Here is a 284,044-nt window from a genome sequence, read left to right on the forward strand (position 1 = left end):
AGTTTTTTGGGGGGGGGGTTGCTGCTACTTTCCATGTGGCAGTTCTGAGCTTGTAAAGCTAATCAGCAGCAGGAGATTTTTGCTTGACACGTTGTGCCAGAACTCCAAACTCTCAGGCCTGACAGACGGTGAAGGAACCGACAGAACTAACTTTCTTGCAGAGGTGTTCTCTCCATTTCCTCATCTGTTGTGGGTAATGTTGTTTTCCCCTCCTCTCGCTGTCCTTCCCCTGCGTCGGCCAGGATGCCCCAACCTCTCCCCTGGCTGTAAGCAGGGAGATCTATCACTGTTGATCTGCCTCTGTGTGGTAACCTGCAGCGCTGCGAGACGAACAAAGCGCAGTGTGTAGGGACACAGTGCTATTGTGTATGCATTGTACTCACAAAGTACAAGCCAGTATACTGTAATATACATATGTGGCTTTGTGCTGACTCTTCTGCACATTCAGTTTATAGCCATGCTGTTGGTGTGACTTCACTTCCTGTGTCATCCCAGGCTGATCACCTATTTTTGTTTCTATGGTAATTTATTTTAATTCTAAGTCTTTGTTTAGCCATCCATCCATCCATCCATCCATCCATCCATCCATCCATCCATCCATCCATCCATCCATCCATCCATCCATCCATCCATGACTCTAGGGATGGATGTCTTTGCTCCAGACAGACATACAACTTATGCATGAGTCACCATGATATTTTGTACGTACATTCATGATCCCCGGAGGATAAAGCTTAGTGATTTTGGCGATTCCCTTCTTTATGCCCCACCACAAGGGTGACATTTTTGTTTTTCAGTGAAACTGTTGGTGCAAATATTCTTGGTTTCCAGAGGATTAATCCTAATGACTTTGGTAACCTTGATTAAAGATCTATCGCCGCCAGCTGGTCTAATTATTCATTTATTCAGTGAAATACTTTCTAGATGATGAATCTGAATGACTTTATTGAGCCCCTGACTTTTCCTCTAGCGCCACCATGAGGTTCACACTTTTTCTTGCTTTGAGTGAAATTACTCCATAGCTGTTGGATGGATTGCCATGACAATTGGCACTTGTGATCCCTTTGGTGACTTTTGCTCTCGGGTCAAAAGATCATCAGGTCAAAGTTTCCTTTTTGTTCAGTACTTTTATTTATGACCAAATACCTGCAAAACTAACCACATTACCATCAACCATTGCTTATATTTAAGGCTTATTAGCACAAGTTAGCTTGCTGACATGCTAAACTAATATGGTGAAGATGGTAAACATTACTACTGGCATTGTCACTGTGAGCATGTTGTCATTGGCACTGAGCTCAAAGCAACCTTGTGCTTAACACAACCTTAAAGAGACACTTTCTGTTCTATAATCTAATTAATTCTATCCTATAATTTTGGCTTAAATGCAGCCACTCACTCAGTCCACAGAACAAACTATACAGAACTGCACCGTCTCCTGTTTATTATAGTTCTGCATTGGATTTATTGGCACAGCTTTCACAGGCTATCTCTGATTGAATCTAACTGTGCTACATGGTCATGGTAAACCCTCCACTTGTACTGGGGTGACAGAGGCAAGTGAGGACAGGGAATCAGTGAGCGTCAGATAGGCAGCAGAGAGGCAGACAGACACAGAGAAATAGAGAGATGGTGGGCGTTTCAAGGCAGGCAATCAGTTTTCTTTTTGTGAGCGCTGGAGCGGGACTCGTGTCACCTGCAGACCAAACCCCATTTCCTCTGATTAAGTCCTTTGAAATATTCCATTTGTCAGTGTCACGGCCCCGGCGTGTTGCCGCGGCGAGCAGCCAGCCATGTCTGTTGACTGTGTCATTCTCCAATTTACATCAGACACTGACAACATCATCATGTCCCTAATGTCCCCGTGGTTTGCTCTTGCTCAACCCTTTGCTCACGCTCTTTATTTCTATGTTTTTTTTTTCTCTCTCTGATGCACCGTTCACCTATCTGTGTCCTCTGCATCACAGCGACACGAGCACCATCAGTTGTTTCCTGGGCCCACCTGTGATTTCCTATGCAGAGCGAAGCCCAAACTGTTTGCAGGAAGCTGGGGTCTGGGGACTATCAGTCTATGTCCAAACCTAAAGGGAGTTTTTGTCTTCAAAGTGTTGTTTTTTTTTTCAATCTGTGTCTGGAGTATCAACAGCTAACATCACTCAGGCCTCAAACCCTCATGCGTGTGATCTAACCCCATTAGCAGCCAATGTCTTTCCAGGAGCAGAGCCGGCATGGTTCAGAGAGGATGGAAATTTCAATCTCCCCTATATCATTTTCCCTATCATTACTCCATTCACAGCCATTTCTCTCCATCCTGAGTCCCGAGAGGGAGTGGAGCGGCTGAAAAGGAGGGCATCGCGCACTCTGTGCCCAACTTTAATATGAGTGGAGCAAAAAAAGAGAGAGGGGGTGTTTATACATTATTAGGGGTCTATTATAAAGCTGCTATCACATTCTCCCTCTTCTCTCCCTCTTCCTTTCATTCCCTCACTCTCCTGACAGGTAGCGGGCGGGCTGCCTTGATGACTAGACTCAATCACCTGTGACAGTTTTGATTTGATGTCACTCTCTGGGTCGCTCTATTTGTTTGAGCAGTTAAGAGGTAATTGTGTGACATTGGCGGTGGAAGACGTGCTTTGGCGGCGCACCCGTTGAACCGAGGGGACGAGACGAGGGAGTGTGGCAATAATAAATGAGGGCTATTTTCCCCAGCATTCCCAGACTGTGTGTACGTGTGTGTCAGTGTGTGTATTGCAGGGGTGTGTGTGTAGCTGATGGGGGGAACAAGAAGGGGCGATGAGCCCCTCTACCCTGGGGGAATTCAACTGTGAGATGCACATTGAGGTCGCCTGCACCCACTCTTATCATCACTTTCTGCGGTCTGAACAGAATTGTTTCTGTGCGTGTTTGCTTTTTTTCTGTCAAAGATGAGTTTAGGTGTCACTCAGAGGAACTTGTGAGCCCTCAAAAGGTTGACAGACAGCAATATTTTTCATTTTGATAGCTGAATTGATGTCAACAGCATGTTGAATCCTCAAGATGACTGCATACTTACGGTGAAGTCGCACTTGTCCCAGACAGAAACAAACTGATTTATGTGTACTTGCTGCACCCTCATTTTGTTGGTTACAGTTCAAACAGTGCAAAAGGTAAATGTTAAATCAGACAGAACAGCGATATAAACTCTGAAATTCTCAAATTCTGTTGACATGTCGTCCTGTACATTCTTATTTTTTATGTCATGCCTGATGGATGAAGTCTAATTCCAGGAAAAGAACCCTAAAGATAAGGGATGGGTAATCTCTATTAACAGATATCTGCATATGAATACAGAGCTTGTGGACAAGGGACAAGGTTTTGGTATCTGAAGTGATCTGGTTTCTGTTTGTAGTCTGTTTGTAGTCTGAGTCGTATTGACCAATTCTATTTGTGCAGGCTTTGGTTGCATGCAGGCAAACAGTCGGCATGGAGAGAAAAAGAGGTGCAACAAATTGTCCAAACTGCAATTTTAGAACCCATCAGCCAGTCTTGGCCTGAATATCCATTTTCCAGATCTCTGCTGGCTTCACCAGGACCTCTGAAACATCAGCCGCTGCATCAGAGCCTAAATCATCACCAACTGATAGCCGATGGATTCCCAGACTCAAACAATGTCTCAAATGACTGAACAACATAAAGCAAGCAGTCCATGTCGAGCAACTATAATCAATACTGTTTATCAAACACTGATGAAATGACTGTAAAAGGAGTTGGTCATAGTGATGGACCCACAGAAAGTGATGCAGTTCCTCTCTGCTCTGCAGAGTTTTAATGTTTTTCAGTTTGTTGTTCTGGTTTTCTGGCCACGACTTCACTGTTTTGGTTGTCTCTCACAGCATCGTTTTCGCACAGCAGGCAGCTGCTTTCAGCAAGAACGCTCTTAAAACCCACCGCACACCACCCGCCAAGCACCAACCATCAGACAGACAAGAACATAGTGAAGCAGTTAGAAGCTACAGAGCCAGATATTTCCTTCAGGAGGAGAAGCAGAGTGAAGATTGGACTTAGATTTGCCAGGTGACCAGAAACAGGACTCCAAATGAGCGCTCGTGTTGATCCATGTCTGCTGGCCTCCTGAAACAACTTAAAAAATGATGATACAATGTGCCAATGCATGTGTTTCCAGCTTCTTAACGCTGCTCGTAAGTGACCAAAAGTGTCTTCAAAGGAGTTCCTTCCCTCTTTGGAAGAACTTGCTAAGTTCTCTAGAGCACAAGTAGATCAGCTTCACATTCTTGGATGTGAACTTCACTTGAAGACGGAAGGAGAGACAATTATGACAGATGGAAATATTACAGAAGCTGCATGATGTGTCATAAAAGTGGTCCGCACAGTAAGCCTCACCTCAACATGATTTGCCATAGAAAAAAATGGAAAAACACAATAAAACTAACTCATTTTAGACAAATTGCAAAGAAATGTACAGTTATATGTGCAGAATTTAAATGTGTTGGATATACTTTTTTAAGTCTCTGCAAACCTGCAGATTTTTTTCTCCCAAAGTTTACTGTCACCTTTAGATCTGTGTGGTCAAACCTGCAGTATATAGCAGCAACACACACAGACCACATTTTCAGAAACCCAAAAGTAAATCTGATAACGATTATAGCTATTGTACAACCACATTGGCTGTAAAGTCCTTTCTGCATTCAGTGAGTCTTCAACTCTCCCTGGCTTTGAGTGCCAGAGATAATCTAGAATCCTCCTTTTCTTATGTAGAAGAAGCAGAGAGGAATCGTGGCTGAAGATTGCAAATCTGTGAGCTCCAGCTTTACGCTCTCTTTCCCCATCTCTCTCTCCCATTGGGTCCATTCCCTTACAACAGGGAGGAGGAGTAGGAGGTCATTTCAGGCAGAACTGGAGTTTGACCTGGTCCAAAAATCAGAGACTCTGACCCAGCTGTGTTTTCTGATCCGACCACTGTGCAGCACCCGGATAGTCTTTGGCATTTAAGGTGCCAGCGAAAAGGCTTTCTTCCTCTACACATTGAGCTCATCCATTTGTTTGTTATCTCAATCCAGGATTTGGAGAGATACAAAGCTGATTAAACAACAAAAGCATATGGGAAGATAAAGAACACTTAGGTAATGGGTTTAGCCTGCCTGTTTAGCACGCCAAATTCATCCCCTTTTCTCTTGGCTCAAAATGCATTTGCTATTCTTCCCTCAGTCTTGATCCAGATGGGAGAAAAGGAACAAGAAAGGGAGAAAAAACAACAAAAAAAGAGTGAGAAGGAGAAGAAGAGGCTTTTGGTGACAATCTTGTGAAAGAGCCTGCAGAGTCTGGGAAACCAGCAGTAGGGAAGTGGAGCAGGAAGCAGAGATGGTTGACATTTGCCTGCTGCGTTTCTGCATTGTTTTTTTAAATTCTGCTGCTTTCACATCTTCATCAATATGAAACAATGACATGTTTGATTACTTATTAATGAAAAGGTATCTTGTTAAAATCAATCCAAACTCATTTTCAAATGCCCATTACTTTGTTCAATGAGCTGGATAGGTGACATACAGTTAGTGGACAAAATAACAGGAACACCCAACACTGTAAGAAGTTTACAGTGTTTGCTCTAATGGATCACATAATATTGTAAGGTGTTCCTGTATACAGACAATGTGACTCTGGCAATTTCTGCTGAGTAAATTGCATTTTTAGTAATCAATGGAGCTGATTTAGACAAGAGATATGCGAGGAATTTGCATAGAAATTTGCAAAATGTTGAAGAAGATGAAAAGTTAAATGAATGACAAGTAAAATATATTCCTTTAACTTTGAGATCTGTCTGTTCAGAAGACAAACGGAGAGTTATTTTGTTAATGGTTGACATGTTTGGCTAATACAATAAGTACCCATCCGTTGTGTGTTCATTGGGTGGCTTGTAAACCAATACAGAGCCATTAAAGGCAGCCTTACGCTCCCCTGGTGAACCTGGCTAAAAGCAATCTCAGGGCTTAGCAGTCACTCTGATAATAACACCTCACAGAGGTCAGTGAGCAATGAGGAGGGCTTGGGGAAAACATATTTACGCTCCTCCTGCTGCTTCCCCCTCATGGAAAGAAGCCATGAGAAAGGTGCTTACTTAGACGAGATAAAGAGCAAGATGAGAGGCAGCGGACTTGGATTAGGGAAGGGAGACGATCACGGCCAGAAAAGGCAGGGAAAAGAGGGGGGGTGGAGGGCAGCGAGGCCGGGAGACGGTGTCTGGGCTGGTTGGATATGGGGGGAATATTAATCTGGGTTTAGTGTGAGCAGGACCCCACAAACGGCTCAAGCAAACAGAGCTTAGACGAGGCCAAGCCTCGGAGAAAGTCCTAAATCTTCACATTAGCTCCCCGCGTTTCTTCTGCTGAACCCGTAAGCTCTTTTTCTAAAGGACAGCACAAACAAACCACAACCCCCCCAATAGTACCTCTTGCCAGTCCTACACTTCCTCTCTCACAAGCAGACACACACACTCTCAAAATCAAGACGGCTTTGAGAATCGAGATTGCAGGAAATTTATAAATCCAGGGCCTGAGTGGATCGGGAGAGATTAGATGGGTCCCCCTCTTAAAGGGACAGGATGCCTCCCAATTGTGTTGCTCATTCTCCGGTGTGCCCTACTTCTGTGTCAGCGAAGAAAGAAAGAGCAAGGAGAAACACTTTGAGGGTTTGAAGAGCTGCTGTCATGATAACCTTGGCAATCCTTGGAAAAACCTTAACTGAATGTTTTTGTGCTAAAAAAAAAGGTTGGTTGGATTTCTATTCCTGGAAGTTTTGGGGGTTCAACCAATTCAGAGGTACGCCTATGTGATAAAAGGTTTTCTGTTTTTATTGCATTATTTAGAGAGGCATTATTAAATCTCAATAGATCACCAGGAAGCCAAGTAATCTGGACAATGTTCGCCATCAAAGGAGCATCTCCTAACATTTATTCTTTTTCCACTAGTAAACAAAACCAAACTGATTATGTCATCAGGAGAATATAAATTGAGTGGGTGAAAGTCAGCAGGATGTGATAGAGCAGGAGGGATGTGGAGGCGGAAAGGTAATACATCTCAACAGCTTCGGTGCCTAAAGAGGGTATCAGACTGTCCCGTTGGTGGAGAGGGGGGCAGCTGAGGGAGAGAGGGAGCGAATTGCTGAACCTCATCCCATCACCCGCAGCTTCCTGGTGGGGAGGGAACCAGGAAAAAGTGCCTTCTCACTGAGTTTCATTAACCTGACCACATGTGCCAAAAGCCCCGGTATTAGAGTTAATCAAACTGACACTGACACACTTGCTGCAGTCTTCTGGGTCTCCTGGGAAGCTCATCCAGAGGCCTGCTGCTTCTAATGTTGAAGGTGCACACGTAGAGTATGCATGTGTTTGCTCATGTGCAAACACGCACTCACCAGCGGACACACTCATTGCAACGGCCCTCTGCAACCATAACTACAAGAAATATCATTTATGGAGTTCCAATTAACTGTGGATGGCTGTTTGATGTGAAGGGAGTGTGTCCACTGCTGTAAGCCTCATGGCTAAATGTTGCGATTGCATGAATGTGATTTAAACATCAAATGGAACCTTGAAGGGCCTTATATTATGCTGTATATTATAGGCCTTATTTAGAGTCACACTTTAAATCATTAGAGTCAAGGGAAAATTTGAATCCCCCCGACATATGACAAATAAATAAATATCGCTTGCACTCTAGCACTGCCAGTGTGGCTAATTTTGTCCATTTTGTAGTGCCAGTGCCTTCTTTGGGTTTTTTTTTTGTTTTTTTTTTTTAACTTAAACAAAATGTAAATTGTATCAAATTGATTTTATTTTTTTAATAGACAACCTTCGATTCAGACAAGGAGCTCCATCCCCTGGAAAACACTCCAAAAATAACAATAAAAAGGACAAAACTTTACAATTACATTTTACTATACAATATAATTTAATAGAATAATTAACTTGAATGAGATTTGTTGGTTGTGGCTCCACAGCTGCTCCTGCATGCATGCTTATGTGTTGCTGCACTGCTGCTGCTGCCTGCCCTATCTCTCTACATTGACTTTGCCTTTAATAGTGGCTGTCAATAATACCTTTCATTTCATTCTAAATTTTATTTATATTCAGTTTAGACAGAAAAGGGTTGCAGAGCATGTGCTCAATTGTAAAACCAGTGTATATTTTTTCATGTCTGCGACATCATATATACAGTGAAACTGTAGCGAAAGGTGTCTGTTGCTGGCATGACAATGTCCATGATCATGTCTATTTTTGCTAAGCTAACCATGTGCAATACAGGAAAAAAAATCTGGGACAGTCCAACCTGTAGATGTCCGTCACTGTAGTCACTCATGTGAGAGTGTGGCTGCTCTAACACGTTAATGTGGCCACAGCAAAGCTCAGGTTGGCAGTGTGTCCCAGACGTTACGATCTGGCATCTGCCCACCATGTTTTTATGGAGTCCCACCCTCACACCCTGCATGCTGTTATTGGCTTGGGGCTACACACCCACTGCTCAAAGGTCAAAACTCAGAAATGTCCTGAACTCAGCAAAAATAATAATACATTGTATTATTATTATTATTATTATTATTATTATTATTATTATTATTATTATTATTATTATTATTATTATTATTATTATTATTATTATTAAATATTTCAAAGTATCACAGTGCAGAAATTAGATTATAGTAAAACACATCCCATCATTTGGCCTGACCTGGTCTCCCAATGTAAAGATGAAAAAAATTAAAAAGCAAGAAAAGGTCTTGTCAAAACTGGCTGCCCAGTTATATATATTTTTGACAAGCATACGGAAACTAGAATTACTGCGTGATTAGCCTAATACTCTACATACAGGAAAAGTAGCAGTTTAAACTTGACAGTGAGTAAAAATCCATTTCTGTGGACAAGAATTACTAATGGAAAGGAGTAAAATGGGGTTTTAGATATGTACAGTAGGAGGACTGGTTGTATTTAAGCTCCCCGCAAAGTCTCCCACTGGCAGCATTATCCGGCCTATGCACCTGTCAGACAACAGAACATGACGAAAAATGTACCTTCATCAAAAGGAGCCTGGCGAATATTAGACGATCTTCAAAACATTAGAGACAGGACGGCTCCATCCCTCTACCTGCAAGCATTTATTCACCGGATTCATAATTACACTCTCGCTTTGGCTTACAGTTCTGAAAAATATATTTAAGACTTTTTGAACATGCACTCAGACATATGCATGTAGAGTCTGACAGGTTGCTCTCTGCAGGCTTTCAGATGAGGCCCCTGGGGCGTTGCAGAGGGTAACCAGGTGTCCATTGAGGCGCCCACTCACTAGAACAACCTTCATCAAGGCAACGCCCTCAACAGATCAATCTTCCTGTGACACTTCATTTAGACTGCATTAATGTGGAATTAGGGCCCATTACGGCTATTGGCAGGACCTGACAGTCCCTTGGCACAGTGATCCTCGCTTCCCAGGAGAGACCGCTGCTGAATAGAGCAGATAAGGCTTTTTCAGCCCCACTACAAAGCTGAAGAAGTCATTAGATTTTTTTCCCCCTCTCATTCAAACCCCGTCATCAGTATTGCTAATCAAATAAAGGAACGTGTAAGGGTTTTTCCCCTCTCTGCTTCTGTGCTCCCGTCTTTTTTTGATTCAAAGGAATGAATCAAAGCCCTCTGAAGGGTAGATTTCAACTCTATTCACTTCGTAGGTCCGAATTTGCAATACTTATGAGTGAGTGAATGGCCACTTAATGATCTAATATTAGAAGAGTAATAAACGCCCGGGTGCTTTTGACCTAAACCAAACCCCCGATTGATCCTATTCAGACCATTTCAAGTCAGATCCAACACAAAGTACAGTTTCAAATGTCTATATGTCACATACGTTTTGCTTGGTCTGTGTTTGTGTGTTTATACTCCCACGATGGACTGAGGAGATCACAGAGAGATGTTGTGTGTCTGAGCATCACTTCTGTCCACGTGTGAAACAGCCATCTGCAAAATTTGCAGCTCAATTTTAAGCTCTGAGAATGAGGCTTGTATACAGACACACTGTATCTCGCTCACACACTCTAAAGCACGTATGCCTTGGTCATGCTCACAAAACCCCTGAGACACACTCTCAAATGACATTATATGATAGTATAATACAGACAAACAAAAGTGAAATCCTCTAAGGTGATACCATGCGTTCACCGTTTATCAGGGATTCTTTCTGCTAGCAGTGAATCTGATTTGATATCGACACTTGAGCTGGTAACCAGGGTCAGGGTGGAGCCAGTCAGGGGGTGGGAGTCAGGTCAGCCTCCCTGCGTTCCTCGCCCCCGCCTCTTATGTGTCACCCCGCCCCCCCGCCCTCCACTGTCTCAGCGGAGTTCATGGCGAGGCCCCCCTCACGCATCCCTCACTGACCAGGCGGCTGAGAGGCACACAGATACCCCCTTAAGGAGCTTTGCTCTCTGGAGGAAACTTAATCTCCTTTTTTAACGCCATCCCAAGGCTCCTCGCAGGCCCTGAATAGAGCGGGGGAGGAGCCGGCTGCAGAGTATCTCCGAGCCCACATGGCAGCCCAGCCCAAATCTGAATATCTGAGCCATGGCGGAGCTGGGGAGCTCCAGCGCCAGCACAGGAATTAGCCCTCCGACAGGCCACGCTAAATCCCCCGCCCGCTCCCCTCCTTCCCACTTGCTCCTTCCTCATGTACTCTCCTGCAGAGACCCCCCCCCAATTCACCCGCCGCCGCACGTGTTTGACGGGCTTTGACAGACAGACAGACAGACAGACAGCAAGACAGAAACTGATATAAGGAAATTTTATGCTCATCTTTTTGAGAAATATACCTCTATTCACTAGAATAATGAGCTGCCAATTTATTTTGGAGCCTTTAAGGGAATAGTTTGACATTTTGTGGGAAACAGTTTAATGAAGAGATTGACACCACTCGTATATCTGTCCATTAAATACGAAGCTAGAGCCAGTAGACAGTTAGCTTCGCTTAGCATAACGACTGAAAACAGGGGAACAGAGGAAGCCAGGGTCTGTCCAAAGCTAACAAAAAGTAACTACCTGCACCTCTACAGCTCACTGATAGACATGCAACCAGTGGAGACTCTATAAAGTCACAGCTCCCGTTAGCAAGTAGACAAAACATGTCGTTTTTACACCTTGATTTTTGAGCATATTAAGCAGACAAAATATAATGGGTTAATCAAGCCATATTCATAAATGCACTCCCACCCTTGACAATACCCAGATGTATTGTCCTCGTACAAAGTCTGCGTAATGTTCAATTGAGTCCACGTACAAACAGAGCAGGTGATTGTCTGAAGAATTCATAACAAGTGAGCGATGACGATGACGATGCTGCATGCATGTAGCTGCTTCGTTCTCTTTTCCGTTTGCCTGTAAATCGCTTTCCAGTCTTTTGTTAATATTGCAAATATGTCCAAAGACATGCAGTATTGATATCAACGCAAAAACAGTCAGAATTGCCTAAAACAAACAGAGTGTGTCCTCAAAGTGAGAATGTGTCTGACATGGACAATCTCCTGTTGCGTGCTACATGTGTGACAACTCTGGACAAAGTCTGGACCTGATTCTCCAGACATTCATACGGCTTTAGTGAGTTTTAGGGGTGCTAGCCTAGCTGTTTACCTCTGCTTTCAGTCTCTGTGCTTAGCTAAGCAAACAAAACATGCAAGCATTTTCCCCAAATGTCAAACTACTGTTTTAAAGTTTTGTAATTTCTCTAAAATCCTTTCAGTAAACAAAAACTGGTTGATGCTAACTTTTCTTAATGATCATAACTGAGGAGCAAAGCCTAATAAAATGTGTTGTCTGTCAGTGTTTTATCACCTTGTCAGGTCCGGCTGCAGAGACATGCAGATGACTCTCTACTTCAAAAACCAAACTCTCCCACTTTCTCTCTGCCCCCGTCTGCCTTTCTCCCCCCTCTTGACCAAAGGGCAGGGGTAAATATTAACCCTGACAGACTTGTGTGAAAATCTCTGAGCCATTTTATTTGGAAGGAGGTGTGACAGATTACCGAAGAAGGGCGGATTCCTCAGTGGCAAGAGGTAGCGGCTCTCTTTACCCAAACACTTTGGGACCCGTGCTCTGACATGCTCCTTTCGCACCCTGTCAGGAGACTATTCCCAAAGCAAACACAGCCTAGGCTTTCTCTCCACAAGGCGGGCCCTCATAAACTCCCTGAAAAGGACTTAGAGTGCTGAGGAGCCACAAGAAAACACGATGTGGGGAAACCAAATAGACCTTACAAAGCCCTGGACATGGTGTCTTTAGTCAACTTAACAGGAGTATGGTGTTCACTTAGGGGAGTAAAAGGAAAGGCAAATTTTATCTCAGCAGGTCCAAACACAGACCAGTGCTGTATTTCATGCTGAAAGTGTCCAAGTGATACCAAGAAAATCTGAGGAGAACAGCCTGTTAAACCAGTTTTCTGTCTGATCTACAATATTTATTTAAAAACGTGTTTATTCTCCCTAATTCCTCTGTGAAATCAAGCCTGTGATCTGCAAAATGTGTGGTCTTTACTTTTAATAACAAGCCATGATTTTAAAAATGGAGAAGAAATGAAGATTGAGTCACATCTTTGAGGTCTTTCAGGGAGTGCAGGCTGTATTATTACATAGTATAACAGTCAAAGTTATCACGTATTGATCATTGGTGGTGTGGTGGGAATGCTCATTCAGGCTAGGCACACACTTGAGAACAGCACTGTGATCCAGACTCTGACCCAGCAGAGTAATTTATGGTCGTGGTGTGAGATTCTGTCACAGCCATGATAATACAGTCCACACACTGGCTTAAGAGAGACAGGAAGTATATGAGGAATTTAAAACCGGGACAACACCAACTCCAATATTTCCATATTCAGGCACTGAACAAATGAATTGCATCTTTAAAAAACTGCAATAACACATTTTTGTGCCATTTGGGTGCTGAGCAACAAGCCGTGAACACAATTATGGAATTGTATCACTTGGTTAATGTGTTAATATGGCAAATGTGGAAACTGTTTAAAGTTCAGTATTAACTCTCCTTTTAGCTCAGTTTTGGTCCCTAGTTGCTAACAGTGCTGAGAAAAAAAAAGGAAATGCTACTTTTTTGCCAATGCATTTACAAGTTGAGTTTGTTCAGACTGTGCACTGGTACGTTCTGCTACCAGGAAATACCACCTGGGTACTTTGGGGCTTGGCAGAATCGCTCATTTACCTGTCAGACAGTAAGAATCAGTGCTTGTTAGTCAGTGAATTCCAGGCTGTTTGCCAACTTACTCATTGGCACAGTTTGGTTGGTTAGTTTGGTTAGTGTTAATAATTCTCATGTATGAAATCGTAGATTTTTGCTCACTTGCTTTAAAAATAATACACATAACATCAGCACAATTACCTTAGTGAGGAAAGCACAACACTTCTTGATTTCATAAGTTATCTCTGTGTAGCCTATAGATTAATATTTGGAAAGGATGAGGTAGTTAATTGTCTTCCTCCCCCGGATACCGACACTTCCTGTTAGCGCGTTGTGTACCCTTGTAGCCTGAAATGTAGGCACCAAATACTTAAAATAGTCAAGTCAGCTGGCTGCTATGGGTGAAAACAATGCCAATGAGAGCTGTGAGAATGAACCAACACAGCAAATTGAAAACCAGAGGAGTGCGCTTAAAGAAGCTAAACCGCCTCATGGAGCTGAGGGGAACTGAAGAGTCGGGTGATAATTCTCCATGGGTTCATCATTACAAGTGACTCCTTTTAGATTACATGTCATCATTTGCTGTATATAAAAATAAATGATTGGAGGTGCTTTAATGTCTTGGACTATTTTCTAATCTGGATAAACAGAAGTATGGCAACATCTATGGAGAGGAATAGCTGATCTCTTAGGCCTGCTTCAACATTTGACCAAAGAGGGTTCAATTCTGAGATGCATTGATCTGTGATATCCTCTAAGGAGAAGCAGTGCAATGAAACTCCTCCTTCCTGCAGCCTCATTCTCATTTGTTACGTTTCTCATTCGTAAACGTGACTCCTTACACTTGTTTAACACTTGGCCAGAGACCTAACAGAGCATACATGTGTGTCTGTGTGCAGCCAACTCATTGAACACTAGTCACTTTCCCTCCATTAGTCCTGTGAGATTCGGGCTGTGAATGCACGGAGGGACAAACCTCTATTACCTCTGGAGCAAAAACTGGGTCAAATGGTTGAACCAAGAATTAATTTACAGGTGGTGGTATCGAGTATTACAGAGGTTCACCAGGTTGCACAGGCAGGATGGCGATGAAGGGTGTGAGGGCAAATGTGGGTAAATGGAAACTGAGTTGTTAATTCAGAAATGGACCCTAATGAGTGGATTCCTCTGGGGTTAAGAGGGATCACGGTTTCTTCAATTGAAAAATTGAGCCAAATGGATCATCCATTTATTCATCATCTGTGGAATCGTCTTAATTGGAATTCAATTTAGCTGTGTGTGTGTGCTAACGTGGCAGTGTGTATGTGCATGTACAATCACAGCGCACGTTGGACCCTCTTTTAAATTTGCTGTGCCTGATGGGCTCTGAAATACATTTCTCTTGAGCCCCAAGCAGACTTAGATACACTTGTCACATAATCAAATGTGAAATACAAAGTACTCTATGGTGAAAGGGCCAGGACTTTATTCCAGGGGAAATAATTTAGTTTTTTTTCTCCCCTCTCTCCAGCTGCTTGCTTTCATGTCATTTAGATGAGTGGTTAATAAGGCAGAGCGTTAAGAGGATTATGATCTGGTTGGGCCATGGTGGTGGTGGTGGTGGTGGTCTGGGGGGGAGGGGAGTCAGAGCATCTAAGGCAGCGAGATGTTGGGGGGGCATATAGTCGTCTGGTACAATACTGGGCAGGAGGAGAGCATCCTCCTCACTGTCAAGATTCATTTAGTCAGAACTAAGCACTCCAATAGGCCTGAGCTCTCCAATAGGCCATATCTTCTTCCTGTTCTTTCTGGCTGGGGGGGATTTTCTTTAAAGACTCTCTATCTCTCTCTCTGCGTTAATGAAGACCCTCAAAGTGGTCCAATGGGAGGAGTTGCAGGTATTGTTAAGCCAATGAGGAGGTGAGTGTCTGAGTCCTGAATGGGGTTCAGTTGGGAAAAGGAGGAAAGATGGGGAATCAGGAAGCTTCATACTTTAGCCCTGGCCTGTGGAGATTTGAGGGTCCTGTGTGCTGGGAATCCAAAGATAGAGCTTAAGAAAAAAGGCTTTTGAAAAACTTACACTTTTTGGCAGTCCAGAGTGGTTTCACTTGAGTGGAAAGGAAGATATTTAGGTAAAGTCTCTTACAGGTAGAGCTGACTTCACCTGGGAATCGTCCTCTTGATGTGCTCTTAGAGGAACTCTGAGGATGGACAGGACTTGACGCAGTATCTCTGAGGAAGTAAATGTAACAGGAGCCACCTCTTTACTGAAGAGTCTTACCAACACAGACACAGATTCCCACCACTGCTGGCCCGCTGCCATTGGCTAGTGTCCTCCGATGCCTTCTCCAAGCGAGGCACTTTGCGAGAGCCCATTTCAAGAAATCTCCATGGATCAGCCTCGCTCGCTCCACCGAGAAGACACAAGCCTCCCCCACCACCATTCCCAAACCCCCTCCACCATCCTCTCCCCCAATGCAACCTCCCACCCCACCCTGCGACTCACAGCGCCCAGCACCAGGCTTCTTAAATGCATCTTTAATTCAGCAACTTTGAAGTGGCACTCCGGCAAATGCACTCAATCAATTATAAATGAAATAATCTCCTTATAATATTAGAGATTTTTAAAGTCTAAGAAATACTGGGAGATTAGGGAGCCCAAATCAGTTTTAGCGGTATCTAAAGTGACAGCAGGAGAATCATTGGAAGGAGCGGGTAGAAACTTAAAATGATTATGTAGATCTGTGTCACTGCCGAATGTTTCTGCAAATCCCTACTGGATCTACCGCAACGAAGGAAACAGATTATTCCTGGCCTTATTTAAAGGGTTGGAGTTCTTAAGTGGCTTTTTAAAAGGAAACATTTATATATATTTACACATATATTTACAGCCACTCTCTCTCCCACTTCACAGCTACTCTTGAAGCTCCTCACCACCATCTTTCACCCTCTGGGTCAGCTGGCGTGTTGTCACATGTACATGAGCTCTCCTGTTGTACAATGGATAAAGCTGTTGTTAAAGTTTTAGCTTAAAGCAACCCTCGGAGCTAATTCATCAAAGCTGCGGATGACTGTAGGTATACAGTCATTACATATGTTTTTGCGTAATGGTGATATTGTATTTTGTGATTTGATAAGTTTGGCTGAGGTGACTGATTTTCATAGGATGCCTCAGGTGAATCAAACTGCTATTCTTGTTGAATGTGAAGTCAAATTGTCTGGTTTACTACTTTATATATCTAAAAGGGATCCAAAAGCAGAGTTTGCATTCAAATTTGCATGTAAACTTTTATGTTTTTAATAAATTTTCTGTTATTATCCACCCTCCATGCTCTTATTGTGTCTTATGTTGCACAAATCTCATAAAAAAGAGTTCACATTGAGATCATGTTGGTGGCACACATGCATGCTCTGTTGGGTTGTACAAACCTTGTGTTTTAGTTATGCCTCTTTTCCGCAGCGGCTGTTGTGTTTATTCCCTCTTGCCATTACTCACAGTAGTAGAAATTATGACCCAGCGCACATTTCTATCACGCTGGGGTTCATTCATCTTTGATTACACCTTTCAGATGATATAAATTAGGCCTATCCCACACTGTTAGCTTGATGGATTACAGGGGCCAATATGAAACACACTGATCAATATCATGGATTAGTTTCTGTGTTTCAAGGCTATGCAACTCTGTGAGAGCAAGTCTGCTGCTCAATGCTGATGAAGAACTCTGCCACATTTTAACTTTGCAGCTGCTTTCCACTGAGCTCAAGAAATAACATTGCACAATTCTCATCTATGCAATGAAAATATGGATTAAAAACTATAGTTTGCCCTGTTCTTATTAGTCTCCTCTTCTCTTTTCTTTCCTTATGGATCACTTACACATCAAATCTGGGAAATTCAGTTTAAATGAGCGTGTGTGGTGTGAAAGGGTTCAATCGTGTGATAATTGTCATCCGACTCTACAGTTCCCTTCAGCTAAACGTTGTGTTATAGTGTCTTTTAGCTCCTTGTTTTGGTTTTACAACCTGCAACTTTTTTTCTGTTTTCGTTCACCCTCACTGCTCTGGTCAGCCTCATTTCCCACAGTAGGCAGCTGTTTTCAGCTAAAACACCCAACGCCCATCACTAAACAGCAGGCAGACAAAGTTAGTGAGTAGCTAGTGAACATAATGGAGCATTTAGCAGCGAAAGAGCCAGATGATGGAGACCAAAACAGAGATAAACAGAGACTAAATACAGTGGCCAATGACACGACTCTAATAAATGCAATGTTGCTTTCTGTCTGCAGGACGTGTATGCGGGAAACTGTTTGCTAATATTGTTTGCTAAAGCGACGTCAATGAAGTGTTTATAGCATACGGTGCTTGCCCCATCTGTTAAAAATGCTAAAAAAAAGAGGTTAGTTTGGACTCTTTGAAATGGCAATGTGAGCACACATATATATGATGTATATAGACATAATGTTTTGCTCACATGATTTCTGTAAACAATTACACTGCAAGAAGTGACATCTAAATATCTTAAATCAAGGAAATATCTTTGTCTTGTCTGACAAGATTTATCTTCTTACCAATTCAGTTATATGTTAAAGCATTTCACTTGTTTCAAGCTTGTATGTCCTTAATTATCTTAAAAAGCTCTTGTAACTTATTACTGAGATTTTATTATTGATTGTGAGTAATTTAATGCTGAAGCTAGAATTTCCAGAATTATGAAGCTGACAAGTACAAAACTGCTTTGTCAAAGTCAGATTTCTTTGTATTCAGACTAAATGTTTTCAGTCTGGAAACACTACTTTTAAGATAACTTTGGGCCCTGTGAGACTAGATATTTTTACTTGTTTTAAAAATCTTGATGAGTGAAATATTCCTGTTGTTTTGGCAGATACGTTTGCTTATTTTAAGTTATATTGTAAAATTAATGTAATAGTAATATTTTTTGCATTTACTTGTATTTATTTTGCAGCACTGACACATTTGGCTTTTTCAACCTGCTCATGATTTGACAGGAGGCGTGTTTGACCGCCTCTTTTAGCAGAAAAGCGGTGAGCACACAGAAAACAGCCAATTGGGGGAATTTAGATTTATTTCAAAAAGAGGAAGAAAAGGATTTAGGAAAGCACATGAGAGCATCAAGAAACTTACTGGGGCATTTATCAAGCTTAATGAAAATGCTCCATATGGACAAGGTGCAGGTCAAATGAATTAGCTTTTAAAAATCAATCTCACCAATTACTGTCTGTGAGTGAGTCACGCTTGACTCGGCACACAATCAAAAGGGGCAGATGCAGGGAGAAGGAGAGTGACAACTTCATGTTTGGGTAATTATCACCACTTCTGGCATGAGCTGAGGGGCCTCTTAACTGCCTCATTGTCGTTGTTAAACAGTTTGCTCTGTTGATTGATGGTGAAAAGGGAACATGCACACACACCTCTCATGGGACTGTGACATAATGTGTTGTGCATCCCCTGTGACCCGGCCAGCTGGGCAGGCTAAACACAACACACACAGGCGAGATTGTATGGACTGCCATAGGGGGCTGGCTATCAATACATTATTCATATCCATCTGACGGGAAACACTCTGAGGCGAGGTGCATGCACACCCACCCACGCACACACACACATATTCAAATTCAGCCACTTTATCATATCAGTGGCAGGGCTGAGAAGTCATACATCCCCATAGATGCTCTGGTCTTTTCCTGCACTGTCATCAGATTCCCTGGCTCTCCCCAGTGTGTTACCTCCTCATTCATATTCATGTGGAGTCAGATCTCTGCCAATGGGCTCCTCTACAGGGTTGGAGGGGGGGGGTGTGCAGCAGGACCCCGGGGCAAGGAAAACACACTAAAAACACACACATAAACCATCGCAGTCAATCTCAGCATGAAGCATACTGTACTGGTTTCTTTGAGGGAAAATGTGACAAATGTCTGTGAATTTCTGGAGCGGTATTTAAAAACAAACAAACTATTTTTGATGCAAAGACATATTTGCATGACGAGAGGAAAACAAAGCATCTCCATATCCTGCAGAATCAGGCTCACATTAAAGTCCTTTACTCCAGTGTTTAGTTTTCTCATGCCCACGTTCCAGCTCGGCGGGCAGCTAATCAGCGCTCATTAGAAACAGATAAGTACATACAGATATCCATCAGCACTGGCTCTCTTTAGCAGGCTCTCGCTGGCCCCCCGCTGCTGCTGTGTGCTGGAGGGATTATCTGACGAGAAGACAGCAGCTCCCACTCCTGGGTTCCTCTAGCCAGCCGCCATCTGACATGCAGGACTCTTTACATGGCCAGTTGGGCCCAGCAAGACTCCTTTCTACTCTTAAGGCCTCTCTCTTTCTCCTTCACTGTCAGTGATGCTAAAGGAGGTGCTCATTGTGGATCATGTCAGTATTGAGACTGATACAAGTGTTACTTTATCCAAACTGCTCATCTGAACTACTTCTTTTACCCCATCACTGCAATAAGTGTTCTGTATTCGTCCCTGATTGGTGGGATCTGTGTGAGCAGGTATCCAGGTTAAGTGGCTAACCGCCGCATCCCTGCAGAGAGCTCGATGCCTTCAGGCCATCTCACACAGTCATTTCTTAAGCACTTATTTCCACACTGGCTGGCGTTCTGTGCAGAGGCTTTCACCACACTGTAATTAGAGCCAAATGGCTGGGAGGTGACCTGCTGATCTGCAGGTATAGCCCAGTAAAATATGATATCAACGTTGCTGCCCATTGTTATCACACAATAATTAAGGGTAATTTGTCTGAGGTAAAAATGTCACACAGACTACACATACATCTTCAGCAAATAAGGTAGATGCTGGAAAATTCAGCATAAGAATAGAAGGAAAAATGCTTTGTCTGCAGGACAAAGCTTTGTTGCAAAATATTTCTTTACCATTAAATTTTGCACATCTTTAATTTTAATTTGAACTAAGTTTTAGAAAAATGTAAAAAGCTCTGTTACAATTATGCCGATTGCAAGAAATTAACACTTCAATGGTTTGGGGAAATTTGTGTCTTTGCTTTCTTGCTGAGAATTAGATAAGAAGATTAATACCTTTTGTTCTAAACATGAGGCAGTTAGCTTAGCTTAGCATAAAGACTGAAAGCAGGGGGAAAACAGCTACCCTGTCTAGCTAGATAACACATTATATAATGTAATCCATACAAAAAAACAGAAACATAAATATGTGATTTTATGGGGGAATTATCTGCAGCACTATTTCTTGGTCGAGTGCAGTAACTTCCAAAACTCAAAATGTTTGACTTCTCCTGTCAGATTTTGATTATTTAAGCCCATCGATGCATTTTTTCCACAAGCTGCAAAATAGGACAGTTGACCCTTCCTGGCAAAATGTTTGTGTTTAAGTGGTCATGTCGGGGTGATATCCCAGTGGTCACTCAGTGAGTTCAAGCTGGATGTGGCTCTGCCCTGACGACGAGCCAAAGCCTTCTTAAAAAGGCTTTTTGCAGAACAAGGCATAAACCCAGATTATGAAACAACAATAAATCAACCCCTTATGCTCATTTCATAAAACACTGTATAATAGAGCTTATGGGAGAGAAGCTGGACTTAACAGGTCCTGTGAGCTGTGCTCTCGCTAAGATGCAGGCTCATAACTTATGAAATGCAGAGATGATAATGCATGAATGGAAGTTTCATGATCAGCAACCGGGAATCGGTGGTGTTTTTCTGGGTGTTTATGCTGTATTTGTGCACATTGACTTTGTCGCTGCTCATTCATCAGATATTTGGCAGAAAAAGCAGCTCTATCAGAGGTGTTTGAAACAGAGCTTCAGTTCACCAGCCTTTATTCTGATGAGAGACTAAAGAGGAGAGCAACTCGACAGTGACTTAAGCTCAACAGATGAGCCTCAATTCTCTAAATGTCTGAATCCAGATGACCTACAGATGCTTTAAAGCAGATTTAACAACAATAGCCAGATGTTGGATGATGAGAGGTAGCTAGTGTAGGGGGGGAGCGGTTATCACACCGGCTGACTTTTTCCCATCCTTTTAATCGAGAAAAGAACTTAGAGCTGTTTCTAAGTGCTTCCAAATCAGATAAAACAGACAGAGAAAATCAACTTCTCCATGTAAGTGTGTGCTGCTTTGTGAGGCTGATATGGACCAGAGAGGATTACTCCTGGATGGGAGGCTGGCTTTGGAAGGACTATGAAGATGGGAATATAGACTTTCCTACTTTATAGGATCACGACAGTCAAATAGTGGAAGGAAGCCATTTGTGTGTGCCGTGCAAAGATTCTTAAAGGGGAATACTGCTGAACTTCATGGTTTAACACTTCTTAATACTACATCTTTTGGACTTAAGTGTGTTTTACTAAACGTTTCACACCAGTGTCTGCCAACTGGGTCTTGTTTGCTACTGTTTACCACTCTGTGCAGCCCAAAGCCCAAATCAATTGCAAAGACAATTGATTGGGGATTGCAGCAGTTTAAATTGTATGAGTTTGTTCTATAAATGAAAGTCAAATACAATTGAAACCACTCTCAGCTGGTTAGCTTATTTAAGCAAAAGATTGGGAAGATAACATAAGATAATCCCTTATTGATCCCGCAGAGGTAAACAGGGGAAAACAGCTATGACTAGACATAACATGTATTTTGTGAGCTATAGAGGTGCTGGTAGGCGTTTTTTCCCCCATCTGACAGACAGAGCCAGGTGAGCATTTTCCCTGGTTCCTAGTTCCAAAATAATTAATAGACTGTTCTTAGCACCATAAACTGAATGTACAGCAAGCGTGAGAGAATCCAGCATTTCATTTCTCATAAACATGTCGCTGCACCACTTAAAATATTTCACTTATAATCTATTTTTACATTAACAGTCTCCTAGTTTTTTTTTTATATTGCTATTAATTAACACACAAATCAAATTAAAAAGACGTGCTGTCATTGACAGAGGGAAGAAAACCAGAGTCAGACCATCAGTGCAATGACTCTACTGTAGGTATCTGTCCCAGGCCCAGCCCCTTCCCTGGGTGATAGTTAATTACCCTGGATAAATCTACTGGCAATTTGTCAGGCTCTTCCAGTTTGCCCCCCACCAAAACCCAACCACTTCCCTCTCTCTTCTTCCTCGTTCTAAGCTCATGTAATGAATCACTAATCACTCGGTCCCTGATGAGCATCCCCAGCCTATTATCTCTTAATTACCCCATTCGGGGGGCATCAACACAGGCCAGCAGGGGGCGTCATGTCAAACAAATCTGAAAAATAGGATGCGAATCAAATCAGTTTGCGCTCCATCATGTATATTCAATTCAAAGCCTGAACTTTGCAGTGTGTGGCTGAGGACAGTGTATTTACTGTCAGGTGGTGAATTATGTATGTCACCATGTTTCTGTTCGTATACCTGTGAGGACGGCCGAGACACTGAAAGCCCCCCGGCTGTGGTGGTTTATGTACATAGAGCCAGAGTGAACTGGCTTGTTCTCAATCTCTGCTCGGCTCTCTGACCGCCCGGCAACAAATGGTCCTCTGGTGGAGCATTTGGGCTGTGGCAGAAAATGGAGCCTCTAACTCACAGAGTCATTTGCAGATGCGACACTTGGGAACCGAAGCGAGTTGCCACAGAGCAAAGATAGAAATTGGAATTGGCAGCAGACATGAAATGGGGTCAGGGGATTTGTCCCTGAAACGCACACACACTCACACACACACACACACAGTGTGAGTTTGTGAGTTACAGGGTCCTATAATTTACAAGAGGGGTCTGTTAAAACAATGGTGTCACACATGGACTGTATCGAACAGAGTAAAACAGAATAAAAAGCCTAATTTGTAGCTGTCATTCAGCGTCTTTTGAAGAATTCCCACACATTAAATTAAAGAGATTCTTGCTGACTTGAGTCTTATTGAAAGTAAATGTGGTTTGGACACAGGTCGGGGTCACCCAGTCAGCGTGATGGAGCAGACCATCTAAGCGGTGTGTGAGGCGAGGAAGAGAAATTCCCATACTCCCTTTTCTCAGGCTGAGAAAAGAGAAAAGAATAGGTTCAAGATCACACAGTTGTCGCTTGTTTACATCAACCGAGTAAACTGAGAGCAATTTTTTAGAGCGTCCAAAACTGACAGGTGCCCCCTGCCAAGTCCTCTTAGTAGTTAAGGTTTTGGAATTTAATCTCACTAATTTCGACATATCCCTCTTAGGATCTTAAAGCTTAACTTTAGAAAAGAAAAAAGACCCTGTACAGCCCTTTTTGGGATCCTGGTGTCCGTTTTTTGTCAATCCTTTAGTGAAAGCCTGTCAAAAATGGTTAGCTTCTCCAGTGAAACTACTTCTTTGCATCTTAGCTCCCGGTCTTGCCCTGTGTCTGCACAATTTCTTTCTATCCTCTTGTTTCTCTCCTTTTGTTTAGATAAAGCGAGGGATTAGGAAAGATTTGCCCCCATAAAGTAGTGGTTTGATGGGCTTTTATCCCACCATGTTGCTAAAGCTGTGTAGCCCCTGGATTAGGCCCTGACAATAGGAACCCTTGTGCTGGGCCGCAGCCTGAGGGGCACAACCAAAGACCGGCTCTGAGAAAGAGGGAGGAAACAAACCTGCCAACCTCGATATGTCAAGTCTGCCAGAGAAACCGTTCAGAAGAGCAGCCCTGGCTGCAGCGTGGTGTGCTGTGTCTACGGGATCATACAAGATAAACAATAGTGAAAGTGAACAACTTGTGGTCAGCCTCACATATAGAGAATTAATGTGTCTCTGTGCTAATTATTACATTCTTTGAGCACCAATTTCTACCGACTGTAAAAAGTTTTAAATGCATTTTGAATTTTTCTTGAGCAGAACAAGTGCATATGTGAAAACAGTTGCGCGAAGGCTTTTGTGACTGCAGTAGGAGCTCCACAAAGTCTCATAAATTTCCTCAAGTGATGTCACCTGAGTCAGAATCTTCTGGATTTGAAGACTACATGAGTTACAGCAAGTGGTGCGCTCGTCATCTCTGCTTGAGCTAGAGGCTGCTCCTAGCGGCTTGAGACTGCATTAGCCGCTACTAGCATGACACATCCACATCTGTGTCAGCTGTCGAGATGCATTGTGGGTAATGTAGACGGCAGGTTTTGACAGTGAAGCAGATTGCATTGAATTAAACAGATGATATCTCTGGCTCTGCTGCATCGATTTTGAGAGTCCAGCATTTTAATCGCAGTTCAATGCTAACAGGGTGGGGTTCACTTTTAAGGCAGCACCAATCAATATTTTTAAATTGCTGATGAATTTAATGACTATATGTAATGTGTAAGGGGTCACTTGTAGTGTACGCACAGAGAATTTTAACCTCTTTGCAGTTCCCCAGCTGCTCAGAGTGTTTTAGCATATCTCACCTCATTGCTTTCGCTTTCCGCCCTGCAGCTCGACTGTTGTCACTGTCATTGATTTCAGCAGAAGTGGGCAGAGTGTTTTGGGTAAAAAGCTCTTCATAAATCCACTGTACACAAGTGGACCAGCACCCAACTGCAGGCAGACACAGTTAGCCACTAGCTGGTGAACACACGAGCATTTAGCAGCTAAAGAGTCAGATATTTTCCTCGGGAGTTGGTGGAGACCGAACCAGAGCAAAAAGGAGAGCAAATATTAGTGGCCAGAAACACAACTCTGATTCAATATTGTGTTGTCACAAGAGAAAATAGACTAGTTAGATTGACGCTGAGAGGAGTGTACAATAGAACACTGTGTGATCTTGTTCTTTGACACGATGGCAACTGATATCTGAGTACAGAAATTTAAGTCAAACACATCTGAGGAAAGTCTTAAAGGTGAATGCTCAGCTAATACACAGCCGGGGGATTGCTAATGGCACATTGCTTTGTTACTCCAGTCACACAAGTCCCAAGGAGGCAGTCAATTCTAAACCATACATCAAAATGATTAATTTCACCCAAATGAGCACAAGCTAACCTTGACTAAGAGCATGTGCAGGCCAGAGCGGCTGGATTGAAACCTAATGTATTCATGAAGTTAAAGAAAACCTAATGATAAAAGTTAATGGGCTCTGAAGGCTGAAGGCATCAACTTTCTCCTCGATCTGATGTAAAATGCCACTTGGAAATATAGGGAGCCATTTGAGGGGTAAAATTACAAACGCTCATGCGTTATAAACCTGATTTAAAACTGAACATGATTTATAAATCTCTGCAGCTTCCTCGGCTGAGCTTTGATTCAGGCAGCCAAAGTCCTGATGCAGGGATAAAGTTTTGATATTCAGAAAGCAGGCAGGAGGATGATTGAGAGTAAAGACGATAACTCAGATCTGAGGAGCGGCTTTAACATGATAAAGCTTGAATGCAGCCAGAGTGCAGAGAACAATGAGTGCGGTGATGAAATCCGCAGAAATCTGAGATGAATTTGGGGTTTAGAAAGTTAGCCTGGAGCGAGGAGTGTGCTGAGATCCTGAGGGTGATCAGCTTGAGAAGCAGTGTGAAAATAATGAGCGAAGAGATGCGTAAAGTAAACTCGGGCCTGCGTTCAAGATAATCAGCATGATCGTGACTGGTGCAAAATGAAACATCTGGAACGAGTGTGTTTTAAAGTTAAAAGAACTGCAATGATTAGTCGATTAATCTGCAGACAGAAAGTTAATTGGCAACTATTTTGAGAGTCACTTAATGGTTTAAGCCACTTTTTAAGGAAAAATATTAAAATTTTGCTGGTTGCAGCTTCTGGAAATTAGGGATTCGCTGCTTTTGTCACTGCTCTTTGGGTTTTGCATTGTCTGTTGATCTAACAAAACCAGATATTTGAAATTCTGTTGGATATTTTTTAATATTTTCTGACATTTGATAGACCAAACTGTTAATGGAGAAAAATAACAGGTTGATTAATTGATTATGAAAATAACTGTTTGCTACAGTGAATTAGATTCAAATCCTGCAGCATATAATACAATCCACTTTTGTCCAAATAAGTGTAAAACATCACATTTCCTTCTGTCTCGTTAAACAATTTACAATACTTTTAGAAAGCTGCAAATGTATGACTTTTAATTATAGAAGTCCTCATAATATCCGGAGGACATTAGTTTGAGAATTTGCTTTGAAAATGTAAACGTATGCATAGATTTGTCAATGGTGTCCAAATTCAACTGTGAAATAGAAAAGGCTGCGTACAGTGCGTCAGTGTGGGTTTGCTGTGCACTCCAGCCCCGCACGGTCAGGAGGGGCGGCTGCTCCACTGACCTAATGTCACTCTAATGGCGGGCCCTCTTGACACTTGCATTAAAGCCTTCAGCCATGCTGGACATTAGCCCGCATTAAGGTCCGTAAAAAGCTGATTTGAGGAAGAGCAGCTGAGAGGAATTCCTTCTCGCTTTAATTGCTTTAGGAACGGTTCCCACAAAGAGACACTGGCCAGATTTACCTCCAGTTTAAGTTCTTATTTCCATCGGTTCACAAGTTAATCCGATTTTTTCTCTCTCTCTCTCTCATCTGGGCCCAAATGCTCTGCAGCCATATTGACAAAAAAGAAGAAAACATAAGGTCGGAATTAAAAAACAAGCATTAGAAAATTATTATTATTACTATTGATGGATTTAATTCGCGCACTCGTAGAAATGTCATTTACGCACTGAGGACCACTTGTTGCTCGAAAACATCCACTGAACTCATCCATGTAATATTGTTGCTTTCATATTTTGGATTTTCCCCAATTGTAAAAGAAGCCCAATTAAAAAGGGGGAAAGCGCGAGGGCAGTACTTATTTATGGATTTATATGAAGTGAACTTTGCGCGTTCTCCCCTCACGCACGCAGGCTGCTGTCAGGACTGGAAACTTTTGCAAATGAATGTGGCCAAAGATCAAATTGAGTTTAGGATTTGAAACCCCCCCCCCCCCCCCCCCCCCCCCACCTTCCTTCCTCTGTCTCTCGCAGAAAATTCAACAAAAATATGCAAGCTTTACATTAAAAGGCTACTTTCCGCTGCCCTTAATTCCAGCCTAAACGGTTTTTCTTCGGGAGAAGAAATCTTTTCTAAAAACCTTGAAGAAGAGAGTGGCATTATTGTTTTAATCCTCTTACCAGCAGTCATTTTAAGACATTTTTTTGGAGGGTGAAATGGCGTCTTGTCTACCCAATCCTAACCTAAATCCCTCGGGGCCGGGGAGCTGCTGGAGGCAGCGGTGAAGCCCAGCCTGCATCTCTCCATCTCAGCTGCGTTCCCACCAAACATGCAGTCACACTGAGGCAGGAGGAAAATAAAATTAAAGCGCGGCATTAACCTGAGAGCCACCGAGCACAAGACTAGTACAGGCCAGCACTATTTGCATATCATTTAATTAAGACGTGTGTAACACACCTTTTGGGGGCTGAATTCAGGCATGAAATGAGTTGATGTTTCCTTTTGAAAAGATCTGAATTTTTAGAGACACTGAAGATCTGATGAAGCAGATATTTACTTTATTTACAGGTATTTTTTCCCACAGAAAAAAATTGTTTTGAGACACTTGTAATAGTTGTTTAGACCAAGAATCAATCCAAAATATATTAGCATTTAACCCACAAATGGCCATTTTAGTGTTTATTAGTCATTTAGGCCAATGATAATATGAATGTGGGTAAATCAATTTTGAACTACTGTGGTTAAAAGAAGGTATCTATAACTTTTAGTTAAATATTTGTAAGGAAAACATTCATAAAAGAAAAAAAAACATAAGTGCAGTCTGCCTTTTTTAGCTGCTATTGATCAAGATTTGTTCAGATAAACTGTGAGATATTGAAAATATCAAAGAAATAACATCCTTATTAATTGGGAATAGCTTAAAAGGCATCTGGTCATGCTGAGATTCACTCAAATCAGTTTTAAAATATTAAAGATAAATTGCTAATGAGGTGGAGCTCCTCCTTTAAGGTCAGTTTGCATCCTCAAACAAACATTATCACCTTCAAAAATAACAACAGTGATTAGAATAATAACTGTCAAATTTGGCGGAAAAATAATTTCACACAAAATAAAAAACAAACACAGAAATGTATTTTATTTCTACCAAAACGAGGCGAGCGGCAGCAGAAAAGTCGGCACCGCGGACGCAGAAAAAAAAAAAAATCATGTGTGAAGTGAGGAGCAGTGACGGAGGAGGGCGGAGGCGCTGTGGTGGAGGAGAGCGACGTGATTGGCACAGAGAAGGAGCGTGTGAGCGCCCCGGTGACCCCACCCGGAGCGCTTTAAAGGCCGGTAGATGGCAGCTCAGCATCCTCCCACATCCACAGAGGGGCGAGCCGGAGGACGGAGCGGAGCGAGCGGGATACTCTCAGGATATTCAAGTGCATGAGAAATAATGAACAGCCGCCAGCGGATTTTAGAGAAGGAGGTTTGAAAGGAAAGTACTCGGCTGCCGGTGGAGATATTTCGCTTCAGACACGCGCAGAGAGGAGAGAGGTGAGAAGTTTGCTCGGGCCAAGTTGGACCATTCATGAATTTGTTCTGTAGCGGAGCCGTTGTTTTTGAAATTGTAAAGTCTTTTTACCTTATCATACAATTTTATGTCTTCTAAACTCAGGGAAGTTTTGGACAAAGTCAGTTAAAAGTGCAGCGCGTCAACTTTCCAGCAGCTTAGTGACAGTGCGAGCGTCTTCTGCTCAGTTCAGAGTGCGCAAGTCTGCAGAAACACTGACAGCTACAATCAAAAATTACACCGGGGTCCGTGACAAATACTTCTACATATTCTTCTTTTGGCTAGTTGCTGCATAAGGATTCCACGGAGCTCCTTTATCTTGTGTTTGTCCATCTACTACAGGTTAAATACCGCCATTCATTTCCTATGTCGCTCAAGTGTGTGAACGCTGCTGAATTGATGCCATGCGTACGGAGCTCCGGCCCCAAGGCAATCTGTAGTAGCTGCTGCATAACTCATAAATCCACGGCAATTAGCATAATTAGGCTTAGATCAGCGCCCGAGGCTGTGTGACATTGTCCTGAAAGAGAAGAGCGTTATGCTGAATATCTAAGCTGCAGATTAAAAAAAAAAAAAAAAATCAGATTACACGAATGCTGCCAGAGGCTGGTTTGGTGAAATAGCGCAATTAAATACATACATTAAGATAAATAAATAAATAAATAAATAAATAAATAAATACAAATTTAAAAAAAAGTTATTGCATCAGTCACACATTTTGATCACACACGCGCGCGCGCACACACACACACACAGGCCGGCCCATCTTTCACGTGTCGGGCCTGGTGATAAATTAATAGCCTTGTATAGTTGGAGCCTATTTGCAGCCACATCAGACAGGACCCCATGCATATTTCACCGAAGACCTGTCACACATCTCAGTCAGCCTCCAGGCGTCTCAAACTGACCTGGGACCCGCCACAGATTGAAATAAACGGCCCCCCGCTCGAGTCAAACTCTCAGGGAGCAAAGTAAATATTTGGTCGCACCTGCTGTCAGTCCAGCCTGCGGAGCTTTAAGCGCGTGTCAGCTCACAGAGCGCACAAGGGAAATGTCCTCATCAAACCCCCCAAACTGAACATTTAGTGTGATTGTAAATGATAGAATAAAACAGCGAAAGGGTCAGAATTAATTCCAATGACCTGTTTCGTTTTGTGATGATGAGACAAATATCAGTATCTGCCTATTAATATGTTAGCTATTATTATTGTTATTATTATTGTTGTTGTTAATATTAAATATTATTATCATTATTATTATTATTATACAGTTTGGAAATTTTATTCATCAAAATTGTGGAGCACGATGAAAAAAACCCTCAGACTAAAATCCCGGATTTAATGTTTGCGATCAAGAAAGGGCCACAAAATAGTGTCATAATGCAAAATATTAGTAAGTTAAAAAAACAAAATTATTTTGTATTTTACCTGTTGTTGTTTTTTACATTGTATTTTTCGTTTTTGTGGAATCTGACAAGTGATTTGCTTTTTTCTGCACACCTCCGTTCACTCAAAGGATTCAGTGTTGCGCTGCAGGTTCAGAAATCATTTGATCAAATCAAAGATCAAATGGGAACTATAAATGTTACTGTGCATTTAAAGTTTCAAAGCAAGATGTTTTTATTTCATTTATGTTTTTTTTTCTGGTCGGTTTAAATGCTGCTCATGTTGACAAACGCTCCGGTGCCAGAAACAGCCTCCTAAAATATTCCGTTTCGCTTTGCCTGAACGTAACTGGATCTAACAACAAATGAAAATCTCTCAACTAAAATTTCAGTCTCTTTGAAATCATTAGTTATCATACTTTGTTACATGTTCAGTTACTCTTTGATAGATGTAATTATTTTCCCTTTGGAGCAGTCTCTAATGCTTGTACTTCACCTGTTGCCATTTCAATTAGTCAGGCTGCAGCAAACGCTTCAATAAAAAGCACTGCGTTGTTTCTAATTGCTCGAAAACAGGCTGTTTTTTCAGTTTGGAGGCCTGACACTCATACAGCTCGTCTTTTTCTGCAGACAGCTCGCCGGTCATGCAGCACTACGGGGTGAACGGCTACTCTCTCCACGCCATGAATTCACTGAGTGCCATGTACAACCTTCACCAGCAGGCGGCGCAACAGGCCCAGCACGCACCTGACTACAGGCCGTCAGTGCATGCCCTCACTCTTGCAGAGAGACTGGCTGGTAAGAATCAGTTACTCATTTTGTTGTTCAGTGTTTCCTTCAAGACGCTCATCGTTTATATCAGCTGTGTATCAACACAGATTCAATGCACATTGATCTCCGGATGCTAAAATGCCCTTTGACCCGTCCTTCAATTAAACTGGTCGTGTTTCTTGTTTCTCAACGGCTGCACATTTCAAGACATTATCCTTGAGGCCCGGTATGGCTCCCAGCACCGAAAGCAGCGGCGTAGTCGGACAGCCTTCACCGCCCAGCAGCTGGAGGCCCTGGAGAAAACTTTCCAGAAGACCCACTACCCTGACGTGGTGATGCGCGAACGCCTGGCCATGTGCACCAACCTTCCTGAGGCGCGCGTTCAGGTTAAAACCCTCAGAATGTGTCTATCTTGTGCGCTCTTTGCCTGTTTCACTTTGGGATGCTTGGTTTAAAGGCTAAAAGGTGAACTTAAAGGAAGTCCTGTGCTGTTAAAAGTGATAATGGATGGATGAGGGGGTGAAAAATGAGAAGACAAGTCAGTCATATCCTGATCTCTGCATCTATCCATCCTCCAGGTCTGGTTCAAGAACCGCCGGGCCAAGTTTCGCAAGAAGCAGCGCAGCCTGCAGAAGGAGCAGCTCCAGAAACAGAAGGAGGCGTCCGGGGCTGCAGAGGGCTCTACAGAGGACTCCAAGACTGACCTCACCAACACCACCACCACCACAACCACCACCCTGGTTCCTGAGGCCCACACCCCTCCGCCGCCCTCTTCCTCCTCATCCTGTCACTCGGAGACGGAGAGGCTGGCGGCCGCACGGCCCCAGCCGGGAGAGATGAGCGTGGAAGTCAATGTCACCTCCCCCGAGCCGTCGGACAGTGAGTCAGCAGTGGAAGATAATGCTGACAGAGAGGAGGACGAAATGAGAGGGGAGACGAGGTTGAAGATCAGGGAGGAGACGCAGGGGGAGGGGGGAGCGCAGCCAGGAGGCAGCTCACCATCCGGCAAACGGCTGAGTCCCACATCAGGTAAAAACACCTCTGTCTAATGAGAGCAGCTACGTTTTGTTTAATTATACGTCAGATTTAGGAATCTAATCACAGTCATGTAGATATTGTATTTAAATTGATATCTAAACGGCAAACAAAAGCACTCGATTGACAGGATAAACGCACACTGAAGTCCTCCTTCTCTCTTCCTGTCTCTCAGACTCTCCCCTGAGCTCCCCCGCCTTGCCGTCCTCCAGCAGCGCGACCAGCGGTTTGGCGCAAAGCAACTCCTACGCTTCGTCTCCTCTCAGCCTCTTCCGGCTGCAGGAGCAGTTTCGGCAGCACATGGCCGCCACCAACAACCTGGTGCACTACCCGTCCTTTGACATGGGCACGCCATCCTCTCTGCCCTACCTGGGCATGAACGTCAACATGCCGTCCCCGCTGAGCTCGTTGCCCTGCCAGTCCTACTACCAGACCCTGTCGCAGGCCCAGCAGGTATGGAACAGCCCGCTGCTGCAGGCGGCGCCAGGCAGCCTCCCTGGGAGCCTCAACAGCAAGACCACCAGCATTGAGAACCTCCGTCTGAGGGCCAAGCAGCACGCAGCATCGCTGGGATTGGACACGCTCCCCAACTGAAGCTCGGGCTGCTCAGTCTATGCGTTCGCCCTCTAGTCAGGGCTGTACCTATGAATTATGGACCCTGTCAACAGGTGGTGACTCTGGGCCCCCCTTCACTTTCCTCTTGACTTCTCACCACTGTCAGCAACTGTGTATCCTCTCAAAAGTCATCTCCATCCAAATTTGTGCTTGTTTCATGTAATCTAACTGAACTGCTGAGAATGTTTTGTTTGCAGTTTTCTAAATTTCAAATAAAACCCATTTAAAAAGCAGAGCAGTGTGACAAACAGTAGAAACAGCATATTTTTTAGGCACATGTGAAGACCACCAAACGTGTTTGAGAGCAGGCACTTCACTTTGGGGATGGGGATGTCGACACGTTTCCCTCTTCGCCCCATCGTCATCATACGGGCATGCAGCGCACCGCTGGGACCAGAACATGAAGAGCACCTCTGCTGGACAGACTTAACAGAAAAGAAGATTATAACAACAACTTAATGGACTTTATGAAAAAAACCCCACCTGGACTGCAGCTGTGACTGAACTGTGCTTTTTGCCTGTGGATCGTTGCTTGTATTCGACTCTTCTCAGTCATAGGCCAAAGCTAAGCGCTAGCTCCGCACTACGATTTCAGCCTCCTCTCTGAAGTCAGGGCAAAAAGTCTTGAGCTGCACAGCTGTCAGTCTCAGTCCAGGACAGATATAATTCAACCCCTGAACTATGCATGCATGCGCCCCTCTGAAGCATGGCTTACAGCCGCAAGACACAAGAAGTCACATCAGGTCTGATATCAGAAATAAAGTTCAGATCACTCAATATAATCCCCCATTCAGCTGTATTTTTTTGTAGATGACACATGACCTCGTTTAAAGTTACAGCACTCAGCTCTGCCCGCAAGAATCCATTGAGCGTTGTAAATATGACTCAGTGTTCGCCTCCATCTGCCTGGCTAAAGAGTAACTCCATGTCTCCTTTTGTGCGAAGGACTCGAGAGGAAACGCTTATTTTTTAATTGTGGCTTTAAGCAAAGGACCTACAGCAGAAATGAAAGGAGGGGAGAAGCTGCAGAGGAGGCACAGTGACAAATAAATATGAACCCGGTCGACGTTTTTGTTCACTCGGGTGCCAGACTGAACTCAGCAGAGTCACCAGAAAGACGCACGGGCCCATCCTCCATGTATTATATCTCTGTAGACTCAAGACATGTATTTCTCAATTGTTTAAAATGTGAGTAATTTATCTGTTTAATGCAAGGGAATAAATCACACCTAAGAATGACTCCGTGTTCTCAGTGTCTTCGGTTGGAAATATAAGATGAAAATTTTTGATTGTACTGACTCACATTGCCTCATTTTGGAGCATTTTCCAAAGCAAAGAAGGAGCTTTAGTGTGAAACAATGACTCAAGAAATCACCTATTACTAATAATGTGAGAATATAATAAATAGGAGGCAAACTTTCTTGTACAAAAGTCCTACATTCAGATATACGGGGCTGAATTGAGGAACTTTGTTTGAATATCGTGAAAAAAATCCCATTTTCCTAATGGTGGTTTTTGTATTGACAGAAGTTCTGTGGATTTCTCCTAAAAGGTGGGTCAAGTGGAGACCAGACAAGCCGTCTAGATCATTAAGAATCACATAGTGGGACAAACAACCAACATGAAAACCTGCACTCACACACAGCAGGCCTTAAAAAAAAACACCCAAAAACATTTTCTCAGAGTTTGTGGGGTGAGAGGAAGTTGGCAACAAGAGGGGGATTAGTTTAGGGTGTGCCGAATCCAGCTCCTCTCTGGATGGCTGACAGCGCTGAGAGGGACTGACAGAAAACTGAATCTTAATAAACACTTTTGATTTCCACACATATTACATTGAACCCTGTAGATGGAAAATTTAAGTTTGGTTAATATGTTCCACTGAAGACACCTTGATGAACCGTAAATAATTTAATCACAGGAGGTCTACTGTGCTCCAGGGTGAGGTTTACATACCACATACGGGAGAGCCTGCCACTTGTTCACCCAGAGCAGAATAACTAATCCTAAATGAAATGACTGAAGCACAGTGTCAGGCTCTAAAGAGTCTCCAATCCACCACCCACCCACCTACCCTTCACTCTCTCTCTCTGCTCCCCTCTTCCCCCACCCTGTCAGCCGAGGTTTGGCTGCACCGAAACAGAATGCTTTGCCATAAGAAGATTACCTTTGGTCGGGATATCGATGGATTAAGTAAGAATAGAATGAGATAAAATAGGACTGAAAGGGTTCCTGGAGTCAGCAAAGTTCAGACACCTGTTTTTTCCTGGTCTTTTCCCACTTCCTCGCTCCACGACTGTAAAGATTATATCACTGTCTAACTGCAGAAAGGGAGGTGAGAGGGGTGGGTGGCTTAGGATGGAGCAGGTTACGGTGCATAAAAATAACTTTAGGGCCACAAAGACAATTCACGCAAACGCCCGTGGGCTTTTTTTTTTTCAGGCGTACTCTTTAGATATGTGGTCAATTTGTCGCAAGCGTTTGGGGTATGTGTGTTTGTAATGATATGGCTGGAAGTTAATGGGAATGCTGTGTTTGTGTGTGTGAGAGAGTGTGAGTGTGTCTATGGCAGCTAAGCCGCTGAAGGTTTCCAGGAGCTCTTTGATGTGTATCTGGGCAATGCGCTATTAGAGGGATTTTCCTAGTTGACAGCTCAGAGAATGTGTGGAGGAATTGCGATGCCAGCGGGCTAAAAGAATGCTGGAAACAGGATTAGGATCATATTCTGGCAGCTCCTGTCACTTCATCAATGGGCTAAGGTTTCCTCAGTGACAGCCCTCCTTCTCTGCCCGGCTAAAACCTTTAGTGGGACCATAAAAGGGGTGAGAGAGGGGAAAAAACAATGATTGAATGGTGTGCTATGATTTCTGTGCTGGGTTTGCTCTGAGGGCTTTGTGCTGGGAGGTCTGAGGGGGACGGCGTTGATTTGGAAGGAGGGATAGGTCGTGGGGATGAGAAAAAGGGGGCTTTTTTTTTTTAGAGGGGGGGCGGGGGCTGTGGTCTTTCTTGGAAGTTTTAACACCCAAATCCCCATGGCAGAGCATGTGGAGGGGTTTTACAGATGCTGGCGGACAGGGACGGCAGCCTGGTGTCCCCCAGGGGGCGACAGCAGCAGCAGCAGGTGGGGAGAGAGAGAGGAACGCTGTTTCCTGAATCTTCAGCATCCAGGTTGCCTGTAAGCCCTACCTGTCTGTCACCAAGTGATGCTCCTGAAGCGTTACTCTTGAGATATTGCATATTTTTTACTGTCACAAAATCCCCTTAAACCATAATGAACTGATCATGATAACAAGCGTTTTCACTGTGTAGTCAAAGCCTGTTACAACTTAGAACTAACGTACAATGTTCATGATGAGAAAAACAAGCCAGGCCCACACGCACAGTCCTGCTGCTGTAAATACTGAAGCAGCAAAGGTGTATTCATCCACAGCTGAAAATAGTTCCAACAAAGGCACTATTTTCCCCTGTTTGACTAACATTTCCTAAAAACTACAGTGCCCTGTTATTTTAGGGAAACAATAAAAATTATATATATATATATATATATATACATACACACACACACACACACACACACACACACACACACACACACACACACACACACATATATATATACATATACATACATACATACACACACACACACACACACACACACACATATATATATATAGAGAGAGAGAGAGAGAGAGAGAGAGAGAGAGAGAGACTGTGTGTGTGAACGTGTGTGCGTGTGTTGTTTTTTTTTGCATTTAATGGTATTTGTTGAAGGTAAAAATATAGAATATTCATTGCCAGCCTTAGACTTTTTTTTTAGCACATGCAAAAAGAGATATTTTGTGCCATAGCAAGCTATTTTTAGCATCTGCAGCCCACTGCCAGACAAGAAAAGAAAAGCATGTGAATTTATCACATGTAGAACGCATTTCACATTTTTAAATTTAAGACAGCACATGTAGTTTAAAACATTTCACATGTGATAATTTCACATGATGTCTTCAGATGTGATTTTCAAACATGCAGTCAAAGACATCAGCATGTGAAAACCACAAATTCACACAACATCACGTGTGAAACACATTTCAGGTGAAATATTCACAGCACTGCAGGTGAAACAGAATTTTAAATGTGATGAATTCACATAAAGCGTGTCTTTCCGACATTTCATATTTGAAATGTATTTCACATTATTCACATATGAAAATGTGAAATACATAAGTGACGCAGTCAAGAAGCATCTTTAATCATCATCTGTATTATCAAGCAGACCTGATCTTTGGGCCTACAAATCAATATTTCTTTCACTTTCTTTCCACAGCTGTAGCACTTTGGATGAGCCTCTGTCTACATATCACTCACTGTGTTCAGGTGTGCCATTTATGCTCTAATCTGAATATTTTGAGGGGATTTTGAGGAGCACCTTGTGTAGTTGGGCCTGAGGTTGTGTTGCAGTCCTGACTGGGCTTATGGGGTGGTCTCTGCCGTATGTCTTGGACCAACCGTCTCCACGATGCCACCAAAACCCCTTCCCCCAGGAGTGTAACTCCACACTTTGCTCACCCATGTGAAACAATACTTTCACAATACCACAGGAGTTTGATTGTTGGCGACAAGTTATATAATGCCAGGAATTACAGACTAGCATGCAAATGCTAAATCCTCCTCTCTTTCTCCTGAGAAGTGGATGAGACGGACTCTATCTGCAGGCTTCACTCTGGCTCCCCAGCTTTGTGCTACAGAGACGCTCTCCTTTCTCCCCCTGACTTGGGTGATAATCCTGACACGCACTGTCTGCATTTTTTACTGTACGTGTTTAAGCGCATTTGCAGAGCATTTATCTCTCCAATGTAAACCAATTTGGCTATAAGGGCCTTGGGCCAAGCAAGGCGCTGGAGGGAAGAAAGGAAAACTCAAACCTAGCAGATGTGCAGAGAAGGGAGGATGGGAGAGCTGGCGAGGACGCGGCGGTTGATGAACAACTGAATGCAGCAAAAAAAAGGGAAAGCGGAACCGTATGGGAGAAAAAGAGTGTCCTTTGTCCGAAGGGTAAGCTTTTGAAACTTGGGATAGGGGCCTTTAAAGCCGATAGAACGTGGATCACTGAATTGTTGAGTCACAGAATCTGAGAAAATCATACGGAGCTCCCAGTTAATCCTGTCATAGTGAAATCGGTGGGCATACTTTAGGGATCCCAGCTCCTTTTGAAGAAATTTGGAGTCTGCTGTATTGACAGAGCTGCTGTTTGATACCGCCTATACACCTGTATCAGCTGTCCGTTAATCTGCCTTCCCCTCCTCCCACTAGTCCTCCACAGCACGTCGCCTCTGCTGGTAGTAATGGCTGATGAAATGGACCAAAGACCTAAAAGCTGCCAATCTTGCTGCTTCTTGATGTCCCCTGTAAGTGGCTGTGGTTGCAGGCTGAACTTGTCACTTTGATCATCTGAAAGGCAGGAGCCCTGCTGCGTCAAACATTACTACCTGCAATTCTGCGGAGCCATAAAGACTATGGGCTCCTTGGTCCCTGAAATGGGACATTAAGACAGAATCATCCTAGTTTAGTTGGGGCGATATCAAGGTGTTTTATTTGCTGGCACACGGGCAGGGTCTGAATGTGTTTGGATGGCTTTTAAAGTACCTGATCTTATAGTGTAAGGTTCCTGTAAATGAGGTGTTTGCTGCTCTTATCAATGAGACGTTACATGAGATGAGCACCTTGGCCTGCCAGGGCTGCTGGATGGTTTTGCTGTGTGATTACAACAGGCTGAGCTTTGGACAGATGCCCTCAACACCCAACTTCTCAAACTCCTTGGCTATACTATCTCCCTCCTTTTTTGTGCAGTTTCTGATGTTAAATCCATTACTACGTCGTGACGTTTAGAAAGTTTTGTTTCTATATAGCGGCAGTCAGTTCAGTGGGTTTGAAAGGTTAACACCTTGTGATATCCAGATAACACAAAAAATATTATATAAATGCAATTCTTTTTTGTCTTAAATGCACCATTCACACACTCCCAAATACATTACAATTCCTTACAAATCCAGTGTTCCATTTCTTCTTTATTTCCAATGAGCGTCTGGCTCTGTCCTCTTGTCTTGAATGTCTTCTTTAGTTTAGTCATAACAGGAAAAGTGCAGGTGTTACTAAGTGCCAGGTGAGTCACAACAGCGAGCCAGCGCGCACAATACCAGGACCCTGAAACCGGAGCAGCTAAATGGAATGCAGCCATCATTCATTTTCATTATTTACACCTGTGCTTTTCCGACTGTGACATGCCAAAATGCCTGCCGTGAAGGCCTATAAAAACTCATTCAAAAAAAGTTCTGCAAAACAGGATTGTGGGTTCATGTTTTCACCAATGTGTTACATCCAGGACACGTTTAATGGTGAGAAGAGTTGGCTCCACATTAGGAGTTGGTTTGCTGCCATTATTCATTCAAATTTACATTAATCAACATTTATTAAAATGTAAACACTGTCAGCTGGAACTGACTCACTTTCCTCTGCTGTCCTTTGCCAGAACGTTAGTCCGAATAACATTTTCATCACAGCCTGACGCCTTTATTGGATGTTTACACAAGCGATGTGTTTCATGATAGTTTTGTGTAAATGAATTCAGATTAGGATAGGATTAAATGGAGTTGTGATAGTCACCATTGCTCTGTCGAATGCTGTATTTGGTACACCTGTGTTTTGCTCATCTGTGAGGTTTTTTCATTTTATCATTTCATTATTATATAAATAACGTGTAAATTGATTTTGAGATGTTTACCACACACAACTGCCAAATTGTAATTGGCAAACGTGTTTAAGGGGCCAATCTGAAGGCTGACTTTGTGTGTGTGTGTGTGTGTGTGTGTGTGTGTGTGTGTTTGTCATTGCTTCTGTCTCAGATCCTGAGGGATTTATGAACAATGTCAAGTTCCCTCTGAAGACCTGAGTCTCTTCACTGCCTCTTAAAGCTTAATGCTCCCTGACTGAGTGGCACAGCGAGAGCCACACACTCTCTCTCTATGTGCCACAGATAATGCTAAGAACAACCTCTCAATTCCAGCTCTCCTCCTCGCCTAATGTGCCCTCCTTCCTCTAGCGCACGCACACGGCCATTTGCATTCACTGAGACAGCAGTGCGAACGTGGGTGATTGTAATGGAAAACACTAACATTGTCCCTAATGGTTTCCCATCCCAGGAGAGTTTTAAAACATATGTAAATTTATGTAAACCCAACAGAAACACATATTTACAATAGCACATGGTAATCACAATATGACGATGTGGTGCGCTGGCCTCTTAGATGGAGGCGCCATGTGTCATTAGTCTCCTTTATCTCTTTTCTGTTTCCTGTTATGGCATCGGTGCAACAATCACTCACAATAGGAATGAAAATGATCTGCGCTCAGCTGTGGCACAGTGATGGAGAGGGAGAGGTGGAGGATGAAGAAGAAGGTAAAGAAAGAGGTTTTTGTGCCCTCACCTCCACTGGATGCCTCGAAGGTGAATTGTAAACTCAATTCATCAAATATTCTACGACAAAAGCAGGAAGGGACAGAGGATCACGTCCGACCTGTTTAGGCTGCGTTATTTGTGATTCACTGAAAACTAATTCCAACACTTCCATCGTAGAAATAAGTAACAGCAGTGACTTCTCGTATCATTTATTCAGTCTTAATCATTACATCACATGATCACTGTCAGCTCTTATAGAGGAGACAAAAAGGATTAAGGAGACAATATTATTTTCCATATTCATTAAAAATCTTAATTTTCAACAATTTCTGCACATGATTCATGGTGCTTTGTGACCTAAAGGTGAATGAATTCAACCTCCTTCCTCTTCATGCTATATTAAACAATGCCAAGGGGGCAAAACAGAACAAAGACCTAGACCCCCAAGGGGATACTGAATTTTGTAAAAAGAAAAAAAACAACAACATAAAAATCATATAATCGTGCCTTTTGTTGTAATTTAGACTTAATTCTAAAGCAAAATGTTTATCAATGTTAAAATCTTGAGGTAAACTTCATCAACCAGTAACTTAAATTATATCTGTATTATGGCCCTAAAAAGCCAAAGAGCAGAAGATATATCAGTTCATCCTTATAGAGCAGAAGAGAGACTCAAAATATTCAAGATTTTCAAATACTCTAATAGCTTTTCTACAGCAATATTGTGTAAACTTCACTCACATTTAATTTTGTTTTAGTGTGGTTAACAAGTGAGATATTTTATGCAGTCATTACTGATGAAGAAAGAAGCTTAAACATTACCGATCTCAGAGACCATCGTACCATTTGTGTTTTCACATTCACTGGTAATATTAAAGCAAATTTCATATGAAACCCCTGAAGTTAGCAGCCCCACCTGTGCTCTCCACGCCTTACTTTCTGCTCTGTTTGACCAGTTGTTCCACCTCCTTCATGAAGCGCAGGCAGAGCTCATCCTGCCACGGCAGGGCGACACACTGCACTGCCAGAGGAAGCCCCTCGCCTCCAGTCACACCCTGAACACAAACACGGGATCCAGTCAGTCAATGGTCACTAACCAGAACCACCACAGTCTTCTGCTTCCACCTTCTGACTGACTGTGGAACTACTGTTTAAAGAGTCACTTAAACATCCTGACACTCAAGTTTGGGTTGATACACAGGCACTAAAGCAGAGAGGCCAGGCCAGAGGGGTGGCTACTGGTGGCGTGCCCTCCCCCCTATCAGAATCAGAAGGCGAGTGGTAGTGGGCTTGTCAGTATCATGGATAGATTACTGAACAGGGCTAGTAAGTACAGGCCCAAGGGTCCTGGTCCAGAGTCAGACATCCACAAAGAGATGCAAAACAGCTACAAGGTGATGCAATACAACCTCAATGAAATGCAAAATGACTACAAAGAGATCCAAAACAACTACAAAGTGACATAAAACAACCACAAAGAGACACAAAATACGAAATGACAAAAGACCATTGACATCATCATCAAGACATCGTCTGAAACTTCAGGAAATTGTGACTGGCATTTTGTTCGACTATTTTCTTCACTAAAAAAAGTTAAGCTGCTTAAGTGATCATTTAAGTGATGGTTAGCTGCAGTTGTACATCAAAGAAATGTCAATATAAAGCAGAAGCTGTATTTTTGGCATCAGTCACCTCGCACTGGCATGGTTCTTACCTTTTTAAAGTTCCTGTCCAGGGGGTCCTGTTGAATGCCCTTATAGTGCCTGAGTTCCTCCTCATCCTCAGCAGTCACCGTTGAAACGGGAACAACCCCGGCAGGAAAGTTGAGGAGATTGTAAAGCATCGTGTATGAGAGGACGTCTGGAAGGACAAAAACAGGTTGTTCAATGTGCCATAATCCATCCATCCATTTTCTATACCACCTATACTTTTCGCGGTTGCGGGGGGGGGGGGGGGGGGGTTGGGGGCTGGAGCCTATCCCAGCTTAAACGGGCGAGAGGCGGGGTACACCCTGAGCCGGTCGCCAGCCAATTGCAGGGCAACATACAGAGACAGACAACCATTCACACTCACACTCACACATAGGGGCAATTTAGAGTCACCATTCAACCTAATGAGCATGTTTTTGGTCTGTGGGAGGAACCCGGGGAGAACCCACGCACGCACGGGAAGAACATGCAAACTTCACACAGAAAGGCCCTGTCCGGGGATCGAACCGGCAACTTTCTTGCTGTGAGGCACGCGCACTACCTGCTTGTGCCACCGTGCCGCCATGTGCCATAATCATGGCTGATAACGTATAGTGCTGTATATAGATGGACACTATTACACGCCAATCAGCCACAACATTAAACCCACAGAAAGGTGAAGTGAATAACATTGATCATCTCGATCAGTGGCATCTGTCATGGGTGTTTACTTTGGGAAGAACTGACATCAGGATGCACTATGGCGGGATCATCAACTACATTTGCCCAAGGACCAGAATCTGGGCAATGTTCTGCTGGGAAATCTGACATTCATGTGGATGTTACTTTGACACATACCACCTAACTAAATATGATTTCAGGCCAAGTACACCCCTATTCGCTGATGGCAGCGACCTCTTTCAGCAGGACAATGCTGCCACACTTCATAAAAATGTTCAGGAATGGTTTGAGGAAGCATGACGAAGAGTTCAAGGTGTGGACTCAGCCTCCAAACGATGGACCACAGCTGTTTTGAGCTGGTGGTTCTAATGTTGTGGCTGATGTGTGTATCTCGTTCACAATGCCCTTTCAGGTATTCCACACATGTAACTCTTTAGGGTACCGTACGGTTAGCCCGGGCGCAGTATAAGAAGTTGCAGGCTGGTCCAATAACAGGGCACAGCAGCACATCAATGTTGCATCTTCGCCACTCAGCTATGGTTTCCTGAATGTAGTCCTAATGAAAACACAAGAGAATTCAGTTTCACCTCTATGCATTCATGCATGCACAAGCATCGTTATTTGAGTGCTAACAGTACCTCAACAGCAGCATGCTGCTTCCACAGATCTGCAACAGACCTACAAACAAGGCAGGGAAAGAATCAGCATGTTGTGGCATTTTGCACACTGCACACAATGTGAGTAAGAACACCTCAAGCAGAAACTGTCAACTTCAAAATGACTTTCTCACCCAACTCCACAGAGAGCGCTGAAGATACTAGACATACGAGGATACTGTGAAAGACAAGCATGACGTAAGACACACAAGAGCTCTACTTTCATTAGTCTGTATGAACATGTGCCATAGAGGGAAAGAACTCACCAGGGGCTTCAGGAGGAAGGAGAGGGTTTTCTTCAACCACTTGGGAAAAGAGTAAGGAGTAACCTGTTCTCTGAGACAGGGGTCCACGGGGCTCCCCTTCCTAAAAGAGAACGATAAGGGGTCATTGGTGCACAACAGACCAGTTTGTTCAAAGGGACTGCAATATGGTTTATCTTACTAGTTAGACAGTGATAGTAACAGTTTCTTGCCATGTAGTTTTCATGCCATAACCTAACCAAATTGTGACTGAAATCTGAAAATATTTAAAAAAATCCCTGAAAATAATAAGTCAACTAAGTCTAGAAATAAAAAGTTAACTCTTATTTTTTTCGATCTGACTCAATAATAGCCCAACACCGCTAACACCATTCCATTTAGCATTTAGCATTACCAAGGTCTTCGCGTTTAACTGATCAAAACTGAGGTGGATCTCGTTAATCTGAAAGTGTTTGTAAAAGTAAAGCACCTGTAAATGGTGGGGAAAAAAAATGCAACTCTGGCGAACACTAAATTCAAAATTGCGAAAAGTGAAATTAAAGCTGTGGCGAGTGCAGCTGGAAAGAGGAAACACTGTATTTTCCCACTCTGCAAGAACAAAAATCTGCTGTGACATCCGTACATGCTGCTGAGTGAACACTTCGTTAGGCATTTGGAGACATCTTACAGGACATGAACAAACGGAACGAAATGATCTGAGATCAAGTCTCTTGCATGGTGTTCCTTTGCTTTCAATCATCCACCTACTTAACTGTTCCCAGTAAAATTAACATGGGGTAACCAAATGTCTGCATGCTGTGTCATGTCCTAATATAACACTTCATATGTGTTCAGTAACTTAGTACAGACCTTGAAGGATTTTCTAAAAAATGAAAAGTCTCTTGATACGATAAAGGTTGTATTTCTAAGTCTTGCTATAATATGCCGATGACTACACTGATTGATTAACTGGCGTCTTAAGGTGACCTTCAACTCACAGTTTTTGAAGCATGGTGGTAGCTCCGTCTGCGAAGACGCCCCTTATAACGAGTTCAGTTACAGCGTAACTGACCTTCAGAGGACTGTAGGGCACAAACTACAGGCACAAATGACACAGAGGGAAAAAAGTAACTGCATTGAATACATGTAGCTCATATCACATATTTTATGTGGATGTAGATCATATAGTGTGTGTGTGTGTGTGTGTGTGTGTGTGTGTGTGTGTGTGTGTGTGTGTGTTTGTGTGAGCAGTGCGGTCTTACCGTGTGTCCTGCTTGCTCTAAGAGAGCTTTGACCTCTCTGACGGCTCGGACCATGCTTGGAGACGATTGTGTGTAGCCATCGTTCTCTACGTAACCGATCCTCAGAGGTTTGGAGCTCTGGTAAATCTGAGGACAAGACATTTTCATCCTGTCAGATCTGTGGGTAGATTTTTGATATATACATTTGATTTGTTAGATATTTGTTTTACTTTCTTTAACTGATTAAGGGACAGTGTAGGAATGGGTTAGCTCTACTGACATTGAACTGTAGGTTTAATTTGTCGGGTTAAACATGCCTGATCCATGTCAGAGTCAGTGTGTCCACAAATTCAGTTCTCTGCTCATTGGCACTGACTTTTTTTGACCTCACATTCACACACAGAAACACACATATTTCATACATGTACACACCTGTACATTAAAAGGCATGGGTGGAACAGTGGGGTCCAAGGTAAACATGTGGTCACAGAGCAGAGCCTGCATGCACAGCGCTAGACTGTCCACATCTCTTGCCATGGGTCCAGGAGAGGATAGCACTAATACAGTAAGACACATAAGAAAAAGGAAACACATTTTTCTGCAACACATATACAACCCTGATTCCAAAAAAGTTTGGATGCTGTATAATTTACTAATCCTTTCTGGCATTTGATGCAGCAACACTCTTCAAACAAGCTGGGACAGCTGAAACCAGCTGATGTGCAACCTACAAGACGAGAGGATGAGCTGCAAAGCAACAAGCTGCTGCTGTCAGCAGGACTCTTGCAAAGACTCAGTTCCACTCTAGACAGACAGACCCAAACCAGGGTTAAACCAGCTGTGAGTAGCATCATCATCATCATCATCATCATCATCATCATCATCACTTCCATCTGATACCAGACTCCTCACCAAAGAGAAGCCGCTCCGGCCACTGCAGAGGTCAGTGCGATATGTGTGTTCAATAATTAAGTGTGATCCTCAAAGGATGTTAGAAAAATTTAAATGGCCCTCGGTAGGAAAAAGGTTCCCCACCCTTTCATTTGCAAAGGATTGCATTCTGTTTTATTTACTTTTTACACAGCGTCCCAACTTTTTTGGACTCAGGGTTATAGAACTGTATGTTGGCAAAGACGATAACTTACCTGATTTCTGCCCTCGAAAAATGGGGTTTACACCCTGTGAACTGGCCAAGACACAAAGAAATCAAAACATGTAAGCAAAGCAAAGTGTGGTGCAAAGTGTCACGACCATTATCCATAAAACTGACAGAACCAGAGACACTCACCTGAGTCGACCCGCTGTTGGCTTAAAGCCACAGATTCCACAGAATGAGGCAGGAATGCGGATACTACCCCCTATATCACTGCCTAAACCGAGCAGGGAGCCTCCTCCACCGATGAGAGCCCCCTCCCCACTGGACGAACCTCCAGGGGTCTTCTGGGGGTTGTGGGGGTTCATGGTTTGCCCATAGATAGGGTTAGAACAGTCATAACTGGAGATGAGGCAACAGAAGAAAAGCACAGATGAGAAACAAGCATCATGACCTTTGCATGTGTAAAAATCATGTCGCCTTTTGTGTTGGACATATATAAGTGCATGAGATCACCGGTAATGCACAGTGTGTGTGAGAGAGCAGCTTTACTTTGTGAGAATTTGATTAAGAAACTATTTACTTTAGTAGGGCTTGGGGCAAGTTGGTTTTCACAAAGGGAATAGCTCCTTGTCTCTTCAAAACTCCAACAAGCACGCTGTCCTTCTGGGCAGGCTGATCCAAATTAATGAGCACGCCACAAGAGCAGTCATGATTCTTGTGTTGTAGCAAAGAAAACATGGAAGCAGTGTTATAGAAGAACACACAAAGGACATACAGTAAACCAGAGGCATGTTGACAGCACACAACTCCAGAAACAGTCAGCGTAATTGCCATCCTACTTAGGGATGCACCGATCCGCTTTTTTCACCTCCGATACCGATACCGATATCTAAGGTTTAGTAATCAGCCGATACCGATCCAGAAAGACAGCACTGAATTACCTAACAAATGGTATGTCTCATAAAAAGACTGGGATCATTCTGTTGTGCATCAGACTTGACTTAAAGATTTATTTCCTGTTTTTTTTTTAAAAACAAAAAGATATAAATGTACTGAGTTATTTATTTAATAACTATGCACCAGTATAATAATCTTAAACCAATAGCTTCTCTTGCTTGGTCAAACAACATGTAAAAAAATATAACAGGTGTAACTGGTTCAGTCAGTGACACTAGGATTATAAAAGGAATATAAAGTGTGCAACAATCTGTCTCCCTCCTGCAACGGCATCACTTACAACGCTGTGATAGAAGTCCCTCGTTGACAACCAGCTGCTTTGTATGTGCAACGCAGCCTAAACTACGCACTCTCATGCTGTCCATCGCCTCTCGCATTAAAAGTGACACGGGACATCCGCTCCATGATTTTTGTTGGCTGCACACTATTAGGTTTCAATTTTTCACCTCTGTCCTTCATCTCCTTCAAATTTAGCTGCGTCATACCGCCTCCTTTTTGTTAATTCAGTTCAGTGAACTCAGCGTGCTCCCTGGCGTGAAATCTCGGTAGATGCTTGATTAAGTTGGTTGTGTTATAACTTGGCCTTTCACCACCCCGGAACACTTACTGCGCAGGTATTGACAGTAGTTGTCGAGTTTGTAGGCTGAGATAGTTTGAAAAAGTTCCAGATAGCCGATCCTTTCGCTCGCTCTATTTTGAAAACAATGCGATCCACGTTATGTGCGCTTCAGGCCCCTGTGTATCGGGTCCATTGTCACCGATACCCAATCTAGAATTTTCTTCAATATCGGGGCCGATACCGATACCCATATCGGAACGGTGCATCCCTAATCCTACTTTGATGCAAGTAATGTTAACCACAAAATACCTTGCATGCAATGTTTTCTTTGATGCTAACTGGAATTCCATATAAGAGACCTTCCTTGTTGGAGGCAACAGTCTTCAGCTGGTCAAAACTCTCCAACAGGATCCCAGTGCAGCAGTTGAGCTTTTTGTTTACATCCAGAGTCTGTTGGGAAAAAACAAACAAACAAAAAAAAAACCACTCAGACATTTAAGTTTAGCAGGGCAGGTACTTGGTGACAGTGCATGAAAGTTACTGTGTGCCAAAATCCTTAAATCCTTGCTGGTGCATAAATTTGATTTAAAAAGAAGCAAACATCTCAAAGACTAAGGATGAGTTTCTGTACACAAACAAGAATCCAGTAGATTTTCATTTACATTCAAATTGGAAAATTTAAATCGCTATGCACGGCCAAAAAGGGCATAAATACAAAATCAAAGTGAGGTAAGTCAGGTTCAAATTGATTATGTATTTCCACGGTTGTTTGTCTGTGTGGGGATGTAATATATGAGCGGTGTTATGTTGGGTATTGAACCTTTTCCATGTAAGAGTAAAACACATCCTCAGGGCTCAGCGAGCCTTCCTGCAGTTGCTTTGTCAGCTCCGACAGGGACAGCGTCAAGATGAGAGCTGAGTCGATCTTTGGATGCTGGAAGACACACACAGGCACGCACACACGGCGTTATGGCATAGTTTGTCTGGAATAATTTATAGACATGAAGGAAAGCCTGTCATTGAAACTCAGTGATAGCAGGTGTCTGTGTGATTTGGCCTACATGAGCCAGCTTCTCAGCTCTCTGCTGACACATCTGAATGTGCTCTCCTTTGGGTATTTGGTTAGAGGTGTCAGGACATTCAAAGCAAACAAACAAATGCGCTTTGGAAGCGGCTGATGTCCCTGACAACCTACAAATGAAATCGATGAGCATCAAAGCAATGACAAACTATTTTTATGTACTTATGAATCGCCTTGTGGGCCGTATCAAACAGTCCTGTATGCAGCCCAGAGGCCTGAGATGTATTTTTTTTAAGGTTTCGATAGCTTACTCATTCATGAATATATTGACATCAAACCTCCTCTCCTATGTCTGTCACACTTTCAACGTTCGCAGCTGTTAGTTTGCAAAACAAACCCTCAGGAAATCCCCTAACATCCTCACCAATGAGCAAACAAATTATGCCATTTGTCATTCATGTACGAAAAACTTCATGATGTGCAGGTCGGAATGAACAGCTGGTTAGAAGGTGTGCTGTGACTTTCCCTCCAAGCCCTCCTCTCTCACCTCAGCCCTCGACGCCTTGTAGCGGAGCACAGCCTGCTCAGCCCGCTGCAGGCTCTCCGTCCTCCGGTCTCTTGCTCTCTGGATCTTGTCCTTCATCTCTTGGTGGCTGCTGACCCTTCGCACCATCACCAACACAGCTCCCACGACGCAGGCGGCTCCCGTCAGGAGTGCAGCTGTCCCGCTGCCAAGCTCCACTTCCTGAAGATACTGTTTTGCTTTCTCCATGATTTCTCTTCGCTCTGAACACAACGGTGAACGTCGGCTAACTCAGGCTAACACAAACACAAACGAACTGGTTGAAACGTCAAGCCCACGACTAATTATCGGGCTTGTCACAGCTTTTAAGTCAACGGATGGGCGCGGTTCAAAGGTTTTTGTTAATTATTTGTGGTGGAGATCGTTAACTCGACTAGCCAGTTTCCTCAAATTGCCGCTGGAGGGGGGCGGACAGCAGAGACCTCTCCTCCGAGGATAGCATGATTTAGCTCAGCGACAACACTTTACAAGGTAGACGGCCAAACCTGTCAACCCTCCCGTTTTCCCCGGGATTCTGCCATTATTTTAGCCTTCCCTCCCGTTTTCCTCCTGTTTAAAAATCTACATATAAATTTGAATCTTTCCAAAAAGATAAGTTGACGGGAAGCATACCGCTTACTTGTTGATTGCTATGTACCCCTCCGGTACAGCAGGTGGCAGTATATAGAACAGAGGCTCCCCTGTGTGTACGTTTGTGTTATGTGAGGGTCATATGGACGGCGGTTAAGGTGATGGGGCGCATACAGACGCTGTGAGCCAATGAGGGCTGACGTCGCTACGCGGCGGCCATCTTACCTAGGGGCTGCTGGCTCACTGATAACATTAATGCCTATGGAGCATGTACTATTTAATTAACTATAACTTGCTCAATTTTCAACCGATTTTTAAACGGTTTGATTTGTTATAAACGCCAGAGATGTAGTTATGTTATTGCATATTTACGGATAATTCTAACCATGGACTTTCCTATTAAATTAAAAAAGTAGATAGTAGACCATTACCTGCCATAGCTGCACACATACAGTGAAATTAAATCGTCAGTGTTTATGTTAAACATTTAATAGTTTGATATTTTATATTTCTAATTAATACATATATTAAATATAAAGGGGTAAGTTGACCCACATGATATTTCAAACTAAACCTGAATAATGTATGTACATTATATGAATTGTGATTCATATTGGCAATTTACCCCAAGGCTTTTGGTTCATCTTGCCCCATGACCATCGTTTTGATAAAACCTAATTAATTTAATGATTCAGAATAATCTTTTGCTAAATGATTCACATAGTTCTATACAATGAATATCACTAACATGCATAATGTATAAGTTTAAACCTGGGTCCATTTGCTTTAGCATAAAAAATAATTATACCACAGAAGTCAAAGAATTCCACAGCCAGTTGGAAATGATGTTTGTGTTCTTATTTTAGGGTCTCGCGACAACTCATGTGTATAGTTTTAAAGATCAAGGGGATGGTTTGTTCATCTTACCTGTTCTACCCTACATATATTTTATTATAAATTTTTAAATAAACACATTCAGAAACATGACATCAAGGTTTCTTTTATTAACAGGTGCGCACAATTACAAAACAATTCAAGATTCACTCCAAACCAACATGCACCCAAATTTCCCATTGCCTCCTCTTCTCTGCATTTTGGGGAAACCTTAAAAACATGAGAAGATACCAAGATATATGAATTATTGACAACATTTTACACCCTTCTTACCTTTAACATTAATGGTAAGGACAAAAATACTGAGCTAAATTATGATATTGTTGGGGTAATTCATGTAGCCTATGCTTGAATGCCATTATGAAAACCTAAATAACAGTAACATGTTAAAAGAAATGTGAAAAAGAAATATTCAATGATTATTATGTAAACAAATGGTAGAAACATTTCTAAAACGTCAGGGTCAAAATAACTTGTATTATACAGGTACAAATCCACTAAGTTAGCAACAATTATCCTAAATATGTCCCTCAAGTCATTTCTTACGAGTGAAAAGTGATTCCACGGGCTCTTGTTTTGAAGGAACGTTCGTTTGAGCATCCATATGCTGCACAAAAGTGTGGCATCTTGTACTGTAGGGGGGTATTTCTGCAAACACAAATCACAATAAATCTAAATCGAGGATATATTTCACTAATGAAACAGCTTGGAAATCATGTTAAAACGAAGGAGTAATTATGCCTTTCCCACCTGTATAGAATTAAGTCCAGGTTACTTTGTAATAGTCCAAGTGGCTCACATGTCTCATTCACAACCTCTTGTTTCTTTGCTAGCTAATACCCAACTGCATCCACACAAATTGTCATTTAGACAAAATATGTTGTTGTCATACAATTATTATTGGTCTCACGGAAACCTATATAATAATTGAAACTCCCATATTGCAGCCTTGCAAATGGCTGTAACAAACACACAACTATGCAGCGATTTTCAAAAAGAAAAACTGCAATTTCAACAGGTCTGCGCGGCCTGAATCATAGCCACATTAATAAGGTTTTTAATAAACCAAACCGTTTGTAAATCCGTCAAGAATTTTGACTTTATTATTTTTGTTTGTGCAGGTCGCTCACCTTCCATCGACTATGAGAGAGCTCTCCGGAAAAGTCCCCCTAGGTAAGATGGCCGACCGGTGACATCGCCGGCGAAAGTCCCATCAGCCATCTAGCCTTTCTATGTATATCTATGATGGGGTGGCTCAGAGCGGGGCACCGATAATGACCCCTTAAACATTGGACGTCGTATGGACGTCCAGATCATGTCCATATTGCGTCCGTCCGTCCGACTAAATTTTTACGTCCATATGGAGTTGAACATTTGGACATCGGGATGGGTCACTTTTCAGGACGTCTAAGACAAGTGTAGTATAGGCCTAATAATGATGATAATAATAATAATAATAATAATAATAATAATAATTATTATTATTATTATTATTATTATTATAAGTTGTTGTTACTTGTAGCCGTATGATTATTTTAGTGATCAATGCTTAGGCCTAAAAGGGTAAAACAAATATAAGTAATATTTTGATTGTTTACATTTTCCTGTTTTTCTAGTGTTATTCTGTAAGGTGTAGGGGAAAAAATTAACCGTGGTAGAACTGAAGAAGAAGAAGAAGGGTCAACGCCATTTTGATTGGCTGAGGCATGCGTCACTCCAATTAACATGCAACTCAAGAGCCGCTCCCATCGGCCCAGGTATTGTGCCGCTATAAAACCTGAAGAAGAAGAAGAAGAAGAAGAAGAAGAAGAAGAAGAAGAAGAAGAGTATTGTGAAAGCAAAACGTGCGCTGGCTGTGGATTGTGGATTCCCGGTCACCCAGGGCTGATTCATGCTCTATGCGGGCTTCCCGGCTTTCATGTTCTGCTATGTTTGTATCTTTGCAATAGCATTTAAAGCATGTTGTGCAAATGTTAAAGGATTGGAGGGGCAGGCTTTCTGTGTTTATATCTTTGTAATACCATTTAAAGCAGGCATGTCAAACTCATTCCACAAAGGGCCGAGTGGCTGAAGGTTTTCTTTCCAACCAAGCAGCAGCACACCAGACTTGACTCATTTCATTAGCCGATCTCAGTCTTCCGACAGCTGATTGGTCAGACTGTGTGCTCTTGATTGGTTGGAGGAAAAACCTGCAGCCACATGGCCCTTTGTTGAATGAGTTTGACATGCCTGATTTAAAGTATGCTGTGGAAATGTTTGCATATTTTTACAATAAAAATTGTAAAAAAAAAAAAAAAAAAAAGGATTGGATTGTGATTTATTGTTAACCTGACTGTAGTCTTAAGTCCACAAGGTAGGAAACAGTTTCCTGTACCTGTTAATTTTACTGTACCTTCATTTGGCTTGTCAGCAGGTTTTAACTGGATGCCTTTATGCATTTCCAGTTACCATCTGCTGGTGATAGATTCAAATTAAGCAATAGGAAAATAACCTGGAACAGTATGCCACCTTCTACAATGGCACTACAGTTATGCATAGAAACTAGAAGCAGCACAGTATAAAATCAATGTCTAAAATGGGTAATAATTTGACGTAGAAAAGACGTCAACAAGTACCACATTTGGACGTAAAAAAGACCACATTAGGACTAGGAATAGCTCCCATATGGACGTACTATGGACGTCACAAATCGACGTTCAAGAGACGTCTAAAAAAGACGTCGTCTGGAGTAACGTTCTGCACCTTCAGATGACCCGAATTAGACGTCCAAAAATAACTTTAAAAAGACGTCGTATGGACGCCCCTTTGCGCAGTGGGGATGAGTCAGTTTATATTGATGAGCGATATATTTAACACAAAAAAACGTCTCAAATTTCACTCCACGAACGTCTCAAAAAAACTCCACGAATCCATTTAAAATAATAGCAAGGACGAGTGTTTTTACAGGCCACATTAAAGAACTGATATTCGTAGTAAAGAGTGTCGTTTCAGATGCTGCTGGGGTTCATGTCAGGTGTCAGAGGTCCAGCCAGATTCAGGAAGAAGGCAGCTGAGTGTAAAATGTTAATGTTTGCCAGCAGATAATAAAGCTTTTGTCCTTTGTTCCCCCCTCTGTCAGATAGTGAAGCCTCTGTTTGCATTGTAGAGATGCTGCCTGTGAGGACCAAAGCCTTACTTGCACGTAGGACTATTTATTACAATAGCCTTTACTGTCTACCTGAGGATAAATTTGTCTTTGGAAATCAAGAGACAAAGTTGCTGTAGCGGCACACAAACTGGAGTTAGCATGCAGCATCACACCAAGATCTACAGTATAAACACCAGTTCATATACATCCACCATGAATACTTCATGATGCCCTAAACCGAAATATAGTCTTTCCTTGATACAAGACATTGTATCTGAAATCTGCAAAGGTCCATCCTTAAAATACAAATCAGTGACGGGTGCTGCTGAGTACAATGAGTAAAAAATAGGAAAGTGTTTTTCAGTAGCCACATTTATCACCCAATCGTGACAACAGAATATCTAAATCTATTTTAAAATGACTAATTGAAGTGACAGTAGGCTCAGGTGGCTGACACAGAGCTCTCCAGAGTGTTTAGTATAAACCAGTGCCATTGTCAATGTAGCTTTGGTGTCCACCCTCGGCCAAGCTGTGCAACCTTGGCTCCTTCGGACTGCATTTTATTTCTGCTTGGTACGATTGGCATGCAAGAAGTCAAACACACCGGTCCTCCAACTGTGTCCTCTGTTCCCTTCTGTGGCTATTAGTGAAGCATCTCTAGATTCTCTAGATGAATAAAATTTCACACTTTCTATGTCTTCCATGAGCAATAATTACCTGCGTGCAATCTACAGAACAGGTGAACAACCTCTGACTGACACTTAACTTCACATAAATCATTTACATACTTTTATTAGATGTATAGTCATAAATAAACTTGTGACACAGCTAAGGTTTCAAGCCACTCACTTTAATGAAATGTTGGCCCAAGAGTTCCTTGTTAAATACTTTTGTTTTCTTGACATGAGCAGATACAATATAGTATATATTTAAGTTACATCATTCAACAGATCCACATACGGATGTATTTAAAGCCATGCTCTCCTCATAGTACAGCAGTGGAAGAATGTCGTCAGCCAGTGGTGCAACACTCAGGAAACACTTCATTTGACTGAATGGAACAGTTTGTGTGCCACCTGGAGGGGACGCAAGAGGAAACTCATTAATGCAAACATACTGCATACACCACACGTATTAATGTCACCTGAGTTACTGCTTGTAACATGTGACAAACAATCTCATTCAATCTTATACGTTTGTTCATTTTAACCTAATGTGCCCCCGCTGATATTACAGTACTGCTAGACTGTTCATGCATGAATGATGGTTAAACCAAAATAATTTTCAAACATCTCTTTAGTAATCTTATAGTGCAGTCATTTTCTGTATTGTAAGGATACAGTGAAGTGTATATGATGTTCAAACCGCATTTAATAACTGATCTCGTCCTGACAAAAGCATGTGAATCAAATCCTATTTCAAAAAGCTCTCCAAATGACAGAGCTTAGCATGAACTAGCCCCAACTCCTCTTGAATCTTTGCTCCTTTGGTGTGTATTTTTAATCTTGGTAAATCCAGCACTCACACAGTGGTCGCGAGCATGCAGGAAGTCAAACAGCTCCTCAGTACAATCCTCCAACGTTGAAGACCGAGAGCCAACTCTGGTCTCACACTCCTCCAGACGCTCTCGAGTGTGAACGCAGTGCTCCGCCTCTTCACACTTCTGGCGCATCGTTTCGAGGGGATCCTTTAACAGAATATGCAGCGTTCAGAACATGTACCTGGATGAGCGTCCTTCAACAAGAGACACATTCAGCAGATGAGCAGTACCACGATCAGTCCCATCGGTATCACCCAGGATAACTAAGGACAGGAAAAACCTAAACACCACCACAATCTACACCCTCCAAAGGGACCATAAACTTGTACCTCATTAAGTGGTAAGCAAGTGTATGAGTGCATGGGGGATTCAGAGGGCTCCCTTTATCTGCAATGTTACAAAAATACACCTACAGAAACCTACAAACTTCTTTTCTTCACGGCTTAATGTATCACAACTGTGTAGGGCCTGGGATCAGTGGAGAGGGTGTTACAATGGCAAGTTTGGAGGGTTTTTTTGACATGTCAGAGAGAATATGTCACTCAAAATGTACATTTTCCAGAGGGAGGGGCTACAGAGCCTGAAATGAACCCGCTGGTTATTATTGGTCATGTGTGTGTGAGTGGGGGGAGGCAAGAGGTCTAAATATTGGTCCATGGCTTCTACACCTGTTTTCTTGACTCGTCCTTCTGTTCCTCATTTTGTCAATTTAATATTTTTTTTTCATTATTTGCTTTAACAATTTCATTTAAAAGCAAAATCAAATCAAAAGGTAAACAAACGTGTGATCTCACAGCAATACAGTGGGACAATTAACATCTTTTGATTCTGATGTGAATCTTCAATGTACATACCACCATTTCTTCCTCTTCCTCCTCTTCTTCCTCCTGTAAGAGACATACACAACCACATAAATTACACCATTCACCCCCAGTCATCAGCTATCGTTTAAATTATCTACTGGCATATATTTCTGATTCCGCGACTTGAATGAGCTTCAATTGATTTCTTAAACGAGGATTAGATTTTTAGCGTCGGCTAATGCTATCGTAAGCTAGGTGAATATTTAGCTTAGTTAGCCGTGTTCTGTTAGCTTGATGGCTAAAATAACCAAATGTTTCTGGTATGGCAGAGATGTCTCATATTTGTAAAAGATACTAACATCCTCGGGCTCTCCGTTCGCGATCATCTTCTCTTCAAAAACCATGATTTTGGTGTTCGTGCCCTTAGACGACCGGCTTTCAAATCTGGACTGCTGGAGGACACAAGCAGGTCACACGCGCACAGCGGAAAGCTGAATTCTTAAGGAAAACAAACAACAGTTTCCGGTCATCAGGCTTTCACAATAAACTGCCCCGTCCAACAAATTGGGTGTATTGTGTCAATCGTGAAAAAGACAAGATATTATCACTGAAAATATGCTTTTTCACATATCTATTTGAGTCAGACCTGCAGCCACCAAAATCACTCAATTAGTGGTGACAGAACTTGACATATTTCGAGTATTTCAGACTCATAGGTCTATATCAATTGGCCACTTGATAGCATTTCAAAAAGTTGTCCAGAGGCACAGCAAGCTCCAGAATAATCTGAGCTTTATCTGATAACTTAACCTTAAGGTTTATCCCTCTATTTATTCAGTAGGGATTTTTTTCCACATTAAAGTCGCATTTCTTTAAATCACACGAGAAATGCATTTTATTTTGAAGTTTGAAGCGTCTGGCAGATGAAACTGTGATTTGTGTATTTCCCATTGGCCAAAATCAGGTAACACTATACTACCATCATGTGTCGAAAATTAGTATTACAACAGCTTGCATTGAAAAACTTAAGCTATTTAGCATATAGGGACCATTGTCAACATACATGCCTACTTTTGTGTACTTGTATTTTCCTGATTTAAGCCTCCTAGTTTATTTATTTATCATCCAAAACTGCTCAAATATTTTGCTATATTTCGCTTTTTTGCTTTTTTTTGTTTGGAAATATGGTCTATATATTTAGTCATATTGTATTTTTTTCTTTTATATTATTATAATATTATATAATATAATATGTATTATACATTATAATACATATTATATAAATGATATATTTAGTTTTACTTAGTTATATTTCTCTTTTTATTCCTTTTTACATTTTTTGTCACTTGTTACTTTTTTCTAAATATTGTATATACATTCTATGTTTGCCTGTATGTTAATGCTACTGTAACAAAATAATTTCCCAAATTGGGATCAATAAAGAAGCAGAGAAGAAGTCTAGTTAGGATATTAAGGATAATGCTACAAAATACAGTACATTTGTTTCCAACTTTGTGGTAGCAATTTGGTTGTGGTGCTTTTTTGCTTTAAAATGACAATGAGGTCCTTAATTAAAATGTTATTTCCCATCTGGTGTGAAAAAACTTGAGGCCTGTATAGAGTCCCAAGCTCTGTAATGATGTGGCTATACTGGAGAAAATCCCTGCCGCCAGTTTCCAAAATCTTGTAGAAAGCCTCCTCAGAAGAGTGGAAGCTGTAATCATACAATCATATTGTAAGCATGCAGTATTAATAGCCAGGGTTTATAGCAAGATGTTGTACAATATAGATGCATTGACTGGTTGCCCAAATACTTTTGGCCACCTCCTAATGAAGAGGTACAACTTAGAGAAAGAAATGAGACATTTTTATCTTGACCATGGCAGAGCTTAAATACAAGTTATGATTATTTCAAAAAGACACAGACACAGCTGACTGAGGATCTTGGATGCTCCTAAAACATGTCTTCAAATGGTTATATGAGACAAAATGATCTGCAATTAAAATTAAATAAAAAGTCATACATGCTGTTCCCATGGATTAAGAAGACATTGTCAAAGATATGATTAGTTTTACTACTGATTAACAGGGTTTCATACCTTTTTTGTTTTGGGGCAGAGTCCAATACAACCAGTGTGACTTGCTATGCTGCGAAGCACTGATAACACCAAGTTTCTCCATCATAGAGAAGGAGGAGGGCTGGATTACTGGCTCCTGGCAACACAAGGCTTCTGGGCTCACAGGAGAAGGAACTAAACACAGGCTTCAGTCAGACAGGCTTCAGCCCTCGTTTGTAGAATGGATTCAGTCTTATCTGTAATTGGATCCTATGTGGACTGGAATGTCAAAAGTCTGCTGATCTTCATGGTAATTTTCATCCTCACTGCAGATTACATTAAGAACCGCCAGCCGGCCAGCTTTCCTCCAGGACCCTGGGCACTCCCTATTGTGGGCATCATGTTCTCTGTGGACCACAGCAGGACCCATGAGAGTATGACAAAGGTAGATAAACAGATGTGAAACATGTCCCATTAAAAACACATCACCTGGAAAGTATTTATGTTATCTGTCATATCATGCAGCATCATGCACTTTCTTCCCTTTCAAATCCACTCACAGTTGGCTGCAACATACGGAGATGTTTACAGCCTATGAATGGGCCAGAGGTGGATTGTGGTCTTGAACAGGTTGGAGGTTCTGAAAGAAGCTCTGATTAATCAGGGAGACAGTCTGGCTGACCGACCAACTCTCCCTCTTCTGCAAGACGTAGGCCATGGACTAGGTGAGAGGACATAACATGCACACACATACACAGACCAAAAGCGTGGATCCCCCTCAGTAAGTGCTGTAGTTTGTGTTTGTTCATGAGCATGTTATATCTTTCAGGTACATACACTTAGTCATATTTAACGTTGATCACATTTTTCCCCTATTGTTTTAAACATAGAATGCAACTTCCTGATGAGCATGTTTATTAGTATATATAAAAATACTTATTTTGACCAGAACAGAGCTGTTAATGAAAGCTAGATTAAATAAAAAAGGTTTTGTGGAACGTCGACTGTCAGTGTTTAATATTTAATGTGCCAACTATTATTCCTTCATTTTCCTGATTTCTATCTGCTTCTTTCATCAGGTGTAGTTTTCAGTAATGGCACCTTATGGAAACAGCAGAGGCGTTTCGCACTTTCAACTCTCAGATATTTTGGATTTGGCAAGAAGTCACTTGAACCCGTCATCTTGGAAGAATTTACATATTGTGCAAAACACTTCAGTAGCTTTGAAGGTAAGTAGTGAATGCACAGTGACACATTTAGAATGACACACACGCAAACCCCACTGACATCTGATTCACATCTAATTTTCTGTTGAATTGTGGAGGCAAGCCATTCAACCCACACCTCACCATCAACATGCTGTCTCCAACATCATCTGCCACCTGGTTTTTGGTCATCGCTTTGAGCACAGTGACGAGAGGTTCAGGAAGCTGATTAAGTGGCTTGAGTTAGGTCTCCAGATTGAAAGATCCATTTGGTCGCAGGTAAGGCAATTTTTCCTCATTGTGAAACAGTTAATCATTCAAAAGTTGTTGGGTTTTTTTTCTAATCTGTACAATTGTACATATACATAGTTGTTTTTCTATTCTATACCCTGTATACTTTTTTATTTTCACCTCTTTATGCCACTGTGGTTGCTCTGTGTAATACTTGCTGGCTGTAACGACTACATTTTCCAGGTGTGGGATCAATAAAGTCTTATCTTATCTCTTATCTTATTTGGGCACAGCTCAAGATGGAAAATGTGTAAGATGCAAATGAAGCGATTTTTGTTAATGGGATTTCAATATGAAATTGGTACTGAATGTTACAAATAAAATCCCTTTTATTGAGACACTTTATTGATACATTATTGTTCCAACCTGCTTTACTCTGCAGCTTTACAACTCATTCCCTCTGCTGATGAAGTGTTTGCCGGGCCACATCAGACATTACTGCACATCTGGAACAGTTTAAAGGACTTCATCAGAGTACAGATTAACGAGCACAAACAAAACTGGGATCCCTCAGACCCAAGAGACTACATCGACTGCTACCTGAAGGAGATTCAGATGGTGACGCTTGATTACGCCGTTTTGTTCATGAGGATGCTCATATCCTGTGAACATCGTATCTGCTTGTTTTGAATCTACATCAGGTCTATCATCTGCTAGCGTACAACACATTTAAAGCTGGCATTAACTGACTTTTCACTGTGGCACCACTCCTGTCTGGCACATGGTGACAACACTATCTGTCAATGCCTTATCTCCAATGATGTATGTACACTCCTTTAAATTTACCAAAGCTAAGCCTTTTCAAACAATTGAAGACTCAAGGTCCTGTATATATTAAAGGTTTTTTACTCTTCAATTAAACGTAAAACTCAGAATAGCCATCATAAACAATTATGACCTTGGCTGTAATATACTGCTGACATGTAGTTGTTCTGAATTATTTTATTTTAACTCATGCGTTTGTACATATTCTCAGAGTAATGGGCAGCCTGGCAATACTTTTGATGAGGAAAACCTGGTTATCTGTGCCTGGGATCTGTTTGTGGCTGGCTCTGAGGCCACATCCACCACCCTGCGCTGGGGTTTCCTCTACATGGCAAAGCACCCTGAGATCCAGGGTAACTGCATTGACCTAGCCGATAAAGACTGTTGTTCTCACTCTATAATATGTGGAAGTGGGTGACACCAAAACAATTTTATTGGTGGTACTTTTGTAATCATGTAACTATTTTCACTCCAAGGTGATGAATACTGTGCAATCATTAGTCCCTCACTTTTATTAAATACTGATGTGCTGCTGCAGCCTGTTGAATATGTTTTCTTTTTTTTTGTCTGTTCTGCTCCTGTTGCACAGCAAAGGTCCAAGCTGAGATAGACCATGTGATTGGTCCAGACAGCCATCCATGGAGGAGCGTGCAAACCTGCCCTATACTGACGCATCCACGAGATCCAGAGGATGGGCAACATTGTTCCTCTCAGCCTGCCTCATGTTGCCAAAAACGACATCAACGTGGGAGGCTACACAATCCCAAAGGTCAGTTCTCGGATTTCCATTTTTTATGTCACATGAAGTTCCAAGTTGCGTCTTTCTGAATATCAATTATGATTCCAACCAACAGGGAGTTGCAGTAATTCCAAATTTGACCTTGGTGCTGTTCGACAAGAATGAATGGGAGACGCCCTTTACCTTCAACCCAGGACACTTTCTGAATGAGGAGGGCAAGTTCGTGAAGCGAGCTGCTTTTGTCCCTTTCTCTGCTGGTGAGGAGCAACACCATCACTTGTTTTATTACCTTGACCTGTTTATACTGGAGCCTTGATGCACGGAGAGGTGGTCCTCACATAATGATGGCAGATTGGCCCAGAGGAAACTCTCATGAGAGAACAGAGACGAGACCCATCACAACAATAGTCACTGGTAGTACTATCGCAGTCAGCGTTTCTTAAGGCTCCTGATATATTCAGGCAAGGCTGGTGAATTTTGTTTTTCTGCATCCAGCATGTCCACTGCATACCAGGAGGGAGGAGTTAAAAGAGTCAGGAGTAGCAAGTGTTCATTACTACTTTTGACCTTCAATGATGTTGCCTGACTAATGGTGAACTCTGACTTTTTGTCTAGCCCTAAAATTAGGGCAAAACTTCTAATGGTTACCAGAACAGTTGACCTTGACTTAAATTAGTTTGACCTCAGGGCCAAGAATCTTTCAGTTTGTTTTTCGTGTCGCAGGTAAGCGGCTGTGTCTCGGGGAGAACTTGGCCAAGATGGAGCTTTTCCTCTTCTTCACCTCCTTCATGCAGCGCTTCACAATCTCTATGCCTGCTGGGGTGAAGCCTGTGATGGACTACCACTTTGGCGTCACTCTGGCACCACATCAGCATGAAATCTGTGCCACCGTGTGCTAAGAGCACCTTTTTTTTAACCACTGTTCCACAGTTCAGAGAATATATCAAACTCATATTTGGCTTTAAATAAAGATCTCATTGCATGGGGTCCTCTGCTTATATGTTTCAGGCTGTAAAACTTTAAAGAAATTTGGCTCTTTGCACTTTGTGGACTCCAAACCATGGTTATGTCATACATTGCTTTGTACATACATATATCAAGTCTTCATTTACAAAGATAACATGAGTCACTTTGACAAGTGCTTACCTTAAAACATTCTCATAACCTGAAACTGGAAAGATTTAAAACTACAAATTTTTTAAATTAATTTTAAATTTAAGAATCCTAACTGTGGAACTTAATAGGCACCTACATCAATCAAAGATTTCTGTTGCTTTCTCTAATTAAAGTGTAAAAAGTGTCACATCTCAACAATGACTGTGATCTTTAATCTGTTGATTTGGGAAAAAAGCAATGAGCAGTAAGTTAGCAGTGCATGGCATGCGATGTAAGATACAACAGAAAATACTATTGGATCTGCTTATCAGACCAGTAAGAGGAAAAGCCAAGGCCATTTTATCTGATAGCGCCCATCCCCTATACTCTGAATTTCAGATTTTGCCTTCTGGCTGTTGGCTCAGATTCCCTCCATTAAGAGGAAGAGGCACACATTTTATTTATCTTCATTGTGTTTTCATATGGTCATATTCTGCCATCATTTATTTAATATGACTTGTAACACATCCTGTTGTTGGACTATGGCTGTGTTCTTTTATGTGTGCCTTTCTGTGCCTTTCTACGAAACCAACTGCTCTCCAGGGACAAAATAAAGTTGAAAATTGAAGTTGAAAGTCTTGTATTTGTCTGGGTTTTTCAAACACTCCCTGATGATAAATATTAAGCTTCAAGCATTTAATGCTAGTGCTTTTGTCCCGTTGTTGCAGGTCACTTAAGCATTTTTGAGAAAATATTTCTATAAATGAATCCTGAGTTTAAAATGGATTCTGTACTGTCGAGTACAAACTGTGTGAATCACACTACTAGCTGTTAGCTCACTAATGGGCAGCAGGGGTTACCTGCTTGGATGCTCAGCCTGGCTAACATCTGGAGCTTGCAGTGCAGTAGTGTTTCATTTAGTGAAGTAGTTTGTGTTACTATGATAAATATCCCCATTTAGCTCTACTGTAGTTGCAGAAATATAGGGACAGACATTTAATTAGCTCTTGGATCACTGAGTGTCCAAATAAAAGTAACCTTTACCCTGCATTTAAAGCATATCTGGCACCAAAATATAGCAGGATTGCACTCCTATAACATGGGCAGTTAAACAAGAATAATCTAAATCTCTGCTGCAGAACTAGAACTGGTGTCTACATTACCCACAGTAACTGAACTACCAGTAAAGTCCACAGCTGGAGAGGGATACACACACTCCAAGACCAACAGAGGCCAGTTTGATGACATTGACAGATGTAGATTGGCTGCCAGGTTCAAACACTGGCTGCTGTTTTGGTGGTTTTCTTACTGGGTTTGGTTCCTAGCTGACATTGCCATAACCTCTGGTCAGGCCTCTGGAGGTGGGCGCTGACTGATGCTTGACCTCTCTCTTGCTCCTTTGTCTTTATTGTCCCTGGAGTCTTAGTCTGGTCAGGGCCCTCATGAGAGCAGTAAATCTTCATCTACTCATGTTGGACTGAGGTCAGACGGGGTACTATAGGTGCAAAGGAGCATTAAGAGACAGGAGGGGCTGAGGCTAGCTGGTTAGCATGCTAACAGTGTCAGGAGACATCTCTGCAGCACAATAGATGTCTTTGACATAATGTCAAAACTGTTATTTTTCCACATTCTGATTTTAATTTTAATTGATTTTTTAATGTCTTAAAGTAAAATTCTTACATATAGCTCCTTTGACTGTCCTTCATTTGGTGCTAGGCTGCTTAAATTAGCTAAATTAAGCTGAAACACTGCATTGACAGGCAGAGTATTGAAAGTGTTGTGGCTTTGTTACTGTGAGCAGCTTTTCCAAATTGTGTTACCTTTTAATTTGTTAGCAAAAGAAAAAGAAAAGGAAAAAAAGTTTTTGTGGAGCTTTCAGGTTGTGACCAAAAAGGAAGTGTTGACATACTGTATTGTCACAGAGGTACTGACACAGTATGAACAGCGTTTTTCACTTTAACATTTAGCTGTGACTAAAAACATGTTCCCCTGTAAAAAGGTCGAAGTATGTCATGTAGATGCCTTTTGCCTGCTTAAACATTACACGTTTTTATAGGAGTGCAATGTAAACAAGGTCATGAACACCGTGTACTGGAAAAAGAAGGCAGATATCAGCAATATACATCGATAAGAGTATGATATACAGTCACACAATGCAGTTCTGTTACATCACTGTAAATTGTGACTAATACACAAAAGTAGACAAAGAACACTTATTGTCAGTTGTGTCATGAAACGATTACATAAGCTTTGTCAGGGAGTAATTCCAGTTCAAAACCTAAGAAAACCTATCAACCTCAAAACCGTGTATTTTGTGTGATAGCCTATTTTTAATGGGAATATTGTCTGAAGTAAACTTGCTGAGTAGGATCTTCACGGACGGACAGTTATTACTATAAGATGATCATTGACAAGAGTTAACAGACTGTAGAAAATGTCCACAATAACGACACCATTTTGTAAAAAGAGAGAAAAAATGTAACATTTAATCATTTTCAGCTGCCATACACAAACATGACGAATAATGAAACCATTGTACATTTCACATACTGAGGATTTTTCTCTTTAAAGATAACTGTCAACATATGTCACAGATAAAATAAACAGCCTTTATGATACAGTCACTGTTTATTTCAACAGAGAGGCTTCATTTAAGGGTGAAGCTGCCTGAGAGAAGCTACAACACCATCCACTAACTCAGTTACATTTCATTTAACAGTTTACAGCTCGTCTCGGTCCAGATCTCGAGTGTTGCCTCATAACGTTGCCCATCATGTTGTCTGTTGGGTGATGTACCTCATGATGAGGAGCATGTATACAGCATCGCTCATCTGCCCTTCTTCTCTGGACACTGGATTTTATAGCCCACCCTGTAGGCCTGCAGGTACACACGGGCCTGGTTTATCCTACAAACACAACCACAACAATTATACTCTGATCTACCTATCTCGACCTATACGGATGTTAAATTATGGTCCACAAATACTACTGTGACACACATCTGATTTGCTTATGCCATAGTGTTTGCTAATGAAATTTGTTGACATGTTCAGCCCATAGAGAAGAGCAGGTGACAGTAAAGCTGTTGGAAGTCAGTTTATTTTTCTATGACTGACACCACACAGTTCTGTGATAAACCTCCATCTGCTACTCCCAACAGATGACAGGATGTAATAAGAAAACAGGTAACCTGTATTTGGTGCAAAGCTGAACTCCAAGGGGTCCACAGCGGTCCATGTAACTCTCCCTAAACGCTTTTCTCACAGCTCGAGCCATACTGACCACCGTGGTGACCACAGGGCATGTCCTAGGACAAACACAAGCAATACAGTGCCAAAACATATTATACCGGCAGTATGTATCTTAGTGTATTTATTACACCCTTCTCATGCTCTTTATACTGTTCATTCTGTACATATCTTAGCATATTTATATAACTATGCCCCTCACTGCTGCTTACATACCCATATGTATATTACTCTGTACTTTACTGCCTTAGTGTTTAGTTGCCTTAGTTTAGAATCTGTGCCTTGCACAGATTTTAAACTGCATTTCATTATCTCAGTATTTGTAATCCATGCAATGGCAAGAAAGTTGAATCCAAAAGAGCATCCATAAGAATCAGATGAACTAACTAATAAGTTTAATCCCATGACGTGCCTTCACAAATTTCACCATCAGTTCATCATTGGTGTCAATATATCTTGTGTACTATATTGCGTTGATGTAGCCACTGCGTGTATCAAGCCTTTTTGCCTGAAAACTAAAGAAGCTTGCTAGCACTCATGGGGGCACACCCATTGTTTTCCATATGTTTAAGGGTCCAGTGCGTAGGATTTAGAGGGATCTATTTGCAGAAATGGGATATAATATTCAAGTACGTTTTCGTTAGTGTATGATCATCCAAATAAAAATTATGGTGTCACTAAATCTTAAACATTTGACCTTTAAATGATTGTACGCTATACTTACAGTCTCTCACAGCGCAGGCCTGCAGTGCCCTCTGGACAGGTACAGGTGTTGTGAGGACTGCAGGTGGCCCCGTGTTGGCAGGGCGGCACACAGGGGGTGGTCACCGCTGCAGACACAGCACACAGCAAGAGCCTTAATGCAAAGTGACGGCAAAGAAGGGTCCCTCTCACACTCACACACACACACACACACACACACACACACACACACACACACACACACACACACACACACACACACACACACACACACACACACACACAGACTAACCTGTTTCACAGACACTTCCTGTAAATCCTGTGGCACAGCGGCACCTGTTGAGGCCCACACACACTCCACCGTTCTTACAAGGTTTCTGACACTGAACGGGCTCTGAGGGAGACAGAAAAGAGAAAACAGGAATGTGCTCAACAGGAATCAAACTCAATAAGGCTGAAGTTCGCTGTAAAAGTTGATATTTGAAATGGGACATCAGTATAACTTTGTAGTTTAAGACGAGCTGGATTGCACCCTGGGTTGTGTTTAGTAAGCAATTATCATCCGTCCAGCCATCCGTCCATCTTCTAGGCTGTAACCTCTTGTCCTTTGGAGGCTAACGGGGCTGGAGCCTACCTCAGTTGAAACTGGGTGAGAGGAGTGGCATACCCTGGATAGGATGCTACTTCATCACAGGTCTACACTCATTATACAGGCTGTAAAATCCTGCAGCCTACAGAAGATCAACAAACGTTAACTTTAGCCTGCTTTAGCACTGCTTTCGAGTCTGTGCACAGCGCCACTGACTGGCTGCCTGCAGAACTGCATGCCCTTCAGTTCCCAGTTCCTCATGCCTTTAATTCTCTGGTGACACCCTCAGATTTGTTGGGACTTCTTGTTTGAGTCTCGAGGCCCAGGCTGGCATTACTGCCCGAAGATATCATAACATACAGACAGTATAATACAAAAGTGTTTAGCTACATAAGTAAACAGGTTGATGCAAAACATCACTGTTGTCATTGTCACTTATTACAAAAACAATCAAAATAGCAGTGAGGAGGAAATATATAATATTGTATATAATATATAGAACATATATAAGAATAGATAGACACAGTACAGATAGAGCAAGTGTAATCTCACCGATCTGGCAACGAGCTCCTTGCCATCCACTGACACATGTGCATTTGTTGATATCCACACATCGTCCCCCGTTTTGACAAGCAGGAGTGCACAGGGCTGCAAAACGCACGCACAGCGATAGAGGCAGGTTTGTATATCAAACATGTCACAATTTTCAGATTTCTAATTAGATTTTTAATAACCCATATTTTACCAGGCAGTGCTGCTGACAAACATGGAGGCAGGGAGGTAGAAATAACATGATACCCACCAAGAAGCACCTGCATGCCTGGCTAACTGACCAGACGCATTGGTTGTTTTGTTACTCACGTGAGAGGCACTGGGGGCCGGTGTAGTCAGAGGGACACTGGCAGGTGTCAGGCCCCACACAGCGACCACCGTTAGCACAGGGCAGCTCACACACCGCTGAGGGAGACATGAAGAAAAGTCAAAGCTGGATAAATACAAATGGTAAAAGATGACAGAAAAGGTAAGAGAGTTTGGTGTTTGAAACAAGGTTTTAAGTGTGGCACCTTATGAAGACAGTAAACTAAAGATTTCTAGTATAAGAGCACAAAGCACCTCAGCACATGAGCTGGTGAATGAGCTGGTGAACGTAAAGTAAGACTCATAAAATCAGCAGTGCAGAAAGTCTTTCAAAAAGGTTAGGGTGACAAAATGTGGCCATCTTCTTATTGCTCATGCAGCAGTGACTTTTAGCGCAATGTGCTTTACACAGTGTAACACCTATACCCTGGTCTCCACAGTGCCTGCTGGTACTAAAGTTGGGGCAGTCCTCATTAATGTCCGTGTCAGAGGTGACGTACCTGTGTGGCATCCTGCTCCGGTCCAGCCAGGAGGACACAGACACTTGTTCCAGCGCATACAGGTGCCCCCGTGGGCACAGGGTGGGGAGCACATGGCTGAAATAAACAATGGATTTCACACATCATTTATCACAGCAATGCTTGTTTTTGCATTAGCATCATTAAGTTGATTCCCAGTCAGCAAGCCCTGAAAGAGAACTTCTGCAGGGCTTTCCATAACAGTTTGTAACGTGACATAAATGTTATGTCTATAGGATGCTAACACCATGCAGAACATGCATGAACTAAAAGCTTAGTACCTGAGCAGCCCAGTCCAGGGTAGCCTGGAGGACAGTCACAGCTGTTTGGGGCCACACACACTCCATAGTTGTGACAGGGAGGGTTGCACACAGCTGGAAAGGCAGAGAATTCCACAATTTTGAATGTTTAACTTAAAAAATCCAGTGGAAAGCAGTTCCTTTTGCCAACACTGTTGTCTGGATGGATTAGGTGTTCGATGTTTGACTCACGCTGGCACTTGGTGAGGTCATCAGTTCGTGCTTCATAGCCTTCCCTGCAGGTGCAGTTGAACCCACCGGGATGGTTCAGGCAGAGCTGCTCACAGCCTCCGTTTGTGAAGTCCCCACACTCATTGACATCTTTTGATAAAAGATAGTGGGACAGGTAAACAGGCAGGCGTTCCAAAACAGCAGAAACAATCTCGACTTGTCTGTTCATTTCCTCTTGAACTGAAAGACCAAGACAACTTGGCTGTGTGCTGAGGGCTGATCGTCCAAAAAAAATTTGGCCAGGGCTGATCTGTTCAGAGTCATCAGCTGTAAAGAGCCTTTTTTTTCCCAGCTGATATGATTTGTATTTATGAATACCTTCAGTCTGGCAAGTGCAAAATAATTGAGAAGTTATCATTGCAGCCATGCAAAACCTTGAAACCTTTCCAGCTCTTCACCAGTTTTATCTGCAAGACTACAGCAATAAATGTTTACAAAATGATGCTTGGGTGACGCTTGTATTCTTGCTTCAGAGTGAAGACTGAAGGAATTCAATTGTTTTTAATTACATCTATCAAAAAATAAAAACAAAAATCCTTCACCTCATCAGTGAAGGTGGAAGCAGTGTGAGGAGTGAAAATGAAGTCTCACCCAGGCAGCTCCTCAGGTCATTGCCCAACTTCCAGCCTGCTCGACAGCTACACTGGACCTGACCCTCAGCCCTCATAGTACACAGGTGCTCACAACCACCATTTCTCAGCTTGCAAGAGGTAACATCTGTTCAGGTGAGAAAGAAGTTATTTTAGCATTGAGTATTCATAGATTACAGGCGGAGCTTAAAAGACTGTGATCGTTTTCAAAGAAAAGTGTCCCAAACGTCTTAATTTCAGCTTCTGAATTGTGAAATTTGCTGCTATTCTCTCACTTACTTGACACTTGAGTAAACTGAGATATTGCATTTAGTAAGGAGTGACAACCTGCAATTAATTAGTTAAAGTTCTTGTTTCTATCCTTTTTAAATAACTATCTACTATTTAATATTGTCTGATAATAAGTGAGGTACAGAAGGTATACATGTGGGACTATAAATAAGCCCTATAAAAGACTGTTAGATGGGTGTAAAAAAGAGTGCTGTGTGTAAAACTGTGATAGCTGAGCTACAGCGTGATCACAGAAAACAAAAACTGAAGTAATAAGTAGTAAGTCATTGCTGTAATTTCTTGGTAAAAACCTTAAAAATCTAAATAACATGACGTCAACACTGTCATTAGGAACTTACTGCTGCAGGAGAGGTTATCTGTGTCTAGCAGCAGCGGAGGAGGGCAGTGGCAAGAGTGTCCTCCTGGAGAGTTGCTGCAGGTGTGAGAGCAGCCACCGTTCTGAAGTTTACACTCATCAATGTCTGCGTACACAAACACAAACAAGGTAAATGTCTCTGTTGGACACCCTTATCTCTGCTATGCACACAAACAGAGTGAGCTAACATATTCATGGAAGCTTTTGTCTCTGCAGCATGCGGGTATATCAGCCTGTTTAAGTGACTGAAATGAGCAGGTAAACAGCATTGAGAAATAAAAGAGCGCCGGGGCGTGACTGACCCACACAGGTGTAGCCATCAATGTGCAGCTGGTAGCCGGGCCTGCAGGAGCACTGGAAAGATCCCTGAGTGTTGACGCAAATGTGCTCACAGGTCCCATTCAGTGCCAAGCACTCATCCACATCTGGGGGAGACATTAAATTGACTTTTTGGTTATGGGAAAAGATGGCTCGATGCAGCAGCTAATTCAGATTTGAGTTAAAACAACATTTGCAATTCATTTCATCACTTGCTTCGAAAAGCTTGGAGGGCCAGGTGAGAGGGGTTCGCAACAGAAGACAAGTTGATAAGAGGCTGCTTGTTTGGATCAGGGGACCAAAACTGGCATTGGCTTCTGAGGATGACACACAGGTCCTCCTATTGAGTACAATGACTTGGGACCCCTTCCTCTACTTAGGTGGCGACAATGGTTTTGAACTACTGTGCCGTCACATACGCCCAGCAGGAATCAAACTTGTACAGTCTCTTGAGTAGCTGTGGCTCAAGAAGTGGAACGGTCCTTCAACAATCGTGCTGTCTGCTAATCACAGGAATGGCATTTTCCAAAACCCTCCCCACTCCTCCTGTCCATACGCTGAAGTGTCCTTGGGCAAGACACTGAACCATATGTTGCTTCCTCTGTGCAGGTCAGCGAGGTAGCTCCACCACCATTGGTGTGTGAGTTCTGAATGGGAGCATGATTTAAAACATCATTTAACATCATGCTGTATTGAAGAAGACTTGAAACAAGGGACTGAGACCATAAACTCATTAGGAAAGTGGTTCTTGAGTTAATAAATCAAGTGAAAAGTAGGCTCATTTTCTCATAAGCTTACGTATAATTACACTTCTTTTTGCTGTCAGCAGAGTCGCCCCCTTGTGGCCATTAGAAAGAACGCAGGTTTAAGGCACTTCAGACTCAGAAGCTTCATCCACTATCTATCTATGTTCGCAGTTGGTGTGACGGGATTAACACTCTGCACTGTGTTTTACCTGTGCAGTTGCGTTCATCATGGTCCAGCTGGTAGCCTGAGGCACACTGGCAGCTGTACCCTCCCAACTTGTTGGAGCAGTTGTGTTCACAGTGTCCGTTGTTCACAGCACATTCATCGACGTCTGCAAACAGGGACAATCTTGAAGGACTCGTGTCTGGTGAGCGCTGTGTGTCCAGGTGCTGCTGGCCCACTCAAGTACTGACACAAGTGTCACTGACAGGGACTGAGTGATACTGAGCACCACTAGTGGCACACAAGTGGAAAACACACAAACTCACACACTGTTTACCCACCAAAACAAGTGTGTCCATCTCCATTGAAGCCCTGGTAGCACTGGCAGAAATAAGAGCCAATGATGTTGCCACAGCGAGCGTTGGTGTCACACCCATGACTACCTGACGCACACTCGTTCTCATCTGGAAAGAGAGAGTCCACACACATTTTTAAAAAAACAGATCCAAAATTCAGTTCAATTCTCATTCAATGAACATTATTCTGCCACTTGGGGTAATTTCAATGGAAGTCATAACAGCGAGCATTAAAACACACGCACACAAGGAAGCTGACCCTGTCTGCAGGAAACACAGTTTTCCATGGAGGGACGTCAGCACTAATTGCTTACCTTCGCAGTGTGTGCCGTTTCCCCGGTAACCTGGTCGACAAACACACTTGTAGCTCCCAAGCGTGTTCTCACACACACCCTGACCATCACACACCGCAGGGCTCTCCGCACATTCATCCACATCTGGGACGGAGACGAGGGACACACAAAGAGAACACATACAGTACACAGCTTTTTCATTCACTTATCGCTCCACCTTAATAAAATGTTTTACTCCTTATTTAAAAGCATCACGTCACCAAACCCTAATCAAGTCCTTATTAGGCGGAAGTAATTTAATATTTTGTCCCAGCATGACAACGGGAACCTGTTGTGTTAATTTATGAAAGTATTTTCTTTTCCCGGATCCTCGATTTCCCTTTGTCCTCCTCCACATCACTTACTTTGCAATAGCAGTGTTTGAAGAAATGGTAATTGTGGAAATAGTAGCAGCAATATATGTGTAAAAAAAAGTAATGATGTATTACAAGAAACTGACCCTTTCCAAACAGTCCAAACTTTGCTTATGGTTTGATTGTTACCTTGACAGTTTAAACCCTTAAAAAGCAAGCAGCACATGCTAAGCATAGGCAGCGCATCATACCTTGACACACGGAGAAGTCTGGACACACAGGACCTGAGACCAGAAGTACAGAAGAGTCACAGAGAACATAGAAGGGAGACATGAAACAGAGACAGCATTTGCAAGAGTATGGGGAATATTTGAGAGGAAGAGAGGAAATTGGACATTCAACCAAAGGTGAAAGAGAGAAGAGAGGCATCCGGAAACGAAAACAAAGAGTAACAAAGCAAGCGAGCAGCAAAGCAGCAGACTGAAGCTTTCTAATCCTACAGAGCTTTCCTTCCTATCAGTGGGAGTTATTAAGTCTGGACCAACTCGCGCAAAATATAAGGAATCTTGCAACACCAGATCAAATCTGGACATCAGTCTTATCCCTCTGCGGTGTAGCTTAACCTTACCAACACAGGCGGGGGCCTCTGCTCTGAAGCCTGGCTGGCACTGGCACACAAAGCTGCCGGGAGTGTTTACACACACGTTTCCCAGCTCACGGCGACAGTGCTCCTCGAAGCTGCACTCATCTACATCTACAGAGGAGAGAAAGCAAGGGCTGTAAATATGCAACGTAAAGGTGTCTCATATGTTTTTTGCAAAATGCTGTTGTAATTATCTGTTAGTATACAGGCTGGTGTGTTGTTTGTCAACAACACACACACATCCTGTCATAGAGTAACTGGGGAATACGTTTTACCCCTCACTGCTACCTCAGTGTACATTTTGCATTGTGCATCCACGTGCCGCATTCATACACCAGATGCTCAACATCAGCCTCACCTACACAGCTTTGTCCATTTAGAGCCATTACATATCCTGAAGGGCACGTGCAGGTGAAGGAGCCCGGGCTGTTTCTGCATTCGGCATCACCCTGACAGGCCTGCAGGCCCGTCACTGCAGCCAGAGCGCACTCGTCTATGTCTGTAAAACCCACGAGGCACATGTGCATTATGACCATGCTACACAGGCAATCATTTCTGAAACTCTACATCCATCATGCCCTCACACACATACTGCACATCCTCTCTCGCACACACAGATGCTGACAAACCCTGGCACCCTTCAGCACCCATCAGGTAACCACGGAGACAGCTACACGAGTAAGAGCCGGGGTTATTAGCACAGCTGGCATTAGCACCGCATGGTCCCGGCGCCTGTTGTTCGCACTCATCAACATCTATTGGGTGGAGAGAAGATAATATGCTGCATCTAAGTGACATCACTGTAATCAAATAAGCACATAAAACAGCCTCTGCTCCCAAAGTGCCATATGTAGTATATTGATGGATAATACTTAGTTTGCCAATGAAGCTGCTACTTCTCAAAATGTGCATTCTGTGCAATGTGCAAAAAAAAAATGGTTGTGAATCATTTAAACATAAGTCGTTACACTTATTTCCCAACTTGGATGCAGTTCCAATTCATCGACATTACACACAGCACCTTTAGTGAAGCACTGGCTCTGATTCTGCCCCATCTCACCTTTACAGCCTGCAGCCACCTCCAGAATGAAGCCCACAGGGCAGGTACAGCTGTCATCATCACCCTTCACCATGCCAGATGGACAGCCACAGCCTGTGCCGTTCGCCTGCATCACCTGGTTTCCTGGACACCCGGGAGCAAGACTGGGGCTCAAAGCAACTGTGGTCAAGGAAGCTGCTAATGTTAAAAAAAAAAAAAAGAAAAGGGCAATTTTAGGAGGAACTGAAGGGCAAAAAAAGAGAAACTCAGGAAAAGCCAAAAAACCTCACAAGTGGCAAGTGTGTGGCTCGGTGTAGTTTCACTCAGATTTCCAATGGCGTTCTCAGTCACCTCAGTCTAAAACAGGAAAAGCCAGGATCTTAACTCAAGTCATCACATCCAACAAGGACAAATCTAACATGGAAATATGAAGGTTTTCACTGGCCTGGCTCTTGGGGAGCTCCTGCTCTGTGTGTTTCAGGACTTCATTTTCGTTTTCCTCAGGGCTGTTCAGAGGCTCGGCCGCAGACGAAACCAGCAGCAGCAGCATAGCTGACAGGAGAGTCCAGAGGTGGGCCATCACCTGAGTCTGTGAGGACAGCTCGGAGAGTTTAATACTGCATCAAATCACTGTTAAAAAAAATCTGCTGCTATCTGTTGTTGCCCTAAGGACCCACCCTATTTACACTACATTGTATATGTATATGGATCCCTCTGTATGTCCTGTAAAAATGGCTAAATTGACAATAAAGCTGACTTTAAGTGAGAATTATTGTAAAAAATGAATGAGTTTATCAGAACCGCAACTAACTCTTGCTTTGATTATGGATTAACCTGACGATTATTTATTAATATAATCAATCAGTTGTAGAAAATGGTGAAAAACATTGATCAGTGTTTCCAAAAGCCCAAGATAAAGTCCTCAAATGTCTTGTTTTGTCCACAACCCGGATATATTCAGCTTACTGTCAGAGAGGAGAAAAGAGAAAATAAGGCTGGAATCAAAGAATTTGGACTTTTTTCTTTGAAAAAAAAATGACTCTTCCATTCACAGAATAGCAGATGATGAATCTACCAGTTCACAGGGCAGCTCTACTCTGAAATGACCCTCATGAATTGTGTGCAGCAGCCCCACCAGCCACACAGTGCATGTCTAGGCATGCCAAACAACACAAGGCTAAGAGCGCCCTGTTATTAAGTTAACATCAAACCCCTGGGCTGTCTGCTCCGAACAAAAGAGATTTACAGCAGCTGGAGCAGCTGCAGCACAGGCACATGTTAAAGATAAAGCCAGCTGAATTTTCTGTGAAGTTCATGTATGAAAAGCAGTTTTAAGGAAAACTTGTGCGACAAGAAACTCTGAAAAAAACAGAATTCCGTGGGACTTACTTATATTATGATGCGACACCCAAACTGAGTAAAAGTGTAACAAACTCGTTCCAGCCGACTTACCCGGGTTAGATCTACTCGCACTTCTAAACCGGGAGAGAGAGACACGGAGACAGCGAGTTATCCAGATGTCAGAATGAGCTTCCCGTCTTCTCCAGATGCGGACTCCTGCAGCCGCAAGCCTGCTCTGTGTCAGTGTGAGCTGGGGGCTGTACACTACAGCGGTGACTCCACATCCTGTCCAGGAACTCTGCACTTCCCATTCCACGAATCCCAAAGAGAGAGTTGGAGAGGAGCAGGCCCCGCTGGCGGCTCCGGGATGCCCCGGCGCTGAACTCTGACGCGGGGGTCATAAAGCAGTCCGGAGGCTCGGTCAGCCAGGGGACGCGGAGGGTCAAAGAGGCCTGGCATGGCAGTTTATTAGAGGAAGAAAGGAAGCCAACACTGAGAGGTGTGAAACAAGTAACTCCTGCATCACAGTTTACCGTTAAAGATACTGAAGACCACATGATGGCAGCAGGTGACTTCTCTTTGAGGTCAGTCACCTTGAGAGAAATAGAGATAATCATCAAAACAAGAGTTCTGCCGCAGTTTAGATGTTATGACTGAAGTGGAGCTTCATGCCACTTTGCTTGTGACTGGAGAAAAAATAGATATATATAAAGAAAATACTCAGTCCTGCCTTCAAAATTTATGTGACAGGTGTATCCATAGAGTACTCATGCAGAATGGCCCTTCTGAGAATAATGATGATTACTGATGTATTAGTCAGAATCCAAAAATCGTGATATAGCAATACAATATATATTATGATTGCTGGTGCGACCGGTTCAGGGTGTACCCCGTCTCTCGCCCATTGTAGCTGGGATAGGCTCCAGCCCCCTGCAACCCCGAAAGGGATAGGCGGTATAGATAATGGATGGATGGATGGATTACTGGTGCATTAATAAGCACATTGCTTTAATGTTGCAGTTTGTAAAGGTACGCCCCATTTTTTACTTTGCTTTCAACAGGCAGCTTGTGAATTTCACCAAGGGATCAATAAAGTCCATAATATTGTCCATTATATATTGTATTATTAATCTGTAACTAAAAGCATCAAAAGAATGTAAAAAGTAGAATATTTCCCCCTGAAATATAGTGCAGTAGAAGAATGTAACTTTCCATCACTGCCTCAGGGTCATTAACGTCATCTTGGAATCATTATCTCAGTTAGACATACTGCAAGTCTTCTGTGTGTTCCTAATGCATGGAAAGAAATGGGAAAGCAAGCCTTCGTGTTTTCTGCTCCAGGAGCCACTTGGAATAATCTGAAGAATATGAATCTGGCATATCGAGAGGACTTCAAGGTTACTGTAAACACTTTAAACGAGTCTGTTCCTATAAAACGTTTAGTATTATTATCTGGTTTTAGTGTTGTTTTATCTGTTTGTTTTTTAGTCCCGACCAGGTCGCCTTTGCAAAAGAGGTTCTAAACTTCACTGAGAACCGGCTAAATAAAGGTAAACTGTACTTATTTGTTGTCAGTGAACTAGAGGATGTCTGGTCCTCTGCTGCTTATAACCAGAGAGCAGCTCTGCTGGATGATGTTAGTGCCTTGCCTCAGGGGCAACTCAATAGTCTTTGTTATTTAGGTGATTGTGTTACCATTCCCATTTCCTTACCAGATGTTGTGTGGCTCAACATTATCTGGACTCTATTTCTAACATGTATTGTTTGCCAAAATGTGTCAATCAGGGGTTACATTTTTGGCATTTGCAGGATGCTCATCCAGAGAGATGCACACTAAACAGCGGTGGAAGCTTCATTGTACATCACTGAAGTTACAGCAAACCAAACCCAAGTGTAGAGAATAATGTGATTATAACATGCTAAAAAAAATTATAACATTGCCTGTGGCGGTGACTTTTAGAATGTCTGCAGTCCTTTATATGCAGATGAGTAGTGTAAATAATGAAAACCCTCATGTCAGTACAACAATATAATGAGGACCAAATGTGTTGTGGTGGTTTTAATTGTTTTTCTCCCCGGAAACCTTTACAATTCTTCTTCTGATGTTTCTCCTCTCCACCAGGATGGAAGCACTCATACAGTCCTCCACAGTTTGACATCTAGTTAAATACACTTAACAGTATAACTGGAAATATAACATATGGCCTGCACACCTGATCTATGAATATCTTCACTAATATGTGTGTTTAAACAAGTAGAGACCCTGTTATTGCAACAGTTTGAAGATAAAGATGCTGGTTGTTAAAAAAAAAAAAACACAAACTTTTTAGGGCCTTGCTTTTAAGAATAAATTTTATTAAGCTTTGCCGCATGAAGCAAAACAGAACTTTAATAAAATACTTTCATACTTCAGAACATGTTGTATCGATAATCAGGAAACGGGTTGCAGAGAGCCATAAAGAAGCTGAGTGAAATAAACAATAATAATAATAATCTATGTTTACAAGAACCTGTTATTTTCACAAGGCATTAAAACATGACAGAAACAGGCACAGGAAAAGCAGAAACATTCAGATGCAACAAAAGTGACTAGAAAACATCAGACTGATGGCGACTACTTTATGCATTCGGTTTACGGCAAATGTCTCATTTACATAAAAGAGACTTCACTGTAACAAGAGGATTGTGGATGGTGCAGAACCGGGCCTTAATTTGATGTTTTTTAGGATGTTGTATCTTGATGAAATAGTTATCACACATGAAGAATACAAATGCAGAAGCTCACAAAAAGAGATCTAACACAAATTTGGTAATTATGGGCATCATATCTCCAGTTTTATCATTCCTTTATGATCATGCAGTTGAAAACACTGTACAGTGTGTTAGCAGGCATGGTTAGGCACTGATATTCAAATGATTTAGAACGAATTCCTTGATAAAATGTCTGGTCATGTTTTCTAGTCTGCTGATTTCTTTCGTATTGGTGGAGTTGAGCACACGACACACATAACACACATCCTTTAAAGTGATGTGGTTTTTAGCGAAGTTCAAGAACGTGCAGGTATTTATTGCAAAACAAATCAAAAAGCGACACTATAGCAGCTCACGGCTTTGCATGAGTAGACATTTAAAATAGTCATTCATTAAGCTGCACTCCACAACATCAATATCAACAGAGGAATTTCTTTTTTACCTTGATTGTCACTGTGAATGAATAAATAAATAAATACTATACAAACGATTCAAATAGGCTCAATAACTACACAGGACAAAAGAAAGCATAAACATACTACAGCTACTGATAAATCGGAGCTTCCCACAGGCTGAGATAATATAAATAATACGACATGAATGATGTAATACAAAGTTAGAATGCCAACGAATAATACGAAAGTCATTCATGATAATAATACGTTTTAATTGTCAGGTGCTGATAGATCATTTGTGCTTCACTTGGCAGCAGCTTGATAAGAGAAAGTCTGAAATATGACGCGTTCAACAGGCTGCCTCTGTCTTACTTCAGCTCAGTAAAATTATCATTCTTTCATTTTACCAGTCAGGCCTCCAAGGACCTCTTCAGGCTGACCTTTCTGAAGTTGCTGCCACAGTGTCCAATGGGACATACACATGAAAGTGATGGGACCTGCACTGAAGTGCGTGCGTAAAACATCATGAAAATCATTCTCTGCTGGAAAGTTGACCCTCATCCCGAAGGAGTGCAGGCAGCAAAAAGGTCTGTGATAGAGTTTTGAATGGCACAGATTCAGGCTGCAGCGGTGCATGGCCGCCAACCACTGGCGTTGTGCTATACGTGAATGTTCAGTTAGCACCACTAGAAGGGCGTGTCCATCTGGCTGCCCTTTGCGGCAGGTGACACCACGCCATAGCTCCGCTCCTGCCACCTCAGCCACTGCATGTGGACCTCTTTCTGGACCTGGCAACCATACACACAACAAATGCAGTTTTTGGCAAACCGGTAAGATAATGCTGTTAAAACTCATGTGCCACATATTTCTGTTTAATAATTGATACAAATAATATGATACAAATACGCATATTTGCTTTCTTGTCAGAGTTTGATGAGAAAATCAATACCAATATGAAGCCATTAGCTTGTTGTCTTAGCACAAAAACTGCGGTTTAGAGCTAACCTGGTTATGTTTAACAGGAACAAAATCTGCCAACTAGCACTTCTAAATATGTTTCATATGGTTTAATCTGCACTAAAATCAAAGTGTTTGAACAAGAATTTGCTGTACTATGGGAGATAATGTGTAGGACTGTTTCTTCGGTGGATCTGTTTCAACCTGTTCCCAGTCTTTATGCTAAGCTAGGCTAACTGGCTGCTAGCTGTAATCTCATATTTAACTGGGCACCAAGAGTGCGGTATCAGTCGTCTCATCTAATTCTCTGCAAAAACAAAAAACCTAAACAGTAAATCATGTGATCACGTTGCAGAGATGAGTCATTTTATCATCTAAGGTATTTATTCTGTGTGTTAATGGGGTATTAGTGACATTTTTGAAGCATTCAAAATAATTTCCCCTGACATCGCACAATATTCATTGATAAACAGCTGTAATTTTTTTAATCAGTTTTTTCATCTGCAGATGAGGATGTGATAAAAGATATATTAGAGTGTTACCACATGTGGCCCTAAAGCACCAAACAGATGAACATAGATTGTGAGTTACTGTGTCCTGAGTATTATACAAAGACTGGTGTCGCCCTCAGGCTGTGTGGGGTTGGCCTCACATTAGTCTTGGTGGTTACATAAGTGCTCTGGGTCCTTCCATTATGCAATGAGGAGAAGAGAAGTGTCAAATTATCAAACTCGAAACCTCACTCCTCACTGGCATATGATCTGGGTACACAGGTTCATTACGCAACAGAGAGCCGTAAATTATCTGTGTGATTTGTTCAATGTGTTAGAAGCAGTAAATGCTTGGGGGTGGCATGGCTTGTACTGACCTCTTGATTGAGAAAGCAATAGAGAATTGCGACAAGAAGCCCCTGTAGGAGAGACAGTTTTAGCTGTTAACATTTAGGAGCAGTACACATCATTAAAAGGTTGCTCATGTGAAGACAGCTTAAATGTCAGACACAAGTGAAAGCTCATGGGCTGAAGAATGAGAAATAAAAATAGGTCAGTCCATTATATTGGGTTCACACAGCCAGCAAACGAGAGTCAATAATGTCTGGTTTGAACTCATATCTCAATAATACACTGCTGAAAGCCATGTATATATGCTGAAGGAGGAGTGCTGCCCCTCCTTTTATCTTTACAATGAAACACGCAGAATAAAATTTGTCTTTCTTGTTTCATCTCTTTCATAAACAAAGCTTGTGTCTCAGCTATTTAGGCCCATTTCTTACTAGTAAATTCCATGCTTAGATCACAGTGCTGCGGCTTATTCGTTTGAATAAAGCGGAGCAGGAACTGAATCCAGTTTGGGAAGCTGGCTGGCAAACAGCTTGTGCCACATGTGACATAAAAGCCATTTGGCCTTTCTGTGGTTACATGTGTTTGGCAGATGTAAACACTGAGCCAAACTTGCACTCTCAGCAACACAGCGCTGCCAAGCCATTTTCCACTATTTAACTTCTTTGTTGTGAACTTTTTTCAAGCATATAACTGGTGTTAGACACCAAACAGAAATTCTGTATTAAATCTGCTTCTCAAATTGAAATGCCTTTTAGTCATGCTGTGGCTCCATGGCAATGTCAGTTTGTTTATTCTGCCACCCTCTTTCGTCAAGATATAAATTTCTCCATGACATTTTGTTCAGACATTCATGTCCCACTTACGATGAATTGTATTCACTGATTTTTCCTCTAGCATCATCATCAGGTCATAAAATGTCACTAAATACTTGCAAAACTAATGACATTGCCACCCGCCTCATCAGCCTTTTCATTTAGTTAGCAAATGCTTGTATGCTAACATACTAAACAATGAACATGGCAGCCGTTATATCTCCTAAATATCAGCATTTCATTGTGAGCCTGTAAACATGCTGATGTTAGCATGTAGCTCAAAGCCCTGCTCTGCACATAAGTACAGCCTCACAGAGCTGCCAGCATGGCTGTAGACCCTCAATCTTCTTTACACAAGTCATCTGCGTAGAAGAGAATTTCAACCTGAAATTACCGTGAACATCTTATTAAACACATCCGTGAATACAACTTCCAGAAGTGCATGGACTATGAATAAATGAGCAGAAAGCAAAGCAAATCCAATTACATAAATGCCTTTCAATTCTAGGCAAGTGAGTACGTAATCTTCTTCATAATAATGTCTAAATGAGATGCACTTACAGACAGACAGACAGACAGACAGACAGACAGACAGACAGACAGACAGACAGACAGACAGACAGACAGACAGACAGACAGACAGACAATTTCTTTTGGAAAACATAAGTGGTATAAAGCATTGCAAAGCAGCACAACACAATATGAAATGAGAAAAAAAAAAGAGTGAGAGTGAGAATATACAGTAAAATTCTGAACATGCAACATATTTCAGTTTCTAAATTTACTGCTACTGTCAACCAAACTATTTGAATCACTGAAAGGATCCTGCTAATCTTATTTATTTTTGTCCTATTGTGAGGTCATATTGCCATGTCATCATATTGTCATGTGTGTAATGTATACTATTTTCCTGTATTAAAAAAAAAAAAAAAAAAAAACGTGAGTTCATTTCAAGATACTGTACAATAACTACTCTAGAGAGAGATCACATTCTGGCTATAGGTTGGTGTGTGTGTGTGTGTGTGTGTGTGTGTGTGTGTGTGTGTGTGTGTGTGCCTTCCAGTTACTTAAGCATGTTCAATACATTGTCATCAGAATATTGAGTGTTAATAGGTGTTTGTGTGTGTGTGTGTACCTGGAAGGATCCCATGCACAGCTCGATACAGAGGCGCAGGTTAACATTGAAGTAGTCGGGCAGAAAATTGAAGAACATGTAGTGAGTACCAAACAAAGGGATGAGGAGGAGGGTGGACTTAGTCAGGCGTCTGTTGCACAGAAGGAAAGATACAAGATGCAGGAGGATAAGCTACCTCAGGGAGCTGTTGATAGTGCAAGGCTTATCTGAACGCTGCCCCAGATAGCATCATGCATGAAGACACACCAATCATCACATGTCAGTCAAGAGTGTGTGCGTCAGTCTGCACACAGCTTTTGTTTATGTGTGGAAAGATAGTAGCCGGTGCATGAGTCAAAAGTAAGTGCAGAGGTAACGCTTTCTATGCATAGAGGAACATATCAATCTAGGTGGTGCAATTACGTCAAGCATCACTTAACTTACCTTTGGTATGTCTTTTATAAGATCCAGATATGCATGATGTCCCTGAACACTTTCAGCCAATTAGTGAGCCTAGTTCAATTAGAAATTCTAATGAGCCTCTTGTGGGAGGGTAGACGTGGCCAGACTGACTAGTTCTGTAGTGACTGAATAAATTACACATTGCACGCTGTGGTACATCAACAGTATCTTTCCCTACGTCAAACATCATGTCGACTTCAGAGTAAAAAATGATGAAAAGTATTTGAAAATGTGAAAAAGATGAAGGAGAAATTTGATGGAAGCAAATTAAAACCTTGGTTGTTTCTATTTAAAATGAACGTCTTCAGGTATATCTGCATTTTAAACGCACTAACGACTAAAGCTGGGGATCACCGCTGAGTTCAGGCCCTCACACCGCGTCTGCAGCTAAAAGATTACCTGTACTGAGAGGAGTTATTGAACTGGATCAGCCGAGGATTGAGCTTCTGTATCAGGATTCTGATTATGTTCATGAAGAGCATGAAATTGATCTGTTGATAGAAAATCAAGAATTCAACATGGTGAAAAACACCCAGCTTTTAATGGAATAATGTCTACACAGGTACTCCAACAAATGTCGCTTACAATGTGATCATTGAATGTCATGGCAACAATATGGGCAGCCAAGTGTGTAACTCACTAGGACTGGTGTGAGGGCAGTCTATTCTGAGGTGCACAAATAAGCTTTTTCAAAAAAACATCTCTCAAAGGAAAGTAAACAAATCATTTCCAATCTGTAATTTGTTAGGTGCATAATTAACATGTCAATCATTCAGCACAATGGGAGCACTTACCGCTATAGACACAACAATTGGTCCCTTGATGATCCACCAATAGGGCGAGTCTTCGTTAATGTCCCAGCATCTATGTAGGATGACATTTAGAGACTTCAGTCATTCTGCAGAAGTTCTTTTAGGGAGGTCAACTGTACGACAACAATAATAACAAACAAACAGTAGCGAGTACAAAGTGAGTGCATGAACAAATTACACCTTTGTTTACAAGGGTAAGTAGATCAGAAAACTAGACTGTATATCATAAAATCATTTGAGGAAAGTGCCACAGTTCTACACTGTGGCTGTAACTGCTGCAGTCCTCACTGTGCCTCCGACTGCAATGATGGTCATTAAATCTGTTGCAGTGTGCTGTAAATGTACATAAGACATAAATGTGCTTGTGGGGATGGAAGCGATAATGGAAGTTTCTACACACTCTGTGTCCTCAAAGTACACCCTGGATCCAATCCACAGGACAATGAAGAGCACAGGTACACCTGTGGAAAGGTAGAAAACCAAAACTTAGGTCAGTGAGACATGATCAATACAGTCATAATTAGACAGTTGAGAGTCAGTTTTTCTAATATCTGCATTGACCTGTTTAGAAATAACTGGATAATTTATGCACATCTAAAGTCTGCATCAATCTCCTGCCTTCCTACCACAGACAAATTCCTCTGTATTCACTGTAGCTGGCGAGTTAAGTGGCTGTGACCCCTTTCATTTAATCATAAACGAGTTCTTAGGAAATCGACTTGGGCATTTTTTTGAGGAAACATTCAACCCACAGACGTAATCTAATACATTAGCAGTGACTGCCACAGGGATGTAAACTTTAATTCAGTTTGTTTGGTAATTACAGCTGATGCCACTGAGCCAGGGAGAGTTTCTGGCTGTACTGCAATAATAAGTTGGGGATGCTGGTGGATGGCAGTCTGTTTGCTTCTTGTTGTCCCTGAAGACAGCTGTGAATCTCTTTTGAAACACAGAACTGTAACAAGTATCTAACTGTTCAGCTCAATAGGTTTGACTTCAGTCAACTGAAGTTGGAGGATGATGCATCCGCTGATGTGTTACGAACTCACACATGGATGAGAGCGGCACTGCGTTCGCAATTTAAAAAAATACAAGCAATTTGGAAGTAATTAAAGGTCAATTCTGTGGTCCTATGGAGACACAAAGTAAATGTCAAAATGTTAAACTTTAAAATTGCAACGTCTGACGTTCATAATACACAGGCCCAAGACACAGCAGCACATCTGTGGGGAACATTACATAATAACTAATATCTGCAAAGCAAGGAAAATACACATAGATGAACTGGAAACCGCAAATCACGCAGTGTGAGTACATGTGCACTCCGAGAAGAATAACTGTCTCTGAAGCATCAGATCATAGGCATAGTGATAAAAAGAAATGCATCTCCTTTCTACGATCAAAAAAGAAGAAACACATTCTGTACACAATGCACCGGCTGCATAAGCATAACACAAACACAAACCAGTGTGCGTCAGATAAAACTTTTGTTATCCAAATTTTTTCTCTGTCGCTAATTTAGTGTAGAACTCAGCTTGAGCCAACATGTATTTGATACAGAGATGAAAACTCAAGTATCTGTACAGCAGAAATGATCCCGTCAGCATTTATTACCCACAAATGTGTTAACATGTGAGATATCTCATATTGGAACCAAACCGTGGAGCTCAGCATAACAAATTTTTGGGGAACCCGCATGTCAAGGATTCTCACCCCATCCCAGCAGGCTGAAGCCCCAGAGGCACCGACGACTGTGATAGAAGGACGAAAGCAGCAGGGAATTGAGGTAGAGCGCCTCCACCAGGAGCCAGAAAAAATTGGCCATTACACAGTAGTGACAGAAGACCACAGAGGCCTTGCAGGCAAACTGGACAAAAAAAAAACAAAAACAGGAGGGAAAGAAAGGACATAATCCTCAAGAGGGATTAGGGTGAGAGAGGAGGTGCACAAGCAATATGCGATGAGAACAATGCATAAATATGAGAACAGGGAAATCTGCCCATCGGGTGTTTTTAATTCAACCAAGAGCCTCGTGTCCTCAGTGTCATCGCCTTACTGAAGAGAGGGTGCAGTGGTTGGTGTCGTCACTTGAGAACAGAGTAGCGTCTTTTACGAACACCGCCACAGCTTTCAGGATAAATGTGATGAAGAGTTGGATGTGAATGCAGTTCCTGGCACAATGTAGCCTCCTGTTGAATAAATCAGGTAACACACACATAGTGAATGTACTGCAGTGTTGTCAAATTCACAAAAAAAAAATATCAAGCCCAAATGGTTTGACTATTCGGTCAGACAGTCAAAATAAATTCTGCCTCACAACCAGCACACAGTTTGAGGCCAAAAGGTGCGAAAGAAAAAAAAATGCATAGACGAGCCAAACAAATTAGCTAGAAAGTATAAGAAAATGTACAGTATATGAGGAACATAACAAGAAATAAAGTAAATCTTAAATCCTAAATAAAAAGAGGTGTTGACTGGCTGACTTTTTGATCAGTGCCTGGCTTGCCGTTTCTGTCTTTATGCTAAGCTAAGCTAATCATCTGCTGGCTCCTGCTTCATATTTAGCATGCGTAAATGAGACAGGTGTCAATCTTCTCTTGTAACTCTTGATAATAAAGGGCAAGCTTTCCTCTTAATAAACTACACTAGGACATGCATGTATTAATGTCGCGTACAGTATCACATTCCAAACACATCCATTATTAAAAGGTTTTCATTAAACTCAGGACAAATTTTTTTTGTTTACAGCTGCAGTAATATTGTTGTCATTGCTATCTTGGCTCTCTGTGGTGAATGAATTGACCTTAAATGCACTGGTTACTGATGAAAAATGCAATAAAACTGTGTTTTCTCGGGCCAGCCGGAACTTATTTCTATGTAATCTGCTCCTACCTGAAGAGCAACAGGATCAACACAGCGACAGCCAGCACCGCTAGAGAGATGCTGTAGCCGATGGTGTATATCAGCTTCACTGTGGCAAAGTACGTCTGCTCTGTCTGAAAGCAAGATGAGAAAAGTTCTGTAGGCTTTCAAAAATGCTGTCAGGCTTCAAAATGAACGTAATGTCTTAGAATGAGACCAAATTGGAGGCGAGCTTGAGACTCGACTGCACTGAAGGTATGACTGCGACATAGCTGCAAGAAAGCTTTCTCTATATTTTGAGTCTAGTGGCAGCATGACTGGACTAAACAGGCTGCTGAATCCGGCTAAAAAAAAGTACACAAAAAACAGCGTAATTACAGAAACATGAGAACTTGTTATTAGTGACTTTCCACCCCTGCTATTGGGAGACTTAAAAGCTCTTTTTAAGCTCAAGATAAAAGACGCCCTGTATAGAACCAAAAGTAGTTTTATCCTCATAAACACTGTTTGGTACAATTAAGCACAATTCTCTCTTTGTGAAATGAGGTAATTTCAGCTATTACCTGATGTGTGACATTTGATTCACTTAATGCCTTGCAAAATTTTTTTCACCCGAGGCACCTTTATGTTTGAATAGATTTTATTTTCTACTGTGCTCGCGCTACAGTTTCTGATTCCCCAGTCGGACATCCTCATCTGCATCTCCTCAGCAACTCTCACCTCAGGAATGTCATCGTCCACACTGCAGGCGATGTGGTACGGTGGTGAAGGTCTGGACCAGCCTGAACTGGTGCAGTTACGGCTCACCGAACCTTAAAAAGTGAAAGGATATGAAATCTAAAAGGCAACCATGAAGGGATAATCTGTAGGTTAGAGTCCCTAACATATCAAGAAATAGTCAGATAAAATGTTTCATCACAGTGCTGGCTGATGGTTTGATGTTCTCTGATGACTTTTGTTCTATTGCCACCAGCAGGTTAAGTTTTCACTTTTCCAGTGAAATATCTCAACATCTACCGGATGGACGAGCACAAAGTTTTGTACAGACATTCGGGGCTCTCAGAAGATTTATCCTAATAATGATGGTGATCCCTTTCATCTCTTGCGCCACCATGAGGTTGATATTTATTGTGTGTACGTGTTCATGCCATCCCCAGTGCCACCACTGGGGGCGCCCCAGAAAAAGTCGTTAGCAGGGGAATCTTCTGCATCTCTTCCATCCATCCAGTATTACATTAACGCAGCATTAGCATTTAGCTCAAAGTACCACTGAGCCTAAGTAGCCTACAGCCTCACAGTGCCGTTAACAGGACTGTAGACTGCAGAAGCTGTTAAATATCCTCACAGACGCATAATGCAAAGGTACTTTTTGTTTGCTCTTTTATAAAACCTTTATATGGCTTTTACTGTCTGTGTACGCCCCTGCAAAACCTGCTAATTTACTTGCATAGGAAAAACTAATTTGTTCGCAGTTTCCTGAGCACTGAGAGCATGCTGCTTTCATCATCACCTCAGCCTGAACACCCCCCTCCCCTCCACCATGTGATCCTTCAGTCACCTGTGTTGTTTCTGAAGAGGGAGAAGACCGCAGGACAAGCTCTGCGGACCGCTTCCCCAACGACCGCATGAGGCCAGCAGACCACTGCGTCCCAGAATGGTCGACAACCTTTTCAGAAGACGTTTAGGAGGAGAGAGACGGTTAAAAAAAAAAGGTATGTGTCTATCGAGGTAGTTAATCAGAAGAGAGATCCCATGAACACACATTTATATGCTTACACTGCCACCTGAAATGCACACAGTTTAAATATATACTCATGGAGGTACAGTAGAGGTAAATGGAGTGTATCATGCCCAATATCACCAACAACATTCTTCAAAGCCATAACACCCGCCTCTGTGTAAATTGTATTAAGGAAAGAATAGAAAAGCACTTCAGATCCCCAACCGAGACCTTTATCTTGAGCTAGATTACATACATAAATCCTTATGTAACCATCCTTAATGGTCTCCTCTGCAGATGCATCACAGTGATGGATCACCCAGTGCGTTTTCATTCCGCAGTTGGGACGCCATCAAGAATCCGCCCTGACAACTGATGATGCTCTGTGAAGCATTCATTCCAGCTTAGGCTCTTGTACTTAATGTGAACATTTGTGGTATATTTCATGTCACAACTACAGCGACGCCACTGCTGCGGGGTGATTTTGAAATGAAAAACACACCTTCTGTGCTTCTGTTGGCCCGCTCTGCGATGTACTGAAGGCAGTTACGCTCCTCTTTCTCCAGCTGAAATATGAACTCGCATTCAGGGTGCAGTCTCGACAAAGCCTTGAGGTCGGAAGGAAGGGAAGAAGGAAGGGACGCTCTATTAGATATTTATAGAGACATTCAAGCAAGGGGACACTCAGGCTATAATTACATGAAAAAGGCATTTCATGTGTCTGGAAAAGAAATGCATGTCAGTTTTTATAGGGCAGTGACTCATTTAGCCTTTCTGCCCCACCTTTAGCAGGAAACACTTTGTCACTAAAACAGTAACCTTTTGGTAAAACGCACCTATCATTGCCATTAAGCAAAATGATCTTTCACTGTAGCGCACTCACAGGGGAAGCTCGGACAATTCGTTAAATGAGTTTGTCCCTAAGGACACAGATGATTGTCTTTCCCTACAACAACTCTGCCCTCCATCCATTTAGTGCCGCTCAGAGATTCTTCTGTTTGTCTTGCCCTGCTCATCCCTCCGTTTGCTGGTGTCAAATAAAAACACAATAACTGGATTTGCATTTGACTGACGTTTATCCCAGACTGAAGCAAAAAAGAACATCTTGTTGCTGAGGAAAAAAAGGACTGATGTAAGGTGGATGTTGGAGGGTAACGTGGGAAGAGGGCGGACGGAGGATGTATCCACCGAAAGAGGAAAGGACTGCCATGGCTCTGTGGTAATTATCCCTTTGGTTGTACCTCAAAACTGTGAGCACACTGTGATAATAAACCTTGTTCTCGGTCCGTGCTTGTGAATAGTTGCTACATAAAAGAGGTTATAAAGAGGTAATAAGGTCATATAATACAACTTCAGTGAGGATGCACAAACATTTTTGTGCTCCGTGAGGACACAGTGTGCTTCTGAGCACTGCAGCGAACACACCAGATTATGGTGGTTATTGACAGAGAGAGCTGTAGAGAAATAAGGAGGGCTATGTTTTGTTCATTGTCTGAAGGAAGCATGTCCAGTGCAGGTGAGGAAACATTAACATAAGTACAAAAAGCTCACTAAAAGTGATACTTTTACTCTTATTATATGAATATACTCTAAAATATCCCAACTTCATTTCAATCGTGCTATAAAGCAGATCATATCGTACTTACTGAGGAGGTTGGTGGAGTTTGAATGGGCTAAAATGCTCTGGGTTAATTCAAGTGTCATTTATTTTTATTTCATGCTGCTGGTGAATTTAAGTGGTTCTGAATGTAAAGGTCAGAGCAGCAGGCTTGGTCTTCTTTTGTTAGCTTTAACAACACGCTGCAACAGGGTGGGTTTCTGCTAAAATGTCCTCCGGGGTCCTGAAGTACAGTGTCTGCTTCCTTTTCAGTTAGCTACATATTTTCGCCATCATATCGGCCCTTAATTTCTTATCATCCTCATTTATGAAACACATGCCAGAAAAGATTCATTTATGTAAATTACTGTAGCCTCAAGTTTATTGTTAGACTTTAATGATGCTGTTACTGACTGGAAAGAGACATAACACTCTGGTGCAAAGAGATAGTGACTTTTTCCAGTTTAAGCACAAGCTCTTTGTTCAAGTCTCCCCCTTGAAGACATCAGTTATAATGGCTCGGAAGTGAAAGGCACAATGCAATGTCAGCAGGAATGAGAGAAGTGTGTGTTAAAAAGAGGAGACGAGCACATTCAGACAAAAACAAGACAAAAGGAGGTACTCACACAATCATGATGCACCTCCATTTTCAAAATTACTTGAAATTTCGCGAACGTTTTTGGAGTTTGTTTTTTCTGATGCTGAGTAATTGTGAGGCTGCTATTTGGGTCTGTGCTTCTGGAAGATGCATATTTAATAAAACGCAGAGGACAACACGAGTCGCAAACACAGTCTTAATAAAGCCATCTCTGTTACTGATATCGCATACTCTTGTCCTTGATTCGACTCAGTTCCATCTCATTTGGAAACACCTGAGGGAAAACAAGCACGACCATACTCTTAATGAAAAGAAGCTTCAGATGCTAAATTCCTCTGGGACCACGAACGCTCTGGAGAACTGCAGTCTCCCCCAGTCACCGGAGTGTCATCCAATAGGATGCACCACTTGTGTGTTATAAACAATTCCATTAGAACGATCTATCATTTCTCTGAGGGGGGACCCAGCAACATCTGCGCCTGTGCAAACACACCTGGAGCCATTTCATGAAATTATGGGACTGAATACGCCTTGCATAGATAGAGATTTTAATTACCATAATGTTGTGCATTGGTTTGAAAAACTCAGGGGTGAAGCATCATATGTGAAAGGCAAGGTCAAAAACGCACTGGAAATTGCATGTAATGGCTGTGGTGAATGGCAAATTGTACAGATTTAAATTTTGAATCATAAAAGTAAACTAAAAGAAGATGATGAAGGGGATTAATGACGATAAAAACAGATAAATTCAGATTTAGATTTAAACATTCATTTCTCTGAGGGGAGACGCACTGATAAATATGCCTTTGAAGTGTCAGTCATACATGTAGATAAGATATTTCGAAAAGATATTTTTCTTTTCAACAAGCTATAGTTGAACATGTGGCTCTTTCAAGAAAACTGTCTGCCTTTGAGATTCTCATCAAAAGCAAAGCCAGTGCGTTTGAAGGATTTAAACCCAAAATGCTGCGTATCCAATCAGAACTTCATCAGGATATGTCTGAAAAATAGATAGCTGTAGGAGAAATTGGTTTGGACCAGAACTCTTCATTTCTGTTCTCCAATGCAATCACTCACTTTGGCCCTTTGCCCTCACTTTGTATCTTAACTGTCAACTTGCTTGCCATCTCTCTCTCTCTCGCTCTCTCTCTCTCTCTCTCTCTCTCTCTCTCGCTCTCTCTCTCTCTCTCTCTCTCTCTCTCTCTCTCTCTCTCTCACACACACACACACACACACACACACACACACACACACACACACACACACACACAAACATAATGGGATTCTTAGAAAAAAAAAACACTGTGTTTGTGCAGAGTAACAAACCACTTCAGTAACCACGTCAAGAACACCAACAGGATAAACACAATACAGAAAACTGGCTGGAACTGAACCACAATCCTCCTGACAGCAATGTTTTCCCCATTTTCTTGAAGCAAATAGGATCAAATGTGGACACTCTCAGCACCACCTCTCCCTCCATCAGTGAGGAATGGACATGATGGAAGCAACCTGAGCAAAATCGCTGCCAGGTCTCTTTGTTCCTAATGCAATGCTAATAATCCAATGAGGTGTTATTGTGTAATTTAGGAAGCAATTACTGCTCTTCCTGTTCAAAGGCAGGCGAGTGATGCATGCAAAAATAGTTTACATTGCCTCCTGCAGAGAAATTTGAATTCAGACAATCAGCGTTTGGAAGGAAGGAAGTCTGCTTCAAGGTGGGAATGCAGATCTAGCGGTGTATTCTTGCCCTGCTAAACTGTGGTTGTGTTGTTATGATGGAACAAACACCGCCAGTATTAAGACATTTATATTCAAAGCAGAAAGACGCATGTGTTCATGTTACCGTAAAGACACCAGGCAAAAGCATCAGCTAAATGACAGACTGTATGTCAGATGGGAGACCACACATGGCTTCCCTGTTTCTATGCAAGGATGCTGTGAAGACATTTTATTCAACATAAGAATGAGGTGCAGTTGAGAGGAAGGGATCAAGACTTTGAAAGGCAAGGACAAACAAGCAAAGGCAGAGCCAAGAGTAGATGGTTAAGCACACCAGGGGTGCATGATGTGCTCATGCATTTCAACTGCATGATGGGATAAAGGGAGACACTATGGTGCAGAGGGACAGACACAGGGAGACAAAGAGATGGAGGGGCTGCATAAGGTAAGTCTGGATAATATGAGCCATGAAACTAAATGCATTGCCAAAGGCCCCTTCAAACTGACAGGTTAGCTGTAAAAATGTTCTCTGAGAGGTGAAGCCCATTATCCACTAACTACCCAAAAAGGGGCCATTGGTTTGGGCTCCCTTTGCAGATGTGGCCTTCTATTTCCAACCACGAATGAGGTGCACTTTTACACCGCTGCAGCGGTAGTGTGGCACAGGATGAAACTAGGAAACCAGTCAATCAGAGAGAACGCAAAAATGCAGCCCAGCCCTGAAGTTCATATATTGAGTTAATTGTTTGACACGTTGGGAAATAAACTGATTAGCTTTCTTGCTGAGATTTAGATTGGGTCAGCGGTAGCAGGCTTGAGGGACCGGAGGATGGCTGGTTCAAGTCCAGCAGGAACCAGTCAACACAGAGCGTGGGCTGGCAGCTGGAGAGGTGCCCGTTCATCTCCAGTGAAAAAATGTATTTCCCCACTAAATATGAAGCTGGAACCTGCAACTGGTTAGCTTAGCCTAGCATAAAGCCTGGAAACAGAAATAGACTAGTTAGCCTGGGTTTGTCCAAAGCCAACAAAATGTGCTTATTATCTAAAGCCTTCTAATTTACACATTATATTTTGTTTCTTTAATCCATTAAAAAAAGGGACAAATTTAGGTTTTATCAAACCACAACTTGTCGTTTAGCTGTTTCCCGCTTTCCAGGGCTAGGCTAGGCTAACTGGGTGCTTATCTTCACATTTAACGTACAGACGTGAGTGTGGTATTGATCTTCTCATCTAGCACTAAGCAAAAAAGTGAATAATCATATTAAGGGACATAAAACTGTATAAAACAGTCCCTCTATGGTTGCTTTTGTGGTGAATCATGTTTAGCTCACAAGAGTAAGATGCATATTTGGACATTATTATTTTTCTACCACACAGCCAATAAAGATGACCAGATCATTTCCATCTCTTCTATTCTTTTGTTTTTTCTCTCAGTGTTAGGGTTGGCTTAAAGTGCAAAATTTCAACCGTGTGTGCATTCAAAAGGGACTGTAATATTGGTGTTGTTTGTACTAAGTGTGTTTCCCTTTGAAACACGCGTGTGTGTTTTACGGCAGTTCATTATGATTCTCTGCAGTTCTGAACAGTGAAAGAGAAAAGAATGAAGTGGGACGCAGAGATGAGTGTCTGCCCTGTTCCCATTCTCTCTCTACCACGCTGATCATCATACCACCTGTTTGCCTGCTTCTCATATTTCTATTCCATTATGGAAATTACCAAGGTGTCGAATAATAATAACCCTATAAAGCTGTTGATAAAAAAAAAAAAACCTTGTTGTGAGTGTCGGTCTGTGAATGCGCATACACGTGCAAGCTTTGCTTGTTATACTTCTTCACAGTTGATTGGCCAAGACAAATTGCGCAAATGTAGACAGAAAATAAAGTGGTTATAACAACAAATAAAAGTCATCCAGTCATGTTTGTTTTTCTGATTTCAATGAAGCGGATTCATGATAACATATTCCCAGTTGTGTGTGTGTGTTAGTGGAGATGTATTAGTCATGTTGTGGGGGCTTAAATCTGTTTACACAGTCACACTGTGGGGACCTTGTCCTTATGGGGACAAAACGCAAGTCCCCATCATGTAAATCATTAAATTTTAAGGATGAAGATTCAGGATTAGGTTAAGGTCAGATTAAGGTTATGATTTGGCAAGTAGTGGTTATGGTGATGGTCCAGGAAATTAATTGAAGGTGGAAGTTTGTGTGTGTGTGTGTGTGTGGTAGTCTTAAATAAAATATTCTAATTTTTCATGGATTTCAATCAAATAACTCTAACATTTCTTTTACTAATTCTCATAAATACATACATTTTCCAATATTTGCCACATGCCGGCTATCTAACCTCACACACTTGCAGCTCACCTTTACTACCAGACTCTCTTTTACACACAAAACCTACACTCATCCTCACACACAGACAAACCCATTTCCAAAATGACTGAATATAAAGTAACAATAAAATAATAGCAGACACGCATCACAGTCATTTAGGATGCAAACAATGATCATTTCTATCAGAGATTACATTTTTCTTGATTAATTGGTTAATCTATAAAATGCATTAGTTTCCCAGAGCACACTCAAAGCTCTTGTTTTGTCAGACCAACAGTGCAAAACTCAAAGCTTTTCAGTTTAAATGAGGTCTAAGAAAACCAGTCAAAACTCAAATTTGGACCCACTGAATTCTGGGCTTTTTGGCCACATATGTTCATATATTTTCATATACTTGCACTCCATATGCACATTTTGTATGGTGTATATTCAGCACACACATCCACCAAACTGATTTTAAACACACCCACAGCCCAAGTTTGGGGCTGCACTGCTGAACATTCAAGACACATTAATATGCATTAATATGTTAAATAAATATGAACATCTGTTTGAGTTGTGTGCATTTTTTCTGGAACATTAGAAACGTGTTTATTCATCTGGCCCAGATTTTAAGACATCTCTTCATTTTCTGCAAAAGACAGCTTCAAGTTTTCCACGTGGCAAAAAGATTCATGTATCTTTTCTGTCTTTCTTTTTTTTCCCGCAAAGGTAAAGTTAAAGTAAATCACTCACAGTTGGAGCCATACACAGAATGAGAAAAATCCCTCTGATGTGGAGACAGGACATGTTGTCAGGTCAGTGTCCTCCGCTCAGTCCAGCTTTCCTCAAAGAGACTGCAAACACTCTCCTGCAGGACGGGATGCTGAGCCCCTCTCTCTCCCCAGGTGTAGAACAACACATGTCAATTATCCGGCGATAAAAATGTAGCACTTCCTATGCATATTTTCAGAATAAAACTCCGTAGCACAAACTATTGGCAAGAGAAAAACGCTGCACGGATTTGTTAAGCCATTCAAAGATCTGCCTCCAGCAACACAATAAAGGATCAAAAACTGATTGTGGGGAGACACAGACAGAACAAACACAATAAATAAAACAAAGCGGAATTCAACACAATCCTCCTGTGAGTTGCTGGACAGAAAAAGTCTCCACATTTTCGTTAATGTAAGCAGGAACGGATATGTACGCTCAGCGTCGTCTCACCTTCTGACTTTTATTTTGAAGGGAACAGTCAGCTCCTGGTTTGGCCGGTGAGCTTTACGGCTGAGGAGGCTCTTACTGTTGGTGCTCCTCCAGATTCATCCCTCCGCTTGCCTGAGCCTGACCGTGTCGCCAAACACACACACACAAAATCTGATGTTGTGTACAGAGTTAGAAAGCAGTGACAGGTGAAATACTGAGATATAGAGCAGGTTCGGATGATTGTGTTTGCTTTTCCGTTCATCCTTTTCTGATTGCCCATTTGATTAAGTTGTGCATCCTGCAATCTGTCGATTTTGTACATTATTATTTATTTAGTTATTTATTTTGAATAAAAGCCATTGTTAAGCTTTTGGGGCAACTGTATGATAGTACAATTATTATGGGACAATTGCATGAAAAAGACATCAGGTCACGTGAGATCGAACACTTCGATGGTTCGACGGTTTTCATCATGAATATATCAGAATTTTCTCGCTTGTTTTTTTCCATAAGACATAATCAGCAAAGAGTGAAAAATGTCCATCACATCTTTTTGAACGATCAGCAGTCGAAACCCGGATATCCGAAAAACACAGCAATTCTTAACATTTGAGGAACTGAGACCATCAAATATTTTGCATTTTTACCATAAAGCCAACTGGGGGGGGGGGGGGGGGGGATTCACCAGATGATGAATCATCTGCTGGGGGCTGCAGCAGATGAATCATCTGTCAATCAACTATTTAATTAATCGGCTAATTGCTTCAGCTCTGATTAAATCATTAACTCAACAGGTTCTGAAAGGACAGGGAGTAAAAAATCAACAACTTGACTGAATTCGCTGAGCTAAACACAGATGTGATGAGACTTTGTGAGGCTATAATGAAACAAAGAGAACTGACAGAGGAGATACTGTTGTTGTTCAACACTTAATGGTTCCTGGCAGAAGAACAAACATCTAGAGCTTCATTGCTCAGTGAAGTGTATTTAACTTTTCCCCTTTCAGACGGACCCCCGTACATCCCTCCAGGTGTTAATTTGGATAGGGTGTATTGTTAGACAGGAAACATCTGTTTTCTGAATGAGTGAGGCGGCACACAGAGGTGATGTGTTGATTTTGTTGTTCTGATGTTCCGAGCTGCCAAACACAACACGAGACACAGGTTAGTGGATGCTGGACGCATCATCACTCTTACATTTTATTCATGTTTGCTGAATATTTGACAGGTCTATTACTAGTTACGCTGAGTGCTTGTAGCGGTGATTCATGCACAATTTACTCCTCCAGAATGATCCTTTCAAAACGGCAAGTAGAAAAAAAAATCTGTCCCTGTGAGGTTTCCTTGACAAAAATCATGTAAACTTAACAGATTTAATATTGCTTCCAACAATTTATACAATAATTATCACAAAGTGCAGCTTTGTAGAGAAAATATGAGGCTTTGCATATAAATTGCACCCATTTACACCCGTCAAAAATATAAAAGAGTCTGAGCGTGAAATGCCAACAGATCTCTATAAAAGCAGCATAGAGATGAGCCCTTGTGTCGTTAAGTAGTGAATGGTCGTGTACCAAAGTGGCCAAGCTCGTTTTTCTCTTATTGCTTTGCTATTAAAAAGAAAAGAAAAACAATGAACAGCACACGATAGTCAAACCCATGTGATCACTGAGAGAACAGTGCAGAGGGCGATCTGAACATCTGACAAAAAGAGATTCAAATGAAATCCAAACTGAAAAATCATTTCAACTGATAAAACTGAAATACATGATATCATGCATACTGTGTTTAAATGTAACTCTAATTAGGTTTTTACAGAATATTACCAATTCATGTTCTGTGTGGATAACGACGTAAAATGTACAGTTATAAAAGCAAACTAATCCCTGGCAATTAGAGTTAGTAGGCACTTTGAAAGTACAGAAGCTCGTTAGCTGACAGTCATTAATATACTTGAACTGAGTGTCAAGAACAGGCACTCCGGGTCACCAGATCCCCTAAACTGGATGGAGAGCTGGTTTGTGGGAAAGTAAGATGGCAGTTTTTCTTTTCTTTGTTTTTCCAAAAACATTAAATTAGGACATGCTACCGCTGGAGGACAGCTTTGTGTCCCGCTCCTGAGATTTGCACACAGTGCATATGCTTTGTTATCAAACAGAAACTGTATTTTTTAAGGCCAGTTACTAGTTACTGCTTCCTTTCCTTTCCTTTGCTTCCTTCCTGTGCTGGCAAAGTGCAAACATAGTGTTCAGACAAGTCGATGTCATAAACAGGCCACTGGCAAAGCTCATCTGCGCCTTATCTGCTTCTTTTGCCCATTTGATGGAAAAGATCGCACAACACTTGAAACATTTTCAACTGGCCATGATTTTGTAAAGTTCAAAAAATCTTTGCTGGGTCTTCATAGACAACGTGTGCAGATAAACATTGTATTTCATACCGCTAGTGTTACTAGTGTTGCAGCTATGTGCGTTCCTTAACATAACAGCTTATATAGCAAAGAGAGGCCAAACCGAAAATTAGACAGAAAGATATAACAAAACAACACATTTCTAACTAAACGACTTACTAATTCAAACCCAGCTGAACTAACGGTATGTGTGTTACTTGGTGTGTGTTTAAAAAAAAAAAGCTAAAACTTGCATAAACATTTCTTTCTTTTCTAAAACCTCTTGACAACACTTCACTTAGGCCACGGTTAAAACATGAGCATGCCTCAAAACATAAAACACCACAGAGTTAAATAACGGACTTTTTTTTTTTTTGAAAACATAAAATACTTGGTTAAAAACTGGTTCTGGGAACAAAAGACCAAAAAAAAAAAAAAAAAAAAAGCCAAATGAATGAAAATCAGTCACTGATTTGCCACCTCCAGGCTTGGTCTCTCTCTAGCTTTGTGCTAGCTTTATGACATCTGTGTTATCCCGTTTCAGGGAAAGTCGCTTCCATCATAGATTATGGGCTTCTCCATGGTCAGATGGTAGAAGACTTTCTTGGAGATAAACCTGTTGGAAAAAGGTTTTAGATCAAAGGACTGCAAACCCATTAACTGAAACAAGAAGCTGAGGCACAACAGGAAGCCAGCTTAAATGCCAAATGCCCACACAAGCACACACGCACACGCACTAGGAGGAAGGAGGCCAAGGACGCTTGATGGCAGGAGTTCTGTACCGTGAGAAGGAGTTGTCAAAGATGAGCGTGTAGAGGCCAGAGTGTCGCACTTTCAGCTGCCCCTGAATTGTCTCTTTATGGGAATTGCAGCGAGTCAGAGGAATCAGGACCTGAGAGAAGAACAGAAACACTGGTCTGAAGTGAAACTCAGTGTGCAGGTGACAGGTAGTGCCAGAGCTCATCTAACAAATCTCCCCTGGGCCGCTCTATCTATAACACCATATTATTATTATCTGGACCATACTGTTAATCCAGACACACCTTCAATTAAAACCACATTTCAAAGATAGAAAAATCACCTATTTGAAAACACTGGCAAGATAGGGGAGGGGGTGGGAAAATGAGACGAAAGGTCATGATTCATTGACAACCACTGACATTTTAAGTGCAGGATGTTTACTTCAACCTGCTGAGCAACAGTGGCAACCTGCAGTGTTTTTCTTCAGTCGATAATATTTTAAAAACCACGCAAAAGGGCCTCCTCTCTGCAGGGGGCAGCCATGAAAGCATGCACAGGGTCATTTTATTGTGTCATCAACTGTGAGTTTTCAAGTGGCTGCAATTTTGAACGATTGCAAAGCGTCTCCTTCAGCCTTATGGCGTACTTTCATTTGAAATCATGTACAATACTGCCTTTGGCTTTTGACCTCCTGAACTTTTCCTGTGATAAATGCATAAGATCAAGGCTTCATGATATGTTGGTCTTAATGCAAAAACATAAAAATGCACACAGCGAGCACGTCTACCTTTGACTGTTCCACCTGGGTATCAGTGGACTCCCTGTAAACCACACTAAAGGAGATGCTCTTGGGCTCTGAGGAAAACATCCAGCTGACAGTTTGCCCGCAGTCAGCTACAGCAACTGTTATCACACTGTAACAGCTGGACTTGATGAAGAGTTCCCTGGAACCGTCGCCAAACTGAGAAATATCATCAATGCTGAGAGGGACAGCCATCCTGCAATGAGAGCAAATTCATGTTAAGAGCGCTATGAGCACACATCAGCTGCAAACGCTAACACATCAAGTCCGGTCAGGTCAAGACTCACGTGACTTCTCCTGATTTGAGAAGGTTGATTTCTGAATCCTGAACAGTGGGAACATGCTCTTCAGGATCATCAGGGGTGGTATCTCCTGTGCCTCTGCAAAGTCCACACACAGGGAGTAATGATTTATTCAGAACAAAAACATGTTCTCCGCTATTGTTCTGCTATGATTTAGCTACAAGAATACAGTGTCTTTATGTCTCTGACATAAACATAGATTTATTTTACAACATAATAATAACACATGAATGCGTCAGCCTCGCTCCACCACCCTGTGACCCTTAGTACCATGAAACTGTGTCACTTCCCAACACTTGTAATACAGTTTTTCCGCTTATCAGTGAAAACAAGAGGAAGCACTTCCCTAATTACTATGCGACAACACGGAGGGGGAACAAACGTGCTGAATCCCCTCCAGGCTCTATTTTTTGGAGATCCTGTTTCGTTGGGTGCACCGTGAATGGGAAATATCAAAGGGTGCTGAAGGAAAGAAAACAAACAACTCAAGTTGCATCTCCTCCAGAGATTACTGTGTTCAAGCAGTAGTGAGTCTGTATCTATTATCCTTTTTAAGGACAGCAGTGGGATATTTTCAGCAGGTATGTACTAGCTTGATGCTAGACCGTGACGTGTGTGTGCAGTAAACTGTTGGTATTTACTGAATAATATAGGTCATTATTACAGGAAGAATTGAAACATTGTCCCTCTTTAGTTTCCCCTGTGCAATTAATGGTGCATTAGTGATAACAAGGAACTAATTCACTTCCCATTTTCCCGCTTCCCACTTTCCAATTTTGAAAGACCAAGTGTAAATAATGCAGTGCTAGATGTGCTTTGATTAAAGCTGTGGTGAGAACGAGCTACCTCCAGTTAAGGCCGCTGGCAAAAATAAAAGCTTTTCTCCAGAGACAGCACTTTGAAACAGTAATCCACGCCTTTGTGACCACAGGACTGGATTACTGTTATGCACTTTATATGGAGGTTAGTGGGTCCTCCATCGCACATCTTCAACTGGTACAGCACGTCTTTTAAGTGGCACAAGGAAGTTTGAGCACATTTGACCAATTTTAGCTTCACTCCACTGGCTCCCCATCCATTTTAGAATTCATTTTAAATGTCTTTTATTTGCTTTTAAATCTCTAAATGGTCTCGCCCCATCGTACCTCTCTGAGCTTCTGCACCCCTACACACCCAGCCGATCTCTCAGGTCAGACCGGCTGCTCCTGAGGGTTCCCAAAACTAGGCTGAAGCTCAGAGGGGATCGAGCATTTTGCAGCTCCAAAACTGTGGAACAAACTGCCGCTGCACATTAGACAGACCTCTTCACAGTCTGATTTTAAAACTCTTCTTAAAACGCACCTTTTTTCTTCGGCTTTTCACACCACTTAGGTTGTTGATTTTATGTGCACAGATATTTTATCATTTTATCTTCTTATCTCTTAAATCTTTTTTATTTATTATGTTTTATTGTGTTTATTTTACCGTACAGCACTTTGGAAACATTTGTGGTTATTTAAATTGTGCTTTATAAATAAAATGGATTGGATTGGATTAGCCAACATGACTCTTCTTAGAGCATTTACTGAATGGACGTCTGGATGTCGAGGTGGTGTGAGTGCAACCTCAAGCAGTTACATCTTCAAAACTCTGCAATTTCAGACACTCAGCACTTAGGTGCTGTGGCATCTTGTGTCATGACAGCATGACCTTCACCTGAGCAAAGAGCCACATTCTCAGAAAACAACCGGCTGAACCAGGTCTCGACCCCATCCCTCTGCTCTGTCCCCAGAGAGATGTTACACTCACGTGTCTGGGGCTCCTGGAGGCCGTTGGTCTTGTTCTCCCTCCAGGGAGCCTCCTGTGGTCTGGGAGGTGGTGTCGCTGTCGTACACACCGTTCACTTCCTCTTCTGTGATTATGTCGAAAGCTCCATCATCAGACCTGTTGCTCGGGTCTGAAACTGGGAGGAACAAGAATGTGTGAGTTTAACTATTGGACCAGCACCTGTTCTCATGGTGCAGTCTTCTGATTACAGACTATACAAAAACTTAAGCTAACATTATGCAGCTTTACTTTCTTTAAAATCAAAGCAAAATAGCTTCTTCTCTTCTCTTCTTCCCCTTTTGTCTATTGAACAACAATTCTATGGCAATGGTTCCTGTCCTTGTTCCCCAATGTGACAAAGTCACTTTATTCACTTCTGCTTCCCAGTAAACTTAAAAAGAAGACAGAGGGCTGCAGAACGAAAGCGTAGAAGCTAGCATGTGTTTCATTCCCAGCTGCCTCTCACCTGTTACCCTGGGCGTGGGTTTATATGGGGCTGGCTCTGGAGGTGGATGCGGTCCAGCTCCGGGTGGAGGAGGCTGAGTGTCTGAAGGACTCAGCTCTGCCTCTGTGAACCTCTCCACCACCGCACTGTGCTGGGTGTAACAGTCCCTGCAGCAGCGCTCCTTCTTCCCGCTGTGCTTGGTCATCACAAAGTTGTTGCTGCAGTAGTAGCAGAAGATGCGACCACAAAGCCTAAAAAATGATTCATGTATTAAAGAATAAGTCAGACGATTTACTAAAACCCACTTTTAATGTCTTGCATTTTGAGGAAGCCCCAGTGCCGAGTGAAAGCTCACCTGCAGTGATGTCTGCGCAGCCACCAGGTGAACTGGCCCTGGCAGCCGAGGCAGTGCGTGGCCTCCTTATCCACTAACCACCAGCGCTCCTCTGCTCGCAGCTTCTGCTCAAACTCCAGAGCGTCTGACTTCTGCCACAGAGCATCTTTGTCCCTGATGCGACGCACAAAGATAAATGCATGGAGGTTTACTGGCTTTCTGTGCTGTCTTACCAAATCTCATTTTCACATGGATGAATTCAGTGTAACTGCAGTTCAGAATTATGTTCTGTTGGATGTAAAGATATTTAATGCTACTCTGGAGGCAGTTAACTAAACTTCCCAAACCTCATGGTTATGATATTTTTCCCACTTCATTATCTTTGAAGACAAATCTAGCATGTCGTGAATGTGGGCTGCAATTTTATAGCAGAAGTAGCCTCATTTGCTCAAATGATACAACTGAGATAACAATGAAGGCATGCATAATGCAAGGTAGAAAAGACATGTGAGCATATCCCAAAGGAGTTGGCTGAATCACTGTATTTCCATTTCCTTCCTTACAGAGGATGAAAGCTTTTGAGGCTACAGTAGTTGCTGAATCCAGTGACGAATGATGCACAAAAAGCTGTTGTTCTATTCAATCATGTCTCTCCACCACACACCTCTCGTATTGAGCCCTCAGCATCCTTTTCTTGCTCTCTTCTCCATCAAAGTCTCTCAGTCAAACCTTTTCTCAGTGCATTATCTCAGCTTCAAAGAAGCCTTTTCCCCTGATTATACACCTAAACCAAATCTTTCCCAAGCAATGTCAAGTATAAGAACATCAGAGAGCCGCTCTTAATCGAGAACTGATTCAAAATACACACTCCCCAGTGGGAGGGATCAAAGAGCAGGCAGCAACCAAGCATAACAAGGTGGTAGATATCCAAAGAGGACATGAACCCATTTCTTCATTAAGAAATGAAAACAGAACAGCCTTGACGCCGCTGATTAGTGTTCTAGAGGCAGGTCATACCTTATAAGCTCGATGAGCCGCTCTTCAAGGTTGATCTTGGTTCTGTTGAGGTCATCGATCTCCGCAGTCATCTTCAGGCACTGGTTTTCTTTGTCAGCTTCTGTTGTGCTGAGCTTCTGCTTCAATTCCTCACAGGCCATTTGCACAGCCATGTGTGCTTCTTCAGCACTGAAAGAGAGTGAGTCAGTAGCTCCTTTTTTGTTTTGCACCAAACGATTAAATTCACAGGTATCGCTGGTACATAAACGCACCTGGTCAGCGCATCTCTCAGTTGCTGAATCTCGCTCTCACCCTCACGAATGATGGATTCTGTCTTAGTGATGTGAGAATCTTTCTCGCCAGCTAGATGCAAGTACTGCTCATTCACAGCCTTTAAACACCAAACACAAAAACAGCCATAATTTCTTGACATTTGTTTTAATCGTTTGTTTCAACTGTTCACTTAAATTGGACTCTACTATAACAATAATATTTTTGCTGATGCATCTTGCGCCACAGGACATACAGAAGCATGTAATTCAGTAAAAATAACAGCTTGTGAGGTGACTCAGCCTCATTTAAATCTTAAAAACATCCCTCAAAATCAAATCCTATTATCTGGATCTGTGAACACATGAAACCACAGAGGAAAAACTATTATCTCAAAGTAATTTCACCAAGCTACTGATTGGATTAGGATCAGTACGCTGCAGTGATTTTGTATCTATTCTGTCTTCTGCAATCAAAGAAAACTGCTCAACCAATCAAGGTATCTCATTATAAAAAACAGGCACCTGAAAAAATTCTCTCACATAATCATCAACTGTTAATGACTACTAAACAAATAATGTGCCTGTTATTATGCCCCATGGGGTGCTGCCATTCTCTCTGCATATCCACTAATGATAAAGGCATTGGTGTCTGTTCCAGCCTATGAAGGGAATTCTGCACTTTTGACTGCTTCCTGTGCACAGTTTTCTCTTAATCATATGTTTTTGTTAGAATTGAAAAAGCGAGTGTATCACACATTTTTTTCCTGATGTAAAGAACAAAAAATCAGAGATTTTTACCTCTAGTTCAGACACCTTGGCCTGCAAGCTGGACGCATTCTTCAGCTCCTCCTGCAGCTGGGCTTTCACCTTTTCCAGCTGCTCAGTCACACTCTGAAATGTGCACATAATACAAGGAAATGGAAGTAAGAAGAGCCGTGCTTTGAGCTAAATGCTAATGTGCTTGCAATGACAATGCAAACATGGTGATCTTCACCCACTTAATTTAGAGTACTTGTTAATCCCAGGTGTAAATGGGGCTAATAAACTAAAAAAATGTACGGCAAAGAGTCAGTGGAACCAAAATGACTATCTTCAGTGTAATACGAGACATGATGAGCAGGTTCTGACTGACTCACCTTCATCTGGACCTGGTGATTCATGCTCTTTGAGCTCATCTGGAACTTGATAGCCTCCGTCTCCTCTCGGCTGGAGTCCTTGGCGCTCTGTATTTGGTTCTTGGCCTTTTCCAGCTGCTCCTGGAGCTCTGCGACAGTCTCTGAAAGTTCCTCCTTCTGTGACAGCTCCTCTCTCAGTCTGGTATTCTCCAGCCGTAGCTCTGCCATGCTCTCTCCTATTCGCTCCACCTCTTTCTCCAGCTCTTCAATCCTGGCAGTGTCCTCCTCCCAGTGCTCTCTGACCTCCTCCTTTTCTGCACTCAGCTTACAGATGGTCATCCCCAGCTCCGCCATCTCTGTGTTTACCCTGTGCAGACCCTCACGTATCTCGCTGTTGTCTGAGGTTAGTCTGTCATTTTCTGCCTTGACGGTGGACAGCTCTTCTCGGATGGCGGCCGCAGAGATAGCCAACTCGGCATGGGCAGCTACTTCTCTATCACGCTGTTCAATGAGAGCCTCTTCTTTCTTTTTGCACTCCATCAGCTCTGTTACATGCCTCTGATTCAGTGCCTCTGTCTGGGCTTTAAGCTGCTCAGTCAGAGTCCTGAGCTCATCCCTTTGGGCCTCCGTCACCTCCAGCTGTGCTTGTGATTTTAACTTTTCCTCCTCAGATCTCTTTATCTGCACCTTGAGGTCCAGGGTCTCGGCTTGGAGCCTGGACACGTCTTTCATGCTCACCTCCAATTGGCCCTCAACCATAGTCAGTCTGCCTGTCATTTCCTGGCTCTCCTTTGCTTGGACCGCGCTCCTCTCCAGCTGAGATGTCTCCATCACCTGCTTCTCAGAGGTAACCCTTTCGATCACTTCCGTCTGTTTAGCACAGGTTGCTTCTGCGTCAGCTTTGGCTATCTCAAGCTCCTTCTCCCTTGCCTCCAGAGCTTTTAACCTGGACTGCAGCTCAACAAGGCTCTTCTCTTTACTCTCTATCTGGTCCTCTTTGGCTTGGAGCTGTTCTTGGAGGCTTGCTTCATTCTTGCGTGCAGCTCCTAAGTTCTTCTCCAAATCTCCGATCTGCTCATTAACACTCTTCAGGTCAGCTTGCATGCGGCTAAGAGCTGCCTTCACAGTGTCCTGCTCCTCTCTCAGACTCTGGTTCTCCTGCTCCAGCCGCTTTGACGTGGCCTCTGAGAGCTTTGCAGCCATGGTGGCTCGCTGCAGACTCTCATCCAGCTTGCGGTTCTCCTCACGCAAGCGCTTCTCCTTTTCATCCACGGTCATCTTGGTATCATCCAGCTGGCCACGAAGCTGTTTCTCAGAAGCCCTCAGGGCTGCTAATTCATTTTCAAGTGCTGTTCTGTTTTCTGCCATCTCCTTCTTCAGCTCTTCATTTCTCTTTACAGTGGTTAACAGTTTCTCATTTAGTTCCATCAGATTGGCACACTGTGTTTTGTAGTCTTCTATCTTCGAGGCTTGTTCTTTGACGCTACCCTCCAGCTCGACAACGTTAGTGGTCAGTTTGTCCCTGTCTTTGGTCAGGCTTTGGTTCTTGGCTTCTAGCTGTTGTAGTGTCTCGCAGTTGGAGGTAAGCTCTGCCTCTTTCTTCCTTAGCTGCTCATTTAGGGCAGTGACTTCTGCCTCTAAAGACTCTCTTAAACCACCAAGATTCTTCTGCATTTCATCATTATCTTGGTGTGCCCTCCTCCTCACCTCCTCCACCTCCTCCTCCTTCTCCTCTAGAGATCTTTGGAGGTCCTGCAGCTGCCTTTGTAGGTTGCTCGCCTCCTTCTCTCTCACTGTCAAGGCCCCCTGCAGCTTGTCAAAGGCACTGCACTGTTCCTCAACTTTCACCTCCAACTTGGCCTTCTCCTCAGATGCAGATGCAACTAACGCTCCCAGTTTTGTTTCACTATCCTTTGCAGCTGCCTCCTTGACTCTCAGCTCCTCCTCTAGCCTCTCCGCCTGTCTCTTCTTCTCCTCTACCTCAGCTACAGCTTCCATCTTCCCTTTCTCTGCCTCTTTCAATCTGTCCAACAATTCATGTATCTTTTGCGCTGAGTCGAAGTAATTGGCTGCCTGCTGGCCCTTCTCATTCAGAACCCCGTCCAACTTGGACAGGAGCTCCATGTTCTTCCCCTCAGCAGCTGCTAACTTTTCCTGCAGCAGTTGATGTTCAGCCTCCCTGGATTTTTCCCCATTTCTGAGTGCTTCCACCTCTCTGGACAAGTCCTCCTCTCTCCCCTGCAGAGCCCTGAGTTCTCCTTGCAAGCCCTGCTGCTCCTCTTGGGCAGAAAGGGACACGTCCAGCTGCCTCTGGAGCTCCACAACTACGCCCCTGAGCTCAGCGGCCTCCTCGCCCAGCTGCTGCACCTTATCTAGGAGCTCTCTCTGCTTTAGCTCTGACTGGTCCAGCTCCAGTCGAAGGTCTTCAACTGTGCTGCCATCCTCTCTGCAGGCAGGGAGGGACTCGTTGAGGTCATTCAGCAGACCCTGACCATAGTCAGGACTGGATGGGAACTCAGGTGCTTGCTAGATGGTTGCGAGGGAATCCAGAGGAAAAGAGAAGGAACAGAGGAAGAGTGATAAACACATCATATTATCATTTTAAAAATATGACAGGATGTTATTTGAGACATATGTCAGTTACCTGGGAGTAGGTGCTGGCTAGACTGTTAATACTGGAACTGCGACTGGGTGGTTTCCACATGTGGCCAGGTGAGTTTGCACTACCCAGTGTCCTCCTGTTGATCAGAAAAGAAATGCTAGCTGTATTTTAACACATGTGCCTCTGTAATAGTTTTCTGATCATTATTTAGATATTTTTGTAGTTTTTATCATCTACATGTTGTTTTCATGACTTGTCCTGTTCCTTACCTTGCAAACGTGGGCCAGGCGGCATCAAGATCATGACCTCTGGAAGCCACATCAAACTGGACCTCATTGAGTTCATACAGGTGATTGATTATGTCAACACTGAGGTGGGGCTTCAAGAAGGGGCTTCTTACATAGTACCAGTCACTGCGGGAAGAGAGATAAGGTAGCGGTTACAGCAGGACATAGCAGAACAACTAGAAACAATAACGGTGGATGAAAAAGGAAGTTCGGTCTAATATTTTGACTTATGACATGAAATTGACATCTAAATCAGGAAATACAGAAATACCTCAGAAACACCCTACATTAGATTCCTTAGCCAGTAGTAAAGGGTTTCTGGTGCCAGCTGACAGCTTTATTTCTCTTTAAGATTAAGATGTGTCCCTGTAGTTTTGTATTTCTCCAGAGTCCACGCAGCGTTTTATACACACCCACTCTGACCTCTGGTACGCCACTGAAAACAGTAACTTAATTCTTCTTGAGATAAGTTGTTACAGCCAATAAGTATTACAAAAAGTAAAAACCATGGCACATAAGTATGCATGATACAGAAAAGAAAATGTATGTGTACATTATGTATAGATTATAAAAACACTAAATTCTACTGCCATAGAAAATACTATTGCCAATATTCTTCTGAGAAAAAAATACCTATGTCATATGTTGTACTGCACTTGAGAAATACTAAATAAATAATTATCAGACTTCTCTTCATATTCAACTACTAGTGACTACAGAAGCAGCAGTTCCACTGAACAGAACAGGAATTTGGTGACGTAAAATTAGTGTCACTGGTGTCACCTGCTTGTTCCTGGTAAATGTGTTTCATGATCTCTACCGAATTTCAACAGTTCTTACAATCTGAAAAACAAATGCCACTCTCTTCTGATCATTTCAAGAAAAGCACACTATTCTTCATATCCAAAAAAAATTAAAATTAAAAAATTCTTTACCTGGTAACTCTTTGGTTCATAAGGCACTGCTGCAGGGTGTCAGCCAGTCGCTGATGTACGAGGGAGTAGCGGATGAATGCTCGTCCTTTCCCCAGAGATGTCTTCAGCTATCAAAGCAAAAGACGACATGGTTGTACAGACAGCTTCTCACCAGCGTTTACTTCACAGTCACATCACAGGGATATCCCAACCATCACAAACTACAGCGTTAATGACAGTTTACAACATAACTATTGAAGAGGTAATGCTATAAACGTGCAGCTTTTTAAATGCAACTTGATTTTGTTGTTCTTCCTTCCAATTATGTAAAATCAGCAGAAAGAAGGTGAACAAAAATTAAACATGTTACAATTACAAAACGCAATATCTCTTAAACAGATATATATGAGGGTTAAACAGATGCATCTATTTTCTAACGGTTTGAGAGATTACCAGTGCTATATTAGTCGTGTCACTGTAAACAACAACAATAAAATTTTCATACCTCAGAGATGCATTTGACAAAGCGGATCCCATCATTAGCTCCTTTGATTTTAGCCAGACAGTCATTGAAGTAATCCCAATAATCCTTCTTTGTTCCAAGAAATGTGGTTTTCTCCTTCTGGTCAAACTGAAAGACAGATAGACACGCAACAAAAAGTGTAGAGCATTATTTTTTGAGGCATGTGGAGCAATTTAAACAGCTGTTCTCCAAACAGGTATCTATTTTGGAACACATAATATGTATTTATCATCAGGCATTATGAAGAACTTTTCCATTATCTGTTTTTCAGAGCAAACACATTTTTTTTTCTAACCAGCAGTACTGTATTTGGGAATCATTGATAATTTATTTATTCACATCTTCCTTCCTAACTGGGATTCACTGGGTCAGCTGTGACAATATAAGCAAAATCACACCTGTAGCAGGTACTCCAGTTTGTAGGAGAATTTGTGCAGGTTGGTACTGTCATCAGTGATTGGCTCCCCACTTTCCCTGTACTCCTTTGCAAGCTCTGCAACAGCATCTGAAATTTGTGCAGTTAATAAATGAAAAAAGATCAGGAATGAATAAAACAGGGTTCACACAAAGAGATGAAACCTGCTTCTTAAAGATACACACATAAGATAAAAATGTGTTTTCAGCAAGAAGAAGAACAAGAAGCAAACAGCAAAAAGCAAGAAATTGTAATCTCCTTCCAAATGATGTGAAGTGAAGGTCACATGGCCTAGAGAGAAAGAGAAATCAAACAAAGCAAAACTATGTTGCTGTAATATTTTCACTGCTCGGTGTATTTTTGTGACACACACACACAAACAGCACCCAAATCTCCAATCATTTTCCATTTTTTTCCCCACGTCCACCCTCGTCAAGCACAGCTAGTCTGTAAATGAAACACTTGCCTCGTATCCATCGCAAAAACTGGAAGGACACCTGTGATGGGTGCACCCTCAGTACGCACTTTCTGTCCCGCTGCATGGTGACAGAAGCTTCCACCACACCCTTACTACAGGGACGTGAGGTCAGATGCACGTTTTCCCAAATGATTTGGCGAGCAGGAGACGTCAGATAGTTCCAGGCGTACTTAGATTTGACACTGAGACTACGGTCAGGATATCATGGCAAACATTTCATTGACTCTTCTTTCTCTTCTCATCAGTCACACCGTGTCAGCCAACAACAGCCTGCAGCTAATCTATTCACACACACTCACACGAACAGGCACACACACATAAAGCTGGCGTACCATGCAGATCTCGGATAATCCTCTGGAGTTGGCTCTCCCCAACTGTAGCCCCAACAGCCATGGCCCCACCGCTCTCTCCCTGGCAACCAGGGGTCACAGGGTCACATCCAGTCTGCTGAATCAGAGAATCAGAAGCAGTCAGGAACAAAAGATTGACATGAATGCTCCAACATACTGTACTCTGTCGAGCCACAAAAGCGATGCGCATTAATGGGGTTCTCATAGCAGGTACACTGGCCAGTTCTGTGGAGAAAATGTTGCTCTTAGGCCTGAAAGTCAGTATGACTCAGAAATAATGGTCTGTCATCTATGCAATTTGATGTTATGATGTATAATCTGTGCAATAAACAGTATAAGAAATAGCGTCATCTGTACTATAATTCTTCATTTCTATCTGCCAAACTATGCACCTTTCTTTTTGTACATTCATGTCACACTAAACAACCTGAAACAACACATTTACACAGAAATAAAGTACATTAATAATTTATGGATGAAATTATGAACAGGATGGCTTAAATTAAACATTATGATTTATTGAAGAGCAATGCACAACACTTTGATCACTGTAGGAGCAACCAAACGTTGTTTTATCAAGTATTACTTTGAAAGAAATACGGTGTACACAGAGGTAGTATTTATTGCAGCTGGATATTGTGTAGGAGTTAAGGACACTGTGTTCACTTCAAGTAACTGCATGACAGTCTGTTATGAGTAAACAAAGAGTGCAATGACATCTAACTGCAACGTTATGAAAATAATTATGCTGTGGCATTGTAGGACCAGCCACTACCTACATTTTAATACGTACACATCCAGACTGTAATCACGCTGACTGAACATTTTATTTGTTTGACGTTCAATTTGTTAACTGTTAACAGCTAGCTAACAGCTAACAAGGTTAACCGAAGTTGAGTTTCAAGAGTTTTAAATAACTAAGAACAGTTTTACAACACTAACTACCGGCTCTTACAGCGTTTATATTGGTTTTCTAACATCGAAGAACGACAAACAGTAATATAAACTCGGTATTTCAAGCTTTTACTGACGACTTTTGTGCTTTTGGAGCTGTCTCGGGGACGTTACGTTATATTTAGTTTTGACACAGTCATCCTTTGACAGGCGTTTTGAAAATAATCGTGACATCGCCGACAAACGTTAATTTAGATAATCTAACCTGTTTCTAAATCGTTTCTGGTGAAAAAACGACAAAAGAACAACAACTTTGACATACTTTCACAGATATGACCCAAATCCATAACAGTCCAGAGCGTTTAATGAGTGCATACAAACTTGTTTAAAGTTCCGCAACTGACATTGTGCCAGCCACTGACAAAGCGATACGTTGATCTCTGGCCAATGACTAACAACTTGGTAGGCGGGACCCTAAAAAAGGGTAGCTTGGTTGTCGTCGCAGAGTAAACAGAAGTGTCATGTGATCCATGACAGCTAAATACTTGTCCTACTTTCTGTGGTCATTTGCTGATTTGACAGCAGGACTTAAACACAATAACTTCAGGTTTAATTACAACTAACATACGAATGAGCCTCAACTATTCATCTCTGAAATGTACTTATTGTAACTGCACCCGTCTCCACTATACAAAAAGGTTAAAAATCATTTTGCCCATCTGCCTTTTATGATTTGTAAAGCCTGTGTGTCACACAAGTTTTGTATTGTGATACCCATATATAAAATAGCCTGACATTTATTATTATAACACCCCTGTCCTTGTACAGTTTTAATGAGGACTCATTTCTCAAAGGGACACTGATTTTACACTAACATCCGGTAATGGAGAATAATGCTCAGCTATAATGTTTTATGTCAAGTCTGAGAAAACACTGCAAATCAGTTTGAGCTTGGAGACTACAAATTTTAAAAGTCTGTGTCCCAGATATGGTCTGAATAAATAGCCACGACCATAGGTTTATCTGAGCTGAGGGCATAATCTGATAAAACAGGTTGGGTCAGGACAGAAAGCAGAACAGAAAACATTACCTGTCACAAGATTATTAAAGCTACCCCTTTTTGAGCTGTCTTTTCAGTTGACAGAAACTGTCACATGCAACAACGTACTTACTCACAGAAGAGGTAGGTCCATTTTTTTTTTTTTTTGCTTTATAGTGCTATTATGCTGCCAGAAAAGGGGTTCCTTTGAAACCTGTGGTTAAGTGCATCTTGCTTAAATCAGATTCGCTTAAAAAGACCTTTATCATTATCAGTTTAATAACCCTTCTTGCCTCTGCTGATTTGCATCACGGAATGGCTGATTTTAATGACTTGATGTGTAAGATTTAAAGAACACAAGAGCAAGACAGTAACATACTACTAATCCTATACTTCTTTTCTAGGATCCAGCTCAACAGCAATGAATGACTCTTTTAATTACAGCGCATATGACAATGACTATGATGATGAAGTCTGTGAAAAAGACAGCGTGGTCAAATTTGGATCCATCGTCGTCCCTGTTTTCTTCTCCGTTGTGATCGCTCTGAGCCTCACAGGAAACATCCTTGTCCTTGTGATCCTGGCTTTGTACGAAAACCTCAAGTCTCTCACCAACATTTTCATCCTGAACCTGGCCATCTCTGACCTCTTCTTCACCACCGGGCTTCCCTTCTGGGCCATTTACCACATCTGGGGATGGGTGTTTTCAGAGGCCCTCTGCAAAATTGTGACTTTTGTCTTCTTCACTGGGTTTTACAGCAGCGTCCTCTTCCTGACCATCATGACCATCTACAGGTATCTGGCCATAGCTCACCCGCTCTCTAGCCTGAGTTCACAGAGACTCAGCACGGGGGTCTTTGCATCTGTCCTACTGTGGATGATCAGCGTAATAGCAGCTGTGCCCTCCCTGCTCTACAGCTCCATCGTCTCAATCCCCCACAAGGATGAACACTCCCAGGGCTGTGAATACGAAATCCCCGTGTGGAAAAGCATTGGTATCTCACAACAGAATATTTTCTTCTTGGTTGCTTTTGCAGTGATGGCTTTCTGTTACATTCAAATACTGTGGAGAATCAGAGGCACAAGATCTCACAGAAAGAACAGAGCAGTTAAGTTAGTCTTCTGTATCGTGGCTGTGTTCTTCCTCGGATGGGTGCCGTACAACGTGGTCATCTTTCTGAGGACTTTGGCTGACGATTCGGAAGAACCGTCTGAAGACTGTGGGGAAAGTATCCGGCTTGAGTACGCGTTCTACGTTTGCCGGCTCATTGCTTTCTCCCACTGCTGCCTGAACCCTGTCTTTTATGCGTTTGTTGGTGTGAAGTTTAGGAGTCATTTGAAGTCGATGCTGCATCGAATGTTCATCCGCCAAAGTCCAGTTGAAGAACAGCAGACTAGGGTGCAACCCTTCTCACGTGGATCAATGTACTAGCTGCAGCTCAAGAATCATTTTGTTGTATTTACTGCTGCAAAACCAATTCAAAAATATAGGAACTGTTTCATGTATTCAAGTTTTTACCAAACTCAAACCATTGCAAGAATAAATGTTGGCATTTTACATTTCTGCAAACTATTGATACATTGAAACTTTCCATTTCTTTCCATTTAAACTTTATGTTTCTTTACATTCAATTTTAAATTTTATATTGTTACAGCGCTGTGGTTCAGGTCTGGGTAGGTTTAGACACAAAAACCATTTGGTTAGGGTTAGAAAAATCAAATTTTGGCTTAAAATACCATGAACACAGCTGGAAACTCATGCGATCAGTGGTCCATTGGCTGGTGGTCATCTCGCCACGCTGTCACAGAACAACCATCCCCTGCTCCTCGTGATAAGAAACACAGCTCATACGAATGTACCAGAAATCTGAACTATGTCACTTTGATACCTATTGTAGAAACTTGATTTGACACAAATTTAACATATTCATGGTTTACAGAAATGTACAATGCCCACATTTACGTCTGCTGACTGGGCTGAGCAAACCAAACTCACAAATGTTCAAATCTGACTTTTGCTTTTTATTTCTACAAGTGTGCCAGTGTTAAACCTTGTATGGGATGCAACTTGTTACTTAAATTTAGTGATTGGCACTTTCAGGAGATGGATGAATGAGTGAATATGTTGTGCAAAATTGTTTCGTACTAATTCAAAATTACACCCATTCTTCCATTTGTGAGTTTTTTTTAGTTTCTTACTGTAATTATGATTTATCCTGTAAATTTCACACAGTGTGTTATTGCATATAATAGTTGTCGACTTTGGTTTTTCATGTATTCTAGTTACATGAGGGATTTGATAACAACCCTTTTGTTGTGATGCTAACACATGCTTGTGTGTTTTCAGGCAGATTAGTGTAAATAGACCTTGACCTTGAGAGTCGCACCCAGTAAAAAACAGTGTGAAAATTTTTGTATGTGCTTCTCAGTCCCTTGTGAGATTTTTTTTAAAAAACTGCAATGTTTTTTTTTTCATTATGAGCCTCGACTAAATGGTGAAAAAGCAAAAATACTTCTCACCTGAATTATATGTCCATTAACAGCAAGTGTATATTTTCAATAATCTGCATGAACCTGTATCTGTCCAAAAGAAATTAAATACTTTTTTTTATTATACACCTCTTTTTTACCTCTTTTTTATGGACAAGAGTGATCTGTAAAACATTTTACATATAACATAAACTTAAACTCTTTTATTATGCACTGAAGTCTTTGTCGACCGTTAAGTCAGAGCTGCTCTGTCTTTAGACAGTGGACCCTGGCACAAAACATTGCTGATTTATACAGTCATACACTTTAATCTAGACACACCCTTTCCACAGAAGTTCCTCAATGATTGTTGTAATGCTTTTTTTATCTTTGCTAATTCAGCATTGAAAACATTTCCGAATGAGTTCAGAAAGGATCAAACTAATGTAAAACTGTCAACAGCTACATCACATTGGAATGGCACGACATTTTGCTCAAGTGCTCGGCTTAATGTCAAGTTTTACAAGGTAAAGACTGATGATACCTTCTTTACATACAGCAAAATACTGCTAAAATCTTTAAAATGTATGTATGTTTGCCAAGCAGTTTCCTGTCCATCTGAATAGGCATGAGGAAGACACAACCAGCGTTTTCTGTGTGCCATCACTGATTGATTTTGAATTGACATTTTGATTTGAGTTATTCATCAAGGAACTGTTTTCGACTGGCACTGCAGACTTGATCTGTGATAGATAAGCAGGGATCTGCATGCTGCTTGGAAACAAACAGTGGTGGAGGAAGTATTCAGATCTTATGCTTAAGTTAAAGTACTAATTCCAGTGTAAAAATAGTAAAATAAAAGTTAAAAAGTCCTGTATTGAAAATGTTACTTAAGTAAGAGTGTGTACGAGTAGAATCAAGAAAGGATGTACTTCAAGTACAAAGTAAAAAGACCTGAAAAATATCACTCATATATTATATATCAATATATAAAAACAGGATTTTATTGTTGTAGTTGGTTGAGGTGGAGCTCATTTCAAACTATTTTGTATCCAACTGCAGCTAATGATTATTTTCATGATGGATTCTTCTGCTGATTATTTTTCGCCATTAATCGATGGTTTGGTTTGTAAAAATTCTGAAAAGAGTGAGAAATGTCATCACATTTACCCACAAAGTGACAACCAACAGCACAAACTAATCAGTCATCTCATCATTTCAGCTGCACTTTTGTAAACTATGTGGTTTAATTTAAAAGTGAACATCATATTTTCTAAGCTCTTTGTATGTTTGAATGCATAATCTTTAAAGAAAAATTAAAGAAAATAATGATTTAGGCCATCAAGTAATTGTGATTAAGGAAAAAGTAAAATAGAGCTGTAGTGGAGTAGAAGTAGAAAGTGAAAAACAAAACACTCAAGTAAAGTACAAGTACCTCAAATTTGTAAGTAAAACACTTGAGTGAACAGCCAACAGGGGTCAGAGGTAAGGGGAAAGTTTATTTTGTTTATCTTTTTAGTTTTAAGTGTGGGCGTGTTCAACCGTGCGCTGAGATTTTTAACTTCCTCATTCGCCCTGCCGATTTGTTGAACTCTTCTCTAGCGCACGCACACACACACACACACACACACATACACTGCATGCCTAACTGTCCTGAGGAGGATCGCTGTCTGTGAAGATATTTCTAAGCCTTCTTCTGCTTCTCTTAAAGAGGCTTGAACAGCAATTTTAAAAGTAATTTGTGGTTTGTGGAGTTGTATACAAATCATTTGTTTTAAGGTAAGTGAAAATTTGTTACTGTCATTGTATATTTCTTCTTGTTTTTGCCACTGAGGTCTTAAAATGCAAAGAGTCCAAGTTTGAATGAGTCACAGAGAGATCTAAAAATCATGCTTGCTATTTACTTTCAGGCCTCATTTTGTTTTAATCATTCCTTTTTTTTCCAAACAGCTTTAAAATACACTTCATTTGAATATCACTGTGAAAGTGTGTCAGGTCACGGTTTCGATCCTCGGGGACTGAGTTCATGGAGACGGCTGAAAAAAGACATGATTGGATTTATTTCACGGCATTTGCAGATGGAATTGCACACTTGTTTTACAGATGTGGTGGATTTTAATCGGCCTTAGCATCTGCACGGAGGTGCATGGGTTTGCGAGTGGTGATGTCCAACAGGCATGTCAAACGATGTCACCTTTGCATGGCAGCAGTCCTCAGGGGGGGACACCACCTTATAGTGTGCACTACGAGCACGGCAGACAGGGAGAGCCTATGACAGGTACAGAGACTAAAAAGGACCCCTTTTCCTGGAAGCTTGTTTGTCACTGCCAGTCTTCACTAAGTGCAACACCACTAATATCTCTGTCTTCATTCTCCATCCCTCCTCCTTCGCCCTGATAAATTTTTAAACCATTTTCCAGTGATTCTCTCGAGCAACACAAACACAGAGTTCAGGGGGTTTATGCTGGAGGCGCGACTGAAGGGCATGGTGGATGAAGGCCATCCTGTTGGAAAATTTATCCCGTTGGACAGTGAAACTCGCCTCCTGAACTGCAATAATACGGAAGTAAGTAACCATCTCATTTCATAATTATTAGAGGTAGTAAATTAAATGAATATTCATTTTTCAAACATCTGTTTTTGAATGATTATGAAGTGGAAACTGAAGGTCAAAGCTTTGTTAAGCTTTCTTATGGATGTGATGTTTTACTTTTGTCTCTCTCCTCAGGGCACAGCTGTTAGTCAGAGATACAATATAAGAAAGACTGAGGTCCGAGTTAACTGGACAGCGCAGGGAGAAGACCTAGACATCACTTTCAGGTATTTGTACCCTTTGACTGACCTCCAAAATTCAAAAATACATTTTTTTTTTGGTTTGTTTTTTGAGATGACAAAAGAATTTACATTTACGTGTGTGTCCGTGTGATATGTTTCAGAGCCACATTTGTTCAGCAGTTACGAATATTCTGGGAACGAGTGGATGTGAATGTCACTTTCCCCACTCCAACACCACCACCACCACCACCATCACCACCCCCACCACCACCACCACCACCACCACTAATAACAACTACACCTACTCAAGCAAGTACCACAACAAGTACTGCAAAGCCAAATACCACAACAAGAACTACAAAGCCAAGTACTACAACTACTACAGTGCCAACTACTAGAAAGGCAAATAGTATAGTAGAGGTGAGCATGACCGATTTTTCATGACCATTTTCCAGTTTCCTGACACTATGCATGCTTGAATATATACATTTCGAGAAAACTTTATTGACACAACTCTTCATTTGTTTCTCATTGTTTTCTCAGCAAGCAGGAACTGCGCTGATGACTTCCAACAATGCTTTCACAGCAGTGAAAATGGTACGGTATGTGTAAACTCACCCAGGAAATGCTGTTGCACAGTAGTCCTACCAGAGCTGTAGCTTTGCTGAGACACTGGCATGACGTGACTCTATCTCTCTTCAGGAACTAGTTAACATATTCACCACCACCCTCACCGACAGCCCCTTTTCTCGTGGTCTGATTAAGGTAAGGTACGAGTGGGGGGGGGGGCTTATGTCATACTAACTGTTTCTATCCCACGTCTGTAGGTAGGTAATGTGGATCTAAAACCCTGCCACTAACAATAAAAACCACTGGATGTAATTACAGCATTTAAAAACATACACAGAAATAATATAAAAAGGGATTTTATTTCTCTGAAAATCTTAAAGAGCTTTATTGGTAGATGTGATCCAGTTAGTGGTAGTTCTTGGTTTATTGTGTAAATTTTGAATGAATGGTATATATGTATTTATTGTTTCATTTTTTTCATCTAGGGACAAGCGTTGCAACTCAGCAAAGGCTATAAATGCTAAATGGTATTTGTAGGTTCAGTCAGTACCCTGTGGTTATCCGTGCCTTTAAGAACAAACACTACATGAATACTACCTATCCAGATTTATTAAGATGAATGTGTGCTGTCTTTCTTTGGCAGGTGTCAAAGATATTGGCCGGTCTGCTTTGTGCAGCAGGTGAAATATCGACTCTGGTCTTGTTTTCTGTGGACAGTTCCTTGAAAGTGAGTATTAATAAGTGGTGTACAATATTTCTCTATATCTACATGCACATTTCTGAATTATTCTAAGGTCATGTTTAACCTGTGTATATACCTGTGTGTATGTTTAGGTCACTCTCATTTCTCTTGTGTGTGTGGCGCTAGCAATGAGTGTCATAGAGCTGATAATCGTCTCTCTGTCTGTTGGACCCAGTCATGAACTGTAAGTTCAACTCCTTTTCTTCTGCCTGAATATTTGACTTGACTCCGACATCAACACTTTGTGCACAGCTGATTTTACTTCTGTTCTGTTCAAGAAAGGAGATCTGTGACGTGGCTGCCACAGTGTGTTCAGTCATCTGTACGATTTTTACAAGTAAGATTTACTGTTTTGTATTCATTCGGCTCTGTGAGAACATGTGTTTGATGTCTTTAAAGCAATACTTTGACATTTTATAAAATTATTATTATTATTATTATGCTACAACTACCAGTGGTGGAAGTACAAAGATCCTTCACTAAAGTAACAGTACATACTCTGAAAATACTTACCTAAGTAAATGTCCTGCATTCAGAACTTTACTTAAGTAAAACTGTCTAAGTATTATCAAAAATGCATTTATTGTATCAAGAGTAAAAGCATTAATTATGTGGTAAAGTTTAAGCTAATGCTAAGCTAAGCAGCTGCTGGCTGCAGCCACATGTTTACCGGACGCATTTGAGAGTGGTGTACATCTTCTCATTGAATTCTCAACAAGAATGCAAACAAGCAGATTCCCCGAAATGTCGAAGTATTGCTTCAAAACGATGGAGACAATCAAAGTCACAGCTTGCATTTCTTTGGATAGCTGTTGTTGTTTTTGTTTTTTTTTGTTTTTGCTGCAATTTAATTTCCAAATCTGTTTTACACACAGCTACTGTCGTCTTTCTTGGTGTTTTGGAGACTGACGCCTACTTAGAGAACAGGGATGAGTCTTGGCTTCTGAAAGTGATGATCAGTTACACAGTGTGGATTTTCCTGTCTGTGATTTGGACCTTTGTGTTCAGTATTCACATAACTACAATAATGCGAAGACGCAAAATAGGTGAATGACTTGTATTACAATACTGTTTAATGTAGTACTATGCATGGAATACAGTACAGAATCTTATGATGACCAAAATGATATCGGTCACTCTTTTCTGTCACAGGGAGTTCAAAATACAGCAATGGATGGACAGAAACAAGAAAGAGGGTGAGAGCCTGTCCACATCATGGCAACCATAAGCACCATAACAAATCATGCATTACAATAAAAGTGCAAGTTCGTGCCTGTTTTTCACCACCGCACCTCTGAATTTCAGAAGAAGCTTGGAGCAGCCGAAGTGATCACCACTGCTGTCTCAGTGATCCTCATCGTTGGAACCATTTCCTTCACTGTAGCTGTCACTGTTGGGATATTTTCATAAAAACAGGCTTGTGCATGAAGTGAAGTCAATTTCTTTCACATAGCCCAGTATTACAAGTCACAATTTGCTTCAAAGGGCTTTACAATCTGAACAGAATATGACACGTTTTGTCCTCAGACCCTTTATAAGGTGGCATGGTGGAACGGTGGTAACACCGTCGCCTCACAGCTAGAATGTCCCGGGATCGATTCCCGCTGTAGGCACCAGGGGCGTGTCCTCCACCATGCCTTTAGTGCCTGCTGCTCGAGGAAAAAGGGGGCCTTTCTGTGTGGTTCCATATTCTCCCTGTGTTCACCTGGGGTATCGTCCACAAAAAAACCCTACTAAAAACATGCAAGAACCACCTGACCAATGGTGGAACGGGTCCCACCGCTGTCGGCTGGCAGCCCACTGCTCCTGGTCTGCCGCGGAAGAAGGACTGACCAGGATGGGTCAAATGTGGAGGAATAATTTCACTGAAGCATGAGCATGATGTGTTGCTTGTTCTACAAAAGCATGGAATACACATGTGTGTGTGATTAATAATGTAAAGCTCTTCTTCTTCTTCTTCTATAATCAGTTTGAGTATTAATAGTAGTGTCTTTTCTAAAAGTTCATAAAATGGATGTTGACGGTGTGTTGTTGTGTTTCCCTGGTTGGTCCCCCAAGATCTGTAAATACTTCACTGTTGTTTCCAATAAAGCCACCTAATTTGAAAATGCTAGACTGTCTCATTTATCACGTCTCATAGAGTACATATCAGTACAACACATGACTCTGTCTAAACAGGCTGGATAATGCGCCAGTGTTGTGTTATATCTGTAAAAGTGCTTCATTTTTCAAGCCTACAAGCTTGCTGATATTACACTTGTCCGAATTTAAGTATGTGCTTGTGCCAGGCACAACCAGTGAGCAGTGAGGGAGTGTTTCAGTGGTGTGATCATACCCTCAGTGAGTAACTGTGTGGAATGTGCTTCTCTTGTGAAAAACAAGCCTTGCTCTTCTGCAGTACTGTATTCAAAAGCATAGATGGTATAAAAAGGACAGCACACAGGCACTCCTGTTGTTTTTAAAGGTGGTCGGATGACATAGCGCAAATGGATCATGAAGTGTGTGTCAGTCTGCTGACCTCATGACTCAGTCTGTTACTCACACGACAAGACGACAAGCGTCTGAGGTCATTTAGCTTTTTAAAGATAAGAGGTTTTACCATAGGTTGTTTTGATATATATGTCAGAAATTGTCCTTTATGTTCTGGACCACAAGACAAAAACAGCTGTGATATGACGACTGTGGACAAATTTGGTTTGATGTGTCGCAGATCAATCAAATCGCTTACCATATATACAGCATGAGCTTTAAACACAGTTACAATACTTATGAATCTACACAGCAAAACCAATCTGTTCTGTGTGCTGTTTTGAGTTCAAAAGAGAAATTCCCTATTCAAGTCAAAGCCATGTGAACAGCTGAAACTGGATTGTGTGAATCAGAGCTGTTTACAATGTTAACGCAGTCATAAGTTCTCATCCATGATTAATAGATTATTATTCCTTTTTATGATTCTTTGGAAGAAGGCACCTTTATCAGTTCAGGTAAATGACTGGCCCAACCATAAAATGACTGTTATACGGAGGTGCACCTGTTAACCGCTTAGCAAATGATTTAACTTGCTGTAACTAACACGGACGATGTTGCAGTGTCCCCACATTCATTTTCACTTTGTCAACGACAGCACAGGAAACATTTCACACAGCTGAGTTCCAAATAGATTTAGATAAGCAATGTAGACTACTACTTTAGTCATGACATAGATAATTGAACTCTACTGCTTTGTAATTCTAACCCATACTATAGTCAGTTGCCTTTAACTGCTTAGTAAATGATTGAACTCCTGCTGTGTTGTGTGCAGCTGCACACTGCACACTCAGGATGTTGTGGTGCCTTCACTATGACTGTAGCACTCCTTATCAACAAAAGCAGGCTCATATTCTTTCTTATATTACATCTAGAGTCAAAACGCTCTCTTGTGGTGAGTTATGAAGTCAAGCGCCACTAGAGGAGGACTGCTCTCTACCACACAGACAGGAAGCACAACCGTGGCTTAGAAAATGAACTCTTAGTTACCAAAATAATCTTTATTGGAAATGAACACATATTCATATGAGCACAACAAAACTCACCTCTGACGGATTACCTCCGTGCTTATCACAGGGAAGAGCCCTTTCCTGTATTTTGAAATTTAAACTTGCACAAATCTATCTATAAGAAACCTTGTTCGGGTTGTAATGTCGCCAGGATTCAGTCTCACATGATGGATGAGTGTTTTGGTCATTTCCAAACGCAGTCTAATATTCCCCATGTGAATGTTTAAGGCACACTTTTTGACTATTTTTTCAGCTTCAACTGGTGTATTTCTCAGTTCACCATTTTCAGTAAAAGTTCAGTGGTTTCTTAACAGCAGGTGCAAAGTACAATCCTTTTTATCTCATATATATATATGTTTATATATATGTATGCATACAGCTATCAAAAAATATTCCAATCTAGAAAAGAGACATCATATTCCAAATATACACATTCAGAGGAAACAAAGAATAGAAAATATTCATCTCAATAAAAGCCAGTACTGATGAGAGGGATTGTTCAAGCGAAAAGAAACATTTTTAGTGCAAAACCAAACCAATCGTGTACACAAGAGAATTAAATAGAGACAAACATGTCAAAGGGGACATTAAACAGAAGTTAAGACAGCCGTCGTCTGGAAGATTTGATACAGAACAAGAAAAGTGAATTTCCACCTAAAGCGAAGATGAAACATCTTCTGGAGCCGGTGTAATCCACGCCGATCTCAGACTGGAAGTGTCTGTTAAAAAGCTGCTGATACAGATTCATGATACAGAAGTGGAGAAAAAAACAAATCAGTCAAACAAATCAGTCAAACAACATCTACAGAATGTTCATTGCACACCGTGCTTTGGATATGGGTTGACGGTGCCGTGACACTGATGCAGAGCCTGTACATGTACGCGGATGTAAAACTCTACCACAGTGAATCCTCAACACTGGACTGCAGCTTGAGTACGATCTCACCTCTGACAGAGAGATTAATCCAACCTTTAGACATCTGAACCCAAGTCTATGTGTGGAATATAACAGCACGTGTTATATTTACATGTTACTTCTCTGTTTCACAGCTGCCGCGCTGTACCGAGAAGGACCAGGCTGGTCCACAGTGGTATCCTCAGTTCCTCTCTGATGCCTGCCTGCTTCATCTGCATCCTTTCTGCTCCATTTCCTTCTCAGACACCACAGGCAAGACGAGATGGGAGATGCGGCTCCACAGTCCACTGAACTTGTCAGTGTCCATCTCATTGAAAGCAGTTTGGCTGCCGGAGCCCACCAGCTTCTCCTTGACGTGGTCTTGCACCATCTCCTCCACATCCTTCAGACTCAGGCCACTGCTGACCTCATCTTCAGGCAGTAGCACAGTAAACAGCAAGAACACCCGCTTGTACGCTGCGTACTCGTGGTCGCAGTAGCGATAAAAAATGAGCGTGGAGCCTGGAGGAAGCTCTTCGAAGCGGTGAATGACAGCCACAGGTTTGTCTCCCTCAAAGGCTGCTTGCAGCTGTCTGTCGATGTCCAGCTTCACCGCGTCGCTGTCCTGGCCGGCTTTGCTGGCTCCGTCAATGTGGAGGACAGAGGTGTTGAAGGCAGAGGAGAAGGAGGAGGCCATGCCCTGAGCCAGGCAGAGCAGCGTCCTCTCAGCTCTGAGGCCAGCAGTAAAGATCAGACTGACTGGCTCTGTGGGATTGGCTGTTTCAAGGTGCTTCTCCAGGCGGAACTTGCTCCACTGCCACAATTCACGCCGCTGACTGGGAAACTGAGTCTCAAGAAGAGACACGCGATCTGCAAACTCTTCTGGTTTTGCAGCTCTGGATGGATGCTCTCCACCACCTGCAGTCCTTTGGAGTGCAGGTTTGATCTTGTATGCCAGCAAGACAGTGGAAGTACTGAGCAGCACCAGGAGCACCAAACGGCAGAAATACCACATGAATCCTGATGGGACACAAGACAAAATTCAAATTTAGTAAAGCAAATAATGTGTAACAAGTATCTTTGTGTGTAAAGACAATGTCATTAAAATGACTTTAGCTCACCTCGAGAGGAATGTCCAGAGCTTTTCTTGATAACAGCAGTTTTCTTGGTCCCTTTTAAAAGACAAAATCTCATTAAATCAGTGTCAACAATGTCACAGATGAATCAGATGATTCTGAGGACTGTGACATTCAACAGAAGCTGCAATACCCTGTTTTTTCTGCTGAACGGTCTCTTTTTGTGTTGGAATGTTATTCACGCGCTGTCGCGTTGTGTAGGATCTCTCTGAGGTTGGATACCCACTTAGGACACAGTGGTTAAGTGGTGAGACACCTAAAGGTGAGGCAGAATTTATTCATGTAAGTTTCTGATCATTCTGAGAGATGTGAATGCATAGATCAGATGCTGAGTGCAAATGTCTTGACTAAAATGCCCACAATACCAGAGCTCTTGGCTTTGGCTTCCATCGTCCTCCTGTACTCGTCCATGCTGGTGATCTTAGGCGTCGGAACATTATGGCTCATCACTGGTGATCTGATTTGCGTGGCAGACTTGGTTGAGGCCGAAGGTCCTTTTGTTGATGGTTTTACTGAAAACAAACAAGCCATATTAGAATGACTGCATAACCCTACCTTGACGTAATCATTCAGGTGCAATGATTAGTTGATTAATTGATTAATCTAAGTGCCAATTATTTTGACAGTCAATCAAAGAATGGTTTGTCATTTTTCAAGCAAAAATGCCAAACATTTGCTGGTTCCAGCTTGTTAAATGTAAGGATCTGCTGCTTTTCTTTGTCATTTATGATAATAAATACAGATTCTTCTGGGTTTTGGACTGTTGGTTGGACAAAAGACATCACTTTGGGCTCTGGGAAATGAGCATATTTAAACAATGAATCATAAAACAATCCGCAGGTGCTTTCCTACCTCTCTTTACTTCTTTTGCTGCAGTGCTGGGTCGGCAGCGTTCCCCGAGGACAACACAAGGGGACAAGTTCACATCTCCAAGGGCGTCTGATTTGTAACAAGGGAAACTCTTTATGAAATGATAAAACGGCTAAATCGTCTGTGATTAGACCCAAGACATGTTATCAGTCAGCGGTCAATAATTTCATAGTAAAACAACCAGAGTACACCTGCAAAGAAGATGCCACATTTGCCATTTGATTGCAGCTGCATGCATTAGATGAAAAAGGACTCTCTCTCTCTCACACACACACACACACACACACACACACACACACACACACACACACACACACACACACACAGAGTTGTCTACCAAATACAATCAACAGGTGGTGAGGGCCTGAGATCTGAAACAGACTAAAAAAGCTAATTAATGAATTATTCTTGAACTACCCTCAGCTTTGGTGGCCACACAGCCCACTGCCTGCTAATAACATCGTACTACTTACAAAAATGAGGAAGCATGAAATGCTACCTTGCCTTGTGCTGAGACAATTAGTTGAGAAGTGGATCACATGACAGGCTCGACAGTTTTCAGCGATTATGATCATCTTGTGATCATAGTGAGACACTTTGCTGGCTTTATGTGTTTTATATAATTGTCAATGGCATACACTTACATTTTGGACTAACGGTTGCACGAGACAAGCAATGGGAAGATACATAATGAAAACATTCATTAGTTGCAGCTCTAACCCTGGCATATTTTTTGTTGATGAGTGCCACGAGAGGAGTCCTGCCCAATATCCATTTCGCGGTGTTCATTTTTCTCCTGATCTTCAGCTGATTCCTGAACATCCATCTCATTATCACCACTGCCGCCGACTTCTTCTCCAGTCTCCAGCCGACTCTTCTTAACAGGGGACTCTGTTAAGGGGGGAATAAAAGCCTCGTTTTTGTTTTTTTACACCACGCTGAATAGAGCAAACTGCAGATTAAGTGTTGCTGTAACGTTGAATGGGCAAATCCTGTTAACTGGAGCATCCCACCTTCATCCCCTGAGCCATTCTCCACATCTCTGGAACCATTGACAGCTGCGACTGGATCTTGGTTTTCTAAACTCTTTTTGGTCCTCTTTAGCGGTCCCCTGGGAGTCGGCTCGAAACTCAAAACTAAGTAAGGAGAGGAAATAAATGACTTATTACAGTGAGTGAGCGTCCTCAGCCAGAATAGCACACTAGTCAAATAAAATACTTAAGAGCTCTTAGAGGCTAACATAAAGCAACTCCCTAATCTGAGTACAGTCTACACTGATACAGTCACGTAACGTTTAAGTAGATATTCAAGAGGTTTTGTTGTTAAACTTTGAGTGAGCTAAAGTCAGCTAGCTTCGACGGCTAAGCTAGCTAATTGTCAATAGTAAATGTGTTCACCTTTACCTGACACGCGCCTTTTCGATCGTCTCAAGGGGCGAGACAGCGTATTTTCAGACACTATGGAATCCATTTATGATTATCTGCAACTCGAGCGATGCCACAAAACACCAATTAAACAATGCGACGACGCATCGTGCTCACATCCAGACAAGACTTCCCTCTATTTGTTAGGGGACACATTTTGTGACAGGACGTCGACGATTTCCGGAAATGAGTTCTACCATATTAGTCATCGTCAGAGACAGGCAGCGCTGAACGTTCCGGCCTAATAATTGGTTATCTGTCAGTGGGACAGACGTAACTAAATCGATAAGGAAGCCTGACATAGGTCATATTCCACGGCGATGTGATCAAAGGTACGTTTGTTAAGAATTAGTAATTGCAAGTAGCTACTTGAAAATAGGTCAACTGAGTTGCACAAGGCAGTTTTTACAGACTGAAGCCATGTATCACTTTGCTACTGTAAGCTTTGCCTGCTTAGCCTAGCTAACTTGTCTGTCAGTTAACCTGCTAGCTAGTTAGCTAACCACCAGTTCATGTATAATGCGCTAACTTATACATGAACTTCATTCTCGGTAAACAAGTTTTGCTAGCAGCGCTACAACGGTAGCTGGCAATAGAGCTAACTAGCATCTTGGCTTTGCCCACCGGCGCTGCTCGCACGCAAATTCCGTGACAGCTTTCCCCCAAAATATTAGTTAGCCAACGCCGGTAAACACCGAAACAGACAATTCAATGATTCCAACTTTGAGTTTCAACGTTAAATCAAATCAGAACATGTTAATGATTGTTTGAAATCAGTGTTTATTTAAAACTTCGGCCGTCTGAGTAGACAGTTTTTAAAGAGTAAATGAGACTGGATTTCAGCTTGGCCTTGTTGTCAGGTGCATAACTAGTTTGTCAACATCACTTTGAACACGTGGCGAGATTCTGTCCAAAGTCTAAATTTGCTCGTGTCTTGAAATAAAAACAAATGTCATATATTTTAACAACGATCAATTCTGTATGCAGCTTTGAACCATCTGAAGTGAAGTGCTCCCAACCAAAGACATGGCAGATGAAGAGACCCACCACCACACAGCAGGTACTGAAACACCAATGACAGCCAGATATCACTTAAAACGGGCTGATTTACAAAACAGTCACAGCAGTGGTTTAAATGTATCTGATATGTCATCTTTTACTCGTTCTGTCAGATGTGAGGGAAGGAGAAACACAGTCAGCAAATACAGATCATGTCTCAGCAAACGACGAGCACAAACAGGAAGAGGCTGGTGTTGCTCTGGATGTAAAGGATTCAGAAGGTAAAATATTCAAGCAAGTCACAAGTAATCCATTCTGTGTATCATCACCAACTGTGTTTCTGCATCTGCTGTACTAATCAGTATATATGTATATGCAGGATGTGTGTGTATAACGACTCATTCATTTGATTCATGTGTGTTGGAGCAGGGAAACATCTCAAACATGCACGAGGATTGAGCAACGCTGTCTTTGATGACACTGGATTTCTGTTTTTTACTACAGATGGAGATTCAGCTGAAGAGAGGATGGCACCCCTTGCAGAAGGCTCTTCTGCTCCAGATGAGGCCAGCACGCTCACCGTGGAGGACGCCATCACCCCACCTCGGGATGATGACCTAAGTCATGATGATTATAACAGACAGACGCCAGGAAATGAGAATGAGCAACCGACCGCCATCACTGAGGAGATTTCCAGTGAGTTTTCCTGTTGTTGTGACAAGTGATTCAGACATTATTATTCATTGTATTCATACTTTATAAACAGCCAGGGCAATTTTATTTTACTTGCTTCAAACCTAACAAGTGTTACTTGTCTTAGTTTTTATAATTAATTTCTAAAATAAAATTCTTGTGAAAGTTAAACTATTGTAATTTTATCAGGAGAAAGCCAGACTGGGGAGAAGACAGCATCAGAAACAACTGCTTCACCAAACCAGGAAGACAGAGAGGATGACCAGGTAGACGGGCCCCACGCTAGGCTCGATGACGAAACCACGAGCACAAACACCTCAGACGCTGTTCGAGCTGAAGAGGGTGAGTCTGACTGTTCTCTGACTGCAGAATCTCTTTGTGCTTCGGTGCCCTTGTGGGGTGCTGAGCTTCTGGGCCTTTCAGTCTAACAGCAGGCAGTGCTCACAGGTGGGAAGCCAGTGAGGGAGCAGGAACATGCAGCTGCACAAGTGACTTCCGGTGTTTGGGGTGTCTGTTTAGTTTTAATCTCTTTTCTTTTTTCTCCAATTGGTCAGATGATGGAAGCAGCCGGGATATACAGGAGTGCACAGCCTCCCTGCAGACAGCGTCGCCACAGGAAGCCTCAGATGAGCAAGAGATAGACGAACAGAGAAGTAACGTTGAAAACATTGGCCCTGCCACTCAGGAAAATACCGAACATATACTCCCAGCGGTTCCTGCAAGTCCTGCAGGTAAACTTGTTCCCTTGTCCTCATGTTTTATCTTCTCATTTCTTTTTGTATCATAGTGATGACTTGCCGAGCAAATGACTGAAGTAACACTGTAAAATCAAATGACAGCCCAAACCTTACCATCTCAGTGACTGTCATTTAAATAATAGTTATCTAACATTGTATGTTGTGCATTATTTGATACAAAAGTGTAAATAACTTCTGAATTACGACACATGTGCCTTCCCTCCATAGGAAGTAGCAGATACCTGATGGCACTGGGTGTAGTGGTAGTTGTTGCCATCCTGGTGCAGCATCTCTTCCCACCCGAGTCTCCACCTCAGAAAACCGATGTGCGGCAAATCGACATCTTCCTCATGCAGATGGATAAATTAAAGAGCCGGTTCCCTAAGCAGCGTGCTGAGCTCTGGAATAGGAGCAAGATCCACCTGCTGAGGCACCTCCAGACAGCCCAGCCCACAGAGCCAGTCAGTCTGATCCTGACTGCCGGCTTCAGGGCCGAGAGGACCCTGCGCTGCCTGGCTCAGGGCCTGGCCTCCGCCTTCTCAACTTCCCTCAACGCCTCCATCCTCCACATCGACGGCGCCAGCAAAGCCAGCCAGGAGAGCGACCAGGTCAAACTGGACATCGACAGCAAGCTGCAGGGAGCTTTCGAAGGAGACAAACCCGTTGCCGTCATTCACCGCTTCGAGGAGCTGCCTCCGGGCTCCACCCTTATTTTTTATCGCTACTGCGACCACGAGAACGCCGCCTACAAGAAGACTTGTCTGATCTTTACAGTGCTGCTGGGGGAAGAAGAGGAGATTCCTGCAAAAAGTCATTTGAGTGCTGTGGAGGAAATGGTGGACGACCACCTCCAGAAGAAGTTCATCTCTGACGGCCATCCTGTATCTTTTGACAGGATGGACCGTGATAAGTACGGCGGACTGTGGAGTCGTATTTCTCACCTCATCCTGCCTGTGACAGCAGAGGAAAGGATGGAACAAGAAGGATGCTAGGGGACATGATCACTCTTATTTTAACTCTTAGTCTAAGCATTAAACTCTGTCACCTATCTAGCAGCTTTGTCACTGGGTGACTGGTCATTCTGAGGCCAGTAGCAGTGGTTTTCCAGACCTTGGGATTTCTTGGATGCAGACTATATTGGAGCTCACTACAAATGAAGGCACCAAGTAGAACGATACTTAAGATCATGATATAGATCTCTGTAAACATTTCCTTCATAAAAAAAAAAAATCATGACACAAAGGTTGTGGTGCTCTATTTTATTTGATCAAATGTAATTTAGATAATGTGCAAAATGAAAAGCTATTCAGTTGGGGGGGTTGTTGATTTTACAGTATATGTGCAATTGTAATGGTAACTACTGTAATTTGTGTAAATTTGTAAGTTATTTAAGACTCGATTGTTCTCCTATGGATAATGATCAGAGTTGCAAGGCAGAGCTATTCATTTGGTATCACAAATATTCTCAAACCTGGACGGGACCATGTGCCTTAACTGAGATTCCCATACTTCATTTTCTATATACATGCATCATATTACAGGGAGAAGTTTGAAGATAAGTGCATACATTGAATGTGCCTCAAAGTACAAATAAACAAGAACATTTCAATGCTGGATTTGTTGTCATTGTAGTGAACACTGCTGCGGCTAGAGGGCAGCAAAACCACAGCCGAGCCTGCGCAGCTGTGAGGCGGCTGAGAGGCAGCAGCTCAACCTGCAACACTCTGTTAATTTGGATTTAAAGTCAGAATATGCTTTAGAACTTCAAACTGCAAGACGAATCTCAAAGAAAAGTTAAGATTAGACTGCAGCTTTCAGCGAATACTTTACTCATGACTAATATTAATCGTGCTGCACATCATGTGTGAGAAATCGTCTGAAGCAGTTCAACTCCTCCTTGCCAGTTTGATCAGATCCGCCTCCTGTCAGCGCAGCTGCAGTTGCAGATGCCGGCTACTCTCTCACGGACTGCACGGTTCCTCTACACCCGCGTTTATTGTGACAATGAAAAAGATAACATCGCGCTATAAAGCTTAATCTCACTATCTGATGACATTCAGGATACACCCCTCTAATTTTGGAGCCAGAAGCAGACTATGACATTCTCTTGGCAGCTAAAGTAATTGGTGACAGGCTGTGCCTGCCAGCATACTTGCAAGATTAGTTCTCTTTTCGGCGCTCTGTGAGCCTCACAACATGTATAAGTTATGCGTTGTCATCGTAGCGTGCTGTGCGTTTTTTCCACGGGGCTCTGCAGCGCCAAAGACCTGGGGTGAGGATCCCAGGTCAGAGTTTGAGAGCACGGCAGAGCAAAATGACAGGCTGCAGGAGGAGATAGATGGCCAGGAGAGCATCCTCTCTAAGGTAGGAGGAAATATCCCTTTTCTTTACTTCTTATGTTTTATGGACATTTCAGCATTTTCGCATCATTTCATTGAGCGTCTTGGAAATACATCCGTCCTCTTCTCTTTGTAGCTGCTGGGTGATTATGACAAAGTGAAAGCCCTCTCGGAAGGCTCTGACTGTCGGTGTAAATGTGTTGTCAGACCCCTGAGCAGGAGCGCCTGCCGGCGGATAGAAGAAGGGAGCGCCACTGCGCAGGACTTCTACACTGTGGAGACTATCACATCTGGACCAGAGTGCAAGTGCGCCTGCATCGCTCCTCCGTCAGCAGTCAACCCGTGCGAGGGAGAGTTCAGGCTGAAAAAACTTAGGGAAGCTGGAAAAGAGGATGTCAAGGTGAAGTGTCAGCCTGACCATTTTCCATACTATAGAACCTCCAGTACGCATAAGTCCCCGTGCGCCAGAGCCAAAAGGCTAAAGGCTGATGCCCTGCCCGCCTGTTGATCTCTAGAGAGGCCTGGATGACTGGAAGCATGGAGTATCACGTTTTATCAAATCCAGGAAAGCATAGCCCCACATTTTATCCAGAACCAGAGACCCGGGGTTTGAATAGGGTGGGAATGGGCCAATTTTACGCATGGCATGTCTTGAATCGGTAAACTAATTTGACGGAATCCACTTGATCATTCTAGCTTTCCACCATCCTTGAGCTGCTGGAGGGCTCCTTCTATGGCATGGATCTACTGAAGCTGCACTCCGTTACTAATAAGCTCCTGCATCGCGTGGAACACATTGAAAAGGTACCTTTGCAGCGTAGTTGTCGGTATAACATAAGCACAAACTGGTGGTAGCAGGTGTGTTTGTACTGGTGGCCTCTGGATTCAGTGGGTCCAATAAAACACTCTTTGAGCTAGTTTTCAGATTTATTAGAGGCTGGACCTGGAAGGATCAGACTTTCCATCACATGTGGAAGTTTATCTGTTTAAGTATTGAGCCCTTCTTAAAAATAATTGACCAACAAATACCTTCTTTTATCTTTTTTCCTTATTGGTACATTTGCACATTACTTTAGAATTTAAGAGGCTATTAAAAGATTGAAAACCAAATGTTTATGAAATGATGTGGAATAGGATTTTTAGCACTGGCTCAAATGAAAAGGCTTAAAGCTTTAGAGAATAAATTCTTGAATGACGTGTTCAGTCAGGACATGAACAGCAAGAAGCATTGTGCCTCTCAATGGTGAATTTGTTACACCAAACCCCTTGTACTTAAATGAATTAAAAACACCATAAATCATAAAATTGTCTCAACCAAACAGGTGCAACAAAGCAAACCGCAGGGTTACATGCCCAGGCAGACAAGAGTCTAATTATCCCAAATAAATGAAAACACCTGTGTGAATGGCTGCATTATTAGTCATCTAATTGAAAGAATGTTCAAAATAATCTTGATTGGAACAGCTTGCAATGCCTTGACTTGAAGACCGAATTAGTCTGGAATCCCTCCAGACGACACTTTTTAGGGTTTTATCTCACTACTATAACCAGCAGCTGGCTGACACTTGAGCTGCTTCAGTCAAATTTGGTCTAATCAACTGTGACATCCAAATGATATCTGATTCTGCTCCCAAATACGTCTGTGTCACACCCTGTGGGCACTGAATCACTGAGTGAACTGGACCCAAAGCACTGACTGAATCAACATGAAATTGATGAGTTACAGTGGCCTACAGCACAATTCAGAGAACTTGATAATAGCACCACATGCATCATACTGTGCCTGCATGGTGTTAGAAAGCTGTGGTGTACAAGCTGCCAGGACAATAGCTGCATTTGCTGCTCAACTGACCCTTTTCACAGACTTGTCTTGGCATGGAAAGCACAGCTGCAGTTAATAAAACGAATGCGTAAATGAAGCGTGTCCATTATTGATTGTATTAGTTTCAGCTGTGTCTCGGTATGACACGTGAAAAGGTCAGTTGTGGAGAAGTGGAAGTGTAGTGATGTTAATTAGTGGGTGAAGATGCTGATTGCATTTTAAATCGCATTCTGGGCAGTGAAAGGGAGACGAGTATCCTGAAACTGTTTCAGCATATCCACAGAAGACATTGTGACATGCCACAAGAAGAAAAGCACAAAAGAAAGTAAAATTAATGATGGCTGAATTCCATTTCACTGCTTCAGGTCTCACTGCCATGGCTTACTGGGACACTTGAATAGAATGGAATAGAGTGATCTTTAATGTCATTAGTAAAACTTGTGCTTTTCCTACTACAGCAAGTGAAAATCTCAGCTGTGAAATAAATCTATTGAAAACCCTCAACTTCTTCCTTCTGTTAGTGATTACCACTACTTACGACTGCAGCCTAGTTTCCATAAAACCAAGCACAGTATTTCTGTTAAAGGCTTGATGTGTCTGTTCTGCATGAAGGTGGTGTCTCAGAACAGCACCACAAACGAGGTGAAGCCCCAGCAGAGCCCTCCGATCCAGGCAGATGTGCCCGAAAGCCCGCCCACCCCTCCCCCCCACCAGCATCAGGACAAGAAGAGACTCAGTGAGGTCAGTGGGGCTGCAGCATATCTGAACCCAGAGGTAAGTGTGACATCACAGGGTTAACAAATGAGGACAGTAACACAGTCATTTTTTGTATTTACCTGATAATTTCTGACTCAACGGGGGGGTCATTATCTTTAATTACTAAGTAATATCAAGAATGTTATACTAATAATAATATTCTCTTGCTTTTATGCTTTAAAGGTAGTTAACGTCTAAGAATGAATGTGTTACAAAAATTACTGTTGCACTAATGTCATTACTTATCATTAAATAACATAACAAATTATACAGTAACTCCTGGTATTTATTCAATAATTATACAACAACCAGTACTGGAACCAGTACATGGAGTCCTGTCTGTAAATAAGTAGAGGTCTATAACTACACCTCCCTAGTACATACATATCTCTCATGATATTTACTACTACATGTATTCCTGGAATTCACAGATGTTAAAACTTTATTATCATTGCGTATTTATTAACTTAGAAATATTAGATAATTGTTGTGCCTGTTGGCTGCATGGTGGCGCAGCAGGTAGTGCGTGTGCCTCACAGCAAGAAGGTCGCAGGTTCGATTCCCGGGTCGGGCCTTTCTGTGTGAAGTTTGCATGTTCTTCCCGTGCATGCGTGGGTTCTCTCCGGGTACTCCGGCTTCCTCCCACAGACCAAAAACATGCTCATTAGGTTGATTGGTGACTCTAAATTGCCCCTAGGTGTGAATGTGAGTGTGAATGGTGTGTGTATGTGCCTGCGATCGGCTGGCGACCGGTCCAGGGTGTACCCCGCCTCTCGCCCGTTGACAGCCGAGATAGGCTCTGGCCCCCCCGTGACCCCGAAAGGGTTAAGCGGCATAGCAAATGGATGGATGTTGTGCCTGTTGCTCACATGCGGTAATTCCACCAGAATTATGGAGTAAATACTGAGTAAATAGGGTGCTATAAGACTTTATGATTGTATCTATCCATATTCTAACACTATAAGACAAATCCTGATGCACAGTATTATATGTTTGAAGCAGTTGTGAAGGCTCTGACTGAATCAGCAGAATTTAGGAAAGGAACACTTGTAAGAGAAGTGATTGAATTCACATGTTCCATTATTAAGTGTTGTGTTCCTTCAAAACAAAAGCAACAATTATGTGTTCTTTCCACCATCTTTGCCTCCTTTAAAATCATCGTCTCCATGATTAAGGACCACCAATGTGTAAAAGAGGTATTGAGGTAATTGGAAGGTTTGGCAGACCCAGTGGACAACAGCAGACCTCAGACCAGTGACTGTACCACTGGGCCTGAATCCATGGCAGCTTTAATATAAACAGGAGAGCATGCCCCACAGTGTTGGGTGGACCTGGGTTTCACATGCAAGTGATTCACCATTTAATATGTTTCATAAGAGCCCTTGTAAGAGGCATAAAATGAGGTTATTAATGAAACCTGAAGCATAAAATGAACTAAATTAAAGTTTTGGATTGAAATCTTCCTCTTTATTAAAAAATAATTCAGGTTTATTGCAGCTCAGGTCACACTTTGAAGCTTTGGTCATCATTTCCATCAGTAATAATAACACCGCTCTCCCCACTTTAATTGTTTAGAGATTTGAATGTGGCTGTTAGCAAAAGGGAAAGGAAAATGAAGGTATATGGCAAAAGCATTACCCAAAATGTCCATCAGTCACAGTTTACAGACTCACTTCCTGATTACACGCTGACCTACTGCTCTTGCTGCAGTTGTGCACACACAGTGAGCTTTGCAATGAGGAATTATTAGCTACATTTTGGGTGTGTTAACATTTGGATTTAGGTCTAAATGAAGGTTTGATTTGCTCACAGTTCATCTGATTGGTCTCATCAGACTGCATGTTTATGTTTTTCCTTCAAATAAGTTTTGTGTGTTCATCTGTCCACTAACAGGAAAAGTATGAGGAGAAATTCATTGGGAAAAATCCGTCCTTCCCACAGACAGATGGTTCTGCTCAGATCATTGAGGTCAAATCTCAGCTGACCAACAAAGAGGCTTCTCAGGTGTCGAAGACTGGCTCCAATGGAATGATAATCAGAGGAATGACTTTCTATAAATCTGAGCCGGATCCAATGGTGGCGGATGACGGGGAGCCTGGAGAGAACTGTGAGTGCAAACCGTCAGTCGGCTTTACGTGCAGCAGCAGAGGCACATTCACACTCTCTGCTAACCATGAAACAGTATAAGTGGTTCGGATGGATAATCACATCTCATTCCTTGATGTCAGAACACAGTCACAAGAGCATCTGTGAGCTGCTCTGCCAGCTGCTGCCACCAAAAAAAAACTACAGCTACAAATGGGTTTGATCCTGTGGCTTTTTGTGTTTGTTTGCACTGTAATTTATTAGTTCAGAGAAAATTTACTTTACAGTTTTGATGGTACTGGATAATCGGTGCTCAGATGAATTGACCAAATCTTTTCCCTTTTTCAGTTTTTGAGTATCATGGACTCAGTGGTGATGGCCCAATTAACCTCTTGATCGAGGAGAACCTTCTCCAACACAGAGCCCCTCGGCCCAGGACGAGGGGAGGACCAAGACCATTTCGACCTCAGACAACAGGCCGTTTGCACGATTCCATGAAGACCACCCAATCAACAAAACTGAGAGAAAATGAGCCCACCTCAGAAACTCTTAGTGAGTTCATCAGTGCTATTGGAAGCACATCAGTTGACGTGTCTGCAGATGTACAGAGTGACTCATCGGTTATGTTTGGACCGACCACTTCCACACAAATCAACAGGATCACAGACACTGCACCTCTGACCACTCAAAGAATCACTAAATGGCCAATCCCTTTGATAGCTGAACCAGCCGGCACTTCTTTAAGCGTCACTGCCAATGAAACAACAGACACTACAAGGAACACAACCCAACCCTTGGAAAATACAACCACAGAGGAAATCCTATTAGCATTAACAACAGGAAATATACCAGCCACCATGATGGAAACCTCTACCCTGGAGGCGAAACACCAAATGCGAACCAATCCTGGCAGTACTGCAGCTCATTCAAGCACACTTGCACCAAAGCCAGCCACAGAGGCTTCGACTACCAGTCCACTTTCCACTATCACAACCCATGATACTCCACCCTCAGCAGCAGCTTCCACAACAGCTACCTCCACACAGGCTGCTACCACAACAGCAGAAGAAGAAACTGAATCCACCACCTTGACTTTGCAGAGACTGATCACTTTGCCTCCCCACACTTCTTTGCCTTTCACCACACCTGTGACTACCTCTTCTTCAACCACCACCACCACCACCACCACCACCACCACTACCACTACCACTACCAGGCAGGCTGCTAAAGTGAAACGGAAATACAAAATCAGCTGGAATGAGGAAGAGGTAGAGGACGAACACCCAGAATTAGATGAGCCAATGCAAAGGCAGGAGGAATCGACTTCAAGACAACCCGGTAATTGAGTTTTGAGCTTGATGCTAATATCAGCATGCTAACCATGCTGATGTTACTCAGGTACAATTTTAACATGTTCACCATCTACTACATCTACATACTAATCACTCGTGACTCTTTCACAGGGTGCAAAGACACTTTGGCAACAATCTCAGAGCCAGTAACTCACAACACCTACGGCAGGAATGAAGGAGCGTGGATGAAGGATCCAAAGTCTGAGAGCGACAAAATTTATGTCACCAACTTCTATTACGGAAATAACCTCCTGGAGTTCCGCAACATGGAGGTTTTCAAAGCAGGTAAGTCATCAGAGCTTTTATTAAATGCCTCTTTGTCGTCCTTCTGTCTTGCTGAATCTCAAGCTTCTCTTTATCTTTTCTAGGCCGTTTTACCAACTCATTCAAGCTTCCTTACAACTGGATTGGAACAGGCCATGTGGTCTACGATGGGGCTTTCTACTACAGCCGTGCCTTCTCCAGAGACATCATCAAGTATGACTTGCGTCAGCGTTACGTGGCCGCCTGGACCATGCTGCATGATGCTCTGGTCGAGGAGACGTCATCACCTTGGGAGTGGCGCAGCCACTCTGATGTCAACTTCGCTGTGGACGAGAGCGGCCTGTGGATCATCTACCCAGCACTGGACGACGAGGGCTTCTTACAGGAAGTGGTTGTTCTGAGTCGACTGAACCCCTCAGACCTCAGCATGCAGCGGGAAACCACCTGGAGAACCGGGCTCAAGAGAAACCACTACGGGAACTGCTTCATCGTTTGTGGCGTCTTGTACGCTGTTGACAGCTACAACCAAAGGGACGCAAACCTGGAATACGCCTTCGACACCCACACAAACACTCAGATGATTCCCAGAATGCCCTTCACCAACAACTACACCTACACCACGCAGATTGACTACAATCCCAAAGAGGGTGTTTTGTACGCGTGGGACAATGGACACCAGGTCACATACAACATTAAGTTTGCCTATGTAGACCCGTAGTAAAGGTTTGACAGTAGTTATTTTAAAAAGATAATTCTGTGGTTTGAATGGATTGTAGATCAGTCCACATGGCCTAAAGTACGGAGACAAACAAGGCCAAATGTACAAATGTACTTCCTTATATTGTGACAAAACTGTTTTGTTCTTATCAAGATTTTTTTTTTTGTTTTTACATTTTTACCTGAAATAAAAGAAACAATGAGCCTGATTCCTCAGTCAACACATCAAGTTGTACTGTATATACTGTAATGCTGTAAAAAAAAAGCCCTATCAGATAAATGAATGTAGAAAGAATAAACTCATGGCTTGAGTCAAACAACACTTCACATAAAAGAGCCAGTTCATAAAAGCATACTCTTTGAACAAATGCCTGACTTATGTGGACAAATTCCATTCTTCTGTTTCATACACATTACTTTGTATTAAATTTTTCTTTGCATCATATACCGCAGGTCCTCTAATATCACAGGTATTGCTGTTGACCTTTATTTTGTGAAAGCACTTACTTCCTCCATATCAGACTATTCTGAGGAGACTACAATAAAGTTTGGAGATACAAGCAGAAAATGTCTTCTTTGTTTGGCCAATGACAGTTAAAGTGCCTTTAATTACAGCTTCTGAGCGTTAACTGGTAGACTCTAAGGATAGAAGAAGAACCAACTACATACAGAGAATGATTGTTCAAGCCTGTAATTTACTCTTACTGGATGTAAAATGAGTTATTGTGAAAGAAAATACCCCCAAAACAGTCAATCCGCTAAACCTGTTGAAAATAAAATAGTCCAGTTACAGGATTTTCCCCCAAACAGCCCACACAAAGGATGCACACAAAGGTATATAGTTAGAGAAAATCCAGTGTTTATTTTGGTTTATGCACATCGTAGAATACAAAAAACAAAGCCTAAAAAGTTTTTAATTGTACTCTTGTTTTGTCCCTACAGTAAGTTCTGTTGGGATGCAGTGAAAACATTGCGGTGAATCAAATATACTCTTAAAACCAAAAGGGGGAATAAAAAAAAAAATCACACACACAGATGGCCTGGCTTAAGAAAACACAAGCAAAGGGCATATTTTTTTTTCTGAACAATTTTTATGGGCATCTGTTGGGTCAAAATCTAACCGTCTGTATGAAGCTAAAAGAAATGCACTTTCAAACACAGTAGTACATCAAACTGTATAAGAAGCCGCAATTTCTTATATAATTTAGACATTTACCCCAGATTATAGGCAGCAAACCCATTTTACATATTAATATAAGGCATTTACAGGCTGAACTGCACTTCCCAGGTTCTGCATTTATAGTGCAATTTCTTCTCCAACATATTAGGACTAAAAACTCCATTGCAGTTTTTTTTTTTTTAAAGATTTTCCAGTAGGCTATAGTTTTAATATAAGCTTAAGTGCACCAAATAAAAGTGCAATTTAACCCGAGGACTGAGATGTTGGGACTCAAATAAGTTTTCCACCAGCGGTTCATGTCAAACATCTGCATTTTTAGCTCAACGGTCAGAGCAGGAGTTTCAGATTTGATGATGATGTATTTTTCCTGCGATAACACCTCCCCCAAGTAAACTGACACTACATAAATCTCCCAGCACTAAAATTTATCCCATTTCCTTCTAATCCACTATTGTTATACAATATGTAATTTACTTTTCTGCAATATATTAAAAGAAAATGTTCCCACAAAGGGCAAGCCGACAGAGAAAATAAAACTCTTACATCTTGACATAAGAGGTCTTGACAGCAGAAATGAGTGAATTGTAACCCACCACAGGGGTGGGCATTGCTGTTACATAATAACACAAATAAATATGGACAATATATGAATGTGTTCAGAGGAGCGCAGTGCAAAGACACTGGAAATTAAGAAGTGAAATTCTTCATCAATACAGTGCTAAAAACAGAGCACCTGAAATCCTTAAATTAACTGAAACCTGCCAACAACATAGTGGTTAGCCTGCTCGCCTTCACAGATCACCTGACTTCCTGAGTTTACTGAACGGCTCCATGGCCACATGTAATCAACCTGGCATCTCTTCCCATCTCACTCAGCAAGTCTGCCTTATTTAGAGAGGCTACAAATGAGTACGACAGGCGATTACAGCCCTCCTTTTTGTGGAGATTCAAACACAGAATTTGTTGTGTTTCCAAACACTGATATCACAAATATCTTCTTCTGTCTTCAATTATACAAGTTCCATGTTAGATTAGTCTGAGGTGCATAATCATTTCCTGTTTTCTCCCCTGGCTTTGCAGCTTGTCCCGAAATTATGATCCAAAAAAGAAAGATCAGACTCAGGGAGAGTTGCTATGGGGTAAAAGTATTTGTGTTATGATGGGGTGACTCAGGGTTCAATGCTCTGCCCCCTGCCGCTAAGCAATTACCCTTATGTGGGGCGTCTGGGGTTACAGGGAGTCAGTGTTGCCACACAAGGAGCTACAGCCTTCCTCCAGATATGAGCGCTAATAAAGAATGTGGTTGGCTGGTGCTAACAATTTCAGTTAGCTTTGCATTGCAATGACTGGATTTCATTCAAACCTACATCACAACCATGAAGTCAGAGGGAGTGCACCAGATTTAAAACTCCCTTTGCCAAATTAAAAAAAGAAAAAATGAGTTAACTGAGGTCTGAGATGTTCCGATTGTGCTCATGGGTTTTTGTTGAGTTAAAATAACACAGGTGCTGCTCGTGATCTTAAGCAGAGCCCATTAGCACACCGACCGGAGGCGGGGCCTGGTTGTCAGTCGGGGTGTGCTGGTAAAATGTGTCCGTGTGGTTGACCCGAAGCAAAGGTGGGATGGTGGAGGACCTGATGTGGAGGATCCTGGTGTCCGTTACTTCACAGTCGATCTGCATCATCACCTCGTACTCTCTGTCCCTTATGATGCTGTCTGTGATGACAGGACAGGAAGCGGATGATTGTTAGTTGTCAACGCATGTATAAATAAGCATAAATAAATAAGTTCTTGGGGATTCATTTGTGTATTTGCTTCCCCGTCAGTGGATTTATGTCATGCAAAAAGCTTTCATTCACTCCACACACACATAGCCAAAGTGTATTCATTATCGTTATAATTGCTGGCCGTTTTTAGGTCATACTTGTTGCGTGAAAGAGATGATAAGAGACTATTTTGAGAGTGTAAAGGAGCATTGTTTGAGGCAGCTGGGGGGGGGGGCAGAGAACCACAGCAAGTACAGCGGGTGGAGGCTGGGATGCAGATGGAGCCCAGAGGTGAGTCACATACTGGAGTTCTCCTTCTTAGGGATAAACAAAACAGCTCTAAACAAGAGCAGGACATGCAGATTTGAGAAGGAAAAAAAAGAAGAAACTCTGGTAAGAGAGCGAGAGCGAGAGAGAGAGAGAGAGAGAGAGAGAGAGAGAGAGAGAGAGAGAGAGAGAGAGAGAGAGAGAGATCACTGATGATGAGTCAGGATCCTTTAAAGCTTCCTTCAGTTCAGAGAAGAAAAGAAGAATCTCTGGCAAGATTGAGGGACAGAACGTGATTGATGTTGATGAGTCAGGCTGTTGTGCTTGAAAAAAACCCCCAGAGACAGCAACACACCGCAGCTGGTGTACAGTACAGCGATAAACACAAAGCTCATTATCAAAGATAAATACATTTTTACAAGGTCATCCTGAGGTTCAGCCTACAAAGTAATTACTCTGGCTTTATCTTGGGAAATTCACGTTTGGGAAAAGATGCTGGACTTAGGACAATGGCGTGGTTCGCGGTTTGTGGTCTCCCACAGCCTAACTTTGCTCAGCCTGGGGGAAGAACATCCTCTCAAGCGGACAGGCTTGTAAAATCCTTTGCTAGAAAAAGCCATTAAAAACACGTTGAGGGATCCCTTGTTATTTACATTAACAGACAATTTAAAGACTCGTGGCTTCCTTTGTATGTCGGCCAGACAGTCAAGATGATAACAACGCTCCCCATATGTAGCGCGTGCACACACACATACACACACCTCAGGTAGTTTTAGTGCACTCGTATATGACCCAGAAATGGAGCTGCAGGCGTCTTTAAAATGCCTGAGAGTGCTGCAAGTTGTTTAAAAGCCGCAGTCTTTTTCCAGACACCTGTGCAAGACATCAGCTTCTTCTTCTGCGTCCATGGACGTACACTTTCGAGGCAGTTGGAGTTCATCAGATTGTACTATAGACAATACAAGAGTCCCTTCTGCAGCTAGAAGACTCCACGGATGTTCATATCATTATATGGTTAGCTGACACAACGCTGAGCATGATTTCATCTGCTGCTGACCCTCCTCATTTGCACCTGCGGTGAAAGTGGAACTTTTCGAATGGCCTCAGTGCTTGAACAGACATCACTGGAAATCATCCTCTGGCGTAGGATTTTGCTCTTTGTCACGCTATGTCTATCTCAAATTAGTCTTCTGCTTAGAGCAGAGCTGGAAAAGTTATTCTCTGTGTATATAGCTTGATGAGATCACAACTGATTTTTTTTTTTTTCCCCGCTCGGTTCAAGGTTCTGTCATCGCCGCGCAGTCAAGCCTGTGGATTCTGCTCAGCTCTAAATAAACTTCGCTGACATTACCACCACTTCAGCTAATTTTAATGCAATAACAAACAGAAGTGCGACAGAAAGGCAGCACAAGTGGAAATGTGACACATGCGTGCAAAACACCATGATATTAGATGAAAAAATACAAGCATGGAGAAACAAAGCAAGGAGTCTGAATAAAGATACTTTCAAATAAATGCAATATAAAAGAAGTGAGCAGAGGTGAGGCAGTGGGAGGAGGCACCAGTCTATGCAGTGAAAGCAGCATGTGGGTTTGTCAGTGCTTTAAAAGTTAGCTTTACTCATTTATTTATATAAATACCTTGATTTACACTGCTTTATATTAGAGGCTACCTATCTTGGACTTAGCTAATGCTACTTGCTGAGCATAACTGCTTTGATCAAGTGAGTCAAACACCCATAAATATATAGTGACGAACCCAAGAACATACAAAGGTGACTTACTGAATCTGATACTTTTGCTATTTTAGCCATTCAATACTTGCTTTTCCTCGTGTACTTAGTGCTGAACTATGTTACAGTATTCTAAAATTAAGTATCCCCGAATAAAAACTTCCATTAATATCAAAGGTGCACTTATCAATATTTCATATTAATGGATCAAATGACTGCAGGTCATGAGTTGCTTGAAGTGATGAACCCACTTTTTTCACTTCTCATTCAGCGTTTTAGTGTCTTTCAGTTCATTCACTCCCATCAGCACTGTTTCCAGCTGCAGCGAGAAGCTGCTTTCAGTGAAGATTTCTAATAACCTGCTGTAGCTAAACAGCCAGACACTGCCCTCAGGAGTTGGTAGAGGCCAAAACGGAAATAAAAGGAGAGTTAATAGCGGACTTGCATTGGCCAGAAACACAACTTCAAATGAACGCTCATGCTGCTCTGTTTTTGCTGGATGTTTACACGGGGAATGGCTTGCTAACACTTTGTCCATTTAAGGAATCGATTAATGCAAATTGAACTTGTTACCTCTTTATACTGAGAGTTGATCTTCTGTTACCCCTTAACAAGATTACTATATCCCATAATTATTTTGGTAGGGCCCAATAATTACAAAATAATGACACTGCAATTTGTGGGCCACAATTTAAACCATTATCCACATTGAAGAATCACATTTAAGCCCCCGCACTGATTACACCCACCAAATTATCAAAATGTCTCAATTCTCTTCAGCCAACTGCTTGAGAAGCTTGAACAGTGAAACAGGAAACACACAGCCACGAGGCCCAACTTCAAACAGCAGCTCTTTGAAGAAGCTGCCAGATCTACCGTCCTGCTCTGCGTGGTCCCCTTCCCCCTTTTACTACTGCCATCTGGAGATGTTCCAGAGAGTTTCAGCGACACAGTGAGCTGGTGTGCGCTGACAAAACCCCTATGTCTGGCAACGGCGCATCTGAGGAAACCTGAGAGTGAATCTCGGGAGGACGGTGGCTGCCAGACTGGCACGAACACTGAGGACATGCTCATGAGGGAAGCTTTTGTTAATATCAGAAAGGAAGCAATTCATCAGCAAGTATAATCACAAGAGGTCAATAAAAATAAATGTGGGTCTAGAAGAATGTCCATTAAATAGACAATTTTCAGATAATATTATTCAGGAAATTCTGCCAATATGCCCATCTTTTATTTACATTTACATACGCATGAATGATTGGGATGCTTTACGATAGAAACAAGCCGCTGGTGATCAATAAAGCAAAGTTTTACCATCAGAAAGTCAGTCAAGAATCTCAAAAACAACACTTGCAGAGTCTGCAGCCAAGCTAGCAGCTCAGTGAGGCTGCTTGGTACAGCAGTGCTTTGAGCTAAATGCTAACAACAGCCTGCTAACATCCTTCTGGTTGTAATGCCACCATGCTGATGTTTAGGAGATGTCTACCTATCATATTAACCATGTCGGTTTAGCATGTTAGCATGCCAGAATCCATCCAACTGTCGTGACATTTCACTAAAAAACTGAAATGTCAAGCTCATGGTGGTGCTAGCGGGAAAGTCCTGGGATCACCAAAGGCATTATGATTCATCCCCTGGTGATCATGAACATCTGTACAAAATTTGTCTGCAATCAACTGGATATTTGGTGAGATATTTCAGTCTGTACAAAAGGGGTAGACCAAAGATTGATGCTGCCATCAACCTGCAGATAGCATGGCTAATAACTGGCTTTAGTATAGAGCATTAAGTCAGTGAGGCAAAGCATCACTTGCACAAGTTGGAATTTATTTTGGCGAGGATGGCAAGAGTTAAAGATTTGGCTTGGTGAGAGTGCACTTTTTTCAGAGCACTGGTGGGGATGTTTGTTTAGATTAGAGAAGTAGGAAAATCTGACCCCCCCAACTCTTTCTGTGGTGTGGAGCTCTACCATGAACCCCCAGTGAAAGCTGCCTGTTAGCTACAGTGCACATGTACAATCTCAGGGAAGTAAAAATAGACTGCAGTACGTCCCACGGTCGATCCACCTGTAAATGATGTCATCTCCAAAACATTCCTCTGCTCCAAACATGTCGCTTCCACTTGATTGAACTCCTTTCAAACTCAGACGATCATTAAATAAACACACCCTTCAGTCCTTATGAGGAGCCACTGCTCAGCCAGATATGTTTTCAGAGAGAATCAAGAACGTCAAGGTCAAGTAACTTTAAGAGAACCCCTGACCCGTGGACACGCAGCGAGACAGAAACAGGCGATGGCTTACATCAAAGTCTCTATCTTCCATGTTCAGTTATTGACCAAGACAGACCAAATGCTCACGGCAGATTAACAGAGTCTATCCACCTCCTCCAGATGAAAACTATTTAGCGACTGGAGAAGGAAGGCATTCCTAAAGGAGAGCGGCAGCAACAGGGAGCTGGAAAGAATTATCCTCCACTGCGGAGTAATCGTGCTCCAGAAGAGAGGACAGTGTTTCTGCTTCGCTAAAGGTCTCGCCCAGCGAAATATGTACATTTGCACTCAATCACTTCAAAGTTGCAAACAAAGACAACATAAATCTGAAATGCTACTTGAAGGCTGTCATCTGGGTGACACATGGGGCTTCGCATGTTGAAGGAGGGAGGACCACGCGGGTGTTACGCTACCAGAGAATCACCGCCGACCACTTTATATGTCAGCCTGTGTTGGCTTGGTTTTTAACTATCGCTGTCAGGTCAACGAGGACCAACCAACCAACAAGGAGAAGCCCTTGTGGCCACTGAGGCAGAAGCTACTGTACGCACATCTGTGTTAACAAAAAACTACTGTTAGTCCTCTCTCTAAAAGATACCACATGATCCAGCCAACACATTAGATGCAAACACACTCACGCCTTAAACAAGCAGGAAAAAGACTTTTGGTACAAACCACGGGTGAACACAATTTGCAGCCAACTGCAGGCATCCATGACAGATCATGCAAATCGAGGACCTTTTTCTTGAGGAAAAAAGAACCTTTCCAGACCCGATATCTCTCCCTCAATGCCACCTTTGTTTGCCCATTTCAACAATTAGCTGAAAAGGAGGTCTTGGATTTCACTATTTACTGCTATTTCAATGGGCCATCTGACCGGCACGGACCTTAACATTCCTCCCTGACAAGACCAACCAAGAACAATGTTTACCTTCATCAATCTTCATCTCAAACACCGCCCTCTCAGGCAAAAAAAAAAAAAAGTTATTTCCCAATGGCCATGTCTTCCCTGCTGAGTAAGAGGCTCATATTCCACTGACTCACTCCTCTCCGAGTTGGTTGAATCACTAATCAAATCAGTTTCTGGTGCTTTGAGACAAAGACAAGGCAGGGAGATAACAGAGGAGATAACAGAAGAGCAGATTTCTGATAACAATGTCAGGTCGACGGCCAGTAACAACAAGCTGTCTTCCTAATTGCTCACACCCTCCATAAACACAGTCTCCCTTGAGTAGGTTTCCTTTCACTTCACTGTCCCACAGGCTTGGTGAAAATCAAAACACCTGATAACTAAGTTTGCAGTTTTTGGACAGAAGACTTCTTTCCACTGAAGTCTGTGACACAGTGTATCAATAACCTGGCAGATCGAAGAGCCATGGAGAAAAGCTGTGATGAGCTCATGGAAATCAGAAACATCTGTATACTTAAATTATCTCTAAAAAACAATTTGGCAACACACGCGCCAAATAAAAGCCCAAGGTTTGTGCCAGTAAAGTGCTCAGAGGCTGAGGCGTATCTCATGTATGCCAGTGTTAAAACCAATCGGATGGGTTTGTTTCTGAGGGCAGGTGGTCAAATAAATGCAGGACTGCTTCCTTAATGTGCGAGTGGAAACCACCACCCAAACCGCAAACCAAGCGCGCTCTCGTTGCCAGCCACTATGACAAGCTGTGGACGGTCATGGTTTCTTAAAGAGGAAATGAAGCAGTCTAGATGAGCTGCTCTATAATCTGATGAGGTCCTGTAATTGCTTCAAAGTGATTTGATTTTTCATCGCTTGCATCATGAGCGACAATGACAGTGAATGCTGAGATTAATAATTCTACACTAATGACTTCATACCTTAGAGCTGCAGCAGGTAAGATCGAGAAGAGAGCAGACCTAAAAATTTGAACCAACACAAGTCCATGTCACTCCCCCTCTCTCTCCGCTGCACTCATGCCCTGCCTCCAAGCCCCTCCTCCCTGCGGCGTCTGCGCGGCTGCCGTGACAACCAGTAACGTTAGCCTTAGCATCGGAAGCAGCTGCTACATCACAGTCACTAATATACCGTATGTGCTGCGGAGTGTTACTGTAACAATCACCATATTAGCTTTATGGTTATTTGTTGTCTTAGCCGTGTATGCTGTTGTTGGCAGCGGCGGTATGGGCAGTTTCTCCTTTGCGGGTGGCTGTTGCTCCGCCATAGCTTTCACTAGCCTCGTGACGCCGCTCACAGAGCTGTTTGACTGAGCGGCAGTTGGCAGCATGAGAGGAGGGAGGGGGTCGTTCACAGCGTGTGTGAGTAGTGATTGACAGATGTCAGACACTCCCTCAGACTCTCCTCTGGCTCTGATTGGTTGTTTTGTGCCGGGCACGGTGGATTCTTGCAAATCACAGTACGAGCAGTAGGTGGGACCAAAGGAGCTGTTTTTTTTTTTTTCACGGATTACATGTTACATGTACTGCTGTCTGGGCATAGAGACAGTTTTAGCAAATATGACAAAAAAATTACTTTTATGCAAGTTACCTAGCTACCCATATTAAGCAGGCTGAAGAGGACATAAAACGACCATACACCAGCATTTAGCAGAAAAGTAAAGCATAAAACCTAAAACACAATCGACAGAGAGTAACTGCAAAACTCTGACTTGCCTGCAGGTGGCAGACATGTCAAAGTTGCGCATGCTATTACTCTCTGTGCCTGTAGGTGGCACAGTTTAGACTGAACCACAGGTCTGAATGATACTGGCTTGGATGTTTTTTGGGTACTTTGTACAAATAACGTTTCTTGTCCTTGTTAAAAAAAAAACTCAACTAAATTCATTATTTTTGAACACTACGATAACAAATATTTTCCATCTAATTTAAGTACAGCTAAGAAAACACACAAATCTCTGCCAAGGCCTCAACTTCACCATTTTCAGTACAAAATCGACAACAAAAAAAACAATTACAGCCAAAACAAATGACCACATTGAAAAAGCTATTTTTCTTTTTAAACGGTTGTGTCTGTGTGTGGTTCGGTCAGTGGCTGTGCAGACACTTAACAACATTGCTAAATGCAACAGAAAGTATAATCAGAGGCTGCAGGACATGGCAGAAACCACAAAGGGCTCAGAGGGAGCAAGAGAGCAAAAACAGTCTACTAACAAGACGCCAGATGTCAAAGAAACTTTTTGGCAAAGGAAATCTATAAAAAGAAACACTGATTTAAGTCAAACCGGCAACGCACACTCTCGGTCCAAGGAGGTAGATTTTGGAAGAGATTAGCATCACCTTAATAGGCGCAAAAGCAAAAGTGCTCTATTTTGGTCCTAGAAGGTTTTTCTAGTGTCTCAGGTCACAAGTCATGCATTCTTGTGGGGAGACGTGTTTCTTAATCTGCACCCAGCTTTCCTCTCATCTGTTGCATTGTGTTGAGTGACCAAACTCCCCAACTGTTGTGTCTGTGCTGCAGTGCATACCATTTATGTTCATGGCTGGCAACACCACAGACATCTTGGGTCGACGTCCTTTGTTGTGGTTGGTGGCAGGAAGCAGAAGATGATCCTGAGAACAAAGAAGAAAAGGTCATCAAAAGGAAAGTACGACTCATTTGGAAACCAATAAATGGTTGGATACCGTTGCTGATCAAGAATTGGAGCAGAGTTTATAACTCTGAGGAGAAGGACTATTGAAGGACTTGCATTAACTACTTGAAGTTCTCAATGATGCAATAGTTATCCGGATAATCTGGCTAAAAGGTCCGAGAATGAGGCAATAATTTCCAGTAAGGGCTTGATAGCAACACTATTCTTCAAGCTGAGCACTTTTTTCACGCTTTGCCCCATCATCTAAGCAGTTAAAACCACCCTAATTTCAGTACTGTCAGCTTGGGCCCTTGAAACACTAATTGAACTTGTTAATCTTCAGTTTCTAAAGCCATTAAAATAGCTTTTGTGCAACTCATTAGATAATGAGAGGGAAGGTTTTAATCTGAGCACATGCTCTCAGAGGGAGCTGTGGTGGAGAGGAATGCTAATGTGCATGCACACATGTGACGCACACACACGCACGCACGCACGCACACACATACACACACACCGAGAGTAATGGCAGTGTTCAGCTGCTGCTCCTCTTCCAGATTCAAAGGCTATGACTTAAATCATTTAACTGAACTAATATTAAGATTGGTGAAAGAAACCCTACATGACCTGAAAACTATGAAACACATCTATTGGACATTTCAGACAAGCCCATAACACAGCCAGTGAATGAAACCTGCATGACGCAGTTTCTGCTTGAGGAAATTATGAATCGAGACACTTCAGAAAATGACTTGATGGGATTTAAGAATGAGATGGAGATCAGAGGATATCATTAACTCTTAAGTTACTGGACCACGTCAAACAACGAGTTGCTGCTATGAGCACAGTTGAAGCAGCACTCCATAAATGTAGTATTGCACTTCCATAAAGCTGTGGGACTCTCAGGACTCTGAGATATCCTGACTTTAAGATCCTATATATTGTTCTTTCCAACCACCAAGACACCAACTGAAAATTGGTCGGCTCCATCGCCCCTGGCTTGCAAAACTCTGCTTGGGTGAAATGAAAAATGAGGGGTGTTAAGGTGACGACAGATGGGAGTACGGTCTGGGGTTGGAAAGGGATTTCAGCGAGGGTGCAGGAAGAGGCAATGTGGAAGACTTATGAGATATGAGGAGACATACCGATGTGGATTTTAAGAAAAACGGAACATATGAGGGATACTTCTGCATATCACTTCAATCTACAACTACAATCTTGTGTCCTTTGCCTGGTAGTGTTTCCTCAGACTAAAGGATTTGGTGTGAGATATGGTCACGGCACTGCAAGCAATCAAGGACAAGCTACGAGCCACCAAAGGGAGTATTGAATGCTAAAAATGAATGAGAGGGTGCCTTGGCTGTGTGTGGAGGGTGGCAGGAAAACACAGATCACATTACTACTCATCATCAGGGGACCGGCGAGCTTGTCAAGCTGGCAAACACTCACAGCTGCAGCTGCCATGACAACAGGTGAAATTTCCTCAAACCTCATTGGATACGGCCCGCAGTGAAAGCAGCCAGTGTTTCCACCACCTCACCTCAGTGCACACTTACATAAAGCCACAGGTGCTACAACAACAAGTGAAGTGAAGCAAGACCGCAAAATGACGGGAGAGTAAGAGCAGCTCCATATTTTGCTCTTGTTATGTTTTCCATCGCCTCACCTCATTTCACACTTAAACAAAGCCACAGGCAGCGATGTATCTGCTGAGGGCTAAATGCAACCTTGACCTACGCACGGCCTTCTCTGCGCAGGCTACGTACTGTAAAGAGTGACCTCAAAGGCTGGCGAGGCCATGATGAAAACTTGTTGCCTTGAGGGACAAAAGTCAAAATTGGTAGAGAGTGGCTTTAAAATCTAAACAAATTCAAAATGTAATCCAGAGCTTTGGCAGTCTCGTAATAAGATCATACTGACTGGAACAAAAACACAAAAGCACACCCACTTTTGCTGACATACGGACCCTGAAACCCAGGAAACAAAATACAGGCAAATAAACTAAGTGAGAAAAGCTGACAAACGTCTGTTAGAATTAAAAAGGCCACACTGAGGAACCGGCCTGGTTTTTACTATTTGGTGCTTCTTGAACTGTTTTTGTCATTCTCTGCTGTGAATCTTTGATTACTCTAACATTTCCCGCTAATTAAAACCCACTTCAGCATTCAATTAAAAAGAAATCACACCCAAAACGGGCCGAGCGTGTGAAGAGGCAGGACTTGAGATATTTTCCTTTGGTTTGAAATGAGCAAAAAGAAAGGAAGAGAATCCAAAGTCAGAACGATTCATACACCGATTTGTATTAATCAGCAGCTATTTTGAGAATTGATTAATAGCATATGTCATTTTTTGAAGAAACAGTTCTGTGGTTTCTCAGTTGGGAAGATTTTCTGTCTTGTCTTGGACTTTTAGACATAAAGATGGGAATGTTCCAAACAATTAATCAATAATCTTTAGCATCTTCGCATCAAAATAATCAAAGCTTTAAAAAAGATTTTAAAAACCTGTTTCCCCTTATTTGTTAAACGAAAAATGTTATTATTCTTTTAATTTAATCTTATATTCCGGTATTTTTATGCTCCATCTGTCAAGTGTTGCCTTCAGGCACTTTTCAACATGAGATTCAATAACTGCATCAAAGCTCAAGAATCACCATCTATTACTGTGTTTCACTGTGTTTGATGAAGACTTTTTCTCTCTGTAAATGTTCCTCTCTAAGACACGCAGCACAAAGTTACTTTCATTTTGGATGAACTAAAACAGCCTCGCCACTCACTCATGCAACACAAAGCCTCCAGGAACTGAAGGACGGCTACTTGACCCGTAGAGGCCCTCGACTCGGATACACCATTGTTACCATTGTCCCTGCTGTCGCCATGCCAACTCAGAGCCAAAGCTTTGCGACTTGCTCGTTGACAAGGGGTCTTGATCTTTGACCACATGCTTCAAAACTCCCGCCCCACTGAGCAATCCAAAGGATTTAAGGTCTTTACACCACCCAGAGTATGCAGAGGTGACAAGTATCATATGAGCTTGTTGGAACAGCGACCGAATGTGTTTTTGGTAACGTTTCTTCACTTCAGAGGAAGTAAATGTGTTATTTGGCACAGCAACTTCCTACAATAAACACAAAATATAATGGAGAATGGTAGAGAGGAAAGGTTCTCCCCCTCAGTGTGTTTGTTTTCTTCTTTTGTTTTTGGTTTGCACTTGAAAATGAGAGAACGTCTTATTTCCTGTGCAAGTAAGAGTCAGACTCCTTTTATGTGCATGCGCTCCTGGCCAATAAAGCCAATTCTGATTCTGATAAAAGACTGGGGGCTCTATGAATACACAGCATTTATATTTTAAAGGAAGGGAGAGCACTCACAGAAAAAACCCAAACTAATCAAAGAACTCTCTCTGAATATGAAGTCCAAGATTAATCATACGAAGAGGGAAAATTAAAACCAGCTTCACAATCTCAAACATGGAAAAATGGTCAGATGAATAAAGACCACGTGGATTAATGGTGACATGTGGTCTTGCCTGAAAATCTAAAACATGGTCTTGATAATTGCCAATGGATGAAGGAAACTGGACTGGAAAAGGGGTCGTTACACCCATGGGTGTGTGTATTTCACCCCTCCCTCACACTCCACTTTCCTCTCAAATCAAACATCTCTTATTACATTATTACATACAATTTATGATTCATATGTCACTCCTTCTATGATTAATTTCTCACTTTTTAAAGGTCAGTGTGGGAAAAGGAATCTCACAACTGGCACAAATATGAGTGAAAACTGACATCGAAATCTCATTAATTTTACTTGATGTGATCAGTTAGACCGCCGTGCGGGAGCCAGCTCCTGTTTCTCCTCTCGAATCGGAGCAAAGGAGCAGACAAAACGAAACTTACCCTGCGGAAAGAAACTACGTAGAAAGTGTCGCCGCGACGATTGAGCTCGTCAAAGAAGTCACCGTAGGTGTGATGAGGGGCGTAGTACACCTGCAGCTCACTGCCAGGGTTCCTGTTGATAAAGAGAAACACGGTGGCGGACAAAGGTGAGGAAAACTGAAAAACAATAATGTCCATCCATCCATTGTCTATACCCGACTATCCCTTCTCGGGGTAGCGGGGGGGGGGGCTGGAGCCTATCCCAGCTGTCGACGGGCGAGAGGCGGGGTACACCCTGAACTGGTCGCCAGCCGATCGCAGGGCAACATATACAGACTGAAAACCATTCACACTCACACTCACACATAGGGGCAATTTTGAGTCACCAATTAACCTAATGAGCATGTTTTTGGTCTGTGGGAGGAAGCCGGCGTACCCGGAGAGAACCCACGCATGCACGCGAAGAACATGCAAACTTCACACAGAATGGCCCCGCCCGACCCGGGGATCGAACCGCCGACCTTCTTGTTGTGAGGCACGCGCACTACCTACTAAGAAGGGAAGTGCAGTCTTTGGGGGCATCTTAGTCACCTAAAGCTTTTTTTCTTTCTGTTGCTGTATTGAAAGATGAATCATATTTTTAAATACTTGACTCATATCATTGCATTAGTTCCAGGTGCTTAAATAAGAGAGTTCACCGGTTTTCCTTGTTTCACATGAGAGTCTGATTCTGATTCTCTTTGGGATTTAGCCTGTTACATAATGGCCAGGAGTTTCTGTTTTGTAAACAAACTATCAAGAAGATAATCGTCAGATGGACTGATGAAATGCTGATTAGTTGCAGCTCTGTAGTCTTCTTCCCTTGTTTCATAACTGCTTTAACACACAGGGGAGGCTAAAAGCTTTGGCAGACTCTTTGCTGAGGCCGGGTCTGCTCTGATTGGTTGTAAAGATAATGTACGCGGCAGGATGGTCGCAGACATGAGGATTAAAACCAAAATAGAAACGTTTATGAAGGGCAATCCCTCTGCGACCTGGCTCAAAATGTTTTTTCTTTCTTACGCTCACTCTGGCCAATCGGTGGCCCTGCAGAGGTTAACTGCTGAAACTGATTTTTCCCCTTTTGTCCTGGAGATTTGGACGTTTCATAGCCTTCGTAGACTTACAACCGGGGGAAAAAAAACTGTAGGTGGCCAAAAAAACTATTCACTCCATCTGTCTGATCTGAAGTACACGGGGCAGCAGAAAAGACTCTTATTGACCGCCAAACCTCCACAGCAGTGTACAAGGTCCATGATTTAAAATCACTGCATCATAAATTGGTCAGACAGAAAAAGCTGAAAAGGGGACAAACGGCCAAGATGTGGAAACAGAGAGACAAATGTTATTTCCCTTTACAGTTCCATTTAAAGACCCACTTTGGTCTTTAAAACAATCAAACATACACGTTTGTTATGTCTACAGTCCCTTTACATAATCTCTTTGTGTGGATCCTGCTGACCATAAACACTCCGGTCTCTATCTCTCAACAGATTACAGCTCAGGTTTTCGTTTACAACAAAGTGCTGGTTTGCCACACAGGCAGTCGTACACAAGCTCTGCGTATTTGTTCTGAAATCTGTCAAAAAGTGCTCGGTGCAGCTTCGTATGGGTCGAGCCGCTTGTAAGAAACAAACCCTGAAAATGTGAAAGTGAATCTGACGCAAAGGCACTGCGACAGGCCTTTACTCACTTCTCCTCAGTGGTGTCGGTGTACTGGACGGTCACAATCTGGGCACCCTCAGCCTCTTTATTCTCTGTTTTCTGTTCGGGAAAAAAAAGAGAGAATTAGCTTTAATCTCTTTCTATTCACTTCAACTAACCATTAGAGAGAGCAGGATCAACTCTTGGCAACGCCGTCCCACACATAAATACAGGCTCCATTCAAAACATTATAATAGACCATTTTTCAGATATCAGCACACACACATTCAGGTCCCAAACGATCAGCACTGTAAAGAAAAGAGATAAAGACTTATGTGTGTCCGTAGAGCGAAAACAGCTCGATGCAGGTGAGATATAATCTACATTTCTATTCCTGGTGAAATGAAGAACGGGCATATGTGAACTGGGCAGCTCCTCGTGGACGAGACTTTGTGTGACAGGTTTTGAAAAAATGATGGAAAAAAGGAGCAGGGGGGACTAATCCTACAGCTCCCCTCTAAGTGTTGTGTTTACTTTCTCAGGGCTGCCGGATTAAACTCAGCCCAATAAAGAGAAACGAGAGGCAGAAAAAGGGGAAGGTGTGAGGGGAGGTGAAACAGTGGTGAAAGAGAGGCTTTGCTTTGCCAAAAAAAACTTTGAACTGAAAGCAAAGGCCTAAAATACAAGTTTAGTTTGTAAGCTTTGCTGCAAACACTGAAGATGATGCACATTTTTGCCCATCAGATGTGTTTTCCCCTTTTCTGAAACACGCTGCTGTGACTTACCAGAATGGTCCTGGTGGGTTTGTGATTGCTGTTACTCGAGCGCCTGGATTTGATCTGCTGCACTTCATGACGGTGGACCCAACCCCTCAGCTCATGCGCCAACCTGTCAATCAAAGGACATTAGGCTATTTCAGCAGGCCCTGCGAGGTATTATGCTCTTATGTGAAAGGAGAAAAGCAGGTGATATGCTAAATAGCTTACTCGAAGCACTTGGTCCTGTTTATAGGAGGCTGGCAGGGGGGAGGAGGTCTGAGGAAGATGGGATCCTTCACCACCATCAGGGCCTTATCCTCAGAGCTACAGCACAGAGGAAAAAGAAACACGGGGAAAAGGGAGTTTACAAGGCTGTTCAAATCAATGTAAGAATTTCATAATAAAAAATCTGTTAAAAATATTTTCCACATGTTGTGAATATGCTTTGAATGCAAACCGAGAGCCAGCATGGCTGCCTGCCCTATGACGGAGGTGAAACACCCAGAGTGGACTGAGTGAAGCAAAAAGGCACCAAATAAAGAAACCAGCATGGCTTCAATGTGGCGACACTTACATCCCTGTTGAATTTCACTGGTTACTAATGAGTTATATTGATTCAAATTCTTGAAATGTGACTTGAGCAGCGGTGGCAGAGCTTCAGTTGAATGTAGAAGAAGAGCGACACATCCACATGCTGCTTTAAATCCAGCGCAGAATTGTCAAACATGCTACAGAGAACTGAGCATTTCTCTGCAGGCCAAACCCTGTTTCCTCCTCATATGTCACTTTGACTTTACTGACTGTCAGACCTCATTGAATGACTGATTATGTTGCTTGAGGTGATGATGTAGACTGTCCACAGGCAGTGCCCACCTGCAGGGGGCTTTTTAGCAAAATGTCTGCCACCAACGTAATACTTCCCCTGGGCCTCCGTGATCAGAGCCGACGCGTCGACCACGCCGTCTCTAAACACTCTGGAAATGGTTCGTTGAGACGACGTGTCAAACTGCAGAGGCCTGATCATAACTCTAACCGAGGGGCCCGTATTAACCTTCCCGCACACACACCTTCCTGTTCAGTGGGACCCCAAGATTAGGTTGCATATCTCGCCAGTCATCCTCCCCTCTGCTGCATTTGGTGCCGTCACCCCTTTTGTAAAGGCTAATACGTTCCTTCCTGCCTGGTTAAATGCTGGTGGGGAAACCTGATACTACAGCTGAATGGTTTGCATTAACATATAACATACCAGACGCAGAGATCTGACAAAACACAGACTGGCAATGCCATGCAAACATCAGATGCTCTGACCACCTTGCAAAACATCATTTGCAGGACACGGGGGTGCAGGTAATGTACCAAACAAGAATGTTATTTATGCAATTTACGAATGAGACTGCTGGGCCTCTATTGCACTTACAGAAAGAAAGAAAAATACATAACCTTTTAGAAAAATAAACCTTTACTGGCAATATAAAACTGGATGTCAAACAAGGCCTGACCCCAATTTCCCACCTTGTTACTCAAAGCACAACTGCTGGCCAACCAGCCAGGGGCCTGCAGGCATTTGAAAGGCAGACGTTTGGACAGAGTTGGTAACCGGCAGGCGCACATGTTTACACGTGCCGTAATGAGCTGCACCAGGCACAGGTGCATCCTGGTCCTCTGACATGGTGTTGTGTTGTGAAAGGTGTGTGTGCGGGAAGGGGGGGGGGGGGGGGGGGGGGTGATCTCATTACCTGTCTGCAATCTCAGAGGGGGCACCGCTGAGGGGATCGGGGCCTATCACGACATCAGTTTCTGCCTCCGAGGAGAAATCCAACAGGTGTCTGCCGCTGTGCTGCGTGGAATAAACGTCATGTTTGGAGCCTCCCTGAAACAGACTGGTGAAGCACAAGACAGGTGAGGTGAGGAAGCGAGGCAGGTGAGGGAACATCAGCACGCTTGGGATGCAGGAAACAAATCAAGAAGAAGAAGAAACGGGTACTAAAAAGCCTGCTGAATTCCATGTAGCCCACATCCTGTGCACAGAATCTGAACTCTGATCTTGCTGCAAAGTCCAAAGCACACTGGGGCACACACACAAGTGAAAATACACACAGTCTCTTTCAGCGGTATTACTACACTGGGTGGCATTTTCATTTCAAAGGGATCTGACCTCAAAAGCGGGCATATTTCACATTCCAAAGGAGAGCCCTGACACAAAACACACAGACGCGAGCACAGGTACAGGCACACAGAGACCTCAGCCCCTGTGAATACCACTCGAGTCGGCAAAAGCAAACTCATTCACGGGTCCTAGGAAACGTTTTCATGTTTAAGCTCCGGAGAAGGAGCGAAAGAGCACATTCCCACCACAGGGCGCACACAGACTTTCAAAGCCAACGAGTGCAACAAGCAGACGCTCGCATCCTTGTGGAGAAAATGATTCCCTGGAGAAAACAAACATTTTCAGAATATGAGAACAGAATTCATCATTACATGAATTTGTCGAATTACACAACCTTCCCATCTGCTAAGCTGGGTGGAATCAGCACGCTTTCCCCAGTGCACTTTTACATAACGCTTCTTCATTTGTCACCGTTGTTAATATTACAAGCAGAGATAAGAAAAACTGCTATAAACAAAATGTTTTATACGTCTTTTGTAGCCTGAAATGATTTTCTTTTTACATTCGCAAGTGCTAAATGTTTACTTTCCTCCCAGCCCATCAGGGTGTCTTGAGGCTTATTCACCCATTAGTCACAAAGCTCTATAAACTCTGGCAACAACGCAGAGGAATGGAACATACACACAAGAGCCACTTGGCAGGGATGAGCTATTAGTCGTCGGTTTCTTTACCAGCAAGACTTGAACACTATGGGCATTACTGGACCACATTATTCTGGATTGTACCACAGGATTATTACACACAGGTGATTTTGCTTAAAGCTTTACAGGGAAACCACTGTCAACTCATGAGATATACAACATTATAAAGTCTAAATCACTTGAAAAATTGTGAGATGATAGTTTTCTACTTGGCAGCTGTAATATTTTGGCTCATGTGTTAATTAACTTTGTCATATGAAATATGGGTGAAGTAGGTTTGCGTGAACATACTGCTTCAATGGGAAATGTTCTGCACTGTTTTCAATAAACGTTTTTTGCGTAATGGCTTACATGAGAGGCGTAATTCCCACAATGAGTCATGGGGCTTCCCATTTGTTTTCCTTCAGGAATCAAACTCCGGTGCAGTGACACCAGTGATCTTCCTACATCTTCAGCTACAGCGTGTATCTGCCATCATTGCCGTTCTTTCGCCTTTTAATACTGAATCAAACTGTTGAGTGGACACTTAAAGACATACAGAGAGGGATGTCTCATACACTCACCTCATTGGCCCAATGTTAAGCACAAGGAACACCAACACCACCATGACACACACAGCTCTCCTCTTGGGGGCCTTTGCATTTAGTACTCTGTGCTGTAGGGCGAGAAAGACATCGTATTAAATTACAAACTACAAATGACAGATATGAATCACGGGGTACGAATCAAAGACCTTTTCTTTCTGTGCACAAGTGTAAGCTGCGTGGAACAATTAGCGGCTCTGTGGCTTTAGCCTCTCACCTCACTCAGCAGGCCCTCCAGCTGTCTCTTGAGGTTACCGTTCTCACACTTGAGCGCCTCGTTCTCAGACAACGCCACTTTCAGGCGAGCCTCCAGCGAGAGCAGATACTCCTTCTTCTTCTTCCGGGACAGCGACGCCGACTCGCGGTTCTTTATCATGCGCTGCTGCCTCTGGGACATCTTCGACTGGAGCGAGGGGGCGACAAAGACAGAAACGGAGACATAAGAATAACATTTTGGCACAGGTCATTAGTCACGTCAAGTCGTGCGTTTCATCACACGTGGATGTGTCCGCTCGACACCTATCCAAACAGGAAAGTGGGGCGGTTATTGTGAGAGTGCAATGAAACGCTTCCCTGAGCCACCTGTTGGGTTGTAGATCATAGCTTTCTCTCACTACTGTGACATCATGTTTATCTATGTTCTCATGAGCATTTGGGTAAAAATGGCTGTTCGTTCACGTGAGGTTTCATATGGTTTTTCTAACCCTAACCACCCAAACACATGGTTCTGTAGGTAGAAACTGATACACACATTTAGGCATGCATGCTCGGGGTGTACTGGTACATTGAACAACACCGAGGTGGGAATTTGAAAAGGGGGACGCTGGCATGAGAGAGACAGAAACCATCAGTAAAAAGATGAAAGAAGCGTGAAAGAAAAACGCAGACATAAAAGCCAGGGTCGACTCTCACCGGGGGAACACCGCGACCGCTGATGCTCCAGTTTACTACGGTGGAAGAGTAATAAGTAAACATGTTCAAGATGCTTCACAAGGTCAACGACACCTCTGCAACAAATCATGGCTTTGACGTGGCCCCAAAGAGCCCTAAAGTGCACACGATCGAGCTTCTGCTTGAAAATATTTACACTGACATCCTCTGAGAGGTCCAGAGGTCGCTTGCGATGCCTCTATCCTATATGTGAAGAAAGGTGTGTTTACAGAGTGTGTCTCACGCTGAGAAATGGGTCCATGTCTGCGGCACATAAACAGAGGCGCTATACATGTTATAGGTCTGGATGCGTGGATGTCTATAGTCAGTCTGAATTGCTGTAATCGGTTAACAAATAGACAATATCCAGCATTTTTCCATTTAGAATTTGTTTTGTTTATTCATGGCTTAATTAAGTCGGTCCAATCCTCTGAAAAGGGGAGCAAAAACGAAACATGTGAAAATAAAAATGTAACAATAAACAGACGAGTGAATAAATAAACAAGAATAGTTCTACAGCTTGCTTCCAGTAAGAATGACCAACGGGATTCCTTCCATTCAAGGTCAGTGATGTGAGAAATGAAATCAAAGTGTTGTACGCAAACCCAAATAGCGCATATCTTAATGTGACCTATCGCAAATTAACGCGACCCACGGCTGTGATGATTATCCAAACACCTTCATCGACCATCCAGTCCCCAGCTACCCCTCTACTGCCCTTCTCCAAACACAAACACCAGGGTAAGCCTCTAAGATCCTGGACCTAATAGCCCCTCTGGTGATTAAGTTATTTGGATCCCTGTATTTGTGTTCTGTCTCCTGAGAAACCCCTCTGTCTCCCAGCACAGATCTGGGAGCTGTGCCACTAGCCCGAGCCTGGGAACGCTGCAAGTAAGCAGTTACCAGGGAGTGGAGAGCAGGGGGAACTTCACATCGCAACCGAAATGAGGCTGAGAAGGAAAATGTGGGGCGGGGGCAACAAAAAGGCAGAGTGGCAGAGTCTCAATTAACCTCACTTTGAATGGAAACATGGCTGCTGGTTCGATTCAAGTGCTGATGGGAAAATTCTATGAGAAAAACACCTGCCATGGTGCCCATGAGCAAGCTGCCCCTGCAGAGCTGCACAGCGGCCCCCTGCTTGCTGCTGAAAGGGAGGATTTCTCCTCCACAATGGATGAATGCAGGTGAAGAGAGAAAAAACAAGAGCTGACAATCCAACAGGTCGCAGCGTGCCTGACCGCCACGCTGCTCTGCCAGTTCAGCATCTAACGGGTTACTCCTGGAGGAAGTGCGAGGCGAACTGTTAACCTGTACAAATGGGAGGGGAGTTTAACAAGTTTGGGTGAAAACATGTCCTGATTTTACTGTAGGTCATAAACACCTATGGTTGTGCACGCGTTCCACAGGTGAAATAACTGTCGACCTGTGACGCTGAATTCTTTGCACTTCATGTTTTAGGTGCTTAACTCTCCATTTTCACTGCAGCGAGTGCTGGGGGTTAAACACGTAGGTGCAGAGCAAAAGCAGCGAAGGTTCGTTTCAGTTGGTTTTTCAAGGGTTCAGAGTTCAGCAGGTTTCATTGGTAATGAAACAAAGGAGTTTTGTTTGATGCATTCACAGTAGTTTTCCTGTGGCATAAAAACAACCAGATGTGGTGACAAAAACATGGCGATGAAATGTTCAACAGATTTTCAACACATCAGTTGGCTAATTTTTCAAATTAAGAGCCTCGTCGTCGACGAGACACAATATTGTTACGCCCCGAGCGCCTATGATGGCTGTTTCCCTGTATGAGCGTTGAAAAATGAGACAAAACAGTGAGTCAGCGGAGAAGAATCATAAACAACCTGGTGTCACGTCATGAGCTGAGATGGTTTTAATCAAACTCCCTTGTAGCTATCAAGGAATTTTCTCAAGGTGATTTTTCTTTAACTGAACTCTTTGCACACGGAACGCTTGTGCAAAAATAAAACCGACACGGAAGCATCATCTTCAGCGTTGGAGGGACGGCACACCCTCCCATTCTGCATCATGCCATCCTCTCCTGTGGTCCCCTCCTCTAAATCCTCCGATGTTACTCATGGGAGGATATGATGAGGCCTGCGATTCCAGGCTGGCCTCACACACACTCACACAGAGCTAAATCCCCGGTTGTGTAGGAGCTCATTACATTACAGTGACCCAATCCCTGATGGCTGTTTACAGCTGTCGCAAATGCTTCACCCTGCACAACACCTGTCTGAAGCATGTAATCGTTAGCAGCCGTTTAAAACCCGGGCTCATATATGTTAACTACAGCCCAAAATCCTGTACTGTCCACAAGACCAACAGTGTCACACACTGACATACAGTAGATACGACGCGCAGTCACACCTGGCACTGGCATGCCATTTTTAACAGGCGTTTTACACAGCCCCCAGCCCAGCGCTGTGCTGCAGAGAGACCACAGTGAGGTTATAAAGTGAGCACAGCTGCAGCAGGTCCGAACTCACACAGCATGACGCGGCTCAAGAGCTTCTCAGTGGGCCACGGAAACAACAAGTCCGTTTAAAGCGAGGTTGTGTAGCTTTTGCAAGGGGAAATAGCACATTCTTCTAACTTGTTTCTGCAGTGGCCATCATTTAGCAAAACTTAGTCTCACTTTAAGTAGCTGATTTGACAAAAATCCGGCAATATAAGTAAATTGTTCCGACCTTCACTAAAACATATGAAAAAAAAAACTTCCACTATTCTCTCTTGAGAAATTAATGGATGTCTCAGCTCCAAAAATCAAGTTTTATTTTCCCCCTCACAATTAACGTGTCCAGTCCCTCCCCTTTAATCACCTACAGTAAACTTTATTGACTCGGTTGGCTTTACAAACGGCTGAGAGGCGTGTTTGTTCTGGCCACCGGGGGTTGGAATTCCTCGACATTGTTCTCGAGGTCTGGCACAGAAAGTGCTTCTCCAGACTCGATTATGCCCATGATAATTGGACAAGTTCCTCTCAGTCCCTTTCTGGGGCCGACTATTTTTACAGCCAGAGGTCAACCATTACCATTCAAAAAACAACAAGCACTTGTGAAATTTCAGTTGAGGTTGATCATTAAAAAAGCCTGATGGAAAACATCATTAATGTCAGAATACATCGAGCAGATGGGTAGAACGGAACATTGTGACATTAGCTTATGACTAATGTTTTTGTAATGCCTCGGGGTCACACAGTGATTATTCCTATAAGATGATAATGGCTGAAAATTGGATCCGTTTTCTGTGGTCGTCCATGTGTCACCGCAGAAATGGCTGCATATCTTTTGGGGATGTCACACACATGTGACACACATGGTTCTCCCTGATTAAAAAAGCTACCCTTTTGAAGAATAGTGCATTTTTGCAAATTCACTGCCACGTCAGAGCTGGGAAAACACTGTCAATGTGGAAGTCCTGCTCTCAGGCTCTGAGAACATGTTTCCCAGCTCGCTAAGAGCAAGTTATCAGGAACTGTCGCGCTGGGGGCCAAAGCCTGAAACAACACTGAAGCTGCTGACAGCCACGGCAGCTTTCTGACTTCAGTCCGACAACGCAGACTCGCAGAAACAGCATTTTTAGCTCATTCAAGCAACAAAGAGAAGAGAACCAGAAACGCCGGCCAACAAACGAGCCCCAGGTCCTTAAAAGAACATCAGACTTGCACTCAAAATAAGACCAGTGTGCACAAAATATGGGGAGGTTTTATTGACAGACCACAAGCTTGTACCAGAAACAAAACATACTGTAATTGAATTTTCTTTTTTAACTTTTAAACCTCTGGAGCGGTCCCTGTTGCACTAATAGTACCTCACAAGACTCCCTGAGAGCTCTGTACTGTCCTGTACTGTCATTACACAGAGTGTGTGTTCACTGTGCATGTTGGTGTGTGTGTCTCCTGTGCACTGCAGCTGTCCTGACATCACCTCTGAATGCAACACAGAAGGCCCCACCCTATGTCATCCACATGGAGAGTGATGTCCTTCTCTCACACCACTCAACTGTCTGAACTATGATTGCATAATGTACATCTTTCCAATAAAACCCCACAGGTACAAACAAAGCAGAGGCCAAAAACAATCATCTGTGGATTGTTTGCGGCTGCACGAAAACCAGCGAGGTTCACGGGCTATTGTTCTGACGACGATCAACAAATGAATGAGTCACTTCATTACATTTTTAGTACAAATCTACCAAGAGCACCTAAGTAACAAATAAAACAGCCCACAGAAAACATCCGTTTGTGTATTCAAAACATGACATCACCTAATCTGAGCTCAACTGTTTTTCTTACTGTTACAATGAGGAAGCATTTTTCCATGACAATGTAAAAACCATTAAATTTGATAGCATACAGAAACGTTGCCGGGAGAAGCGACTGATGCGGTCCATGCGGTGTAATAACTTTTCCTTCGGTGTGGAAAAAAAAAAACACTGACCCTCATAAATTAAAAAAATGTATAAACTTCTTACTTCAACACTTTATTTTCACGTTTTATGCAGAAATTAAAGTTAATGGTTTGTGAAATTAAAATAAATACTAAAAATAGGGTAAGATGAGAGCGTTTATGTTGGACAGGATCCAGTCCAAGCATGACCACGGCAATCACACCATAGTTACCTCATAGGCATGAACGGCCTACCCGTAAGCATGCAGCTGCATGCATGTGCACACAGGCAAGTCCTCGCATGTCCACGCACACAAACACACGTCTTGAAGGAACCATTTAGTCCTATGAAGACGCCTTGTCTAATAAATTGTTTGGGCACAGTCTTAGTTAGGCAGAAAATTACAGAGTATGGCCTTAAGAGGAGCTTGTGAGCAAAAATTTCTACAGATGAGACAGAGAGAAATAGAAGGACAGAGATGCTCGTCCAGTGAGGGCAAACGAATCATGGTGGTGTTAATTACACTCCTGTGTGCACAGACAAAATGTTTGTTAAGGATGTCAGTGATGCTGTGTTTGACGTTTTGTTTGCACAATCAGATGCTCATTTAGAGTTATGCAGCTTGGAGACATGACAGTACTTAACTTCATGTACACATTTCTATTTACGGACTTGATTTCTTTGTAAACAACCTCACTTCTGTTGAACGTGTAACCAGAGAAAAACAGATGGAGTCCCCTCCGTGTTAATATCTCAGCACAGCTAAACAGTGAAAGGTAGGAAGGCGTGTGAGAAAGAGCGTGGACGGGACTCACATCATCATCTGACGAAGGGCTTCGAAGGGAGACAGAGACCACCGGAGGAGCCGCGACGTGGACCGGCCTGTCCTGTCTGAGCGTTGGCATAGCGACCACATTGCCGGTGACAGCCTGCGGAGTCTGGATCTGCAGCACCTGGCTCGGCTGAGACAGCACTATAGGATGTCCTGAGAAAGAGACGCAACACATAGACATTTTCAAATTACAGGTCTCAGCTATACTGTAATCATACTTTTACTGTATGATTAACGTTGATTAACGCTGACTGTGATTATGTGTGTCTGTCAGTTTGTTCTCCCGCCTCTGTTTATGTTCTCATCCCACATTTGTCATCAGATCAAAACAAAACTATTCAAGCTAATATTCCAGAAAAGCTGGAAGCCACATCAGTCTGCTGTTGAAAGAGCTTCCTGTTGCAGATGGTCCAGTTCAGCTCCTTGAACGCCCCCTCACCTCTGGTGACCTACATTAACCCCTTGTCTTTAACGGGAAGATGTTTAACCATCCCCACGTGTGGTCTTAAACTTCCACATTCCAGACGAGAGGTGTTTTCGTTTTATGTACATGAACACACATAAACATGCGTGTGTGCACACGTTCAAAATGGATTATGGCCTGAAAGAAAGAAACTAGAGAAAACCCCAACAAACACAATATTGTCTGTGTTAATAAATGTCCCATTCATGTATGAGCCTCCCAGTGTGTCGCCCATGCTTCCCAGTGAGACCGTGCCAGGAGCCAGTCCTCATACCGACCCGGCCGCCTTCACCTCCAACACCAAACAACCTGTCAGTGCTAATCGTGTAGAAGTGTTAGTCAGTGCTGCTAATGAATGTGTGTGGTGCCAACGCTGTGTCTTGTTCCCAAGCTCACCATCTGTAAGAACAATTCATGAGGATGAAAGTCAAAAGAAATTAAAAGCCTTAGAAACACCTGTCAGCCTGTTTGTTCTTAAATACATGACTGCCCAGGTCAGACTCTATAAAATGTGCACTCATTAGTAAATATCTCCAATTTCTTTCTTCCATTGCCCTGATGCGCACGGCTTACTCAGCTATGAATGTTGTAAGATTAAACCAAAGAGACTGAACACTGAGCAGACTTGACTGTCATCTGGGGTCTTAAACTTGGATCTCTTGGCCCCAGCAATCTGCCATCTTGGCTAATACCAGGCATACAGGAGAGCCAAGCTCAAATTCAGTTTACAGAGGTCAGATACTCCACCCACTAGAGTCCCGAGGAATGACATAAGTATTTACATTGGCCTAGGTGCCGCTGATGTAACACACAGAGATCATCAAATTTGTACATGGGGCAGGCTAAAGCACAAAACAACACAAGACATTCTTTAATGCACAGAACACACAAAGTCACACAGCATCCTATAAATAGCCTATGGTTTACACGTGGGTTGTGAAACAAACTCTCTTGATTGTATGCTCATGATAACTGATTCCCAGTGTTGTTTTGTCTCAAATGCAGCCCAGATTTGGACATATTTTTGATGCAAAATAGAAACATCGAACATCTTACTGTCTGATGTACTTATCGATGTTTGACAATGAAGCAAAGAAGGACAGCGAGGAACATCACAGATGAGCAAAAACTAAGTTAAAGCACCATCTGCTGGCCACCACACAACAATGACATTATTGTCTAAACAAGAACTGCAACCATATTCATCAGAAACGTCAAACATCACTAAAATCATGCCATCTGTGAATTTAAACGAATGACTGAATACTCTGAGTAAAGAACAACACACTGCTTGTCAATATATCCAGCGCAGTGCACTGATGCAATGCAGTGTGGTGTGACACGATGTGTCTGAATGTGTTGCAGTGTGAGCACTGACCTGGAGGGGGCGCTGGTTGGATGTTGACCGGAGCTGGTTTGACCACAGGCAGCACAGTGGCCTGCAGCGGCTGGAGGATGATTGTCTTGGCCTGCAGGGGAGCTGCTGCAGGAGCCAAGGGCACAGCTGTAATCAGCGGTCTGGGCTGGATGGAAACCTTCGGGCCTATCTGAATCGGCCTCTTGATTGGCTGAGCTTGCTTGGCTGGTGCATGTGCGTGTATGTCAGGGGACGGGGTGGAAGGAGTGAGATAAGAAAACAGGAAAGCTCAGGTGGGAACATTTACAGTCAGGGTATTTTTTAAGAAGCTTTTTTCTTCTACAGATCTTTTCTAATGACAGACTCTTTGCTTGGTTGATCATATCCCAGAATTCAGCAAACCCAGAGTGCGGTGCAGAATTTCCCCTGGTTTTTGACAAAGCAGACAAATATAGATGACAGCGGAACAAGCAGACGTGCAGCGGTGGAGGCCTCCTCACCTCTTGTGGTCTGGTTGGTCCTCTTTGGAGCCTTCTTAGCAAGGGCAGAGTTTACAGAAAAGCCACTGGACTCCGAGCTGACTGAAACAGGGGAGAGCTGCGACTGTGGAGACAGGGCCTCATCCTGAATGGGCGAGAAGACAAAACTTGTGTCTACTAGATAGCTGGCCTCGTTTTTCTAGACATCGACAGTAAACAGAAGCATGGCTGTAGTTCAGTGTCTACTAAAATGACATCTGATATACAGTAAATGTTGAGTTCTGCTGCTCAATATTGACTCAGTCCATTATTCTGCTGCTGCAGTTGTATGAGCCATCATGTCAATTCTTCCTGAAGCTACTCATAGTCTACGTATTAGGTTACAGTATGAACAGTTCTTGCTGTGCATTGAGACACGTCAGATGAAATATGAATCCAGTGTCCTTGTCATTATACAAAAGACTCTCGTAGACAAATGTGACCTTGGATTCAGTCAGGGTGGTTCAGTTAGCAGACAAATGTGTCCAGACGGGCGCTGTGGCCAGACAAAGACGTAACCCTTGTCCTTGTTTTGACACACTGCGAAAACATCTGCCTGCTAAATTATGCTAATGTGGCTGAAGTTGTCAGCACCTTTTATTTAACGAGGGGGCGGAGCACAGCTCAGAGCGGCAGCAAATTATTAGTGTGACAAGGTGTTTAAGGCTTTTGTTAATAAGTGTCTCAAGTGTGTATGTGTGTGCCGGTATCCAAAAGCAAAGAGCAGCTGTCAATGTTTGGACGCCATCTGGATGAAAACTGGGCAAAAGGGGCACATATGCAAATACACCCGACCAATCAGAATGGTCAAATTTGCATTGGAAATACAAGTCAAATAGCAAAAACTGAGAAGGACAAAGAGTTGAAAACAGCGACTTACCTGTAGGGAGTATGGAGACAGCACTTCCACAGAGGAAGGAGAGGGGACAGAACTCAGAGTGTGAGCAGGTGACAGAGAGTCCACGCTCACCTCACCATCTGGACACGCAAGGACAAAGAAGTAGGCGAATGTTATATTTGTGCTGTGGGCTCATCAGCAGCAGACGGATGTGGTTTACTATACGTGTATTCTCACTTATGAACTCAACATTAACACACTTTCTACAGTATATCCTTCATCACTGAGCATAAACCACCATAAACGGACATCCAATTAACAAGCTACACCTGTTGTCTTTGCAAAACCAACCACAAAGCAGCCATCAAAACATTTAAGTGTAATATTTGATAACAATCTCTCTCATTTTTCAAGAAATATAGCACCACTAGTACACATTCACAGATATGAACATGTGTTGCTGTACCTGTGCAGGTGCTGCTTGTGTCCACTGCATTCCACGGCGGTATGTCGATATCAAAGTCCAGGTCTGGACCCTCACTGGCCTGAGAAACCAAACACACACCTTTTAAACAGTGAACCTCATCACAATGCAGATTGGAAACAAAGACAACGTCTGACCAACAGTCTGTGCAGGTAATTATCATTTTTTCCTGAGCTGTGCTTTTTGTTACGTTTTTATGTCGTACATAACAGGCAGAAAACTTCAAAGGGTCAGGAAGCAGTCAATAAAACTCTTGTAATAATTCCTGTTATGGCCGACAGTATAGCTGACACCTACACAATGCCTGTGGGGGGCTGCTGTTCCTGTATCACATGTCCTTACATCACATACTGTGCTACCATGTTATCTAACGATGCACCTGATCTGCAGCTCTGCATTTCACGCAAGACTTCTCTTTTCAGTCAATAATTTTCCTTTGCATATGGTGAGAATGAGTAACTCACACAGCCAGCATTCTCCAGGGCCTCAAGCAGCTCATCTGCATCTCCCAGGTTGTCCAGCTCATCAAACAGGCTGATATCTGTGAAACAGCGAGGATACAGCACACAACAGCAAATCAGATGACCTCAGATTAAGTAAAAGATGAATCGAGCCTTTGACAATCAAAATAATACATGGAAAAACTGGAAGAACTGGTGAAACATTTCATATCACTTCAATGCATCTCCCAGCAGAAAGTGTAAGCCGTCATGGTCTGATAGGGTTTTATGTTAGATATGAACTGGAAATGAGAAAAGCTATTGTACATGGATTTATTGGAACAGATAATTGTGCAGCTGTAGGCAGTTTCTGCATGAATATGAAGTGTACTTGGGGAATTGTATAACTTATGTGATAAATGTACTAATAGGCTAATCAATGAACCAATTTCTGTCATAATAGAACATAAGAACATACACACAAAACACATTTTTCCAAGTACAGACAATGTACACTGACTAATTATATAACATCAGAAATATAAACACAAACATAATCTTTTCCGCATAGTTTGTATATGATCCATGCATTCAGGTGTGTGTGTGTGTGTGTGTGTGTGTGTGTGTGTGTGTGTGTGTGTGTGTGTGTGTGTGTGTGTGAGATAGGTGCTCTGTGTTGAATGGCTTATGTCTCCACTCACACTGCTGCCTATTTACATGCCCAAGTTACATCATCACATCATCTAAAGCTAGCTAATGCTAACTACTTTAGCTTGAAACGTATGGAAACACAAGTTCCACGCCGACCTCAGAAGTATGTAAGCTACGAGTGTTTTTGACACGACAACTTTGTCACAAATTGTTTCCCGTGGACACTTTTATTAGTCATATCTTTACCTCAACAAGTAGCTAGCTGTTAGCTACGCTAGCTTCTATGTGTACGACAGTTTAGAAGTGTAGTGAAGCGACGCTTACCCCACTCTCCTCCCTGGTCGATGGACATGATACCTATCTCACTGTCCATTGTAGGATGTTGTCGATTATTCTCGAAGTCTAACATTAAGTTGGATGACATCATCTTTTGAATTCATTCATAAATTGTCTCAGACAAACAACTGGCGATCAAGCGATGTATCATTGTACTGTTCATCTTGCTTCTGTTTGGCAGTAATTTCCCGTTTGACGCTTAGATACACGTCTGACTTTCCCGTAAATCTACGGGAGCCGCAGAGGGACTAATGTGTGAGGCAGCAAACGCGGGGACGCTTAGTGTAGGCTGGTGATGCCTTCAAAGGCCACAAGAGGGCAGGATAGTACTATAGCCTCCACTGCATTGGGAGAAAATGTTGTTTGTGTGCTCCATAAAGTTGACCTCTACTGACAGGATGTGCAATGACGTGGGAATTGCTTAAATAATGCTGAATAATTCATGACAAAGGTGGTTTAATATTTTAATTCTCATTCAGGGACATAAAAAGCGTAATTCCCACACTTTGGAAATATTGACAGCCCAAAAGTTTTCTGAATCTGAATCAGCTTTATTGGCAAAGCCAAAAGGAAGAACAGGGAATTTGATTATGATTTTAAGTTGCTTACAATGTGCTATTGAGTAAATGAACATACAGCTAATAACAAGGACAACAAAGCTGAACAAAGATAGGGAAAATATAACCAGCGAACTATAATATACATACAAGTACAAAAACATAGATATGTATATAAATATGTATAAAAAGCAACAATGCCCAACAACATATAATGTCTATATGGAAGACAAACTGTTACTGTTACTGTTGCTGTAAACTGTAAATAAAAATCTCAGAATTCCGATCATCTTGCTAAAGAACAATTGTTGTTAACTACATGTCTGTGTCTAGTCAAGGGAAGAGAAAACACGGGACAGTACCTGGCAGTCCCCCATGTTTCTTGAAATGAAGTCGAACTAATAAATGGACCTTGATTTGAGATTGTTTCCACAAACTCTTTCCAAGATCAAGAATGAACTTTGGTGCCAGTAATGATGAGAAAGCCTAAAAAAAGTACTGGGGGTGAAATCATAACTACTGAGCTCACCTGTCAACACTTCCATCTCTGTGATAACTTGGCAAACTCCATCCACTGATGAATAACTTGACTAAAAACATATCTTTGAGACAAACGTGTCTTGGCCATCCCAAGGCAGACAATACACAAGTGACACAATAGTCATTCACTATACAGCCTTCCCTCTAGTACAGCACAATGTTTCAATTCTTCTCATTCATCCAGTCGGTACAAAGTCAGGACAAAACAAAGCTCTCCACTGGAGTGTACTTGTAGAGATTTCAACACTCATTTGAAGGGCTTCATCATTTCTTCTTGCTGATTTGAGGGTCCAGGTATTTAAACCTCTTTGGGCCACTCACACCTTGATGTGACATGTCATTATGCCACATGGCAGTCATGTGAGAGTCAGCAGAGTCACATAAATGAGGGTGAATTGACATTAAACCACCTGAGAAGAGATGCCAGGATGACATTAAGTGCCTAAATGTGCCTTAATGTTCACAACCTGTTCAGAAGACACCAAACTGAATGACCTCTAAATGAGACCTCTCTCTGCCAAGTGAGTCATTTTCTTTATGGGTGTAAAAAGCCTTGTTCTAAGACAAATACATAAACTTCTACAGATGATAATTTTAATGAAGCCTTCTTAAAGACACAGTTTTGTCAGATGAATAGACTGGTTGTTTGGTAGTTTGGCTATCTGCTGTCCGTTCAGTACCACAGTTGTGGAGGAGCTGAAAGGACAGATCGTTCTGGGGACAGTGATGGCCATGACAGTGGTGGGATTTGGTTTAGACTGGACAGACGGATGCTTCAATTGGACTTACGTGTCACTGACGTGTCAATTCTGGTGTGAATTGTTCTTTAGTGTCATGACATGGAGTGAAAGCATCTTGCTTTGAACCCCTTTAGGTCTGTGTGGAGCCTGGTTGAGGATGAAGCCACAGTTAAAGTTATCCACCATAACTCTAGTTCTATGAGTAAGTAATTGGGTAAAATATGTTAATATAGCACTATAACAACCCTCTACAAAAATGGAAAAAAAAAAAAAAGAAAGACATGGAACAGTTATACATGAACAGAAATCCTAAAATGATTATGTCTGGAAAATATATTGAAAATGCATGTTATATGCATAACAGTTATATAGTGTCTGCATGTAGTTTGATAGACACAGCAGTTTATCAGGCTAGGCAGTTCTATTTAAAGACACTACAGAACTGCATTATGGGAAGTGCAGGATTCAGTTTTTTCTATGTAAAACTCAGGATATCAGTACTATAAATTGTTTATGAAGTGCAGCATTAAGTTGCTGGAGGCTCCTTTAAATTCAGGCAAAACAGGTTCTAAAAACAATCTTTCAGTTTCATGTGGTGCTGAGTGCCTGTGCTCATAGAACAAAATGCATTTTGAACAGGGACGCATATCGATCCTGCATGCAGTGTCCACATGGAAAATACAGACATCACATATTACACATTTGGACAAAAGCTATGTCATCGTTGTGTACAGGTTGATTGGACTGGATGCCACTCCCCCAGGCTCAGCAACAGAATAAACCTTCTTTTACGGGGCGCATTCTTAGACTTTGTGATTGTTTTAAATGGCACAGGCACAGTGGTCAGTGACATTGTGTGCTAAAAATCAGTAATCCTTCGTGGCCATTTCAGGTCATTGTGAGATTAACCTAAGGTGGTCTGCTTGATTCCCTGTTGGATTGGGTCAGATCCATTTTGAAAGAGCAGGCCCCCGGTCTGTCTTAACTTATTACAGCAAGGTAAAGTCTAACGTGGAGGTCAACCATCTGCCTGCAGTCTGCTCCACCTATAACATAAAACCTAATTAACTAATGTAAGTAATCTTATTTCATGAATCACTCCAATAAATTGTTTACATGCTATTTATTGCTAACGTCTTGAAATCAAAGGTTGCCTTACACTTCCAAGTCTAAGCGTGAAACAAAGATCTTAAAAATACGAGCCATGTGTCAGCCTTTATCACATGTCCTGATTGTAATGATAATGCAGCTGCGTGTGATTGGAGTGGTGTGATAATGGCGTGGTCTGTGGACAGTTCAGGGCTCATCATATTGATTGTGTGTAAAGCCCCTCAGAGCCAGACATGGACAGCAGATTATCAGGTTAACCTGATGATGTTGGCAGACCGGTTTAACAGGACATTTGCATAAGATGGAGTCGGGTTTTGGGCACATTTCTGTTGCTGTTGTCTGGAGTATGACATCCATGTTGATGGTTTGTTAAAATCTTTTCAAAATATCACACCTTTTAGATCATAATTTCGATCAATCTCTCATTTGTTTCACCCTGAAATAAAAAGCCCGGAGTAATGAAGCTTAATATAAATAACAAATGGCATTATTGTGATACTTTGAAATAAATACCTCAAGATTCATAATAATACAGTTTTTTTTTGGATGATTATTTGAGCTTTAAGGTGGTATTTATATGAAAGTGTGGAAAAGATGACAATCGGGGAGAGGTGTCTATTTTATAAACAATTCAAAGAACTGTATCATTTAACAGATTTAAGATTATTATGACACAACCAAATCCCTGGCAATATAGCTGAACATCCTGTTATTTCAATACATCGCCTATAGCTCGACATACCCACAAGACGTTTGTTCAGTAATTAGTCATCATCCCACAGAACAAAGCAATTTGAAACCAATTTGAGCATTTAAACAGTTTGAGCAGCTATGTTGTCTGCCTCTCGTTATCTGTAGTCATGATGGCTGAAGATGATAAAACTTGTGCAACAGAGATGAGACCAGATAAAAAAGCATACTGTTCTCCGCTAGAATCCAATTATCATACACACAGATCTGCTTTTGCTCATGAATTGTGCCACTACAAGCTGACAGTTAAGGTCACGGCTGCTGCAAAGACAACTGGTTTGCAGGATATGGAGCAGAACTGCCTGCAAAGGCTTTTAAACTTCATTTTCAACAAAGCTAACGAGCAACAGTCACATCATAGCTGAGGACACTAAATACACTGATGGACAAACTGTCATAAAACGGTCATGCATCATGTTAACGACCATTCCTGTCATTTTGGTTTTATTTGTGAGAATATTTATTGCATTTTGTGTGTCTGTAACAGATTCTTGGCCACTTCAGAGTGGAACATTTTAATCTCAGTGGGTTATTGTACGTAAATAAAATGAAGACATCAAACCAAGACACTGCTGTCATGGACAATGTGGACCAAAGACAAAACACCCCATGGTGCTGATCACACAATGTAAACCTAATTAGGCGGAAAAGAAGAGAAACAAAAGACAAATCGTGTTATTTATGTGACACAAGACTTTTAATTAGTATTTACCACCAAACAAATTCATGTAAATTTAACAGAGGCCTTTTAGCGTGTCAGTTTAAGACACTTCAGCAGACCAGCAGCCTGTTTTCAATCATTCCTTTTGTATCTACAAGCTTTTCCTTCAGAGGAACTGAGACAGAGTTCATCTATCACTGTAGATGTTGAAATAACGTCTGGTTTTATTTTTGTGCAACTGCAATTATGCGTTGGTGTTTTTAAGAAATAGTCAAAATAGCTGCAGCGACTGATTTCCTCCCATGAAGCCACACAAGGCAGAAGAATTTGTTGGTCAACCACTAACCCACCAGTGAAAAGGAACGAGAGAGGTGGAGGACGAGCTCCTTATAAGCAAAGAGAGACCCCTTTGCAAAAGGGAGTTCGAGCTACATTTCGTCTTTTGTGTCCCAGATTGATGACCTATGAGATGGATGATGTTCTGTAGTGCTGTGTGGCATTGTCTTATCCTGGCCGACACAAAGAGGGAGAACACTTATCATCTCAGGCTTATGTATGGAGCAGGGGGCAGGGGTTGTCAGAATGGTGAAGGGGGTCCGGGAGGGGGGGGGGGTCCCTCCGATAAAGCGTGATGGAGATGGGCTAATGACAGCAGAGGCAGATGGAGAGAGCCATCTCCCATGACGACGCAGCCAGAACCTCCACCCTGAAGCCAGAGGAGGACGGATACAGAGAGGGAAGGAGGGCAAGAGAGGAAGGGGGCCAAAAAGAGAGAAAATGAAGCAAGATTGTGTGTGTGTGTGTGTGTGTGTGTGTGTTTGGATGCATGTGTGTTTCAATCCATTCATGTGTTTGCGCTCTTTGCATGTGAAGTGCTGACCTTAAACGTACTCAGGCTCGTGTTGGCCTTTTGGCTGCGCTGTGACTTACTAGCAGGTGGCCCAGGTTTGTTGAGTTTGGTTTAGGATCAGGCTTCAGGACATTGTTTGGTGGGAACAGTGGCAGTGAATACAAAGGGATTAGTGCAAAGGGTTGCTTCATTGACTCTGAGTTTCCATGTGTGTGTAGGGGAAGGGGCATCTGGAGTTGATGGAAGGATTGGATAGCCAGCAAAATAAAACATTTTGCTCTGATTAAGCAAAAACAAAAGAAATGAAATGTAAAAATACCAACACAAAATGACAGAATGATAAGTACAACAATGATATTTGCTTTTATTTTGTGAGAGCAGTTAAAAAAACAAACCAACATACTGTTAAAATCTGACTAGGTTTTTAAAATAGCCACCATTCACCAAAAGAGGAAAAAACACACGTCCCCCCAGTTCCCACGTTCCTCTCTTAATGCACTGGAAAGGGAAAAAAGCCCCACCGAAATCATCTCAATGCCTTGAACCATGTGCCACCATTAGGAACACACAAAGAGAGATCTGACAAATGGCCATTTTAATGTCCCTCTTTGACTTTAATGAATTTATACGTTATCTGGCCCTAATGGAGGCTGCGGTGGAGGGGCTGGCGCGCGGCCATAACAAATGAAAAGCTCTGATTAGCGCAGAATGAGCTCAGAAAAAATGCCATTCATCTTGGTTAGCATCCTCCTGTGCTCCTTTATGGCTGGCTGTTACAAGGACGCTGGAGCCGGGGGTGCTCGTCCCATTAGCGGGGCAGCCCAATGGCCCGCTGAGTGGTCAGCGGCGCGGCGTTGACGGAGCGTCTGCCCGCTCCGCAGTTCAAGACTGTGAATGCCTCAGTGCGGCTTGACTCCTGAATAACCTTCTGAGGTACCAGGAGCTTCACCCCTACATGACCCCGCACTCTGAAGAGGGGTGTGGGGGGGACTCCGGGGGGTACCCAGGACTCGCACTAGCAATAGGTAAACACTGGAGAGATCCCCTCAGAGAAAGACGGCAGGAGATCAAAAACATTATTTTTTTTCCATATGATAATTTTAGAGACATGAATTTCGAGATGCAATAGAGTTTAAGCAATGTGCAATTAGATATTTAAAGGCAATAATAGAGATCAACGAGGTGATTTGGGAGCTGGAGAGCACCTTTTTTTTTTGCAAGTTAGACCACAAGATAAATAAATTTAAATATTGTGGCAGACACACGTCCTTATTATTTCAGAATTTAAAAAAAGAAAAAAAAGACTGTACTTAAATGCAACACCATCGTTTTTCCTTTTATTTATTTATTTATTTATTTATTTATTTATTTATTTATTTTTTGGTCGTTATTCCACAAAGTGACCATATTACCACACTGCCACTGCAGGAGATGTTTGGTCATGATCGCTGGAGCTTGATATCGACCACAGTTGTCGTTGGGAGAAGCCCTGTTTAGCCCCCCCTCCTCCCCCCTCCCTCCCCCGCTGGGCACCCGTGTTGAGAGCCGCCTTGCAGAGTTGAGTCTGGCCGGGAGAGGAATGCACTGGGATGCGGAGCAGCACCGACTGTAGGAAATCGACGCCACAACTCGCGCAATATGGACAGTAATGATCCGTATTTACACCTCAGTAAGTACGCCTCAACGATTTACTCCGAGCCCGCTGAGCCTGGTGTGTTCGTGGAAAAGCTGCTGCGTTTTGTTTTGACTTTAGAGGAGAGAGCGTTTGTTTCATGGCGTCTTCTTTCCAGCCTGCGAGCCGTGCGCGAAAGCGTCCGCGGACTTTTAACAGCCGCCTCCCGTCTGTGAATCCGTTTGTTATGCCGCTCTCTTTACCGATAAGCGTTTCGTGACCGTGCCAATTGAGACGAAAGCTGCGGCCAATGCAAAAGTCAGGTGATCGTGGTTGTGCCGGTCAGGCAAGGTCAGAGGTTGGCACTTTAATTGCGCTTATGTAATTTATGGCGCTTGTCGCGCGTCCCTTGCTAAACTGTTTGAGACAGAAACAGAATTTATTGGTCTGGGATGGCCATCGGATCCAGAGAGAAACGTATGAAACGGGCTTGAGGAATGGCGGATTTGTTCTGACGAACAAACTTGCACTCTCTGGTGAAGACTGTGAGAGCCGCCCCGGTCAGCGCTGTGGCTATATCCAGCTGAATGACAGCATGATGTGATTTTGCCCAGTAAAGCTGAACTCTGGTCTGACTCATTGACTTTGCCCTTGAACCAGCTGATGGTTTTTTTCTATTATCAGGCTTTCTGTGACAGCTTAAAATCCTCAGAGACAAGGAAATGGCTTCTGTTCACTGTGGAGTTTGCAACATGTGGAATCCACACTGTACATTGGCCCTATGATCGGTGTCAGGCCTGTGTGTTTGTAAGGGAAACCTTTTTAAATGAGACTATCTGGACTGAAAGGCTTGTCAGCTTGGAGTCACACATATGCATCATTTATCATGTGATTTTTTTTCTCTCTCTCCCTGAAAGATAGACTCCTTGTCACGCTGTTATTGGTAGACACATGCCATGTGCCACTGTCTTTTGTGGGGGGGAGCAATAGCGAGGCATTACAAGGAAACAAATACAACCAGCCTTTGAAGCCCCTTTATGTTATCGCATCTATCTGGGCACAGTTTGGAGGGGCTGAAAGTAGCTCCATAATGATTGTGGCCTCCAGGGGAATGAGACGGACATCTGGATGTGAGAGCATGCACAGGGAAGCCCATGGTGTGCAGAAGTAACAGAGCAGTCCCCCTGGGCTACAGTCTTTCATGTCTGTCTTTAAAGACTTACTCTGATCAGACAGTGGAGGCATCCTAAGATTTATGCGGCTCGGGACAGCACCAGGCCACGTTTGGCTGTTATTGATCTGTCATTATTAAGTATGACGTGTCAGTGCTGATACTGTACAGCTGAGGGCACTTTCAGCTCCACCAGTCTCTAAATCTTTTTGCTATTTTTTGTAACACGCTTAATTTGCAGCTGGTAATTGACACATTCTTTCTCATTTAAATTCCCAGTGCATTTCAGGGTTTATCCAACCGCATATGGAGAATTAGCATTTAAAAACGGCTCATTTGAGAGAATTTGATCAATCTTGGTTTCGGCGGAGTTTTCTCGTCCCATTATGGCCCTGCTGTAATGCTGTTGCAGCTTTCCCAGCCCACAAAGACTTGCAATCTGGGTTAAATGCTGAATATTTGTGATTTTTGTGTATTCAAAAAAGAAAGAAAATATCATCCACCAGCAGCTGAAAGCCCTGCTAGTTTAGCAGAATCAGTTAAACCCATGATGAGGGCAGTTTTTATCTTTGAGTGTATTTAAGTTCTAAGAGTTGGTAGTAAAGCCACTGAGCTGTTTCTGAGTCAAAGACACAACCGCTGAAAGATCATTAAAAGAATAACTGTCCTTGTTTTGTCTGTCTCTTTGCCCACAACTATTATTTATGAAGTATTTTAGCATCAACAGCCCACACACCAAAACACATATGAAAATAAGGCCTGAAACATTACTCATTTCTTGGATTACAGACAATCACTCTCAAATGAATTTGCTCCCACCGAAATCTGTCATTAGTGTGTGGTGGTGGTGTGCGAAGCAGCGTGGAGTCAAGAAAACAGTCTGGCGATTATGTGCGGATTGTTTCGTGATCCACTCAGCTTTTCCCAGACATGTTGTGTTTCAGCAGGTCTGATGCGGGCCTGCCCCTGGGGCGTTAAGTAGAATCAGCATTTTTCTCCTCTCAGCACTTCAGCATTTTTTATTTTCCGTCAGTGGAAGTGATTCTAGGCTCACTGACGGGCACCCCCTCGCTGCCTTTGACAGCGAGAACGATTTTAGCTCGCAGTTGAGGGAAGTCGTGGCAGAAAGAAGAACGGGATGAGAGAGTGAAGGGAGCAAAACAAAGGGGAAGTGGAAGGGGGGCTGAGGTGGGGTGAAGAAAGAGGTCACCCTAGTTGATGTGAGCTCTCATCACTTGCCAGGGGTCAATGATTCACCTCCCAGTGCACGCACGCACACACACAGGCAGACAGGGGCACACACACCCAGTCAAACACTCCTGCTGAAACTTCACAGCTGCAAATATGCAGACTTCATATGTGGATAGCTTATGATGGCAAAATGTGACTGATATCATGTGACTTGAAGAATGCGAGTGGTATTATTTGACTGCAAAGTCCCGGCAGTATTAAACCTGCTCTCTAACGGCCGATCCCTGCACAGAGCACGCCCCCACCCACTCCTGCAGAGCTAAATAAACCACACAGGTAGAGGGTGTGGCTCTGCAGGTATTTGCTCAAGAATTCTGTAGCTCGAGACCTGCGGTGCCCCAATGCAGACGCATGCATTAGCACACAGCACGTACAATAGGCTTATTTCAAGGCGCTTTTGATCGAGCGTGTGTATTTATGCGTCAGTGTAAAAGAGTCTTGACTGTGTGTGAGTGGGCGCTAATTGTGAGTGCAGGATGAGGGAAAAGAAGGGGCGTAAGGAGGCCATTCTCTGGGCTAATTGCCAGTAATTAGTCATTAGTGAAGAAGGTCAAAGCCTTGATTTAATTCCAGCTTTAATCAAGCAGAGAACCTTGAAAGGCCCACAGGCTGCAGCAGTGTTAGGTTATGAGATGTATATAGCTATTTCTTTGCTCATTATCCAATGACAACATATATGCCACACATGGACGCACACACTAACACTAATTTTCCACTGAACATTATGTATTACGCATCCCTCTGATCTTAAGCATCTGTCCATTTCAGTGTTTGTTTTTAATTAATTCACAAATTGCAACTCATAACAGCCAAACATATGCTTATATTTGCATTAAATGCTGAACAAATTAGGGTCTCCTCCTAACGTCAGTGCAGAGTAAATGCTGCAGTTTCAACCTGCACACACGCTGAGCAATATCTGTTAATGTGTCTTGAAAATCAAAATTCTTCCCAGTCATCCCTGCTACAGTTTTTCAAGGGGAAACACTGCTGTTTGCCTACCAAAATGTATTTAGATAATTTAATTTAATTTAATTTAATGTTACACTATGAAAATGCTACACTTCAAAGCAAAAGCTCTCATTATGTAGACTGGACACTGTCAGTGTCTCAGTAGGTGTAACTATTCAATTGTTATTATTGATGTGTGAACATGTAAGCGATATTTTAATGTTGTAGTCGGTTGAGGTGGAGCTCATTTGAACTCTTTTATGTACTGTTGGGTTAATCTGCACTATAATAATACATATTTAGAAACCGATCATAGCTTTGATATGTAAAATCATGATGTTAAAAATACTCATATAAATGTAATGAAGTATAAAGTTGCAGAAAAAGGAAATACTCAAGTAAAGTGCAACCTCAAAATTGTACTGAAATATAGTACTTTTAACTATACAGCACTGTGTATAGTTAAATGATGTCGTGCTGTATACCCAGAGAGTGCTGAAAACATAGTCGATCTGTTAAAATCTACTGTAAATTTATCATCAGCAGTTTTGATAAGTAAACATTGAATTTGTCAATAAACAACAGTAAACATTCTCTGTTTCCAGCTTCTCAAATGCTTCTCTCTGCTTCTCTCTATTTTATATACTGTACTTATGTAATGCACTGAGTGAGTATCTTTGGGTTTTGGAGTGTTGGCTGCACACTCACTCCGCTGTGATTTTACTTTCTAACATTTTACAGATTTTATACACTAAACAATACAATTAATCAACCAACAGATTATTCAATAAGGAAAACCGTCTTTGGTTGCAGCCTTATGCCCAGAGTCAGTCCCAGATCAAGTACCTGATGAGAAAGTTTAAGCGCCACAAGCTCGTTAATGTAATACATTAATCGGAATGGGATCAATGACGTGAGATGTATGGCTCTGAGAAGTTGAACTGACTAACCACGCAAAGAGTTCTGCATGGCATTCTGCGCTTAACAGGAGCACAAATGGCAGCAACAGGTAACAGCTAAGTACATTAGATCTCATTAAACCTCTCTATTGAGAGACATAAAGTACATGCTGAAAACCTCGCTTGGCTATTCTGAGTGTCATTCCAGTGCACTACCGCTGTCTCACACCCGCAACTGCAAGCGCGTACACGTTAATACAACACACGAGCTCATGCGGCTGTGTGGAAATAGCGTTTTTTTCTGCTTTTTTCTGCTGTTCCCTCTTTTTTCCCCTGCCTTTGCCTACAAATGTCCACTCATCAAAGCATGATCATGTCCTTCCTGTTGTCAAAAATCACTGCTGGCAAGGAAACAAGGACACAAAGAGAAAACAGACTCCTCTTGAAATCAGTTTAGTGGCCCAAACTGGCTGATTTATCACTTGTTTGTCTTTCAAGCCTGTAAATGAGCTGCAGTGTATAAATGCACGTATACTCTGGCAAAATCGCAGTTAGATTATTAGAAATTCAGATGTGTGCCCTAAATCCAGGGTCGCCAATTACCCTCCTCCCACGTCTTCATTGTCCATGATACATCTGAATGAATGCTAATTATGGCTCTCAGGGTTAATTTGGCATGTTTTATGTGGGCCATGACACACTATTATAACACAGGATGCATTTAAGAAGGACTGTATTAATTTAGCTTCTCTCCGAGGGATTTATTAAGTCTGAAGGCAAATGTCTCTTCTCCGTCTCCGTCTCCTTCTCCGTCTCCGTCTTCCCTTCTTCTTAGGTCGGGCTGCTGAGTCTCTTGCCAGGTTACTGTCAGCAGATCTGGTTACTGGTGGCTATCCTTCAAGCACTGTATAGATATTTGATCCGGTCTCATGCAGGTGCACTGCACAAGAAAACTCTGTTGAGTCATGTTAAAGTAAAATAGATGGACACATGCAGGGGAGGGCTTCACCAGTTTTTCAGGACCATCTTTCAAAAGCTCGAAGGGGAGAACCGGCTGAACATTTGATAGGGTGGCATGATAAATTAAAAGGAGCAGCTGCAGACTAAAATCAGTGCCAAGTTCACATTTATTGGCAAGGGCTGTTTTCTCTTGATAATCATGTGACAAACGTCCACGGCCAAGAATGTATGCTGCCTCTGTTATTGCTGAACCAACTGGACTGTTATTATTATTTATTTTTTTGGCTGATTTTCCTGATATTTGTTGCACTAAAAGCATTTTCTTACTATATCTGAAAACTTGTTTTAATAGATGAAGCCTTGAAAGAGTCAGACCAAAGACTGACTCCATTCCTGCTTGGTTTGTAGTTTATTTAGGTTCCCTTAGGGTTTGTCACGTATTGTTCCGCTTTGCCTTTAAGGTATATTTTTGGCCTGTGCTTGCATCTGAGTCTTGTGTGTTTGCTTGACGATCCATAGCACTGAAAAAAGACAATTCCTGACTTCCTGGAATGCTATAACACTTGTTAAACACACAAACATGCTAACAATGTGCACGCAGGCAACTCCACATGTCACAACAGTCCTGTTAAGTGTGCATGCTGGCACAGTTGTTTCTTGCCATTAAAGGGAATTCCAGATGTTTTGGGGAAGATAGAAGAGAAAATTCTTTAGCCTCTGGCCACTTCTTGTCACTTCCTTTTTCAACACTCACATCCCATTTATACCACCTACATATGAGACAGAAAGTCTGTGACTAATTTTCAACAAAAGAGAACAAAGTGAGGAAATCTCACTGACACGTGAAACTTCTGTAGACCAGAGGAACATCGATGTCTTCCCATGCTCTGCAGTCCTGATCCCTTTTAAGAGGGAGTAATTGGAAACTTCTGCTTGTACTGTACTCTCAAGTCAGACCCCCCTCCACCGTGACCACCCTCCCTCTAAAGACCCCCCACTCCCATCCCATGCCAGACACGCTGTTCTGCCACTACAACAGGTGTCTCTGTGCAGATAGTTTTACCAACGCTGCGAGAGAGAGACATGAGATGAGTGGGCGGTAGAGCTGATTTGCACAGCAGTCGGCCAGCAAACAGTTCCTGCGGGATTGATCTCTGGGGAAGGATAATCTGGGTAATCCTATAACCGGCGGCAGCGGACTCCGCCTCTTTTGCTCTTCACTAACCCACCGCCCCTCTTTACACGTCGACCCTTCCGTTCCTGCTCTGTCCTGAAAACTGATTGGTTTCCAGAGGATCTGCATCATTTTAGTCTGTCACTGAGTCAACACTTGAGTCTGAGCCCTGGTCCTGAGTGACTGGCGTCCTGCCAGTGCCACACTTGCACCTGAAGGTATGTGGCACCCCATGGCATCACCTGCAACTGGAGGCAGCCCTGGGAGGGAGATAGGTTATGGCCACTGTGAGTAGCAGCATTTGTCTTGCCTGTGTGTGCGTGTTTGTTGTTGGAAATGCACAGATCAGAATCAGCCCTGGGATTGTATGTGGTGGAAGATGTTGCCTGTCCACAGCAGCGTTGCACTAAAAGCTGGTGCTGCACAGATGCATTACAGTAATGCCTTTAATCCCTGTGCAGTCTTTAAACAAGTTATTTTGAATTTCTGTCCCCGGTGGGAGAAATCTGCAGCTAGCAGGGCGAATTCATACTTGGAACCTCTTTGCATTTGATGCGTTCCATATATGATCCTCACTGTGATACAGACTGTATTGTGCAAGGGATTTTATCTTTAAGTACAGACATCATATCTTATTGGCCACCAACAGCTCAGTTCCTGCCTTTAAAATCACTGGATCATTTTAACCAGTTGTGACAGATACAAGTCTTTGCTGTTGCACGTTTCAATCGAAAGCTTGTGACTCATTTGAGGTCTCAGATGTGGTCAGCGGGGATGTCACTCAACTTAAAGGGGCGCTGCCGGCACTCTTTGCCTTGTCCTTCCCTATCTGTTTATCTCTCAACACTTGTCCCTTCCCATTAGCCCTCTCCATCCCGCTTTCCCTCTCTGTTTGTGTCTGCTGTCTGTCACCCTGCATCCTTCCATCAACGCTCGCTCTGATTTTTTTCTCTTCCTCCTTCCTGTGTGTGAAGAGGTGTGGGAGGTGTTGATGTGAGTTCGCTTCCATCCATATTGCAGGCAGTCTAGTAACCAGCTCACTGTGTGTACATGAATAAAGTGCAGATTGTAGAGCTGATTCTTTTCTCTAGTGTCCTTGAGAGAAGCATGTGACACTCATCCTCTCTGAAAACCACGAAGAAGTTCTTTTATTCTCCAGGTCTTGGTTGAAGTAAGGGTAGAGAATAGTGGACAAACTTCACAAAGCATTTGCAGCTTCTGATCTTGAGCCTAGAGTACAGAAAGCATGCATGCTAATCCACCTGTGTTGCACGTACATGATGTTATGATGATTAAAACCATAATACTCATGCAGTATTTTTGAGCCTCTATTTAATCTTAGGAAAAATTGCACTATGGTTGAATAAAAGCTAGAGCATTACACCAGGGGTTTTGCATGTTTAAACACATTAACTCTAGCCATTCTAATGCACATTATGCATTATGCACTGCTTTGCAGAGCCTTGATACTTTAACTGCTGGCTAAAGTATAGCATTCAAGAGCTGTGTTATTAGAAAATAAGCCAAAAAAGGAAAATAATGCAATTTTGGTCTTATTCCAAGCTAATTTTAGCCTCAGTGAGTTGATACTCACACCATAGGTATTGAAGATAATGGTGATGATGAGTAACATGAAATTCAGTATATACTGTTTGTAGTCAAAGTAGTCAAAGTAGCACCATGGTCAGTTTGTCGGTTGACCACGTTGGTCCTGACTGAAATATTTCAACAACTATTGGATGGATTTTTATGATTATATACAGACATTCATGATCCCCTCGGGATGAATCCTGGTAACTTTGGTGTTTCCTTTCAAAATTGTCCAATATGCAATTTCAATAATTCAATACCTGCGAAACAATCCCACCAGCCTCAGCTGTATTTTGTGTTTAGTGGCAAGTATGTGCTGAACTAAGACGGTGAACATGGTGAATATTAAACGTGCTGAACATCAACATGTTAACATCGAGCATGCTAACATTCCGACTTAAGTATTTGGTACAGAAGTACAAAGGATGGCCTCACACGCTGGCTGCAGACTCTAGTACCTTAACCAATAGCCATGTTTCCATCTAAAAGTAGTGCACATTTACTGAATATTACCAATGGGAATATTTCGCTTGTGTTTGTTTCGTGTATTAAGTTGCAGAAAGTTACATTCTCCTCATCGCTCTGCACAAATCTGATCTGTCACTTTCTCACTTTCTCTGTCAGTGTCTCTTCAGCGGGTGCTTACGTCACTTGTTTTATGCTTTATGTCTGTTGGGATTCATTTGCTAAGTTTCCATTGCACTTTGTTGCAGTTTGCTTTTGTGGATACACCAATTTTTCCCCCTCAGACAAGGGTAGAATTTTCAGCTTTTACTTGTTTTTTATTTTCAATTTGAAAATGCACATGAAAGCATGGATAATGCTATCCAGTGTGGTCTTTTTTTTAAGCCTTGGCCATATAGATCATTTTTTCTGTCGCAGATTTTTTTTTTTCAGGTGCCACATTATCCCAACATCCAGTTAACTGGAGCGACTGAGCTGGTTGGGTAGTCTGGCTGTCTTTCTAGGATCTGGTCACAGGCCCAGAGGTCAGGTCACCCTGGTCACACTCACTGGGTCACAGCAAGAGACGAGTGTCTTAGTGTGAATTGTGTGTGTGTGTGTGTGTGTGTGTGTGTGTGTGTGTGTGTGTGTGTGTGTGTGTGTGTGTTCATAGGTCATACCCATCTCTGTGTAGCCCTCGGTAAGAGTGGGAGAATACTTCTAGGAATGGAAGCTTCGGTTTGCGTTGGGCCTTTCAGTCCACCTGTTTGTTTGCTTTCCAGGACCGCTTGGTCAGCCTGTTCCGTCTGTGCTAGCGGACTTGTGTTATCTCTTGTTGTTTAAGTTCCAAACTTTTTTATCACTCGCAAAACAATCTTTATCTTGTCCCTGTCTCAGCCCTGGCCTCTTCATCGATCCTTTGCCTCCCCGCTGGCAAGTCTGCGATGTTTGTGAGGACACATGGCAGCAACGGCTAACATATGGGAAATATACAGTATGACGTGTGCTTTGTGTTCATTAGCTTGACTTGACGTTTTCTTTTGTTTGAAGCTGTGCTGTAGAGAAGCTACAGAGAGGGTGTCGAAAGAAAGAGAGCAGAGTTAATTTATTCTCTTTTCAGGGAAATTGTGTGTGAGTTCACTACAGGGCAGAATTTAGGGTCAGGGAAGTTCATTAGCTCAGCGCTTGTGTTGTCACAGCCGTATGCCTGCATGGGAAAAACTTTTTTCTATTTCTCCATGTTTTGAACAATAGAAGAATGACTACAACCGTAGCATCTGTTTTTTGAGTTAAGCTCAACCAGTGTTAGGAGCTATATTTAGTTTGGCTGTTTAACTTCAAAACAGCAGTCAGAAAATGGAGCGGGTGTCCTTGAAGTAGCGTTGGACAGTTTATTTAACAGTAGAGAACGTCGTCATTTTCTCTCACCAGTAACCGTTTTTATCTCCTAAATCACTGCTGTGTATAAACACACAGGGGCTTTTCTCAATTGGTGATCTAATATTCCCAGCCAGGCGGAGAGATTAGGCGTGTGTGTTAGTGGGATCATGTGAGCGTTAGGGAGGGAAGCCATTGCCGGAACGGGACGATGCCCTCCCCCATCCACCCATCATCCCTTGCATCCATCCATCCATCCATTGGTCCCTTCCTTCTCTGACTCTGCCCCCCCTCCCTTCCCTCCTCGTCCTCGGCCTCCCACCTTCTTGACAGCTGGCCTGCTGAGCTGCAGATACTTACCCGGGGATAAGAGGATTTACTGACACAATTGATCAGACATCAACCTCATTTAGCAAAGAAATGAATGTTTAAAGGGTGGTGATTTTGTGCTAGTGTGGAAGATTTGCCTGTTTTTTTTTTCTCTCTCTGAATGCAAAACATGACGAGTGTGTGTGCTTGCGAGGAGTGTGTGTGTCAGATGAGGGTTTGTGGCTGGTGAGCTGGATTGGCAGTGGAGAGATTTCTTAATTACATGTCTGCTGTATCTAATGAGCTCCGCAGGCTGTCCGTCTGATTACTTTAGGATGCGTCCTGCTCTCTGTCATATGGTCACGGCGCTGTCAGTCACGAATATGAGCACGAGAGCATGCCATACATACACACACACAGAAAACAAGACACACACCAGCAGGTATTAAACAGATCGATGCACACGCCGAGGATCCGCCCTCATAGCGGCTAATCTGATGGACATCGAGGCTTGTGTTGTTGTTCAGGAGTGGATCTGGTTCTCCCACCCCCGTCACAAATCCCCACCATTACCCATACCCCCCCACTATACACTCCCAGTGCTGGTCTGCTCTCCAGACAGTAGATATTATTAGTTAGTGGGCCATGGGCTTATTGAATTACCACACAGTGGAGTGCTACATCCAGCCACTACCCAGTAATTAACAGTGAGGGATTTGGAGGGTTTGTGGTCTGTGATGTTTCTTTAAACCTGTTGATCATTAGATCATTGTGATGTATTTGTGGCTTTGGCACAAATGTTGGTATAAAATGTGGCTGGCCTACATAAATGATCATCGAGAGCACAGAGCAGCTGTTTGATGGTGATGACGATGTGATATTGTTTCCACTGGAGCTGTTTCTGATTACTTGCTTGCACAGTGATAGAAGAAATACTGATTTAAGCATCAAGTTGTAACCAGCTTTAATCCCATTATGTGGCGGCCCTTCTGAGCGTATGCGGGGAAAAATTGTTCATGTGAAAAGAGATATATTGTTTACTCGTTAATTGTTATCTATGTGTGAATTTGACACTGGTTAAACATTGCGCTAAATGTACTCGCATGGGAAAAAAGACAAACAGCCCAAAACACCAAGATATTTAATTTGCAATGATATGAAACAGGGAAAAGCAGCAAATCCTAATATATGAAACCCTGGAGAGAGACATAATGGTTTGCAGTTTAGTCTGACTGTTGACTTCAGTGATTAATACATCACTTCCCTGTTGTCCAGTACTGTATGTGGTGCCGTTATGTCCTCACACCATGTGTTTCAGCGCAGTAGTCTATAGTATAGAACATATATTCTAGAAGTCTCTAGATATAAAAACAGTTCCTTTTCTAATGTCACTAGGAGACAGAAGAACAAAGTCTTGTTAATTTTGTATATGTGATGATTATTATGGTTTCATATTAGGACTAAACTGGAATATAACAAAAATACTCAAGTAATTTTCTCTAACATTATACTCAAAATAGCTAAAGTATCGAACAATCCACAGTTCAGTCTAGAATATATGACAGGTTATACTATTTTTAATCAGCACAAACACATCAGAGTGAGCCAACTCACAACAGAAAATGTCATCCACTGATTTATTTGAAGAATAGTAGTTGCTACATTTGTTGCTGTTAAAGGGACTGTAAACGCATCACGTTAAGCGTAGATTTAAGGTACCGTCCGTCTCTAATTCAGATCAAACTTTGGTGGTCTGAATGCTCGAATGATAGAATGATACACTTTGTTTTAAGTCCCCTCTGTGCACTTATTTCTGGGAATGATCAGTGCAGCTGTGGGTTGCTGCAGATAGGAACTCTTTGAACTTGGTTCAGGAGTTTGGCAACAGGCGACCTTTGATTTGCGGCGCCAGCGGTCAAAGGTGTCTGTTTGTTTGCTCTCAAATAGATGCTTGTGTCGCTGCAGCACTCTATAGGTCTCGACAAATGCTGAGAGGAAGCACCTAAAAACTAAATCTGTGTGAATTCTTAGAGTTTCATACGGTGTTTTTTTTTTTTTTAATGCCATCCATGAGCAGCCTCCCAGTGCTCACTAATGTCTTTCTCTGTTGTGCAATGTGTGAGAGACCTGTAAATTCCAGAGGCTTCTTTGTATAGAGGTGATTTACATAGAATGGAGATGGAACAGCCGGTTGAGGCGGGTCATACAAGGATAGGCCCCTTTGAGCCGCTCTGGGCCGATTTATGCTTCCTCCACTGAACATGTTGGCCTCCTTACAAACACACACACAAACACACACAAAGCATGCTCAGCTCGCCGACCATTCCCTTTCAGGCATCCCACCAGCTGACTGTCCATGTGCTTTTGTGCTCCCCCGTGTACTGCAGTTACTCGCAGGTCTGGACAAAATGCAGACATCTTTGGTTTCGTCTTAAACATGCAGCTTATGTTTTAGACAGTCATGTTGTCAGAATGTTGCACTTAATTAAGACAGAGACTGAATAGGCTTAAAGGACCACATCTGATGACTATTTTTACTATTGGTTGATCTGTCTGTTGTTGTTTTTGTCTACCCAACAGTCCAAAATCCAAAGATCTTTAGTTATAATGCTGTAAAACATCAGTTGGAAGTTTGGAAAGCTAGAACCAGAGAATGCTGATGAATAACCATCAATACATTTTCATCTAAAAGATGAATCGCTGTTCTGCTCAGCATTAGTTGTATGTTACTTGTTGGGACCAGAGTAGATTCTGGCCTTGTCATCATCTCTAAATGCTGCACCATTGTGTGTGCATTATTGATTCTAAACAGTGATTTGGAGATCTGGCCGAGGCTGCAGCCTCTCAAAGCTTCTGAGAAAGTGTAAACACACTTTGGCACAGAAGGCAAGAATTCAAGCTTTAGCTCCAAGCTGTGAGTTTAGTTTGAAACAATGAGCATTAGAGGTTTGTCCCAGCCAAATGCATTGAGTCATCTATGTAAAAACTCTGTAGAGGTTCTTGCCTTCAAGTTACTGCCAATTTACACCACAGATCTGTTTCAGATCTTCACGTAAAACAACCTTTATCTTGTCATGTCTTCCATCTGTCCTGGGCAGTCAGAATATATGTTGGTCTTGATGACCATGAAAGCATGTTGGCGAATTGTTGGCTGGAGTGACGATAGCCCCGTTACTATATCTCCTACTCAGCACTTCTAGAATAGAATAGGTCTTTACGAGCCCCGAAGGGAATTTGTCATGCGCATAAAGAGAGGGGCCAGTGCACAAAATCAGACACAGTACATGCTGTACAGTACTCTTCCATTACATAAGCTCGTTATTTAGACAAATCGGCACTCCAAAAAGTTGGGAGCACACTCTCACCATTGCAGACTTCCGATTTTTTTTGCATTACAGGCTGTTGCATACAGCTTTAAGAGTTTAATGCTTTTAAATTATATTTTACTGCAGTATATCTTGTGTATCCACTCAGCTCTGTGGGAGAGGGAGGGAGGGAGGCCCCAATACATATTTGCCTGCCAGGGATCACTCGTGGAGGACTGGAGAAAGCGGGCGAGTAAGCGAGGGGGTGGAGGCTATAGTCTCAGTGCTAAACAGGAAGTTGCACAACATCTGTTCCTTGGCATTCAGAGAGGGAGTGAATGTCCAGCTGTGTGATTTAGAGTGTGTCTTCATGCAAAGAGTCCTGCGTCCAGGCTGACAGTGTGACATTCCTCTCCGTTTCTCAATTCTTTGAAATCTGAAAGCAACTGTCTTGCGTTACTCAGAGTTTCCATTTCCTTTAAAAAGAGTTTGTGCTTCTCACATCCAGCCGAGAAGAACCTAACATGGGCTTAATCACTGCCAGGGGTTAAGTATCAGAGGAACATTTCAAAACGATTGCAAAGTATTTAGCAAGTAGTTCTTTCAAAAAACCCTGCAAACTGAAGTCTCTTAAGCAAATCCAAAGCCCAAACACTAATGGTGAACATGAGTAATTATTTCTCAGAAGCAGACACCCAGAAACACGTCTTTGTAAACACACAAAATGTTCCCGTGACAGATATTGCCTGCAGGTGAGAGAGTTTTACTGACTTTTATCTCACGGTGTTGCCATTTAGCATTTCTCTGACACCAAATGATGAAATGTAGCGTTGATCTTGTTTTGTGTATTCCATATAAAGAAGCAGCCAAAGCAATTACAGAAACGAGAATGACAGTAAGATACGTGGAATTCAAATAAAAGACACTGCAACGAGTCACTTTGCAAGAGTTTTAAAACAAGTAAAAATATCTAGTCACAAGGAACACACAGTTATCTCAACCCTCTGGAGTCATCTGTGAGTATATTTATTTGTATATCATGAAGATACAAGCTGAGATGTGGGGGTTTCACATAGCGTCTCATTTATGTCTGTACACCATGAGAATCACTTTACATGTACATAGACTGTATTGTACTTTCATTTCCTCTGTTTTATTGCTGTATTTGTCTGTATAAATAGTGAAACAATATGTTTTACAGCGTAGAACTGTTCTATAACAGTATTTTAAGTCGTTATCACTAAAAGACTTGAACATTTTTCAGGCACTTGTGTCATTTTTCTTCTATTTTGCATCCCCGGCACCTTTATACTTTGCACCTTTATACTTTTATACTACAAAAGGGGAGGCTGAAGAGGTCAAAAGCAATTTTCACCTATATGTACTAATCACGGTATGTCCTGGCATTACACATCATTACCATTATCGTAAACCTCATAAGAAAGTTCTCCACCCAACTAAAAAAAAAAAATATTGCAACTGTGCAACATGGAAAAGTACATTTAAACTAGATGTCAGAACAAGGAAAACTAGTTTTTCTTGATAGTGCTCACCGCCTACAAGGTATAGTGACGAGTGCAATGATGACAAATACATAGAGCTGAGGCTGAGAACTGTTGAGGTGGACCTTTGAATAGAGATCAAAGAGATAAAACAAGCCTATAAGCGTGAGATCAATGGGGTCTGTATGAAGGACTTTTCCTAAATCTAGCTTCCATTCACAGCTGGAGCATCTTTCCTTCATAATACAAACAGGCAACTCCTGCTGCAGTTTAACTCACCTGAGATGAAATGATCAGAGCAGCTCAGAGCTAAAATGTTCAATAAAATCTTCCCTCCTTCCTTCCTTTCTTCATGGAACCAGTGATCTCTGTGCATCCTGTTGAGTTTGGAAGAAAGAAGAAAGATGATGTTTGTTTGCATCTTGTAAGAAACCAACACACAGATGTTGTTCCCTCTGCCACTCCCCACCTTTACACACACAAACACACGTGACATTTAACCAAGAGCAGTGGCATTGGGCGCAGTATCACTCTGCGTATGAGTGTGTGTGTAAAGCTCAGCATTTCTATACATGCCACACACAGTGCACCTGTGTGGAAACATCTGCGTTCGTTATGTTTCTCTTTTCTTCAGGTCTTTCCTTTAATTGGTCTGAACAGGCATGTTGGTATTTCATTCGTTGATGATGAATGAATGTCCTCACAGCTACAGCACATGCATGAAATTACACACCACGCCCTGTTACCCAGATGACTGACAGCTTTTCTAAGTAGGGCATCTATGTAAATGCCAGCCTGTCAGTTTACATCAATGGATGCAAAGCAAAGTCAGCAGCCTGCGACCAAGGAGGGCTTCACCCTGTGTAGCCATATTTACACAACACTAAATACATAAAGATATGCTGCACTGATGGTCAACAATATATTTCTAGATTCTCTTGCTTGTTTAATCCATTGATGTGACACTAATTTCCACTGTACAACATATTTGTAATCCATTATATCACTTTTGCATCTCTGCTGGTCAGCAGTAGTCAGTTTAATGTGTGATTATGTGGTGGATTTATGCATTTGTTATAATGACTGCGTTGTGATGGGGAGGTCATCAGCTGGTAACTCAGTGTAAATCTTTCTATCCTGTGTCTCCTCAATCGTTATAACACTCCATTCCTTCTCCTCCAGACTCTACGGGGCCAATGAGCACGGCCCACGCTCACCCCCCTCACATGGGTGGTGTGGTTGGCCACCCGTCAGTCATCAGCACCTCCAGGCCCTTACCGTCCCCCATGTCCACCTTGGGCTCGGCGATGAACGGCCTGGCCTCGCCATACCCCGTCATTACATCGTCTCTGGGCTCGCCCTCCGTATCGCTGCCGTCCACACCCAACATGAACTTTGGACCACTCAGCAGTCCACAGGTGAGGAAATGTGTTTTGATGGTCTTCAGATAGCTGTGGACATTGTCTTAAAAGGCTTCTCCTTCAGAGGGACTTCAGTATTAACTTGAATATTTCCCTTGAAGAAAATATACCTTTATACTGAACATTAATTTTGGTTAAATTTGCTGTGATAAAATGTCATTATTCACCCTCTTTCCTTTAACATGCCTTCTCAAAGCTACCACTAGAGAAAACCTGTAATACCCAGAGAGACAATTGAAAACAGCAGACAAGCTGGTTTTAAACAGAATCCATGAGTTTAAATTCATTGCTGCTCGCTCCTCAGCTCCCAGCTTCATCATCAGAGGTTCAGATTCTTCCAAATTACTGCTTTAGGCCATGTCGCTCCGTGTTAAATGATCATGTTCTTTGGTTGATCATGTGCCTCTCATTCTTTGAGTTTCTGCCAGCAGACAGGAGGTTGAAGGCTAGCCATATCCAATGTGTTTAGCTGGCATACTTTGGCTTCCCTCTCTCTCCCCTACCCTTCTCCTGACCTTTAAACTTCTCGCCCTAAAGGTCATCCTTGAGTTCTGTGTTACTGCTGTCATGCGAGGGGACTTAGGACGCTGGGCGACTATTGGCCCTTTAATGGATTACTGCGAGAAAGGAGGAGAAAAAGAGCAGCCCCCATTTTTTCTGGATTTCCTCACTCTTCCTGAACATTACTCCTCTCTTTATAGCACCATCTTGGTTATTATGCCCAGGTTGTTCATGATCCTAACACAGCCTCTTTCGATGAGAGGCTGATCTTTAGATTTAATAAATAGTAAACAGAAGCACCCATAAAACTGCCCTTCTTCTTCGTCTGACACAGAAACTATCAAAGAGAGGGCTAATAGAGCTGCTCTCTTTGAGGGGACCACAAACACCACAAAGCTCCGTGTTTTCATGACTGGCACACACACACACACACACACACACACACACACACACACACACACACACACACAGTGCTTCAGAGGCTGGATCGAGGCCAGTGCCGCAGGGCACAGCAGACAATGATATACATTGGTTCAATCACAGTATGGATCTGTGCCCTCAGGGACAGTCAGGGTTGATGCGTTTGGATGGTGTAACCACCTTTTCGCTGCTCGCCATCAGCGGGTGACGAAGCCTCCATGGTCACTGTGTCATGTGACGTTGCATAGCAACTTCGTGAATGAGCAGTGCTGGACTGACAGAAGCTGAAGAAAATTCAGTGTGTGCCCGTTCAGGTGGTATTTATATTTTCAGCCATCATCTAATGCTTTTTATCTCCTTTAGAGGCCTGATCAGTATTTTCTGATCATAGAAATTACAGATATATTTACACATATCATTGAATAGTTCGACTCATAGTGAAGAATAACGTTTTTGTACTTTTTTGTATTTTTTAGCGAATGATTTGATTGTTTTACTGCTGCATTTAGTTGTAAGCAAACCTACGAGAGCAGCAAGAGAAAACAATCAGTGTTGCACCGTTTTATTATGTATTAATAATTGTATTAAGAAATGAATTGCATAAATACCCATCAATCGGTTTCTGAGTCATTTCTGCTTCCACTGAAGTGCAGAAGTGTCGGTTTTATATTGGTGTTGTTTTTTGCATTTAGGGCTGCAACTAACAGTTGTTTTTCATGATTGAATAAATGCAAGGCACGATTTCCAAAGCCCAGGTAGGCATGTCTACACTGCCAGTTTTATCTGACCAACAATCAAAAGATATTTAGGTAAATATCATGGAGAACTAAGACATTTCAGAAGCTGGAACCAGTGATTTTGCAGCATTTCTGCTCAGAAAATTGCTAAAATTATTAATCGATTATCAAAAAAAACTGACAAACTGATTAAATTACAAATTGTGTTTAAAAGACAGCTCATTTTATAGACGAAAGACTTTCTCTGAACAGTGGAGCAGCATGTCTGGTCCATTAAAGGCCCAAGTAAACCTTATATGTATGAAGCAGTGTGTTCTTCATACCATGTGTTGTATAAAGAATGTATGACGCATCAATAATCCATATGCAGTGCTTGTAGCTCTTTTCTACAGCAGTATGTTGTCTGTCTAAAGCAGTATAAATGTCTGAACAACTGTTTGAATGCATTCTGACTTTCCAAACCATACATGTATAAATGTAATTATTTGGGGAAACTGTGTGGGGAAACACTGACTCACATAAGCAAGTATGCAGGGGACTGAATGCTCATTTAAGTGTGATGGGCTGCCTTTGGGGCATCTCCAGTGGGAGAAAATGGTGGCGGTGTAGAGAAGTAGCGAGATCAAGGAAAACTGAATGACAGGAAAAGAAATCTGTCATATCCTCTCCTGTGCTATAAGGTCACAGGCCTGCCTGCCATTAGAGGATATTCAGAAGAGAGTGCACATTGTAAATAAGTTATAGGAAAAGCCTGAGGTGACTGGGAAATGTCCTATATGTCACGCTGCATCAAGTATATAGGACAAGAGGGCATATGTGGGTCAGCTTTGTTTTTTCCACTTGGAGTGCAGATGTTTGCACATAAACAACTAATCAAACAAAAATGTGCAGCGCAAATATGCATCCTGCCTGTCGCTCGTCAGCAGGACAGGGTCAAAGGGCACAAGGATGATAAGAGTGAGAGAAAAAGAGAGATATGTGGAAGGCAAAAGAAGCTGGACTTGTTGCTCGGCCTCGAACGGATTTCACCCGTCATTTAAGAGTTTCAGTAACTCTGCTGAGAGATTGGGGGTGCCAGTTGTTCTAATCTCACACATCGTTTCTTCTCATAGGACGCCTTGATGTCACATCTGGGATGTTTTAATGTGTCATGGCATCTGATTCACTTAAATCAAGCTAATAATGTAAACAAAAATTTGGTCTAATCATGTGTTGATTAGATGCTTTAATGTCTTAACATTCAAAATTTCCCTCATTCTCAGGAAGTGAAGGACCCTACACATGAGTGCCCTCTGCTGTTACTCTCTGAGTACTGCACTTTGGGCACACGTGACTCCCCTCATACGCCTCCCCCCACGTCAACAAACCTTTAAAAACCTGTATGACAAGCCTCAGACAGAAGCCGCAGCCCCACCCACTAACCGAGCATGTGATCGCACTTTCACAATAAAGCGTGTGGGTGGGGAGGGAAAAAAATAGCACGGGTGAACGGAAGACAACATGACAAAATAGAGGAAGGGGGAGAGTGTCATGAGACGGCCTAACACTTTTCACTCTTACTTCCCCTTGGCTTCCTCCTCTGCTGTGTTTTGTTCGTTCAGCTCTGACCACCTCAGCTTCAACTCTTTGTCTGTGTGCTTCCTGTTATCCTCAGATGAATTCTATGAACAGTGTCAGCAGCTCGGAGGACATCAAGCCTCCGCCGGGCCTCCAGAACCTGGGAAACATCAACTACCAGTGTACGAGCCCCGGGGGAATGTCTAAGCACATCTGCTCCATTTGCGGGGACCGCTCCTCAGGTAATGTCAGAGGGTGAGGAGGGGGGAGAGGCACGGGTGAAGAAATTTACACTCCCGCCCACCACAAACATCAGCACACAGCTGACTGAAGGAAAGATAACAAAGATATGCTTGTTCGGCATTTTGTTAGGTTTATCATATGTTAATGCTAATTTGGACTATAGAACTTATAGTTATTGGCACCATTGCACCTGTAAAAGTAGGAGAAGCACACAGCCGTCAGGAAAGAAAATGCAGGAAAACTGAGTACAAACAGCAGAATAAGCGATCTTGAGATTCACCGCAACATATTTAAAAGAGAGGTTTTGTACTAGAATGTGAAATGAATAAGGCCAGACAAGCCTTTTGTCTAACAGTAACATGAATATTAACAATTCTTGTGCCTTGTTTACCACTAAGAAGCTCACAAATCAAACCAACATGGCTAGCCTTTGATTTCCTGTCTCGCAATTAGGGCTTGCTTCTTTTTTAGCGAAAAAATAAATGGTTTCAGATTGGCCATACATTCCTCCACGTCAAACAACGAAGCCAGACCACTGCTGAAATTTGGCTTTAATTTGGTTCCATTGACATTCAGTGCTATCAATATTAAAACTCTGGAGGATGTAGCATCCCGAGTCATCCATCTGCTGTTCTGACACCCTGCCAACCAGCCTTTTCATTATTGTATTCAGTTGCTTGGAAGTGGATGTGCCAAAAACTGCTGTTAAGCCCCTTTTAAAAAAAAAATCAACCTAGATTCTTCTGTATAAAATAATGACAGACTGATCTCCAATTTTCCACTCCAAAAATTACTGAGAAAGCTGCTTTGATTCAGCTCCACCACCTTTTAGATGCGCAGTAAACGTCTTTTGGACCCTTAGACCACATCACGGCACTGAGGCTGCACTGATGAATGTGCTAGCTGGTGTTCAACTAGATAGTGTTTGTAAAACTGACACTAAAAGTTTTGTTGCTGCTTGATCATTGATGCATTGGACCATAAAATACAGCCTGGAACAGTGGGGCTGATTGTCTGGTCCAGTCCTCAGTTGCTTCACATCATATCTTGAAGGCAGAGGCTGTGCTGCGTGTCAGACTCTTGGTATTTAACCCTCAAATGACATGTGACAATAACGATGCTTATCACAGCTATGCAGATTTATGTAACTCATTCACTAAGTGACTGAGGTCACTCTATCAATGCTTAGAGCAAACAGCTGGATGCAATTACATTTCCTCAATAACTACATCAGCCTTTCATCATCTCAGACAAATGGCCAGAATAGAGGTCTAATGTCCAGGCAAGATTTAGAGAAGCTCATTCACTCCTTTATTTTCATCAGGGTCAACTATTGTGACAGTTTCTTCCCGTAGAGACCTTTAGATAAGTTCAGTTCATTCAGAATCTGCTGTTCTAACAAGAACCAGGAGAACTTAGCACATTACTCCCGTCCTTAAACCTCTACAATGGCTTAGCTTATAGAAAGGATTTTAAAGTGCTGCTGCTAGTTTGTAAATTGCTCAGTAATCTCAGGCCTAAACACTTTTCTGGTCTCCTTGAAAAATATTTTCTCACCAAGTTGCATTTGGGGTGACAACTTAATACTAAACTGTAACTGCTCTCTATATTTCTGGTCTGTATTTTGTGTCATTTTATGTATTATATTTCATTTATGTGCTCTATTTCATCTCATCTATTTTATCTTAATTGATTTTATTTGCATTTTTCCCCACAGGAAAGCACTACGGCGTGTACAGCTGCGAGGGATGCAAGGGCTTCTTCAAGAGGACCGTCCGTAAAGATCTCACCTACACATGTCGAGACAACAAGGAGTGCCTGATTGACAAGCGCCAGCGAAACCGCTGCCAATACTGTCGATACCAAAAGTGCCTGGCCATGGGCATGAAGAGAGAAGGTGTGCCATTTTATACTCTGCTGCTCATAATCGATCTGTCGAGCTCAGAGTCTCTTTTGATCTCGTCCAGTGTTGAGTTCATATTGGTGATATTATGGTTTTGCTGATATCAAGTCCAGAACAATAAGCATGGGGGTGTTTGACCTCAAGTGTGTGTGTGTGTGTGCAGCGGTGCAGGAGGAGAGACAGCGTGGGAAGGAGCGGGGGGAGAGCGAGGTGGAATCTACCAGCAGTTTCAACGAGGAAATGCCCGTGGACAAGATCCTGGATGCCGAGCTGGCTGTGGAGCCCAAAACAGAGACGTACAGTGACGGCAGCCCCAGCAACTCAGTAAGAACCGCACACGCTCATCCAGAGGCTGAGCGAGGTGGCACCGAACGCCGCTGTGAGCTAAAAATGTGCTGCTTTGTTATATCGGCCTGATCAGCGCTGGTCACAAAATATGTAAATAAGCTCTTTGCTATTGAGAAGCTGAATGATGGACTACGATCAGTCCAAGTGAAATTACAGTCAGGAAACACATTTGCTAGATTCAAATGTTCTTTTGCGAGTAGTAAGCTAAGCAAAGATGAACACAACAGAGCAGTTTTTGGGACTGAATCCAGGCTCTGTTGTGGCTCCATAATTGAATCAAGCTACTGTCAATGCGCTGCTGTCATAATCTGCAGACAGCTGCTCCAAGGTCTGTTTTTATTTTCACCATGCAGCGTTTATTGTAGTATTTGACTTGAGAATTGCAGTAAACACGTCCAAAATCTGAGACAAACACTTAGAAGTCAGTAAATTAACAGGGAAGCTGACACTGAATCATCAGTTTATTGGATGCACCTGTTCAACCTCACGGCTCTGAAATAGATCCGACCATCCAGAGCACATAATGTTGAATTCTGGTGACAGTGTGTACAGAAGCTCAGCCATTTTTTTGACGCTGTACCTAAATTAGATGGCATTATATTGTAAGCTGGCATTGATGTTATAAGATTTCTTTCCTTTTGTGTGTATAAATTTCAAGGATGTGTTGAAATGTTCACAAGTCTTGAGAGGAAATTGTTGCCTCAAAGAAAACCCAAAAATAACCACAGCTGCACCTGCTCGCCAACTGCTATCAGACAAGTTTAGATGTCACTGAATTAGATTACGAGCAGAGTTACTGACTTGTTTTGTTTTTGCATACTCTCTCCCTGTTCCCCTCCAGACCAATGACCCGGTCACCAATATCTGCCAAGCAGCAGACAAGCAGCTCTTCACCTTGGTGGAGTGGGCCAAAAGGATCCCGCACTTCTCCGAACTCCCCCTCGATGACCAGGTCATCTTACTACGAGCAGGTAGTCACACACACACAAACACACACACACACACACACACACGCACACACACACACAAACTTCCACCTTCAATTACTTTCCTGGAGACTTACCCAAACCATCACCATAACCACTACTTGCCAAACCATAACCTTAACCTGACTTTAACCTAATCCCAAGTCTTCATCCTTAAAATTTAATGATTTACATTATGGGGACTTGCGATTTGTCCCCATAAGGACAAGGTCCCCACAGTGGAAACACACACACACCGCTGTGTTTCCATCACTTCAGAGGACATTTCATTGTCTCACCTTAACCCTAACTGCTATTGGCCTAACCCTAACCCCTTAACCCTAACCCTAACCTAAGTCTTCATCCTAAAATGTAATAATTTACCTTGTGGGGACTTGAGTTCTGTCTCCAAAAGGACAGTGAGTACCCACAATGTGACTGTGTAAAGTGATTTATGTCACCACAACATGAGTAATACACACACTCACACACGCACGTGGCAGTTATTCATCCCCAGGCAGGCAGTCTATTTAAGTCTTTTACATTTGCTCAACACATTTCTGCCATCTGGTTTAATGGAGCAGTGAAACCAAATATAACTGGACTATTTGCCAAGTCCCAGCAGTGCACTGCACCAGCGCTGACCTCTGCTGGTGAGAGATTTCATTCACAGGCATTCACAGGAAATGAGGAAGCCAAACTCCTGACCCAAAGGGGAAAACAGGGGCAGGCTGGAAAATCATAGAAATTATGTTGAATGTGACAAACTTGAGGAGAAAGGATGAAAGGTCACAGTTTCTCCTCTTTTTGCACCCAGGCTGGAACGAACTCCTCATCGCCTCATTCTCGCATCGCTCAGTCACGGTAAAAGATGGCATCCTGTTGGCGACGGGCCTCCACGTCCACAGAAGCAGTGCCCACAGTGCTGGAGTGGGCTCCATCTTTGATAGGTTGGTAGCATTCAATGCAGTTACTGAGTTACTGTATTTTCTTTTAAAGTGATGTCCTGTCATCATGATGTCAGGCTCATTTAGGGCGGTATGTCAAAGAAAAACTGTGAAATTAGAATGAAATCATGTAATAGTAAAGACTAATAAAGCTCATCAGTAAAAGGGTCAAAATGACATTTGAGAAGCTGGTGTTAATCAACAACCCTAACAAACCACTGCAGGTTTATGACAGTCGTTTTATGGTCTAAGGAAGGAAAACTGTCGCAAATGCCATTATAGGCCACTGCTGCTCTCATATACACAATTATGTTCTGTCATTTAAGGTAACTCTTGCAAAATAATAAGAAACGGGGCAAAGTTTACGTTTTGGGATTGTGGTTGATGAACCCTCAAAACCTTCTCTAAATGTTAATCATGTGATCTCCTGCAGAGTCCTCACAGAGTTGGTATCCAAAATGAAGGATATGCAGATGGATAAGACGGAGCTCGGCTGCCTGCGAGCCATCGTCCTCTTCAACCCAGGTCAGCCCAGCCTCCAGCTTTCCCAGTAAAGACACTGGGGTTCTGAGATTTGTGGATGCAGTGTTGTATTAGCATCATGTTTGGCCTGACTGTGAATATGTGTTTTATTCAGATGCAAAAGGCCTTTCGAACCCACCAGAGGTTGAGGGGCTGAGGGAAAAAGTTTACGCCTCACTGGAATCGTACACGAAACAGAAATACCCAGACCAGCCTGGCAGGTAGGACATGCATCACATTACAGCATCAATCAATACCAAACGCCATTGCACTCTTCATTGCTACGTACAGCCATAAAGCTGCAATTAAACAGACGACTTGCTCTTACATAACTTAAACACTTTGACTTGCATTAAATGAAAAAATGCAGACGGGTTGTGTTATGGCTTATAGAAAATGTTTGCAATTGATTTTTTTTTATTTACTGCTGGGAGCTGAATAAGATCCACAGGTGACGTTGAAAAACAGCCGACACTGTCAGCTTAATATAGATGTGCACATGAAAGAAATCAAAGAAATAACAATAAAATAGTAGGCAATTATTGATGATGTAAGTTAAAAATACTGTCAGGCAAGTTCCTGGACTCAAAATTTCCTTGAAATATCAGAGAATTAGCTTTAGTAAATTATACTTTAACGCCGTAACTTGAAGTACTCATTTCAGGAGGAAGGTTATACTACAGATGCATTCAAATGTATGTAGGATTTTAAAGATGTATGTGGCTCTAGGTCTGACTAAATACACCATTCAGGGGCAGATAAGGAGAAATGTTCATGCAACAGCAAGACAGTGGCATGAAGACTTTAAGACTTTAAAGATAGGACTTTATTGATCCTCCGCAAGGGGAATTTGCTCATGTGTTACAGCAGTATGAATGAAAAGGAGATCTAGAAAAAGAACAAACAGACAATAAAAAGGGTACAAAATATAATCAATATATGCTGATTTGATCCCAAACAATCACATATATCAAAATTTGCTTGGAAAAAAACCCCAAATGAAGAATGAATTTCCCTGTCGTGGGATTAATAACGTGAGATCTTATATTTTAACTCAAAAATAAAAACAGTTTGTTACATTTTATATGTTCATGTATTAATTTTTTAACATGTTATTTTTAAAATTAACCAAATGAATGTGTTAAAGTCGATATAAGATTCAAAGCGATCAGTAATTATGTCAGTGCAAGTTTTCTTTAAGGGTTTTGGTCATAAAATCTTTGTGTCTTGCTGGTCTTGATACAGTTTTGTGTCTTTTAAATGGTCAACACGTTAATGATTTTCTACATAATAGAAAATGATGATGGCCCTTTTTCCGTCTTTGCATCCCTTTCGGCAGGTTTGCCAAGCTGCTGCTCCGCCTGCCCGCCCTACGCTCCATCGGCCTCAAGTGTCTGGAGCATCTGTTCTTCTTCAAGCTGATCGGGGACACGCCTATCGACACCTTCCTGATGGAGATGCTGGAGGCGCCGCATCAGATCACATGACACCAGTCCCCCCCTTCCCCCTGTATATACTCCCACATTGTCAGCGATATGAAGATGGAATTTAAAAAAAGACTTGATTCAAATTGTAAAACAGCATATTTTGTACCTAGCAAAGCATTGTAATTAAAATTGAATAAGAAGTATTTTGAGGTCGTGGGTGGGGTGCGGTGAAGAGACGGAGGATCGAGCACACTGTCGAAATGAATTCTGATAGAATTGTGAACAGATGACTTTTGTAAATAGATAATTTCTGGTGTCCGTTTTAAAAGCAACCCAATGCAATTTGGAAAAGAATCATATTTTATTCAAAGAGGAATTGTATAAAAGCAGAAACCATCCTTACATTTCTTAAAACACATTTGAGAATTCTTACAGAATAAAGTTATTTAAAAATTTACCTGAAATGTGTTGTTCGTGTTGTCTTCTTTTGACTTTTCGTACATTAAATTGCGTTGCTGTTAGAGTTTTGCCATTTTGATGCCTTTAAAATCCGAATCAGTTTTTACTTTTCATTCGCGATAATCTGAAACTGCATTTTTATTATGTGACTAAAACTAAACAAGGGAGTTTCTTTAATCGTATATCACCTCATTTTCGATTTCTCATCATATATGATGTGCTTTATTTTTTAATTCTATTTTTTCAGAGACAAAAGCAGCCCGGAAATATTTGTTGTGTTGAAAACTGAAAATGTCTCAGGCTTTTCGCTTGTCCCCTCTTTGTAGTTCCCACTATTGGCCACCAGGTGGCGTCTGCAGTGTACACACAGTGCTTGTTTGCATGGTCGCACTTATGCTTTACTTTCCAAAGATGTGTGATGTGTAAAGGCCGGTGGTGAAGATGTCACAGGGAGTAGAGCGGAAACAGACCGATATATATACGCCTTACATCCCCTCATAACAGATATGTCTATACCACTATATCAACTGATGAGTGACAAGACAGCCCAGCTCTGTACAGAAAAAAATATATTTGAGGTGTTATAGAAACCTTTATACAAAAATATTTGGGAATGATATGAGCTTATACATACAAATATAAAATAGGCAACCATATTGAACAGATATTAAAACTTTGAAGCATATCAATATTGCATTGGCCTCAAAAATAATCTATCTATCTATCTATCTATCTATCTATCTATCTATCTATCTATCTATCTATCTATCTATCTATCTATCTATCTATCTATCTATCTATCTATCTATCTATCCCTTTCATGAGTGTCTCTGGTAACTCAGAGCGTGGACACACACACACACACACACACACACACACACACACACACACACACACAGAGGGAGAGTGAAGAGAGGGAGGGGGAGAGAGAGGTAAGCGGCACCTGCACATGGAGGAAGTCTCTCTCTCTCTCTCTCTCTCTCTCTCTCTCTCTCTCTCAGTTTCTGTCTCTCTCTCTCTCCTTCCCGTTCACTCCTAATAGGATAATTGATAGACAGCCTAAATAGTCAATAACGGTGGACTCAGAGAGGTCGACGGAAGCTCTGAGGACAAACTTTGCTGCTTTCTGCTCCGAGCAGCAAGTTGAGCGCCGGAGATGCTGAGAAGAAGCTGATCACCCCAAACTACTTTTCCACCGTCTGGAAACTCGCGTTTATTTGATTTTATTCCATTTTGGGAGGATTTTTGTTTTTGTTTTGCAGGTATGAGCTTCTTGAACTTAAACATCTTTGAAATGTTATTTTACAATATTCATCTTCTCTCCATTAACTTTGGTGAAAATGTGTTTCCTCAGAGGGCTGCCATGGTGGATCGACCGGCATTATGCTTAGGTGGGTAAAACTTCACATTTAGTTGGCAAGATTTTGATGTAAAAACATGAATTTTTGATGTTAATTTCACTTGCGGTATTTGGTTTTTAGCGCTATTTTTTAGCACACGGTCATCAATCGAACTTAATTTTCGGCCAATTTAAACAACGGTCATAAACGGCTAAAAACAACTGGTGACCTCTTATATAATACACACATTTTATTGAACAAAACTAACTACTTTTCCTTCACATTTTAAGGAGGAAAAGCTGCACTTAACGGCCTCCCCATCAAACTTTGTTGCGTCCTGCTGATTGCTGAAGTGTCCTAATTAAAGGATTTCCCCATCATTGCAGATATGGCTCAGGGGGCAGTGTGTGCCGGGTGCCACCGGCTGATCAGAGACAGATTTCTGCTCAGAGTCACTGACGGCCTCTGGCATGAGGAGTGCGTGCGGTGCGCGGCGTGCGGGGACGCGCTCCAGAACTCCTGCTTTCTGCGGGACCGCAAACTTTACTGCAAGCGGGACTATGCTGAGTGAGTGCTGATGTCAAACTCTTCATTGTTTGCTTTCTCCAGATGTTACAGCTGAAATCATAAAACACTCACATCGCATTCATATATTAACTTTTCATCCCTGGTGAGAGGTTTGTAATGAGGCTTTACGGGTTGAACATCTGATTTTATGTTTCTGTTTTTGTTTTTTTCTCAGAGGTTTTGCATTAAGATATACCATTTAATTTAATCTAAAAAAAAAATATATGCAGAAAATGTTTTTGGGAACCAAAGTCATGTGACTAAGTCAATTTTTCAGATGTTAAGTCACTGAATGAAGGCATTTTAATTATATTTAAATAAATGCACCATATATGCATCCATTTTTTAGTATAATTTATTTTCTAGACCTGCATTTTTTTTAATTTTTTTTTGGCACATGCATATGTTAGAAATATGCTACCAACATTAGAGTTCATGCATAGGAAATAAACTCCAGTAGCGTTTCACTAATGTACTTTTAGTTTTGTTGCAGGTTGTTTATTTTATTTCGTCGTATCTTGTACATCTCATTGTGTTTCTTTGGCCCGGGGTCCAAAAATTATTTTGTGTTATTAAGTCATTTTTACAACAGAACCCTTGTCTAGATCTGACCTTGACTAAGAATGTGTGTGTGTGTGTGTGTGTGTGTGTGTGTGTGTGTGTGTGTGTGTGTGTGTGTGTGTGTGTGTATGAGACAGACCTGAGAGAGACAGTGGGGAAACAAGTGATGTCTCTAACTTAAACATATCTATCAATACAGAGTTTTACATTCTGCACGTACAGCATGGGTATAGTTTATGGCAAAAGCATTGAGTTGTGTGTGTGTGTGTGTGTGTTCATGTGTTGTTGTGTGTGTGCGTATATGGTGTAAGTTGACTTCCAGGGAACTTGGCACAGTGCGAGAGAACAAGGTGACTGTAGGAGGAAGGGGTGGCGAGGGAGCTGGAATGCGAGAACACTATTGCATAGTGTACATCCATACACACACACACACACACACACACACACACACACACACACACACAAAACAACACGATCACACCTTCACACACACATACAGCACACGACCAGGGGTAGAGCTCAACTGACACATTGTCAAAATGTGTTAAAATTTCAAGGCCCATTGGCGTGGCAACTGCAAGCTGGGGACAACATATGGTCTCGTCGATGAGGCGGTCCCCCCCCCCCCCCAAAACTCCCACCATCGTCACCCATCGCCCAACTCCCTCCTACCCACTCACTGCCTCATCCCCTCATTCGTTCTCCAAAACATGCTCTCACCTAAACAAGAGCCAAGACAAAAACTGCACACCCTAACAGGAATCAACTCACATTATTTCTGAACAATTTAGTGACGGCGGTTCTGCCAAGCAGGCAGGGAAACGAGATATGTTACACTCACTGGTCCAAAATGCTCCCCGCCATCATGTTCCCAGTCAGCTAAATGACACTGCAGCGGTGTTGGATGCCTGTGCGCCTTTGTGATCAGAGCATTTCTCATCAGAACGTTTAAAACATTCTGATTTTTAGGACAAGCGCTGACATGAACGTTTTAACCGGTGTTTTGATGGATAAATGGATGTCAGAGTGGATTCTTGTAAAACCTGCTCAAAGTGCTTAGCATGATCAGTGCAGCACTTGGTTGAAGCGCAGAGAAAAGAGCAGGACTGAGAGGTAATTAGGAGAGTAGAGCCATATGTCAGAAGGTCTGGTGCATCCCTACAAGAGAGACGGCGAGGCTGGTGTGAACTTATTTTGGGGGACAGTGCGCTCCACGAGCCCTGGCGTTATGTGCCGTGGCATCTGGAAAGCTCTGCACACAGCAGCCGCTGTGTCGAGCGATGGGACAACGCCCAGCCGACCGTGAGATATCTGACCTGACCAATTAGCAGGAGGCCTGGTGCCAGAGCTCTGCCTCTGAGGTCTCATGTCTCCACCTCCTCGCTCCTCCTGTCTGGGGTTATGGCACCTTATAACACATGAGCACCACTTTTGTCCAGGATGAGGGGCTTTAAAACTGTGCCAGTGTTTCTCTCGCAGTGCAAACTGTGTGCCTCTTTTCATCCAGGAGGAGTGTGAAGCCAGCTCGTAAGTGACGATTATTCCATACTGTGACAACATTTGTCTCTTACCACATGCTGAATCTTCTATTTGAGTCTCGCCCTGTTTTTCCCTTTGCTCATGTGGGAAATCAGCGCCAGTCGCACCACCAGGTTTGGCCTGTTTGTGGGAGTTATAAGGCATTAATGCTAGTAGTTGAACTCCCTGAACACAGCAGCTTATAATATGCCATTATGCTTATATTACAGGGTCCAAAAGGCCATACATAACTAACATCTGAATGGTGAGTTATTAGATATGTTAAGATTAATCTATGGATTCATGCCAGATAATGCTGCTGGAAGGAAGGAAAGCAAACTTAAATCAAATCTCTTCCAGTATTCAGAGAGTATAAGGAAAAGCATCAAAGAAGCAAGATCAACATAGCAACAGAAAAACTAAATGAAAGGGGAAGAACATACAAAAAATAAAAACAAAAACATGTATTTAATGTATTGACACTGGCACTGAGTCACCCTGTGAACTAGCTCTGATCTTTTTTAGATGTAAACCATTAATGGATGCACGTTCTTTGTTATAATTATTTAGATTTAGGACATTTAGCATCATATTTGTACTTAATGCTGTACCTGTTAAACTTAAACAGACATCTTGCCATCCAGTTCAGATGAAATAATTCAAACAAGCCGCATAAGTTCTGCTTGTGTCAAGTATTTTTTGAGAAAACCTTCCTGATTTTCAGCCTGTATGAATATTTATCAATGACTGCAGCAGCTTTGAACTCATCCTGTACATCACCAGAATGTAAAGATTAGCAAAAAGGTGATTTTGAAGACCGACAATCGAGTCTACAATTGTCGTTTCACACCACGATGTCCTGATGCAGGACTTATTTTGACTTGATGATTTTATTTATGTAAACTCAGATTACCCTGCAGAACAACTGACCTCATTGTTTATGCTTTTAGTGACATTTAAAAACTCATTATGAAGCCACTGGCAAAATTCATGGGATTGGTATTAAATTCCATAAATAACCACCAGAGAGTTCCTAAATCAAGTAAATCATTAATGATTAGTTGGTTTAGATAATTGGATGGATTTATTTTCTTGTGGCCATTCTTGACATATTAATACATTTGTCTTATTAGTTATTCTGTGATGCATGTTTTTAAAAAATGGCACTTAAATTCAGTTACTACAAAGTGATTATAATGATCATGAAAGTCTACTTTCTTCCATGGCAGCTCTTTAAATATTTTGTTCTATATGCTGAGGTTATATGATGAGATTTTCCAGGACAAAACAGCATAAGATTGTCAGGGGTATTAATAGATATTCCTGAATTGGTTGCATTGTCCGTCCAATCTATGTCGTTTGTTTTGCCTGACCTGAGGGACTCACACAGGACACACAATACATCCAGCACACTGTGCTGTAATTTAATGACGCACTATGCAAATTCCTGTCTGACAATGTGATGTTTAGGTTGCTTAGATTGTCAGTAGATTTAGATTGGCTGAACGGTTCAGTGGTCAGGTGGACTGGACATCAGATTGGTCGTCAGATCAGCGCTGTGACTGGTGGTGCACTTGACCCGCAGATCTGTATCTGATACACGCTCTCTGCTGGTGTGTGTGTGTGTGTGTGTGTGTGTGTGTGTGTGTGTGTGTGTGTGTGTGTGTGTTCTGCAAAGGATCCATGTTAACCTGATCCAGAAACAGGATCTGTCTCTCTGCATGTCCACTAGACCAGCAGTCTGTTTGCCTGAGCGCCAAAGGTCAGCGCTAAAGTCAGGGCAGGGACAATGAGTGGGGAGGGCTTTCGCTCTGTGTGTGTGTGTGTGTGTGTGTGTGTGTGTGTGTGTGTGTGTGTGTGTGTGTGTGTGTTGTACATTTCTGCTAAACTCTCATCTTATTATACATCGCATTTGCCTTGAGAGCGCCTGACCCTGGCCGTGTCAGTGTGGAGGAGCGCAGGATTTTTGCTGACTTGTTTCTCTGTAATGATCTTGTCACTAATTGCCATGTCTAAATCCAGCGTGACTGAGTGTTCCCGCTCTCCTGGCAGGGCCTCTGGGCCAATCATGTCAACGGAAACTCTGAAATATTAAACACCTTGAGCTGCTCCATAAGTATTGGAGGTACTCTTACCTTTGCATTAACAACGCTTAAGAATACTGGGCACAATAAGACGAACTGGACAAGGCGCATAATGGAAAAGCGATTCTCGAAACACGAGTGATCTCACAACATTAATGCCCACAGTTTCTTCTCCGCTGACAGCTAGCATTAGCATCACACTGAGACATCAAGTCAAACGCTGCATCCTTGAAACATCCCGGGTATTTTCTCCGCCACACTTCCTTTGAAAATGTTTCGTTGATGCATCTTGTGTTGCCACAGGAATGCGCATACCACAGACGGTATGTTGGCCATATTAAAGCGCATACCACTGAGGCCGTGAGGCAGACGACTCCGATGGGTCAAGCAGCCCGACTGACCCTCCTGAGCTGCTGGGAATGGGCTTTACCGTTTCCCTAGCGACCCCACAGCAACAGTGAGAGGTCCCAGCAATGTTTGGCTTCAGGATGTTGCAGCTCCAGACCTTTTGACAAGGATGTCTCAACCTGGCTGTTTGCTTTCTGTTTAGTGGGAGTTTTTGTTTGCGTGCAAATATTGTGCTGAATTCCCAAATGCAATATTTGTTTCACGTGAAAGTTAACATGAAATCTTTTTTTTTTTAGATGTATTTCATGGACACCACCTATTGCTAAAATTTGTGCTGAAGCAAAAGCAATTTTGGCATAAAATTTCCACACTAGAAAAAATCATTTTTCTTTTTAGTGACGTGAAAGGAGCATATGTCAATGAAAACTACAGCCATAACTGAGACAAAAGGCATAGATTTATAATTATATAATGGATATAAATGACTATAAAGATAAAGTTTACCATAAAGTTTTTCCAGTGAAACAGATATGATGGCTGTGGCTCATCATTTCCGCAGCTGACCACATGGGAGGCCAATACAGGATCAATACTAACATGCTAATGTTACTCTGAAAAGTAAAAGCTTTCATTTGAGCATGAGCAGCTGCACTGATCAGTATCAAAGGAATTTTTTATTTTACACAAACCTCGAATGCTCCTAGGTCACAAAGTAGTAAAAAAAAAATACAAATGATACATTCAGTGATGTACTGTGTGTAGACTCTCCTTATGGGTCACACGAAGTATTTTTATTTGAAAACAAAAAGGTGGACAAAAAGCTGTCACTTTCTCATGCCTCTGGGCTGACTGGTCTGGTGACCCAGTCAGGTCTGGAGACAAACACCAGTTCCAGAATGATGACGCATCATCCTGCGTGACAGACCCAAAATGCCGCGGTGTCAGCCAGCGGACAATGGTCCTGCTGCTCGGGGGCTGGCTCTGTCTTTGTCCCGCTCTGGTTAAGCAGACTTAGGGATAATTCCGCGGATAATTCATGGGACCGGCGGCTCAGCCTCTCCCACCGGGAGATCTGATTCCCCCCCTCTGCCTGGAGCCATGGCCTGCCGAGAGCTTTTCTCCTGCCTCCCCAGGAGCACAGCCTCGGACACGGCAGCCGGAGCCACGGCAACAGTCTCTGAGGCTAAGCCCACCAGTCCTGGTTGCCAGGCGCTAAGATGCACACCCGCCACGCTAAGGGTATGCGTCTGAGTGGTCGGAGCAGGGGGAGGAGGAGGAAAGGGGAGAAGTCAGGTTGGCAGTTTGTTTTGAGTGACAGCTCGACTCAGCAACATTCCCCAAGTCAACCAAGCATTTTTTTTTCTCATGGGGTCCCTTTACTGAGGTGTGAGGGGTCCTCAAGTGTCTCAGCTTATGCTTAAGCTCCATCCAGTCAAACAAAAGCACTGCTCTCTTTTATTTACTGAGCTCTCACAATTTCTCTCTATTTCCTCCCTCGTTACACCCCCACCCTCCCACCCCTCTCTACAGTCTGTTTGCAGTGCGTTGTGGGGGCTGTGCGGAGGCCATCTCTCCCACAGAGCTGGTGATGCGTGCGGGGGCCGCTGTGTTCCACCTGCGCTGCTTCACCTGCAGCGTTTGTTCCTGCCGCCTGCAGACTGGAGACCGCTGTGTCCTCAGGGAGGGACAGCTACTGTGTGCCAGAGAGGACTACCACCAGTGTCTGGCCAGCCCGACCTCCTCTGACACAGGTACAGGCGGTATACAGTGTGTGTGTGTTTTTGTGTGTGTGTGTGTGTGTGTGTTTGTATACTCATCACTGGGGTAAATCTGACCCAATACCAATCCAATATTGAGTCAGAGTTTCTCAGTACCCATGTGTAGAACTAACAACTTCATTTGTGATATTCACAATTTAATCTTGAGTTTGTTCTGTCCATCAATGGGTCAAAATAATCACATTAATATAATTAATGAAAAAAAAAACTGACTCTGGGTCAAAACAATCCATCAATAATTAATTGTTTCCTCTAAGGTAGCAATGAAAAAGACCATATGATATGTGTCAAATGTTGATCATGCCTGCTTTTATTTTAATGTTTCCGACTACTTTTCCATCCAATTCAAATGCTGCTGGGATATTGAGTCACGCTATGTTGTTAAAAAGCTTTCTGGGAAATGTAGGCAACCTGGTTGAGTTCAGAGATCAGGCGAGCTACAATCATCAGCTACAATTCTTAATCACAAAATAACTAAATGCAAATGAGACATCTTAGATTGATGGCATGAATTTCTTTTTCTACCTATCTCTCAACATTTGTCTTCCTTAATAAGTGAATAAACATCTGCGCTTCACTCCTGTCTGCCCCCTAGGTAAAAGTGATGATGAAGAAGAAGAAGAGGAGGAGGAATCTGGGAGGGGTTCAGGCAGACGAGTCAGGTCAGAGGACCCGGAGAGCAAACGTCCCAAGAGGCCGCGCACTATTCTGACCACTCAACAAAGACGCACATTTAAAGCCTCCTTTGAGGTGTCATCCAAGCCTTGCCGGAAGGTAGAGTGTTTATTCTGTGTTCACTAACCAGTGTGTGGATAGAAAGCGCTAAAGTCTGTGTCACATTCGCTTCTGTTTCAGATATGAAGAGCGAATTTGCACAGTGTATGTATGCAACTCCACCAAAAACTGTCAATTCCAGTCATTTTAATGAGGATATAACATAGCCTAGCCTTAGAAATTAGCATCCAACAGTATCAAAACTTTACAGGAAGTGTAGTTTTCTTTCTTTCTTTCTTTCTTTCTTTCTTTCTTTCTTTCTTTCTTTCTTTCTTTCTTTCTTTCTTTCTTAATTTTGACGAAATATTAGTTGTTTTGTATGTTTTTTAGCTGATGAGATCCTCAGAGTAGATACACTTCTACCTCAGAATGTGGACAGAAAACCACTGTGTCATGTGTTGTTTTTACTGTGTTTTTCCAGAAAGAACAAAAGAAATAACTCCTTAAAAATGTAGAAGTTAGCCCAGAAATCTGACAGGAATTGAGTTATTTTGTACTGCTAATGTGCAGATATGTACTAATCTGAAAGTGCAGAATGTTTTAAAAGTATTTCTAAAAAAACATAAATGTTTTATTGTTTCGTTCTTGTTTAAGGTAGATCACTGAGGCACCTCAAACAACCTTGAAGTGACCTCCTCACTGTTTCTATTTTCCAATTTTTTCACCCTCCCTTTCTTACTTTCTCCCTCCCCCTGAATCTTGATCCAAGGTAAGGGAGACCTTGGCAGCAGAGACTGGTCTGAGCGTCCGGGTTGTGCAGGTCTGGTTCCAGAACCAAAGAGCCAAAGTAATACAAAGTACACACAAACACGCATGCATGCATGCACACACACACACGGTCATATGCGCTACTAATAAAAGGACTCTTTCTGCACCTTGTTTGTATGCCAGAGTGGAAATCAGCCTGGTTATCTCTTCATACAGGAAACTGATGACATCTCACTGCGAGATCACTGTAGATTAAACCCCATATTTCCTCACAAAGTGGACTCATGTGTGGCTTCCCTCCTCCACTGAAAGATGTCCTTTACCTCGCTGTTAATACTTTGCAATTGAGCGAACACACTCGTACGCCTGGGTGGCAGAGGGACTGTGGAGTGAGGAAAATGTTTTACACCAGGTCTGTATGTGAGCTTCATGTCTGCTGGTGCATGTTTTCAGATGAAGAAACTGGCCAGGAGACAGCAGCAGCAGCAGCAGCAGCAGCAGGAGCAGCAGACGCAGGAGCAGCGTGAGCACCCATCGCATCACACAGGTATCAGACTGATTTCATGAGTGCTTTATTACTCCCACATGATACGACATCCTAAAGATAAAGGTAGATTTGCCTCGTACTTCTCTGCAATGACAAACTAATTTTCAAAGAAAGAAAAATGTCATATGATCCATTTTGTACAAGTGCAATGAGTGTTGTGTATTGAAGATTATTTTAGCAGACAGAATTGAGTTAGAAATACTGCAAAGGGGGGAGAGTCAGATAAGGTTTAATACCACTCAGAATTCCGTGTCCCTTTAAAAGATTTCCGATAGAAATCTTGACACATATGCAAGTTTTGAAAGCCACAAAAATACACTAATAGAGCGGTACAGAGGCTAAGTATTCAAAGCAACATGAAGGTAGCAAAGGGCACAAAAGCTTACTGAAAAATACTGTAACAGACAGCAGTGAACACTATCTCCTGTGCCCCACAGCGCCCTCCTGTGGCGGTTTGACCTCTGAGATGGAGCGCCTTGGGTCCTCCTATATCCACATTCAGCAGCAGCAGCAGCAGCAGCAGATGGGACTCACCACACTGGAGCAGCAGGACTTTGACATGGACCCCTTCAGACAGGGCCTGACCCCACCTCAGATGCCAGGGGATCACATGCACCCCTACGGTAAAGACCTCAGTGTAGCACTGTTTCTTGGGGCACTACTCTATGCACTTATGCTGCAGAATAACACACATTTCTATTTTAGCACTGCACCAACAGAAATGTCAAAATGCTAAAACGTCACTGATTTTTGGGCAAAATGTTGAAATGATTGCATTGAAGTGTATAATAATAATAATAATAATAATAATAATAATAATAATAATAATAATAATAATAATAATAATAATAATAATAATAATAACAAACAAACAGAAGCCAGCAAATGTCCTTAAGATGTGTAATTTTCATTACCATTTCCCATTTGATAGTCTTTCATTAGTTTCTTTTAAAAAATAAAAAAGGTTTATTTTAGCGCCCAAGCCAAGATAGCCCTCCGGATCACAGACGACACTACTGTTGCACAGGCTGCGTTGTACTGTACAAATGACAAATAAACTGAACTTTCTAAATGAAATCAGTGAAATGCCCCTTTAAACCAATCTGTAATCACATTACAGCCTAACTATCCAGTGATCAATGGTGTTGTGTCTTTTTTAGGCTTTAAAGGTCTGTACGGTGACGTGGACAGAGACCCTCTGTGTCACGTGGCTGACAGCGACTGCCTGCCCCTGGGCGACTCCTCTCTGCTCACTCCTATCGACCGCCTCTACTCCATGCAGGACTCTTACTTTGCCTCCTGAGGTTGGAGTCTGGACTCAGTGAGAAGCAGCGCGCCTCCCTCGCTCTGCATCGCTCTCTGGTCTCTTCATCTATCTGTCTGTACCGTGCACAAGGTGGTGAAGAAGTGGTTGCAAAATCACCGCCAAGGGGACGCGGGTACACTGTGATGCAATATACCAAGTGCACCTCCATATAAACACAATTACACTGCTGCCTCTTATGCTTTACAGTCCCACTGTACAACACAAACTCCTGTGTATGCATGACACTGTTGGACCTCTGTCACTATGTTTGAATGTTAGATTATGAGATTATATTGGCATCTACTAATGTAAATAGCTGTTTGGGTATTTGTATTTATTCTCAGAATGTGTGTATGCTGTTTATCTTGAATGAATCCACAATGATCAATAAATAATGGTTATGATACAGTGAATGTTCAGCAATGGTGTGTGGCACAGTGAGCACGAAGCACAGGCTGATTTATGATGAAGATGGGGCATTCATGCTGAGGGTTAGAGCTGGGTCAGTCCATCCTCGGTGCTTATCAGTCCAATCTAGGTGACAGGTCAGCAAGGCATCTTCCCCCGGCTGTTGGGTGGATCATCAGATTGTAAAATGCTGGGCTATGACAGCTGTATGGGTCAGTGGCAGGTAAGCATCACATCCACGCCGCCATCATCAACGCTCACATTGTGCTCCTCACGGTCAAAGGCCCTCGCTGCATTTTTCTGCCTTTTCCTTCCTCCAGTCATAGATGGGAGAGGAGGGGGGGGACCACCCAGGCACTGTGCCCAGCTGGAATGCACCAATCCTGGGGAAGGAGGTTGAGAAGCCCCAGAGAGGGGGCTCCAGACAACAGAGGGGCTGAAAGCTGTGTCAGGGGAGAATGCCCAGGGTGACACAGAGATATGAAGCCCCACTGTATGGAGTGCCTCCTTGCCCCAGCCATGAACCCTCTCCTGGACCCATCTCATATTTCCCACTATGAAATCAGACCTTGCAGACCAGAGAGCGCAAGTCAATGGTCAGGAACAATCTAACTGTCTGTCACCGCGGTATGCTACTGCCAGCCAAAGCTAAAGAAGTGTGCAGCAGAGTATAGTGAGTGTGTGTTCCTTTGTATCTGTGTCTGTATCTGCTCTAAGTGTCTGCTGGCATGTACATGTACGCACGCTCATGTGTTAGGAGGAACAACACTCTTTGTTGTAGGGGACTAAAGCATCATAATGCATTTCCTCACATCTTTAGAGGTATGAAGGGAGAAAAGGCAGACTTAAATATCAGGGAAGGAAGCCAAGGTGCTCACCTGCAGGGCCTTTTCCCTTCCCTTGCGCGAGTCTGTGTGCAGTTGGCATGCATTTATGGTTGCCAGCAGCAGTGGGTGGGATGAGAAAAAAATAATCAAACCGTGATCATACGGTCACAGCAGGCAGCAATAACCTCATTATTATTCTGACGGTAGCCAAACAGTTTCCTGTCAACAGTTCGGTTATTTATTGCACCCTTCATGCCAACCACAGGCCACAAACCCTCTGTCTTTTAACTGCTATAATTGGCTTCATGCTGTTGCAGCGCCAAGACAGATGCACACGCTTTGCTGAAGATACTCCATTGGCCGTTTGCAGCACATTTAAAAGTCTGGGGGTATAGCTTACTGTTGGCACAGACACACAAGAATGAATCTATACAGTAGAGACACCCTTACAATAGACAGACTGAATAGAGACAGTGGTAAATTGGTAATGTCGAAAATGTATATCATCTCTACTATACAACATCTTTTCAACTGCATCAGTTCAAGCCATTAAATTCAATATAGTGTAGTTACTGAGGGGGTAGTGAATTGTCCCTCGGGTGTCGGATCAGTGCCCATTGTCACACGTTAAGCTATCAGTCTGATAGATCACCTCCTCACCACTCGGTGGCAGGAGCTTTCTGGCCACCAAATGTGCTAAACTGACACTTTGTGGCCGTTTGGCAATCTCAAAGGTTTTCTGCCACTTCCACAACTGACCCCACAGTATTGGTTCCTATGGGGGAGGTCAAATGTGAGTAAACTGAGCTGCGAGGGAGGTTTTCCTATACTGAACCAAATGACACTGGGCACAGTTGAAAGATTGCCAACACCAATCACACGCTTAATGTGCAATACTGTGTGATTCAGCTAAAAAAAGAATAAAATAAATGGTGAGGAGATTCAAGAATTGTTGATAGTTTATTGACAGTTAAGCAATGTACAAGCAGGATATGAAGCAAAAGCTGCAGACAGAGTGTATGTGTATCATGCATGAATTATGTTTCATGATTTGGGTTCTTTAATATTAAAAGGTGAAGGGTTTCGTGTAAAATGTGCATGATTATCTGCATCTTTAAGGATGTTCTGAATGGAAATCAAAATCAGTTTATTCCTGTAATCTTTTGGTACCGCTGCCAAGATTCATATAATAGCAAGCATTAGGGTCGAATATTTCAAATGATTTGCAAAAGAAAGAAGAAGAAGAAAAAAAAAAATCAAGATTCAAAAGCTGGATTCTCTCTTTCTTCCCATCCTGATCCATCATGCAGGAGTGTATTTCCTGCAAAAAGCATAAATTAGGATCAAGGATATATGCTACAATATACTGTGTATGTGTCACATCAGCACAGTTAGTCTCACCTCTTTTCTTAAATCGCGTCATAATGAACAAACACAGTCCTATCAGGATAAGTGGCACAACAACAGAGGCTGCTCCTATACCCGTATACATCAGCATGGCAGTCCCCACTGGCATCCCTTCCACTGGAACAAGATCCTTAGTTAGCATCCTAACTTTTTATATCAAGATGGTAAACATGGTAAACATTATACCTGCTTAATACTCATGCTGGCAAAAAGCTGTTTACCTGTGCATTTAGGCAGGCTCTCACTCCAAAACCCAGTGGAGGAGCAAAACAGCACCTCTGTGCCATTTAGGGAGAATCCGTCTTTACAGGTGAAAAGACACTGGGAGCCGAAGCTGAAGTTCCCCAGAGGATGGGAGCAGTTCATAGACAGGGCTAAAGGCAAGGCACGAATCGCCTCACACTGCACCGCTGAATGTGGAAAACACCTTTCTGAATACCTGAACAGCAAGATAATAGCAGTGCGTTTGAAGTAATGCTGGACACTCACGCTGGCAGGTGGGCAGATCCTGATTCCAGTGGCCTGAGGTGTTGCATGTCATAGCTGATGTTCCTCTCAACCAGAAACCCTCATTGCATTCAAAGTCACAGTGGGAGCCATAGCTGAAAGCGGAGTAAGGATGGCTGCAGTTCATCCTCCCATGTTGTGGAGCCTTGGCCAGTAGGGGGCATGGTTGTGCTGTAGATGAATAAAACTATGACCGTCAGCTTAAGACCAAATAATCCTCATTTACTGAAACAAATGAGCAAAAAGGGTTATTTCCTAAGTTAATGAAACAAGTGCTGTGCTGATTATGAAATAAATGAATGTATGGACACATATAAACCCACATTTTAAATCACAAGTGTATGTTTAATATTTATGCCAAGTGCAGCTCTCAGATTGTGATTAATTACCCTGACAGCAGGGGATGTCTGTGCTCCACCTGCCCAGAGAAGTGCACTCTGTGTCAGCTGTCCCATTCAGAACAAAACCCTCATCACAGGTCGATGTGCACCGAGAACCAAAACTGAACTCTCCATGTGGAGCAGAGCAGACTAAAGAGCCATGAGAGCAGGAGTTTGGAGGTGAACATCTCTTAGCTGGAAGAGAAACAGAGGCAGAAAGGGATGGAGCTATTTAAAAGCTTTACTTCATCGAGAGTCATGCCATCTAAACAGTAAAAATAAGAGTTCTTCTGTTGATTACAATGTTTTTACCTAAGCACTGAGGGATGTCTGTGCTCCACTTGCCCAGAGAGGTGCACTCTGTGTCAGCCATCCCATTCAGGACAAAGCCCTCCGCACAGGTTGATGTGCACCGGGAACCAAAACTGAGCTGTCCATGAGGACCAGAGCAGAGTAGAGAGCCATGAGGGGGAGAGTTCAGAGTGGGACATCTCTTAGCTGGAGTTGACGAGATAGAGGGAGAGACCATGATATTAATGAGCTTCACATGGCAAAGAATCGAAACGATTAAATCTCAAGCTCTTCTATCGACTATAATCAGGAGATTGTGATAAAAAGATGTTTTTACCGGGGCAATGTGGCATGTCTGCGCTCCACTCGCCCATAGAGGTGCACTCTGTGTCAGCAGTCCCTTTGAGGACAAAACCCTCCTCACATGTTATGTTGCACCGAGAACCAAAACTGAACTCTTCATGAGGATCAGCGCAGATGAAGGAGCCATGAGAGGGAGAGTTCAGAGTGGGACATCTCTTAGCTGGAAGGTAGACAGGTAAAAGGAGAGACCAACAGAATATATCAGACTTTCATGTGGTTTTCATGTAAACTTAACACAAGCTATATTCACAGAGCCTTCACGCTCGGCTAAAAATCCTGATCCCGCATTAGAAAAATAGACAGTTAAAACAACCAATGAGCTAAAAGGACAATGGCAAAGTGTCAGGGAGAAGAAGAGTAATGAATATGTATGAATGCAAGAAATGAAAAAATACATGATATTGAGAATTGCATAAAAAGTTCCTAAAATAGCAGGAAAACTTATCTCTAATGCAACATGTACAGGAAATAATCTGCTCGAAATCTATATATAATCTACAATTGTTTTACCCAAGCATTGTGGGATGTCTGCGCTCCACGTGCCCATAGAGGTGCACTCTGTGTCAGCCGTCCCTCTGACGAGAAAGCCCTCCTCACATGTTATGTTGCACCGAGAACCAAAACTGAACTCTTCATGAGGATCAGAGCAGATGAAGGAGCCATGAGAGGGAGAGTTCAGAGTGGGACATCTCTTAGCTGGAGGGGAACAAGGAGAAATCAGTGCTTTCATGGTAAAGATGTCCAGTTTAGCCACCTCAACCATTAAATTAAGAGTTCATCTGTTGATTGAGAACAAAAGATACACTCTCTTTTTCTTTTTACCCAAACAACGAGGGATGTCTGTGCTCCACTCGCCCATAGAGGTGCACTCTGTGTCAGCAGTCCCATTGAGGACAAAGCCCTCCTCACATGTTATGTTGCACTGAGAACCAAAACTGAACTCTGCATGAGGATCAGAGCAGATTAAGGACCCATGAGGGGGAGAGTTCAGAGTGGGGCATCTCTTAACTGGAAAGGAAGCACAGAGAGGGAGAGACAAACAGCATGTTTTAGAACTTAACGTGGTCAAATGATACCAAAATAAACTACAAAAATTGATTATGATAGGCATTTTTTTATTACCCAAACATTGTGGTATATCTGCACTCCACATGCCCAGGGAGTTGCACTCAGTGCTGGCAGTCCCATTCAGTAGAAAACCTTCGTCACAGGTTGCCATGCATCGAGAACCAAAACTGAAGGAACCATTTGGGTCAGAGCAGGTTAGGGAGCCATGAGGAGGATTTATCGGGTTACACCTCCTCACTTGGAAGAAGTACAGAGATCGGGGAGAGAAGAAGGAGCAATGAGAACCGACTGTATCTGATACTTATTTATGCTTCAGTACTCAGTCGTCTGTGGTAATACCTTGGCAAACAGGAAGTGCATGACTCCAGCTCCCCCGTGAAGAACATTTTGTCATGTTTGTGCCAATCAGATCAAAACCTTCTTCACACTGCACGGTGCACATTGAGCCATAGCTGTACACTCCAAGAGGGTCCTGGCATTGCATGGAGGCATTAGGGGGAGCCAATAAACTATCGCACTGTACCACTGGAGAAGCAGAAACACTTTTACTCATCAGAGCTGCATTTTTTCAAGAAGCTTGTGTTCCTTTCAGGGAGCCCTGCCATCATCTCTGTGACCCACCTGTGCATGTAGGTGTAGGTTTGCTCCACTGTCCAGAGGCCAGGCAGGTGAGTGTGTTGTCCCCAGTCAGGTCGTAGCCTTCCTGGCAGGTGAAGTTACACCGTGAACCAAAGGAGAAAGGCTCCAGGGTGTCCAAACATGTCATGTTGCCCGTAACAGGAAACAAAATGGGCGAGCATTTTTTCTCTGTGGTGGGACATAGATATCAATCGCACACAGTTCGCTCAATGGAAATTAGTGTTGTTACAAAATACTTCAGTTTGACCAACTGTGTATTATGACTCCCCTTTCATAAACATAGCATGAGCATGAGGTGGCGGTATGAATAAGCATGCTGACATAATTTACAGTAAAGGGAAACGGTAACTGCCTACCCACAATAAATGACAATGTTGTTTTCCCAATCGACGTACAAATGAGTGTGAAGTAAAGTGATAACAAGTGTGACCTGAATCTGTGCCGCTGTACTGTCTGGACAGGATGTGACTACACACTGCAGCCAGCTAATCAAAGAATTTAAAACATGATTCTAGGTAATTCTACATTCGAAGGTAACGATCACTTTACTTGTGCATGATGGAACGCTGGCTGTCCACTGGCCGGTGTGGTCACAACGTATCTGGTCCTGTCCACTGGGCTCATAGCCTTCATCGCAGCGGACCTCACAGGTGGAGTTGTAGCTGTTAGGCGCGATGGGGTGGCTGCAGTTCATCCTACCTGCACCAACGCTGGTGTGGTTCAGAACTGGACACTGTTCAGCTAAGATAGGCAGTGAGAAATATTTTTCTTGGAACATTAACATCTGAAATAACAATTGTTTGGACATGATTGATCTCCAGTTGCCATACCTTGACACACAGGAACAGGGTGGTTCCAGTCTCCACTGGCTTGGCATAGCAGTTGGGGCACGCCTACCAACTGAAAGCCAAGTTCACAGTGGAAAAGGCAGGAAGAGTTGAAACGGTTGGACCCATAGGGATGGAAACAGTAGTGAGAACCTCGTTCTGGATCCAGAAAGGGTTTGCATGCGATCGCTGATGAAAAAAAGAAAAAGATATTATTTAAGGCCATGCCAAAAGAGGCCATGGTTGATTCACCTATATTATGATAATGTTTGCTCACCCTCATCACAGGCTGATCCCTGGAAACCATGATGGCACTTGCAGGTAAAGCTCCCTATGGTCTCCACACACTCTGCATGGGCACTGCAGGAATCCTGTGTACAAGAGGCTGCAAACATACACGCAGAGAGATCTCACATGCTATAATAAGCCTGCAGCAGTCAGTAAATGTTGAACAAAATAAAGGCCCTTTTACCAGTGTAGCAGACAGTTCCCTTATCCTTGCCACAGTTCTCATTGTTCCACTTGGTTGTGTCTTTGTCCCTCTTAATGTAAATCTCCACACAGTCCTGACCCGCTATGTTATCTGGCTCCTCTGCCGCCCAGTTCTGAGCCTCTTCTGGCACCTTCTCATGGGTTCGATCCCGGATCCATCCTCCACCCACTTTGTGAATGCCTATCCAGTAATATTTTTTATTAAATGGCAGCAGATTGTTGAGGAAGTCAGCCTCCTCCTGGTTCTGGATGACCACCATGTCTGTAAAGTGCTGCTGGCACCACTGACTGGCCTCAAGCCACTGACGGTTTGGACTGATGCTGTAGCTGTAGGTCCATGCCTGTGCTCCTCCTCTGCTCAGGTCTAAGATGAGGTATAAGGACAATACAATGAGACAAATTAGAAGTGGTGAAGCAAGAAAAGAAAGGAGTTTAAAATAGTTTGGCACCTATAAGTTTTAGAAGACCTACCGTGGGCAAATACAATAAATGCTGCTATCAGCACCCTGTGATGCAGGCTTTGTCTGGTATCAACTGAATCTTGAAACATCTGGAATAAAAAATAACTTTTTTTTCTTATAATTACACAAGTCATGTATGAATGTACAACACTTGCAGTGATATTTCACAGGTCTTACCATTTCATTTGTCATCAGTCACACATTCTTGTCGTTGCATTCACTCCTCTGACGGTCGATGGCAAAACAGCATTAATTGCCCTTCAGGGAATGAGTCAATGACCAATTTTGTAATATCACTTTTGCCATAACTTCCTTTCAGGAAGGGCACTACTTTACCACCCATAACAGTGTGGGGGACGGACACACACACACACACACACACACACACACACACACACACACAAATCGTGTTTCCATCACTTTTTGGGACATTGCATAGACTTACATTGCCTCACCTTAACCTAAACCTAAACCTAACTTCAACCCAAGACTTTAATGAAATACTTTATGTGGACTCGAGTTTCATCCCCAAAAAGGAAGATGAGTCCCCACAATGTGACTGCGTAGCCAGCACTGTCCCCACAACAACAGTAATACATGTCCACACACACATTCACTGGTACTTATATCCTCGTGAGGACCCGCATTGACATTCCCTTGGCCCACATCCTAACCTTAACCATGCCTGCACCTATTCTAACAAAACCCTTAAAAACAAGTCTTATCCCTCAAACTGCCCTTTGAAGGTCTGTCCAAATGAGAGGGACGGCCAAAATGTCCACACTTTCCAAAACTGGCTTAACTACAAAAACTTACATTAGTTCTCACAAAGATAGCTGTACAAGTACACACACACACACACACACACACACACACACACACACACACACACACACACACACTAGTAGTCATTAAAGCTCATTAATCACTAAAATCCATTTTATTTAATTCAGTTTATCTAAACAAAAATACCACAGAAATGTAACTCCAATGTTTATTAAATAAATGCTGTTGAGCTTCCATATGCTTGCCTCAGAAACATAAATTAAGTTTAAACATACAGTATATCAGGCAAAATGCGTACAGCATGTACAGCCAGTGACTGTTTAGGTTTAACTATTAACAATTTACTAATATTAATACGAGCAAATTTGGGTCAATGTACATTTGTTTCGATAAGACATAAATGGGGCTCCAGTTGTCCTTCATCCCTGTGACTCACTGGATGGATTTATGGCTTCTTCAAGCTGCCTATGGAAGACGAGAAACATCACAGTCACAGTAAGATATTTTGTCATTTTAAATAGAAGTGTGAACTGCAACATTTTTCTAAGTTAACTTTTCAAATAGTGAACATGCATAAATGGGTGGACCTGCTTTGGACAAGCACATTTCAACACTGACCTTACTTGGGAAAGTTTTCCTGTGAGAAATTAACAGACAAACAGATCACTATAGAGGTCCGTTGCAACAGCACTGCATTGCATCACTATTTCTATGTAGTGTAATTGAGAAATACTGACTTTTTCTGTGTTTCATCCAGCAAAAACACATGCAGCAGAAGGCAGAGAGGGCTCCACACCCAGCTACAGCCAACAGAGCCTGTTTGTAGTCTGAGAAAATAAGGAACACAGTCATTTTCATACTGAGGCAAATGATACTTGACAGTACGATGTTTGCTGTACAATACGATATTTGCAGTACAATGAGCGGTCGGCCTTGGTTTTGTTATTTATTCTTAAAATTGTTTTTTAAATTTTACATAACTTCATATGCATACTTGCACATGCAGGTCTTGGGCCACTCCAGTCCCCAGTGACCCCACAAGTAACAACCGACGATCCCATCATCAGGAAGCCTGCGTAGCATTTGAACTGACAGGTTGAGTTGAATGTCTGGTTTCCTCCCGGGCAGCTATGGTAGCCGTTATCAGGCTCAGTCAGAGGGGGGCATTTCACAGCTGCAGGCAGAGACAGGTTAAAGTTTACCAGCTATTAAGTTATGTAACACCTTACTCTCGCTTTCTATTATGAAAATAAGTCATTTTTTAGAGCACATTCATGCTGATGCAAGTATTTTGATCAGTGTTTTGAATGTGATCCTCAACCTGGCCTCTCAGGAAACAAAGGAAACAGATGCGGGGATCATGATGACTAGAAAATAAATGCAATGTTCTGATGAGCTGCGCTACCAGTGAACTACAAAGAGGATATTCTGTGGAAGGAGATAGTAAAAAGTCCATGCATTGGAATGTGTGTCTGTATTTAGATGTAAATATACTGCACTCACACCTGACCTTGCTGACCATAGTAGTTTTCAGGTATGTCTTCACAAACATGTACAAATAGCCTGGGACAGGAAAATAAAAGGCTTTCAGGGAACAGGAGACTGACATTCTGAGGTTGTCCCTTTTGTTTTACAGAAGAATGAACAACATGAACTCAGTCTTGCTGATCTTAAACTCATTTGTGTCTGATTGGAGTCAGCAGAAACAAGCTATGGAAACAAGATATCATTATCACAGTTTGAGTTGATACGGCAAATTTGTTGGCAAAGAACTGCCTATTTACACATTCCATCATACATGGAGCAACATTAGAATTGGCTTGGATTTGTGTTTGTGGCCACCTAAACCTGTACAATATTCGTTCACCTTTTATTTCTGTTTCTGGTCCCCACCAACTCCTGAGGGAAATATCTTGCTTTTTTATGCTAAATGTTCCACTATTCTCTCCAATAATTACCCATCATTTTGTTTTCAATTTAGACCTGGTAAAATTTAGTGTATTGTATTTAGTTTTCCACTGAAAACAGCTGCCTGCTGTGGATAAAACGTTGCTAACAGAGCGGTGAGAGTGAACTAAAACAGTAAAGCACATATGCCACTTGAGAATTGTTTTACGATTAACTTGAAAAAATGTGAACCCATCTTTTAAATAGACATGACCTACAGTAATATTTGGTGAGCTCGCTCCTCACCTGTTTGGCACCTGTCTCCTTCAAAGCCAGGCTCACACAGGCAGATTATGTTGTCTATGGTCTCCTGGCATCTTCCTCTGTCACATGATGCTGCATTACACTTGGCTGTTAAGAAAAAGTGCTTATTGGCACAACCTCTTTTGAAACTGTAACTTCAAAAGCAATTAACTTGACATAGGCTTGTAAGAAACGATACTTTTGATCAGCGCGTTTTTCATCACGATCTCTTCATCAGCATTCATAGTTTGTGAAGCCACATTGATTGTCCGGCCATTGCTTAGCAACTATAACTAGACATGGTTGAACCTGGTTTAGCAATGGATAGCACATGCGTACAGATGTGGCAAAACTCACTGATTTTTAGATCCTCACTTATATCATTGTAAACTGTAAAACTGCAACAATCAAAATGTATTTCAATGTACATTTGGACATGTGACAACCTTTTTAGGATTAACTTGAAAAAATGTGAATCCATCCTTTAAATAAACATAACCCACGGTAATAACTGATGAATCTCCTCTCACCTATTTGGCACCTGTCTCCTTCAAAGCCAGGTTCACAGTGGCAGGTTATGTTGTTTATGGTCTCCTGGCACCTTCCTCTGCCACATGATGTTGCATTACATTGGGCTGTTAAGAAAAGGTGCAAAACTAAAACAACCTTCACCACTTCTGAAACTGTGACCTTCAAAAAAACAATCAGGTGCGCATACCTTTATAACAAACAGGGTATTTTTCTTTGGCGCATTTCTCATCATTCCACTTCCCTTGGTTTTCTCCTTTGCTCATGTAGAACTCCACACAAAACTCTGTGCTATGGTTGTTGTTGGGCTCATTCGCTGCCCAGGACTGCTCACCAATCCACGTGCTGTTATTCCCAATCCAAGTCCAAGTTTCATTCTTGTGGTTTTTAGTGATTCCGATCCAATAATGTGGACTCCTATTCCTGATGGGCAGTTGTGAGACCAGGTAGTCGTTCTCTTTTTGGTTTTGGATGACCACCATGTCTGTGTAATTGGTCTGGCACCACTGTCGGGCCTGGATCCAGTTCATGGTGTTGTTTGAGTAATGATATGTCCAGCTCAAGGCAGTCTCAGCCAAAGAGCTACCTAATGTATAGATTGAAAGAAAAAATTTAAGGACAGTTCATCATCCGATGTGAAAGAGTTCATGCACAATGTTAACAGAAGGTACCATCAGTTGTACATTTTGCCTTGGTGCTAAAACTAATACTCACCAAGGAGGAGAATTAATGTCCACTTCATTTTCAGTGAGTGTCCTGCACCTATTGTCTGTCCAGAGAAAAAATAATCAGAAGCCAAACTACTGATGGACATCACCATACAAAAATAACTCAGTAAGAATTTTCTTACTTACCAAGAATTGGTATTTTGATATAGAAACAATATAAATTGCTACCTAAGTTAAATCCTTGTTTTTCTGATCATATCAAACAGAAAAATCATACCACAGCAGCTCAGTAAGTGTATGTCAGTTTGTTGCAAGCAGGGGCCAGTGTGAGGCTTTTATATTTCTCTTAGGCTATTCAATCCAACATTATCATACAATACCTGGATGTTTACTGAGCAGAGTGAATGCAGGTGATGACTGAATAACTGACCTATTGCCTTAAATTACCTTTTGGGAAATTCCACCTGTTTCTGATGAAGGTGGGGTAAGGCTGGGCAGATTAAAAGGGAATACAAAGAGTAAAAACATATTTCAAATTAAAGTAAAGCACCACTGAGGGTCACCATTGAATCTTGGAGCCAACACATAGAAATAGTTCCCCCCAAAAAAAGGACATAAAAAGGGCTAATTTTGACAAAAAGTGGTTTCATGTTCCCGGTTGCAGCTCTAAGATTTGTACAAATAGTTACGTGGCTTCCCTTGTTGCTAAAATTACCATCTTTCCAAGTTGACAGTTTGAGTGACATGACTTCTCTGCATCCTGACACACTGTGAATAAAAGTTTATTAAGGTAACTGAGTTGAGTGCTCATTCTGTCACCTTTAATCTTATGTAACATGTCAGGTCTATTTCTGGTTCCACTGAAGTGCTGACATAAAATTTTGTGAAACAAACAATGGTGGTGATCTGTTAGACGGCTTACCGCAGCATTATAGCCCCTTTCTCGCTTGCGCTGTTATTCAACCATTTATCCCTATCCCGTCCATTGTAATGTAGGTCACAGAAGACAGACGCGAGCTCTGCGCTGAGTTTGGAAAAAGGTTTTTCTTGGACCAAAAACACATGATTTCCTGTACTATCAGCATAAATGTCCCTGCTCGAAGTATGGGAACAGGTTGGTGTTGTGTGTGGTTGACGCCTGAGCTTCGGTGTATCAGTGTACTGTCACAACTGACAATATTTTTACTTTTTTAAAAGGACAGATATTTGCTCACAATTCTGGAAGATGGATAAAAATGGCCAAAAGCATGGGAGTTTGTTTTAGTTTTATTATGAATAAAAAAAAAAATACAGGAATACAAATGAACATTTCAAACGCAATAACCAGTCTGTCCAATAAATAGCACATAAATACAGAAATCAATACAGGGAAATTATTCACAGTTCTGCATTGGCATGGCAGTCTACTCACAACAACATTTACAATAACATGAATAGAGCCACTTTTCCAGCATGATCATGAAGCTGTTGAACAATATGTTCGATACAAAACTCCCCTTGGGAGGAATTACGTCTCTGAAAGAATTTCAGAGCAAATCATGAAATGAAATAGGACAATTTGGCAAAATGTAATGTAACCATGAAATGCAAAGATCTTAAAAAAAACCTCTCCTCTCACAGTTGAGAGGTCTGATGCATTAGATTTTGTTTACTCATCGTATTCTATACTATATAATATTCATATTATTCACATCACTATGACTGATAATTGACATACAGTTATGCTAAAGATACATACAATCCTTTAAGTATATGACTATGCTCTATATGAGGCTGTCGATGCTGTTCTTGTAGACCTGTGGAGGAGCTTCTATGTCAGAGTTGCTGTAAGAAAAGACAAAAGCAGAAGATGAGCATTGCAATTCAACACAACTATCAAAAAAATAGGAAATATATGATTTAAGAGAGATGAACGCTTTTCTAACCTGTTCAGCTCAAACTTGGTGGCTTTCTGCCTCAGTCGTTTCATGATCCAAACAGCCAGGGACAGACCAGATAACAGAGTGCCCCCTGCTGCCACACTAGATGCAATGGCAGTCACTGGAGATGGAGGAGCTGCAAAGATATTATCAAAATGTGAATCATTTGACCTTTTAAACTCAGATGTGTATTTTAACGTTGGACCTAAATTTCCTCTAACATTTCACCCTTTTGCTGTTTGTTTTACCTTGGCAGGTGGGTCTCTCTCCCGTCCAATTGCCATGATGATCACAGGTGAGCAGCTCATGTCCGGTTAATGAGAAATCTTGCTTGCAGGTGAAGGAGCACTGTGAGTTGTACACCTGCTCACTGTTTGAGCAGTTGATGTAGCCATTTTCAGGAGCCTCAAGCAAGGAGCATCTCACTGCTGCAGGAAAAGACAGCAAGAATTCAGATGTTAATCATCACGTATTGATAAAGGAGATCTAATTTTAATGATGCAACACCACAGCATCAAAACTTCCATGTGAATGAAGTTAACTATCTAACTGTGAAAATGCAGTAAGCAAACAATGTTATGAGCACAGATTTATGTCAAAATGTGCTTCCATACCTCTGCAGGTAGGTATGGCTTTACTCCACTGTCCGTCCTCTGAACACTGAGTGGTGGGCGCTCCCTGCAATTCAAAGCCTGCCTCACAGCTGAAGCTGCAGGTGGAGTCGGGCCGCAGTTCAGTCAAGGGTTGACTGCACTTGGCGATCAGGTGAGCCTCTGCCTCCGGATTCTTGCAGGTGATGGCTAAGACAGAAAAATAAGTTTAAAAAATGTTTGTCCCAAAAGTATAAAACAATAAAGCTCTTCTTAATCATAAAGAAGGTGGAAGGAATAGACTGTGAGCGTGTCCTCACCTTCACAGCGAGGAATCCTCTCACTCCACTGAGCCGCCGACGTGCATGTCACCCTGCTCGGTCCCACCAGGTGGTAGCCGGGGTCACAGCTAAAGCTGCAGGTGTTTCCATAGCTGAACCTCATGTCTGCATCGTCTCCACAGCTGGCAACACCATTCTCTAGCTCCTGGATTGCAGGGCACTGGACACCTGCAGAGGAAACAGAGGAAGGAAAGGAAGAGGTCAACAGTAACCTTTTTTAAAAAATCCTAAAGCTTTTACCTCATAATAACGGCCTTAAATACAAAATAACATAACTATCATAAAATCCTGTGAGATAGAAACATAAAATGCAGGCGTACCAACACAAAACGGTTGTGTAGAATTCCAAAATCCAGATGCTTCACATTGCAGAGTGTTAGACGGAGAAGCAAGCACATAGCCTTCATCGCAGGTGAACATGCAGGTGGACTGGTAGCTGGAGGGGCCAAGAGGGTCGGAGCACTTCATGGATCCTCTGTCTGGATGAGACAGCTGCTGACACTGAACCACTGTGGATGACAGGACCATCAAAAACACATTAGAGCTGGCTCCATCATTGTGATGATAAGATTTAGTTTTTTGCAAATTTGCAATAGATCTCAACTCACATTTGCATGTAGGAGGCTGCTCTGACCACTCTTCTGAGGCAGTGCATTTCAGGGGTCTTGACATACTCAGCTGGTATCCTTCCTCGCAGGAATACTGACACGAGGAGTCATAGGAAAAGTCCCCATACTTGTGAGTGCAATTTACACTTCCTTTATGAGGGACGGTCACCTCCTCTTTCTTGCATTTAACAACTGCCAATAAAGAAAGCAAGACACAGTTTAAAACCAGGTCCTGGCTATAAGTGACTTAAAGTAATGTACACTGAAAAGCAAACCTTACCGTGCTCACACAGCTCTCCATAGAAGCCTTCAAAGCAAGCACACGTGTGGTTGTTGATGGTTTCCACACACTCTCCATAGTGGCACGAGTCGTTCTTACAGGCAGCTAAGGAAAGAAGAATACATAAAATAAAATGTTATACTAATTCATCTGAGCTTTTATTTTCAAAACACAATTCATAGATGATTAAAAACAAGAAATTTCCTTAATCATGAACAAGTAGACTGAAACTAAGGCAGCTAAAATGAGGATGCTCACCTGTGTAGCACAGAGCGGTCTTCTTCTTCCCGCACCTCTCGTCATTCCACTTGCCTGTCTGCGTATCCCTTTTAATGTACATCTCCACACAATCCTCATTCACCCCCATACTCTTTCCACTCTTGCCATTGTTTGGTTCCCCCTTTGCCCAGTTGGTGGCTTCTTCTGTCAGAGCCTTGTTGGTTCCTATCCAGGTCCAGATGTTATTGATCTTGCGGATCCCAATCCAGTAGTAGGTGGATTTCATGGGCAGCCAGCTGTTGAGATGCTCGATCTCCTCCTGGTTTTGGATGGCCACCATGTCTGTGTAGTGCTCCTGGCACCAGGCTCTTGCTTGTTGCCAATTCATGGTAGTGTTAGAGTAGTAGTATGACCAGCATTCTACACTTGTCCACATGCACAGCACTGAGGATGGAGGACAGAGGGAAATATTAGGTAGGGTAATAAGGATGAATTTTAAAATGTCATATTGAGAAAAAAAGACTGTTCTGTTTGCATTAGATTTACATACTTGAGCAAAGAAAGGCCAAGTTGATCCATGAGGCAGAGGTCTTAGATCCACGGGTCTGAGGTAATCCAAAGCAGAACTCCTGTAAAAATCAAATAAAAAAGATAAGATGAAGTTACACCATAGATACATCTCTGACCACAAGCAAACAATAAAGGACTGCACTCAAGAGAGCTCTTCTTTACACTCACCATTTTAATGGTATGTGTAACACACTACTGAAGACTCTTAGTATTTCTTTAGTCTGTAGTCTTTAGCAAGGATGAGCTGATACTGACTTCATGTGCTGAGGTGCCTGCTTTTATACACTTCACTGGCCCGGTCGGGTTTTCCTGGAAGCTCTCGTCACAGTCAGGCTTTTCGCTGGAAATCCCCACACCCCCACCACTACTGCCCCATCCCACTGTGGTCCTTGGAAATTTTTCCCTCTCTCTTTCTCACTTTCAAGCCAAAAAAAAAAAAAAAAAAAATCCTTTGTTTTAGGAGGACTTGTCTGTTAATGTTATTTTTATCAGAAGTGTCAAAAGAATAGTTTCACTGGAAAGAAAGTTTTTCTACTCAAGTAGTGCAATAGAGCTTTGACAAAGTTGTATTTTATTTGAGTATTTCCATTTTATGCTACTTTATACTTCTACTCCCATCACATTTTAGGAGCAAATATTGTTCTTGTTACTTTTCATGACATTCATTGAATTTGATAGTTGAATTTGCATCCAAAACCTATGATGATCTTATAAGATAAGATAATCCTTTATTAATGTCACAGCAGGGACATATGCAGTGTTACAGCACAAAGGGCATAGTGTAACAGTAAGAAACATCAGTAAAATGAGCAGGATATGATATTCGAATAAACAATATAATAATAAAAAAAAGACAGTGGTTGAATTCCCATTACTGCACATAGGAAATATTGATATTGCCCAGTTTAGCAGGCACTGATATTGCACATGATTGAACTGGCAGTTTCAGTGTGTGTGTCTACCGGGAGCAGTGTTAATGTCTGACAGTAGCAGAGTGCCCCCTGCACTCCAAAAGACCTGAGTCTCCTCAACAGATACAGTCTGCTCTGGCCTTTCTTATGAAGTGTATTGTAACCCTAACCCTATTCAGGTGAACACCCAGGTGCTGGTAATATTCCAGTATCTCAGTGTCTGTTCCCTGGATATTCACTGGTGTTGGAGCGGAATATTTGCACCTGTGGAGGTCCACCGCCACCTCTTCTGTAGCTGATGGGGGTGCACAGTCTTTGACACTGGCAGCATGCAGGGTGTTTTCCACAGCTGTGGCACTCTCCCCAGCTTCAGGGACAGGTCTGCAGTCTGCACATGACGTTGTGTTTTAGATTAAACTACTCAGTAATATATAAAGTAGTTAGAAATAGATCCTGTTAAACCAGCTACAACATTAGAATGCAGTTTAAAATATAATAAAAATAATAAAATGATATAAATTATGCAACAATGTTACACTTTGAAAGGCATCATTCTGCTTTGATACTTAAGTGGAATTTGCTGACAATGCTTCTGCTCTTTGACTTACACACAATTTTTAATGCAGGACTTGCAATAGAGTACTTTACAGAGCGCTAGCAGTGTTTTTGCTTCAGCAAAGGATCTAAATAATTGCCTAAATATTAGCTAATGCGCTGATAACGTGCTAATGTGCCTAAAAACCTCACAAATGACTTGCACACATGGACAGACAAAGACAAAATAATAAGCATGACATAAGAAAGTGATATGTTTCCTGCGGAGGGCAAAATAGCACAGCACACATAATGACGCATGAGTTAGAGTGAAAGGCAGCTAAGAAGGAAATTGCAGTCTTGCAAGCAATGAAATCCTGTGAGCTGATTAGAGAGTGACTGAGTGAGATTTAGAGTGGCAAAAATATGCCCAGTGTTTCCTCTTGTTTGAACCTCATCAACATTTGTCAACAAGTGTAACCACACAGCACACTAATGAGACCCTTTTGTGTCTGTAAAATCATTTAGACCAGCCTAAGCTTCATGTGTGCATGATGATTCATTCCAGTGATGCATACTAAGAGTAGTACAAAATGTGCCAATGGACAATCTGTAGACTGGACCATGAATTTCAGTCACAGTTAAAAAAAAAAAAAAAAAAAGAAGAAGAAGAATTGACATGTCCTGTCAAAGGATGTGCTCATTAAAAAAAAAGAAAGGGGGAGAAAAAACAATGCAATGGCAGCTAACAAACACTTAGCGGGTATTTTTTTAATGAGTGTCCAAGGACGGGAAATGTATGGTGCAGGAGAAGAGGCGCCTGCTGGCTGCCTGTGTTTCCAGAAGTGACAGGTTATATCCTTCCTCTCTGACTGGAGGCGCTGGATAATAGCTGCTGTTGCTTGACACCTCTTAACCTCCACCCCTTCCCCTTCAAAAATGATAAACAGTAAATATAAATATAAACGATAAAGGATCATATAAACTCCCTAATTAACTCACATAGGACAAGACCCAAGGGAGAAACTGATGTCCTAAACAGGTGCTCACAAAGATTTGCTCTCTTATCACAATGAGCGAGTTGGGGGTCTCACTTAAGACCACCCTACAGAGCTATTCTTGCAATTTATCATGCAGTAAGAGAAGTGGGCTTGGGCAAAGAAATTACGAAATTTTTATTACCACAACTCCAACATTAAAACTACTGTATGTATATAGAATCAGAAAACACCTATTACTGCAGTTTGTTCAAACCACACTTAGGAAGTGTGGCAATATTTCAGGACAAAAAAAGAACACATTCAGAGACTATAAGTCACAGAAAGTCAAAACATGAATTGACATCCACTGTGTTATCACTGTCTTATTTGGCATGATGAACTCCTTCCTGAGGAGAGCTTTGTGGCCGTCTCTTGAACTCCTGAGGGTTTCTGGCTCCAAATGAAAAGCTGCAGGATGGCTCACTGGTTGAAGAGACCGTCGAGAGAGGTTCAAGCACCTATGGCAAGAGCATCCATCCTGTTGTCCGCTGAAGTGTTCTTGAACCAAAAGCTACACCCCCATTCGACTCTGACCTCGCGCGTTCCTGATAGGCACCAGCGGAAAATCTTCTCTGGCTACAGGAAATTACATATCAGACAGAGCGATTAAAGAAAGTCTCTTGGGTGAAAATGGGCCAGCATCAGGCATGTTGTTGATCTCATCCCTTTTGATATGAATTATACTTGTAGCCTGATGCCAGGCTACTGTAAACTGATTACATGACTTCCCTGTTGCTGCCATAAGGGGTCGCTAGCGTGCGAGCTAGCCATGTGCAGCTTGATCTGTACAGTCATGTCTGCAGGCTGCAAGTAGCCTGTCCCTTTAAGACAGGAAGCAGTCACCCCAATCCAAATACAGGCATCTGTGAGAGCTCACCATGTTGTCTGTCGTTGGCAGACGTCTGCACAGACTCTCCGGTTCCTTCAGTACAGCTACAGTCGGCATGGCAGACGCACTGACCAAGATCCCCGATGTGGAGATTGACCCAGAGGGAACCTTCAAGTACATACTGGTCGGAGTGAAAGTGAAAGATGGCGATGTGAATAAAGACATAGTCCGAGGCACAAAAAGTGCAGAGTATCACAGTAAGTTGATGACAGTAGTTCGCTGCAGAGGAGCGTTAAATGCGTCAAGTTTGAGGAAATGTGCAAACCAAGACGCAGATGACCTGTAGTGCTGCAGCAGCTTTGACTGATTTGATCCATTTACACTCTTCTGTTAGTGCAATCTGCAAACATGTATAAATGCTGCACGGGCGAGAAAAATGCATAAAAAACTTTAATATATGTGGTTATTGCAAATATTGGTGGCACACGCTTCCAATAAAATGTGAATAATAAATTGCAAAATTTGTCAGTTGCCTATAGTTGTTTATTTATTGACTGCTCAGTAACTAGACCAGCATGTTTTGACTGATGCAATGATTTGCATTATTTACAGATCATATATTTGATAAGGTCAATCCAGCTATGGAGGCCTTGGGGATGGAGTGCAAATGCCTTGGAGGAGGGAAGATAGAGCACAACAGCAAAGAGAAAAAAATCAGGGTGTTCGGAGAATCAACTGTAAGTTTGTTTTACTGGAAAGGCTTTAAAAGCTGAACCAAATACTCAGTAATATTTCATTCTTTCTCATTCATTTCCAGGCCTTCGGTAAAGCAGACCACTCTGTCTCTGTAGAGAAGTTGAAGAGTGTGTTCAGCGACTATGAGATCACCTGGTCTGATGACAAAAAATGAGAGTGTAAACCTGTGTTGCGTCTCAAGTGTGTAAATTTATTTACCAAGTCAGTACAAAATCCACATAATAATGCATTGACTTTTCTGTACAACCATCATTTAATAAAAATACACCATTCTGCATTTAACTGTGTGCGTCTGATTCTGAAGCACCACAAGTGTTCGCAGGTGTGATTGTTTTCAGTCACCTAAATTGTGAAGGATGCAATATAAATAGGATTGAATAGAAGTGATTTTTAATTGACCTCGTCAGGGTTTAAGGCCGGGTGCCAAGCGTGAAGTCCATGCAGGAAGCCAGTTTGAATCACTAACATATCCTGTTACTCTGAGGGAAAGTTTCTTGTTTAAATAAGCAGCCAGATTAAGAGGGGCTTTCACTTGTCATCATGGTTACACGCTTTCATTTTTGGATAACGATAAAGTTCAAACTGAATTCCACAGAACTTGTATCAAATGAAAGCCAAGAAGGAAAAGGCGTGTAGTGAAAACAGAAACAAAAAAAGCAGTGGGATGACAGCCTGAGCGGCGTCTGGGGTCTGCCGTAGCCAAGGAAAAACTGGACTAACACCGTGTCCCAAATGCATACTACATGTGATTCTAAGCAGGTTTTTAGTATGTTCACACCAGAAAAGTGACAAAAGCAGACAAACTCAAAGCAGACAGTATGAATACTCGCAATGCACAAAGGAAACAGAGATGCTTTGAGCTGGAAGTCATTAAAATAAATTGTGGGTGAGGGTGAAACTGCTCCAAGAGCATCTAAAAAAAAAAAGAAAAGGATAAACTTTTAGGAAAAATGTGAAGTTTAATTGGCAATGATGTTACAACGTTGTATCATTTCCTGTTTGTATTAAATGCTTAAACAGTACACTATGAGGACTAGTATGCTTTGTGCTTTGAGCTAAACGCTAACATGCTAATAGGCCCACAGCAACAATGCTAATACGCTGATTTTAAGCAGGTATGATGTTTTCAGTGTTCACCATCTTAGTTAAAATGTTAGCATGTTAACATGTTAACATTTACTAACCAACACTAAACATGAAACACAGCTGAGGCTGATGGGAATGTCAATATTTTTGCAGGTATTTGGTCAGAAATCAAAATATTAGACAAATTCAAATTATGATCTGAGGATGGCACTTCAGAAAAAGTTAAGAGGTCACCAAAGTTATCACCATCCATCCTGAGGGGGACATGAATGCCTTAATCAGATTTCACAGCAATCTGTCCAGTTATTGAAACATGGTCACCTGGGCCATTTCTCATGTAGGAACCATGAATATCTCTAACTTTTGGGACAATCCATCTGGCAGTTTCACAGGATTAGTGAAAACTTTGACTTGCTGTTTGGCATCAGAAGAAAAGCCGGGGCCTCGCCATTTGCTCAGTCGCCGGATGACTTTAAACTGGTTTGCTGTCATGAGAGAAGATCCAGTTTTGTCTCTCCTTTGGTGATGTAAATCTATTTTATTGGTATTAGCCATAAAATATTTGCTTTATTCCCACGAGATTTCACTATCCATAGTACAAGTGTCTGCATCCTTTTCCTCTGGGTTTTTCCCACATGAGGTTGACTGGGTCTCTGAAGGTACATGTTGCATCCCAGCAGTCGAGCACATTCTTGCCATGACTTTCTTTTTGTGCTTGTGACTCACCGTGTGTCTGGTGAGCTGCAGAGGAAACATTGAGAGGAAGAGTGGCGCTTTACTCTGCACACTATATGAACAGAATTAGATGCTGTTGACACTGCCGGGAGCTCCGTTCACCTTGACCTCCATCAGAGGACTTTACAATGATACTGACTGCCAGTTACCCTGTGACCTCAAAAAAAGAAAAACAAAAAGGCATCTTCTTCCTACCGGTTTCCATCCCAAATCCGGAGCCAGTTTCCTGTAAACCGATAACCTTTCTATTATCTACAAAGCGGGAGGTCAGCACAAGAGGGAGAAGTCAAACCATCTTAGGCTCAACCCTCTTCTTGGAAACTGTGTTACAGTAAAAGCTAAATGAGATTTTACATGAAATGTTAGACTTACCTGTAATTAGTCTGTGTCATCATGTAAGGGTTAAAAGGGCAAATTCTATAATCTAGCCGGATGCCTTCGTCATAACCCCTGCAATCTCACAGAATGTAACCCACAAAATAAGATGTTTAAATTACCTTGTTTGTATAGTATGCTGTGTATTGCTTTTGAAATAGTTACCTAATGTAATTTTGCATAATTTCTAAAATGAAAGCTGAAAGAAGATCTTTTGGGGTGGAACAGACAGACGCCATCGTGACAATAAGTGTCTGTGTTGAGGTGCACTTGGTCAAGATGTTGAAACATGAGCTGTAGAGACACTGCACTTTTACTTTTTTGTGCAAATAATTTCCCCCAAGGGCAACAAAAAACCTGAAACATGCTTTCCATCATCCATTCAATAGCCAGACTCATGCATTCTACAGGAATTTTACCAATACTTATTTGTTTTATGAATGAATTAATGATTATAAACTTGATTCACTAGGGGGAAAATATTTTGATGTTTCCTTCCAAGCATGTGTATGCTGCAAGCAGCACCACAATAAACTGCATGCGATGAGAGATAAGCATCAGTGTCCTGATGTCCTGTTTCCTAAACAAGAAGTCAGTCCCTTCCTGCAGCGACTGCGGCTAACACCTCAGGCTGTCGGGAAACAAAGGTGCAGCAAAAACGTGATGGTTTACTTCAGTGCTCAAGATTTTATCAGCGAAACAATAGCTTACCACACACTTAATTTATAGAGTTAATCAGGTCAGAGCAACAGAAATTCCAGACTCCTAAGGAATAGAGATCATCATTCCCTTAACTCATTGGAATACAATCTAAAAATTCCTACACATTTTTCTGGCTGTTTGCATGGTCCCAGCAGGCGTTTGTTTAGTTAGCTCAAAATAAAGTGTATATGGCCTCTAACATCAAGTCAAGGACAACTAGGACATTGTGTTTTCAAGATAATTAACCATGATGTGCTTCATTTTAACGCTCACACAGTGTTTGTCCCTAGATCACAATGGATAAGAAGCCTGGAGTTTCATTTCTTAAACAAAAATTTGTTTTGCTCAGTTGCAGAGGATAGAAACTGTCTGCGAAAGAGACAGCAAAGCCTGTAGAGATGCAAGACTTTATGTATCCTAAAGACCATCTACCTGCCACAGATGGCCATGCCATTATGAAGTCATCTTATATCATTATTTTTATTATATATGATATATAATGACTATATCACTGTTAGTCATGTGTTTATTGTTTTTTCCTATTTCATCCTCATTAACTCTTTATTGTATATAGGCAAACTTTACTTTTAAACATGCAAATATTTATAGCAAGACCATCTCTTTTTCTGAAATGTGTGGCATTTTTGAGGCCCAGCATAAAATTGTAAGATCAAAGTGTATATATAAGTATATATCTGTAACATTATATATTCTTACTATTATATTATTCTATGGATCTATAGTGTTGTAAGTGGTAACATGGTGACCATTGCACTGTACTTTTGGGTGTTTTAACTTTATGACACCAGATTTGTAAGGCTCATCACCTCACTCTTATTATATAGCTCAACATTATAAACTAGCTCTAAGAGACATTTTTCATTGTTGATGAATACATCGTATAGGTGTTTCAGAGATGTTCTGACAGCAGTATTTCATATTGTGACCCTAGAATTTAATTAGATTTCAGTCATCATATTTCATTGAGAAATGCTCTTCTTTTTTGTAATGTTATCACATTTATGCTTAATTAGTTACAGGATTTAGAATTCATTAAATGGGATACGTACAATAGAAATTTCCCTTTTTGCAGGTGCATTTTCAAAAGTCTGAAAATTATTAAAGACTTTATATTTATACTATTCACATATAGTATTAGTACGCATTTGAGGTTTCATTTCATACGAAATATATATTCAATATATGTATATAATATGCAGATTTAACCTTTCGTTTGATCCCAGTGGCTTCATAGTGACTGTTGTTATTTTCAGCGCATTGAAAAGATGTAGTCACTGATTGGTTGAAAGCAGTTGGAGTTTAATATTTCAACCAATCAGAGTAAGGACAGACGAGCCGCTTTGCTGACAACGTCACATCCGACTCAATCAACGGCGCGCGATACGCTTCCTTTCAGTTCGGGATCGGCTGGTTTCCTCGTTTGTTTTCTGGATTTTAGTGGTAAACAAAATGCTAATGGTGGCGTTAAGAGAAAGAAACTCGTAGGAACATTTGTGTGATTTTATGTTTGTGAACAGGAGACAAAGTTTAGCATTTATGGTAAGAAAACGGCTACGTATTATCCAAACGAACATTAACTATCATGCTAACGTGACATGTTTCCCTTAGCAAAACATACCAAAGCTAACGATAGTCCCATTTGTCTCTAGCGTAAACTGTCTTCTTAATAGCATCAGCTTTTTGGATGAAAATACTGATAACTATCGTGCTGCTATTGAGTCACTTTGAATGACTCACTCGGTGACATTGTTCCAAACTTTCTGTTGTTGGGGCAGTTGTCCTGACCACCGTCGGTGGCTGCTGTCATCATGTCCCAGACCAACTCTTCGCTTCTGGACGAGGTGGTGCAGTGGAGTCCGGAAACCTGCCGCCAGAAGCTCAAGGCTGTCCTGCCAAAACTCACCATATCCTCTCAAACGTAACCTACTTTCGTTCAGGACATTCCAGTGATTTCCAGGTCTTGTTTTGAAATGCACAAAAGATTGAAAAGGCGTGGAGAAAATCTTTGGGATTAGGTCTGTAGTTTGAAACACATGTTATCTATGGGATTGAATTGTTTAATGATGGGGAGGTAGTGCCTTTGTTGTGAATCATGCTGAACACTAAAATCATGAAACCTGCTCAAGGTGATAAAGTTTGGTGAATGTTAAGTATTTTCTTGGTCAAGACGGACACAAGTTTGTGTTTTGCTCATCTGTCATCATTTTTTGCACTATTATTGCGGTCCTGACATATTTGACAGATTTATACAGCAAACATAAATTTGCTATAATGCTGTGGTTTTCCTTGACTGTTTGCACTCTTTGCATCATAAATCCGAGAGCTATGATGATCATATACGTAAGTTTGTTCACCGCACATTTTGTAATTACAAACTGCTTCCTGTGGGCCTTGAGTACTCTTTGTGATCTAAGTATGAACTGTCTTAAAAACACAACATCCCCGCAGGTATCCTGAAGATAATTACGGAAATGTTCCTCCCTCATATTGGTTTATCAGAGCTGGAAGATGAGTGCTTCTCCAAGATCTTACCAAAGGTAAACAACATGATGAATGCGTATTGTCTTCAGCACCTTTTATATAAATACTAACGTTTGTTAAATAACACAGAGTGGGTGCAGGTCCTGGAAAAGGTCCTTGAAATTACATGACCTGACACCAAGGCATTACAGATCTTAAACATCTAATATAACATAACAATTGGGTTCAGTTTTCGATGTCAGTTGGCACTTTTTTCTTTTGATGAGATGTGTACCAACACTAAAATACCTACACTATATATTTGCCCTTGGTTTTTCTTGTGATCAGAGGATTTATTGATAGAAACTATTGCTGTCTTGCAAATTACTACATTGTTTACATCCATTGATTTGTCTGTGTGAATGTCTCTGACCCTGTCCGTCACACATGTTTGCAGGCAGTGACGATGTTTGACAGCATGATGAAAGAAATCTTGGACCAGGTTGGAGGGCTGTCCAGTCAAAACACTGAGCTGTGTTCCTTACTAAGAAACATTTTGCAGGTATTGTTATTATGTATTTCAAATGGTACTACTAATACCTTAGAGAGTTGTGGTTTTTATGGTGTCGACTTTCTGAAAAACATTGTTCTCGCTTCATTCCCCACCAACATGTTTAAGTTCCTCTCGTCTAATTTCAGGCAATGATGCAGATAATTGATGCGCTATCCACCTGCGTGCGTCACGTTGGTACATTTGAGGAAGCCCCTGACCTCGATATTATCCGCTCATTACCAACTTGTATCCTGAAAGTCCTGAGGGAAACTTTTCAGCACTGCAAGGTTGGTCTGTTCACTTCACCAGTCAGTGGGTACATTTTAACTCTGTGCAGGTCATTTTCACTCTGTAAAGTGCGTTTTTACACATCTAAATCTAATTATGGCTGAATAGTTCGTTGGCTGTAACATTATGAATAATGAAATATCATCTTATTATTATTATGACTTTGTTATCATTTTATATAGATGATACCTGAAGTAAAATAAATGGTTTTAATGTTGTGATTAATTATTTGAGAAAAAACATGAGGAGTGAATTCACATCTGACCTGAAGACATGCGAGATTTGTTTACTCATGCTTGTAATTTGCACATCCTCCCCATTTGTCTCGTTCTTGTTGTTTTAATCTTTAATTACCAGCTGTACTTTCTCAGGTGTCAACAGCTCAAGACTACTTTAGTAACAGGAAACTGCTGCGATAAGCATCTTCTTGCAGCAGGAAACACAACCACTTACATAAAATCCTCTCACAAATTGGTTTAAACTGTCCTCCTCTATTAAAAGAAGGGAGGCAGTGAAAATCTATAAGAATGAAAATTGTGATTTTAATCATACTCTGCATGTTGTGCTCAGGACAGTGAGGAGGTTTACTGTGGCCGTCTGTCCCTGGTGGCTGACCTGCTGCAGGGACTCTTCAAGGAGGCCTACACCCTCCAAAAGGGCCTGTTGGAGTTGCTGGACAGAATCTCCCTCGACAGCAGCGCCTCAGAGGAGGAAGTCTCTGATATAGTAACAGGTGTGTGTCTCTTTGTTTACACTGCCACCCTCTTTCAGTTATTGAATACCGTCAATGCAGTCTTCAATTCACTGAAGATATTTTTCCACTTTCTTCAGTGATTCACACCCTGCTGGATATCTGCTGTATCATCTCCAACCTGGACATGGCATTGCATGCAAACACGTGGAAATTCCTTATCAAGTCAGTAAATATGTCATGTTGGATGAATTTAATAGTTGATTTGGTCTGTGAGTGACTTATTTGAAATAGTCATTTCTCTGTTCAGGCAGAGTTTGAAGTACCATTCTTTGGTTGAGGAACATCTGCATCACGGTGACATCAGCAGCAGCCTGTGCAATAACCTGTTGGCCTCCTTCCACAGCTGTGTGGAGCTGGCCGAACAGATTAAACATGCTGGTCTGCAGGTAGGAAACTCTGATTGGCAGTTTAAAAATATAAAGCAATAATTCCGAATAGCTTTTTTGTACCTTTTTGCAGCTTCACAGATTAGGAGCATTAAATGAGTATTTATTGCATCTCTTACCTTTTCTTCGAAATGTGTAACATTTTATGTCAGCGCTTAAGGGTATAACCTATTTTTTTGTTGTTTTTGTTCAATATAATACATCAAAATACAATACAGTGCAATGTATTTTTGTCTTCTCTATCCTGACACCAAGTAGAGTCAACACACTGGTTGATATTTGTGTGCTGGTTAGTGTTTACTGTATAGAGTGCTGATGCTGATCGAATACTGGATAGACTAAACAATGGACTTTTCCGGTCTTGTACCCCTTTGTCCTCAGAGAAAAGTGACACATTGATTTATTAGCTTAAGGTCAAAGGTAGTCTTGATCTTTATAACCTTTTTGTATTAATGCTCTTTTGTCCTTTTAAAGGTTTCAACACAAAGTCTAGAATACAAGCTGTTCCAGAAAACTGCAAAGATGTGCAGATTTTTTGCCAACACTTTGGTTCATTACATAAAGGTACTAAAAACTGGGATCTCGTTGCAGCCCTCTTCTGCCATCATCATGTCACAGCATGCAAAGCAAAGCGGCTAAACTTCTCATTCCTTGTCATTTGAACAGGAATTCAAATGTTTTCTGACCAAGTGCTGTAGCTGCTTCCACCAGCTCTACCTCCAGATTGTTAGGTATGCGTGGTTTAGCTGTGGTTTCACGGAGCAGATTCAGACTATAATTTATCCTTTGACTTGATAATTATTGACCAGCGTGGAAAACATACATTCTGACATCTTTCAGTAAGTTCCCTCCGAGCATGTGTGCTCCAGCGCTGCCCCCGGCTCTGTCTGAGGAGTTGAATGTAGCAGCCCTGGTTCCCATGGAGGCCCTCCTGCTCCAGCTGTTGCCTTTAAGGCCTTTTGCTGAAGTTGTCCTCCAGCAGGACCCGCGTGAGTTTAAAGCTTGCCCTCCACTTGCTCTAATTCTCAGACGCCGTGTCGGTGTTTTACTGTCTTCCTTTGCAGTGGAGATGCTGTTTTACAAACGTTGAAGTTATTAGCTTCAGTGTACAATACGTAGTAATAATGTGCACTACTTTGCCAGTGTTATACAGTGAATAATGTATTCCAGTGTCTATTGTAATTGGAACAGCAAATCATAGAGGTCTTGTGGTGAATCAGACTGTAAAAAATTACATTTAAAGTTTGAAAACTTAAACAGGACAATTTAAGTTAATACTTTAATTTAGTGTTATATTTGTAAACTATTGCTAGATGTGTAGCGCCACCATCCATTTTCCATCTGTGAGGAGCATCTTCAGCTCTGTGAGACAATGTTGTCCCTACTGTGTCTCAATTGTTTTATCTGCTGTACTCTCTATTGTTTGGGCAACAAATGAAACAACTTGTCGGCACCAGTAGTAATGTCTGTTAGGTTTAATTCTCTTTAAATGCACTATTTATTCAGTAAAACTATACCCAAATTAAGACACACTCAAAACTTCTTTGGGCTTGGGAATCTCATGTATTGCCATAAACTATTAGAGAAGTCTTCAGGACACACGCTTGCTGACTCTCCAATCTCTTGATTCCAAAACTTCAAATCACCTGAAGACTGACGTCTCTGACTATTTGTGTATTTATGAAATTGTGGCATCTTTGGGAAAATGTTGACTGTGTTTGCTCAAAAGGATGTTGGCATCATGTTTGTAGCTGCTGACAGACACTGAAATATTCAACATAAAACCCTAAGAAGACCATTGTTTGTCTGCAGGCTTAAGTCCAGAACATGAGCTCCCTCAGTGTCTTTTGCTGGTGAATGTTCTGGGTCAGCTCACCTCCCAGTCAGAGGAGGTGCTGCAGCTTTGGTACACTGGAAGCCATTTCTCAGAGGACACACCCAGGTAGTTAATTAAGTTCTTGTCATCACCTGAAAGTTGTACTTTTTTTTTCTTAAATTTTGGTTTTAATGCAGTGACCAGTAGTTAATCTGGGAGCTATAACCTTTCGGTAACCAAAGTGACAGAGATATGTTGATGGATTATTGATAGTCTTTCCTATACAAATACAATATTCTGTTCGGTATTTAAGCTAATGTTTAAAATGTCTTTCTCCGTCCCCTCTCCCTCCAGGCTTCCTCTCTACCAGGCCTTGTTCACTAGTTTCAGACGATGCTACACTGAGCGTCAGGTACCGGTGCTGCTGCCAGGGGTGATGATGAAGGGTCAGGCCCAGGTCCAGGTCTCTCTGCACCACCACATCTGTGTGCATCTCTGTGCCAGTGTGGCTGCACTTCCCCCAGTCTACTTCTCTGTGCTGGTGAGGTCTACACACAAATACACACGCACTGTATCAAATGCAGCATCAGTAGAAACATGTTTACACCATGTTCCATCGTGTATGTTTTAGTTCAGCCATCATCTTTACTTACTTCTCCCCCCACTGGACACAAACATTAACTATTTATCATTTTTTTATGTGGTGGATGCTAGAGATGGGAATTTAGTTTGATAGAATGAGTTTTTAAGGTCTCTTGTGTCCTAAAGTTGTTTTCAATTTCAAGTTAACTCAGGCCCTGCCACTGTGTTTTATCTTCCAAGCTCTGGAAATCATCTTCCTTAAAAAATCAGCAGTAATAGTGGTAGATATAACCCAGCACCACAAGTATCGACACAGCAGAGCCTGCTTACATTTCGTTGGCCAGAGGAGGCCGATCGCTAAGCTGTCTTTCAAATGATGCAAACAGGATTTGTCCCAGTTGCGGGTGTGGTTCTTTGGAACAGTGGAGCCCGACCTCACAGCAGGGTTACGATTGAACTTGCCAAGATCTGTTTTCACCAATTTGTCTTGAGTCTCACTTGGACCTGACCTGACTTCAAACCCATCTGTACACGAGTGCTTGCCATGAGTTTGACATTATCGCTTTCTTCATTCCTTTACTAATGATAACTGGTGTTGTCCAAAAAAAACACTATGCTGGAGGTTGATATTGCCCAGTACTGGTTTATCTCAGATACTGTTTGTCTATTCTGGCAAATATTTCAGCAAATATGCCAAATATGTTTTATGTTGATTTGAAACAAAGAGAGGTCTGTCACCTCTCTTTGTTTCAAATCAAACAGCACTTTACAACCCTTTTTCAGACATGGACCATAAAGACGCTCAGTATTGTTAACTTGTCACGTTTACGGGATGGCCAAAAGGAACTGTAGTGCATAAATAGTCACAGACTGCATTTTTTTTTCTTAAACACTGAAATAGCGGCATTCCTACACATCCTGGAAAACCTGGACAACAGGTGTGTAGTGGAAATGTTTGAATGACATTACAACTTAAGTGGCCGAAACTCTGAATAATTTAACGTACATCATCATTCAAATGTAAATATTAGTCACTGCTGGTTTGTTTTTATTAGGTTTATAGATTAACATTGTTGTTTTTTTCCCCTCAACTTGTTTTAAAGGTTGAATAATGCTAAATTGGTTAGCATGTTTGGTGCAGTCGCTAAAGTTGACGCATTTCCCATCTTGTTTTGTCTATAAAGGTTTATTTTGTGATTCAATGCTGGCTAATGGCTGGACAGTGGCTTCAAAAATGTGTTGGGCATTGTTGAGAGAGTTGGGTATGCATGAATGGGAGCCCAACTGCATGTGAGTCAAACACTGGTTAAGTACTGGCCAATAGTACTTTTTAACTGTGCTAGCATTGTTTCTTCAAACAAAATGCTCCACTGTAGGTAAATGATATGACCATAATATGAAATATTTAACTTTTGTAGCAGTGGGTCTCAGTGGGTGTGTTAAGACTCAACTTACTTGAAGTAGGGCTTAAGTGTGGTGTGATACACTGATAAGAGTCAGTGGCAATTAACAATCCTCGCAAACTCAGCTTACTTTGCATTGTACATTCAGGTACCAATGGTCAGTAAAATTCACAAGAAAGAAAAGGATTCAGGGTAAACAATTAGTAATGTTTAAGTTTATTTACTTGCCGTATGCTAAGCATAGAGCACAAAGGGCTAACAGTAAGAGGAGATAGAAGTGAAAGGTTATACCCATGTGCTTTTTTAATCAGACTTAGACAGAAAGGAATATATTAGTGCAAGAGCCCAGTCACACCAGCTAAATCATCACTGAAAAACGTCCTGGAAAATGTGTGGGAACCCCTGAAGAGCGATTAGTATCAAGAATAGAGATGAACTTGGACTGTTTTGTTTATTTTGGATATCTAATCACATTCTGGCAAATTAACTGTGTTGTGGTTCAGGATTTCCCGTCATTTAATTCAAGTTATTCTTTCACTTTCATTTACTCTGTTTCTGTTGATTTTCGTGATGCTTTGTTTTCTTGCTCCACTGCGTTTTCGTCCGTTTACTCACCCCTGTCCTCCCCCTCCTCCGGTCTCCCTGGCTTCCCCTCTCCTTTATCTCTCTCTTTCAGGAGCGTTGTTTGGTTGATGCCGTGCTGCAGGCTGATACTCAGACAGCTCTCTTGGCAACAGACGTGTGGTGTTTCGCAGCTCGGTGAGAGCGTGCACGCATTTATCATTTGCATTAAAAAAGGTGTTCCTCTGACACTCTCTGTGTCATGCTGCTGTATTTTTTTCACACAAATTTTCTTTTTTTGTCTTCTCTGCGTACAGGTATGGGACAGCAGAACTTTGTCTACATCATGTCCTCCTCATTGCTCAGCTGGTGGGTAGAGTCCAGGAAAACACAATGGAGAGAATGCATGTCATGGTCTTGTTTTATGTTGATTTGAAACAAAGAGAGGTGACAGCAAACAGCACTTTACAACCCTTTTTCAGACATGGATCATAAAGACGCTCAGTATTGTTAACTTGTCACATTTACAGGATGGTGTCCCACCTTGGCTCTCGGCTGTCACCCTAGTTGATAGACACCACAAGGTCATGGATGTGCCTCCATGTCTGTGACCTCTTCCTGAGCGCTTTCTAAAATTACTCTAAATCCCCTTAATCTCTCTCTGTTGGCTTATGTATTAGTATGGGGTCCTCCCTGTTTTCTGTGGCACCCCGACAGAGGTGACAATTGGTGTTGTTGGACCACGGGGCCACCTTCACAACCTGATGCATCATGTCATGAGAATGAGCTGGATCCCGCTCTTTCCATACGCGCCCCCCTCCTTCAGTTCTTCACCTTTCTCCAGCTCTGATGCCCTGGTGATTTTACTCCTCCTGGGCTTTCACACTGACACTCACACCGTCCCTCACCTCCTCTCTGCTTCTCCTCCGTCTCCTATAGGTGAAAGCTTGCACCGCTGAGTGTTACCAGTCGTTCCACCTGGGCCTGCTGCTCAAACGCATGGTTTTTCTCATGACGCCGAACCACCAGGTTAGAAACACCAACAACTGAAATGAACATTTTTTAACTCACTACTCGAGAGTCAGCGCACATATGTTTTGTAACAGTTCTATATTGAAGAGTATGCACAGTCCTTACCATCACACCTGACAGCTCACTCAATACTTGTGAATGTGGAGAGGCCATATGAGATGAAAGATGGAGAACACACTGGAAGAGTGATTAAAACAATGAATGTGTGGACTATATTTGATTTACATCAAATACAAGAGATTGACAGCAGGCAGGAGCTCCATGAAGGCGGGAGAGAAGGAAACTTAAGAAATGAAAGCTTAAGCCATGGTTTAACTGCACTATAGGCTAAGTTATAGTTTATAGTGATGTGAACTTTGTAACTGTATTTTGGATCACCCTGTTTTGATCCCTTAGAAAGGGTTGTTGAAGGGGCTTTTCTGTAACCAAGTATTTATTTTTTTGTTATCTGTCTATTGACAGTGTTAAATTGTGTGAGATTTGATTCATTCAAATGTGAATGACTGCTCAAAGTGAGAATGTTAGTGTGAAATATAACACTACACATTGTTTTCAGTAAAAAACATTTGCACAAAGCAAGCCTATCCACTTTTCCATGTTGATAACAGTATTAAAATGATAATTCAAGGGACATTTAGAATAGATGAAAATGTGCGATTCATTTGTGATTAATCGTGACTTAACTGTGACATTCATGAGATTAATCGCGATTAAATATTTTAATCTGTTGACAGCACTAGTGAAAACACATTGAAAACATTACGTTACAAATTTGAGTTATATAATGAGTTATTATGAAGATCAGCTCTACATGTGATTAGAACAGAGCAGAGGAGATGGATTGCTTGTCGGCCAGTGTTGAGAAATGCACTTCTGGTGTGAACAGACAGTCTGTCGCAGTGCTTCCACCTCCTAACAGTGACAGTACTGACAAAACACAAGGAGTCTGAGTATTTTGAATATTGCTTTGTGTACTGTGTACAGCATGGAGTTTTTTAAATTTTCTTCTTAAATTAACGTGGTTTAAGAGCTCGTTTTCTCTTGTTATGGCCTTAAACGTTTAGAGGCGTTGTGCCTTAAGAGTGAGGTCCAAAGATTTCAAACACAAAGATTTTTTACATTTCATATGAATATTAGTGATTAATTAAATTAGCAGAATTAGGTGCTGGGCCTCCAGAACAGTCTCAGTGCTCCCTGGAACTTTTTACTCAAATGATGAACCCCATTCTTCTGAAAGATAATCCCTCATTTCATGATTTGATTAAGGTGAAGTTTGGGTCTGGTGACAGCGAAGGCCTCAGCACAGTATATGATAATTTCTTCATCAGTGCAATGCGTTTGTTCTTCCAGATGGAGCTGGTGGCGCGTTTCCCACCCTCGGACGTGGAAAACCTTCCAGTGTGGCGACACGTCCTCCTCAGAGCTCTGTCACGAGAAGCCCGTCACCGTGCAGAGACAGACATCATTGGCCTCACTCAGAAAGCTCTGAGCGACTGGCAAAGTGGAGGGTACAAACTAGGACAAGTGGACACAGTGGTGAGGACAACCTCAGATATAAGTTGTAGTGAGGGTGTAACCGTCTGACTGAAGTAATCAGTGAGTGCTTTCTGTTTAATGTGACCACAGAGGAGGGTCTGTTTATCTGTTTGTTTGTTTCACCCCTGAAGTTCACCCGCAAAGTGTAGTGACGTTGAATACATGGAGGGAAAAGAGGCAGTGCAAACATCAAGGGCAAGGTTGCTGCACAGTTTCTGTCCCTGTGTACTGAGAAGAGTGGACAGATAACAATTGACCACAACAAGTGATGTCAAGAGGAAGATAAGCTTGTTAATATGGCTAAAAACAGATGACTGATAAGGTTGTTGGTGACCTCTCTCCTTTGTTGTTCTCTGTGATCTCCGTGCGTCACACAATATCATGGCTGACACCACTTTTCTGTCCCCAAGCAGACCTTTTGCCATGGTTAGCCTTAAAAAACTGGTGTTCTGGCCATGAGCAATCATTCACTCGCTTGAAAAAGCAGGGCAGGCAGATGAAACACATTTAAAGTAACTAAAATTGAGCATTTAAACCTGTTTTAAGTCTGAGCTAAATACAATGAATCAACAGTTTTGTTGTTTTTATGTTTCATCATTTTGCATGTTTCTCCTCACGTTTTATAATTTCACTCTACAAGCATATTTAAACTAAAATTAGCACACAGACAGGGTTTGACACAATACAGCACCCTCCTCGTACTCCGTGCAGGATAAAAAACTTGATTTTGAGGATTTGTCCTTCACAGGCGTGTTGTGATACGTGATTGATTTTTCCTTTCATACGCCTTGGATTAATCTGCTTCAGGGTGTTGCAGTCACGTTGTCCAGCTGCTATCAGTCCAATTTTTTCCAGAAATCCTTAAATCTAGTGAAGAAAACAATGCAAGGAAGCAGGGTGGGGAGCTCTGATATGGAAAAAAAAATGCAGAAATTCAGTATTTAGAAAGTCCCTCCTGTGTCCAGAATGTGGTGCTGTTATCCCTCCTAGTGGTGGTCCGGGGGCAGTCGTCTCCTGAGGAGCAGTGTGTGTTGTCCGCAGTGAGGATAATCACACAGCTGTGGTTACGGATGAGTCCGGACCAGGTGAGATCCAAATACACACACGTACACACAGATGTAGTGTAAATGCACGACTGTAACCCCACAACCCGTCATACTCCAGGTGCAGACCCACCCTGTGCTCCAGTGTACTCTGCAGCTGCTCCTGTCAATATCCGCCATATTAGTGAAAAACATGGAACATCAAGTCATTCTTCAGGTAATTTTCAAAGTTCACATGAAGCAGATGAAGAATGGAGGATAAGTAGTTGACTCTGTGTATGTGTGTGTGTCTCGCAGGCTCTGCTGTGTGTGGGTGCTGTGGTGTCTCAGGAGTGTGCAGATCAGCTGCTGCTGGCTGCTCTGGACTTCCTCTCCTCCCTGGGGAAGATCTTCGTCCCACCTGACAGCCAGGTAATGAAACCAGAGTATCACAAATGCAGTTTTGTATTGCCAAGTGTGCAGTTTGAAACATCGCTTTGGGTTCTTGCATCTTGTGCATTTGTCATTATTTTTGCCATTTCATAGGCTAAAGGAAGAACATTATATGATAGAAAACGCTCAGTAATAATCGTCACAGTCATTCATTGAACCTGTAGGAGATTTGAATTCTGAAGTTCGCGTGAACATCTTCTCGTATGTTGTACAGAATCAAATTCTGCCGAGGCTGAGCAGCCTGTTTGGAGTCCTGTTGTCTGACAGACCCTGGCCGCTGCATCAGCACGCCCTGGAGGCCTTTTCTCACTTTGCAGAGGTACAGCAGGAACTCAACAGATCGTTCTCATGTTTCAGATGTCATCCTTTATACTGTTCATATCATACGCTTAATGTCTCTTTTTGGTATTAAAGGTTACAAACCACGAAGAGGTCATTTCCCAGAGTTTATGTGAAGAACATACCAAGACGAAGGTGGTCAACTATCTTAGCAAGGTAAGGGATGCCGACGCACTGCGATGATCAACCTCAGATGAAACGAATGGAAACGAGTCTGTTTCGTTGTAGACTGTGAACGCACAAGAAGATGCGGAGTCACGGCTGCAGAGGCTCAAGCTGGAAACGGCAGTTATTGAGCAACACAATGAGAAGCTGGAGAACTACAAAGAAAACGCATCTAACGAACAATCCGCTGATTCAGAGGTCAGTGAGGTCATTTAAAACCTTGTTCACAGGCTTGTTGAATATGTTCATCACTTTCCCAGTTACTGAGTGGAAGATGACCAGTACAACACTACCTCCTAGTGTACATGGTATGATATGAACCAGGCTATTAGTAATGGTTATTGCATCATTATTTTTAGTTGATAGTTGACAGAAAACACTTGGAAAGAGGGGGATGAGAGTGTGATTGAAGTCCCTGACTGAAAGTGACCATCATGATGTCCACTGGGGTTGTATTTATTGTTTATAAATGTATCCACTTGGTGAGATTTAAGTGTATGCAATCCTTATATTTAATATATTTCTAGTAGCTCAGTCCAAACTTACCTTAGAAATAGCACAAGGAGTGTAAAAGCATATAATTATTTCGCAAAATACTTCAGTTAAAAATATTTACCCTGTAATTTCCCCTCCCTCTCAGCCATGCCCAAAGAGAGCTCGGCAGGAGACCGGTGCAGAGGAGGAGTACAGCCGCTACATCCAGACAGCTGAGAGTGCGCTGAAAGCCCTTCAGGCTCTCACTGAGGGTAAAGCCAACACTACCGCACCACCTCCACAGTGGCTGGAATCCAGACTACAGGAGCTGCAGACCCTCATAACGCACATCAGCACAGGCAGGCACACAACATAGCTGCTCCAGTTTGCTTTCTAGACTCCGAATATTTACTTCATGTACAGAAAAACTATTGAATCTGGGCCTGGGGAGGGATGTATACCCGCTGGTGCTGCTGAAGTTTGTCCTCACTTTTTAAACCCTTCAGTGGTCGGTCATGATTGATGTCATTGTTTATTAAACTTGTTTGAATACAAAGCATTACTCATTTGCTTTCATTGAGCACTAACTTGTTGTCTCTCACCCCAAACGCATGTAATCGCTTTCTAAGACAAACTCTTAGAAAACAGAACAGAGGCGTATTTGATACAGTAAAATCTTTACTTCACCAGCACCCAAAAAGCTACTAATAAATTATGTAATTTCTATTTCACATTCATTCAAAGTGCAAGCCTTCTGTAAATCAAACCTATCACATTTTGGACAAGTCGTCTGTCCAAAACATGTACCTTAATCCTTAATCTTCATGCCAGTAGTGAAGTTGGCACATTTAAAAAAAAAAAAAAAAAAAAAAAGTAAAGCAGATGAAAACAGGATGACATTTACCTGTGATTAAGATCCTCATTCATCTTGAGGTGACTAGTATCAGTTGGCAAAAAAAAAAAAAAAAAAAAAAGAATGGCTTCATTTGTCCACGTCCTTCCAGTTCAAAAGCAAGATTGACAAATGTCCAGGAGCCGACAGTAGGATACAAAAAGTCTCATCCCATCATTATTCTTACTGCATCATGCTGTTAAATGAGAACTGGAGCGACTTCTACAGCTCTTTCAGATGCTGCATCTTGAGGATTTCAGTTTTCCAGTCTTTTGCTCCAGATGAAGCTGACGGATCAAACGCCATCACCAGGCGTTCTCGTCCTCCCAGTTCAGGTCATCTCCATCTCCCCAGCCGTCTGTTTCAGCCTTTGAGAGACAAAGACAGAGAACAAGTATCACTGACAGGTCAGAGCTGCCCTGATGATGATCCATCAGTTGCATTTTCTTAGCACTTCTGTCGTTTTGCTGTGTCATCGTACAGAGCGATGCATGGACGACAGCATGGAGTCTGAAAACGACCACTAGATACAAAACTGACTGACTGAAGAGGAGAGGGCGATACAAGCAGATGAAGACAGTGATTTACAGCCATTAAGAAGACAGAAAAGGGGACTTTAGTACATTTACTCTAGTTTGTCCTTATACAAAACCACATAGTTTGATCTATTTAGGCCTCAAAACTATTAAAATCCAGCAGCTTGAGGGACAAAACTCTGCAATAAGGGGACATAGCTTCATATTTATGGATCACAAAGGAAAAAAAAGGTGAGGGGCCACATATTTAATGTGTTAAAGTCTCAACTTTTGCAGCTCTGGTTCTAATGGTCTTTAACTGTAAAGACTGATGTTAATGTCTAAACACTATTGAGCGACATTAATTGGCCATCTTTCCACCTTTGAAACCTGATCCAGTCAAATTCCCAGGAAATAAAATTTGACCTGCCCAACACAACACACTCACACACTCACTCACACACTCACACACTCACACACTCACACACTCATTCACTCACTCACTCACTCACTCACCTCAGTCAGGTTGGCAGCAGCGAACTTGGCAGTGAGTGTTACAGTATCAATGGACGAGTCAACCTGCAGAGACGTAGTGTTTTCTGAAGAGACTGCACACAGTCCAGCATCACTCACGCTGCTCTCGTCCAGCCGCAGCAGAGTTGGAGAGGACAGTTTGATGTCCGGCACCATGTCAGCAAACAAATCCAGCTCTGGGTCTTGCTCCACCCTCTTCCTCACCTTAATGGTGAACTCCTCCCCCAGACCTCCTAGCCCACCGTTCTTTTGTGGCACTGTGGGTTTGGGCTTGGTGGTTAACGGGTTGAGTGATTTCTCTGAGTCTCTCTCTTCTTGAGCCCAGCCGTCGTCCCACGAGGAAGTGGTCTTGCTCTGTGTGGACTGTCGCAGTGTTGACGTCAGTTTGAGGGGTTTGGAGGAGCGTTCAGGAGCGTGTTGTACAGGTGTAGCATGGCCACCCCTGGGAGGCGTGAGTATAACTGGGTCTGATAAAGGAGCCGTAGGGGAGAGGTCTGAGGTAGGTTCAGTGTCCTCGAAGTCGTCCCACGGCTCCTCTTCCATGTTCGTGTGCGAGGGTTGCAGTCTGCTGCTGACTGGATCTCGTCTCTCTGAGGCCCGAATGTGGATCTGGACTGACTGTCTGTCTCTGTTCTCGCTCTCCTCAGGGTCGCTCCAGTCAGGCCAGTCTTCCACTGGGCCTTCTAGTCTGTCGGCCTGCTCTGGGCTGTAAGACAGTGACTCCAAGTCTTGATCCTGACGAAAGCCATTCAAAGGTAGAGACATCTGTCTGCTGACGTCTGAAACACAGAGACAGACGGAGCTTCAGGCACAAGAACGCCAAACTGTGAATTTAAATTATTAGTATTGGGGTGGGACGGGGTCATACCTGACTTTGACGGCAGAGGGTAACTTCTTGGCGTCTCCTGGCTACCCATGTGACCCAGGACCAGGCCCTCAGTCCCAGTCGGTCTTGGGAACAAATTCAAGACTTTTGAAGGCTGGGCCATCTGAGGGTGGAAGCCTCCAACTATATGGACAGGCGAAGCTAAAGAGGAAGTAAAGTACATTTTAAACTCGGATTTTCTAGTCTGAACTGGTACACAGAGAAAACCTGTTGCTTGAACCCTGACAGACAAACATGGTGACAGCAGGACGATCCCAATGTCACTGCTGTCAGTGTTGCTTACTTTCAGGGGTGACCTCTGTAGACTTGGTGAAGTTGGGTGTGGTGCGTTTAAAGACCTTGGTTCTCTCGCCACCAACCACCACTTGAGCCCCCAGCAAGGGCACCAACACCGCCAGACTCTGCAGCGTCATCGCAACCAGAGAGTCATTGGTGTCTCTCATTCCTAATAAAACCTGCAGGCAGGAACAAAAAAAAAAAACAAAACATTATGTAACTAAGAGAGCATTACATAACACCATGCAATTAATGTAATTACATTTAACCTCAAATGAGAGACAGCCATTTTCATGTCAAATGTAATTTCCAGATAAAAAATGTCAAAATCCACTTTTAGATATTGAGGGAGTAGTTCAAAACTTTCCCCTGCTCTCAGTCTTTACGCTGAACTAAGATAATCTCTTCTTAGCTCTAGCTCCATAAGTAACGCTCCGACATGGGGTGGGTATGTGGGATGGGTATTTCCTGAACCAACTCTCAGCACAAACTAGAATTACCACCTCACAGCTGCATTCCTCCACCAACCAGTCAAGCCGCACTTTACCCTCACATCTGTTCAGACTCACATACGCAGTGAAGACACAGAGAATTTAATAAAAAGACGTTAGTGTATTTTTGGGTGCTGTCTTCACTTAAAGAGGAGGACAGAGGACTGATAGAGAGCTTCATCACATGGTGCATCGACAATCACCTGAAGCTCAATATCAGCAAAACCAGTGAGCTTGTGGTGACTACAATACTTCAAATATGGATGCTGCTGCAAAGAAGCTACAACTTCAAAAACACGGATGCTTCACAGACATCTTCAAACTGAAGGCATCCAAGATTAGTGTCCCCAATTCAGTGTAGAACATTAGGATGTCAAAGTGAAGCTGACCTTTGACCTGTCCCTTCATCATTTCATCCTTTGACACATTTGTAGCTCCTCACCACTGACACCAAAGTCCCTTTCACATACGAACCCTGAACGTATCTAGACATTATCTGGAGTAGCTGTATGTGAGAGCACAAATGTCCACACACTGTCCAGAATTCACATGAGAAAATGGCTAAAGGGAAACACTCTGGGACTGTCAACACCCCACCTGAGGTAGGATCTGGTTTTTGAGTTCATCGTGGGAGAAGAACTCGGCGTAGATGTGGATGTGAGCCAGCAACACGATCCGGACATGTTCCTCATTGACCTTGAAGAGCTTGAGAAGCTGAGCAATCACATGTTTACGGTAAAGGGATGAAGACAGCAGGCATTCTTCACCGCAACCACCACCGCTGGAATCTGTCCACACAGACAAGATAAAGATAAGAAATGTGAGCAACGGCCACTTATAGTTCCACCTGAAAGCTACAGTTGGCTTTTTTCTCTTTGACAGGGGATTAAAAGAGTTATTGTTAGCAGCATCTTACCCTTCTTTGGCCTTAGAAGATGAGGCAGGAAGCTTTTCACAGCCATGGGTTCGGCAAAAACCAGAGGATTGAGGAGTTTGGGGACAAGACGTGCAGCTATCAGCTCTTCAGGGAGATTCTGGACCCGGTCTAGAAGAAACCTGACCCCAAAAAAACATTTTTAAAAACATCTGAAAGTGTGGACTGCCTTGGAAAACTGTGTGTGACATGTATGGGCTACTCTGCACAGCATGAACACAACACACTGATTTAAACAAGAAGAAAGAGGATCGTATGTAAATAAAGACCAAATTGTTTCTCACTTAAAGAATTCATTTTTCTCTTCCTCCGTCTTCAAGGTCAGGCTCTTCAGGAAATTCATCACCTCCAGAAAGTCGTTCCTGTTAATGGAAAAACACGTGTGTTTGAAAACAAATGATTTGATAACAGCAAGAGCAAACACAACCACACTTACCTGAAAAAGTCATGAGTCAGCAGGGAGCTGAGTGGAGGTCGAGACAAGGGGTCGGAGTTCAGCAGGCCCGCCTGCAGGGTCTTCTTCAGGCTGTCAGACAGCTCCTGTGATACTTAAAACAACAGAGGAAAGAGAAGGATGAACAAGTGTAAGCGAGGGTACTTACATACAGTGAGAGAATCTGAGTTGAGGTCACAGCCATCCCGCTACTCACCATAGCCATTCAGCAGAGAGATGAGGGTCTCCACCATCATGCCGAAAGAGTAACAGTCCCGAGAGTGAGCGTTTTTCTCCGGAAGCATCTTGAAGCCTTCGGCCTGTCAACGACATGTTCCATGAGAACTTGTGAACTTCAGAAAAGTTCTTACATTTTTCCATCGTGGCCTTTGATCTGCTTACTTGCTCTTCTGGAGGAACGCAGCTGGCCTCTCTCACGTTCCGAATGCTCGTGAGAAACTGGGGAGTTGAAGAAAATTGACAATGAAAAATGTAAAACTTGAGTGAGTTTTCAAATGTCTGGCCAAGGAAAGACATAAACATTAGACACAGAGACTGAATCTTAGTAACATTCTACTTGTTATTCAACCTCTCACCTCAGGTGTTGCCTCAGAGAACTTGCAGACGGTCTCCATTCCTCCCAGTTTCCAATGACCATCTTCACTGACGAATACAGACGAAATGCAGACGTTGTTGTGGCTTGACTTGCCCTGGTGGTTTAGGAAGACAGATTAAGAACTTCCATCCATGTTTAAAACAGTCAAAATGAGAGGCAGACACCTAATGATCTATGACTACTGTCATTACATTCTGTAACGCTACCCTCAGGACACCTTATTTTTTCTTTCTATCACTCATTGAAGTGATTGCTTGCATGCAGAGAAACCCCTCCATGCTTCTTTTAGCTCACCCTCTCGTGCAGAAAGACAAGCGCCTGCAGGAGGTCGTAGATGCCTGCGCAGATCTCCTCTGGGGAGAGGCCGTCCAGCAGCAGCTCCAGGGGCTGCACACGCTCCGTCACCAGGTGGATGCCTCCGTCCTGCACTGAGCAGGAGAGGAAGCGCAGCAGACATGGATGCCGCAAGGTTTTCAGGTGCTGCAGGAAATTAAAGTGTTTATTCCTTAAAAGAAAGTGAATGTCATGCAGCTGATGGAAAATCCATGAGTAGGGACTAAATCTTCAGCCACGGCTGCAAGCATAAACACATGTTTTTGTGGTTGTATTTAAGTGTAGAGTACTTTGCCTGTATGAGGAAATATTTATCAACCTCATGATGATGTAAGTGAATTTGGTGGTGGGACTCCTGAGCACGCAGAGTGACTGCACAGACTATACTGCAGTCCAATTATCCACATTTCCCTCTGGGAACTACATTACTTATACATGATATTATACATATACAAAACCTGGTATTCTCTGTTTTCAATATGACTTTTCTGACAAATGATGCTTCACTACAGCAACGTTGTTTTAGTTTCTCATTAGACCACGTGGGCTGGGTATGTGCAAGACACTTTCAACAACTATATACGACAACACCGACTAATGTGAGGCAGCCAGTTTGATATGCTGCCAGGATGAATACCTTGGCAGCTTTGTTGACTTTGTCCTCGTTGCCCCGCTTGTGAACAAACACGGAAGCGGGTTTTCCATCCTGGAGCATCGCCGAGTACATGGTGAGTCCAGAGGGCAGGGTCAGGAGTGGCTCTTCCAGAGTACAGCTCCGCACCGCGCTGCTCTCCGCACCCATGGCCGCGCTTATTCCTGGACCTGGAGGGCAATGGAGGACAGGTGGACGTAAAACACGCAAGCCAAACGTTGTATGTGGCTGCGCAAAGTTGTCAGTCATTAAATGCAAAGACAAACACTTGTTACGGAGTGACGCTGACATACTGATACCTGTTTCACTGTAATGGATGCACCGCTCTTGTGCGAGAAGTTAGCTTGTGTTGTTAGTTGCCTAGCTGGCTAACCACGGCGCTACGTTAGCCAGCTCGTCATTGCTATGCTTGTCGGCAGCACTTCCGCCTCCAAGCAATCATGCTAATCGATGTGTCGTAAAACCAAATGATTTTACCAAATTATCAAACTGTTAGTTACAAAAGCACAAGATAAATGCCTGGCCACTTCTTGTCAAATTAACGACGCTAACGTGGAGCCTGAAGCTGCGCTGTAAACACAGACTCTTCCGGTAAAAGACGAAACCACACAGCAGGGGACGGTGTAACTTTCACAAATACTAGAAATGACTCACTCATGGTTGCTAGCTTAAGGTTTGAGAAAATGGCTGTCATTATGTACAGAGCCCATTTTAATTAAGCTTAAATTTCTACACTAATCGCCTTGAACATAACTTAAATGTAACATGTAAAAAAGTCCGACAGAGCCACTAATACCCCTTCCCTGAAAGCTAATGGTAGCGACCAAAGTGGTGCGAGATAACGCAGGTGACTACCATATGGTGACTAAAGTGAAAATAGAAACGGTCAGAAAGTGTCTCAAACCCCAGAAATCTTTGCGCTGTGGTCTTGGGAAATGAGTCTGTGGTCCTCTGTGTGACTTTACTGGGGTCACCAAATGATGAAGCTATTTAAAAACGTCGGAATAAAACCCAGAGCAGCTTCATGGCAGGTGTCATGAACTTCACGTGATGACTAAAGGGACAGTTCTTATAATTCTGCTTTGATATAACTGATTGCAATGCATGCAGCTGTGGCTAAGAATCGTATCCAGCCCAATTTGTGAACACTATTGCAGTACTACTGCCATTAAATGAAAGGAAGGAAAGAAGTGTCCTGATTGTTTCTGGCTTCTTCAAATAAATAATGACATCACTTGCTTTTTCTGCTTTTGTGAATGGGGTTGTGTTGCATTCACTGCCAGCATTATTCTTACGTCCTGCGTAGACTGCAGATCATACAGGGCTAACTGTCTTACTGTATACACTCACATTACAGCTTAACTTAAGCTGTAGCTTTAACTACCTGGAAATGTTAAATGTCAATGTATTGCTGCATTTTCTTTCTTCTTCTTCTTCTTCTTTTGTTTGTGTGTATTGATGAAGTTATCATTTAAATATTATTAATAGATAGTGTTAAATTCATGATTTGTATGAGTTGTGTGTAAAACAGTGGTGACGAGCCACTGAGAGAACACTGGAATTGTATTTCTTGCTTGCTTTTTGTCTGTTTCATTGTATTTTATTTTTATTGTACTTAAACTGTTTTGGCTTTCCACTTAATTGTGTTAGACGTGTGTAAAACAATTTGAATCACCACTGTGTCTGAAAATGTCCAAATAAACACCTTGCCTTACACTTACAGTATTCTTAAGTGGAGATCATGTTTCCAATATTGTGAGTGTATTAACATACTGCCATACATTACATTTAGATGTTATATACATATGTCATGTCCACGAGCATAATCAATTCATAATATGATTTCATCAGACTTAAACACACTTACAAACTGAGCACAAGAGTCAGCAGTCTCTCACACTCTGTTCAGAAACTGTGCTTGGTTTCCTCTGCACCAGGAAACGGTAACACCTCACAGTATCTAATGACAGCTCTTGATTCAGTAACAACCGAAAACAAACCTTTGTCAGAGGAAGTGACGATTTTGGCCAGATGAGAAATTGGGCTGGTTACCACAGTAACTAACCAGCTGAAAAAAACACACTCAAGTATTTGCGCGCAGGAATCGACATGGACGAGCTCGGTAAGACAACTGTCTGTCATGCTTTACACTGCTGATCATCCTCAAACTGCTGCAATGGACAGATTGTTAACTGTGGAAGACGTTCAGTGACTGATGCTATGATTTGTAACTGGTGTAGACAAGAGAAGTGAAGGATTGATCATAGAGTAACAAGAAAGTGTTTATTGTACGTTAATCTGTGACTCACACCAAGTACAGCGTACAGTACTGTATATCATATACTGTACTTTGAACTGCAGTTCAGCGTGTAATTATTTGAAGAACACTGTGTTGTTACTATTAGTTTTTGCTCTGTAATTTCAATCATGCTGCTCATTGTTTATTATTCTAACAAGACTCTCAAAAATCATTAGTATCTCAAAAGTGTATCATGGTAAAAAATATGTTTTAAACAAGCAAAATCAAAGAAAAAACCAAGCTTCATCGATCATCAATACATGCAAGCTGTTTCACAAAACTAACAAACAAAAAATATACAATTCGATTTCATTTTACTGTGCCCTAAAAATAAATGAGAGCACATGTGAAACGTGCTGAGATGTGAAGCCACAGAAGACACAGACTGTCAGACAGCAGTGCTAAAAGCTGAGCATTTATTCTTTTCAATACTCTCTACTCCCCTCATATGAGTATCTTCCCATTTTCTTAGAATTTACCTCTAATAATGGATTTTTCGAGGAGAGAGTTGAATTTGGTGTAATATTTGTCAGAGTCTTGCAACATTATCACAAGTTTCACTTCTGCAACATGCTTGCCATCACTTCCTGAGGAAGCTGAGTTGCATGAAGCAACCTCAAAATGATCTGCCAGCACCTTGATCAGATTGATTGTCTCACTTCACAGGAAACATTTCACAAGTACAAATGACACACGTATTTTGATTAAGAGCAAACACCCAGAAAGGACAGCCGGTGTGTGTGAGGGGTTGCTTTGTGCTGTACGTGCTGTATACATATTTATTCACGTTTGTGTGGTTAGAAGATTTATGGCATGTGCCCTGCCACAGATTTGCTGTTGGAGGAGCTGGCCCTCAGTTCAGCAAGTTCGCAGAGTGTCGATGAGAGCAGGAGCAGTGATCCAGCTGATGGACAGGTGAAGATTAAGTCCTTACACCATACCATCACTTTCTTAGTCATCACCTACTTCAGCTGTAGTTGAACCTGACATTTATTCTCAACCAACTGACAAGTTATCGCCTGCATTTCGACTGGATGATCAGATTAACTTGTAATCTTGGTACTTCAGCCACAGAAACTCCACTGTATTTTGGCTGTCTCTCCACAGGTGCCAGGTGCAGATTTCGCTGGACTTGCCAAGAAAGGAAAAGGTTCAGTCTGCTCAAATGTCTACAGGTGAAGCACAAGCTTGGGGCTCCCGTTGACCCCTGATGCACATTATCATTGTATGTGGGGGGAAATTACTTGAAATTCGCTGCGTATGTTTTTTATCATCACTTTCAAAGCATCTCAATGTGCACAACAATCTTACTGACTTAGTGCTTAGTCTACATTTGACTTAATTTCAATGCCAGACATACTACAAATGACATCAGCTCACAAGTAATCCACTATATTACAATCTCTGTATTTGCATTACTAGCAACACTGTCCAGGTTTTCCTACAGTTTGTAAATCCTCATTATATTATTAGAAGACCCACCCAGAACCCCAGATGATGTCCAGAGACACAATTTTTCCTCAGTATGAACTTGTACAGGAAGGGGTAGTTAGTGTGCTTGAAAATTAATTTGAGATATTATGCTTTCTAATTTGCTTGTCTCTGGCTTTTAGTGATCTGCCAGCTCCTGTGGCAGCTTCCCCAGACTCACCCACCGAGGAGCTGAACTCCATCTTGCAGGATCTGATGAGTCTGGGACAAGGGGTCAGTACAGCGTCTGCGAGCACATGTCTCAGAAGGACTGGAACTTGTCAGAATTGATCTATTCCAACATGTGACGCACAATTCACAGGAAATACCTAACTGAGTTTGAACAGCAGAGGGCAGCATTGCACTTATGTCGACACTGCACAGTCTCAAACAATGACATGTCAGTGTGGGAGCATTGATAAACACCAACCTTTAAAAGATACAGTCATCAAATATAATGCTAAAAATATTTGTGTTTATTATTTAGGATCCAGTGCCTTCAACGCCGCCACCACTTACACAGAAACAGTCCGTAAAAAGGAAAACAGAAGGTGAACAACAGAACAAGGAGAGCAGCAGCGGAGCAGCTTTAGATGCAGAGGCCTCGACCACGAACAAGAAGACGGATGCGATAGATGACCTGCTGGGAGGGCTGAGCTCTGACTTGGAGAAGATTGGCGTACGCACTACAGCCAAGGGCCACTGTGCTGCCTGCAACAAATGCATTGTGGGAAAGGTACAAGTCACACAAACTAATGTGCACGCATTGAAATCAGTGTGTTGTAGATTTATTGACAGGATAAAAAAAGTCAAACATGATGAAAGAAAGCTCCTCTTTCTCTTTGCATTTCTTTTTCTTTTAAATGTGCAGATGATCACAGCGCTGGGTGAAGTGTGGCATCCCGAACACTTTGTGTGTGTGGTGTGTAAAATGGAGCTGAGCACCACAGGCTTCTTTGAGAGAGAGGGGCGGCCGTATTGTGACAAAGACTACCAACAGCACTTCTCTCCTCGTTGTGCCTACTGCAAAGGGCCCATTGTGCAGGTGAGAAAAAATCTTTTTGTTTACTGTGTGAAGAAAAAAAGACCATTCAGACCTCCTGTCATTCAGCGAAAGCACACGCTTACCTTTGTTTCCTGATTTACACTCTTAATTTGTTCTATCATATATCACATCATTTATTTACACAATAATCTTTTGAGGACTGGATGATGACATAAAGTAGCATGTAGTTAATTTTTCTAGACGTATCCCACATGTCACCCTAATAAATAAAGCAAAAAACCATATTGGGGTTCTTCAGTCTGGGCTTAAACTGCAGACCAAAGTCATTTATCAGAAACTAATGCAACTTCTCTGATTCACTTTATGTGGTTCACAATCCTCATATTTTTGCTTCCTGACATCTGAACATGTGAGATGAGACAGACCTTACAAAGGAAGTACAAGCATGATGTAATATTTCTATGTCTGTCTGGTTTACCAGAACATCCTGACAGCTCTGGACCAGACCTGGCACCCCGAGCACTTCTTCTGTACACACTGTGGAGGCCTGTTTGGACCTGAAGGTGAGAGGCTTGGGCACTCGTTTCTCTTCACTGGAAGCCACAACTTCAGTTATCACTCAGATTTAATCTTGCATGTCTTATTCATGCCCCAGGCTTCCTAGAAAAGGATGGGAAGCCATATTGTTGCAAGGACTTCTACAACCTCTTTGCTCCCAAGTGCTCAGGCTGTGGGGAGGCAGTGAGGGAGAACTACCTGACTGCAGCCAATGGCACCTGGCATCCAGAGTGCTTCGTCTGCTCGGTGAGCCTCTTACCTCAGACCACACACACGGCTCTGGCTCACACACAAGCCTGGGAATGAATGAGAAAGATACCCACACATTTGCTTTATTTGCAACATTTTGACCACAAGGCTGATGAAAACCTTATGCCTGATGAATACGCTGCGGTTGAAATGATGCAAATAAATCAAGGAAACCATATTCCTCAGTGTGGGTATCTTTTACATTCTCTTCAACCCTACTTCTGTATGCAGCATCTGGTCAAAAACGGTTCAGTGTGCAGCTCCGCTTCTGCTTTACTCAGCTATGAGCAGTTGTTAAACATAAAATGTTCTCAGTAGAGACGTCCTGACATAAGGTAGCGGCTTCAACCTTTCACATTAAATATGAAATACATAAAATACATTGCTCTTAAAACCTAACCTGCGCGCTATGGAGCAGTCATTATCAGCAAGGTCAGATCTTTACCTGGCCTTTGGTAACCTAGATATAACTCCATTAAACACTCCATCACTTCCAAGTCTCCACGTAGGACAGAATTTTATATTAAGTATAACATCTATTTATCTAGAAAGCCAGGCAAGACAGCCTGGAAACTGGCTCATTGGCAATATTTGCATATTAAACAGCAATTGGCTTTTGTGACGTACCAAATCTAGTTTGCCCAGCGTACGTTTGCATCTCAAATTCTTTCAGCAGATGAATGTGAAAAGACCTCTCTGCATCATCATTTTTCAATGTGCAGGGTGGTCCAAAAGTGCGTTAAATGACGTGGTATGAGGAGCAAGAAAAGTCGACATTTGGAGGAAGGTGGGGTGGTTGGGTGGGACAGGGGTTCCTGTCCTGTGTGAAACCAAAAATGAAGGCTGATTTCTTTTGTAAGTGAAGTGTAACTAACATACTTATTCTAGAAAAACCATGATCTTTTCCTAAACCTAACCGAGTAGTTTTGGTGCCAAACTTAACTTACGTGCAACCTTTTCACAATATTAAGTGAATGTCGCATGTTTGTTATTGCTCGCACGACCGTGGAGCCCTGCTCGTTGAAAAATGATGCAGATAGGGGACAATGCCTTAAAAAGTGGCGACAAGGTGTTCTCACTGAGCGTTGGTATGTGATGAATGGGAGCATGTGTTGCAACCTCTGGTCTGTTGAGCTTTTTTTGCACACCGTTGTGATATACAGGGGCGGGCCTTGTGGACAGGCAAGCCAGGCAGTTGCTTGTAGCCCCCATCCACTAGGGGGGGCTACGGCCACTTATTTACAACGATTATTGATAGGCCTGGGCTTTCAGGAACCTCTGTTGTTCCCTGGACCTCACTTTGAAAACCACTAATCTATTTTTTCAGTATTCATCTAAAAGGTCCCAGAAATTGTGCAATTATGTGTGCAAAAACCATATTTACGCAGCATGCACAGGCGGGTGGGGCCCCAAGGGATTTCTTGCTTGGAGCCCCATGGGACCCTAGCAATGCCGCTAGTGATATAAGATAATTATTAGAGACACTTTCAACTCTGAACCATTTCAATCTGACGAAAATGTTTTCAAATCATCAAACATATCCACAGTTTTAGCAACAGAAAGTTTATAGAAACAGTCGTCACCAACACAGCAAAAAGACCTTTCTCACAGGTGTTACTAATGTCATTAATGGATTTTTCCATTCAGGTGTTCCTGTGCCAAAGACCTGGTGTGCATGCTGGCGCACTGTCATGGCTTACTGGCACATATAAATGGAAAAGAGCCATCATTAATGCTAAAAGTTACACCTGTACTTTTATGACAAGTCAAAATGTCCGCCAAGACAAACGTCTGTAATCAACCACTGGATCATATGCAACATCCACTTACTTCGTGTCTTAAGTGAGGGATAAGACCCAACCAGTCGTATGTTCCATGACTGGAATGGATGACATGGGGGCTACAAACCTTGCAGAGCAAGTACAAATTTGGCTATAGCGACACAGTGTCGGTCAGTTGGTTGTCAGTCAGGTGATCAGTCTACCACTTTGATCTGGGCTGAAACATCTCAACGACTATCGGATGGATTACGTTGACATTTCATATAGACATTCATGGTCCCCAGGAGATACATTTTACTGACTTCGGTGATCCTCTGGCATCTCCTCCAGCACCACCATGTGGTTGACATTACTTCACTTCATTGGAATATCACACTATCAGCTGATTTGCTGTGAAATTTGGAGCATACATTCATTGTTCCCAGAGGATGAATTGTAATAACTCTGATCTCAGGCTGTCATCTGTTCTTTGGTTTATGGCCAAATAAACTAATGACATTCCCATCAGCCTCAGCTGTACTGTGAGCCGCACTGCCCTGCTAAATCAACACACCGCTCGTGGTAACATTATAGCCCCTGCTCGCATTATCATTATAAGCATGTTAGCATACTGATGTGAGCATTTATCTCACAGACGGCCTCACGGAGCTGATAGCATGGCTGTAGTTTTAGCTTTGTCTTCATAACATATTAAAGGTCCATGTCAATGCAGATTTTGTTGCAATACTTTTCAATACCGTTTAGCATTTTGCGTGGAACACCACAGGTTTATACTGTAGGTAACTTCCAGGAAGACTTTGATTTTCATTCATTTCTTCAGAAAACACTTAAAATTTAATCACATCACATCACAGTCAATAGTAAATTCACGTTTTGTTACATTATCATTGCGTGTTGATATAGTGATGAGCAGAGTCTAATTTGAAGCTGCATTCAAAGTTCCCCTTATTAGTAAACCAAGGAAACTCTGGCATCCAAGATTTCAGAGTCAGCTGCCAAACAGCAGCCACTGAATGCATGTAGCTATAAAATTCACGTTATCCTTTTCATGACATTTATTTTCCCTATTTGCTCATCATATGTGTCTGATTTTGCAGCTTGATAGTGCTTTTTCCGCAGCCAACCTGCAAATATCTTATATCAGCATGTCCTTGAACGCAACGTTTTGGATATATTTCTATATTTTGACTATTTAACTTTAAAAAAAAACAGTTAATCTTCAAAAAGTACTAAAGCTAAAGTATGGTTTGGAGAATCTCAGCATTAATATTAATTAATATTACACGGGGTCAAACCGATAATATCACTGGTTTGGTTCTCTAAAATCATTCTTATCCAGATTTTACACTATTATCCTTCATCCACTGCATTACCATCTCTCACCTTTTTCTGTCACTCTTCATCCTCCCTCCTCTCTTCCATCTTTCTCAATGCTTCCCTTCTGTTCTTGTATCCAGGACTGTCTGAAGCCCTTCTCTGACGGCTGTTTCATGGAGCTGGATGGTCGACCCCTCTGCTCGCTGCACTTCCACTCCCGGCAGGGCACTCTGTGCGGTGGCTGTAGCGAGCCCATCACGGGCCGCTGCATCTCTGCTCTCGATCGCAAGTTTCACCCGGAGCACTTCGTGTGTGCCTTCTGTCTGCGGCAGCTCAGCCAAGGCATCTTTAAAGAGCAGAAGGGGAAGCCATACTGCTCGGCTTGCTTTGACAAACTGTTTGTGTGAGACATGTGGTGCATTACATAGAAATAATGCAACAGAAGCCACTCATTGCATCACTGTCATTGCTGAGATTATAATTTCCCCATGGTTAAATTAAATTAGGCAAGTATATTATTCTTATATGTTAGAGTACATTACATGAAAAGACTGTGTTCACAATGGTACAGATGAGAAATAAACATTTCATTTTTTCTGTGACGTTTTAAGTGATTTTGGAATTGAATTACAGACTACGAGTGTCAAACAGTACATGTGACACAAATTATTGATAGATTATGTAAAAACTATCAAGGGAAAAATGCAAACTTTTAACCTAATTCATGACACGGTTGTAAAACACGAGAAACATGTATTTCCCATGATAAAAACACGGAGGAAACGTTTCACATATGTTTGGTTTGGAAGGTTCTACAACATGTGTTGCTGACTTGGGCTAAATTATATGGAATTTCATACATCATGATGACATAAAATGTATAAATGGAGAAAGAAAAAGACAGACATGCAGTTTTAATCCGTGGTTTCCATTAAGCTATCCTCAGTTTGCCATCAGACTTGGCAGTCCAGAGATGCTCTCTGGCAGTGTGGAGCAGTTCATCAAGGGGCTTGTCTATGTGGTCTGATAGCTTGTACTGGCAGTGACTGGCAAGGAATCGGTGTGCCAACCTGAGTTTCCCCTTTCTCTGACTTACTGTTTGGCCCCTGGCATGCACTGGATTCAAACAACCTCTTCATTCTCCACACAGGCTGCTTTATAGCCGCCTATGGAAGATTAATGAAGGTGGTAAGGTGAACAAAGGCGGTTTCTTCAGCGACTCACTTTGACTGTTGAGGGATGAATCAACCACAAAGTGTTTTAGAGTAAATTTACATGTGGTTATGTACCTTGCATGTCTGGGCCCAGTTTTTTTGCTGCCTTACATAGTGTTTGTTCACCCCCACTGATCACTGAAACTGTGGATGACATGTCGAGGTGAGATATTTGCAGCACAGTTAAGATGCATAAGAGGGAATGCTTTATCTATTTAAATGTGAGATGTTGTCAGTGCTGCAGAATCATATAACAAAATCAATGTTTTACATCAAAGCAAACTGCAGTTTCAAAACTGCATTAATTGCAACAAGCTCTTGACTTCACTGAGTCTTTCCCTTTCTCAGAGGTGAAAATTATTCTGACATCTGCTGTAGTGAATCTTTAACTGATGCAGAGTTACGCATGAAACGACACAATTCACGTTAACCTCTTCATGCTCCATTTTTGCTTGTCTTATATGTGAATTTCCTACAAGATACCTTGTTACTGCGGCTGATCTAAAGATCTAAAGATCCTTGAACACGCCGTCAAGGACAATGTGACAGTTGTAAAGTGATTAACTGTTTCAAGACGTTTCAAATCTCTGCAACTGATTTGAAATAGAAACCAATGGAAGATATGAAATTAATAATTAAAGTTATCACAGAAATACCCTGTAAAATGCTAACACTAACCACACTTGCCCAAATTTTCTTAGTATCCACCTCCGCAGAGTACAAAATTCTTGCCAATGTCGGTCTGTATCTTGTCAGACAGCTTCTTATGTTCAGATGAACACTGGCTACTCCTGTTAGCCTGTAAAGGCCGCTTTCTTTAGCTTTTCTTCAAGTCACTTAGTTTTGCTGTGTGTGAAGTTAGTGTGTGAGTGGGAGCGGAGGTGAGCATTAATCATGCTGTCATCACTGTCAGACTAGGCCTCTCACAGCCTGCACAGAATATGGACCTTGCATCATGGAAGAAGTGCAAATGTATCGTGTTCGGTCAAAGTCCAAGATCGTAAGTGTTTAATGATCTGACGGCGTTGCGCCCAGATTCCTACTGAACTCAAAGACATGCTGTAATGTTAAATTCTACACCTGAGAGATTTGCATTGTGTTGTAAGATACAGGGGGAATTTAACTTTCCAGCATGAACCATACATAGAACAACATCGATTTGGATCTGAACTGAAACCTTGATGTGTGACAAAATGTCATATCGTCACATGATTTTGAGGCGCGATTCTGTTTACTCTCGTAATAAAAATGTTTCTTTCTGCACCATTCACTGTCGCAACTGCACGCTGTTTGCGAGCAGACTTTCCAAAACTGTTTTATAAGTGGTGAGACTTGTTTAATGCTCGCTTTCCTGCATCAAAGAGCCGTAAACTAGCGGATAGCTTAAATTTAGATTAGCAAAAAACCTCAGACGCACATGGGAACACTCACCCGAACTGGCAAGTGTATTTCCTTAAATACAGACAACACCAAAGCTTTGCAAAACCTTGAGCTGAAAAGTGGAGAACAAAAATATGATGCGGGGAAAGAAATTCTGGCGTTGACCGAAAAAATATGAATGTTATCGTATGGCTGAGTGAACGGGGAGGAAAAGGGTTCTCTGGCACGTAGTAAAAATGAGAAAACATGAAATGTGAGCGGGGGTCTTTTTAAAAGGGTGGCGAATAAAGGGCCGTCTGTGGAGAGCAGAGAGAGTGTAACTCAGGTGACATTTACAGCAGTGAAACAGAGTACGAACGGTCTGGGAGCGCACTGGGCCATGATGGCAGCTAGAGCTCAATGGGGGAGGGAAAAGGAGTAAGGCATATATCGGGACATAATGGATACTGGTGCTGTGGGAGGCAGGGTGACGAGGGCAGGGGGTGAGGAGTGTAGCTGCAAGAGTTACCCCTGTGTGACACTGAAACCCAACACTTACCTCCTCTCCTGTAAAACGGCTGTGTCCGCCCAGCCACCCCTGATGGGGACGGTAGAGCCGCCTGTCCAGACCGATTCAAACCCACGGCGGGTCACAGCCGGCTGGTGCTGCCCTACCCTGTAAACCCAGCAGTTCACATCAGCTTTGAAGCCACAGCTGTCAGACAGGTCATAGGTACAGGCTCACTCATTAATCAGAGCATTTGCTTATAGACACACATCCATGGAAACGCCATCTGGAGACAACTCCAGTTGCAAATCAGTGCTGACAATGTGAAATCACAGCTCAAGTAGGTGCAGTAAAACATGGGTGGATCAGATTACTCCAACATCAGTGCACGTCCATGTTCATATGTGCTGACGGACTCAACAGGTCGCTGCATCGAGCAGGAACAGAAGTGAATGCAGTTATGTTCAAAATGATATGTACTCGTTATCTTTTTTAGTTTCATCGCATGTGCAGCGATGAATGAATGAAGCAAGCCTGTGTTTCTGCAAACATAACATGGGTGGAAAATCCTGTCAGGTCATTTGACAAAACTTTACAGTGTTTTTGAACACATGCCCATTATCTTCAAAGACTCCTATTTGCTGCCAGGACACAAATATTCCCTCAGTGTACAATGAATGAGTGTTTTTCACAAGAAGCATCACAGTTCCTCGACCCAAACAAAGATGGCTTCCAGGATGAGTTATACAGTTCCTGCGCTGTCTGCTGCTGTCAGTAGTAAGTAATAAACCTGAATTATCCTAAGCACCTGTCATTCCCGGAAGCCATCTTTGTTTGTGCAGTGATTCTTTGAGAATAATACACATGTCTTCAAAAACACGTTGACTTCATTGTCATGACCGCATTCAACAGCTGTCAGAGCTTCAGTGTAGGCTGGAAAATCTGTGGAAAATACTTCATTTTAGCTTGTTTGCTGAATATTTCATCTACTTCATTACATGTCGAGAAACTGTCACTCACGAGGCTGAACTGCATTCAGCTGGCAGAGGCGAGAGCGGGAGGTTGGTGTGACTTGGATGAGCAGAAAATCAAAACATTATGTGAAGAACTAAATTCGGCTGAACTAAAAAAGAGCTGGCGCGTCCATCGATATCGGTAAAACAAGTACACGCTACTTTCAGTGCTCCACAAAGGCGAGCTGGTAAAGCCTACAGAGCCTGTTCAGAGGGTCTTAAGTGAAATAGGGTTCCTGTGAAAGAGCTCGAATGCATGTGTTTTTAACAGCGAGGGAAAAGTGACAACTTCAACACCTCAGTAATTACTTCCACACAGAGAGAAGTTGAGCTGGAGCTCCACTTCTGGGTGTGTTTGTTTTGGCATTCTGCTGATGCTGTGTGCAGGTATCACACCTGATTCATGACTGGCTCCTCTGTCCAATAGGAACTTCTTGTTGTCCTTGGCCGAACACTGAGTGCTCGCTGCTATCTCAGGCTCTCTTATGCACCAGCAGGCACACACACACACACACATACACACATGCACACACCCAACGAACTTGTAAATAATATTTGTGGATTCTTTCTTCGTGGTGTCTTGGGTTCGGGTTACACGATCACATGCACAGACATGCACAGACACAAAAACATGTTAATACAAATAGCTTCAGCTTACCACACGCGTCAAAACACATACACACGCACACAAATCAATTCAACATATGCATTCTATTGATGTGTTTGGTGAACAGCATCACGCACACACAGATGCAAAACACATGCACACACACAAACATCTAAATATTATTTATGAGTTTGGTTTTTGTGTCTCTCTCTCCTTCTCTCTCTCTCTCACACACATACCCAAACACACGCACACACATGCACAACCAAGAAAGCTATGGGCGTCCAGGGTTTGGTTGACACAGAACATATCTGTGCGAGTGTCACTGCCTCCTCTGTGCGCTTGCTGATCCAAGTGAACTCGAGGTCTCCAGTTTTATGGGTTAAATGGAGTCAAGTCCTGAGGGGGATGCTACGGGAGGTTCTCAAGACAACTTCAAAACACTTCATCTCCTCTTCCTCTGCTGCGTGCCTTTGTCTCATCTCCCTCACATCCCCTGCCAAGTCTCTCAGCCGGACCTCCGTGCTCAACGAGGAGGAAGAGAGGGAGAAAAAGAACATGGTGCGTTTTATCCGGATCCTAATAATGGCATAGACCGAACTGGCCGGGGTTATGAGAAAGATTTATAAGACAGTAAGCTCCTTCTGTATGCTAGCCTTTAGTGTCAAGAAGATAGATGGTTTCATTATGCTGCTTCATTGTGTCCATGTGTGGGTGCACGGTACAGTTTGCCAGAGCGGTACAGTCTGTGATACGTTCAGGGAAACTATTCTTGTGACCGATGGAGCTCACCCTTCTAGTAATTGTTAGAACATGTTTGTACGGTGGGCAAGCCTGTAATGATTTGGCTGAGCTCCTTGAGATCACAGGACACTGGTTTTGAAAAGCTGAGGTTCAGACCCGGATTTCAGAAGGGTTAAAATTGGGCTATGGGTGGGAATTTGACACTGGAGTGGAGGCTGAGGTTGTTCAGACTTGGATCTCCATTGGTGCCCTGCATTGTTTGTATGGAACATGGCTCAGCCTAGGTGGTAAGGCTGAGGCTTGGACCAGGGGTCAGACACTGAGCAGAGTGGCTCTGGGACTGGGACGGGGCCAATTGGTAATATGGATCTAAGCCAAATCCGCCGCCACTGTAGCAGCCACAGCGTGGATCATTATAAGATTTGTTTAAAGAGTGATGGTTAACCGCAATATGGCCCTGTTGCCTGAGAGCTGAATGGCCTCCTGGGTTTAGACAAGCTCATGGAGGTTTGTTGAGGGCTGGACGAGGAGCAGATCAGGGCTGGTGGGTTGATAAATCACAGCCGCTGCAGGGGGAGCCCACAGGGCCGGCCTCTAGTCAAACAGGCCTGCTGCGGAAAACACTGGGAAACTTTGTGTAGCACCACGCACCCACAGACAGTAATAGACACACATGCAGGGGCCTATAATCACATCAATAATGAGTTTAATAGTGAAACACTCGCACACAAATTTCACTCTGGCAACTCCAGTTGGGTTTTACAGTAATTTCATTAGCAGGTGTCAGTTTTCCAGCACCTCAGCTCTGGCGTGTTTGACAGAACATCCATTTAAATTGGACTGAGAGGATTCAGGTTTGCTCCGCTTAAGCACACATCAGCAGCTCGCTCCAAACCTTCTGGTCGGAGGAGACATTTTTCTAATCACTAATCCACCAGTACTCTCTGTGACACCCCGTTCCCACTAAACCCATTAAGATGCACTCATAAGCCCTTGTCTGAGCCCAGGGCTCCTCTACAGCTATGTGATGATGGAGCTGGAGTTACTTCTTTGCATAAAAATGATTTAGTGTGCAGTAATTCAAAACCACTGCATTGCTTTCATCATAAGGATTACTTCTTCATTTTTGCAATGCTGCAGCTTGAGTCCGTCCCGTTCCATTCATCTGTAAAGGCAGCGAAGCCTTTTACAGAAAGTTCCCTCTGAGGATACGCTGCAATCCCAAAACCATCAAGTTCTTAAAGTGCGATATTTAATCTTCGAAGTCTCACTTCCTTTAAAATGGGGTGAACTGACAGCGGAGGGAAACAACTGTGTTTGATCAGAATGCGGATAAATTAGCTTGGTAGAAGTGACTTAAAACGCAGATTAAATTATATATAATTTATGTTTGTTGAATTTCTTTAAACAAATGCAGTGATGCAAATTCACTCATAAAGCCTCTTTTTTTCTGTTAGTTTCAATGACAAATGTTTATTAAATTATTAGATAATTCTTTAGATTTAAAAGTAGATTTTTCGATTTTATATCTGCTTCACTTTATTTTTGATGGACGTTAAAATATGTGTTTTTACGCTGTGGTGACCCTTATCAACTTTACTATGAAAAAAGAATAAAACAGTTAGAATAAAAGATGCATCAACTTGACTCCCACTTGTTAACTGCATCAAAATTCATGACAGTTTTTTGACGGCGTATAAGCAAAAACTCAGCGACAGAAACCTCGTGATTTTTAACATTTTCTTTCCCCTCATAGCAGAAACTCTCCCTCCCTCCATCTCCGCAGCTCTCTCTCTCTTCCTCTCCCTCTCACACACACCATTTTCACATAGCAACCAACAAAGCCAAGACAAACAGGAACTCGAGGATTTTTCAGTCATTTGAATCGACATCTTCTTCACTTTCCTTCCCTGAATGATGTCTGGCTTCGGAAATGTTTCCACTAAACAGTTGAGTCTCCGTGAGGGCTTACGACGGGATTAGAGCTCAAATTACTGACTCTGTGGCTCATTTACTCTCTGAATCCACAGTCTTCAAAACAAAAGTTGCATGTGGACATGTCCAGTGATATGATAATAGCATGAAATGAGAAACACATTTTAAGGAGAGAGACTCTTTCCAGCGCCGACGAGACGCTTTTATGTGTAACTTTTGATGTTACAATACACAGAGGATGTGAAAGGCGAGGCCGGTATAAGATAGTGGAAAGAAATTACTGATTTCCATGAGAAAACTGTGAAGCCAGTGCTGTAGAAAACTAGCTGGCTGTAGTACATGCAACAAGTAATAAAGTTATAGTAGTAGTAAGCCAAATGGTAGTCATAAATGTATTTAATTACCTTCATGACACCATTAGCATTTTTATGAGGCTGAGCTGTGGACAGAATAATAAAGCAAGCGTAAAATGAATAGAACTGTGAACTGTAAAGTCAGTCACGATCATGATTAGAAAATGTTTATCCCCCTATGAGTGACCTACTTTTGGTTAATCCAAATTCATTTATTGCATGTAAACAGTCTTTAATTTACAATATTATTTACTCTCTGACCCAGTTCTTATTTAGGAAGTTGTTCTGCAATTATTGCTTTAATAGGAAAAAACTCACACAAAGCTTTGGAGCTGAGTCAAACTGTATTGCTAAAAACGACCAGTCTAACTTACAGTATCTGCTCGACACAGTCACGAGGTTCTAACCACCGACTACACAACAGGAGGCTCATTTTGGTCGCCCTAGTTGCAAAATATTTGGTTTTGGATCGGTCTGTTTGCAGTGTGAGTGGTTTGCTGAAGCCTGCATCGCCCGGCTATTGTTATCTTCTGTCTGCCAAACCACATGGCTGACAACATGCCATGCCCCATTTACCATCTCCTGAGATATTATCACTGTAGGCTGCTGATAGCCGGTTAAGGCACTGCTGGCTGACTTCAGTTACGACCTGCCGCCACCGCATCCAAACACAACACAAGCTCCCTCAGGAGATGAGGGTGAGCATCAAGATATACTGTGATCAGGAGCAGGGCTTTCATATCAGCGGCTGAACAGCGCTGCATTCATGAGGTACTTCGTCATGAGATTGAATTAGAAGAATTTACCGTTTGCAATCAACGCTCAGTATTTCATATGGGATCAACGGTAGAAATGGAAAAGATCTCCATGCTAATGACTTGGCATTCATGTCATCAATATGGCTGTGGTGTAATCATAGATTTGATTGTGATTAAAATACTGTGTGTTGACTATTTAACACCACATCCATTCAATTTATGTTAAATCACATTTTGGCTTATGTGAGGCTTCCATGTTTGATTACTGTGAGCTGGATATATCGCCGCTTTCAGAAAAAGTTTCTCAGTTGGAATTGCAACTCTGAGAATGATCTGAATGCTATTTACAAGTCGGAAACTCATAATTCTGATGACATGATATGACAGTGAATGTGTCATTAGGCACAGTGGTGCTTTGTGCTTTGAGTTAAATGCTAACATGCTGATGTTTACAGGGTCCAGCTGAGGCTGATGGGAATGTCTTGAGGTGTACAAATCAAAACTTTGACCTCATGACGGTTCAAGAGGTGAAATCAGGGGGTCACCAAAGTGAATACAATTCATTCTGAGGTTGACATGAATGTCATATGAATGAATGAGTGTCTATACCAAACTTCATGTGTAAGCAGAATTTCTCCAACAGGTTGTTCGCAGTCACGAGACATCAAATTCAGGTGGAGGGCCGGAAGTGAAAACTGTCAGGCCCGAACTCAAAACAGGACTCAGGAGCAGAGAATGACAGTGAGCAGACTTTTATTGAGTCAAGACAACCTCAATGCAGAGCAAACAAAGGGGCTATGAAACCTGATCTATGAAAATACTCAACTACTCTAGAGAAAACAAAAAACACTCCAAAGGAGGAAAATATCTCAATCACGGATCTATAAAAAATTATCAAAATCAAAATCACTCACAGAGAGGAAAATCAAAAGGCTACAAAACTTTAAACTAAAGTCTCTCCGAATGGAGAAAGAGCTAACAAAGAAACAGAAAGAACAGGACAGAAACAAAAAACTCTCCTAAAAGATGGAGGCTAGACTCACTACAACTATGAACTATATGAACTGAAAATCACTCCAAAGGGAGGCAGACCAAGAAAGCAAATTACTCAAAAGACTATAAATGCTAAACTAAACTACAGAAGTTACAACAAAAAATCACTCTGACGAGGAAACAAGACTTACAAATGCAGACTGTGGCTGTGAGCTATGATGCAGGCTTTGGTGATCGGACATAAGACGAAACACTTCGGCACAGGACAAAGGGAGACGCAGACTATTTAAACACATGAGGGTAATGGGGAACAGGTGGACACAATCAGGAATCAGGGATGACGAACAGGTGACACAAGAGGAAGGGCAAGTGATCTGAAACGAGAGGAGAGTTAGACTTTCAAAATAAAACAGGAAATGACAAGACAATAACCCAAGACAGGACGACCTCACCGCAGTGTGACAGTACCCCCCCCCTAAGGGCCGACTCCTGACGGCCCAGGAAGTTCAGGATGGTCCCTGACAAAGTCGTCTATGAGGGACCGGTCCAGTATGAAGCGGGACGGGACCCACTGACGCTCCTCTGGGCCATAACCCTCCCAGTCAACCAGGTACTGCTTGCCCCGACCCCGGGTGCGCACTGCCAGCAACCTCTTGACCTTGTAGACAGGACCCCCGTCTATAACTTCCGGAGGAGGAGGGGGCGGGGGGGCCGGGACCATGGAACTGTCCTTGACTGGTTTGACCTGGCTTACGTGGAACGTGGGGTGGACACGGAGAGACCGGGGCAGACGCAGGCGAACTGCTGCAGGACCAATAACCTTAGCGATGGGGAATGGCCCCACGAAGCGTGGTGCCAATTTCCTCGAGGTGGTTCGGAGGTGAAGGTTCTTGGTTGAGAGCCACACTCTCTGGCCTGGCTGGTATGCAGGAGCGGGCCGTCTTCTCCGGTCCGCGGCCTTTTTGACCCGGTCTCCCTGGCGGATAAGGAGCTGCCGGGCGGCCGCCCAGATTCGTCGGCAACGGCGGATCATGGCATGGGCGGAGGGCACCGACACTTCAGGTTCCTGGTCCGCGAAGACAGGAGGCTCGTAACCATACGCACATTTGAAGGGTGAAAAACCTGTGGCTGAGGTGGGCAGGGAGTTGTGGGCATACTCGACCCAGACCAGGTGTTTGCTCCATGTTGAGGGGTTCTGGGACACCAAACATCGGAGGCCGGTTTCCAACTGCTGGTTGATGCGTTCGGTCTGGCCGTTGGCCTCCGGGTGATAGCCTGAGGTGAGACTAGCCGTGGCCCCAATGAGACGACAAAACTCCTTCCAGAAACGTGACACAAACTGGGGCCCCCGGTCAGAAACAATGTCCCTAGGAAATCCGTGGACTCTGAAGACATGGTTAATCATAATCTCAGCCGTTTCTTTGGCTGTGGGCAATTTGGGCAAGGCTATGAATCTAGTCATTTTGGAAAATCTGTCTACCACCGTAAGAACCGTGGTGTTACCTTGGGAGACCGGGAGCCCCGTGACGAAGTCCATGGAGATTTCGGCCCATGGTCTGGAGGGGATGGGCAGCGGCTGAAGAAGTCCCATACGTGGCCTGGAGGACGTCTTATTCCTGGCACAGACCGAACAAGCCTCGACGTACTCCCGGACCTCCCGTTCCATGGATGACCACCAGAACCTCCGGGAGATGGCATACATGGTGCGCCGTACCCCCGGATGACAGGAAAGCAGCGAGGTGTGAGCCCAGTGGATCACCTGTGGGCGCAGCTCAGCCGGGACAAACAATCGATTCTCGGGACACCCACTAGGTGGCAGGCTCTCACCGTTTGCATGCTTAACCTCATTTTCTATCTGCCAAGTCACCGCTCCAACCACACAGGTCCGTGGAAGGATTGGCTCTGGTTCTTTGGCAACAGGCTCGGGGTCGTAGATTCGTGACAGGGCATCGGGCTTGACATTCTGGGACCCCGGCCTGTAAGAAAGAGAGAAGGAGAAGCGGTTAAAAAAGAGTCCCCACCTGGCCTGGCGAGAATTCAGTCTCTTGGCTTTACGTATGTATTCCAAGTTCTTATGGTCGGTCCAGACAATAAACGGATGTTCCGCCCCCTCAAGCCAGTGTCTCCACTCTTCCAAGGCCAGCTTGACCGCCAGCAGCTCCCGGTCGCCGACGTCATAGTTCCGCTCCGCCCTGGACAGGCGCCACGAAAAGAAGGCGCAGGGATGCACCTTCCCGTCCTGTTCCGACCGCTGGGACAGGACTGCCCCAACCCCTTCATTGGAGGCGTCCACCTCGACCACAAACTGCCGCAGAGGATCAGGCATCGTGAGAATGGGAGCCGTGGTGAAGCGGGTCTTGAGGTGCTGAAAGGCTGCCTCTGCCTCCGGAGTCCAGAGGAATGGCTGCTTCGTGGAGGTGAGTGCATGGAGCGGAGCCGCTATAGCACTGAAGTGTCTGATAAACCGCCTGTAAAAGTTAGCAAAGCCGAGGAACTGCTGGACTTTTTTGCGGCTATCAGGCGTGGGCCACTTGGCCACAGCGCTCACTTTAGCCGGATCCATCTGCACCCTTCCAGGGGCTACAATGAAGCCCAGGAAGGAGACGGTGTCGGCATGAAACTCACTTTTTTCTGCTTTCACATAGAGCTTATTCTCCAACAACCGTTGGAGGACCTGGGATACATGGTTTCTGTGAGATTCTAGATCTGGTGAGTAAATGAGAATGTCATCCAAATACACATACACAAACCGGTCTAAAAAATCCCGGAGCACCTCATTTATCATAGTCTGGAATACAGCTGGGGCATTAGTGAGACCGAAAGGCATGACTAAGTACTCGTAGTGGCCGCTAGGAGTATTAAATCCTGTTTTCCATTCATCCCCCTCTCTGATCCTGATTAAATGATAGGCATTGCGTAAATCTAGCTTGGTAAATACCTTAGCCTGCTGCAGCTGGTCGAAAACAGACGTCATCAGGGGCAGGGGATAGCGATTTTTGACGGTGATGGCGTTTAGGGGGCTGTAGTCGATGCAGGGCCTGAGAGATCCGTCCTTTTTCCCCACAAAAAAGAATCCGGCCCCAGCTGCTGACGAGGAAGGACGAATAAGCCCCGCCCTCAATGATGACTCTATGTAATCTTTCATGGCTGCTTTCTCTGGCCCGGAGATGGAGTACAACCGGCCCTTGGGTATGGGGGAGCCAGGAATCAAGTCTATGGCGCAGTCGTAGGGCCGGTGTGGGGGAAGTGACAAGGCCTTGCTTTTGTTAAAAACCTCTCGGAGGTGGTGGTAGCAGGAAGGCACGGAGCTCAGGTCGGAGGTTTCAGAGTCTGTGGCAGAGGTGACAGAGAAGTGATTAATAGCAGTCATGTTATTCCCCTGGACCGGAACCGGTTTGCGGTGGTCCACACAATCCTCCCCCCATCCCATAATAGCCCCTGTTATCCAGTTCACGTGGGGGTTGTGTTGACATAACCAAGGGTAGCCTAAAACCAGAGACTGAGAGGGTGAAGTAACCAAGTAAAAGGTCAGGAGTTCCCAATGCCCCTGGATCTGCAGATCCAGTGGTTCCGTGGCGTGAGTGATCAAAAACAGTTTTTTTCCGTTGAGAGCCCTGGCTTTGATGGGGCTGGCCAGGGGGTTTGATTTTAACCCCAATGTCTCCGCCAGCCCCCAGTCAATTAAGCTCTCATCGGCCCCAGAGTCTATGAGTGCCTCAATGTCCATAGTGATGGCATGGTGCGTTACCTTAACAGGCGTCAGGCTGCGCGGAGCACGGTCCGTGGCTGGGGGTTGACTCACCTCCTGGATCTTTTTGGCCGGACAGGTAGCGACGAGGTGATTAGATTTGCCGCAGTAAAAGCAGCTGCCTTCCTGCTGGCGTCGTCGTCGCTCCTCCGGTGTCAGCCGTGTCCTGCCAAGCTGCATGGGCTCCTCTTCCCTGGTGGGGAAGGAGGGAAAACGGTGCTCAGGCGGTGAATCACGGAGAACTTGCCCCCCCGGGGCAGGAAAACACGGAGCCCTCCCCGACCTCGAACCACTGCTTCGCGGTTGCCGGAGCTCACGAACCCGGTTGTCAGTCCGGATGGCAAGCGAGATGAGTGAATCCAGGTCCGCAGGCAAATCCAGGGGCAACAGCAGCTCCTGGATATGAGTCGCCAGCCCCTTCAGGAAGACATCGTACAGGGCGGTGTTATTCCACCCACTCTCCGCCGCCAGGGTGCGAAAGCGAATAGCATAGTCGCACACCGAGTCCCGGCCCTGTGTCACTCTGCTCAACTCCCTGGCCTTTTCCCTGTCAGTCGACACAGGATCGAAAGTCATCATGAGAGCAGTTTTGAAGTCTGTAAAAGAGGAGCAAAGCGGAGAGTCTCGAGCCCACTCAGCGGCGGCCCAAGTTTTGGCTCTCCCTGTCAGGTAGGAAATCATGAATGCAATTTTAGACTTGTCTGTGATGAATGCGTGCGGGAGCTGTTCAAAATGTATAGAACAATCAATAAGGAAAGCCCTGCATTGTCCTGGTTCCCCCGAGTATCGCTCCGGGGAAGCCAACTTGATTCCCATCCCGGCCACGCCCTGGGACGCGGCCGCAGCAGGAGCTGGGGGTTCCGGCGCCGCTGATGGTGGGGCTGTCTGCCGCAGGTGGTCCGTCAGCTCCCTCACCTGGGCCGAAAGCTGGCCAAGCTGGCCCACCATCGCCGTCTGGAACTCCTCCTGACGAGAGATGCGGGCTTCCTGAGCCTGTAACGTGGCCGCCCACCGGCCAGCCTCTGCTGAGTCCATACTGGCCGAAGTGTACTGTCAGGCCCGAACTCAAAACAGGACTCAGGAGCAGAGAATGACAGTGAGCAGACTTTTATTGAGTCAAGACAACCTCAATGCAGAGCAAACAAAGGGGCTATGAAACCTGATCTATGAAAATACTCAACTACTCTAGAGAAAACAAAAAACACTCCAAAGGAGGAAAATATCTCAATCACGGATCTATAAAAAATTATCAAAATCAAAATCACTCACAGAGAGGAAAATCAAAAGGCTACAAAACTTTAAACTAAAGTCTCTCCGAATGGAGAAAGAGCTAACAAAGAAACAGAAAGAACAGGACAGAAACAAAAAACTCTCCTAAAAGATGGAGGCTAGACTCACTACAACTATGAACTATATGAACTGAAAATCACTCCAAAGGGAGGCAGACCAAGAAAGCAAATTACTCAAAAGACTATAAATGCTAAACTAAACTACAGAAGTTACAACAAAAAATCACTCTGACGAGGAAACAAGACTTACAAATGCAGACTGTGGCTGTGAGCTATGATGCAGGCTTTGGTGATCGGACATAAGACGAAACACTTCGGCACAGGACAAAGGGAGACGCAGACTATTTAAACACATGAGGGTAATGGGGAACAGGTGGACACAATCAGGAATCAGGGATGACGAACAGGTGACACAAGAGGAAGGGCAAGTGATCTGAAACGAGAGGAGAGTTAGACTTTCAAAATAAAACAGGAAATGACAAGACAATAACCCAAGACAGGACGACCTCACCGCAGTGTGACAAAAACTGCAACGGACGAGATGAAGGAAAGTTCTTGCAGGACAAATGATGAGATGAAATTACAAGAGAAAGGCATAAACAGAAAATATGTCGGATGTGACCCTTACGTTATGAAGAGGAGCGATTTTTCAGCTGAACCGATGAGGTATGTTGTTTACGCTGATCTAATAAGTGTTAGTCTGTTGCTTGTAGCTATGACTTTAAATCTATCACCATAGATTGAAAACTATAGCTAATGTTACATCATTTCCACCATTAGTCGGCTCAGCTCCCCCCGACCACAGACAGTTAACAAAGCCATTTTTTCTGCCGTCTTCGGTCAATTTCTTGCATTTTTCACCCTTATGAACAACCTTTTGGTACTCTATAAAAACTCCACGTGGTGTCTCGGTTTGATCGATCTGAGCAACCATAAAAGATGCAAAACATAAGCATTTGAGTGTGTGTGTGTGTGTGTGTGTGTGTGTGTGTGTGTGTGTGTGTGTGTGTGTGTGTGTGTGTGTGTGTGTGTTTGTGCTTCCTGTGCAGAAAGTCACTTCTGGCCCTCCATCTGCAGTTCATGCCACAACAAAAGAGTGACATGATGTCATGTGCAAACAACCAATTCTCTGACTGTATCACCAGATTTTGAATCACTGTTAAAAAAGTCTGAAGTTCAGTATATTCAGTGTACCTAACTGCATGAATGCAGGGTGGGATAGTGCGTGGTTGTGGAGGGGTGTGGGGGCAAAGATAAAATGGCAGCAAATAGGAGGAAGGGAGGGAAAGAGAAACTTACGAGGGACAAATTTCAAACACCACTTAACAAGAACAGCAGACTCTGTATCCTGTGAGCTCAAATTACTTTGTAAATGCTAATCTGTCAACTTCATTTGAGACCCTGCGATATCAAAACAGAGCACAGTTATCTCTGGGCGGGTGCACTGTGGTGAGTGAGCGCCCGGGACATTGGCTTGGATGTGACTTTCAATCACGGTGCCGTGCCTGGACCCAGCAGACTGCGCCGGGCTCGGCTTCGGCTCATAAATCAACCGACTGTCTCACCGAGTCAGCTGCAGAGTTCTGAACTCCCAAGAGTGTGATGCATGTTTTAACCCTCTGCATCGAGGGCAGGCTGCTCTTTTCAGACCTCTGTATAACCACAGCGGTCAGCAGGGTCGCTGCCAGAGTCTCCCTTTGTCATTCAGCTCGTGCCTGTACTGTACATGGCTGGTGTTTGTCAGCAGGTACAGGACAGAACACAGCAGGAGCGCAGATGTTTAACATTAATGTTCTGTTAAAAGCATTTCCCTCTGTTTCACAAAAGACAGAGGAAGTTGTGCTGGGTATTGAATAAATTTGAAAACTATATTATCAATGGCAGATGAAATCACATTGCTTGACTGATCATTTATAACCATCAATTCAAATGAGGGAGAGTTTCTGACTGGAGGCTTTCAAAGTTCATATACTGCAAAATTAACTAAATGAAAGGATTAAATCCGACACTAATGCAATAGCTGGAACCTGTCCAAAAGTGTCTGCAGAAATGGGTGGAATTTTTTTATTGCTCTTGCGCTGGCAAAGTCCGTTGAGTCAGTCCACCACTTTGGTCGAGACTGAAATACCTCAACAGCTATTGGCTGGATTGTTATGAAAGTTTGTTCAAACTTTGCCCAAAGGATGAATCCTAAAGACTTTCTGAGTTTACATCTCGTGCCACCAGCATGTCAAATATTTCAACATCTGCTAGAGAGATTGGCACAAACATCATTGTACAGACATTCATGGTTCACAGATTGTGTATTCTTATTAAGTTGGTGATCCCCTGATTTTTCCACCAGCGCCCCCAAGAGGTTCACATTTGCAGTTTTGAAAGAACTGTACTTGCATTGCATTGATCAGCTAATCATACAACACCGTCATCGCGACAAACTTTTAATTTGCTCTTTACAACAAATACCTGCAAAACTATGGACATTCCCATCAGCCTCAGCCGTGCTCTCAGTTTTGTGCTGATTAGCAAATGTTAGCACGCTGATTCACTAAACCAAGATGGTGAACATGGCAAACATAATAGCTGCCAAGCATCAGCATTGTTGTCCTCATAAGCATGTTAGCATGCTGACATTAGCATTCAGCTCAAAGCACATCTGTGCTTATTAAATACAGCCTCACTGTAGCAGTCCACTTTACGTCTTGTTGAAAATAAAGTCACTGCTGTTACTGAAAAACTGTAGCAAAGTCACTGAATCACTGATTCATGTCCAATTTCTCTGTCCACATGAAACATATTCTATCACAAATGTTCATGTGACAGTATATATGTGTCCACTGGTACAGTAGTACAACATCTGTATGGCTCTGATCTATTATTGGCCTCCCTGGTGAGGCATTAAGGTTCCCAGTATGCCCTCCAAACTGACCTGAGCTTCAGAGCTCAGTCAGATTCAGGCTGTAACTCATCCTCTATGAGGCCAGGCGGAGACTAGAGA

General features: G+C 42.6%; 20 protein-coding genes and 1 pseudogene across 26 annotated transcripts; 10 read left to right on the forward strand and 11 right to left on the reverse strand.

Annotated features, from left to right (window-relative positions):
- Window positions 1-28,405: 28,405 nt before the first annotated feature.
- LOC139330294 (diencephalon/mesencephalon homeobox protein 1-B-like) lies at window positions 28,406-33,651 on the forward strand. Its single transcript, XM_070961132.1, has 5 exons — window positions 28,406-28,592; window positions 30,623-30,790; window positions 30,971-31,149; window positions 31,342-31,792; window positions 31,974-33,651. The coding sequence occupies exons 2-5, from the start codon at window positions 30,637-30,639 to the stop codon at window positions 32,390-32,392; spliced, it is 1,203 nt and encodes a 400-aa protein (XP_070817233.1). The 5' UTR covers window positions 28,406-28,592; window positions 30,623-30,636; the 3' UTR covers window positions 32,393-33,651.
- A 6,402-nt stretch (window positions 33,652-40,053) lies between these two features.
- On the reverse strand, window positions 40,054-49,247 carry faah (fatty acid amide hydrolase). 2 transcript variants are annotated; one of them, XM_070961805.1, is made up of 15 exons: window positions 48,549-49,247; window positions 47,801-47,914; window positions 47,290-47,430; window positions 46,045-46,178; window positions 45,657-45,863; window positions 45,514-45,554; window positions 44,801-44,925; window positions 44,390-44,515; window positions 44,126-44,223; window positions 43,152-43,251; window positions 43,020-43,063; window positions 42,868-42,907; window positions 42,677-42,785; window positions 41,575-41,720; window positions 40,054-40,915 (listed from the first exon to the last, which is right to left on the reverse strand). In XM_070961805.1, the coding sequence occupies exons 1-15, from the start codon at window positions 48,771-48,773 to the stop codon at window positions 40,793-40,795; spliced, it is 1,773 nt and encodes a 590-aa protein (XP_070817906.1). In that variant the 5' UTR covers window positions 48,774-49,247; the 3' UTR covers window positions 40,054-40,792. The 2 variants fall into 2 exon arrangements, 1 of the variants encoding a protein (XP_070817906.1); XR_011602146.1 differs by having other exon boundaries at window positions 40,055-40,915; window positions 42,672-42,785.
- Window positions 49,248-54,004: 4,757 nt separating this feature from the next.
- uqcrh (ubiquinol-cytochrome c reductase hinge protein) lies at window positions 54,005-56,014 on the reverse strand. Its single transcript, XM_070961336.1, has 4 exons — window positions 55,877-56,014; window positions 55,570-55,604; window positions 54,701-54,862; window positions 54,005-54,251 (listed from the first exon to the last, which is right to left on the reverse strand). The coding sequence occupies exons 1-4, from the start codon at window positions 55,920-55,922 to the stop codon at window positions 54,219-54,221; spliced, it is 276 nt and encodes a 91-aa protein (XP_070817437.1). The 5' UTR covers window positions 55,923-56,014; the 3' UTR covers window positions 54,005-54,218.
- Window positions 56,015-57,816: 1,802 nt separating this feature from the next.
- LOC139330077 (cytochrome P450 2J2-like) lies at window positions 57,817-61,474 on the forward strand (annotated as a pseudogene).
- A 2,998-nt stretch (window positions 61,475-64,472) lies between these two features.
- Window positions 64,473-76,337, reverse strand: LOC139330081 (multiple epidermal growth factor-like domains protein 6). Its single transcript, XM_070960811.1, has 20 exons — window positions 76,316-76,337; window positions 76,153-76,204; window positions 72,853-72,980; window positions 72,582-72,722; window positions 72,209-72,334; window positions 71,249-71,371; window positions 70,920-71,042; window positions 70,625-70,747; window positions 69,654-69,776; window positions 69,335-69,457; window positions 68,707-68,832; window positions 68,077-68,205; window positions 67,867-67,959; window positions 67,568-67,663; window positions 67,071-67,166; window positions 66,762-66,857; window positions 65,913-66,014; window positions 65,643-65,748; window positions 64,861-64,977; window positions 64,473-64,576 (listed from the first exon to the last, which is right to left on the reverse strand). Exons 1-20 carry the CDS (start codon window positions 76,335-76,337, stop codon window positions 64,498-64,500), a joined length of 2,124 nt encoding a protein of 707 aa, XP_070816912.1. The 3' UTR covers window positions 64,473-64,497.
- A 595-nt stretch (window positions 76,338-76,932) lies between these two features.
- Window positions 76,933-94,444, reverse strand: ghrhrl (growth hormone releasing hormone receptor, like). Its single transcript, XM_070961414.1, has 13 exons — window positions 94,315-94,444; window positions 87,833-87,938; window positions 87,169-87,276; window positions 86,331-86,422; window positions 85,641-85,744; window positions 84,805-84,937; window positions 84,462-84,615; window positions 83,149-83,209; window positions 82,731-82,800; window positions 82,336-82,427; window positions 81,496-81,625; window positions 79,575-79,616; window positions 76,933-78,537 (listed from the first exon to the last, which is right to left on the reverse strand). The coding sequence occupies exons 1-13, from the start codon at window positions 94,366-94,368 to the stop codon at window positions 78,436-78,438; spliced, it is 1,248 nt and encodes a 415-aa protein (XP_070817515.1). The 5' UTR covers window positions 94,369-94,444; the 3' UTR covers window positions 76,933-78,435.
- A 1,486-nt stretch (window positions 94,445-95,930) lies between these two features.
- On the reverse strand, window positions 95,931-110,809 carry fyco1a (FYVE and coiled-coil domain autophagy adaptor 1a). Of its 2 annotated transcripts, none has more exons than XM_070961198.1 (18): window positions 110,751-110,809; window positions 109,517-109,628; window positions 108,690-108,796; window positions 108,274-108,399; window positions 107,790-107,896; window positions 106,837-106,980; window positions 106,610-106,703; window positions 103,987-106,491; window positions 103,649-103,741; window positions 102,851-102,969; window positions 102,600-102,767; window positions 101,604-101,756; window positions 101,270-101,499; window positions 100,786-100,939; window positions 98,983-99,075; window positions 98,681-98,891; window positions 97,935-98,044; window positions 95,931-97,768 (listed from the first exon to the last, which is right to left on the reverse strand). In XM_070961198.1, the coding sequence occupies exons 2-18, from the start codon at window positions 109,575-109,577 to the stop codon at window positions 97,693-97,695; spliced, it is 4,551 nt and encodes a 1,516-aa protein (XP_070817299.1). In that variant the 5' UTR covers window positions 109,578-109,628; window positions 110,751-110,809; the 3' UTR covers window positions 95,931-97,692. The 2 variants fall into 2 exon arrangements, with proteins under 2 accessions (XP_070817299.1, XP_070817298.1); XM_070961197.1 differs by having other exon boundaries at window positions 109,517-109,631; window positions 110,751-110,807.
- Window positions 110,810-111,879: 1,070 nt separating this feature from the next.
- Window positions 111,880-112,925, forward strand: xcr1a.1 (chemokine (C motif) receptor 1a, duplicate 1). Its single transcript, XM_070961327.1, has one exon. It carries the CDS (start codon window positions 111,889-111,891, stop codon window positions 112,897-112,899), a length of 1,011 nt encoding a protein of 336 aa, XP_070817428.1. The 5' UTR covers window positions 111,880-111,888; the 3' UTR covers window positions 112,900-112,925.
- Window positions 112,926-121,535: 8,610 nt separating this feature from the next.
- Window positions 121,536-126,036, reverse strand: LOC139329986 (torsin-1A-interacting protein 2-like). The gene is made up of 8 exons (XM_070960682.1): window positions 125,864-126,036; window positions 125,474-125,596; window positions 125,181-125,351; window positions 124,443-124,529; window positions 123,956-124,102; window positions 123,724-123,846; window positions 123,576-123,626; window positions 121,536-123,474 (listed from the first exon to the last, which is right to left on the reverse strand). Exons 1-8 carry the CDS (start codon window positions 125,928-125,930, stop codon window positions 122,684-122,686), a joined length of 1,560 nt encoding a protein of 519 aa, XP_070816783.1. The 5' UTR covers window positions 125,931-126,036; the 3' UTR covers window positions 121,536-122,683.
- A 71-nt stretch (window positions 126,037-126,107) lies between these two features.
- On the forward strand, window positions 126,108-129,925 carry LOC139329987 (torsin-1A-interacting protein 2-like). The gene is made up of 7 exons (XM_070960683.1): window positions 126,108-126,216; window positions 126,872-126,944; window positions 127,057-127,164; window positions 127,388-127,579; window positions 127,766-127,918; window positions 128,131-128,307; window positions 128,542-129,925. The coding sequence occupies exons 2-7, from the start codon at window positions 126,911-126,913 to the stop codon at window positions 129,303-129,305; spliced, it is 1,428 nt and encodes a 475-aa protein (XP_070816784.1). The 5' UTR covers window positions 126,108-126,216; window positions 126,872-126,910; the 3' UTR covers window positions 129,306-129,925.
- A 299-nt stretch (window positions 129,926-130,224) lies between these two features.
- On the forward strand, window positions 130,225-138,212 carry olfml2ba (olfactomedin-like 2Ba). Its single transcript, XM_070960681.1, has 8 exons — window positions 130,225-130,677; window positions 130,789-131,052; window positions 131,349-131,456; window positions 133,087-133,248; window positions 135,124-135,337; window positions 135,664-136,653; window positions 136,779-136,952; window positions 137,036-138,212. Exons 1-8 carry the CDS (start codon window positions 130,510-130,512, stop codon window positions 137,647-137,649), a joined length of 2,694 nt encoding a protein of 897 aa, XP_070816782.1. The 5' UTR covers window positions 130,225-130,509; the 3' UTR covers window positions 137,650-138,212.
- A 273-nt stretch (window positions 138,213-138,485) lies between these two features.
- atf6 (activating transcription factor 6) lies at window positions 138,486-169,594 on the reverse strand. The gene is made up of 16 exons (XM_070961139.1): window positions 169,359-169,594; window positions 168,408-168,484; window positions 167,926-168,004; window positions 167,502-167,599; window positions 166,604-166,727; window positions 166,125-166,328; window positions 164,267-164,436; window positions 158,344-158,529; window positions 158,106-158,197; window positions 156,471-156,614; window positions 154,963-155,058; window positions 154,762-154,864; window positions 154,026-154,096; window positions 152,315-152,426; window positions 148,312-148,396; window positions 138,486-140,545 (listed from the first exon to the last, which is right to left on the reverse strand). The coding sequence occupies exons 1-16, from the start codon at window positions 169,459-169,461 to the stop codon at window positions 140,349-140,351; spliced, it is 1,941 nt and encodes a 646-aa protein (XP_070817240.1). The 5' UTR covers window positions 169,462-169,594; the 3' UTR covers window positions 138,486-140,348.
- Window positions 169,595-176,136: 6,542 nt separating this feature from the next.
- On the forward strand, window positions 176,137-202,575 carry rxrgb (retinoid X receptor, gamma b). The gene is made up of 10 exons (XM_070961210.1): window positions 176,137-176,247; window positions 192,306-192,541; window positions 195,857-196,001; window positions 197,720-197,899; window positions 198,069-198,229; window positions 199,095-199,224; window positions 200,036-200,168; window positions 200,599-200,690; window positions 200,803-200,908; window positions 202,027-202,575. Exons 1-10 carry the CDS (start codon window positions 176,217-176,219, stop codon window positions 202,172-202,174), a joined length of 1,362 nt encoding a protein of 453 aa, XP_070817311.1. The 5' UTR covers window positions 176,137-176,216; the 3' UTR covers window positions 202,175-202,575.
- A 1,025-nt stretch (window positions 202,576-203,600) lies between these two features.
- On the forward strand, window positions 203,601-214,511 carry lmx1a (LIM homeobox transcription factor 1, alpha). The gene is made up of 9 exons (XM_070961395.1): window positions 203,601-203,835; window positions 203,928-203,964; window positions 204,300-204,480; window positions 210,522-210,742; window positions 211,365-211,543; window positions 212,253-212,330; window positions 212,705-212,798; window positions 213,236-213,421; window positions 213,959-214,511. Exons 2-9 carry the CDS (start codon window positions 203,937-203,939, stop codon window positions 214,099-214,101), a joined length of 1,110 nt encoding a protein of 369 aa, XP_070817496.1. The 5' UTR covers window positions 203,601-203,835; window positions 203,928-203,936; the 3' UTR covers window positions 214,102-214,511.
- Window positions 214,512-216,331: 1,820 nt separating this feature from the next.
- On the reverse strand, window positions 216,332-222,001 carry selp (selectin P). 4 transcript variants are annotated; one of them, XM_070961097.1, is made up of 17 exons: window positions 221,952-222,001; window positions 221,785-221,863; window positions 221,294-221,677; window positions 221,099-221,206; window positions 220,825-221,010; window positions 220,544-220,735; window positions 219,977-220,162; window positions 219,695-219,880; window positions 219,410-219,592; window positions 219,110-219,295; window positions 218,798-218,983; window positions 218,262-218,447; window positions 217,946-218,131; window positions 217,236-217,424; window positions 216,968-217,156; window positions 216,741-216,863; window positions 216,526-216,660 (listed from the first exon to the last, which is right to left on the reverse strand). In XM_070961097.1, the coding sequence occupies exons 1-17, from the start codon at window positions 221,964-221,966 to the stop codon at window positions 216,596-216,598; spliced, it is 2,829 nt and encodes a 942-aa protein (XP_070817198.1). In that variant the 5' UTR covers window positions 221,967-222,001; the 3' UTR covers window positions 216,526-216,595. The 4 variants fall into 4 exon arrangements, with proteins under 4 accessions (XP_070817195.1, XP_070817196.1, XP_070817197.1 ...); XM_070961094.1 differs by lacking the exons at window positions 221,785-221,863; window positions 221,952-222,001 and adding an exon at window positions 217,643-217,828 and having other exon boundaries at window positions 216,332-216,660; window positions 221,294-221,659; XM_070961095.1 differs by lacking the exons at window positions 219,110-219,295; window positions 221,785-221,863; window positions 221,952-222,001 and adding an exon at window positions 217,643-217,828 and having other exon boundaries at window positions 216,332-216,660; window positions 221,294-221,659.
- A 1,015-nt stretch (window positions 222,002-223,016) lies between these two features.
- On the reverse strand, window positions 223,017-226,042 carry LOC139330082 (L-selectin-like). Its single transcript, XM_070960812.1, has 8 exons — window positions 225,993-226,042; window positions 225,469-225,864; window positions 225,281-225,385; window positions 224,754-224,858; window positions 223,555-223,734; window positions 223,298-223,387; window positions 223,184-223,197; window positions 223,017-223,025 (listed from the first exon to the last, which is right to left on the reverse strand). Exons 1-8 carry the CDS (start codon window positions 226,018-226,020, stop codon window positions 223,017-223,019), a joined length of 927 nt encoding a protein of 308 aa, XP_070816913.1. The 5' UTR covers window positions 226,021-226,042.
- A 1,175-nt stretch (window positions 226,043-227,217) lies between these two features.
- Window positions 227,218-230,725, reverse strand: LOC139330213 (E-selectin-like). The gene is made up of 11 exons (XM_070960989.1): window positions 230,642-230,725; window positions 230,454-230,532; window positions 229,943-230,347; window positions 229,685-229,789; window positions 229,405-229,596; window positions 229,117-229,305; window positions 228,776-228,964; window positions 228,480-228,665; window positions 228,114-228,293; window positions 227,872-228,001; window positions 227,218-227,770 (listed from the first exon to the last, which is right to left on the reverse strand). Exons 1-11 carry the CDS (start codon window positions 230,642-230,644, stop codon window positions 227,710-227,712), a joined length of 1,719 nt encoding a protein of 572 aa, XP_070817090.1. The 5' UTR covers window positions 230,645-230,725; the 3' UTR covers window positions 227,218-227,709.
- Window positions 230,726-233,813: 3,088 nt separating this feature from the next.
- LOC139330393 (14 kDa phosphohistidine phosphatase) lies at window positions 233,814-234,825 on the forward strand. Its single transcript, XM_070961269.1, has 3 exons — window positions 233,814-234,044; window positions 234,400-234,524; window positions 234,605-234,825. The coding sequence occupies exons 1-3, from the start codon at window positions 233,837-233,839 to the stop codon at window positions 234,695-234,697; spliced, it is 426 nt and encodes a 141-aa protein (XP_070817370.1). The 5' UTR covers window positions 233,814-233,836; the 3' UTR covers window positions 234,698-234,825.
- A 4,002-nt stretch (window positions 234,826-238,827) lies between these two features.
- On the forward strand, window positions 238,828-251,839 carry firrm (fignl1 interacting regulator of recombination and mitosis). Its single transcript, XM_070960460.1, has 25 exons — window positions 238,828-239,001; window positions 239,238-239,365; window positions 239,762-239,802; window positions 239,911-239,999; window positions 240,380-240,484; window positions 240,622-240,762; window positions 241,334-241,496; window positions 241,595-241,679; window positions 241,765-241,903; window positions 242,378-242,467; window positions 242,570-242,634; window positions 242,744-242,892; window positions 243,716-243,845; window positions 244,074-244,260; window positions 246,381-246,463; window positions 246,583-246,634; window positions 247,205-247,294; window positions 248,648-248,833; window positions 249,799-249,918; window positions 249,998-250,093; window positions 250,174-250,287; window positions 250,523-250,627; window positions 250,723-250,803; window positions 250,876-251,010; window positions 251,453-251,839. Exons 2-25 carry the CDS (start codon window positions 239,271-239,273, stop codon window positions 251,660-251,662), a joined length of 2,751 nt encoding a protein of 916 aa, XP_070816561.1. The 5' UTR covers window positions 238,828-239,001; window positions 239,238-239,270; the 3' UTR covers window positions 251,663-251,839.
- On the reverse strand, window positions 251,804-258,448 carry scyl3 (SCY1-like, kinase-like 3). Of its 2 annotated transcripts, none has more exons than XM_070960461.1 (14): window positions 258,148-258,448; window positions 257,834-258,018; window positions 257,158-257,343; window positions 256,844-256,957; window positions 256,650-256,706; window positions 256,465-256,567; window positions 256,251-256,362; window positions 256,099-256,176; window positions 255,797-255,936; window positions 255,478-255,668; window positions 254,397-254,568; window positions 254,096-254,254; window positions 253,210-254,006; window positions 251,804-252,546 (listed from the first exon to the last, which is right to left on the reverse strand). In XM_070960461.1, exons 2-14 carry the CDS (start codon window positions 257,996-257,998, stop codon window positions 252,484-252,486), a joined length of 2,337 nt encoding a protein of 778 aa, XP_070816562.1. In that variant the 5' UTR covers window positions 257,999-258,018; window positions 258,148-258,448; the 3' UTR covers window positions 251,804-252,483. The 2 variants fall into 2 exon arrangements, with proteins under 2 accessions (XP_070816562.1, XP_070816563.1); XM_070960462.1 differs by lacking the exon at window positions 251,804-252,546 and adding an exon at window positions 253,030-253,136 and having other exon boundaries at window positions 253,198-254,006.
- Window positions 258,449-259,864: 1,416 nt separating this feature from the next.
- On the forward strand, window positions 259,865-267,098 carry lpxn (leupaxin). Its single transcript, XM_070961290.1, has 9 exons — window positions 259,865-259,970; window positions 260,977-261,062; window positions 261,255-261,322; window positions 261,761-261,851; window positions 262,105-262,353; window positions 262,489-262,662; window positions 263,105-263,186; window positions 263,279-263,427; window positions 266,669-267,098. Exons 1-9 carry the CDS (start codon window positions 259,958-259,960, stop codon window positions 266,933-266,935), a joined length of 1,179 nt encoding a protein of 392 aa, XP_070817391.1. The 5' UTR covers window positions 259,865-259,957; the 3' UTR covers window positions 266,936-267,098.
- Window positions 267,099-284,044: the final 16,946 nt, after the last annotated feature.

The sequence above is a fragment of the Chaetodon trifascialis genome, chromosome 4 (assembly GCF_039877785.1).
Source record: "Chaetodon trifascialis isolate fChaTrf1 chromosome 4, fChaTrf1.hap1, whole genome shotgun sequence".
In the NCBI taxonomy this organism is placed as follows: Eukaryota; Metazoa; Chordata; class Actinopteri; order Chaetodontiformes; family Chaetodontidae; genus Chaetodon; species Chaetodon trifascialis.

Bases quoted from the DNA above. Each gene is read 5' to 3' on its own strand.
- LOC139330294 (XM_070961132.1), top strand. From the start codon at position 30,637: ATGCAGCACTACGGGGTGAACGGCTACTCTCTCCACGCCATGAATTCA. The intron at 30,791-30,970 runs GTAAGAATCAGT...GCACATTTCAAG, and splicing joins TCTTGCAGAGAGACTGGCTG to ACATTATCCTTGAGGCCCGG. The intron at 31,793-31,973 runs GTAAAAACACCT...CCTGTCTCTCAG, and splicing joins ACGGCTGAGTCCCACATCAG to ACTCTCCCCTGAGCTCCCCC.
- faah (XM_070961805.1), bottom strand. From the start codon at position 48,773: ATGGAGAAAGCAAAACAGTATCTTCAGGAAGTGGAGCTTGGCAGCGGG. The intron at 43,252-44,125 runs GTGAGTTGAAGG...GTTCTCTTTTAG, and splicing joins ACCACCATGCTTCAAAAACT to GAAGGGGAGCCCCGTGGACC. The intron at 42,786-42,867 runs GTACTGTTAGCA...TGTTTTCATTAG, and splicing joins AGCAGCATGCTGCTGTTGAG to GACTACATTCAGGAAACCAT.
- uqcrh (XM_070961336.1), bottom strand. From the start codon at position 55,922: ATGGTTTTTGAAGAGAAGATGATCGCGAACGGAGAGCCCGAGGATG. The intron at 55,605-55,876 runs TTAGTATCTTTT...TATGTCTCTTAC, and splicing joins GAACGGAGAGCCCGAGGATG to AGGAGGAAGAAGAGGAGGAA. The intron at 54,863-55,569 runs GTATGTACATTG...ATTCTGTTAAAG, and splicing joins AGGAAGAGGAAGAAATGGTG to GATCCCCTCGAAACGATGCG.
- LOC139330081 (XM_070960811.1), bottom strand. From the start codon at position 76,337: ATGTTGAGCCACACAACATCTG. The intron at 67,960-68,076 runs GTGAGTCAAACA...CTGCCTTTCCAG, and splicing joins TGACCTCACCAAGTGCCAGC to CTGTGTGCAACCCTCCCTGT. The intron at 65,749-65,912 runs GTTAGTCTGTGT...CTGTGTCTGCAG, and splicing joins AGGAAGTGTCTGTGAAACAG to CGGTGACCACCCCCTGTGTG.
- ghrhrl (XM_070961414.1), bottom strand. From the start codon at position 94,368: ATGTCCTGTCTCCACATCAGAGGGATTTTTCTCATTCTGTGTATGGCT. The intron at 85,745-86,330 runs GTGAGAGTTGCT...TCTTGCTTTCAG, and splicing joins TGGACGATGACATTCCTGAG to ACAGAGCAGACGTACTTTGC. The intron at 81,626-82,335 runs GTAATCTTTTAG...TCTGTGCAACAG, and splicing joins AATAACTCCTCTCAGTACAG to ACGCCTGACTAAGTCCACCC.
- fyco1a (XM_070961198.1), bottom strand. From the start codon at position 109,577: ATGGCTGTTGGGGCTACAGTTGGGGAGAGCCAACTCCAGAGGATTATC. The intron at 106,981-107,789 runs GTAAAGAATTTT...CTCTTCCCGCAG, and splicing joins ATGAACCAAAGAGTTACCAG to TGACTGGTACTATGTAAGAA. The intron at 102,970-103,648 runs GTAAAAATCTCT...TGGTGTTTAAAG, and splicing joins CCAAGGTGTCTGAACTAGAG to GCTGTGAATGAGCAGTACTT.
- xcr1a.1 (XM_070961327.1), top strand. From the start codon at position 111,889: ATGAATGACTCTTTTAATTACAGCGCATATGACAATGACTATGATGAT.
- LOC139329986 (XM_070960682.1), bottom strand. From the start codon at position 125,930: ATGGATTCCATAGTGTCTGAAAATACGCTGTCTCGCCCCTTGAGACGA. The intron at 125,352-125,473 runs GTGGGATGCTCC...CCCCCTTAACAG, and splicing joins GAATGGCTCAGGGGATGAAG to AGTCCCCTGTTAAGAAGAGT. The intron at 124,103-124,442 runs GTAGGAAAGCAC...GTTTGTTTTCAG, and splicing joins AGCAAAAGAAGTAAAGAGAG to TAAAACCATCAACAAAAGGA.
- LOC139329987 (XM_070960683.1), top strand. From the start codon at position 126,911: ATGGCAGATGAAGAGACCCACCACCACACAGCAG. The intron at 127,165-127,387 runs GTAAAATATTCA...TTTTTACTACAG, and splicing joins GGATGTAAAGGATTCAGAAG to ATGGAGATTCAGCTGAAGAG. The intron at 127,919-128,130 runs GTGAGTCTGACT...CCAATTGGTCAG, and splicing joins CGCTGTTCGAGCTGAAGAGG to ATGATGGAAGCAGCCGGGAT.
- olfml2ba (XM_070960681.1), top strand. From the start codon at position 130,510: ATGTATAAGTTATGCGTTGTCATCGTAGCGTGCTGTGCGTTTTTTCCA. The intron at 131,053-131,348 runs GTGAAGTGTCAG...TGATCATTCTAG, and splicing joins CTGGAAAAGAGGATGTCAAG to CTTTCCACCATCCTTGAGCT. The intron at 131,457-133,086 runs GTACCTTTGCAG...TTCTGCATGAAG, and splicing joins GCGTGGAACACATTGAAAAG to GTGGTGTCTCAGAACAGCAC.
- atf6 (XM_070961139.1), bottom strand. From the start codon at position 169,461: ATGATGTCATCCAACTTAATGTTAGACTTCGAGAATAATCGACAACAT. The intron at 168,485-169,358 runs GTAAGCGTCGCT...GCTGTTTCACAG, and splicing joins CGACCAGGGAGGAGAGTGGG to ATATCAGCCTGTTTGATGAG. The intron at 156,615-158,105 runs GTGAGTGTATGA...GTGCTTCACCAG, and splicing joins CTTAACATTGGGCCAATGAG to TCTGTTTCAGGGAGGCTCCA.
- rxrgb (XM_070961210.1), top strand. From the start codon at position 176,217: ATGGACAGTAATGATCCGTATTTACACCTCA. The intron at 200,169-200,598 runs GTTGGTAGCATT...GATCTCCTGCAG, and splicing joins GTGGGCTCCATCTTTGATAG to AGTCCTCACAGAGTTGGTAT. The intron at 200,909-202,026 runs GTAGGACATGCA...CCCTTTCGGCAG, and splicing joins TACCCAGACCAGCCTGGCAG to GTTTGCCAAGCTGCTGCTCC.
- lmx1a (XM_070961395.1), top strand. From the start codon at position 203,937: ATGGTGGATCGACCGGCATTATGCTTAG. The intron at 203,965-204,299 runs GTGGGTAAAACT...CCATCATTGCAG, and splicing joins TCGACCGGCATTATGCTTAG to ATATGGCTCAGGGGGCAGTG. The intron at 204,481-210,521 runs GTGAGTGCTGAT...CCCTCTCTACAG, and splicing joins TGCAAGCGGGACTATGCTGA to TCTGTTTGCAGTGCGTTGTG.
- selp (XM_070961097.1), bottom strand. The intron at 220,163-220,543 runs GTAAAGTGATCG...GTCCCACCACAG, and splicing joins CAGCGTTCCATCATGCACAA to AGAAAAAATGCTCGCCCATT. The intron at 217,157-217,235 runs GTGAGTGTCCAG...TTCCACATTCAG, and splicing joins GGATCTGCCCACCTGCCAGC to CGGTGCAGTGTGAGGCGATT.
- LOC139330082 (XM_070960812.1), bottom strand. From the start codon at position 226,020: ATGAAGTGGACATTAATTCTCCTCCTTG. The intron at 224,859-225,280 runs GTGAGAGGAGAT...TTTTCTTAACAG, and splicing joins AGGAGACAGGTGCCAAATAG to CCAAGTGTAATGCAGCATCA. The intron at 223,388-223,554 runs GTATGCATATGA...TTATTTTCTCAG, and splicing joins CCCAAGACCTGCATGTGCAA to ACTACAAACAGGCTCTGTTG.
- LOC139330213 (XM_070960989.1), bottom strand. The intron at 229,790-229,942 runs GTGAGCATCCTC...TTCTTTCCTTAG, and splicing joins GACCGCTCTGTGCTACACAG to CTGCCTGTAAGAACGACTCG. The intron at 227,771-227,871 runs GTTAGAAAAGCG...CTTTTCTTACAG, and splicing joins ACCAAGTTTGAGCTGAACAG to CAACTCTGACATAGAAGCTC.
- LOC139330393 (XM_070961269.1), top strand. From the start codon at position 233,837: ATGTTGTCTGTCGTTGGCAGACGTCTGCACAGACTCTCCGGTTCCTTC. The intron at 234,045-234,399 runs GTAAGTTGATGA...CATTATTTACAG, and splicing joins AAAAAGTGCAGAGTATCACA to ATCATATATTTGATAAGGTC. The intron at 234,525-234,604 runs GTAAGTTTGTTT...ATTCATTTCCAG, and splicing joins GGGTGTTCGGAGAATCAACT to GCCTTCGGTAAAGCAGACCA.
- firrm (XM_070960460.1), top strand. From the start codon at position 239,271: ATGTCCCAGACCAACTCTTCGCTTCTGGACGAGGTGGTGCAGTGGAGT. The intron at 243,846-244,073 runs GTAGTTAATTAA...CTCTCCCTCCAG, and splicing joins TTCTCAGAGGACACACCCAG to GCTTCCTCTCTACCAGGCCT. The intron at 248,834-249,798 runs GTGAGGACAACC...TCCTGTGTCCAG, and splicing joins TAGGACAAGTGGACACAGTG to AATGTGGTGCTGTTATCCCT.
- scyl3 (XM_070960461.1), bottom strand. From the start codon at position 257,998: ATGGGTGCGGAGAGCAGCGCGGTGCGGAGCTGTACTCTGGAAGAGCCA. The intron at 256,568-256,649 runs GTAAGCAGATCA...TGTCGTTGACAG, and splicing joins GCGTTCCTCCAGAAGAGCAA to GCCGAAGGCTTCAAGATGCT. The intron at 256,363-256,464 runs GTGAGTAGCGGG...TGTTGTTTTAAG, and splicing joins CTCTCTGCTGAATGGCTATG to TATCACAGGAGCTGTCTGAC.
- lpxn (XM_070961290.1), top strand. The intron at 262,354-262,488 runs GTACAAGTCACA...TTAAATGTGCAG, and splicing joins ACAAATGCATTGTGGGAAAG to ATGATCACAGCGCTGGGTGA. The intron at 263,428-266,668 runs GTGAGCCTCTTA...TCTTGTATCCAG, and splicing joins CAGAGTGCTTCGTCTGCTCG to GACTGTCTGAAGCCCTTCTC.